We start from the raw sequence: 288,358 nt of genomic DNA, 5'->3' as shown, positions 1-288,358 counted from the left end.
CCTCAAGAAGCGGTGGGAGCAGTTTCTTATTGCCTTATCTTATTGCCTCCCTTCCACCTTCTCTCTGGAGAACTGACATTTGCACTCCCTTCCCTTACAGAAGTAGACCAAGGAGACTGAGGGGCAGAGTGAGTGCCAAAGCCTCTCAAGAAGGAAAGACCCCACAAGGCGTGAATGCCCTACAGCTGCCCAGAGCTACCTGACATCAAGTATTTCCCTGCTGACCATCATCCTCTCTGAAGAAAAGAAGGGAAGAGAAAAATGAGGCTAAACCCGAGGTTCACAGACCTCCCTGCTATTTCATGGCTGAGGGAAGTCACATCTTAATTCCAGTCTCAAAGGGCAGGATTTGTTTACTTTTCCTTCTCTGCTGAGGCTCAAGAGGAGAAGCTGTGATTGAGAGGCACTCCCTATAAGACAAGTATGTCAGAGAAATATGACCTAAATTCACAACCTACTGAAAATCTGGGGCCCCTTTTAGCACGTGGACATGTCATTGCCACTTTGGGCTTTAACCCACCCTGCTCTCCACAGTCGTATGAGGTTGGGTTAGGGGAAAGGAAAGGAGTATTTGCTATAGCTACACATTTAACCCTGGGGACTGCATGCCTTTGACCTTGAAAGACAACAGCAGACTGTTTGCTTTTGAATTCTATGGGTATTTTCTAGTTAGGAACTGAATGTTGGGTGTCTTCAGCTGCCAGTGAATTCATTTATGCCTGAATTAAAATGAAAAAGAGTTAACTGTCCCACACGACATCCTTGTCTCTAAACTGGAAAGGCATGGTTTTGATGGATGGACTACTCAGTGGATAAGGAATTGGCTGGATGGTCACACTCAAAGAGTTGTGGTCAGCGGTTCAATGTCCAAGTGGAGGCCAGTGATGAGTGGTGTTCCTTAGGGGTCAGTACTGGGGCCAGTGCTATTTAACATCTTTGTTGGTGACATGGACAGTGGGATCGAGTGCGCCCTCAGCAAGTTTGCAGATGACACCAAGTTGTGTGGTGTTGTGGACACGCTGGAGGGAAGGGATGCCATCCAGAGGGACGTTGACAGGCTGGAGAGGTGGGCCTGTGAGAACCTCATGAAGTTCAACAAGGCCAAGTGCAAGGTCCTGCACATGGGTCGGGGCAGGTGGAGGGAGGTGATTCTGCCCCTCTACTCTGCTCTTATGAGACCCCACCCGAAATACTGCATTCAGCTCTGGAGTCCCCAACACAAGAAGGACATGGAGCTGCTGGAGCGGGTCCAGAGGAGGGCCACGAAGATGATCCGAGGGCTGGAGCACCTCTGCTATGAAGACAGGCTGAGAGAGTTGGGGCTGTTCAGCCTGGAGAAGAGAAGGCTTCGGGGTGAGCTTATTGCAGCCTTCCAGCACTTAAAGTGGGCCTACAGGAAGGCTGGTGAGGGACTTTTTACAAGGGCGTGTAGTGATAGGACAAGGGGAAATGGCTTTAAATTGAAAGAGGGGAGATTTAGATTAGATATAAGGAAGAAATTTTTCACTCAGAGGGTGGTGAGGTACTGGAACATGTTGCCCAGAGAAGTTGTGGATGCCCCATCCCTGGAAGTGTTCAAGGCCAGGTTGGATGAGGCTTTGGGCAACCTGGTGTAGTGGAGGGTTTCCCTGCAGGGGGGTTGGACCTAGATGATCTTTGAGGTCCCTTCCAACCCTAACCATTCTATGATTCTCCCAGGCAGATACCAGTCCAAAGGCTGGGTTCAGTATGTTGGGTATGCAACAATTGACTGTGAAACCCTTACCCTGGAAATAAGTTTGGTCCCAGACATTGTGTGTTTCCAAGTATTTCAGTGTTTGAATACCTCACATCCTGTGACAGAGTCATGTGCTGTCTTCTTGTACCAAATCAGGAATATTGGTGGACAAATGGAAAGGATTTTGTTGTTCTTTGGATTTCTCTACCCCAGTTGCATAAGATTAGTTATTACAGTCTTAAACTAATAGAGTTTTTACCAGAAACATAATTCTTATGCTTGAAATCAGGTTAACGTGTGAAATGTCTTCTTTTGTTGCAATAGGTTTGCCTGCTGGCCACAATCAAAGAAAATCAAAACCAGAAAATCCCCTTCTGAATTCCATAATCAAAATAGAGAATAAAGGGGAAAATTGAACATGTTTCCAGATTTTTATGGTCCACTCTCAGCTCTAGCATTGGGACTAGCAGTCATGCACCATGTAGAAGCAAAGGCAGGTAAAATTTCCTGAGTACAAGATAGAAGTCGTTTTGGTAGCTTCGTTTGGAATTACACCAAACCATGCAGAGGGAGCAAGATAGATATTTGCAAATGTTGAATATTTCAGAATTCAGCGCATCTCTCTTCTTTACACATACATGCATCACAGCTGTGAAAAAGTGACTTTAGTCATAAGTTCAAGCCTCATGCCCAGCATTCCCCAACTGGCAAGTTTTTAATTACATTAACATTCACATTTGCTTGCTTCCATGTTCCTAAAATCAAGATTAATTTTCATCACGCCAAAGTTCTGAATGTCACAGGATTTCTGCAGTCATCATTCACAATACTTGCCAGGGAGTAATAATGAAAGCAATTCCAGCTGTTGGTATGGAAGTCTGGAGGTTGATGAGAAATAATTGCACAATCTTTTGAGAAGAAATACGTCATGCTAACCCACTGTCTCGATATGTTTTACTTTATAAAACCTTTGCTTAAATTTTGAAGTAGCAATGTGATTTCCGAAAACCGTAATGCATGTTTTGTTCCTAATTAGTGTCTTCAGTCAGTAGAATAACTTGGGGTATGCCAGTAGGTAGAGAAGGTCAGTTGCTATAAATTGAAAAAAAAAAAAAAAAAAGAAAATTCTGAGTTGTGGATAAGAATTGTGCTTTGTGGTATAATTTGGGCGGGGAGGATCCATGATTTACACTAACAATAAAGAATAAAACTTAAAATACTGTAGCTACTTTATTAATGTAGTTATTAATTTATTTTGTTATGCATATGAAGAAAGATGGATTATCTCATAAATGTCCTTTCCTAAAGACTGTGCAGTAACTGAATGATGAACAAGGCAGTGGTTGTAGCAGTAGGCAGGAATAGCAAAATGTTGTTGTGCAGAGCAAGATAACGAACACCTTGGACTGAGAAACAACATCAGAGACTCTGCATTGCTGCTGTGGCTTTCGACCTTTCTATGCAACTGCAGCTGCTTTCCAGTTTCTCCTTGTTTCTTCCTGAAGACATGTTGCAAGCAAGCTTAGCAAGCTCCTGAAGTCCAAATGACAGCAAACCAGGCCACATAACAGAAAGCTTAGCACCTACTACAACAACGCCATGTGTTGATATACAATCATAGAATCATAGAATGATTTGCATTGGAAGGGACCTTCAAGACCATCTAGTTCCAAGCCTCCTGCCATGGGCAGGGACACCTTCTACACTACACCAGGTTGCTCAAAGCCTCATCCAACCTAGCTTTGAACACTTCCAGGGATGGGGCATCCACAACTTCTCTGGGCAATGTCCCAGATCTTCACCACCCTCAGAGTGAAGAATTTCTTCCTTATATCTAATCGAAATCTACCCTCTTTCAGTTTAAAGCCATTGCCCCTTGTACTACCACTATATATCCTTGTAAAAAGTCCCTCTCCAACTTTCTTGTAGGGCCCCTTTAGGTAAATGAGCACTTGAGCTGCTGTTTCAGACACTGTGAAATCTTTCTAGAATATGGGTATTTGCTATCAATTATTTTTGTCAAGAAGAAAGCCTAAATGCTGGTGGTGGTATTTGAAATACCCACCCATTCTTTGTCTTCTGAGAGGGCTAAAGAAGTTGTGTTCTGCTAAGGCTTGGATGTGCTGCCAGTGAAAAATTCAAGCTTAGTGTCAATGGCGCAGAGGCCTTTAAGGTGTTTCTATGGAACTTACTTGTCCCAAAGCCAGTGTCAGGCAGACATGGGCTGTCCCTGTGGTTGTATGAAACCCCAGGTAGCCCAGGCAGCCTTCACCCCACGGGGTTACATCATCCCATGAAACTGCCCTGCACCGGTATTTGTTCTGAGTTGACAGAAAAGTAGTTCAGCTCCTAAATTACACCCCAGGAGAAGAGAAAGGTGTTGCAAGCAGTTCTCATGGGGCCACTTGCATGTGTGAACCCGGTCCCTCGTGAGGCAGCAGCTCATGGTTCCCTTTGCCAGGACTAAACTCCCACAGATGCTTCACCCTGAGGGCATGAGTGCAAGACAGAGATGGACACAGGGAAAGCAGAGCACCGAGGAGGTGGAAAGGTATAGCTCTGGTCTGACACTGTGCAATTGAAGGAGGGCAGGAACTGGAAATGTTCCTGGATCAGCACATGGGAAGGAGATAGCTTTATTTCCTTTATATAGAATAATTCATAAGTGTAGCTCAGATTTTACCTGTTATTCTTTCCCATGATGAAACTTTCACAGGCAAAACCACAACAAGATGGTTGAGGTTCATACACCAAGCTTAACTGGCTCTCATTTATTGACTGCAGTTCAGTTCAGTGCCTAGCTGCTGCTGTTGCACCTCTGCTGCTTTGCTAAGACAACTTCTGCCTAACCAGCATCCTCTAGAAAATGCAGGAGTGCTCACTGCTCAAATGAGATTTGTGCTGCTTCTGCAGTGTGTCCCCTAATTTGTGCTATTACCAGTTTGAAAGCTTTCCGTAAGATTCTTCTGTGTGTATTTGATCTTCTTTGGCCCACAGAGAGCAGAGGAATTCTGTCCTTCCAGTTTGCCCCCTCAGCAGGCAGTCTGGCTATTGCTATGCACCAAGAGACCCACTATCAAAAAGGCTGCTCCCCCCTGTGTTTTCCTGCCCTTTTACTTGCATTACTGCAAGGCAGGCACAGAGACATGAAACCACAAGTCGAAAGAGGGAATAAGGCATCATTTTCTGCAGCAATACAGCCTTAGATCAGCTTAAACTGACATAGAAATGACACCCTCTGTATCAATACAAGGTTTTTCGCAGATACGTGGCAGAATTGGTCCGTTTGAGCTATGACTTTGTTTGCAGGGGAGGCCACATCCAAACAACATGAAGCTCAGGTTTTGATCTGTCTATTACTGATAACATGCTGGTTTATGACTACTTCACCAATTATCTTCCATCAAGAACATTCTGTTCATGCCTAACAAAGTATCAATATTTCACTGCTGCCACAGCCCTGTAGTCCCTGTTACTGTCCGGGGCTGCTGAGCATGTTGATACTAACAGAGTTCATCACAGTCTCATCTGAAATTCAACAATTCCCATGCAGAGAGAGATTGCTAGGACCACCCAGATCAGAGCTGACTATCAAAACCCACTGCTGTATCAAGATTACTTGATGCTGGAAGCAACCTCAGCTGCTGGCTGAAGATCATTTTGTGCTGCTGGCCAGGAGGAGGGGGATTTATAGAGAAGCTGTATATTTTGTGCATTTGGACAGAGCAGAGAGGTAGACTGTAAAAGAAACATCATAAAATCATATCTTTATTAAGCAATATAGGAGTAATCGATTACTTACAAGAAGAGCAATGAAACCATTTTAGGAGCCTCTGTTTTCAATCCACTTGCGTCTGGCAATCAAAAGGTATAATATATCTGTGTGGGGGTGTGATTGACAGACTGACTTGCATTACGACTTGCTGGAATAGCATAAATGTATGATCTAGGCCCAGTTTACCTATGTTAAAAATTGTAAAAGATATACTGACTTTGTGCATTGACTGCTTGCTGGTTCGACACAAAATCCTTGTATCTCAGAAGACCCCCTGAGCCTGAAACTGCAAACTGGTACCATTTGCCCTTGTGAAAAGGCAACCAGCATGATCTTTTTGAGACAGATCTGCCTAGGATCTCTTACGGTTTCTCAGAAATGCACTTATTTCATCCCTGGAGCTGATTTTGGGGAAATTAATTTACTTAAAATGTATGGCAAGGATTTAAAAAATGCAGATAAACTACAAAATGCTCGGTGTCACAAACTGGGAGAGGTGGCTGGAGTATATTTTCCAGAACATTTGTGATTCAAATACATACCTGATGAGGTCTGCAGAGGTTTCACACTGAGCTGAAACCCACAGAAATAGATTACAAGCTATTTCAGAAAACCCTACTAGATGCATAGTCAGTTTCTTTAGCAAACCAGTGCGTCCAAAAATCTTGCCCACTTCTTATATCTACAAATGCCTATAGAATGCAAGAAACAGTTCAAAGGCAAAGGAAAGGAATTTTCTATAAATCAATTCCTTCTCATAAGTGATTTGGATGAGCAGAGTCAGTTTTAGTATCTGATCCATTACTGGTAAGTAGTTGAACTCCAGCCTTCAGGATAGTGAAATGTTTTTGAAATCTTCTGGCTCATCCCTGTTTACAAGAACATTAATTTTTGCTTTTTTTATTCTCTTATTTTTAAAAAGTCAGTACAGTTTTTCCTTTGCAAAAGGATCAATACAATATTACAAGCAATAATTGCATAAATGAGACCTTGATGGTGAATGCAAACACAAAGCCACTTAAAGTGATTTTTGTCCCACTTGATTTTATTGGTTTGTTAGATTTATTATTGGTTTATGTTTTGGCTTCTTTTCTCTCTCTTTCAGTTACTGTGGCATCAAAAGGTTCCCCACCCCTACCATTACATCATTAGTGTCTTCCAAAAAACCCTAATGTACAAGCTTTGCCTCTAAATTAATGCCTAGTGACAGAAAATAGCAATGAGTAGTTAGTTAGTAATCCTTATAATTGTGGCTTGGAAAACTGACTACTGAGCTAAGCCATGTGGCCTGAAGCTATAGAGATACAGATTTCTTTGCCTCCAACGACTGGTGAGCACCAAGCAGGACAACTACAGAAACCATCTTTTTTTCTAAGTCTTTCTTGCTTGTTATGTTGGGGGGATATCAGAAAGACCTGCAAAATCAGAATCGGTTTAGTAGCTTAACTAATTGTAAAAGGGAATAAAATCCTGGATTCCTACTGATTTTGGCCTTCAGTGAGTGTTGTGTTTTAGCCCAGACAGCAGCTAAACTACCACGCAGCCACTCACTCTTCCACACCCCCATAGCCCCCCCCCCTTACAGGGGCTTACAGGGGCTATTCCTGCTGCCCCTCCCACAATACCAAAACCCCACTGCATAAACCGAGCACAGTGAGGAACTGAGAAAAAATGGGGTACAAGACATTTCTACGTTGGATATTCACCCGAGTTGCAGAGGAGACAAGTTAATAGACCATTCTTGCTTCATAGACCTTTTGTTTAGCATTTGTCATTGAAGGCACCTCCTGTTGTTAGGTTCTCGCTAGTGTTAATACAAAAATATATTTTAGCCTTGTCGGTAAATATGGGGATGAGATTTTTCCATGCTGCAAGGATGTCTCAGATTAACTCATTTGTCTTTACTTGTTTGGAGAAAGGAGGGACACAATCTCCTCTGATGCAGTTTAGCCATTTCCAAAAGTGAGGCAGAAATTCCGGAAACCTCTCTCTGAAAATCTCTGTCATGTTAGTGCTGGACCAGCTTAGTCCTGTTCATTGTCTGTAAAAAGCTTTTTAATGCCTAACCTCCACAAGACTTGAGAAAAACCACCTCTGATAGGATGGTTAGGTGGCGAACCACCCCACCTGGATGGGACATACTAGCAATCACGTCATATAAGGCTTTGGTTTAGAAGGTGACCTTGTGCTGTTCAGCATGACTTCACTTCTTGGCCAACTCTCCAGCTTTACTTCACTCTTTGAATAACGCTAAGCCATAATGACTGGTGTCTGGCTTTTTCCTCTCACGGAATTGCTATTGCTGACTAAATGTCCAGAAGACAATTTTCCTTCCTACCTCACCTTACTGTGTTGCACTTAGCAAGGTTACTTTTCAAAGTCTGGTGTCAGCTCAACACCTTTCCTAGAAACTACAGGGGCGCCTCCCAAGAGGAAAATGGTGGAAAAAGGTCTAGCAATGCCCTGCGTGAAAGCGTTGTCAAGAGAGCATCTCACACTGAGATGCCTTTGTAGTCTTTGTGCAATGAGGGATAAAACATAACTCCTTTGTCTCCCTCGGTAATGGCAGCTTTTAAGTAGTACAGCACTCTTGGGAGGGCAGAGGTTTGTGTTGTGGTTCAGTCCCAGCCAGCAGCTAAGCTACTACGTGGCCACAAGCTCACTCCCTGCCCTTCCCTTCCCTCCACCCTCAGTGGGGTTGAGAGGAGAAAAATGTAACAGAAGGGCTGAGGGTCGAGATAAGAACAAAGAGGGCTCACCCACCGACCATGGCCCCAGGCAAAACAGACTCAGCTTGGGGACAAATCAATTTAATTTATCAACAGTTACTTGAGAGAGGACAATGAGAAACAAAGCCAGATCTTAAGAACACCTTCTCCCCATCTCCCCCTTCTTCCTGACTCTACTTCCTCCCCCAGCAGCTCAGGGGGATGGGGAACGCGGGTTTGCAGGTCAGTATGTCATATGCTATTTCTGCTGCTCCTTCCTTAAAGGAGGAGGGCTCCTCACACTGTTCCCCTGCTCCAACATGGGGTCCCTTCCCACGGGAAACATTTCTCCATGAACATCTCTGACATGAGTCATTCCCACAGAATCCAGTCCGTACCCATCAGACTGTTCCACCATGGGCTTTTCCCACAGAGTCACGGCTTTGTAAGGCACAGCCACCCGCCCTGGCATGGGTTCCTCCACAGACCACAGATGCAGCTCAGCTCCATTGTTTCTCTCAGCAGTGTGGGATACTTTCCACGGGAGACAGTCCTTTATGAATTCCTTCAGGCACAAGCGTCTGTGCTTTGGCGTGGGGTCCTCTCCCATGGGCTGCAGGTGGATCTCAGCTCTGGCACATCTCCTCCTGCTCCATCTTCACTGACCTTGGCGTTTGCATAGCAGTTTCTCTCAGACCTCAGCCTTCTCTCCACTGCAGCCGTGTTGGGCCCAACCGGCCCGACGAACCTCGGCAGTCCCAGCAGGACAAACTTCGCCCCATGGGTGCCCCAGGAGTGGGGCGCTTTGGAGCTCTCCAAGCCGCACCGCTGTGGACATCTCCAGTTGAGTGGCGGTGGCCCAGTGTGGACGGCCACCTGTGTGGGAGACTGGGGGCCAGGCTTCACCATATCTCCCCTCTCTTCCCTGCAGGTCCCACATGGCACAGGTTCCTTTGTCGCCTTCTTAAATATGGCATTTGCAGAGACACTGACTGACTCAGCCCTGGCCAGAGATGGGTCCGACCTGGCCAGAGACCGGTCTGACTTAGAGCCAGGGAAACTTCTCGCATCTCCTTACAGGGGCTATCTCTGCAGCCCCTCCCCTGCTACCAAAACCCCGCTCCACCACAAAATCCAGCACAGTTCGTTTCTCTTATTTTAGAATGAATTTCCAAGCTAAGTATGGCTTGTTTAGTGTAAAGCTTAACTTTTTTTTTTTAAAAGGAGATTGACGCATCTTCACACCATCAAGGTTATATCTGAATGTTGTGGTGCTGAGGCCTCGTGCCACCGAAGCAGATCATCTGATTGCTGAAGACCGCAAACTGCTGGAAAAGGCAGCTTGTAGTGTAGGAAGGACAAGGAAATGGAGAGGAGGATTTGAAAATTTACACAGCAAAAGAGTTTAATTCCAACATCTTGGTTAACTCAGAAAGCTATACCATACCGCGCTTCTTAAAAACAGAATCTACATAGAATAGAGGAGACAGTTTGATGCAAAATCCAGTGCCAGTAAAGAGTTGCCCTTAAAACTTTATTTTGAATTTGATTTCTGAGATAATTGGAAAACTGAGAGTGTCTATTTTTAATATTTTTCCTCCCACCAAAGAAATCTCTCAAGAATGGGAAGCGGCACCTGTTTATAGATTAAACTAGTGCTGATTGCAGTAATGCTACATGCCGAACTGCTACATAAAGCTTGTTCAAGTCTCACAAATTGACAGACATTTGTATCTCAGTGACCTCTGAAGGTCTCTGAAGTGACACACAGTGTTATGGCAGGGGTACCAAAGTATCCTCAAATTTCTTGTTATGACAAAGAGAAAAAGTAGAAAATTATTCTCCACTATCTATGACTTATATCAGACACTAGTATGTGATTTTTATTATGAAGAGTTTATTGTGGGCCAATCAAGCTTTATTATGCTGTACTGGCCACCAGCATTTATAAAAAATTGTGGAAAAAGATTCTGGATAACAGAATGCAAATGGACATGCAAAAGCAAAACAGAAAGAACAGCGGGGAGCACAGAAACAAAACAAAACACATACAGCAGTAATTTCTAGGAATCTGCTGGTTTTCCAGAATTCAGATGAGAGAATGTCCTGCCAACTGTGTGGCCTGAGCCAGCGCACCTTTGTGGGCCACACTGAAAGCTTCGCCTCTAAAATCAGGCACTGGATGTATCTGGTCTTTGTATTGCACATTGCTTTTTGTCAGTTTTAAGAAAACAACTTCCATGATTTCACTGTGCATCTGCTGTTGTCATGGGCTGGGATTCATGCTGGAGGGGAGCTTAAGGTGATACTATGCCTAACCATCTGCCAAGAGTTACTGCCTGCTTGCTAAGGCAGCAGAACGGGCAGCACCTCTGCTCCTCACCCACTATGGTTTGTCACTCAAAATACATAGGCAAGCTGAAATCAGCAATGGCTTATGTCAGTGTGGAGTTTTGAACAGCTGAGGCTCTGGGAAAGATGCACTGCCTCTGCCACTGGGATAGTAACGTCTGGCAGAGGCACCAGCATAGGTGCCAATAAGCCCTTAAATCACAGCCGCCGTGATCTCCTGAGACTGCAAGGCAGAGCCCAAATTCTTGTGCGTTATACAACACAGGCATTGGTGCCACGGAGATCAGTAGCAGTGACTATTGTACCAAGATGGGGGACAGGGTATGAGAAGGACATCCCAAGGTACTGTAACTAGAAGGACATCCCAAAAGCCCCAGAGCAGGGAGACACAGACATACACACACATTCTCTTTGCAGGGTGAGTGGATGTGCTGGTGTTGTCAGTGAGCTCTGGCCAGCAAACCCATGCCCAAAGAAAGCAAGCAGACATGGCACAGGCCATCTGGCCAAGCAACAAGTGCTATGCTGCCCCAAGACGGGCCCTGCAGTCCTCCAGAAACAGGTATTCATCCTTGATTTATTTTGCTCGTTTGTTCTGTAGCATGTTGTTAGCATTTGTGTTGTGCTATAGAAGCAATGCTGCTATCCATAAGTAGCTGAGTATTACCATACAGATAACCTTCGACAGAAGCTGGCATAGCAACAAAGCAGGAGGCAGGATACTGCTGCAGCTGCAACAGAGGAGAGGCAGAAGAGAGGAGACTGTGCTGAAGTCTGGTTTCTTTTCCATTAGGTGCTCTCCCTCCCAGCAAATCTGCCTGTACTGCTTACCCTGCATTTCTCCATATCCACAAGCTGATTTTAAAGACAGCATTTGGGAAACAGCTTGTGATGGTGTGTGATTAAAAGGACCAGGGGGTCATGCATGCATGCACACCAGTGGCAGAGGAAAGAGTGCATGTACACTCTGAATGGAATGTTTCCTTCTCTTACACGGCCACAGTAAGTGCATGGATAATTCCCTAATGGGGGAAATAAAGAAAGGAGCAAGCTCTCCCAGACTGCAAAGCACAGCGGTTCTGTGAGGAAACTCTCTGCATAGGTGGTCCTTGAACACCCCCTGGAGACCTGTGCCTGATGGAGGGAGTTCCTGCAGCATCCGAGGACAGAGTGGGAAATCTCACAAAACACGTACTGTGCCCCCTTGATCTCAGGGCATCACCCTTCTCCAAAGCCACGTTGTAGCGTGGCATTTGGGTGTTTAGGTCACTCTGGTCACACCCGTGCTGATGCACAAGGTCTCTGGGGGGGTTTCAGACCCATCTGCCTTACACCAGTGGGGCGGCCAAAAATGCTCTCAGTGTGAGGTGAGCTGTTATTTCTGTATCTTAGTCAGCAGCACTGACATGCAGCTTCTGCACAGAGGTTTCAAAGTGAGATTGGCAGCTTGAGATGTACAGTAGCAAGCTGCTTTAGCACAAATTCCTATTTTCTGTTTTCTAAAGAGGAGAGCTGATCGGAGTTAGTTTATGGCATGTTTTTCTGGACCAAGGACTGCCTTCAGCTCTGTCACTTTGACATGGCGTCCTTCTCTTGCGTGAGACATTTGCCAGCAACAAACAGGCTGGTGCTCCCTCTGCATGAAGCAGGTAGGACCCTGTTCCTTCCAGCTACAAGCCCACACGATGCTCATTTAATGATTCTGGGTAGATCTTAAAAAACTGACAATTTTAGAGGGAAAAATCAGCATGCAGTTGCTGTTATGGAGACAGGTCAATCTGCAGGTGAATTATTTTCTCCTCTACAGAACATCTTGCTTTCTTACAGCACAATACCTCCATCTGGGATGTGGACTGAGGGTAGCTCAGATTAACTAGGCTATCGTTGCCCTCCAAGCAACTGAACAGTGGTAGTTCATCTCCAGCCGCTGCGGCAGAAACAGAATCTTTTCATTACTTGCAGAGCTTTTGCATGTATGTCTTCTCCTTGTGCCTAGCTCTCATTTAGGGTCAGGCATCTTGATGTTGCCGCAACTACTCACAGGGAACTTAAATTTCACTCACCATCACTTTTAAGGTAGCTTTGTGCTGCCAGAGAGGCCCCCAAGGTTAGTAGCAACTGGACAAAAGCTAAATGTGACCTCTGCAGCACCTAATTTTCAAGAACCTCTCTTCCTTGGAGGAGAGACCTGTGTACCCGTCCTTCCTACACTGATGAATTAATAGCATCTGTTGTAGCCTGACTGGGGAGCAGCAAGTCACCTACAATCAGCCAATTTTGCATCCTGCTGCATCAGTCGAGTCAGCCAATGCCTTAGGCACTGACCAGGGGCTACAGGGCAGAAGCTCTATCCACCATCTAGAACACTGTCACGAGGCAATGCATCTTATATCTGTACCTTATTAAAGAAGACCCCAGAGCAGAGCAGGAGCTGCTCACTGGTAGGGTTTTGTTTGGTTTTGCATGTTTGTTTATTTTTGCAGTTACTGCATAAGTAACAGTAGCAGTCCTGAGAGTCCTCACGAATCAAAGGCACCTTCTCAGCTGAATGCCCCATTGACACTACAGACTTTTGCATCCTCCCCATTTTGGTTAATCTTGAACTCTTTTCCAGCAAGGTGGAAGAGCTTCCACAGGAATCTGCAGCCTCCTGATTGAGATGCTGTCGTTGGAAACCGAATCCCTGAGGGCAGTTGTCCCACTCCTAAGCCAACACTGTGGAAGGTCTAGGGGCATGGAAAGGGACAGTGCCACAGCTGCCACCACTGCTCTCCATGTCAGTTCCTGATTTCTCTGCTGCTGCGCCCTGCCCCATCTATGCATGTCCAGCAGGCTCAGGCAACGACGACTGGAGGCAGCTCATCCCTTCCAGTGGGCAGAAGCACCCTCAGCTCCCAGATTTCATTAGGTTTCAGCAGAAACAAAGCACCCAATCGCTCAGCCCAGCTGAGAGAGGAGCACTTTGTGGCATGGGGTCATGTTTGGTGCATGAGCAATATTTCGTGTCAGACACGATAGACCCAAGCACCTTCAAGGCAGTGGCAGCCAGAGTGTCAGAGGTCTAGTTTTGGCTGTAGCTGGAGTTTTAAGTGCTGAAGCCTAAGTATGTTTTCATTTGGTAAAATGCAAACCCAGTCCCTGTTCTCTTTTGGACAAGTGTGCATCAAAGCACTATCTTGCGATTAGTCAGACTTTTGTGTGAAATGTGTCTGCAAAATATGAGTAAGTGGTAAACTGTGTGCCTAGGAACTAAAATGGTGGAAGTGTCTTATAGGCATAGCTTAAAATGAACTACCCTCCCTCAGTGCTTGCTGTATGCACTTAATTAGGTATTCTTCATTTTCTATTACAAGATTTCCCTGGTTTAATTTTCTCTGTGCTGTTGAAACCTATTAAAAGAAAATGATGGAGCAAGCAACTAGAACGTACAGGTGTAATGTTCAGTTGTTTCCATAATCAAAAGAAAATAAAGTCCGATGGATCATGTAATAGAAAAATGAAGAAAATCTGAACACTGTCTCCAGCAGGATTTTCTTAATGAATATAAGACAGCATTGATGACAATATTTCTTCTTGTTGATACTTTCTAATGTGATGGGGACTGCATTATGCACAATGTAATTCTGGTGTGTGCTTTTTAATACACTTTTAATGAAGAAATGTAGATCTCATGGCTTTAAATGAGTACACTTTTCACTTGTAGACAGAAAGAAGAGAGAGGAAATTGCTTGGGGGGAAAAAAAAAGAAAAGAAAAAGAAGCATCTTCTATCAAAAAGGGAAGAGAATAGAGGGACCTTTCATGGAATGGGACATTTGGGGCTTCCATGTCCTTTTCTGTGAGCCACACAGATCTCTGTGCAACCAACACAGTTTCAAAAGAAAAGACCTTCTAGTCCTGAAATCATGAGAACACATTCAGCTGCTGTTGCTTTTTGAAAGGCCAGCTTACAGATCTTTTCATCACCGTATTGTCCATTGTCTATATTCCTGCAGAGCTAGGGTTCTCCTGTGAGTGCATGTACCCATGGACATTTACATGCATCAGGTAGTTGCTTCTAAATTATTCCTTCAGGCTGATGTAAGCAGGAAACTGAAGCAAAAATGGTTGCTGGAATTTCTTAATAAGGTTCAAAGGGATTTTAGTCATAAATGGTTTTGGAATGTAAAAAAATATCTAGATCAAAAGTTGCTCTTTTTTAGTAGCTTCTTTGTCATTGCTATGCATTTTACCACAGGGGGTATATAAGCCGAAGTGGAAAATTCATAGTACATTGCCCTCTCTGTTGGAGCTGTTGTCTTCCATTATATAAATAACAGAATTGAACGTTGAAAGACTGAGTGGGTAGAAAAGGCCATCTTTTTCTTTTAATGTTATCCATTTTTCTGTAGTTCCTGTTGTATGTGAAAACTACGTAGGCTAAAATCCTATCTGAATCTTTTCCCGGAAAGTACCAATGAGAAGTTGCTTTTTTGGTGTCTTGTCACCCCAAATGGGGAATAAAGCAGAAGTCTTATATATTTTATGCTAATTAATCCCAACTCCAAACAAAGCTAAGGAGAGAGAAAGAAGCAACGAGTTAAAATAATAAAACTAATACTTAGGCAAATAGGAAAGAACACTCCACAGTAGTTGGCAGGGTTAGCATACACCTCCTCCTTATCTTCCCTTTTGCTTCCCTGTTTTATTCATCTTCTCATTTCTTCCAGAAATCCTGGACTGAGAAGCAAAGCACAAGTACAACTGTTCAAGCACACCGACTGTGTGCAAGAGGTGAACTTGCTAATCAAAGAGATGCTTCTCTTTGCCATGGTACATGATGATACATGCCTGTCTCAGTTGGGAAACTCCTAGCCAGAAGGATGTTTTGATACAAATAAATGTTTGTTATGATCAACCTCAACCATATCTTTGAGTCCTCCCTGGGAAGTAAAAATGAAATGTCTGTATTTATTATGTTTTTTCTCTTTTACAGACCCAAGTGGCTCTCCAGATGAAATCATAAAAGGCCACACTTGAGTGGACAGCACAAGCCTAGGAGACCAAGTTGGTATTCTCAGACCTCAGGGAGATTCCTTAACACCCTCCGTTCAGGTTAATCCCATTCTGATCTCCTCCTTCCTTCCTCCACCCTTTACGTAAGGATTTAAGGGTGTTTAAGCAGCTAATGAACATTCGGGCAATAAAATATAATTTAAAAAGCTTTCTACACTGAGATTCTTAGGGGTTTGGCCATCATTCTGTTTCCTCTTGCAAACCTATCCAAGGCACTGCATCTACAGCCTTCATACGTCTTGCCTGAAAAAAAAAAAAACAGTGGTGACACTCTGTATGGATGAAGGGCCACCTATTTTGAAGATGGAGGAAACCTGGATACCAGAGTTTTAAATAACTTGATCTGTAGCAGAGGTAACTTATGACTTGAATTCTGAGTACTCCCTTTCAAATCAGACGATACAAGAAAAAAAACTCTAGTAAGTCTTTCTTGACACTGTACAGCCAGTGTACACCCAAAGAGGAAAGTCCCTACCCCAAAGAACTGAATTCAGGAACAGTGTCCTTGGCATATGTGCGTGTGGCGCACAGTGCATGGGGTCCCCACCACAGCTGCTGACGCTGCGGTATAGCGCTTAAAAAATAATTGGAACAGGTCTCTGTTGCATAGCTCTGCTCAGTCCTGACACGCTACACTCGTTACAGCTGATGGAAGTGCAAACTAACGGTGAATTGAAGAAGCAAGTGGACAGAAATTTTTGGGAACCCAGGACACCTTGCTTCTCCTACCTTGCAAATGACAGACAAGAAGTTTTCAAACATAATGGACTTAAAATGTCAGGTGTAATCAAGGGTGAGACTGAATGCAAATGAACTGTTTTGATAAGTGCAATCTAAATACCAAAGCCAAATTACAGCTTCCCTCTCTCTGCAGTTTTGCTGTGTGAGGCGATAGCAGCACAAAATCATGGGAAGTGAGCAGAGGATGCGCCTCTTCTCACTGCAGTTGGGGCACAGGTGCTCCTGAGAGGGCAAAGGCGTGCCACTAGGTATGGCACAGGAAAATCTGTGATAAAAGTGCAGAGCGGTTGAACTGAAAAGAAAAAAAAATCCAAACAAACAACTGGCTGATGTTTTCTTTAATTACTAGTTCTGTCTTCTCAAAATATAGTGTAGCATGTCTTTACTGGATGGAAGGCACCTTCCATGTGAGCAACAAATAGGTGGTCCCAGACCCTGCGAGAGGAGGCGTGCTACAGAAGTAGGATGCCCCGTCCTTCTGCATGACGTGTCCTTCCTATTCCCTAGCACTTGCCTGTTTCTTTTTGGCATCACTGAATTACTCAAGCTGTGCTCTGGAGACTGGCTTCTTCTCTACTACGACTTTGAAATTACTAGTACTTTATTTTGCTTCAGAAAGACAGTCTTTCACAAAAGCAGAGATGGAGACTTTTAAATTATTCAACCACTCTATGCAAATAGTAACTAATTTTTGCAATGCCCTGGTGAGGTACGTAATTGTATGTTATCCTTTCTGACAGTCAGAAACATTAGGCTTGGATCACTGGCTCCAGACCAGAGGAGAACTTTGAACTTAATTTTTCCTTAATTTGATCTAGTTTGATCGGAATGCATTTTTCCATTTTCCATTTTTGTCTCATCAAGAAACAAAGGCTTGGAAGAATATCCCTTGGCTGAGCTGCTAGAATATGTTCATGAATGATTCACTTGAACCTTTCGCAGTCAAAAATGACACTGAGAGTGAGTACCACGGAAATAAATTTTTGAGGGTAGGTGAGCCACCTGGGTTTCATTGCAAGTAATGACAAAAGCCAATTCTGTTACTCAACCATATTTTATCCTTGCTGCCTAAAATGCTATTGCTACATCGTCTGTGAGTGATCTGGCCAGATCGGTCCAGCCATCTTTCTGGTTTAGGGTCTTGTCATAGAAGAGGCAGCGTGGGATTGGTGTGTTATTAGAACTGTGTAAACCCGGAGCAATCGGCACCCATGTTAGGTGCAGGCCCTCAGTAATCCAAAATTCGCTTGTGGTCTGAAACAGGTTTATATCTCTTCCAAAATCTGCCACCTACAACAGCTCAATTATCTTGTGAATGACTCACTGAGTTCTTGTGGCAGTGAGCTCCCGTCCTAATTAAGGGAACAACAGCCTGAACTCTTTCCTTGCATAGCTTTCCTTTCCCCTTCCTGTCTTCTCTTTGCCATTCCTTAACTTACTTCCCTTTGACCTGTCCTCACCTGTTTGTGCCCATGCTAACCATCCCCACTCCTCACACGTCCATGCTCATCATCACTCTGAACCCTTTCTGCATGATTTAAGGAGACCAGAAGGGTGCACAATGACTCAGGGGCAGCAACACAGGGATTACACAGCAGTGCTATGAAAAAAAACACTGTTTCTTCTCCATCATGATATCTTGCTAAACTACTGATCTGTAGGTGGGCTCTCACTGGAGATGTCAAATTGTACTCGCTGATGACGGCAATCAGCCGTGCTATTTGATCTCTGAGTATCCTGAGACAGCCACCTTCATCCCTGAGTGCATCCTACTCTGACACTTAATTACTGCTACAGGCATCATCTTTGTCTTCAAAACAAAGCAAGAATCACAGCCATGGAGAAAATAAGGGAACTTCTCTAACTTGCCCTGCACTGCACAAAACCTTGGTCTTGAAAAGCACTTCTAGCCCCATCCTCACAACGACTCCAGTGTCATAGAAGTCTTGAATATTTCTGAAACAACTTTCTCTGTTTCTTGACAGGAACTTGCAGTTTTTACGTGCTTTGAATGCTCATTTTTGAAAAAAAAAAACACACTATTTCCTAATGAGGTAATGTACAGACTGACAGCGAATCTCTGCTTCAAACATCCTAGAAAAGATCTCTTTATCCTGATTTTTCAGAGATGGAGAATATGAGGCACAGGAAGAAGAAGCAATTTGATGAAAGTCACTCAGAAGTCTACTGTGACAAATGAGAATTGAACTGAGAACTGAGATATGCTTCTGCTTTTCTGATATGCTGTTCAGTAAGCCACTCGGTAGATACACTATAGTTCTGCTTGCTATTTTAAATGCAGTGTTTAGAAAGTCAAAATCAATTCTTCTTGCAATACATGCATATGTGTACAAGCAGGTATGACATGTATCTCCTTAAACTTTTCTTCCATGTTAATGCACACAGAAAACTGCTATCTGCTAATTGGTCAGATATGGAACTATGATTTTTGCTACTGACGCAATTAGGGTTTATCTTCACAGCTGGTGTACAATGAGATGTGCTCTTGCTTTAGCATCTTTTGTCCTAGATCTCTAAAATGGAGGATGGAGACTTCCATTCCGGTATGGCAAGGCTTTTTCCCCTACTCCAAAAGCGCATACACAAATGCTACTTAAGATGGCAGTCTTATCAAACGGATTTAAGCCACTCTTTCTTTTTTTCAGTTCCCATTGTTAAAATGAGATCTGCTTGTGATGTAATTACCAACAAGTCAATACAGTTAAATATTAATTTTCAAGTTCAACAAATCATGTGGGTCATTATAACATTTCAGGACTCTAGGAGCACATTGAAGAGGGGACCTCAAGAGAGGCCCATGTGGGACAACTGAACTAATTTATCTGATTTTGATGGAACCACCTCAACACATTTGCTGATTTAATAAACACTTTTTGCTCCTGTTGGCTAGATTCAGTGCTCACCATGGGTGCTATTTACCTCTGAAATGCATGATAACTACCAATCAGGCTCAGAGAGAGGCACAATTTTTTATAATATTTCAGTGTCTGAATGGATCAGCAGCTGATTTTACCTCATTCCATACTTCAGTCTGGTAATGCTAACACTGAAAACAAAGGTTCAGTTAATAGATTTGCAATGTTTTGAAGGATTTAGCTAAGACAAGTAAGAGCATATCAACCAAACACATCATTGTCACTCCAGCCAAGGACTCATTAATTCTTGGAAGGTGTTTGTCCCCAATACTGCAGGTTTTTTCCAGTAATGGGTTTATTCATCCTGTTTTCAAAAGCATGTTCTCTCACCTGTGGTGCCAATATCTGGGCATCCCTGTGCTACAAGATCTCTCTCTAGACACGAGTCCCAGGGCCACATGTGGAACTGGGAGCATCAGCTGTGAGAAAGAATCAGAGAGTCCTCATTCTCATTATCTGTGGTTTTCATCCCGGCCAGAGGGCAAATGGAAAGCAGTACATAAAATTGCTGTGAGTAATGAGGAGGAACAAAAAGTAAAATATCTTAAGTGTTATGAAAAAGACCGAAATCCCATTTCAAGCATGTTTGCAGAAAAGATAGCTACGCCATGCCAGTTTGATGGGTCCAGCCTTGTGCAGCAGAATACCAGCAGAATGTGGTATTCTTGTGGCTTTAGCCATCTACATAGATCTAAGTTGGCTCAGGCCAGAAAATTGAGGAGCTTTTCTTTGTTTAAAAAACTGAGAGTTGGAAACTTTCCATTCTGAATAGAACGAAAAGAAAATTGTTTTGCTTAGAAAAGAGAACATAGGTAAGAGAGTATCAGCATCTCCACCTGAGTACAAACAATAACCTGGAAATCAGGGTGTTGACAGAAATCAGCTGAATGTGTCAGACGAAATCAGACGAATAAGTCTGACTGTGCTCCCCATGACTCAAGTAGCTTCTTGGACAAATAGATTTATGGAGAAATATCTTTCTCTTCCACAATGAGCTATCCTATTTTATATATCTATCCAAATATTTACCAGTCTAAAAAGAGAGTGTCTTCTACATCTCAGGTTGTAATCCTTGAGAACTGGTTGGTATGTATCTCAGTCTTTTTAGCCCCCTGGAATCTATTCTGGGCTTAGTAAGTCTTCTGGATCAATACACTGAGTTAAATGAAGTTTTCCATGGAAACTTTTTGTTTCACCTAATGGCAGGTTTTCTTTTCTTGAGAAAGACTTACAAAACAACTCCTTATCAGTATTACTTCATATATGCTGCATGAGAATGCCGTCTATTTTGATGGCCTATTTTCATAGATATGTTTGTTTAGACCACAAAAGAGCAAACAGTATTTTTCCCCAATTGCTTTTTCTGATTCTGCTTAGATGTTGTACACAGGAGTGACTGAGAAATTCCTTATGGTATATTTCCCCTCTGGTGAGTTTTTTTCAACTCTGAGCTGCTCCTGAAAGGAGATGAGCAACAAAACCTGGAAAATACTAAAATGCTGCCCCTAAAAAAGAAAAATCTTCTACTAACATAGAACATTCCTAAATATCAGAAAATCTCTCAAAAGAAGTATATAGTGTCCTGATGAGTCCACTTGCCTTATCATGGAATTGGAAAAGGATGACCAGAAAGCAGAGTCCCATCACTCCATCATGAGTGGCCCTACTGTTTTATGGGCTCTGATGTACAGATGCTTTCTAACACAGAAACAAAAGTGAAACCTACATAAATGCGATGGTGATCTTGAGGTGGCATTTGTCAATAAAATGTAGGATTCACAAAAAAAAAGATGACTTACAGATACTGTCACAAAAACATTATTTTCCCTCCTATTTATGTTCCTAATTGTTGTGCCCAAAAGAAGGCTCTAAGATCAGGTGGGTGATGTTATCAGGGATAGCAGCTGGTGGGTACAGAGAATAAGACACAGGGGAAAGGAGGGAGGAATGTGACTGTGAAAAAGGGTAGATTTGTTCGAGAAATCAAAGCACAAGTAGCCTAGGAAGAATATAAGTAAAGAACGGCAGAAATACAGAAAGTAAGCTTCGGAGTAATCTCTGAAATCCTATTTGTCTAAAGCAGAAAAAGTGCTTGAAGAGGGTATTTCACAATATCTCTGCAAGTTCTTGGTCTCAAATATCAGGAGCAGAAGGAAGACATGTTCCTCACATATAAAATGGATTTAGCTGAAGTGAATGAAATAAATAAGGAACAGCCACTTGGCCATGTAGAGGGACTGCTGATTAGGCACCAAAATAAGTTAAAACAGACTGTTTATCACCTATGCAAGAATATAAGGTAGGATTGCTTCTCATATAGAAGTCAAGGCTCAATGTTACAACTCTACAGCTGTGGCAAATGATGCAGAATTAGAATATGTTTGTAGAAAAACTATTAACAATTACCAACCGTTTCAAAGCCTTCTCTCTCCCTTTCTCTTTCATGAACGTTTCTTAATTAGACGACTTTTCAAATGTGGTGACTAGTTAATGAGAAAACCTTCAAAAGAAAACAGGACTAAATTGACAAAGATTGTAAAAAAATGCCCAATTTTTTTCTTTTTAATCCTTTGTGCCGAACAAACTGATGTTTTCCCTACTTTCATAACTTATTTTAGAAAAGTTAGCTGTCTCAGAATGTGTATCTACAGACAAACAAGAAGGCAGAGTTTGGAATAAATGCACCCACAGCCAAGTTTCATTCTAAGCTGCTCAGCATGAGTGTATTAGTGCAGGAAAATAGGCAAATGTTACTGTAGCTAGAGGTCGTAACAGAGCTGGAAGTATTTATCACTTGTCCCTTTAAGCACGCTTTCCCAATAATGCAAATACAGAGCTACCTACCAACCTTGTATTCCCTGGTGCATATTTTTATAAAGAATTATGTTTACAATGCTCCTGCTGCCCATATATGAATTACTCAAGCTTCTTTAAGCAGGTGTGGATTGGAGCTTTACTGACTAAAGCACACAGAGCAGTGAAGCTTTTTTCCCCTAGAGACATTTTGATCGAAGCAAGCCCAGGAGGTATAATGCTGAGGGGCACAAAAAAGGTACAGTTTCTGTCATGGGAATACATCCTAAAGCAAGTGGATTTGCAAGAATTGGAGGGGGAGGAGAGGGGAAAAAAGGTAAGGTACATGGCAGGAATTAATTTCCAGGGAGGGCACTGCCAATGTAAGGAACGGCAGGGAAGAGTGAGGCATCAGTGAGAAGTTAGAAAAGCCTGGAACAAACATGGTGAGCTGACAAGGCAGAGGAGATGATAAGGACAGAAACTTAATCAAATGCTTTGAGGTTACATTGAATGTTAGATAGAAAAAAGGAAACTGGGCCTAAAATGTCCTGTGAAGTGAAATCGAAAAGTCAGTGATGGAAAAGGAAAGAAATCCATGATGCAGCTCAAATGTCTGAAGGATAAAGAAGGGAAGCCAGCAGAAAGCAGCAGCAGGTTACAAAAATGCAGGTTTGCCCATGTATCTCTGGGTATATTCTTTTATTTTTCTTTCTAAAAAATCTGTGGAGATGTGGATGACTGTTACAGCTTAGCAGTTCAACATTTCTGGGCTCTACTTGGCTTGGCCAGAGGCGTCAGGATCCCTGAGGTTCCTGACCCTTTAGAGAGCCCAGGTTGATGGCACCACATGGGAAGTTGATGCTGGCCCCTCCACTACCAAAACCTTGCCACATAAACCCAACAGCTTCCAGAAAACCACAGCCGGAGGCAGCGTGCCAGCATGCAGCAGCTCCACAGCACATGTGCTGCATTAGAGAGGTACTAAAAGTAGTCAAGGTAGAAACTGGAACTGCTTTGATCACAAGTTAAGCAGAAGAAAAGGAGGAGGCAGGTATTACCTCATCCATATTTGTAAGACTCTGACATTACTGCCATTACAATAATTGGGATAAAACCTGAAGGGTGTCACAGAGTGCAAGTGTCTTGCTGTCTGCCCTGAGCGGTGGGGAACAATGATTAGGATTCTTTGTGAAACTCCAGATTTTGGCTCATTAGCTTGGCTTGCAGGGGCAGGCAGCTGAGGGTAAGAGAAATTATGATGGCAAAATACAGGAAGGGAAAAAGATATAGCATGCCACTTTTCAGGAGGATTGTTAGTCATAAGGCAAGATGAATATCATCTGTCAACTTGATGCTTTTCTATGCTTTTCTACATATATATACACACATATGTACACATAGATATATAGGTAATCTTTCAAATACTTAGTTATGATTCAACAACTTATTAGAAAGTTTCTTCCCTGGTACTTTGCATGTTTTATTCTCAAGACAAGAGAATAGAGATGGAAACAAAACTGTTCTCAATACAAATCAGATCAGCCCCTTCAGTTTCTTTGTTATGGTAATTGGTAATTACAGGAAAAAAAATAATCTTAATTTAAGATGAAGATTGCTCCAAGTACCTTCCCTACACATGATCTGTCAGCAGCCCACCTTTGGATGACACCTATACTGGAGGTTAGAACAGGTCACACGAACTCTCTGCGCAGCCATGAGCTGTGAGTCTCTGCTCCCCCTTCCCCCAGCACTTGGGGAACAACTACAGCGGTCTGGGACCTGGGTAGTTGAAACGGGATCTGATGGGAGGCAGCTCTTTGACATGCTGTATTTTTCCCACTTTTATCTCAGTGGACTTAAAACGTGCTGCCAGTGAAACCGTCAGGAAAGCTTTGGGCCAAAATCAAAAGCTTGAAGAAGGTTAACCCCTCTCAGGGAAGACTTGCTGCCTGGTCCTCCTCTGATGGAGCCAGACTTATCCTTGATGACGATGGCTGCATACAACTGGTGTAGGGTCACTGCACACCTGCCCCCATGAAGAGGACTTTCAGAGCTCTCAAAAAATCCTATACAGTTTTGTGCCCACCCGGTGCATTTTGTCAGGGCGCGCCGTGAGTCGTGGCAGATGATCCCTATCTTCCACTGCCAGCTTCTGTAAATGTCTCTGGAAGGTACTTAATATCTAGCTGGAGACCTGACACGCTTCTGACCAGCATTAGGTTATGGCACTTGCACTAACTACCAAACTCAGAGTTGGATTTTGTCCCCAGTTTCTGTTTTCATCCCAGCTCGGACCCTTGGTCGGAGTGACAAGGTTCACCGCGGGCTTCCCGTCATTGCTTCTGACGCTGCTCCAGCCTGCAGGCAGGTTTTGAGTTTTCCTGGCAGCCTGTGGTAGGCTTCGCTCCCAGCAATGCGGAGGAACTGCTCTGACCGGTACCTGGGGGCTCCGGTGGCAGTGGGGAGGGCGGGGGGAAATGGCTACGGTCTGGCAGAGGGCTGTCACAGCTATTTGTCCAGCTGCATAATCATCCAGTTGCCTTCCCGGCTATGTCCCCTCACCTACACACATGCACATGTATGTGCATGCATGTCTGCACATACACACGTGCACAGAGAAGGCTTTTCCGAGTTCAGTAGAAGGCTGCTCTTCAAAACAGGGCTTCATTTTTTTTTTTTCCTGAAGCAAACAGAGTGACATCCATGACGGAGAGATTAGATTTGGAAAAATTAGATGTAAGCCTAATATCAGGCAGCTTTCAGAGCAGAACCAAACATTTTAAAAACGGTCCTGGAAAAGGGGAAAATATTCGTACTTGGGAAAAGTATTTGCTAGCACTGCTGAAAGGAGTGTAATTTGATTCAAGGATAGCCTTGTCTCTTTGTTTCCTTCTGAATGCTTTTGGGAGCTTGTTTTCTAATCTTGACAAGATAAGTGTGCTTCTGTATGCCCATTTTATACCGTTGTGCTCTTGGGGTTTTTTTCTGAACTACTATAAAGAAAGGAAACAAAGAAAAACCCAGTGATGTGAAAGAAATTTCCAGCTGAATTTGGGTGCTTGACAGTGTGTATAGGTGCGCTGAAATAAAAATGCAGCCTCTCAGAAAACATAAAACAGGCATTCCTGCACACTCTGTGATACAGCACAAACAAATCTACCAACAGGTAATAAATGAATGATGTTGGTGACTACCGAACCTCAAACAAACATATTTCACTGTTAACCAGGAGATGTATGAACTCAAATGCAGCCACAGATTATACAGTATCATTTTTTAGGACATTGTACTTGTCCATAAAACCTTTAAATGGAAAGGTAGAAGGAACTGACTGTGTGTATTCAGTGAAAAATGCCTAGCAAACATGCCACACCAATGGGAGATACTATTGTCTGTACTGGAGAAAACTCGGGGTCAAACTTTACTTCCATTAAGAGGCTGAGTAATATTCTGTATAGATAACATGAGAAAAGCTAACAAAATCTGATGTTATTTGGTGTGCAGCAAACAGTTCTTTGTCATTTACTGGTGATTTCTCGGTTCTAATGGAGTTAAATTGGAATTGCATTGGTATTATCACTAAAGCTTTTCAATCTAGTTTTGCTTTATGAGATTTTTAAGGAGTTGTTTTGGTGTTCCTATTCATTCTTTATCATAAAACCAGTTACAGGATTGCACTCTCTCACTATAGATTTTGCACGTGCTGTGTTTGTCTAATAATGTTGCATCAGAACTAAAGTAACGATTTGTGGTAAATGAACTCATATGGGAACTTCTCAGAGTGTGCACTGCCCGTGAAAAAATAGCCACTACGTTAAAAATAATGTTTACCCCACAGAACCACAGCAGTTTTAAACTCTGAGTCACGTGCTCCCTGATTTTTTCGGCTTTTGGCTATTTGAGCCCCAGATGACAGCTGCCACCACCAGCATCCTGTATCTCTGAGAGCTGACTCACTCGGCACTGAACTACTAAGGTTTTGGCTGGAGCCAAGGCAGCTGCCATGGACAGGCAGCTCCCGACAAGAATGGCATTCTTTTCCACAGGAATAAACAGCAGGTCTTTCAGTTGCAGTTAGGCGACAAGGAGGGGCGTGACAAAATCTCCAACCGAGAGCTTTCCTTGGGAGCCTGATTTTCATGTCCATGGCCCCTCCCTCCGTCAGGGGATGCACCTGATGCCCCGTCATTTCCCTGTTGGTTCAAAATACTCAGAGCTCAGCCTGCTTTGAAGGGGCAACTACCAGCTCATCTCTTAGGGGTCCTGTTGGGAAATGCCAGTGCCTTCTAACGGCCATGGGCAAGCATCTTCACCCTGGCTCAGCGATGCAGAAGTGCAGGCGCTGCTGCCTTCACCACCCCCTGCCAGCTTTTTCCAGGTTCTCCTGCAGGTCCTTGCTTATTCTACTGGCCAGGCCAAAACCTTACCGGCCCCGTTAGCTCTGTGACTCTATAAGGGTCTGACCTCCACGCAGCAGCACGTTAGAACTGAAGCTGTTATTACCTCCCAGTCACCCCTCACGTCTCCTTGCTTTATTAAGCCAGGCTGAAAACCCACAACCGTTCAGCTGTTTCTTGGGGAGCCATTCCCCATCCCTGCTGCAGCAGCACCACAGGGGGAGCAGGGCAGCCAGTTCTGGGAGACTCAGCTCACCCATCCCATTTTACCTGCTGCTGACAGGATTGAAGCTGCTTCTCTCTGCCCAAGTGACTTAAAAACTCCCTGGTGCAGGGTGGCAGAGTGTGGCACACATGTGAAAAGTGTCTTGTGGATTCCCATGGAAGTTTATGCCCTTTTTCTCAGTGGTTTTACACTCATCCTCCTCGGTGTTTCTTGATGCACAACTGCTTCCCCATCCCATACGAGGCCCAGTCGGATGGCTCTCCCCCACCATTGGTAAACAGAGCGGCGCCATCCAGGAACCAGGACTGCAGCCGTAGCTGTCTCCACAATAAGCATGATGGCATCTAGCATGAGATTTCGTATGTCACAACTTACTTTTTGTTTCATTTGCAGCTCTATAGTGTTACCACTCACCTGAACTGTCTCACATATATCCAGTCACCAACTTGGAGCAGCATTTGGTACGCTGTCCAGCGGTACCTGGCGAACTGGTTGGAGCAGAAGCAGTGGCTCTGCCCTGCCTGCAGAGGTCCAGAAGCACTGAGCAGACACGCTCTTCCTGCTCTGGTCACCTTACAGGGATGCTTCCAGAGGATCTAGTGCTGGCAGGCAGATCGGATGTACAGTATGTGCCCGACGCTGCCTCCATCTACAGCTGAGCTAATGCACTTGAAATGCATTCAGGACACAGCTCATGCAGCACATCACATGCGCCTTCACGCTTCTCTCCAGGACTTCCCGGCCAGTCTTATGGCAACCCCATTTCTGCATCCTTACTCTCTTGAGTTGCTTGTTGCTGGCCTCGGTCCATGTGGGCTTTGGCCATGTTATCTGTGCAAAGGTTTACTATACTTTCAAGGTATAAACAAATACCATGTGTTTGGTCACTGCTTTTGTAGACTCAAATATTTGGTGCAAAATCGCAGTCACACTTCATATAGCAGGTCGCATAGCTCTGGAGAAATCAGGACCACTGTTCCAAACCACATGAATATAACTGGGAACAGCGACAGAGAGCAGCTGAGAGGGGTAATCTAGGTGTATTCTAAAGCCAATTTACAGGTCAATAAACACAGGTATATCCATTACAGCTGTATCCGGAGGCTGCACAGAAAGAGGTGAGTGTACCGCAGACCGTAAAGCTTTCTAACATTATTCAGGAAGGATAACACTGAATTTGCTTCCTTTACCCTTCCCGAAGATGTGGTGCAATAAATGACAGAGGAAAGCCATTGCCTTTGCTCAGAGACAACTTACACTTTCTAAGTGGCTGCTGAACAGCTGAAGTCCACGAACTCATGCCAATGAGAGTAGAGTCAATAAAGATAACTGTATTTGTTTAGCTCAGGAGACTGGAAGTATAGGTGAACAACGCAATAGCAGAGCTTGCTGTGAACCTGAACGTGTTTTCCAAGCACAGTCCTGACGTTTTAGGCAAGGGAAAAATCTTTCTATATTGGAACCAGGAGACATAACACTACCTAAAATTTCCAGGAAATGTTGACTTGATATTTAATAATTTTCTCACAGGTCATGTTTGAGTATTTCATTTAAACAAGATAAAGACCTTTCTTTTTCTTCATCTTTGTGGTTAGTTTCATTTATAGATATGTCATACGAAACGTAGCGTAAATTCCCATAAAACATTTAGTGCGAATCTTTTCTGCCTAAACTTTTTGACCTATTGCAAACAGTATCTACTGAACAAATCATCACTTTCCCAAAGGCTGGTATCTTTTATGTGTATAATAGAGCAGCACTTACAGCTTTCTGGGTAGTTTACAGTCAGAAATGAATCCTGCACTTGTTAGATTGCAGTTTGGAGGGTCAGATTATTTCTCGGTTGGAGCACATCCTGGGAGGGTTAGGCAAGACTTACTGGAATACCCTCTGTCCTCTTAAGTTTTCATCAGTATTAATTTGCAGCTTCCTTGATCCCTCTTGCTTCCATTTTTTCTCCTTAATGAGCACTGGGAGAACTGGTCTGTTATGAAATACCAGCAAGATACAGATGGGCAATATCAACTGAAAGCATAGCAATATCAACAGAATTTAGCAGGACAGCAAAAAAAGCTCTACTCCCACTCTTCCCACACCTTAAAACCCTAAAAACTTGACAGCACTGTCACTAGAACTAAAAAGCAATTTTATTCTTGTGAGATGAATGAGGCCAGGCTGTATATGGGGCTGTCATATCACAATACATAAGAAATGGTCAAGAAGATCATCAAAAGCATTCCTACCACACAGCTTGCCAAATCTGGGTGTCTCCTGGAAGGCCGGCACTGGTCGGGTGCATCAGAAAGCATCTCAGCAAAGGTATTCGCTATGTAGAATTTGCTGTATTTCACATTCAATTGATTTAAAGTGTTATTTCTGACAACATATAATAATAGATTATTTTGCTTTATAAAAATACATTTTATTCTTTATTTGCATTTCCTTATACATATACACACATATTTGTATGTGTGTTTATACAAACTAAATCTAGAGCAATGTGGAAAATAATTTGTTGGATTTTACCTTTCATTCCTTCAATTCTAGATTCATGCATCTGCTGGGATTTCCTCAAGGTTACCTTGAGTTAGTTGCCTAGAATGGGGCATAATGCCTTTTGAGATTTTCTGTGCTCTCCCACCTGATCTCCAGTGGCTGGTCCAGAGAAGCAGAGCTCCCAGGAACATGACAGTGCTCTGCAGACCTCTCTGCAACCTGAGGGTGCCCAAAATGGCACTAGACACCTAAACAGCTGAATCCCAACTTGCGTTCACTTCACTGAGGGAAATAATAGAGGGAGAGAAGCACAAGATGCTGACATGGAAATTCAAGTTTCTAGCTGCTGCTGCCCACATTGGTGCTTTTGCAGCCTTGTAGTTGCTTTGTAAGTGCTGCTGCAGGATGGTTTTGCTTTTTCCTCTGATTACACTGCTGCTAGAGCTGCCTGTCAGGAGCTGCAGCCCTTCGTTTTCCTGACTGAGCGTGCTAGTGTGGGGTTGGATTTAGTGAGGTTCCCCAGGGGAATGGCTTCTAGGTGTTCTTGGTTCCCTTCCCAGCCTGGTTTCTCTCTGTACTGCACACACTAAGATCCAGGTGCTGAGGGGTGGGATTACATGCAGCGCATCCCTGCAATCCAGGATTGAAATCCTGCAAAGCAGGATTTAGGATGCTTAACAGAGGCAAAGAGCCTTGTCTCCCAGCTCACCAGCTACAGCGTGTCGTCTGGGCTGGAAATGGTGCTCTGGCTACCCAGGCCCCACCACTCAGGATGATTTCAAAATCCTAACAACCCATCTCCTGCACCTTGCTTTTGACTTCTCTCTCTCTTCCCTGTGGCTACTCAGGATGGAGTTGTATTTTATTCATTTAGTTTGAGAAAGCATAACGCATTGAAAATACTTTCGTGGCAGAACCACAGGCCCATTTTGGCTTACTTACAGGAGGTAGTTAACACTGGCTCACACAGAAAGGGCGTCCCAAACAGTTTGAGGACAGAAATGTAAGTGCATGAATCACAGGACTTGTCAGACTGGTTTTAACCAATGCTCCCTCTTGTCCCATTTCCTGTGCTCAGTGATGAGGCATCCCAGTGACGCTGGTGCTCCTTTCCGAATGGGAAAACGCATCTTAGCCTCCTCAGATGGGGAATGTTCTGTGCCTTAAAACATGAAACCTTATATTCCTCCTACAACCACATTTCACTTCTGTGAACAATTGAGCCCTCTTCCACGTTTTTTGAACCAGGAAAAAAAGGAGAATTATTAGAAGTAAAATATGTTATTAAATGGGAGCTGGCATGTGTCAGGCTTATTGATGGGAACTTGCATAAAATGTGATATTACTTCATTCCTACCTTAATTGAAGATATTTTCAGCCTAAGTGATGTGTAACTGCTCAGTCATTTAGCTCTCTTTTATGAATAATTATATTACATGTATTCGCTGTGGATATTTCCATTGATACATAGGATAAGTGTCTCTCAGAATAGCCTGTAAAGCGGTCAGGCAGATCTCACTTTATTGAATTCCTTTGAAAACAGCATATTTTGCTTCCTTAAAATCAGCAGTTGAATTAATAAACACAATGAGAAACCTTTCGAATGAGAGGAACATTCCCTCCTCTTATGATCTAATTCCCTGGACACCTACTTACTAAAGATTTGACAGGAGTAACATGAAGCTACAGTGTTCACTATGTGGTTCATTTTTTTATCAAATGAGACAGAAAGAATGAAGCCTTGTCTGTGTTTGAAAGCTGTATCATGTTTCTGCCATTTCTTTAGGCATTCTTACAGAAACCTTTCAGTTCTCCCTTTCTCATCTTCTGCAGGCTAATATGTTAGCAATAGCTTTCCAGTGATTAACAAAATGATGGTGATTTTTGCATGAAGCATAGGAAGAGTCTCATTCTTACCTGTGTACTCATGAAATAACCAATTTCAAACTGTGACGAACAGAAATAATTACAAACACTTCAGCAAATAAAGAAATCTTCAAGAGCTATATTTAATATTAAACACCACACAGAAAATTTCCCAGGCAACAGGCCAAGATGAGATTAACTGGATCTTTTCTAAGAGGCGTTTGTAATGTAAATTTAAAACCAAACAGTAAAAAACACTTTGACAAACCTTTACATTATTTCCATAATCTGCATCTAGACCCAATAAAATAATAGACAGGAAGGCTGCCAGCATCCAAGCCACGGGTATGCAAATGCCCTATTCTGCAGCTTGCTGATAGCAGCTGGAGAACTGAATTTAAAGCACCACTTCAAGCTTTTCTAGGAAATAATTGACCAATTAATGATTTTTAAGTTCCATGATAGCTCTAATGCCAAATTGTTGTTTAAATTAATTTATTTAACTAGTGATCGACACGTGTCTGGAAGATGCTTCTCTGTGTGTGTGTGTTTGTTGCTCCGCTACAGTGACGACTAAAACAAGAAATATGGTGGGGCACGGTGCTTGTCCCAGGGCACCAGGGCAAGCTGGGCAGGCAGCTGGCTCTGCAGTAAGTGAAAAGTCTCCCTTTCAGACTGCAAAGTTACTTTGATATTGTTAATTTGGTGCCAACTGGGTCTGCTTCCAGAGTGAACTAGGACAGCATCTTTCTTCAAAAGGCAGCAAAAGACCCAGACTCACCTACAGCAAAGAAGAAAGCTTTTGCGTAAAGCATTGCTGGGTGACTTCAGTTTTCAGTGCCAGCTAAGTTGGCTTCTGCCAGTTTTGGGAAGAGAAGACAGAGAGGTCAACCAGCAAGTCCAAGATGGGGAAAGCACAGGGACTTTCATCTCTGTGCCCGAGGCGTGGGGCAGAAGGATCTCCCTGCAGAGTTGGTGCTGGTGGCGAGGGTCCCAGGGGAAGGCAACGCAGCAGGGAACTCCCTTGGGAAAGGGGTGTGAGTGTGTGCATGGAGGGGGCTATCCAACAGATAGACCGAGATCCACAGTCGCTTCCACAGCTTGCTCTAGCAAATCACCTCTCACAGGTTTGAGGTCATTTCGCCTCCCAGAGCAGTTATACTATTGCTTCCCTTTTCCCACCCTCTGTCTTGGGTTATTTAGATGAAAAGTATGCAGCACATAGACTGTGCCTCTGTAGGTGACCCAACGAGCTTAGCACAGCTTTGCTCTGAAGTCAGCTAGCTCCTGTTTGAAGAGAGAAACAGTAATTTGAGGAAGGAGCTAAGCTGGGTAAGAGGAAGAAATCAGTCTCAAACTCTAGTTCCACACTGCAGAACCCCCCCATTTAAACTGCAGTTGTGTTTTCTAGTGTACTGATGCTGTCAATGAGGACATCATACAAAATTTATGAGGATTCTTGAGAAGTGAGGGATATGTGACAGAAGCCTTCACGCTCAGAAAAGGTGAGAGAAAGATGCATAGGAAATGGTAATTCACAGTTTCTCACAGAGTGCTAAGGGGGATTCAGCAAAATGATGGGGCAGCCCATTTGAAACAAAAAGCAATGCTGTTCCGCTCCATCTGTAATTGAAGTACAGCCTTCATTGCCATGGTATGTGTACCTCCATTTCATGAGGTGAAGGTCGCTGTGTGCTTCCCATGTTTCTGTTTACTTCCCAAGTTCCTAAGGGAACTCCATTTGTATCACCTCTAGGTATCCAAACTACATTTGGCATTATTTGCCACCTTTGCTTGTCATCTCTTTTGGTCCTAGGGCTCACTGTGACTCTGCTTGTCCTTCTATGGGTCAAGTTCAAGATATACTGAAGGGTTACTGCAAAAATGTTCATAATGCCAAGAGCAAAGTAATACTTGCTTTGTGGATAAATAGGAATTTTCATCCGCCGGGTCTCTGAATTAAAACACATGGTGTCAAAAGGCTGTAAGTCATGTTGGTGAAAAAATTCTCCACAAAACTGCTGTGTGGAAAAATGTTTGAGATCCTTGTAGCACGAAAAGGGGACAAAGAAATTCCAACCAGCCTGGTCTTGTAGAGGAATTAATCCTTCTTTATAAATTAGCCTCTTTGTGCCTATGAAACATGTTTGATCAGATTCCAAATCATGGCAGTGACTTGTGCCAAGTGGGAAGCTGAAGAGTAGAGGAATGTCTGATATTTAAATATTTTACCAGCCCTTCATCTGGGTGAATATTTTATAGCAGCAAATGGGCCTCTTTGCTAAGGAGTCCACAACTACCGCTTACAGTGCTGAGATACAAGTGGCCTTGCACAAAGGCAGTATGAAAGACAAGAGTTGAGGGAAGCATTGAGGGTACTCATTTCTTTTTTCCTAAGGATGCACTGAACACATCCACATTGATGGGTGTTTGCATTCTTTGTGCCTTGATTTGCAAGTCTGAGCCACACAATTCAGCTTCTTCTGCATTCCCATTGCTTTCTGCAGTACATATCAACCTCCGCATAGCTGCATCATCCTAACCGCACCAGACCGCTGGGTCTGCACCTGATCAAGATGGTGGTGGTGAGGCAGCTGGCAGGTCAGTAGGATGGAGAGGTTTGCAACGCTATGTATAAAAGTAGTTCAAGCCTTGCCCTGACAAAGCAGTTGCTGGTGAGACAGGCACGTCCACGATTTGTCCTATTGTACTCACCAGCAAATGTTTCATTGCAAAGCGTTATCAGCCTCTCCTGTAGGGAACACAAGTGCAGTGAGCTCTGGCAAGAGGCACATCATCAGGTCTCTGAGAAGACAGGGCATGGATATGGTAAGGCAACCAGCAAGTCCCTTGACCACAGGAGGAATAGCTAAGCACCGTTATTTGAGGAGATTCTGTTTTTTTCTGTGGCTTAAGGCTGTGAAGCTGGAGATAAATTTCCAGTTAGTTTCTTGGATGGATTATGCATCTAGAGGGGTGAAACCAAGGTGGTGGTGCTGCCTCTATAGTCACCCATATACCAACAAAGCAGAAGTTTTATACCTGTCTGCAGGAGCCTGTGCCCTGCACAGTCTGGGACATCTCCACTTCTGGAAAAGCAGGATGTTTTTGGTTTACTAGGCACTCATAATATGATTTCATCTTGGGATGTCTCCTCTCTTCTCTTTACTCTCCTTTCTTTCTTCCATTTAAAGGAAAACAATTCCTTCAGCATAGAATAGGATCTTGGAAGATGGTTATCTCAGTTCTTAGAGTGCAACGGTCAGAGCAGGATGCAGGAGTAGACTCTGTTCTGTGCTGCAACCTGATTGGGCCATGAGCAAGCATCTTCAGTATAGAAAATGTAGATAATTATTAAAGGAAAAACCAAGACAGGTTCTCTGACCAGCTGCCTCTGAGGAGCATATCAGTCAAACGGCAGCATAAGAGTGAGTTGGCAGGCTGGGAGTATGGGAGGATGCAATGATAATGTAAATCATTCACACTAAAAACTGATTTATTAAAGTAAAACTTGTGGGGAATTTGCCTGATTGTGTGATGCTACCAAGTTCTGAAACTTTAATTTTTCTTGTATTGTCATGTATATCTAGCTAGTCCGTTACACCCAGTCTTGCTGGTTGGCAGCTCATAGTGGAATATTTATTCTACCAGAAATAATAAAATTATTTTCTTCCAGTATTTTGGTTGAGGAATATACAGAAGATTACCTGGAATTTGCATGCAATTTAGTATTTGTAGAGATTGTGGTAGTGACTAGGACCACTCTGCTTTATCTCCTTCCTCCATTCTTTCATACTGTATGTCCTACTAAATTAATTAAAAAATTGGGGAGCCCTCCAGTGGCTAAAATTATAAAGCTTAAATTACCAGTGTGTTAAAGTGGTGTCCAAACATCTGATGGTGTCTTCAGACTTTGCAAAAATCCATCCAATTTTAATACAGAATTTTACAAAATGCTACCTTTTTACTGAAGAGACAATTTTTAAAAGGTCAATCCAGTTAAGTGCATGTAGAGGTACTTGGTGAAAAATTTCCCCAAAAGTTCTTTTTAGAAAACATCCCCAAATGCAACATATGAAATATTAACCTCAAGTTCTTAGATGTCTCCTTTTAAACGTAAACTCATGGAATTTGAGAATGTTCTGCGTTTGGTAATGAAATTGTTCTTCTACTGCTCAGACTGGTACTTGGTATTGTTTCTCATTCCTTCAAAAACCAACCTTTGTATGGGGAGGAAATCAGACTCTTGACTCTTTGACAACCTCTACATTGACTCTTTAAAAGACTGTATATTGTAGATTTACCCAGAAATGACACCAACGAAGGTTTCCATTAAAAGAAGGGAGAAAAGTATGCAAACCTAAACCCAGGTTTGCAGCCCAGAGCTGTAGGTTATGGAGGAAAAAATAAAAGCGTTGAGGGACTCTGCTCTGGATTCTCCTTGATCTCACTTCTGAAATGCTCATTGATTTCCATGAGAGGAGATTTGGACTAGAAATCTGTGGGGAGATGTTGTGAAGAAAAATACAATGTTTTGTTCTTAAGGTAGTGACTATGTCCCACTACATGCTTCATATTTCTGTTAGGTCATGGAATTAAGCACAGAGGGAAAATAAGTAATATTTTTATAAATGAGGACATTTGGGACTATTTCATCTGTGCCTTGTTCAAACAACCTGGAAAACCAATGCAAAGCCCATTTAAGTCGATAGCTTTTGGCTCAGGCTCTTGGAGAAGGATAAGTGGATCAAACTAAGAAAAATGCTAAATCTCCCTTTGAGCTAGGAGACCATCTTTGCGTGGGAAGCGACTGCTGGGCAGCTGGCCAGCTTTGTTGTCACGTGGGGTGGAGATGCCCAGCCCAACACCTGAGTTCCTGGTCACCTACAGCTTGTTGTTAGCTGCAGAGTAGTCATGAAGCAGAGCCAGTCCAGTCGCTAGCCCAGGACACCTCCTGCCCTCTAATTAGCCATGAACCAACGTTGGTGCCTTGAAAGACCTCCCAGTATTTTTTTTTTCTCCTCTCCCTCTCCTCTCCTCTTCCTCTCCTCTCCTCCCCTACATCACAACATGTTTCTGTTGTCTTGCATACAGCTCCAGAACCTACAGGTGATCACAGTGCTTCATAGGCAGCCTGAGACAACATCCTGTCTCCCAGAGCCTGCACAGTGGGACACCCATCATGTTCCTACCGTACAACAGGAGGGCTGCCTGGTCACACCGGCTTATCTCAGGGCATCTATCACCGGATCCTGGCAGTGCTGGGCTGCAGGGAATGACAGCTGCTGTAAGAAAGTTGGAGCATCAGCTTCAACCTGATGGAAACATCCTCCTTCCCGAGTATGAGGATGCCTGACTTCTCCTGCACTGCACTGCGGGCCGCTGCACCGCTGTCACTGGCTGCTGCCGATGGTTAAGAGCGGTCTCGAAGGCCCTCTCCTGATGGCCATTGCCACACAAGTCCAGCAGCCCTTCCCCGAAGACAAGATGGTGCACAGCGCAGCCTTCGATCATCTGCAAAAGCACAAAAATAGCACGGGGTGACTACAGGTTGAAAGCGGTCTGTGTCAAGAGCTGTCAAAAGCTGTGGTTGCCACAGGGATAATTGGTTTGTGCCAGCTGTAGTTGACGGATACCAAGCTGATGAAAGGAGACAGGATAATATGCCGTCTGTTGTTTAATTAAGGATTTTCTAAATCTGCATAAACTGAAAACTCTGGATGCTGAAAGCCACCTGGATGCACCCCGATATTCGTAGCGAGGAGAGAATGCTGGGGAAACAGAGTTCCTCCCAAAATGTGCCTACACCTACGTACAGCACCCCCTGCGCAAGAAAAGGCCGTTTGGCGATGCTCTTGCCCTTTTATTTCCCACCAAACTGCTCCCTGCAGATTAATGCTTGTCAGAATCTTCCCTTATCTCAGGGGCTGCAATCTTTACTTAATACCCTGAGGGAGGGACATCTTGGGTTATTTTGCACAGCACAAGTGATTGAAATACGACAGCAAACCGTTAACATGATCCCAAAAGTACTGGCTCACAGCCCAATATCTTTTCTACAGTCGTTTCAAAGAAGGTGATTAATAGCGTGTCAGAGAGCTGCTCTGTATACCAAACACAACTTGGAGGACTGTAAATAGATAAACCCAAAGATCAACAACCACATACCGAAATAACGATAGGTACCCGAAGGGTGCTGGGAATCTCAGTCGTTGAATTCTACTTTTATTGTTGTTAATGGTAGGTATCAAGAGGGGATGAATAGCTCCCAAATTAAATTTGAAGCTAATCTCATAGCAGGAGGCAAAGACTCTATCATGCAGGCAGTAGCCTTATCTGGAGGATATAGTAATAAAATCCAACCTGGACAATACAAGCTCATACAGCCAGAAGAAATGAAGAAACGTGTAGCTGTTTGATGGGGCTGGAAGTGTTTGGAAAGCAGCGATGTTGGAAAAGTGCTGGGGGAATGATGTGGGGCAGAGCCAGGACAGCAGCTGTAAGCTCGCAGTGTGGCACAGCAATAAGGCTGGGAGTTTTGCAAGAGCAAAGGTTGTGGCTATGAGTCTGGATAACGTGGGAAGGGTGACGTTCATCTCACAGGACTGACATGCTGGGGGCAAAAAAAGACCACTGCTATGCCATCAAGCACTACACTTGTGAAAACGGGGCTGGTGATTGCAGGGCGAAGGCTTTCTCTCTTACACACCTCCCTCTCTGAGTTCTCCCCCTCTCCAGCTTACCCAATTCTGCAAGGAAGAGACCTGCTCCTGGAGCCAAACCCCTCCCAAGGAGGAGCTGTGGTGGCACAAACTTCCATCTTAGCCAGGGTTCCCCAGGGCACTCACTCCTGCTGGGGGGCTGGCTAGTGCCCTCCAGCCTGTCTGTGCTCTGGTCCTCAGCTCCAGAAGTAATGGGCATCATCAGAAGAGGCGACAGGAAGGAGAACACAGGTGCAGCATCCCCTGCCCAGCCCCAGGAAAGCAGAGCAGCTGGGAAACAGGAGGAAGAGGAGGAGGAGTGGGGCAGATGAAGCAGGGCAGGACTGCGCTGACTAGCGCTGGGTGCAAGGCTGGTCTTGCAGCTACAGAGATAGGCACCTCATAACTGCAGTATCGCTCGGCAGAGGAAGTATCTGTCCTCATCACAAATACGAGAGGATGGGAAAAGATCCAAAGATGGGTTACCAGGATCTTTAAAAGCATGGAATGGCTGTTACACCAGGAGCAGCCACAGAGACCAAGTCTCTCCAGCCCAGGAAAGGACATTACAAGGATGGATGTGCTAGAGGTCCACCAAGCGGCATGGGAAGGTGGGTAGGGAATGACTGTTGGCTGTCCCACATGAGCTTGGTGTCCCATCAGGACCCAGTGATACCAAAGGGTGGCCAGGTCAGAACTGGTGAAAGGGAACAGTTCTTTCCAGAGACAGGGCAGAACATTCACACTGGATCAAAAGCAACTGGGTAAATTTTCAAACATCCACTGCAGGCTTTTAAATGCTGGAATAACCTTTCTGGATCAGGAGCTGCAAATCTTCAAAAGCCAGAAGACTATTCTGGGAAAACACTCCTAACCTGTTCCGGTACTCTGGCTTACATGTTCACTATGACTATGGTCAGAGGCTCGATACTGGGTCAAATTGACAAATAATCTGACTCAGTACGGCCACTCTGACATCTCTGACGATGTATATGCGCCACAGGTTTCCCTGTACATTTCCTCTTGCACAGTCCCTCTTGCCACAGCGTGCTGTGGTGCACCAGACCACTCCTGGTGCTTCACTTCTCTCTGCTTCTGAGACAGTTGGTCATGACCAAGCTGCACGTTTCTGTGCTTCCGGTGACCATCCCTTCCAGTGGTCACTATCTTCTCCAAGGCAAGGCAGGCAATAACAGAGGGTGATGTGAGTCTCTAAATCGTAGAAAAAAGAGAAAGTTCTTCTAAAGATTTTGGCACTTATGTCTTCCTTCTGGTAAGAAGTCTTCCTGAAAAGTGACTTTTAGTTTCCTCCACTGAAGGAAGTGAAGTCACTCACTCTGAAAACCACTTTCAGGTCCAGTTGGTGGTACCTTTGGCTGTAGTTCCCACAGTCTCAGCCTTGGCTGGGGCAAAACAAGCCACGGCTGAAGCATTTTTCAGGACTCCCTCTACAACTTCTCAGTGACGAGTTGCTTTGGGTCCTAGACACTCCTCTGGCTAAAAGTAATGGCTCTTGCAGAAGCCCATCTTGTATGAACCCAAAAAACATTCAGCCTCAAAACAAACATACGCTATTTGACCGCAAACTGCTACTGAATCAGAGTATCAGGTTCTGACCGCTCTCCTCTCCCAGGTGCACCGGGCTTGGATCAACTCCTTGTCCTTTCGCAGGTGGAACTGGCGCTGGCAGCAACCCAGGGTATGCGCTGCACGTTCAGCTTCTTCATTTCTGCCCTGAGATACACTCCGACTGCTTTTGAAGATTGTAAAAATAATCAATAATAGATTAAACTGCACATTTTCTTCAGGCACCAGGTCTGCTTACACGTAATGAGTGTTTATGAACTGAGAAAGGCATCCGAAAATTACAGAAATGCTTTGGTAAACCTGAACCTAGATTTTTCGTATCTGCGAGCTCTGTGATATCAACTTGATTGTGCTTAGTGGATAAATTTAAATCACTAGCACAGTTTTGGATGGGTTTGCTTTTATCACATTTGGAAAAGGGGAGTTAGTCCCCCCTTACACTACTACTTCCTAATGATGTGCTTTTGTCAGTGAAGATGAGTTGGTAAAGACATGAGGATTACAGTTAAATTCAGCTGTATTTGTAGTTTAAACATGTGGGAAATGAGATGAGGGGAGGAAGAGCTTATGCTAATCCAAACAAATGGGAGAGCTCTAACGTTTTCCGACCGTTTATTTGAAATCACATTAAATTCTGTTTGCAACCTGATGCATCTGTGAAGCCAGGGCTGCCAAAATACGCTCACCTGTTGTAATAAAACCACTCCCAGGCTTTTAATGCACATGCACAGTCACAGGGATGTTTAAATCATGTGCTGCATATGCAAAGCAAAATAGAATTTATTAAATAACTAATACACAAAGCCCATTTTTTGACTCGTTCAAGTGGGTAAATGAAGGCAGAAAGGCAGAAGCAACCAGCCTGTGGCCCACCAGCAAACCTGCCAGAGCTGGGACAACAGTGCAGGAATCTGGCATTACACTCCCAAGCCCTAATTGTCCTCCCAGGGCTGGGATGAGCCTCTGCCTTGGTGTCCTGAATGAGTGATTAAACACCATCCACAGTGTGTCTCCCATCTCCAAAGGAGAAATTACTTTGCAGAGGCAAACAATGCTGCCTGGGCAGCTAATTAATCACCTCTCTCCTCTTGGAAAGGCAGTGTTAGCTCTGCTTCACACCACTCAAAATCTGCTCATGTGCCCCCTTGGCTTGGCTAGTTCTGAGAGATGGTGTTGGCTTTCTATGCCAAGTGCTCCATCAGCTCTAGTCATTCTCCATTCCATCTAAGCAGGATGGCTGGTCTTGAAGTCATGGAGGAGAGGAAAGCCACAGAGCCCTTCCGCCTTGAGCCAAAGCTTTGACTTTTCTAGTTGCTGGGCTGGCCAGAGCAGTGTTTCTGCAAGTGGAATTGTCTGGTTTGTGCTAATTTCATCCTTTGTGCACAAAGTAAAAGAAAATGGATAAAATAAGGGCACTAGGAGACACTATCGTGCCAGGGATTTGTAGAATGGCCCTTTTTGAACGGGGACCTGCTCCTGTTCAGACTCGGCAGATGCTGCCCAGATCTACAGAAAGAGGACGCTACCCTACATGTATTAACCTTTGCAGTCGGCCTAGTGAGCATTCCTGGGAAGAATCAGAGAGTGCTGATGAGTAGTTTTCACTGTTCCTTGGTAAGCCACCCCAACACAAGACATCAAAATGACACTATGCATATGTCCCTTATGCAGCCATTCAAAACTGTGCATGCGAAGTCCTTTTTCTGAATGGAAAGTGGTGGGTTATTTCTAGGAAATCATCCTCTCCATCAACATGTGTGTTAAATTGATTGTTTGCCTAAGAAATAAATACATATTTGGGATTTTTTTGGAAGCTTTTTATCCACTTTTGTTTCTGTTCCTCCCCCTTACTCCTTTAAAACAGGCCTGCTGGCCTACATTTGCAATGCTGAAAAAGGTGTAATAACATTTCCAATGTTCAATATTTTTGTTGAAAGCATCTTGAGAAAATAATTTTTAATGAAACACATTTACTGTTTCTCATCTCTGTGCGATCTGTCTGATTTCCTAACTCCTCAAAATGACAAAAAACATTTGTCTGTTCAGAGATGCTGGCCTGAAGCCCGTCACACCCACAGGCTGTAGTTTTATGATATGAAATGTTTGCCTAATTCTCCGTACCATGGAATTATAACTTTAGCTTAATGAAGAAAAAAAAAATCCATTACATAAGCAATCCCACCAGAACATGGAATTAGAGAACAAATCCAATCTAGGCAACTCAGAGGAGTGGACATGTATTTACTCTCTGAGATTACCTCTTAGCAAGTGCTAAGATACCACAGGGAGAGGTGCTGTTATAAAAAGAAAACACAGATTGCTGGAGCTAGAGCTGAACTGCTCCAGAGAATACCAGATAATACTTCAGCCTCTGCTTTCTAGCACTTGCTCTCATGCAAGAGTAGCTGGTGCCCCATGCAGCAAGGGTAAAAAAAAAAAAAAAAGCCTGTAGTACCTAATTTTGCAAGATGCAAAACAGTTCAGGTAGATGTTAGAGATCTCAACGCTCGATTTCCGTGAAAGCTAGAAGTGCTTGGCTACACCTCCAGGCTAGGCAGAAGAAGGAGGAGGTTGTGCTCAGCACTTTCAACAAGAAGCTCCGCGCATGCCATCTTTCTTCTGCTGTGGATGGGATGAGACACAGGCAGTTATTTCTTGGTGAGCTGTGGATATTTTCACGAATCACTTTCATGACGTTGCAGCAAACCTAGCAGATAACATGACCTTTTTCTCCCCTTTCTTTTATAAATCACTCATTTATGTCTTGTAGGCTCAGGAATATAATCAGCGCCCAGTCACGTCACTCGATACAACTTTACGTTTCTTTCTCTCTTTCTCTGGTGACCTAATCTAACAATGAGCAAATACTTCTTGGTTTAACTGTATCTACTTTGTACTTTCTGACACCGCAAACTCCTCACAAACAATAGACGAATTGTTTCTGTAGCTTTCCTTTTCCTCAAAATTGAGGTAGCAGCTTCATTCCGAAGACACCAGTATTCCCCAAACTAGCATTTTTCAGGGTCTTCACGTTCTGCTTCTCAGCACACCCTGACCCGCTCCTGCCTTGACGGTGCTGAGCAGAGTGGGGGCCTGTCTCTTATCTCACATCTCACTTCCCCAGGATGTTTACTGGCTGGGTGCTCTTCTGTCCCACAAGCAGAGCCCGATTTGAGGGCCCAGGAATGTGCTGCGACAGCCAGGTGTACGTGACTGCCTTTCTCCAGGAAGGCACAGTCCCCTATTTATGCCACTTCCCTTTGCAAGGGATAAATAAATGTTTATTGAGAGCGAGAAAGAGTACAAGAATGAACTTGCCTTGTAAAGCCACGGTTACAGCTGATGAGTTTGTGCACGAGGAGGCAGGATCTGAGATGTGCTGCAGGGCAAGGGCTTGGAGCACAGCTCGTCCCCTGTCCCCAGAGGAACACTGTGACTGTGCTGTCCCCGAGTCATCCGTGATCTCTTTCTCTCTCCCACTTGGTGTTTCGCAATGCCATGAAAAGAGGGACAGCTTCTCCAGGAGAAGCGTGAGTGCCCTAAGTCCCATCTCTCCATGTGGGAGATGCTGACCCAAGATGTCTTGAGTAGGACACAGACTTTTGCCACCTGGCTGCATGAGTTGGTTACTGACATATTCAAAACACCAAAATACTTCAAAAACACTAAAGGGAGGAAGATACAAGGGTTTTAGACCTTCATCTCCAGAAGAGAATAGGAGCTTGGACAACAAGATGCTGGTGGGGGTGCTGCTTGCCAGGAGAGGAGGAAGCTCATGCAAGGCAGCCAACCTGGGGTGAAGACAGACCCTTGGAAAGGGCAGGCAGGCTAATGAGAGAAGCAGATTCAATTTAGCAGATCCTGTGTGTGTCACTGAGCATGGAAGCACTGCAAGAGTAGGCACCTGTTTTCAAGAAGAGTCTTACGTGACAGCTAGCTCTAGTGCTCCTCTCTGTGCCGAGGTACTGTTCATGCTTCTCTTTGCTCATGAATGGCTTCCTCCATAAACACCTATCAGGAATATACACAGAACATGCAGCAAGTAACCAGCTAACTCCTAAGAACACACGAATCAGCTTTTAGAAATGGCAGCAATTTCTTTTACCTGTTTCTTTCCTCTGTTAGAGTAGATGAAACAAATTAGCTATGCTGCTGCCTTAAATCAGATTAACTTCAACAGAGCCCATTTTTTTGTCATCTGAGGTTTGTAGGCAAAAGTAGTTAGATCAACCAGTATGGTCTGAAAAGTAGCAGCCAGTGTCTGGGATACACAGTTTCTTTTTTTAGATCTGGAGTGGAAGGAGCATGACTAATACATTTCTTTTGCAATATGAGTGAATTAAAGTTATTCCCTCTCTTGTTTTGACAAATGTTATAAATTTTGCACCTGATTCTCACATCAGGTAAATATCAGAAAAAGTCCACAATGTTTTTTCAGTTTTCATTAGTAACGGAATAAACAAAGTCAAAAGAAGCGTTCACAACCAAAAGTAATTTTGCCATGAAGATTATGTATTTATGACAAAAACCACACGTTCCAGACTGGAATTAGTTAATGAAATCTCCTTATTCAAAGAACATACACTCATATCCATATTCAAAACCTATTGAAACTAGTGGCTATATCTTGATAAGATCCAAATGAGGATTTGAACAGGTTCCTTTTCAAAACGAAAGAAAACCATGAGGCTGTTACTGGTGAAGCTCCCCCTTCATTAGCTCAATTAACAGTAATGACTGCAAACACTCAACTCGTTTGCGAGTTCTTCTTCATCAGCTCTTGCAAGGAGCAAAGCAAAAGTGACCATGAATACTTAGGCTACACCCTAAAAGTTCAAGAGAGATGTGTTACCAGATACTTCAGGTTGCACCATAATGGCTTCAATAGCTCTGGAAGAGGGATCAGAAATGCATTTGATTTTCACCCACTGCTGTAAATTCATTGTTTCTCTCCTGTCAGTCACTGTCAGGGGTAGTGTAGGAGAGTGGCTGAGAAGCAGATGGCTCCATCTAATAGATTTTGCAGGCTCCTTTTTAAACAAGCGAGGCAGTCAGCACTGACGGCGCTACGGAAAAACCCTTCTGCCTGTCCCAATGTCAGCAGCAGCAGCACTGAAAACATGCTGTGTGTCTCCATGGGTCGGTGGGCCGGTCAGGCAGGCAACACCAGCTCCTGCAGGGACGGGCGATAGCCTGTTTCTCCATTCCCACAACTGTGGAGCAAGTCTCTTCCTCGCTAGCAAACGTCTCCTGGAGTTAGGGAGCCAAGAAGAAACCTGGCAGATGGGAAGAAATTAAAAGGATAAGGAATACGTTCTTCTTCAAACCATTGGCTTGGTGCTACTTTGATGCCGACTGACACAACCACGTGTAGGATTGCCGAGTCCTCTTTAGTATGCACAAGCAACGGGAACTAATTGGTAAATGGTGCCATGGGTGGTTTTGCTATTCTCGGAGGGACTCTCTCTTCTTCACTTCCCAACATCTCCGGCAGCTGTTCTCAGCACTAGGTTGGGCAGGCCCGAGCAAAATGCTGAACATGCCTCCAAGAGCTTTCCCAAGCAATGGTACTTTATTGTATGTATATACACACATATGCAATACCCATGTGTGCATTATTATTAGACAGACCCACTTGGCAGCTATGCCAAACACCTTTTCTCTGAAGAGAGTGGAGTGAATTGATTTCTGTTGTTGGAAGAATCTGGGGAAGGGCGGGAAATATCTGTCTTCATGGATTCCTGTAAGTGAAACGTCTAATATATTCTGGAGACAAAAGTTAGTTTTCTCACACTTCTTCCATTTTGCGAATAAAGTAGTGGTGCATGCATATTCATGAGTATATGAAATTGATGGGGAACAATTATGCTATTCCGGGTAGCAGTAAAAATGGTTACATTTTACTCACTTTTAGCCTGAGAACTGCTGAGGAAATAGTCACTCAAATGTTTAGAAAATAGATTCCTGAAGAACAGAGGATTCCTGAAGTTTCTGTGTGCCCGAACAGCCTCCCCTTCTAGAAGGCCTGCAGACAGTGGACTCAACTGTCCATACATTTTTAAATTTTTTATATTTCATATAGAATATGCTACATATATCATAGTATATATAATTGTATAATGAATTTTTCGTGTCTATAATATTTCATATTTTTAAATAAAACATACAGTGAAGCAGGTGAATGATTGTTACACTTGCTTTGTCTGAGGACAGAAAGTCCCAAGCAGTTCTGCGTTGCAGGCTAGTGCAGACAGTGTGTTGCAGGATGCTCACCAGTACAACACAGCAGCTGACTTGCATGACTTCACAGTTATCCATGGGGAGAAGGAAAAAATTCAAAGAATTGCTAACAAAGCTTCAGAGCAAAATCACGTCAAGATTTTTTTTTTCATCTCACATTGGAGGTATGTGAAAATTTTCAATTATTTTGAAGTAATAATTTCCCAACTAAATCTGAACTTTTGTCGATTTGCTCTCTGTCTACGTTTTAGTACAAAAGCAAACCATTTGGCTGAACATCCTTGAAAAGCTATTTTTGGTATGTATAGCTAACCACAACTTGCAAATCTTACATATCAAAATGCAACTCAGCATTTCAAACGTCGTTTGAATACCTTCAAACATATAATGACTTCCAGGTTGCAGAACACTCCCTGTGCAATGCTAAAAATTTTCAACAGAGAAACTTTGCTGTGAAATGGGCCTTGAAAAATATGTCTATTGAACATCTGATAAAAAGTCACTCTGCTCAAAGACCAATTCACTGACAGACAAAGCAAAACTCTTGATACAACCATGGCATCTCCTGTTTGCTTAGAGAAGCCCAGGCTAGTGCCAGATGTAACAGCTATAGAAAAAAGTAATGCAAATCACGAATTGCTGCAGGAAGATGGCATTTCTAGAGCACACATTTGTTGCTGACCTCTTCTTCTCCAGATTGCACCTATTTGGGGAAACATTAACTATCTATTAAACATGTCCTTTATACCTTGTTATTTGCTTCTGAGTTTTGCTGTTAGAGATCAAAGGCAGCTGATGCTTTCCACTGTTGAATAGCTACAAAATAGGTGGCAATTTTAAGACAGGGAAAGAGAAGAAAAGGAAATGACTGTTCTTGAACTTCAGGTTTGAAACTGCTAATATAATAGTATTAGATATGTTGTTTTGTGAGAGATACTTTTGCTGATAACTGTATCCTCACACATGCTTTCCTCAGATTGAGAAAGAGAATCTATAACTTCAATGACTGAAAGAACCTAATATATCCTATAAGCCCTAGCACTATGGAGCACTGGGTATAAGCTTACAGGTATAAGCACTTCCTTACATAAATCTTCTTTCCTAACTAAAAATATTTCGCCATGGATATGAAAAGAATGCAGAATCCAAATAATACTTTTAATAAAACAGTGGTAGGATTCAAACCCTGCTGTGTTTGCTTACTGAAAAAAAAATACTTTATTTGTGTGGAGAGACAAATAAGACACGCTATTGTATAATTTGCTTGCTTTCAATACATATCTTATGGGTTGAGAGTACACTTAATTATTGGTTATGGAACAAATCTTGGGGCAACAAACATTTCTAGCAACACCAAAAGCAGAAAGTATGGGGTTTTGCTGTTTCTTTTGTGTATTTTTCCTACAGGAGGTATTTGGCCTATGAAAATGGGGCAGGGCAGGAAAGCAGGCTGGTGAGCCTTCTTCCAGATTCAAGAGATTTGGTCTACTATTGTGATTTCAGCAGAGGCGGAATATCCGATTACGCTCCCAAAATGCAGATATGCAATCCTGGCCCCAGGAGAAATACGCTTCAAGACGCTGATCTGACTTACGGATGTGGGCAATTCTATCCTTGCAGGTGATGCTATTGAAATCAGAGAAACTTCTCTCCTGATGCAGTTCCTAGCAGCTGGAGATGTGATTTTTGGATTTGGGCCCTTGAATATTATTTGAAACACGTTGTGATGCATTTACTAGTGGTGAGTAACACATTACTCTGCGAGGACTCCCACTGATTTCAAGGAGCCCACTCACAGCGCAAGGACCCATTCAGCAGTCAAAACCTGGCCTGAGGTATAACGTATATTATCACGGCAAAAATTTGGTTTCAGCAGTGTTTGGGGAAAGCCCTGTGCACCTCTGCAGGTGACAGCCATCAGCGTGTTTGGTGCTGCTTCCTAGCTATCCTTGATGCAGGAGGGAGGAAAATCAGCATCAACTCTTCTTTTGAGGCTACAAGAATCATCAGAAGCACCAGCAGCACATTGCTGCCAAGCCACTGTGGGCACCACTCCCATCTCTTACGTTTGCAGACTTTTGGGTCCTGACCAGTGTGCTACCCTGCCCCATTTAAGAGCTTCGGTGAAGTTATTTCTGTGCTTTGAGTGCATTTTGGACTGCAGAATGAGATGCCAGGGACAGCAGGCTAAAGCTTCTAGCACAAATAAGATCCTGCCAGCTAAATTTAGAGGAAACTCTACAATACTCTATTGATTTGGGTTTTTTTTCTTCTCAATACTTAATTCCATTTCACTTCACTCTAGAAGGATAACAAAATGATAAGATCACGTGTCCCATTTACCAGGATGTCATTCCAAGACAGTGACTGTCTGCTTTTAAAAGGACATGGGCTTCCCTCAGCCATTTTGTCTGAAGGTGGTATGAGCACACAAGCAGGTAAGAATTTCTATATTAATTTTCAGTGAAATACTAGTGGTTATATGGCTGGCTCACTGTATAACTTTGAACAGAAAACACCGATGCTGTGCTTACAAAAGCAGAGACTTCATCCTACTGAGATACTAGTCAACTTCTGTCGGAGTACAGAGACGTATTTTTCACTACAGAGAGGTATTTTTCACATCAGAGGGGTATTTTTCACATCAGACACTTTCACATTGAAACCACATGATTGTTCAAAAAAAACATACTAGAGAACATCTAAAATACTTCTTTTGGAGAAGGAGTGGGGAAAAGAGAGGATGAAAATAAGAGCCTCTTATTCCATCTTAATAGTCTTGATGAGGAATAAAAGAATCTGGTCCCATGCTTAAGACTGAGATATAAATAATGTCACTTTTTGGCCTCCAGCAAAACAGACCATATGTCCACACTGCAGTCACTGCAGGTTGGGTGAGCAAACCTGACTTAAGCTTCAACTCACTGGCTGGATATGGCTCCCAGGCCTGCCTTGGCAGCAGGGAGCTCAGTGCAGATCTGCCTCTCCGATCAGCCGGCTCCTTGGGCAGCATTGCTGCCGCGCCTATGGTCCACGCGGTGCCTAAGCCAGGTTGTAGCTTGGTCTCTCTGACTCTAGCCAAGGTGAAGAAACAGTGCACACGGCAAAAAAAAAGGGGGGAAGGAACAGTGAAATTGATAAAAATCAATATTTTGATTTTTCTGGTTGAGAAACTGATAACTGCTGGCCTGGATAGGCACACCCTCCTTTGGGTTAAAAACTGGCTGGATGGCCGGGCCCAAAGAGTGGTGTAAATGGGGCTAAATCCGGCTGGAGGCCGGTCACCAGTGGGGTTCCCCAGGGCTCAGTGCTGGGTCCAGTTCTGTTTAACATCTTTATCAATGACCTGGATGAGGGGATTGAATGTACCCTCAGTAAATTTGCGGACGACACCAAGCTGGGAGGCTGTGTCGATCTGCTCGAGGGTAGGGAGGCCCTTCAGAGGGATTTGAACAGACTGGATCGTTGGGCTGAGGCCAATGGCATGAGCTTTAATAAGGCCAAGTGCAGAGTCCTTCACTCGGGATATAAAAACCCCAAGCATCGCTATAGGCTCGAGGAAGAGTGGCTGGAGAGCTGCCTGGCGGAGAAGGACCTGGGGGTCTTGGTTGACTACCGGCTTGATGTGAGCCAGCAGTGTGCCCAGGTGGCCAAAAAGGCCAATGGGATACTGGCGTGTATCAAGAATAGTGTGACCAGCAGGAGCAGGGAAGTGATCCTGCCCCTGTACTCGGCACTGGTGAGGCCGCACCTGGAATATTGTGTCCAGTTTTGGGCCCCTCGCTTTAAGAGAGTTATTGAGCTTCTGGAGCGAGTCCAAAGAAGGGCGACTAAACTGGTCAAGGGGCTGGAAAATAAAACTTATGAGGAGCGACTGAGGGAGTTGGGGCTGTTTAGCCTGGAGAAGAGGAGGCTGAGGGGAGACCTGATTACAGCCTACAAATACTTGAGAAAAGATGGTGGGAAGGTAGGGGAAGGGCTCTTTACATTAGTGTTGGGTGATAGAACAAGAGGAAATGGGTATAAGCTTAGTCAGGGGAGATTCAGGTTGGATGTTAGGAAGTATTTCTTCTCTGAAAGGGTTGTCAGCCACTGGAATAGGCTGCCCAGGGAGGTGGGTGAGTCCCCATCCCTGGATGTGTTTAAGAATAGGGTGGATGATCTACTTGGGGATATGGTTTAATGGGGATTAGGGATGGTTGGACTCGATGATCTCTAAGGTCTTTTCCAACCTAGAAATCTATGAAATATTCTCCGGAACAAGGGCAGCCACGGCAGCAGCTCTGGGCTAGTTGGTGAGCCACAGTTTAGGACTCTGATGCCCTTTGCTACTCGGGAACATCGGTCGGTTAGTCCAATCACACTTCCCTGCTTTCTTTCTCCTTTCCAGGCACGGCAGAGGCGGCTGCCCCGTGCATGTTCCTCCTGCTGATGCGGTGCAGATCGGACGAAAGCTGAGAGAGAGGGGAAAGATTGCGACAGCAGTGAGGAGCTCAGGAGGGAAGAGAAAGCAGAGCAAGGTCCTGGATGACTCACGCTGGGGTCTCAGTGATCACCGGTGAGTGTGGACACCACGTGCTATGCTTTCATTTGCAGTGTCTGAGGTGTAGAAAGCTGCAGACCTCCAGATAGATGAGCAAACGCAGTGCCTGAAGGCTGAACCACACCAGCTTTAGCACAGTATCCCTCCGTGTTTCATCCCACGGGAAGCATCCTTTCATTAACCTTCCCCCAGAAGGTCACAATGGCAGAATAGCCTGTCCTCAATTCCCCCCACCTCATATCAGTCACACTCAACTCCTCACACTCTTGTCCATTGATTTCTAGTGGAATCCATGCCACATTTCTCATGTTTACCGGACAAAGGAAAACACCAGTGGACTAAACAAGTCATTTTGTATGCCTTTAGCACTTCTTCAGCATTTAAGGTCCCAGGTAAGCGGCCGCCTCACGCACCTTCCCTGGGGGCTGTGGCTCTCTGGCTCGCTCAGCCACAGGACACACAGCGCAGTATGCCACAGCTATGCCATGCGCACTTATGGGCACAACCAGCTGGATGTGCGGGTTATTCCAACATGGAACTACAGTGCGGTTTGCCACAATAGTCAAAGCCAGGTGAGACTCATGTCCCTCCTTCACTCGCACGGCGTGCCAGGTTCCTGGCTTTGGCGTATGTGTAATTACTAAGGGGTGATTCAGGTGAAGTTTAGATCCTGCACCGCACTTTTTTCTCCACACACCTCCCCACCAAGTTAGGAAAGTAAGCACAGAAAGAACTCCAGAAGAAAATCTGAGTATTAGGTTTCGATAAAAGAACTTCCAGAAAGTAACAGGTGACAACTATTACTGATGCAACATGAATATAACAGGTGAATTTGAGCAGTAAATCACAATCACGATATCTATGCCTTGGAGTGTTAAGACGTGATGTAAACTTGAGAGCTTTAGAGACCTCTGATCTGTGTTCCATTACAAGGATCTGAAAGCAGTGTCTCATTAAAACAAGGGCAGGAAATGAAATAAAAGTTGAGTCTTTAAAAAGCTGGTGCATTCTGTCACAAAAAAGATGTTCTTATCAGATTTCTGAAGTAATCATGAGCCTCCAGCACAAGATCTTGACAGCGTGCTACTGTGCTAAAATCCATACCAAAAAGTTTCTGCAGTCTTTTTTTCATCCTTTTTTAAGAAGAGGTTCAAACAAAGGAAAAAATTACTGGAGGTGGCCACAATCAGGTGAAATGACACACTTCTTTCCAGAACAACAGTCCAACTGGTTCCAACTTGATATAAGGAAAAACAAATCACCGTGAGGAAAATTAGGCATTGGAGCAGGTTGCCCAGGGTTGTTGTGTAATCTCCATCCTTGGTAGTTTTCAAGACACAACTGGATAAAACCCTGAGCGACCTGGTCTGATCTCAGAGCTGATCCTGCTTTGAGCAGGAGGCGCGACTAGAGACGTCCTGAGGTGTCTTTTGACCCAAATACTTTATGTTCATCTGAGTAGCAGGTGATGATCCTGCTTTGTGGTGATTTTTTCTTTTTCGACATGTAGAGAGGGGTTTTCCTTTCTTTTTGGGAAAAATGAAACCTTTTGAACATTTACATGAAAATGGAAGGTGTAGGAGTGTCAGCTGCACCCATCTGAGCCTTCTGGCTAGGGTGGTGGCTAGAAAGGTGGGAGATCCAGCTTCCAATCTCTCCTGCATGACTCAGAGTAGAAGTTTGCACCCTGCATCACTCCAGATGGGTTGCAAATGGCACATCATTTGGAGGGGTGTTTGCATCAGCTTGCTAACCGTCTTTGATATGTTTGCAGTCACCCTTATGCTTTTGACTCAGCAAGGCAGCATGGTTTGGGGATTAAGTCCTGAGCCGTCCTTGAATCCAGTAGTGGTCAAAGGTGGTACAGTGCCTGCTGCGCTTGGCCCAGACTCAGAGGCTGCTCTAACTTGTTTGTGGCCCCTTTTTATTCACAGGGAAGCTCTCTGAAACTCCACAATAGCCCGAGCAAGGTCATGTCGCTGATTTCCTCCTTCTCCTTGTCACATACCTGGCACAGCCCAGTTCTGGAAGGTAAGTATGGAATAACAGCAGATGTCAGCATCCAGATCAGTCTCCTTAGCCACCTTAGAGCCAGTCTACGGAGGCTGCAAGGGAGCCCTAAGGGGGGAGCAGCGTTTTCAGCACCTGTCTGAGAGCCCGGTCAGTGCTTTCAGAGGCTGGCCATGTGGCACAGAGCAAAGAGCTCCCAAAGGCTAATCCTGCCCCTAAAACTGTCTCCTTCTGCGGCCTCAAGCACAGCATTTCACCTCTCTGTTGCAATTTTTTCATCTGTAAAATTGGGATAATGACATTTTACTAACTCACAGGACTGCTGTGAACTTTAATTAAGGCAGGGCTTGTAAAATGCTTTAATGAGGGAAAGCACTAAGAACAAGTAGATTATTTGGTTAAGCTGGCTGATGTGGTGCTGCCAGACTTGCCCACATAACTCAGGATCTGTATGTAGACACTACAAATTGTTGTTCTCTACACCTTCAAAGATAAGCACTGCAGGACTTGGGTCTTGGGCAGGCAAGATTCAGTTTGGGAGTGCCTCTTCCTAAACACACTGGTGTGCAGTGCTTACATTCAGTGTCCTCCTTGTTTCCCTTTATTTTGCAGACAGCAAACAACTTTGATTTACCAAGAGCCACCTTAAAAAGAGGTACAAAGCCAGATAGTGGGATAGTCTGCAATACCAAGGACCGAATGCAGAATGTCCTTTCTGATTCCCTGTTTCAGAGTATAGGGAAAACCACAGGTACATACACATTACAGGTAGGAAACTGAACAATTTCTGTACTGCGATGGCAGGTGTTACAAGGCGACAGCATTGCATCCAAATGCCTTTTCCCTAGCTTGTGAGCAGGAGTAATGTTTTGTGATGGAGCTGCTCTGTTTTGCTGTCACCACAGAGCCACAGACCCTCCTCTGCCTTGGGCTGTAACTTGCGTAAGGTGGTTGAGGCAGAGTTTCTCGCAGGGAAGCGAGCAGCGTCTCCGCAATGAACCGCTGGGAGATGGAAGGGATTGCCCTGCCTGCTGTCTCCAACTCCAACAAGGCAGACATCCTGTCGCTGTTTTCCCTATGCTGGGAAGCCAGCCAGCAAGGCTTTGGGCATCCAGCAGTACTCAGCAGAGGGGCGACTAGTGCATAAATCTATTCAAAGACAGTGTCTTGCAGGTGTAAGTCCATCCAGACACTGCCTTTCTTTTTGCACCTTACAGCAGGCAGCAGGTGGTAACTCTGTCATCCTCGCATCTTTCTTTTGGTTCCTTTTGTAGTTTTGGGGGCAGGGAGGAATTCACTGCCATGAGAAGCTGAGTAAGTGGATGGAGAAAGGTATCCCCACAAGAGGCAGGACTGAGATCAGCACTTGAAATCTGACAGTCAAAGGTAATTCAGGACTAAACTGTGCCTCTGGTCCCTCAGACCACTGGAGGCAGATGGTCACAGGGGCGCTGTGGGGATAATGTACCTCTCTGTGGGGACCTTTCACCATCCTTCTTTGACACCTACAGAGGTGTAGGTGCCACTGCAGCCTTGCCCAGGGACCGTGGTCCTGCCCTGCTCCCTTCCTGCTTGCTCGCTGCCCGCTTGTGACTTCCAGAGCAAGGAGAAAGGACTGGTCTCTCCAGTTAATTCATCTGGAGCAGTGGTGAGGCCTGGGACTCCATATTTTTTACTGAGGAATATTTAATCAGTCTGGCTCTTAACACCACCCCATTGCTCTTTGATCAAGGATTATTTAAGCTATTATTGAAATATTGTGCTCAGACTTCTATTATGGCTGGTATTCACAGAAACAATACTCCTCTCTAGCTGAGCAAATAACGTCGAGCTGTTTGTTTTAGACAGAATTCCACATGTTCACTTTATGTTACTTTCACACTGCTGGTCAGGAACAATGATACTTGTCCAGGGCTAGAAATATTTACTGGGAATCATATTTTGGTGACATTTTCTACAGCGAAAATCCACTTGCAGTGTTTCCAATTCCTAGGCATTTCTTTAGGAATCAGACATCTGACTGGCTTTGAGGTTTTGTATTCTAATGAGTGCCAGACTTCCTCACTATGTTTCCATTCCTTAAATTTTAACCACGTTTGCAAAACGTCAGACATCTAAATCGGTTTTCCTTTTCTCAGATATGAAAGATTATTATTGTCTGGAAAGATCAGCAGCCACTAATCTAGGTAAATCTGATAACAGATATTAATATGATATATTTATATCATTTATATTTATATGATAAACAGATATTCTCAAGATTAAGCATTAGCTCAATATCTTCTTTTAATTTTTAGGCAAGATTGTTCAGAGCAGCAGATACAGAGTCAGAGCAATCACCACAGACCAACACTAATGATTTTAAATGTTTGATGTTGGTGCTCAGTTTAGATACCTGATATGGTATACACGCACATGCATTTTCAAAGGATTGATGTTTAGATGCTTAGTACATGCTGAAAAATCAAGCTGCTGGAATGAGCTACAAGTCAGGCATAACAAATTAGTAGATGTTATTGATAAACATGGACTTACAGCAAAGTTCCTGTCAAGTTCTTTTTTTTTTTTTTCAAAGTGCTCCTGAGAAATACCCTACTCTCCTTTTTCATTTGTTTGTTTTTAATGAAGGTTTCAGAAATATGTTTCCAAGATATAGGAAGAATAAGAGAACTCCAACTGCTGCCACATGTAACAGAGTATTTGCACTTGTTGGGATTCGTCATGCATTTGAAAACTATTGTGCAGCAAATCCAATAATCTAAATTATTGTTTGCTAATCCAATTAGGCATTTCAATTAAGCTGTGCAAAGTTCAGCGCTGCTGTGAGGTTTTATATCTGGGTTTTGGTTCATTTTATCTTATAATTTTTGAGTGTCACCAGATAACAGAGCTCTAGCTCAGAAAGACAAAGGTGCCCACATATTGGCATACTGAGTGGGTAGCTCTCAGACGTTCCTGTCACTTTTGCCTGAGCAGCCAAGCCAGATAAAATTGCAGATCCTATCGTTAGCAAAGGCATCCAGTCCATTGCTCTGCCACTGGCGGGGTACTGGCGTTTCCTTGTGACCTTCAGCTAACCTTCAAATTTGGATACTCTTAATCTGGGCCCAAAAGGATGTGAAAGTTTTGTTACATAAACAAGCAAAGCCCAGGAATAGACTGAGGGAGGAAGTGCACATGAACTCTGTTAATTCCACATAAATAAGGCAAACTGAAGTATACCTAAGCTGTAGTTGCTTTGCACTTGATGAAAGAGCCCTACTATTCAAGCACACCCTTCACTTCACAACACATCTTGCTACAGCTATTCTTGTGCTTGTGGGAGAGAAGGAAGAGTTGGTAACTCCTCCACGGGCACAGACGGGAACCCTTTCCCTTCTTACGATAACTCTTCTACGGCCACACGTGGGAACCTTTTTCCTTTCACACAAGAGAGTGAGCGATCCACGCAATACCCTCTTCTTCCTAAGCAGAGCTGGAACCTTCCCAAGCAGAGAGGTCTGATGAGCTGACACATCCCGGCATGCTGCTTTCAGGGTCAGAGCAAGCTTCAAGCTAGCAACCAACTAGACTCCGAAAGTGCAACATTTCTTTTTCTCCATGCACAAATAATGCTGTTTCTGAACTATCTAAAAGTGATTGGCCGCCCTGTTAGGCAAGCAATACGACCATGACTCCTCCTCCTCTGCTTGTAGATGGGCTATCAGACCTTGCCCACCTCTGGATGGATGGAAACAATAGCAACACAGGTCCTTACAGGCACAGGGGTAGGACAAGCACCCATCTCTCCTGACACTTCTGGGGAGGAAGAGTAGGGTAGCTTTAACTCTCTTCCATGCTGCTACAACACCAGGTGGACATGAGGGAGAACAGAAAAGCAGTCCTATAATTCTTTAGTTTTTTTCTTTGGAGCTTTACTCTTTTTCTTTGCCGTGTTCATACTGTCAGATTACTTTATTTTGGTTTTGATTATTTAAAATATTATTTGATTATTTTATTTTGATTTTTTTTTATTTTGAATTATTTTGAATTTCTTTTATTTCTCCTCCCCCTCTACTCTGCCTTGGTGAGGCCACATCTGGAATATTGTATCCAGTTTTGGGCCCTTCAGTTCAAGAAGGACAAGGAACCGCTTGAGAGAGTCCAGCGCAGAGTCACAAAGATGATCAATGGAGTGGAGCATCTCCCTTATGAGGAAAGGCTGAGGGAGCTGGGTGTCTTTAGCTTGGAGAAGAGGAGACTGAGAGGGGACCTCATTAATGTTTATAAATATGTAAAGGGTGACTGTCATGAAGATGGAGCCAGGCTCTTCTCAGTGGCGTCCAATGATAGGACAAGGGGAAATGGATATAAGCTGGAACATAGAAGGTTTCGCTTAAACATGAGGAAGAACTTCCCAGTGAGGGTAACAGAACACTGGAACAGGCTGCCCAGAGAGGTTGTGGAGTCTCCTCCTCTGGAGATGTTCCAAAGCCGCCTGGACACGTTCTTGTGTGATCTAATGTAGGTGGTCCTTCTCTGGCAGGGGGATTGGACTAGATGATCCTTTGAGGTCCCTTCCAATCCCTAACATTCTGTGATTCTGTGATTTCGAATGATCTTATACCTCCAAATGTCTCCTCCAAATCTGTTTCAGGAAAACTAGAATGGGCCTATTTCCTGCTGTGAAGTGGCATGTTAGACAACCCTGCTGCTTGATGTGTGGAGAGCCAGGTTTCGTGCTGGCAGTGGGGTTCTAATCAACTGCTGATTGAGATTCGTAGAATTATTCATTAGCTGATAGCTGAGACCTATAATTGCGCTATTAACTCTGCCTGCCAAAAGAGGCAGTAGGAAGATTCAAGCCAGAAAGTCAAACGCAGACCATCGTTCTTGTTAGTATGATCATTAGCTCTGTCCTGCGTCAGCATTTAGGATGCACTTTACCTGGGACTGGACTTCAAGGCCACCCACAGACACCAGCAGCCCAACTACCCCTCTGTCACGATGTGCTCCTGCTGTGGTAAATTCAGCGTTGGTGTCTCACAGGTTGCAGTGTCTGCTCAATTGCTGGTTTTACTCCTTAGTAAGGTTATTTATGAAACGGACTGTGGCTACCTCCCTCCTCACCCTTTTACCCTGCCAGCTGCAGAAGCAGCCGGGGAGCTCTTCTCACCCTTCCTGACACTTGCTCTGTATCTCAGAGCTGGAGGTATTGCCCCTGGATGGCTCCCAGCTCTCCCAGTTGGCTGGGCAGAGCTCCAGTTCAGGATCCAGTTTGGGGTTGCTGCCAGGCTTATCTTATCTGCAGAGGTTTTTCGCCTGAAGCCAGGCATGAAGGGTTTTCAGTCCTCACAAGTGAGTAGGATTTTTTGGTCTGACTTTTTACCAGGGAAGGCTATATAGCACTGGCTTCCCTTTCTTGTTTTTATGTAAACAGCTCTGTAGTCTGTGTAGATGTGCCTCCAGGCAGGTATAGATACACTTTAGGAACCGAATAAATACCTCGGCTATACATTTGATCTTGGCAAGTAGGTAGTTCCTTCGCCGTGCAAGACTGCAAGACAGAGATGGCCCTTGTTACGTAGGTAGGTAAGAGCTAAGGCAGTTTTCCACAGCTACACCCCAATTCTAGCTTATACCTGGCAATGTTCCTATCTGGGGTATCTGAAGCCTCTAAAGTAAGATCTTTCTGTTCAATGTGCTTGAAAAATTCAGTTTTCATCCTTAACGAAAAAGTCAAATTTTCATGACTGGGCCAGAGAAGGAACAGAATGCATGCTTAGTTTCAGTGACAGAGGGAAGGGTGATGCGCGAGAGGCCATGGCATGATGTTCAGAGCACACACGTGACAGGGTGACCTGGGCACTAGGTAAGGCTATGCACAGTCTCACTTCTTCCATTGCCTTTGGAAAATAAAATGAGACCACTTTTTCTCTCCGTGCCTGAGTCTTTCATAGACACTGACTGGCCAAGGAGGCTGGGCATATTCATCCAAAACAATTTTCTGAGAATTTGGTCTTTCAAAGAACTTGTGCATCAACAAATAAACACTCAACTCTATCCTATTTTTATTTTTTTTTAACCTGAGAGGCGAGTCTTCTTCCCACAATGAAGGAACCCTTGGCAAACTCCTGCTTGGGAGCCCAGCTGCTCCTAATATTAGCTTGCACCATTATGCAAATGCAGCTCTGGTGTTCCCACGCTCTGGGGAAGGACCCGATCCCAGCTTCCCACCGCATCCAACCTCTGCCACCATTGAAGACTGAATCACTGTGATCAGCATTTGTCTCTACTTCAGTTCTGACTTGGGTTTTTCTGTCTTCTCTGACTGGATGTACTTGTTGCAGCTCTGTGTTTGAGTGTCTCTCTGCTCCAGTTTTCAAATGCAATAAAACATTAATTGCTGAGAATATACAACATCAGCTGCTAACATTTAAGAGAGATGGGGAAAGCAAGATTTTAATCATAATGATTTATCTCAGTGTCTACATGTAAACCTAATTCAGTAACTTTCTGTTTACCTTTTCTGGATAACTGTATAAACCTACTCCACAGTCTCAAAAGACCATGAAAAACCACAAAACTCTGATTTTTTTTCATTTTTTAATCTAATCTTTCAGCAAAGCCTGAGGAGACATTAGAGCTCCTGACAAAAAGTAAGCAGTCCATTTCTCCACATTCAGGAGACATACCAGTAGCGCACTAAAACTCTTTTCACTCGGCTCAAATAAAATATATTGGCTCCAGTTCTCCACTAAATAGGATCCCAGCCTGAACACACTGGAGCTTGGATGTTAGGCAGTTCCAGGTTGGTAGCCCCTAATATGTGGCTTGATGGTCCTGGGATAAATTTTGTACAAGTAGTGCCCTGGCAGAGAAGGTAACATGGTCCTCTACCTCTGTGAAGGACCAGGTCTAGCAGAACTGAGATCTCCTTGTTCTTCCCACCTCTCTTTGAAAGGCCCCCTCACTTCCCTGGAGCGCAGGAGGGGAGCAGCCGGTAACCCTTGCTGCCTGCCACAGGCCCTGCTTCAGTGAAGCAGCTGAAAATCTTTCCTGCCTATCATTGATCCTCTGCATTGCTCCATGCAGGGCTACCTCACTGGACAAACATTTACAGCCCAGCCTACTTTCCCATTTCATTTTGCTCATCTATGATGGTGAGAATACGTAAATATCCAAACAGAGAATACTTATGGTTGCCTGCCTGTTAGCACCATTTTTTTATGCCTGCCTCCAAAAATGTAAACATGGGAGTCAAACATCTGCTGTGCTTTCAGCAGGAGAAGGGATTACAGTGAAGTACAACTACTAACATTTTATTTACTTCTGGCTTGATTTTTTTTTTTTTAAATTGCTAAGAGTTAACACAATGATCTTACACACAGTATAAAAGAACTTACATTTAAATAGGCTTACAATTATTTTCACTATATATTAATAGTTTGGATGACACATGCTTTACTCTTTCATGAGCTGCCAGGGTAAAAAAGAAATCCCATCTAGCACAGTAAACTTCTCACTGCATGGCTACACACCAGTGAACAAGACAGGAACGCTCCTCTAATCTCCAAGCATCACCTAAAGCCAGCCAGTGACTTTGCCATGTCTGCAAGTGGTCCCATCTATCAGGGCTTAAGACAGATGTTTTCTGTGCTGCAGCTGTTAGAAGCATTCATATGTTCAAACTTGTAAAGGAGTCAGGCCACTGCGTTTGAAATATATCTGCACCCAGTCAACCGAGTTCAGGTGTGGCTGAAAGCATGCCAAGTATTTCGGAGAAAATACCTACAGGGATTATTGCTCTTATAAAAAATGCAGGTGTGTAAATGGATTTGTTCAATTCAGGCAGAATTCTCTTTATTGGTCATGCTTGGTTTTAGAGTGACTCAATTTTTAAGTAGATTTTTTGTTTGCTGTAACTTGGACTACACTTTAGGGAAATTTAGGTAAACAAACAAATAGTTGTTTCTGTCTCTTCAACAATGTTTTATAATATTGCCAAAGCTATCAAGCTTTGGTATGACAATACCATAAAAACATTTCTTTTTAATTAAGTATTGGGACACATATAAGGGATATGTAGGACATTAATCATCCTTTTTTTTAACTTGCCCTGATCAAGATGTGGTACCCAGCACTTTGCTGTATGTCATTATGCAGCCGTGCCTTCTGAGCAGAAGCAGTCCTTCGTCAAATGCCTTTTGATGTTTGTTTTTTAGAGAAAACATGTCTTTCTGTATCACTCTCTGACTTTTGAAAGATGAGAAAAAGAAATTAATTTCTCTGTGTGCATGGGACTCACTGCCTTTCCTCCTGATGAAATTCACAGGATACAAATTGCCTTCCAGTGACGTAAGGAGGATCTTTCTCATCTTTCTGCATCCTCCAGCCAGTTTACATCACTCTAATTTTGGTTTTGGGAAAGGGCTTCTGCAAACCTGCCAGATGTTTCGCCCAGTGACTCCAGCTGATAAGCTGCTGTAAACATGGGAAGATCTTAAGAGAAAGATGAGATGAACCCTTTTTCTACCCTCAGCAGCATTGTGGCTCTTTCTGTGGTCTAAACATCTCTTCACCTTACACTGCCATCATCTCACAGAGGATCTAGAGAGAATAAAAATACTGTTAAATAAAAACATGTTTATGTGGTAAGAGAAAGAAAACAGCCTCAGAAGAACATTAGGGCTTTCTTATGCCATCACTGAAAGACGGCGTAGGACAGTGTGCATGGCCCAGTACAGGGCAATAAGAAGAGGAAAATGCTGGGTAAGAAGGAACCTCTGTTGACAGTACATGTACATACTAATATTTGATGGAGGAGGGGAAGGAGAGGAGAAGGATTCAGAAAATATTTCCTTCAGCTGATGCTGTATTTCTAATGAAACAAAACCTCACAAACTCAGTAGAAAAGCAGCATGTCAGAAAACTTAAGTGACCAAGTAGCAGTTAAGCCATTAAACATCTTGAAAATATTTTTCCGCCCCAGGTCATATATTATGAAGAGATACTGCTCTCCAAGCCTACCATGGGGTTTTTTCACTATAAAATAAAATCGGATTTGCGTCTAACAATCAATCTTGGAAGCTGAAGTCCATATACACACAAGAGAGGACTGTACGCTTCCCCATGGATGCGCCATACAACAGAAATGAAAAGCCATGCTGTGGGGTGAATAAGTGATTCAGTTCTCCTTCGATTTTCCTCTTTTGAACATCAATGCAGGTTCCACTTGTGTGGCAGCTTCTTGTTCCATGGGAAGTAGACGGTGTTATTTCATTTTGTACTCAGGTTATCAGACAGACACAGACTACATTTTAATTAATATATATTTTATATTCTAAAATGAGGTGTGTGCTGTCTAGGAAAATGCAGTTTCTAAAAAACAACAGTTACAGAACATTTCTACTTCATGAAGTAACTTTGTAATAATTCAACAGTTTGGTTCCACATAGAATCATAGAATTGTTAGGGTTGGAAGGGACCTCAAAGATCATCTAGTTCCAATCCCCCTGCCATAGGCAGGGAAACCCTCCACCACACCTGGTTGCCCAAAGCCTCATCCAACCTGGCCTTCAACACTTCCAGGGATGGGGCATCTACAACTTCTCTGGGAAACCTGTTCCAGTGCCTCACCACCCTCTGAGTGAAAAATTTCTTCCTTATATCAATCTAAATCTACCCTCTTTCAGTTTAAATCCATTACCCCTTGTCCTATCACTACACGCCCTTGTAAAAAGTCCCTCTCCAGCTTTCCCGTAGGCCCCCTTTAAGTACTGGAAGGCTGCTATAAGATCACCCTGGAGCCTTCTCTCCTCCAGGCTGAACAGCCCCAACTCTCTCAGCCTGTCTTCATAGCAGAGGTGTTCCAGCCCTCGGATCATCCTCGTGGCCCTCCTCTGGACCTGCTCCAGCAGCTCCATGTCCTTCTTGTGTTGGGGACTCCAGAGCTGAATGCAGTATTCCAGGTGGGGTCTCATGAGAGCAGAGCAGAGGGGCAGAATCACCTCCCTCAACCTGCTGGCCATGCTTCTTTTGATACAGCCCAGGATACGGTTGGCTTTCTGGGCCATTGCCAGTGCACATTGCCAGCTCATGGCCTCACATTCCTCAGGTTTCAGGAAAACCTATGCTAGATAATGTAAGTTTAAAAATCTGAAATAAAGATTGAATTCTTTTTAAAAATTATTTTTATTTAAACTATTGGCACTGATGGTTCAGTCTTTCAGTCCTGATTTTTCCTTCCTCTTTTCTTGTTAATGGTAGACACAGGACGTCAGTGGCTGCATGTTTTTCCTTTTTTGTTCCCTTAGAAATACTTACTTTTCTTGACTCAACTCTCCATTTGTGGGCCTGTTCGTCTCCAATAAGTTCCTCCTCTTGCAAGTACAGCACTCTGTCCTTCTTCTGTCCCTTGTTCTCTGACTCTGAACAGTCCAAGAGATGAAGAGTCTAGTCTCCACATGAGGAGAGGATCTGCTTTCTGCTGCTGGCTTAATGTCCTGGCAGTGGAGTAACAACTCTCGCGCGTCTAACTTAAGCTTCTTTTAACTATCCAAACCTAACATGATGTTTATTCATTATAACTTTTACCTTTGTTTTACTTCTAGGATGATTTTCAATACATGTTGGAGGTTTCCAGCAGTTTTCACAAATGATTCATTGCCCCACCCCACCTATACAAGGTACCATTCAGCATTGCTGTGTCAGTCTAAGGGATCTTTGTTGCAAAATTCAAATCAATTCTTGCACAGCATAAGAAGCCATGGATATCTTTCCTCAGTGGAGATATAATTAAAAGACACTTAATTACTGTTAGAAAATATTTCAAGGAAACATTAGCATTTTGGCATGTGATGTTTGTTTATAGGTAATATTCTGAGCAGTGTCTTCTAGGCAGCTGTAAGAATAAAATCAAACCAGTTTGTCAGTGGAAAGACGCCTCGATTCGTCAGCTGAGCATCTGATATCTTGCAATTTAACACAGCATTGAAAACTTTAACGCTTTAAACTTAATCATAGGTTTGAATATAAATAATTTCTATGAAATGAGGTCAGTACAAACCCGATAAAATCCTCACTAAAGGAAAGAACGTCTGATTAAGTCATATTGAACCTGCTTATTAGATGGATGGGAGGCACTGCAAAGTATTCACTCAGCAAGAAACATTTTCTTTCTGTAGATTTTCTAATGGGCAGGTTTTTGTTCTTATATCTTTATCAACAAACCTATCTGGATATACTAGAACAGCTCTTTTGAGTGGACACACTTATCTGGAATGAGTTACTTCTTTATTTATTTTGAGAGAAAAAATATTTTTTTTTTTTCCAGAATATAAGGATTAATATGAACAGTAAGAGCTGCAAAAATTCATGCCTACTGTAATGCTGGTATCATTCTAAATGCAAAAGTATTAAATTTATTTCCCAATGCAGTCCTTTTGTAACACTTCGAGGAGATAGCTGATGTATTATACAAGCAAGCCCTGACTACCAATGATCACGTGGTATCTTTTGCAGGAATACATCCACTAGCCCCAGCATCATGGTCATATGATTTGCATAATAACTTTCTACCTATCCCAATTCGTATTTCCATTACAATTGTGTAAGAGAGATTCTTAGTATTTTTCACTGCTGCTAAACAGCTGGTGCATTTCAGTGTTGGTGAAATAGTTCTACATATAATTTTCCTTTTTTTTTAAATGAAAGTGCTTTGAGATCTCTCTAGCTGAAAGATGGCACAGAAACACAAATTATCCTCAGCTGCCTAAGTCAGAATTACCTTTGCATTTTATTCTCGATCTATATCTGTTTATAAAGCAATCCTGAAAAACAGTGACTTTAGGCCTCCTCATACAACTGACATAGTTTTGGGGAAAATAAACAGATAGGACTGCCAACTGCTACATGAATGTTGTAATCCTTTTAATGTTCATGCTGAAAAGTATCTCCTTTCATCAATTTTTTGATGAAACAATTTAATTTCATTCACAGGTTTAGAAAACAAAGCCCAACAAATTCATATCTGAAAGCCTGAGTAAATGAATGTCATACCTTCTCAAGTTTCTTTTTCCCCCTAGTTTTAGTAAGACTGACATTTAGGTTCACACCAATACTTGCTCTTCGGATCCTTTTATATAAGTTTCCTTTTGTAATGACTGTAATAAAACATATCCCAGCAGAAGCTTGCAAAATATAAGCCTGTTTAAGTTACTCAGTAAAGATAACGTTTCTTCAAAACTGCAGAAAAAGAAACTCTAGCTGCACGCAAATTAAATTTAGATCACTCCTTTGCAGATAGTGAAAGTCTGGCAGGACAATAAAAATCTGTAAATGTGATTGCAGTGACAGAAAGTAAAACAAGAAAGAGGTCTCCCATGTCCAGGCAGCATGTGTGTACCCAGCGCAGGAGAAGACTCATCGCGGGACTGTCAGTGGTTTGTTCCCCATCCCCATTAGGTGGCTGCCTCCATTATAAACCTTTCAAAAAGCAATCAGACAAGATTTGAACAAAACCAAAAGTCTGAATGAAAGGTCAAGAATAAAGTGCTTATCTCACTTTTATTTCGTCATGACCAGCAATAGTGTCTCCAATGGTTACAGATCCCCATCTTGCTGCTACTGCACCTAAGTCAGTAAGGATTTTGATAAACACCCTCCTATTTACATGCTCCTTAGCGTTATGGCAAAACCATTGGTAAGGGGTGGCTACCAGAACCGCGATATGGGTTAGTACAAAGGGTTCACCTAGGTCACCACCTTTCCTGTGGCCGCGATCAAATCACGACTCCCAGGGGAGACCGGAGCACTGCATGGGAGGTAGATGTTTCAGTGAAGGAGTATATTGGTAAAGATTTCACAGCAATGCCCTAAACTACAGCACAGATGAGGACCACAGCAGTTTCTGCTTGCGCCTCTCACTGGAAAGCATGCAAGTAGCAGGCACTCTGAGAAGGGACGGCTGGACAGAGGGACCAGCAAACCTCACGTTAGGGCTTGCCCACCTGACATGAAGAGAGGATGTAGATGGGTTTAACGTAAAAGTACAAACTCAAATGTAAATGCTAGTTTAAATACCTCTCATCTTGCAATAAACGTATCATGGCATCCTCAGTACCCACAGTTGCTCAAGGCTCTTGTTTCAGATAGCTCTGCTGGTAACATGAGGCAAAATAATGGAAGAATTGTTTTACTCCAAGGGGAGCTGGGTACTAAGGAACCAGCTTTATTTCCTCCCACCACCAGCTCCTTCCAGAAGATCCTTTATGATGAGCTTTATCTCATATTCCTTAACAGGAGATTCAATGGGACCTCAGTATCTCTATGGCCGTTCTGTAAATACTGGAATGCCTCTCTGGTATGGCCACTGGCCTGTATCACGTGTGCTGCTAATGCAAGTCAAGTAAGCCTAGGTTTACGTATGGTAAAATACCGGACTTCTGTTTCCATGCCAAATGTTGAAAGAGACAAAAGGCTGAAGTCTCACAGCTGAGTAAAGAAGCTTTTTAGCACCACAAAAGACTTGCTCCATTTTCTGCCAGGCCAGTCCCAAGCGATGCCAGACCTCCCTTCCACCCCACTCTTCTTTGCACCAGAATTGCTGTAGCTCCCTCAAGAGACAACAGCATTTCTGCTGAATTTCCAACCCTTAAGATCGTTTGTGCTGCTTGTGGTATGCAAACGAGCTTTATGGGATGGTGATACTTTTGCAGCGCTCGAAGCAGTGAAAGAACCCCAAGGTACACTGCACCGTTCAGGATCTGAAAGAAAAGTCAAATTCTGCTCCTAATGAAAAAAAAAAAAAATCATCTATAATAACTGTCTACTTTTGACTGTGAATGTTAGCAGGCAAAGACTATCACCTTTCCACTCTGTTTCTGTAAAAGCTCTTTTATGCAGCTATAGAGCGCAGAAGGGCTGCGGACACATCCCTGCCAAAGGTCATGCAGTTTAGTGACAATCTTGGCTGATGAGACGCTTCCAAGACCTGATCCAATGCATTGATGAAACATGGAAAAGGATGCAGAAGCAGCAGGCAGTTACCTAATACTATCAAGTCTCAATAAAAAATGACAAGCGGAGACGTTTTGGCAGGCTTTCCGAATACCTAATAGGACAATGCTTGTGTAAACTGGCCTGGAAGCAAGGTTAAGGGAAACAAATCCACAGCAGAAAAAAAAACTTTAGAAGCAACAAATTATTTCAGTTCAAAGCCCCTGAGATCGCATCTGACCATAGGGTGACAGAATTAGTCCCGCTGATTGTTTCCACGAGACATGATTCACGTCCAGTATTTTATACATGGCAATTCAGCAGAAGTGCTCCCACCCGAGCCAGCACACATAAACGTTTAACTTATTGCCAGAGCAACTGTGCGAGAGAGTATTTGTACCTATGGATTTGCTACGACACTTAAGTAAACCCGTACTCCTTCCTCACAGCTGCAGAAACGAGAGCGAAACCCCAGGGAGGTCTGGAGGGTCTGTTTTTTCCACGGGACCACGTTCTCATATCTGTTTCCTCAAACCACCAGACCACGGTGATCGCACAGGCAAACGCGGGACCATTTTCACCCACCGAGCAAACGTGTTTGTGCACAAGGGATGCAGGCGGCGGCGGGAGAGGAGAGGAGAGGCGAGGCGAGGCGAGGCGAGGCGAGGCGATGCGCTGCGCTGCCCTCCTCCTCCTCCTCCCACCGCGGGACCCACCGCTTCGGTCTCCCCTGGCACAGGCGAGACCCGTCCTTCTTGCTGTGCCCGGGCTTGTTAGTTCTCCATCCCCTCCTTCTTTTTATGTCGCTATTAACTTCCCCCATCCCCTCTCCCGCCCGTCCGAAAGGGCGGATGCAGCAGACCGGGAGGGGACGCGTCAGGGGCGGGGGCAGAGCTGCGAGCCCGGCGCGAAGGACGGGCCGCCCCCTGCCCCCGTGTGCGCGGCCGGGCGGCGGGTCCCGGCGGGCCGCCCCCCCTGGAGCGGAGCCAAGCGCCCGGAGGCCGCGGGCGGCAGGCCGGGCCGGGGGCAGCCCCGCAGGTGAGACCGGGCGCGCCCCCGCCCCGCCGCTCCTCTCCCCTCCCCTCCCCTGCCCGGAGGCGGTGGCGAGGGGCAGCCACCGCGCAGACGCCGCCCCAACGCAACGACCGGCGCGATCGTCCCAGCCGCCGCGGAGCCGGGGCAGTTGCTGGAAGAGCGGAGCGGCGCGGCTCGGCGCCTCCCCCCGCCGCGCTGCGGAGCGGCGGCGAGCGGGGCTGAGGCGCAGGGAGCCGGGGGACCAGGGGCGAGCGCCCCAGCCGCGCCGCCGCCACCACCACCAGCGCGGCCGCACCACAGGTGGCCCCCATCGCCCGCCTCAGCAGCTCCCCCTGCCCGCCGCTCGCCTTCCCCCGCCTCGGCGGCGGCAGGAGGGGCGGTGGCGCGGCCCGCCCCGCCCCGCCGTGCTGGTGGCGGGCGGCGCTGCAGAGGGCGGAGCGGGCGGCAGGGGCGGGCCGGCCGGCGCCCGGCGCGGGCTGGCTCCCGGCGGGCGGCGCTGCTGCGTTGCTCTGGGAGGCGCCGCGGGGCCGGGCGCGGAGCTGCGGGCTCGGGGGTGTGAGCGGCCGGGCAGGGCGCCCCCAGGATGCTGCGGTTCCTGCGCAGGACCTTTGGCCGGCGGTCGATGCAGCGCTACGGGCGAGGAGCCGGGCGCGGAGCCGGGCGAGGTGGGCTCGGCGGCGAGGGGGACGAGCGGGACGGGGGTCTGCGAGGAGCCGCCGCTGCCGTCGTTGGCTCAGGAGGCTTCCCTTCCTCGCCGCACCCCGGAGGGGTCGTGCACAGCGCCGGAGCGCCTGTCCACATCCCGGCGGCCGGCGCCAGTAAGCCGGTGCTGCAGTGCCGCGTCCTTCTCTTGGACGGGACCGAAGTCAACGTGGAGCTGCCGGTGAGTAACGTGCGCTCGCCTCCTCTGCCTGCAAAACAGCGCTCGCATCTACCCTCTCCCCTTCTCCGCATCGTCCCCCCCTTCCTGGTGACAGGCACCTGCGTCTCTCGTGTCGTCTTCCCCCCCCCCTCCCCGCCTCGGCTGTACAACATGCGCCGTTCTCCGGGGGAGCCTCGCTAGTTTCTTCCTCCTCTCCGCGGGCGTCCTCGCCGCCGTCCCCGCCTGCGTGCACCTGCTGCCAGGTGCGCGGCGTGCCTCCCCGCCATGACCGCCGCTCCGCTCGCCCCCCGCTGCCCGCCCCCTTCCTGCCGGCTGAAGCCGTTTGCATCGCTCTTCCCTCTCCCCGGAGCGAGCGTGGAGGCGGGCACCTGCTCTCCTCCCCCCCCGCAGCCAAAAAAACAGCCCCCTGCAGCGATGCCTTCAGCGGCGCCTCTCTCGGGAGAGGCCGCCCCTGTGGTGCGGGGCGCTACCTGTGTGTCTGCCCGGATGCAGAGGGGGACTGCCCGCAGCCCCCGCCCGACGGCACCGCCGGCGTTGCGGGGCACCGGAGCCTCTGGCGGGGAGCGGCGTCTTTGGTCTCGCTGCCCCTCTGGCTGGCAGCCGGCAGGGGCGGCCCCTCGCCCCGCGGGCAGCACCTGTGGCGCCGGCGGGGGGAGCGGGGCGAGGCCGGCCGTCAGGCGAGGCTGCGCTGCGCCCGCCGCGGCGGGGGTCTGCGGGGGCGCCGCCTCTTTATTTCTTGTTTTCTAAGGCTCCGGCCGCCGCTCCGCCGGCGGGAGGCGAGCGGGGCTGGCGGGACGGCTGCGGGGGCCTCGCTCGGGCGTGGGACGCGAAGCCGCGCACAGCCGGCGCTGCCCTCCGCCTGGGGGGTGCCCGAGGCGCTAGCCCCGTCCTGGGCAAGCGCCCGCCCCGTGCGGGGAGGGACACCCGGGTGCAGGGCCGCGGTCCCGCGTAACGCCCCCCACCCCCGCTCCCCGCGGCTCTGGGGCACGCCCGGAGCTCAGCCCGGCCCCGGCGGGCCCGCCCGCCCTCCAGCCGCTGGCCGCGATGGGCCGCCCCGCCGTTAGGGGCGGATGGGCCGTCGGCACCTCGGGCGGCGGCGGGGGCCCGGCGGAGCCGCTCGGGCGGGTGTGTGGACGGTGCCGGCGCTGAACTTTTCCCTCTCCTGCCTCAGCGCCGGAGGAATGAGGAAGGGACGGTGCCGGCCTGGGAGCTGTCTGTGTGTGTTTGTGTTTGCCTGCTTGGTGAAGTCGGGGCGCGTTCGTAGGTGTTTCGGCATCCCCAGAGCCCGTTGCGTGTCCTTTTATCTCCCAAAGGAAGCTGCTCGGAGTGTGTTACTCACTCAGAGTCTGGGTTTGACCAGACGTTCATTGGCGCAGCCGCGAAATACCCGACGCCCGTCCTGTTCTGCTAACCGTTGCCCTCCCTCTTGAAAACCAAGTTTCCCGGGAAATAGTATCGAAGTTTATCGTGTTTAAAAAGCGTTTAATCTTCTTTCAATTTCAACCCAAGTAATCGCCAGCCATTAAACTGGGTCTACAAAAGCAGGTGAGGGAACTAGCGAAAGAACCTGATAAATTGTGCACTACTTTAATCTCCCATAGTGTGAAAGAGTGTTTTTTCAGAGAGCTTTCTGAATCTTGTTAGGTGCCTTTCATATTAATAGCTATCGTTATTGGCATTGTTTCACTAAAACATGAAATTTGGCGACTCTGTTGTTTCTGCTTAAAAGAAACCGAAGAGATGAAGCGAGACTCTTACAAGTGAATATGGAAGTATGTGAGTAGAGCCACCTAGAGATACTTGCTGCAGAATTGTCAGGCCTCCCTTGCCTTACAGGCTAGATCACGCGTTTCCAGATACTCGAAATGCTAATGTATTTCTTCTTCTCACATCTCCTTCAGAACTTGCTGCAGTCCTTCTAACATCTCAGCACAAATCTTTTCTAAAGAAGACTTGATGAATGTTATCAGCATGCTGAGGATTTACTTATAGAGGTCTATGGAGATAAGCTCAGTAAATATTTTGCTTAAGGTTATACTCCTGATTTATCAGAGTTCAGCTTGTGCTGTAGAGCCTGTTTAAGACAGTCTGTGGTTTTGTAGCATCAGAAAATGAGACAATGGCACTCTTTTTAGTCCTTGAGTATTGAAAGTATATGGAAGTATCTGCTTCGTCCAGTAAAGAAGCTGCGGAGCACCCTTGCTTGGATTTGACCTCCAAACGAAGCCCAGGCCACCAGTGTTTTCAGCACGTGAGCTGCACAAGTGGTGGCTGTAGTTCGTTTGTCCAAAGACAGGGTAAGAAGTTGGTATTTTATTTATTTTTTTCACTGAAATCCCTAGACGGGTGGAGGGCTCTGGAGCACGTAATAGCTGTCAGTGTTTTGAGGATTAAAAACTGTTCTGTTGAATTAAATATCTGTTCCTCATGCTTTTTCCCTTTCTTTCACGGAAAGTAACACCCACACTGAGAGTCAGAAAAACTGAAAGAGGCGTTGCACCATTTATAGAAGTTGATCAGTAAAGTTTCTCTGAGCTTTGCAGCTCTAGATTTTATGGGATTAGGGCTTGAAACAGAAGGTGCTTTAATACTCAGAAATTGTGGTACAGTACTGGTTAAGCTGAATGAAATGAGTATCATATTTTCCACTTAAAAAAACCCATAACATAGTGTATTGTGGTTTCCTTCCATTTCAGCTCAAATATTATGGAAAGGGAGGGAGCGTGGGCTTTGTCACCAGTGAGCAGCTTACCCATGAAGTCAAGTGTGTAGATAATTGCAGAGGACTTTACTGTGCCAGTGATGGTGTTCACAAGCACTTATTTCAGGAGATACTGGCATCTGTAAAATGTGCTCTTTTTACTACCTGCTAACATTACACTCCAGTTATTTTTCCAGTGAAAAAAGGAACTTGTTGATATTAGGACATGATACTCTTGTAACTACAACTTTTTAGGCTGCTATCTAAGACTTCACTTAATTATTAGATTTTAAAGACTACAGAGCCTGTAGCCTGTTTGTTTGTGTGGAGGAATGACAGAAAAGACATAAGTGAGGGAAAACTTTAGCTATATGTGTAGAAAATTTTTTTTTTTTGACTTACTGTTTTGGTTTTTTTTTTAAATATTTGGTTAAAGATAATTTTTGAAACTTCTGTTCATGTTAAATTATCGGGCTCTGCCACAGTCTTTTCTGATGTGGGGGGTGGTGGTGGTGGAAAAATAAATCCTACATCAGTAGGTTGATAACTGTCTGGGATTAACATTAGCATTTATGTGACTGTGTCTGTGTCAGAAACTGCACAACTGGTAAACCCTCGTCTGCTCATGGTGATAACAGAATTAGAGATCTACCCTGATCTCCAAGTCCTTCCTTAGCTTATTCTTCTCTGGGCTCTACACCAATATTGTGATCTTTCTTGTTAACCTGCATTTCCACACCCACTTCCTTCTGGGGCATTTGCACTTGATTTTTTTTTTTTTTTTCTGCATGTCCTCTGCTCTCAGACTACCCCATCTGCTAGCCTGCCCTCCTATGGTGCTGTGCACTTTCACTTGTAGGTGTTCTCTGTCTTTCCTGAACTTCTTTCCTACCTAGCTGTCCTCCTGCAAGTGTAAACATAAAATTATTCTGAGCACTGTAGATACCCCTGAATAATGGTTTCTGTCCTCAGCTTCTCACATGAAATTTCAAGGATTGCTGCTGGCTTTTCTGTTCGCTCTTAAGGCAAGAATCGTGTACTTTCAAAGTATCCTTTCTAAATAGAATAATGCACTGGATGGCTTTTTAAACCCACGAGTTCCTCGGGGCCCCGTATTGAGTGTGAGATGCTATTAAGGTTGGATCTGTTGTGTAGGAGTGAGTGGCAGTTGACCAGCTCTGTTGCTGTGGGGTGATTTCCCATGGGAAGGGGGAGCATAAATGGTGTCATTACTTCCTCTTGACCTGACACTACATGTCTGCACATCTGAAACCTAGTTATAAGAACTGATGCAAGGAGAAAAATACTTACATTAGAGACCATTCTTTCCTCCCTCTCACATAGGTATCAATGTATTTCTTTTTACCTTTTTAGTATCCTTTGTGTTGCACCTTCACTTATATCGGAGGCTGTTGCTTGTTTAGATTTTTTGCAACTCAGGTGTAGCTAGATGGAAGCCCACTTACTCATGCTGTCAAAACAGTCTTGCTTCTGTTTTTTTCTGGTGGACTCATGACTAATGAAAGAAAAACTGGTTATGGATGATGCCGGGTTCTTACATAAAGAATGCAGGGAAAGAGCATTGACATTTACGCAGCGGTCATGATGCCTGCTAGTTAATATGTAAACAGAATAGTGTATAGATGGCTCTCAGATGAGGCCAAAAGCCAAATTTCTGTTGATTTTTAAGACGTGTTTGCTGGCATTTCTGAAAACTGAGTCTCTGATTTTTAATTCAGTGCATCTTATGAAAGCTTAAAGGGAGGATATGAAAGATGGCTATTCAGGCAGACTGTCCAGAGTAGCAGGAATTAATGTCCCTTTTCTTAATGCCACTGAAAACAGTATTCTGTGATAAGTGAGGAGAGAGGGGGAGGGGAATGAACACATGTAGGATGTTCTTGGGTTTGTTTAATGTAAGTGGGATAAAAAAGAAGGAACAAATGCTAAGCTTACTCTGCTGTGGAAATCCTCATCCTGCAAAGCAGATACAGGATGCCTTACATTTTTCCGTGACATGAAGCCACAGCAGTCAACATGTCTGTCATAAATACTCCTTTCTAAAAATCTCCTTGCTCTGATAAATTTCTGTGCTGCTATGAACGTCATTACAAAGACTTGTGTGATGTATTAGAAAGTAGGTGATGTTTAATGATTAAATTAATGAACAAGTCAAATATAACTCTTCAAATCTATGAATTGTTTTCAGATGGATAGCTTTTGTGTTATTTCTTTGCCTTCCTTTTAGTGTATCTGTTTTAATAATTGTTTCGGCTGCTATGGAAACACTTCAGGATAGAGATAGATGATTAAACATTAGAAAAGGGTATTGAAGAACATTTACTATGTGTTGTATCCTTTTCTCATTAGAGTAACAGGAACATAACACAATTTGCTACCTGGTGTCTTATGTTTACATCAAATGTAAATGTCAAATTAACTCTTGAGTAGTCATCTCTATCCTATTGGTTAGTGTGTTTGACTTGATAAAGTTACAAGTATCAGGAGAGAAGTGCACCTCATTTTTTCTTTTACATCATACATGATTTCCTAATGACGTTTCAGGAATATTAACTCTAAAATGCACTAGTATGCGTGTAGACACTTAGATTCAAGTCATTCTCTAGAGTCTCCTAACTGAGGAGTTACCCCCCACCCAAATAGATATATTACACCAAATGGGGAACAGTTTTTTTTAATTAATTCTTAAAAGCTTTTTTTCACTTATGAAATTGATAATATGTCTTCTTTATGCAGAAGTTACCTTTCAACAACATAAAATTAGAGTACTTGCTGGAGAATGTTAAAAGCATATTTGCAGTACTGGAGAGGCCTCTCATGTTCATGAACTCCTATGGGCACCAGCACCTGTAACCCCCTTCATAAACTGATCAAGCTCCATCCTTTTAGAAGGGGTTGGGTATTTTGCTTCTGCAGCTCATGTTGAAATTCCTTTTCATTACCCTGCAGCTCTGATCAAGTAACTGTAGCTAGAACTCTGTGTTGTCACACAGCATAATTATGTTATGCATGTGCTGTGTTGCTGTGAATGCTGAAGGTGTGTGGAAAGCATTAATAGTAGAACCATGTACTAAAAGCCAGGGACATACGCAGTCCCCGAGGAATAGCAATGAGGTGGAGTATGCACATGTGCTGCAGCTGTGCTTCAGAAATGCACGATGCATTAGGTTCTTGAGAGAGAAGAGAGAATTTTACACCCTTAACATACTCACCAAACGTCCCCAATAAATCTCCAGCAAATGAAAGACATTGCAACAGAACATAGTAAAAGAGGGAGACAATGAACAGTGTTTTGTTTTGGCATATGTTAGATAAATTCTGCTTGTGAGTTCCATTAGTTATTTATGGAACCCAATATCATTTTTCAATGTGATACAGATAGATAGGATGACAGGATCACTGCTGCAAAGAGTTGACAACCAGTGAGGATGGAGGGCAAGCCAACGGTGAGAGTAGTATACAGCGAAGACAAAAGTATGAGCACCTGGTACTAATTCTCTGATGGAGAGCTTGTGTCTGAAGAGATGGGGAGAAGATAAGGTGGTTGTATGCATTCTTTCGGAAGCCTTTTTACAATGGACTGTACCACAGCTGTGCTTAGGAACGTAACCATGTGAAGTGAATGTGGCCGGGCCTCTGGTTTGTTAGCACAAAAATGCATTTCAGTACCAGGGACTTAACTACACAGACATGAACACTGGAGGAACTCTGAAGACCACCATGCCATGGATTTCAATGGAGATGGCCAATAAGAAGGAAGCTTTCAGAACAGTTAGAAAATGTGTTTATTTGTAAACAAGGTACATCTAATATGCTTGTTTTTTTTTTCCCTAGTGGTTTTGTTCCAGACTAGATTGCTGGGCAGCAAACCTGTAGCTTCAGGCTTAGTAGTGGTTCTGAAGAGGGAAGAAGAATGCCTGGGCACATAAAAAGTTATTACGAGGAAGGAATTAAGAGAAAAGAGACTTGACAAGTACAGCCCGTATGGAAGAGCAAGCAGAGGACTAGTTTTGTTTGGCTTGCAGAAGGTAATACAGGAAGAGACAGGCTGAAATGATGAAGAACCTAGAAATATGGAATGTATTGCCTATACAGTTCTTTTTTGAAACAAAGGGGACAGATACCTCTACTTCTGCTTCTCTGTGTACGCTTTCTTCCTCATGTGCTTCCTTGTGCTTCTACTTGTAGCCTCTATGTAAATATCTTTTTTCCTGTAAGTTTCTCTGAGAGGCTGGCTTCATTTTCTGTCTCTCCTCTCCAAGCATAGGTCCATTTTCCTATTCAGGGCTTCTGTTTATAAATTCCCAACTGTTTTCACCCACCCTTCTCCTCCCTGAGCAATTCTTTGTACTTTCCTTGTGTGGATATCTTCTGTATTACTAGCATGATACCTACTGATTTATTTTTTTTTTAATAAGAGCAGATTTCTTTTAGTTTTGTGGGCTTTTTCCCCCCACTCTGTTTTCTTGATCTGTAAAAGCAGTCGTCTTTTCATCCCAAGAGCAGCTGTACAAGCTGTGGAACAGTTCACCATGGAGGATCTCTCCTAGGAGGCACTTTGAAGAGCACTGGAGGTCTGCTTCCTTCTGGTTTGGGCCTCGAGCATAGTTCTTTGTCCCATTCTCTCCTGCCAGTTTAGATCATTTCTGTGATTCTCTGCAGTTGTCAGAAATTTGAAACACTGCTCAGTCCTGTTCCTTCCCCTCGAGAATGCAATTTCCCAGCTGTGGCATGTGGTCTGAACCGCAGAAGGTCTGTGGCTGACTCAGCAGCTCATGCGGCCAACTTGACTAGCAAAGTGCTCGGTCCGTCAGGGGCAGGTGACTGCTTGTCCTGAGCATTCCCAGTTGTAGAACCCACATTAGGGGAGCATTGGTGGCAGTTGGTGAAACAGTTAATTCAAAGGTGAAACCTCCTCACTTTAAAAATAAATGGTTTCATATGGGACATCAAAAATGGATGAGCAGAAACTCAAACGATGTGGGAAGGAGGTTGAAAGAAGAAGGGAGAACGTATATATCATTGAATTTGTTGACTCTTTGCAAGGTAAAATATAAGGATAAGTCCAAATAATTTCTTCTGTTTTTTTTGCTAGAAGGATGAAGTCGGCAGCTGTTAACTGTTCATACAGTGTTGCTGGGTTAGTCTTTTAAATTACTTGAGAAACACATGTGTTTTTTTTATTGTTTGTTTTCCAATACAGACTATGGTAAATGTTCTTTTATTCTTTCCACATTAGAAATAAAAGGGTTGGAGGGTAATGAAGTGTTTAGAGTGACCATCTGCTCTTCGTTTGACTTGCTATTTCCATTTATTTCTATGCATCAATTTAAATATGTCCTGGACCATTAGCTTTATTGTGATGAGATTATTTTGAAATATTTATTGAAGTTCCTGATTCAGACTCCAGCTATGAAGCATGAAAAATATTAAGAGGTAATTTATATTGACTCTTTATGTTTTTGATCTGTACAGATTCAGATTATTTCCCTTCCTTGTTGTTATGGAACCACAGACAGTTTATCCAAACAAATACCAAGTGTTGTCTCTTTTTTTTCTTTTTTTTTCTTTTTTTTTTTTTTTGTATACTGACAAACCCATTGAGATGTTACTGTATTTCATGATTTTAGTAGATGTGGTGCAGTTTATATGATAAACAGAGACTGGAAATCCTAACAGAGGATCCAGTTTTATGTTTGAGAAGTACAACAAATAATGCTACACAAATGTGCAGAGTGCAGGTCCGTCCTTTTGAAGAACCTGGACTCGTGTGAACATATTAGTATCAAATATAGTTAGAAAAGCATAGTGTTATATATTAGACCTTGTGACCTGTAATTAAATTATTGTAGACTGCAACATTATTTCATAGGATAACTTATCCAAGGATGAATTCTTTTCTGGCTGTTTGAAAATAGTGCTTTTCACAGTAGTTCTTTGTAGTACTCATGACTGATTGTAAGTGTTATTTTCATTGATGTGTTTTTATATATATATAAAAAATAAATGTCGAGTGAAGAAGAATTTTGTAACTTAACAGTCTTGACTGGGAAAACATTTGGTTTGTTTTCTTCCTAAATTGAGACTAAACAAGGAAACCACTTCCCATATTTAAGTTTAAGCTTTCTTACTGTGTATATTTCACTATGTGAGGTCTTGTAGGTTATATATTAGATGATAAGCAATTTCAGTTGACTGTGTTACACTTTAACGTTACCCTATGAACAAATTCTCATTTTAATATTGATGGATAAAATAAATATGCTAACTGCATCACATATTTTTGTTGGTGTTGAGTTTGAACAAAATTACTTGATGTCCAAATGCTACCTGCTTTAATTGTGCAAGTGAATATTTCCACATTTTCTGAGAAAAGGAGCAGTTCTATTAAGTTTTTTCCTCTTTCTTCCTTGTTCCTATCCAGAATTGATCAAGGCTGTTTTCTGTCGTTTAAATAAATCTCTTTTATGTCCTGTTAGTGGTTCCCAGAGCTATCATATGATATGATTTTTAAATTGAGGGCTTGTATTTATGTAAAAAGACTAAATGCAAGAACTTCTGTTTTTATAAGGAGATCTGAAAACACCAGTACTCTGTACAATCGTTGTGTTGCAACAAAGATTGCTATTCAGCAGAGGTGCAAATCCTCAGTATGTAGGTTTTACATTCAGGCTACTTACTGAGTAAAAATTCTTCCTGAATGATGAACCTTCCATCAGTGCTTGGCTGTGAGAGATGATGAATGATGAGTCTGTTATCTCTAAATAAGCAAGTAAGTGAAGAGTGGTGGTATTCTTCAAAATGGGTCGTGTCACTGGGGTAGGCAGCACCCTGGAAGTGTACAGTCCAGTGGGCGGTATCCGCTTATCTTCTCATGTTGTGATCTTTGGATGCCCATACGTATCTGTGTGAATTCAGACGTCCTGCTGTAGCTCCGTGGAGGGAAGAGCTGGTTTAATAGAGCAGCGCTATGACTTGTTTGTTGTGGAAAAGACTTTGTTTCTTTTCTCCCTCTTCCTGCTATTTCACATATTGGGCTTGACTTTTTTGTTTTATTTTGTTTTCTCTCCCTGCTATTCAGCAATGAAGAGAGGATGGCAGGATGTTTTCTTATTTGTTACCGACATCTCCATGGACGAGCATTCTCAGCTCTGCTCCGTGACTGCTCCTGGGCCCGCCAGTCTTGTGTGCCAGGGCGATGGTGTGAGCTGCATCTGGGAACATGTAGCTGCGGGGTGGCTCTGCCTCTGCCTCGCACAATTAATTCTGCACACAGCTCTCAGCAGCACATCGGAGTTCTGTCCTTGACTTCTAGTTAATTAGCAGATGTTAATTTTGATGGGTTTTCTTTTTAATGGGGAGACCTGCTTACTAAGACAGCAGAGATGGCCGATTCCTCTTACAGAGGCCAGTGAAGCCATTGAACGTTGACTGTAGCACTTTTCATTTTCTCCTATAAGCTGATTGCTTAAGCTGTCATCCACTTGTACGTCTGCTCTGTCTCCCTTCACTTCCCCCACCCCTCCCTACAATGATATTTCACAGTTGGTTTTTCTGTGTTGGGTGAAGTGTTGCAAAACTTGTAAAATAGGGAATCAAACCCTTATTCTGAGATGTGAAAATGGGGCATCAAAACATTAGCCACAGTACTCAAATTGTTGGAAACAGTAGGTACTTGGAGGGGAAGATTTTTTTTAATTGATGGATTTTAGTGGTTCATGAAAGGCACTTAGTATATTTTTAGGAGATCAATCTATGAGGAAATAATCTGCACAACAAATATTTCTATAGTATTCTTAAATTTAGAATTGGAAGCAAGCTGAGGTTAATCACCGCCTTCACCACTTTTTCCTCTTGAATTCTCTGAGCCATCCCTTGTTGTTATTGCTTACAGTTGCTTTTTTCCTCTGTAGTATGTTGATGCACAATTTGCATTACAAATTTATCTTTATAGTAAAACCTTTCTGATGCATCATTTCTGGCTTTAAAAAATAAAGATGTTTACAAAGTATGGGGAAAATGAGGAAAGAGTTTGAGCATTTGTTTGTATATTAACAAAAACTAAACTGCAGTTGATGGCTGCATTTGTTAGAGGGGAGTGGGAATAGAAAAAAAAAATCAGTGTTGTGAAACAAAAACAAGTGGTTTTTGTTTGCTGGTATTGAAACATGCCAGCAGATACTCTCATTTTATGGTTTATGTGCTTGGATTTTGATGTATTTTCACGTTAAACACCCAGGATATTTTGGTTTATAATTTGACCACAAAGTGTATTTTTACAAAAAAGTTCAGCTGTTTTGGCATGTAATTTGTTTTAAGAATATGGTTATGGCCAGGAAAGGGGACCTTGATTTCTTTCCCCCACACGTTATAGTATTAGATGCTAATAGAAGTATTTCTTTTAGAAGAATTCCATCTTACTTTGACAGAGAGAAATGGATCATCTGATAACATTTCCAGCAGGATCATAACCTGAAAAGTTGTCAGGCAAAGCAAAGATGTGGTCTTTCATAAATAGAAAATACTGATAATCAGAAGTTTGTTTCAGAAAGCAGATATTTCCGTGTTTCAACTGTCGATTTCTCAGCGTTTGTGTAGTTCTAGGAGTGGAGAACTTTCCCAGCTGTTTCAGTAAGATGAGCGCTGGAAGTGTTCTAGGAAGAGAAAATAGTCTGAAGAATTTCTGTGGCTTCACTGTTATTTCCAGGAGCTGTTGAAAGCAGCCAAGCTGAAGTGCAAGTGCTGTCTTGAAGGACAGCCCTCAAAATGAACTTTGTTTCTTTTGCTTTCAGGTTTTCCAAGGCATCTTACTGTTTACTGAAATCAAAAGTTATTTTTTAATTTAAGGCAGGCAGAGCTTTTAAGTAATACCAAAATTTTCAGCAAGATTTGTGTTCGCAAAAGCTGGTTTTTGGAAGCTACAGTGCAAACGAATGGCTAGGTTGCAAGGAAGATAGGGAGATATTTAAAGAGTATGAATTCCTCTTTATTGCACATGCACTAACCTCATTAACAGGATAAGGCTGTCAAGACTAGGGCAGCACTAAATGTCTTATGGGAGCTACCAAATATAGATCCCGTGAAAAGTCCCAGGCCTGGGAAGCTCTGCTTGCAGAGTGCAGCTCTCTGAACAATGCTGCCTGCTTTCCTGCAGGAGTTTTGGGTCAGACTCCAAGTCCTGGTATGTATCTTGGAAGAAAGCTTTTCTCCCACTTTTCCTTTTGTGCGTCATAGAAAATGGAAAGCTTTTTGTACTGGTTTGTAAAGTGGTGCAGTATTCTGTCTGCACTGCGGAGCTTGTACAGGTGAGATGGAGAACGATGTTCTTCTTTTGTTTCTGTGGGCCTGTACGTAAAGTGCAAGCACTCATTGGAAACAGCCAGCCAGATAGTTCACTGACCCTGGTGTGGTCCAACAATGGTTTGTGGTGCTGAAAAAATGTCCCTGAAGGCAAAATATGAATTCAGTGCAGTTCCAGAGGGACAAGATGTGACCACTTTGTCTATTTCTAAGACTGTCACCTGCTTTGCTTGAAAAGTATGTTCTGTGAAATTCCAAACTTGGGTAACCTCTGCCTCTGCACAGATGGTAGATCTCTTTGAGAGATGAACCATGGAGTGGGAGACTGGGTGCAGGGCTGATGAGGAAATGTGTGCTCTGGAGTATACTTCTGTTTCTGTCCTATATGTGGACGTAACCTGCAGTGCTAATAAACTTGGAATGGTTTTACAGCTAAAGGATAGGATATAAATGCAGAAACAGGCACCACAGTTAGTGCTAGGAGGCAAGAGTGCAGCTTTGGTTTCAGAGCTAAATGAATTTATGGTGTTACTCAAAGCGACTTTTGTATCTCAGAAGCCCTTGTGAGACTGCTGCTTCCTGGTGGCAGTGAGGAATGGAAACTAATAAATGGAAATTGATGTTTGAGGTAGCTAGGATTTATGACGCACGTTTTCTTTTTGTACTTTTGTGCTTGAGTAGACAGGGAGGGAGGCGATTTTCTTATGGCCTGACTAAATGAATACAGGACTTCTTGTTTTTACAAGCAATTATATTTCAAAGGGAATTATTAGAATGAAGGATTTGCAGAATATCACTAATATGATTATTGTTACCTCTTTGTATCTTCTTTCCCTCCTCATCTCTCGGAAGCCTTAGCGGTTTCTTCGCCACTTCCTATAGAGCTACCACGTTTTCTAACTAAGAAAATTTGCTTGGGTAAGTGGCTAGCAGAGGTTCCAGCAGTTTCTATTCCTGTTTGTTCCTCCTTTTAACATCTTTTGTTAAGGCTGTTACAATGATGTTAAGTGGAAGTCAACTGACTGTCCTCCCTAGATATCATTTGGGCTCTCACTCTTTAAATTATATTGGAGAGTTAGTCATGTGGATGGCTTGTAAATGCATAGGCTCTGAACTGGGGATTTATTTCAGGTCAGAGAAGAGTCATTGTGAACACTTAATCTATTCTCCTTCCCTGATCAGTCTCTAGAACTTCTTCCAAGAACATGTTTTAAGCTTGTCACTTTTTAGCATCAGTTCTTTCCTTGAATCTCATTAGTCTGACTGCCTTAAATGAGAAGCAGTTACTTATTCAGGTTGTATGTGGACTTCTCAGAAAAATAACAGATCTTTTATTGCATCTAATATTTTTATGATCCCTGTTATCCTTTGTCTTGGTACCTGAGCAGGCATGTGACAAAAAGTCCTGGGACTGTGGGGAAAAAGTATTCTCCAAATGAAGGTATGTGAAATTCATGTGCAAGCCACCTCTTAGTCCTATCTTTGATCGTCTGAATAGATAAACCCAAAATTTATTTCCAGATGCTTTTCAGGCTCAGGATTATTCTTTGTAGGTTTTTTCCTGACTTTGTGCATGACAATGCAGACATTTGAGCTGGGCACAGCAATATTGTTAGAATGGTTTGCTGAATGTTATAAGCAATGTCATTGCTCCTTACTTAATGTTCCCTTGTTATGCATTCAAGGCTCATGTTTACTTTCTTGGCTGTAGCACTACACTGAGAGCTCACCGTCAGTTGTTTTTCTGTTCTTGCACCAGAGTTCCTACAGTGCTGCTGAAATCCGGGGCACCATCTTTGACCTAGTGAGTGTGAGCGAAACTTTTGTTCCTCTGTGTGACCTGTGATTTCACTGAATTCAGCTACAGCATGTTGATGCAATTCTGCATCTCCAAGAGATGCAAATCAGTGTGTACAACCAACAAGACCCATCATCTCCGGCTGCTCTGCCAATTTGCAGAGTTCAGCAGGAATGATTTTATTAGTTCCTTCCCAGGGAAAACTGCCTGGTTAGTGACTGCAAGCAGAACGCTTCAGGATTGCACTGACAGTGCTGCTGGCTGGCTGCTTTCCTCCTTTCCCTTGCTAATTATTTTTTTTTTAAATCTGCCTGTGGTGGACTACACACATCTACTTTAATAATGCTTATACTTGCTTTTGTCAGACTGTCTCATTGGCTGTGTTTTGAGACTACAGGTGTTTCATGGTGAAGACAAGTTCAGAGAGTTTTTGCCTTCTTATTCCCATTTTGGAACTGCAGCTGTTTGTGGGTCTGTGCTGAAAGACAGGTCAGGTACCAGATCCAGGTATGTTTCACTGAAAAAAAAAAAAAAAAAAAGGCTGCATTGAATGTCAGAAATTCGTTAAAGATACGGCATAAGTAAGGGGCCAAGCAGTAGGGAAAAACTTGACAAAGGGCACGAGAGCTCTTTAAGGCAAAAGTGCTGTAAAAGCTCTGTGTTGTTGAGTTGGGCCTTGAGGGTATAAATAGTCACTTTAGGAATGGTTTGATTCATGTACTTAGTGCTCTCATGGCTTGATCATATGAGTGCTCCTCGTCTGCCCCACTAAAGTCAGCCAGATTAGTATGAACTGAGCAAGAAACGCTTGGTTGCTGCAGAAGTATAGTTCGGTGATAGGTATCGTGGCAAGTAGCTCAAGCTCGATCTGCAGGAGCTCATCTGTGTCAGGTATTTTGCAGAAGCATATCCTAAGGTTCCTTATTGCTGCAATCATATAAAAGTGTAGTCTTAAGGAGGAAGAAGTTAGACTTGTTTTATGAGACAATTTTCTTGAATTTATGATGAGTGATATGAATTATGCTGCTGTTATTTAATTCACTGTTGACTGGACCCAGCTGTCTCTAGTTTTTATTTTTGGAGTCTAACAGGGAGCCAGAATTGATAAGAATAACAAAGCCGATACTGAAATTAGAAAGATTCTAGGAATTCAGAGAAGGTCACCTTTTTCTAGGTTCTACCTATGGAGTTTCAAATAGAACTAGGGCTGAAAAGATCTTTTGATGGTCATTCCTTGATGCAGATATTCTGTGCTGAAGTTGTTCTCCTACACTTCTTATCCCTTAGAGGCTGGCTGAAAGTGAGTTGAAAGACGACTATGCTATTGAGGGAAGATGACATTGCTTTGAGCAGAGCATGGATTCCTAACCTGTCAGGGATCGATAAATTCAAGTGGTCTTTTAATTGTAAATCTTTATTTGTAGATATTTCAGAAAAGAGTCTTGCTACTATTACAAATTCAGTAATTCTTGACTGTGAGTAAAATGGAAAGAAAAAAATCAAATTGACATTTCTGATTCCTCAGTTGTTTTTAGTCTAGTCTCTCACTTGAGAACTAAACTGTGGATAAGTTTGACTTCATGTTGCGTTTTCCAAACTAACCTTACAAGGCTTGAAGAGTAAATTACCACATTTATGGAAAGAAACTTTGTTTAAGAGCATGATATAAATCAACACTTGTTAAGAAGCAGGTGGAAGATTATTTATGTCTTGAAAGCACAAATGGGCATTTCTGAATCATGCTGAAAAAGTTCCAGTAGAAAATATACTTTTAGCTCCAAATCCACAAGTGACATTAGAAAGACAGGTTTCAACTAGAATGACAACTATTTTAAACGTTTGAATAAACATACCTTTTTTGGTGGGGAGGGGAGGGCGAACCAGGAAAATGAAGTTTTGCTTCAGGATTTTCTTTCTTATGACCAATTAGTTGTGTTCTTCTGACGGCTTGTGGAATAAATCTAATTTTCAAAATATTTGAGAAAACAGAGTTCCCAGGCCATCTGGTGCTTCTCTGTGTACATGCATGCCTGCATCCATGAGCACTCAGGGACGCTGTGCTGCACTTGCAGAGAGAGGGAGATCATCTTGAATTCCTGGTCTGGGAAGCTAAAGGGTGAATGCATGCTGACCAGAGAGCTGAAAGGTTCTGGTTTTAATGTTCATGGGTGAAGGTTTCCAATTTAAGATTTGCTTTTTTTTTATTATTATTTTTATTTATTTACTTTAAGTTGCAGGCATTTGCTGCTTCTCTTGTGATGCTCCCAAAACATCTGAAGGTGTTTTCCTATCTGGGTAGTAAGGAAAGAAGGTAATCTGCTTCTGGACAGAAAGACTTGAGGCTTTGATAAACTTCTGCAAAAAGATTACTGGAGATTGCCTAAGATGTTATTGCCTTCAGCTGTCCTGCTTTGTGAGCTTTGTGACTAAACCGACAGAAGGATGCGTGCGCCTATGTCTTAGCCTGTCTGTTGAATACCCAGATATGAGTTTAAGCCATGAAACACTGCACTGCAGCGACTGAGAGAAAAGTACATATTTTGTGTTGTGGAGGAAACGGTGATCTCTAGCAGTCATGGGAGCACGCGCTTTGTCGAGGGTACTGATCTGTTCCACAGCTGCAGCAAGATTGCCGATTTGGGCCTCAATCTTTGTAAGGAAAAGTCTTACTCTTCTAGCATGCTTCACCAGCAAAGAGTCGCCAAATCCTTTGCTCTTATGTTACCATGATCTCACTGGTTTAGTTTAGCAGCTCTATGCCTGTAGTGTGACAGCAGTCATGGGAGTTGAGCACTGTTGTGGTCCTCTGAGTAGCTGGGAGCAGCGGTTGCTTACCCCGTCAGGCTTCTTGGTATGATTCTGGACTGTTCTTCCTTCATCCACACTATTCCTCTGTTGGGATTTTTGTCTGGGAGACCACTGGAAACTACTACAAATGTACTTCTGGAACAAACTTTGAAGTTTTCTTACTAGCCAAAAGAGGATCTGAAACACTGTCTGAAAGAGAAATGGTCTCTTCATTGGACTGATGAGCTACAAAAGCGTAAGACATACTGTGTAGATGCAAAGCCTCTTGACTAGCTTGAGGTTGAGGATGCTAGTTAAGCTTTTTACCTGGACTTTGTTCTAGAAGCAGAATTTCACCTTATACAAATACTGAAAGTTGAGTAAAGGTATTGCAGTGTTACAGTGCAAAGTTCCTTTTTGCTTTGACATTCTTTATGGGATTGAAGTGACTGTCTTGTGATAACCTCATTGGGTGGAAAAGATGGGCTTTCCTTGTGGAACACCTAGTAAGCCTAAATAAAAAAATTTAAAGCTTTTTACAAGAAACTGTCCATGGAGAATTTGGGTAACAGTAGTGCTAAAGCACAGACAAAGCTGATTATTTACTAAAATAAGGTTCTATCTGTACTACAAGTAATCTAGACAGGTTATAGGTATTTTAAGTCTGTGTTAGTGACTTGTTACACACTTGTAATCGTGGAAAAACAAACATTTGTCATGAGCTTTTCAAATCAATGGATAAAACTTGATTTGATATTACCCCAACCCAAGTGCTTTAGGATAACAGGGTGGAGAGATGGGGTTGGGGATGCAATTCCAAATTAATGAAGTTAAGCCTTCTGATTGCTTTGAGACTTTTGTTAAACATTTCTGCTGATTCTGAGAGAGGAAGGAAACAAAGTCCTCAACTGAAATGTAAGTTTGACATCTAAACGCACAAATTACTAGTTTATTCTGTCAGTATAAGATAAGTCAAAATAGGCAAAGTTTAAATATGGTTCTCCTATCTTATGCATCATCTAAAATGGTTTAATATACTTTATTTACAACTCTACCAGTCTCAACGAAGTAGGTGTGTGCTTGAAACTTGGCAGACTTCTCTCAAATTGGTTTCAGTCTGCTAGGTTCAAAGTGTGCAGTTCACATAAACTAGTAGCATGAGGGTTGTCTGCAGTTGTGATAGACATGAAAAATCAGTTCACTGTGCTAATTGTGTGCATATAACTTTGTTTATATCTATATATGTGTGTATATGAGCTCGTGGACGGTTTCTAATTATGTGTTTAAGAGTAGGGAACTAACAACTAAATCTCAGTGTAATTTTTGGTAGAGCCACATTGACCCTCAGAATTACTAAAACCCTGTAGCTAAGCTCCTTCCTTCTCTCTAGAAAGAAAATGAAAGCTTTCTCTACTTACTGCTGACATGACTTTTAAGCTTCTACATTTGAATACGGAACTCTGTTGCCTTCAGTTGGGTGTGCTGGGCCCCAAGTGTAAAGGCTTTGTAGGACTTCCTGCGTTGGGTAACTAGCTACAGAGTACAAAATAGTAAAGTTAATGTTGCTTTCAATATTTTCATTTACCATCTTCACATGCTTTTTCAAGGATAGTCTTGGTCTGAAAAGTGCCATTCCAGTAGTGCTGTGGAGTTGAATGTTGTTGATGGAATCTTACGTTAAGGAATCTGAGGAGAGGAAGAACAACCTCTTCTTTTCCTTTCTTCTATTCCCCTTCTCCTTCTGTCTCTAAGTTGATCATCCTTCAAATTCAACCTCATGTCTTGTTCAAACTAGACCTTTTCCTTCTCTTTTTCTTTGATACTTTTAGTATGAGATTATCACAGTAAATTATAATCAAGATTTCAGCAATCATCTGAGTCTTAAACTTGCTATCAGCATGATATGTGTAACCTGAATTGTTAGTGGCTTTGTATGAGGATAACAGATTGAACAGAATTTGAAGAATATGCTCAAAAGAAGGAATTCAGATGATGTCCTTTCTCAAAGATGGCATTTAAACAGAGCTGCTTTTCTGGCTGGCCCACCATTTTTTAGTTTTTTTCTCATTGGTAAGAATGGAGGAGAAGTATCACTACTTTTTATATTTCTTAGTGTCATTTCTAGTTTATTCTTTTTCTGCATGTTACTGAGCAGTATTTAAAAAGACATCCATGCTCCACTCTTTTCATATCTAAACCTCTAAGAATATGCTAAGTGATCACTGCAGCCTTCTTCAAATTTCACGCCTCTGACACAGGACACTATTTTACTGTGATAATCCTTGCCCATCAGATTCAACTGCATTGGCCAATATTTTCAAGACTGTGCATTAATGTAACATGCTGAAGCTGGATTTTTGTCTTTGTACAGCTCTAACAGAGCTAACCTGTCTTCTGTAGTGATTGTCCTTCTCACACCAGTCTACGTGCTTTGTGTTGCATTCTCTGAATCTGGAGTACTCTCTGTTCTGGTGTGCCCAGCTCATAGTATATTATTTTCCAGCTTAGTGGAGAGAATGTATACTTGCATAAGTACTGCTGGGAATGAGTCAGTCAAACAGTAGTTAGTTACCTTCTCCCATCTCCAGAAGCATACTCTTTTTGCTTGATGTTTTGTGTTGAACTTCATCTTTTGTTAGGAATGTTTCAAAGCTAGAACTTGTGGTTTTTGTGATATGAAACGTGGTTTTGATACTTGATGACAGTGTGTGGAAGAATTGTTCACCGCCCAGATCTTAACTTTATCTGGGATCTTGTTTTTGAGGAATCTGGTTGCTTCGAAAACTAAACCTGTGGAGGAAATTTCATTTCTGTGGTGGGCATACCTTAATGCTATCATCTATAAAGCATCTCTTAAGAACAAAGGCAGGAGAATGATGCTGAGATTGCTAACGTAATTTTAGACAATAATTTAAGCCAAGTAGGACTGCTGTATTTGTTTTGATTAGATGAGAAGAAATGTTGTAAAATAACTTCTGTGGAGACTTGGCAAATAAAGTATTAGACGGTTGAGTGGTAGAGAGCATTATGATGCTCTGAAGTTTGGTGCTTTGGTGTGCAGTTTGTTTAACCTGGGGGAAAAGATTTGACAAGTTGTTCTGCTTAGGCCTTCTAGTAAATAAGACTGTATCTTGAAGCTCAGTAAAAAAATAACAGTCAAAAGGTGAGTTAACCTGGTTTTAATAACCTTAGTGACATTTGGATTTAGTTAAATGGAATGTTAAGCATTAACACATGAAAAGACTAATGGCAGAATACCGAAGTTAGAAACCGAACAGCTTATAGCAATCCATTCAAATTGCATTTTTTCTAAACATATATGAACTCTTATATTTTTGTATTAAAGGGAAACATTGCATTGACTCTACTGTAAGCCTGTGTAATTTATCATAATTTGTTTATAATAGTAAGAAAGAATGTTACAAACCATGCAACTCACCATAGTCATACTTTTTGACATACTGAATTTGCATACTCATCCAGCAGTCTTGACAAAAAATAACGTCTTCGATTTCCTGCATGCTTTTAGAAAAAAAAAAAAAAATCAATCTGAGATTGTCAACTGTGCGTTTTTCCCCACCCTTAAGAATTTGGAAGCGTTTACTAACTCACATAGAAATAGGTGCAAATGTGAGATAATGTGAGTGGGAAAGGTTTTTTTAAATACGTAAACACTTGGTAAATTGGAATAAAATCTACTGCATTCCTCAGTGATCTTATCCTCACAGAATGCAGTAACTCAGTGTTTTTACGTTAATAATGCTATAGTATAATGCACCTGTTGTTCCAATAAAATTTCATTATGTATGCTTTGTGACTATCTAATGATCTCTGTTTTGAGTTACCATGACTCATTTGGGGATAGGCTGTGATGACAAACCAAACTCATGACACTTAAGATTTTTTGTTTTTTACATTCCCTTCCTGAAGCTGTTGTGCTCTTCACATGAATTTTTAATGACTGTTTCCTGACTTCCTATCTTAATTGTATGTTGGTGCATTCTGTGCTTGCTTTGGGCAAAGGAAACTCCAAGTACAGCTCTGGAACCTAAAGATCTACAGAGTGATAAAAACTTTATTTCTAAATCAGTAGATAAATAAACTGGCAACACTACTCAGCACAGTGTTGGGAAAACTGTCTTTGATGTAAAAGCAAACCTGAATTTGGGAAGATAAATGATGAGTTTATTTAGGAAAAGAAAAAAAAAAGTTGCCTTCGTTCTTCCACCATAGAGTATGTACTTGTTTAGTTTGAGGGGAGAAGAGGAGGAAGAACGAAAATGTTTGTAGTCAAAGCCAGACTTAAATTCCTGAAAGAAAAAAGATAGGGGAGAACTTGACTGCTGTCATTAGGATCATCTGCTATGCTCAAGTAGTAATCAAATAATTTCTAGTTGCCTTTGTTACAGAGATTCTTTTATAGACAGCCAGAGGATCTTTTCTTTATGTAAGTCAGGCTGAACTGTCATGCTTGCATTTTCTAGTGTTAGATTTTTTTTTTTCCTAAAAATTTTATGCTAACATGAGCTTTTAAATCAGAGTTGACATAAGGTTTCTAGAAACTAATGAGAGACTACAGCCTCTGCTGTAGAAGGTGTGGTGTAAAGGTTGGGAACCTTGTGTTAATTTAAAATGTCACATGAATAAAAAAGCAGTAAAAGTGAGAGGAAGGGCAAAGGCACTATGAATGTGACTTTGATGGCCGGCTGCAGCACGTGTGCACCTTTAATGGCTCCAGATCACAAGTTCGCTTTGTTGATAGTCATGACTCCAGTGCACTTCTGCCAGTGTCACAGAATGAAGTAGGACTCGTGCTTCCTGGCTAGTCACACTGAGTGTTACACTGCGCTAATAACAAATGGGGTCAAGGTACACATTAGTAACATATTCCAATCCTGATTCTCCTTCCTGCCCCCTCCCTCCTGCAGTAATTGTGATGCCCACTAATGAAGGTTTTCACAAGCACTTTGTACAATTTAAAAGACCAGCAAAGATAAAGTACAGATTATGATGTTATTTTGTTGAGAAACTGGGATGACTGTGCTATCTTTCTTCTGAAATGAAGAATTCTGGCAGCCCAAAATGAGCAAGAAGGACAGTATAAAGTAAGGTGCGAAATCTGAATAAGATCATTACTTTAACAAATATAGTTCTCCTAGGGCGATTTGGAAAAGTAGAGGCAGCTTATCCAGAAAACACTAATCATTAAATGCTGTTAGTTATATTGTCCATTTAGCATGAGTGCCAATTTTCAGATAACAAAGTTGATGGGAGCAGATTCAGGTCAATAGAGTTGGGTTTATTCCTGGCGTTTAAGGGATTATGTTCTTTTAGTTCATGTTGTTAGAAGCTTTTTGCCAGGAAAATGCATCAAAGATGAAACAAATCAACAATATGATCTCTATTCAGTAGCTAAAACATCCTTCTCAGCTGCAGTATTTATGTATTAAAGTTGAATGCTTGTCTACTTTGCACAGGTCTTTCCAAGTAATTAACACGTATATATTGTTGTATAGTAATTAAAACATCGGCCATTTAAAAGGATCTGTTAAGCCTAAAAATGCCAGGCTTGAGGAAGCCATGTGTATGTGTGGTTGCTGGAGCAATTTGTCGTTTGAATTGAGAATCATAGAATCATAGAATGGTTAGGGCTGGAAGGGACCTTCAAAGGTCATCTAGTCCAACCCCCCTGCAAGGAACAGGGATATCTCCAACTAGATCAGGTTGCTCAGGGCCTCGTCCAACCTGGCCTTGAACATCTCCAGGGATGGAGCATCCACCACCTCTCTGGGCAACCTGTTCCAGTGTTCTATAACTCTCATGGTAAAAAATTTTTTCCTAATATCCAATCTGAATCTACCTCCCTCTATTTTAAAACCATTACCCCTTGTCCTATCACAACAGGCCCTCCTGAACAGCCTCTCCCCATCTTTCCTGTAGGCCCCCTTGAGGTACTGGAAGACCGCTATAAGGTCACCCCGGAGCCTCCTCTTCTCCAGGCTGAACAGCCCCAACTCTTTCAGCCTGTCCTCATAGGAAAGGTGCTCCAGCCCTCTTATCATCTTCGTGGCCCTCCTCTGGACCCTCTCCAACTGGTCCATGTCCTTCTTATGTTGGGGGCTCCAGAACTGGACGCAGTACTCCAGGTGAGGTCTCACGAGGGCAGAGTAGAGGGGAAGAATCACCTCTCTCGACCTACTGGCCACGCTCCTCTTGATGCAGCCCAGGACGCGGTTGGCCTTCTGGGCCGCAAGAGCACATTGCCGGCTCATATTGAGCTTCTTGTCTACCAATGATGTTATGATGTTATTTTATAGAATGAAGCCCTATTGAAAACAAATGAACTAGGAAAGAACAGATCCAGCTGTGTTGTAAATGGGCCTTGGAAATGAGTACAGGACCAGTATTTGTTCATACCGAAAATGCAAGATAACTGCTTCTGACACTGGAAGGATATTTAACTGTTGCATGATGATTTTATTTTCCCAAAGGATGTGAAGTAAGAAGGTGGGAGGAAGGGGGGAAGAGATACTTTGATATACACTTTGGGCATGCTGAGATTGTGTTCTTTTTTGTCTAGTAGCATCACATATATAACATATACACTCTTGTGTTCCTCTCCTTGAAACCATGTTTCAGGTCCTGTCTCATTCTAGTCCTTGGTCCCAGAGAGATGTTTGACTCCACAACTTGAAACTTGGGAAGGCACAACTAAAATTTCTGGACAGAACCAGAGTAAGATGAATATTTCTGAGTTTACTGTGGTGCCAACAAGCTGGGACCTGCTTATTCTGGTGCTCCACCCTTGTCAGGAGGCAAGCAGGCAGTGCAAACAGTAGTATCTCAATAGGCCTTTCACCTGCCCACAAGAAACACAGATCTGGTAGACTATCTTGGCAGATGATATGCAGCCAACCATGATGAATTTCTCTTCCATAGTATAGATTCGTTGTAGATCTATTTCTCTATATGGAAAATATCACTCTCTGTGCTCTGAAGCAGGTGTCAACCTTCAGCCTGCCTTTGTTATCTCAGTCTTTTCTATGCCTACTTCTTTTTAAGTAGGGTTTGGGGGTGAGGATTTAAGAAAATGGAGAGTCAGTGGAAGTCTAGGAGTCAACAGCATTTAGATGCTCCTCAGATTCACTATCTTCCATTTTGGAAACTGATTTGTTAAGAGAATGGACCAAGACTGGTCTACCACGCAACAGAAACCTTTTGCAAGATTGCTTTACTGATAAAAGAAAGTGTTTTTCTCCTGAGCTAGTCCCTTACATTTCACTATTTAAAATTCTCTAGGAGAGGTGTTTTATGGTAGCGCCAGTTCCCATGTCTTCAGCAATTTTTGTCTTGCCAATGTTACAGCCTATGTAGTAAGCCATTTTTGAGCCCTGCTAATGTGTGGTCTTCAGTTGCTCATTCTTGAAGCTTACTCCTTGAAATCAATTCAGTCTGAAGAGCTAAGAAAAGCCACTGTCTGCTTTAGTTAACTTGGGTTAAGGCGCTGCTGTAATCTTTCTGCCTCCTTTTCCTTCACTTTCCAGTTGCTTAGCATGTTTTTGTTTCGGTTAAACCAGAGTGGTGTACTTGTTCTTCCCCAAGTCACTTTTACACTTGGGAGATCTTTAAGTCTATTAGTTTTGTTCATAGGGAAAAGCATGAGTAAATGAGGCCTTTGTTCCTGGTTTGTCCAGGGAGACTGCTGACTAACTGAGGTACTCTTTTCCACTTCAAAAAGAAGTCCTGGCAGCATCTGTCTGCATAAAAAAAGTGTTTGTGTATTGGATGTCTGCAGGGCTTCTCCTTCATCCTGGGAGTTCCTTTCCTCAAAATAATTCAACAGGAGTCCAGCTCTTTTGTTCTTATTTAGGTGGCTAAAGTTGGCTAAGACTCAACCGATTCTTATCTCACAGACGTTGAGATTTACTATTTGTTGCCACAAGTGGGATGGGAGTAGGCAGAATGTGAAGGAATAGATCTTATGCAACCTATAGTTGTTGAGACTGTGCCGAGTCTTATTTGGCTTGCATTCCTCCTCTGCCCCCAGTCCTTCAGCACAGTTGATGCCGAGATGAGACATCAGCAAGGGAAGAGGGACAGCAGAGACTAAGCCACCTTTATATAGAAGCTACGCACATCTGGGATGATTGAGGAGTTCCAGGAGTTCTAGCAGTCTCCATGGACAACGCCAGCTGGATACTGGCCGAAAAGTCTGAGCTGCTTGCCTGGGGGATGTGGAATCCACAGAGACCTGATTTCTTTATAGAGACCCAGTCACTGAAGAGGCGTAATGGTGGAGAGCTTTTTTTCCTGTGTATGAAGTGACACCATGTTCTGCTCTTTCTGATAGTGAGTGAGAGCATAGAAGCTGCAGTGGCGAGCACGGGTTCAGAACAGAGGAACGTTGCTGGGCATTGAAACCAAAATGAGGGTTTGATTCCCTTATCTCCTGTCTGCCTTCTGATAAACATGGAAGCTGCAGCTAAATTTTGCCATTCTAACCTTTGGTATATGCCTTTTCATGTCATAATATAATCTATTGTATGATAATTAGCCATCCAGAACATAACAGAAGCAAGTATTGATTTTTATGCTAATTGTGCTGCGGACTTGATTCTATTTCATGGCTAAATGTTTATGTGCGGAGGGAAAAAAAATCACAGCATTATATACACAAAAGCGATGTATCAGTTGCAGATAGCTTTGTAACCTCGTCTGGTCATCACAAATGGCCTTTGGCAAGAAATTTTGTAATTTGCACAGGTACCATACTCGCCTGTGATAAGGAGCTGGGGTTTCAGAACCTGCATGTGTACTTACAGGGTAGGTTTTGCTATGTTTCAAGCTAAGGCGCCGATTTTTAGTGGTGGTCTATTTCTGTCGTACGCTGACAAATCTCCAGCATGTTCTCTGTGCGCTTTTTCTGTGATCTACTGTAAAGGAACTAGTAGTACAAACACTTCTGTCTCTTCTTAATCTCTTGCTATATAAATAAAACTTTGCTGAAAGCATCCAAAAAGATAGTTGTGTGGTTTTTTTTTTCAGCATGTGCCTCAATCCTGTTGCGTAATGCAGGTATGTATGACTTGTTGTTCAGTCGCTGAATGAAACGATAGAAGAATTAACATTCCCTTAGAAAGATCATCAGTATTCTTGGAATAGCTGTTTAAATAAATGAGAGATTGTGTCTTCTCTCCTCCTCCCCTCAAAAAAAAAAGAGGCTGAATTAATGGATGCTTTCATACCAGCCCTTAGGTATTCTGAATCTTAATTTAAACTTGAATGAGGCTGGAATGTTGTTTGTTCTTGTGCCTGTGTGCAATTTGAAAAAGACGTTTATGCTACAGCTCTTACTAGTGACACCTGTTTTGATTGTTAATTGTTCTCTTTTTCTACTCCTGAATGACAGGCATGCCAGGAGAGTGTTGGGTTTTTTTAGGTAATTTTGAAGAAAACTCATTTTGATTAATTTCTTGATGTACTTCTGTTAAGATGTTAAGGAGTTACACTCTTGGAATGAAGGACTCTTAATCTTATTCCACATAAATATTTACATGTCATTTTGATTTTCTGAATACAGTAAATCTTTTCCTGAAAGCTTGATAGCATTTAGAAAAACAAAAACAAAAAAGGTTTTTTTTGTTTTTTTTTTTTCCTTTCATGTATGAGAATGAATTACTGAGACAGCACCATAGGAATCATGGCATAGCTAGCACAGATAAATATGTTTTTCTCCAAAATAAACCAGAATAGTATGGAATACTTTTCTGCCAGTAAAGTTGCTAAAATCCCGGATAGCAGAGAAGTTAGAAGTTTCAGTAAATTACAGCATTTTGAGTATGTAGAAACTGGCCTGATTGCTTGTAATAAAGCAGCAGCGCTTCAGGTGAAAGCTGAACCCACATTCCAGGATTATCTGATGTGTATTATCAAGAAATGTTCCTCATATGTTGAAGGAAATATAAACTCAGTGCTGTTAAATAACCTGGAATAAAACAGGCTTCTACCAGTCATAGCTTGCTTGTAGCAGAGTGTAAAACACAGGAGAAACTAGTGTAGAAAGAATCATTACAAACCTGAATTTCTCCATCTCAGTTTTGTGTGTTGAAACAGCAGAGTGATAACTGAGAATTTGCTTCCGTACTTGGGAGCAGACAGATATGCACAGTGACCCAGAGTGAAGAACACCATTACTGGCAATAATATTGGGAACAAACACAGCTTTTTATAAACTATGTTCCCAATTAAATTACTTGGACTTTGTGCAAGCTTAACTGAAAGCAAGTTAGATCTCTGCCTGTGCTCTACATTGTTTACATCTCAAAACTTCAGACAGCTGTTAAACAAATTGGAAAAATAAGGGACTGAAGCAATAGCAAAATCAAGGGTTTAAAATCAGAAGTCTGCCTCCCAGCGCGGAGTTATTTCTGTAGGTTGTTGCCTTGATTTTTTTTTTTTTTATTTATTCTTCATTTGAACCTGAAGTATAGCTGAAAGTTATGTGCCTTGGAGGGTGGTGGTGCATGCCCAAATTTCACTTCATTTCAGCTGGGCGCACGCTCCTTTGGGCTGCCTTGTAAATACCAACGTCTATATATGTGTGTTTCTTTTTAATCTTGATAACGTTTGTTTTGTTATATTTGATCTTGGCATGCATGTATATTAGCTCGCTGGTAGAGATGAGTCATATCTGAGACACAGTACAAGTGCAGTGCTGTTTATCAAGTAGTAATTTCAGACTTCATTTAAATATATTTCATTTAGCTTGAAGGTGTGTGCATGTTGAAGAACAGGCTTGACAAGATCTTGGAAGTGTAAGTTGTAGCAAGGCAAATGTGATCTGTAAGGAGTTTATAGCTCTGAAGAGCAGTATTAAGAGTTGTTGAAATGATGCAGAGAACAGAAGAAAGGTTTGGTGGAAGATGAAATATATGAAAGAGAATAGAGAATGAATAAAGTATAAAATAAGACAGCTGGGAAACAGATTGCTCAAGTCAGTCTTGAAAAGAATATAACTTGTGGAAGGAAAGTTCTGCTATCTGCCTTAAAGCTAAGCTACTAAAAAGGATGAAAAAGAATAAAAATGATGAAATAGAAATTAAAGAGAAATAAACAAGAAAAGAGTGTTTCAGTCTTTTCTCTTTTTAAAATACACCTAAATGCTGTGTGACATTGTCCGTTCTCATGTGCGTGGGGGTCAGAATTCAATGGTTTGAACTGATCTGTCAGGATGTTCTTTTCCTTTTCTGACTTCTAACTCTTACTCTAAAGTGCGGAAAGACCACGTGTCCCCTCTCTGAGGTTCTTCTTACAGCAGTGGTAGGGAGACTGAATCTAGAAACCATTTCATCTTGTATCTTCCTTAGGAGTCATGGACTGGCTTGTCCTTTGGTTATTTTGCAGGAAGCGTTACCTTCCCGTTCCTGTCCCTTAGCAAAGGCAAGTGCCAGTCCTGCGCCTCGGGGGGAATAACCTTATACATTAGAATGTGCTGGGTACTGACTGGCTGGAAAATAGCTTTGTGGAAAAGGACCTGGGGGTCCTGGTGGGACACCAAGTGGAACATGAGCCAGCAACATGCCCTTGCTGCAAAGAAGGCTACTGGTGTCCTGGGCTGCATGAGCTGGAGCGTTGCCAGCAGGTCAAGGGAGGTGATCCTTCCCCTCTGCTCAGCACTGGTGAGGCCACACCTGGAGTGCTGGGACCACTTCTGGGCCTCCCCATTGCAAGAGAGATACGGAGATTCCAGAGAGAGTCCAGTGAACAGCTGCTAAGGTGATTAAGGAACTGGAGTATCTGTCATAGGAGGAAAGGCTGAGAGAACTGGGAGTGTTTAGCCCAGAGAAGGCTCAGGGGAGATCTTATCACTGTATACAAAAACCTGAAGGGAGAATACAAAGAAGACCGAGCCAGGCTCTTTTCAGTGGTGCCCAGTGACAGGCCAGTGGGCATGTACTGAAACACAGGAGGCTCCGTCTGAACATAAGGAAAAGCTTTTTTACTGTGAGAGCGGCCAGGCACTGGAACAGGCTGTTCAGACAGGGCGTGGAGTCTCCATCCTTGGAGATACTCAGAAGCTGTCTGGTCACGGTCCTGGACAACCTGCTGTAGTTGGCCCTACTTGAGCAGGGGGATTGGACCAGAAGACCTCCAGAGGTCCCTTTGAACCTCAACTGTTCCTATTCTGTTCCTAACATGAACATTGGTTAAACTAAAGGACAAACTCTGAAGATACCAGGGATTTAATGCAAAGGCATTTTAGACCACAGAAGTACAAGTGATGGTGTTCATTTGCCCATGATACTGGGACAGAATCAAGTCTCTTTGGACTATTTGTCAGTCTTGTTCTTATAAATCATCAAAGGCAAGAGATCCCACAATGTCCTTAGGTATCTTATTCCTTTATTTTAGTGCTCTAACTATTAAAACTTTATTCTAATCCAAATCATCTCAGCTTCAAGTTTAAACTTTCCTCTTCCATCCAGAACCTCACTGATTGCTGTCCTCTTCATAACACACTTCTGTGTATTGAAAAAGTATGTATTTAGAGTGTTGTAGTTGGGCTGTGGGTTCTCATGTGGTAAGCAGGATAGCTTTTTGCATTTTTGAGACAAACATCCAAGCAACCTTGTTACTTCTTCTTTATAAGCCACATTTGCTAAAACCATTATCCTTGCAGTTCTCTTGGGTGCTTTCTCTTTATCTGTCAGCAGTTTAAAACATGGAGCCCCAAACTGAGTATGAGATTCCAGCTGTGATGTGTTGTTAGCACCGAGGAACTATAATTGCTTTCCAGACCTCATTGATTGTCTAGGATAACGCTCCTCCTAGAAATGGGACTTGGTTCTTTTGGCAACAGTCTAGTTTTGGCCATGTGCAGTTTTTAATCCTCTGCAAGCACCTCATTCTCCTCTGCTGTACTGCTTCATTGATTTATTTCCTTTGTATAGTATTATATATGTTGGGGTTTTTTTTGTGTTTAAACCTCTTTTAGTTGATACTTCATTAGTACCACTTTGACTTTTTAGTGTAACCTTTAAAAAAAATACTGGTAGAGTTGGGTTTTTTGGACATTTTTGCCTAAGTTATTTGAACTATAATCTGTCTTGATGCCATCTATAAATGTTGAAAAGCACACCCATTCTGTCATCCAAACCGCTAATTAAACTGTTGGAAAGAATCAGCTCCAGAAAATAATTTTAAATGCCCTTCTGCAGGTTATTTAACTGCTGTCTTGTGAGTACAGTTGATTAACCAGATGAGTCCCCACATTGTTGTATTTTAGATCATATTTTTCTAACTTGTTGATGAGAGTATTTACGGAAACTTATGTTGGGAGCTTATTAAGACTGAACTATACTTCATCTGAAGCTTTCCTTTCAACCTTTGGGTTAATTGTTCAGTTGGAACAGAAAGAACAGGCTTTGAGATGAGGTAACATCTGTCTTAATCCTCCCCTCAGTTGTATCTTCTGCATTGTGGTTGTTTGGACTCTTAAGTGGGAGACCTGGATCCCTGTGGAAACCTTGTAAGTAATATGTCCTGTGAAAATACTTGAAATGACCTTGTCTGAGGGGAAAAAAAAAAAAAAAAAAAGAAAAGTAGCATGTATTGTGTACTACTTTTCCTCTGAATAGAAGCCAAGTATGTTACAGTGAAACCCAAAATACTGAGAATTTGCAGAAATAACCCATTCTAACTATGGAAGAGGGCAGTCGTGTTCTGATAAAGGCCGCAACTGGAGAAAGTAGCAGTTAAGAGTTTTGCCTTTTTATTTAAGCAGCAAAATGGAAGAAATAGTATATCAATAGGCTCCTGGCTTGTAAATGCTGTTGTCTTCATACTATTCGCTATAACATTTCGGAGACAAATCAACCCTCTTTTAAGTTAGACTGAGAATAAATAAATGAATTTAAAAAATATTTGTCCATGACTTTAGTTCTAAGGGAATGTGGTATGTGATTTGTATATCAGAGAGGTTTTTTTTCTTTGTTCTTTTTAGTGTGGATTTGCTTGCTGGTAATGAGTAGAGATAGGATCCAGTAGTGTGGAAGGGCTTACTTAAACAATTTTCTTGGAGTGGACCATTTTATATTTTGGGAGCTCTTCCCTTTATATTCATCTCACTGAAGTGCCACTGTGTTGTTATGAGGATTTACTTTGGATATTGCTGCTTTCCACTTCAGTGGTATCTTTTCTCATAGAAGAGTTAGTTATGGAAGCAGCTTTGCTTTTCTGGTATCTTAAGTTGATAAAGGAAAACAAATAGGTGATTTTTCCTTTTTAATAATAGGGACTCTTCAAAAATGGCATATGGAAGATTGGTTGGCATTAACAGTGTGAATCATCTTTCTAACTGCTGATTTCTAAGCCATTCAGACACCCATGGACTGTTTCCCCTGCTTGACAGTGAGGCTGTGCAGGTGCAGGGTCCTGCAGCATTCTGCATCTCTGGAAGGAGCAAGCCAGAAGGTATTTTTGAGGCTCGTATTGCTAAGATATAATTACACGTGGATCCCCTCATCCATAATGGGCAGCAAGGTTCCCACCTTGGCCCCTTCTGAACAGAATTATAAACCCAGCAAAACAGATGCTTCATGGACTAACTGCAAATCAAGAGATAACTCAGAGTTGTTCACTGTTATTTTGAAATTTGTTATTTCAGCCTTCTGCAGAAAATGCCGTTTTTTCTTTCCAGCAGAAAATGCCATCTACTGCAGAGATCTTTGAGCATACATTAAGCGTTGTTCTGTTGACTGCTGGTCAGCACAGTATTTTCATTAGTCTTTTTACTCTTGTTAAAAAGGATCAGGAATTGAAAGGGTGACCCTCCTTTGTTAAGGGGGGCAGGGAATACTGTGGTGTATGTTCTCAATGTGTCTTATGTTGCAATGCATTTACTGTTGTTTTGGTACTTCTCGATACAGAAGTGCTTGTAAAATATTGGGATTATTTTCAAATCCCCCATTCTATCAGTAGATACAGATGCTCATTCTGATCTGGTTTTCGTCGCAAAATGACCTCGAACTGTCTTAATATGCAGAGGTGTTTTCCCTCTGTCTTTGAATTCAGATTTTTCTTTGGTGTAATGTAAGTTTAGAGGCCATAATGAAGTGTCATAAGGGGATACTGTGTAAGCTACTGAACTGTAAAATCCTGAGGTTATGAAACCAATTGGATTTCTCCAGTGGAAGAAAAAAATGATAGGATCTATAAAGTGGTAAAGTTGCTGTCTAATACTGTCTCTTCAGAGGAACTTAAACAGGAAAATGCTTAGTATAACTAGAGAATATTCTTGTTGTCAGAGACCTGGGGGCTGGAGCGCCTCTTCTATGAAGACAGGCTGAGAGAGTTGGGGCTTTTCAGCCTGGAGAAGAGAAGGCTCCGGGGTGATCTTATAGCAGCCTTCCAGTACTTAAAGGGGGACTACAGGAAAGCTGGAGAGGGACTTTTTACAAGGGCATGTAATGATAGGACAAGGGGAAATTGATTTAAACTGAAAGAGGGTAGATTTTCATTGGATATAAGGAAGAAATTTTTCCCTCTGAGGGTAGTGAGGCAGTGGAACAAGTTGTCTAGAGAAGTTGTGGATGCCTCATCCCTGGAAATGTTGAAGGCCAGGTTGGATGAGACTTTGGGCAACCTGGTGTAGTGGAGGGTTTCCCTGCCCATGGCAACAGAAGAGGAGTATAAAAGCATTACTCAGGTATTTAAGGATGAAAACTGGAAGGCCAAAGGCGAGCCAGAGTTAGAGCTAATGAAGATTAACAAGAAGGGTTTCTACAGGTATGCTAGTAGAAGAGGGAGTTGAGAATGCAGATCCACTGATGGGGGTAAAGCAGACAACTTATTGATAGATGGTGTGGGAAAGGTTGGGGTATTCAATGCCTTTCTTGCCTTGGTCTTTGCAGGTGAGAGCCAGTTCTCATACCTTTGTGTGTACTAGTACACATTGGGAAGAAGATGGGCAGATCACATTAGGGAGCAACAGGTTAATGACTGCTTAAAGGATATACTGAGATCTGTGGTGCAGGATGAAATTCACCTTAGGAAGCAGAAAGATTTGACAATAGGACTACAACGTGAAAAATCATGGAAAAAGGCTAATGTTACATTCATCTGCAAGAAAGTCAGGAAAAGCTCTGAAAATTATAGGCTTGACAGCCTCACTTCAGTCTCTGGAAGGCTCATGACTTGTCTCCACTTGGGTTCTGTTTCCTAATCCATGGCCAAGAAAGGAACACTTAATGTTCAGTGTGCATTTAATACAAGTATGCTTACCCAATCTCCTTGTCTTCTGTGGCAAAATGGCTGGCTATATGAATGACAGAAGAACAGCAAATATATTACTTCTTGAGTTTACTAAAGTTTCGGACACTGTCTGTAAATACAGTCTCATTTAGAAGTTGAAGGAAATATGAGCTGGATGAACAATCTGTTTAATGGGTTGAAAATGAGCTGAACTGTTGTCAATAGCTTGACATCCAACTGGCAGCTGAGCACAGTACAGCAAGGGTTGATTCTGGAGTCCATATTTTTCAATACCTAGTGATTTGGATGGTGATGTATATTTGGAAATGACACTAAGTTAGTGGGAGTGGCTGACATGATGTATGGCAAAGCATAAATCCCACGAGATATTGAGAGACTTAAGGACTGGACCATCAGAGACTTCATGAAGTTGAACATGAAGTACGAAGTTGTGCAGCACCTGAAGCATTACAATACTGTGAATCAGTATAGGCTGGGAATTGATGGGCTAAGTGGCAGTTTTGCTCAAAAGGACTGAGGGGTTAGGGTTGAAACTAAGTTGAGTGTGAACCAGTAGTGTGCTGTCATTGTCAATCAGTCTGGTACTGTGCTACATTAGGAGCGTGGCCAGCAGATCAAGGGACATTATTATTCTTTTGTACTTGACACTGATGAGCCTCCACCAGGAACACTCCTTTTGGGCCCTCTAGTTTAAAATAAATGTCAAGAAACTGCAGATGTTTCAGTGGATGATTACCAGGGTGGTCTGCATGACCTGCAAGGGGAGGCTGAGGGAGCAGGCTTCGTCTGATGTAGAGTAGGCTAAGGGGTGATCCAATAGCAGCCTGCAACTATTTGGAGGGCAGTTACAAAGATGATGGAGCCAAGCATGTCTTGATACTGGCAGATGATGTACCAAGACAAAGACCTGTTGCAGCTTGAGAAACGGTTTGTGAATTGGACATTAGGAAAAATTTCTCCACTGGGAAGATAGTGTAGCATTGGAGCAGGCTATTTGGAGAAACCATGAGAATCTCTACCCTTAAAGGTTTTCAAGTATTGGCTGTACTATCTCTCTGTCCATCCATCCTTATTGTGTCTGGATCTGCAAGACAAAGGATATATTGGAGCCTCCTGTCCTTTGATAGTTTTACATTATTTTGTTTTGTTTTATTTTGCTTGGGAGTGTGTATTTAGAGATGTGAAACCTTTGTGAATTCAGTGGAGATGATATAACATCCTCAAACAGCGTGCTTTGCAGTTAATTAATGTACCTCCAGTGCGTAGAGTGAGAGGTGGGGAAAGAAAAAAATCACAGTTGTGTCCCTTTGAACAAGAATGCTTTGTTTAGCATTGGCACCAGTAGCCTTTTGGGCTTTGTCCTAGGGGAGCATGTTAATCTTTCTGACTTCAGGATTGCAGTGTGGTTTTTCTTCCTATCTAGGCACAGTTCTTCTAGCTAGGTTTTTTGTTGATTTTTTTTTTCCTCATCTTCCCCATAATGATGAGAAACTTCCTCCTAGTAATAGAATTCTAATAGTGCAGTTGAGGAATCCTTAGTATCCTTATAGGCTTCATTGCTGTGGATCAGCCTCTTGACTGAAATGGGGCTGAAAAAGTGAGATATTAAGTGTGCATGGGTATCTTCACATATGCAGCCATGCACACATTTGACTACTTTGGAGAACTAGGAGTTCCTTAGAAGCAGTTTTGTCTTAAATTCCTTGTATTTTGCTAAATCAGCATCTCTGTCACAAGGGCTTTCTCTGTCACTGATGGATGGCAATTCAAGTTCAGCATAATAGGAAGCAAGAAACTTGAAAGCAGTGGAGACCTTGTGAATTCTTAGAGTGTGTTTAGTACTCCCTGTCTGTAGCTTCAAGAGTTAGTAAAAGACTATGTATATTCGCACAAGAAGACTGAATTTATATTTTAAGGATAAATATTGGCTTGATGCAGCAGCATAGTCCAAATCTCTGTGCTTGATATGTTTAATAGGAAATAATTCTCTATTCTGACTAGTACACCACTGATTATCCCCCTACCTTCATCTTAGTTGCTGCTTAGTTATTATGTTTCAGTAGTAGTATGCCATACCTCTACAGCTGCTCCTTTTGTCTGGAACTGATAGTAATTTTATAATAATCTTTTAAGTCCAGGTATTCTGTAGTGGTCATGTGTCATGAACCCGAAGCAAAAACCCAAGTTGCTCATGAGTTTATGTTTGAAAACCATAGCAGGGTAGTGGGTTATGTGAGAGCTGTACTTCCTTTCTCTTTAATTTGAGGCACTGGCACTTCAGAGCTTGTTGCACAATTTTCTGGAACTGTTTGTCTGGGCAGTGTGTTGCTTGGGCAATCCTTTGAGTTTGGGCTGTTGATTCAGGGCCTTCTGCCAACTGATTGCCCCATTCATTTGCCTCCTGTACCTTGATTCTTGTCTTGCAGTCTGTTCTCTAGTACAGTTATTTACACATGCAAGAATTTTGTTAGTTTTGGAAAATTTTTATCAGTTTTATTAAATTCATCAATGAATGTCTGCTTTATTTTTCTAATGCCATCTACTTCCCCCCTCTAGGGCCTCTGCATTTGGCTTTTACATTTGTTTTTGTAATTAAAGTTCTTAAATAACTTAAACTTAAAATAACCGTGTAGGCAAATATTAGATGGAACGTCTCCTCTCAAGTCTTACAGCTGTGCAAGGCCTGTAGGATGAGCATCTAGATCATGTTGATGGTGCCCAGCCAGGCACCATTAAGGCATGGCTGTATTGGGCACTGCAGGACCAGGCAGCAAGATAAATTCATCACTGTAAATAGATTCTGTAAGACTCGGCAAAGTGTGTGTACTATCTAATTGAGAAAGGTGTTTGTTGTATTAATACTAGTAATCGCTGCGGGTCTCAGGCTAGTAGAACATGACCATCTGGGTTCCTGTCTTTCTCCACATTGTTTCTTCCCCAAGTTGCATTCCTCAATTGTACCTTGTGTATGTCGCAATTTACATTTCCTTTTGTTGTTCTTGTTCGTTCTCAGTTTTATCACTGTCTTCTCTTGACTCTTAAATGCTACACATAGTTACAGCCTTCACTTCTTTCAGTTGAAGTCTTCCTCCTGTGCTTCACAGCAGTGTCTTTCTGATTCTTCAGTTTCTGGATCAGTAGCGTATGAGACGTTAGATGTATACTCCTGGTATTGCGTGTTTTCTTTGCCAGGTAGCTGATCTGCCTGCCATATCTAGTACAGACAAAAATACTCCATTTGTATTAGTATCATAACCCTACAGGAACAGAAGATTATTTGGCTGTGCTAGCCTCCACCTTGTCTGAAAACAGCTAAGTAAGATTTAATCACATGATCAAGATACCAGAAAAAGAGTGTGGGATCAATAGCTGAGCTGCTACAAAGTGCAAAAAAATACAGATGCTATCTGCAGCTATTGAAAAAAAATGAAGATGTGGTTTTAGTGTGTGATAAAAATGACATGTGATGTCTGTTCCCAAACATAGTGTTACATGTGCACCAGCTTGTTCTGACATGTAAACATGGCAGTTCTTGTTTCCTTATGAAGCTTTGTAAATAGTGCCGCATACCCGCTGATTATCTTCCAAAGTGAGAAAGACATTTGCAATTTGTGTAAATTCTTATCTCTAAGTATGATGTAAACATCACTAGTGAAAAACACCACTGAGTATTCTACACAGTACACTCAGTTCTTACTCATCTTGAAAAGTTAGGTTTGGGACTGTCAGTAAATTATTTTTGTTAGGGATTTCTTTATTTTGAGCAGTGTCTTTGATATGCCCTTTGAACCCTTTTTAGTCTTTGGTGAATCAGTCTCATTATACAGTGGAGAATGATACATGTTTAACCTAGTTTTTAGTATTAAGGCTTAATAGCATGAGGAACTCAACCATAGTAGTTCTAGCAGAGGTGTTCTGCTGTGGTTACCTTGCAGACCTCTTATTCTGACATAGGTGCTCAACTTCCTGAGAACTTCCTGTTTCTGAGGGGCAAAAGTTACTCCAGACCTGTAGCGTAACCTCCATGCTCCCACGCTTGTAGCATAACTTCTCCATGAGGGAAGTGGAATGTCAGTTATCTTCCAGAGGGATGCTTTCCCAGGCTTTCATGGTCAGTATCCAAAAGGTAAACAAACCATAACTCATTCCTTCATCTGTGTATCCTTCCAGGGTCTGGAAGACCAACTGGTTGCTCTCTGGAAGAAGGTGTTTTAAGCATTGACTGTGTTGGGTTCAAACAAATTGGTTAGACATGCACCTTTCTGAAAATTGTTGTTTTATCTTGTGTGTCTTGGGAACCAGATGTATTACATCAATAGATTTTTTTTAAAAAATAATTGCTTTGTGAAGTTAGGTTTCCATTGTTAATACGCTTATGTTGGACTAAACAGATGTTTTAGAGTAGAATAGCAGAGATGGTTAAGTTAGTTTGTCTACCATTTTCCTTGTGCTTCAGCAAATTCCTACAATTTAATACTCACCCCAGTTCATGGTTTATCCTGAAAATTCAAAACAACTAGCAACTTTAACAGTGATGAAAGCTAGAAGACAACTGGAATGTAACATGAGAAAATGCTTTGTTTCTAAATGCTGCATTGTAAACAAAACTGCATTAATTCAGTATCAGTTACACACAAATTCAGGAAAGGCTCATTACCAACAAACTGTCAATCCTGTGCCTATTTACTTGCAGGAAGCCTAAATTAAGGGATGGAGGAAAGTGGGAGAGTTTGACTCACATGGGTTGGGAGGTAATAAATCTAAACCTACATTTAAAGTAATATAAAACTTTTAAAATGCTTTTAAACTGTTAAATATTTGTCATATTGTAGTTTGTAAATTTTGTGCTTTCATGATTCACTGGGGAAAATGGATTCATGGGGAATGAGAGAGTAACTCAGGCTGAGGTTGGACAATTTCAAACACATGAGATTTTGCAGCCCCTGGATGTTGTCAAAATGAGACGAGACTGGAAAGCATTAGGCATTGCTCCCAGGCACACGTGCGCTCCCCACTGATTCGGTGGCCCATTTGGCACTTCGCTTTGCATGGAATCTCTGAGCAGGAAGAATAGAGTGCTCTCACATCAGAATAACCTATATTGTGGTGGGTTGATTGTGTCATTAAATATAATATATTTAAAAAGTTGTTCTTGAATTGAATGCCCACAGTTACTGTATAACACAGTAGAGTCGTTTCCTCCTCTGAATGGTGCCAGTGGGGAGGGAGGATGGGAGATACAGATAAAGGAGCTGTCCTGTTTCTCAGAGTGAAAGAGTTTTTATCACTCATTGAGAACATGAGTTCAGTGCTCTGTATTGTGAGTAGAGGGTATTGCCTTTCGGTAACGATGGGTATGGCAGATGTAAGATAACCTTGTCTTGAGCTAGGACAGGAAGAGTGACTAAGGTGACTCCCTGTTCTCCACTCTCCCCCTGAACAATGGCTATTTTGAATCTCATACTGTACGTGACATATGACAAGCCTGGATACCAAGGTCAAGACTGTGGAGTCTGGGAGGGAGGGCAGGCTTTTGTACTGGGTTTACATGGCAAGGTTTTAGTAATGGGGGGCTGCAAGTATGGTTTCTGTGAGAAGATGCCAGAAGTTGTCCCCATATCAGACAGAGCCAGTTCCAGCTGGCTCCAAGATGGACCGTATGCTGGCTAAAGCTGAGCCCATTAGTGACATTAGTAGCACCTCTGTGATAACATATCTAGAAAGGGTAAAAAAAACCACTGCACAGCAGCTGTGAGAGAGGAGCAAGTCAACAGCCCTGCAGACACCAAGGTCAGTTGAAGAGAGGGAAAAGGGGTCTACAGGCACCGAAGCAGAGGTTCTTCTGCAACCTGTGAAGATGACCATGGTGATGCAGGTTGTCTCCCTGCAACCTGTGGAGGACCACAGTGAAGCAGATATCCACCTGCAGCCTCTGTCCCCAAAGAAAAGGATACAGATTCCAGGCTAGTTTAAAATAGGTGAAAAAATGCTCTTCAAAATGTAGGTAGCATTGGAACGTATGTTAGTGCAACATGTTGAATCTATTTTATAAACGTGTACAAGATGCTAGACTGTTAGAAATTCGAGCAAGTTATAGGTAAAACTGAAAGGGAAACTGTAAGGTCAGTCACATCACAGAGCCATGGAATTACATACGTTGGAGGGGACCTAAGGAGGCTATCCAGTCATTCCTCTTGCTCAAAGGAAGGTCATCACTGGTTTCAGACAGGGTTATTCAGGGCTTAATCTAGTCAGGCCTTGGAAACCTCCAAGCATGGAGATTCCACGCCCTATCTGGGCAACCTGCTTCAATGTTTAATTATCCTTATTATCCTTTTTTCCATATACCAGTTGGAACCTTCACTATTTCAGTTGATATTCACGATCTCTTGTCTTCAAGAGCCTGGCTCTGACTTTTCATTAACACCACAATAGGTATTAAGAGGCTGCTCTTAGGTACCATTAGCCTTCTCTCCTTTAGACTAACTGAGCCTTGGTTCCCTGAGCCTCCCCTGATGGGACATATGGTCCAGACTCTGAACACCATCACAGCCATTTCCTGAATAGTCTGTCAGCATCCTTGTGTACCGTCTTCACACAAGCTGATTGCACACCTCAGCTAGGTGTCTTCAAAGAAGTCAGTGATGATGTGTTCCATCTCTTCCTCCCTGTGGTAGATGGTGTTAAACAAGATAAGCTCCTGGATAGATCCCCGAGGAATTCCACTTATAACTGGTTTCCAGGGAGTCCAGTGATCCAGCCATTTTTCACCTGCAGTAATCCATGCATTTAGACTATAATATCCCAGTTTGGATGTAAAAGTGTTGTGGGAGACCATGTTGAAAACCCAACAGTCGAGATAAACAACTTTTGCTGGTCTTTCACTCGAGATTTAAAAAGAGGGTATAATTTAAGATCTTCAGTGTGCATGATGGGCGAGTGATTGAGCATTCAGCTTATCACTCTCTTCATCTGAGTTGCTTGTTTTCCTCCAACATATGGTATTTTCTATAGAGTGAGATGAAAAACTGAGTCTCTCTCTATCTCCAGACTCTCTGGCTGTATCAACAGTCATATGGGTTTTGTTGCTCAGCCTGAATAAACTTCATCACATGCTGTCTTTTTCTGAATCGACACAGCTGAACAAGTGAGTTGACACTTGTTCTTCCTGCGTCATTGGTACAGTGTTGTATTCGGTCGCACTTAAAGGCTCTGCTGGCTACACGTGTATGACTTGGAAGTCAGCTGAGTTGTCAGTGTCATTCAAAAGCCATTAGGCAGCAAAATTGTTGCTACGTTCAGGGTTTGACTTGCATAACTGTGCTCCAACAGAAGAACCAGAGCTTGCTCTTGACTCTGTCCAAGTCTGCAAGCCTGGAAATGAGACAACATTGTTTCCATTGGTGATAGAATATGGAATTAGGACAGCAAAATCAGGTCTTCCAGGGACTCAGTGACTCTTCAGATGGTCAGAACCCTTGCTATTAATGCTGGTGGCTTAGGTTTGATTGAATATTTATTGTATATTTAGTTGAAGTATTGTGAGTTTGTGGGGAATTCTCTGCTCCTGTATTCACTTTCGTTGTAAAATAAAATGCTTCTGACACAGAGCCCTTTAGTGATTTTGTTTGTCTGCTTTATAAACAAAGGTTTTTGTTAATACCTGCATGAAGGCTGTCTTGCAACTGCAAAGAACTGGTGGCACAGTCTTTGCTGAGGCCAGAATCACAGAGTGATTTCATTTTTAACTAGTTCACTGTCTCTCCAGCTAAAAGCTATGCTGTGAAGTGGCTTCATGTTGCAGTGGCTTTTGGATATTAACTTGACCATGCTAGCGTGGTGAGCTTACTGTGGGTAAGGAACTGGTGCATTTCTTGCCGTTTATTTCCCTGACTTAAAAGAATAAAAATGTTTTCTAAAAGACCAAGTTACCAGCCTAAACAACTGATATGGTAACAGTTCAGCCATGTGTGACTGGCCAATTCAGAGTGTTTGATCTGATCTGTCCTGAGGTCTAGACTCTGAGAAAAAGATTTTTGCAAAAGTCGTCAAGCATAGCGACATTTCTGTTGAGGTAAAAAGCCCAGGTGGAAAGAGGCAGGCACAAGAAATGCCTCATTAACCTGGCACGGTGAACCGGGAGCATCGCCAGCTTGAGTTCTGCTGAATCTCTGACACCATGGCAATAGCGAAGTTTTTCTATGTTTGTACATAGGAAAATACATAGTTAAAATAAGCTTTTTTTTTTTCTCTTTTACTCCTTTATGGTGCTTGGGTTTAATTTCCACTATAGTCTTTTGGATTCTGTTTTATTTCCCTTGACATGTAAATGGCCAGAATCTGTTTAATGGCATGGAGGCAGGCAAGCAGCCAAATCTCAAAGTGAAAGACAAAACTTAAACCCTCCTGCAAATTAGTAAAAACTGCAGCTTGCTGCAAGTGGATTTTCAAATCAAACCAAATGTGGGGAGCCTTCTAATTATTGCTGATCTATCGATACTCTCTGGAATGTATGTAGATGTAGCATGTACCTTTGATTGTGTATTTTCCTTTGCATCTGTGTTTTTGTCTAAACTCTTCTGAAGACAGTTTTTCAAAGTACATCCACAGGAAGTGCTGGGATGTATCAAGAGAAGCGTGGTCAGCAGGTCAGGAGAGGTGATTCTCCCCCTCTACTCTACTCTTGTGAGACCCCACCTCGAATACTGCATCCAGTTCTGGTGTCCCCACCATAAGAGAGACCTAGATTTGTTGGAGCATGTTCAGAGGAGGGCCACAAAGATGATCCGGGGGCTGGAGCACCTCTGCTACAAGGACAGGTTGTGGGAGCTGGGATTGTTCAGCCTTGAAAAGAGAAGACTTCGGGGGGACCTAGTAGCTGCCTTCCAATACCTGAAGGGAACTTACAGGAAGGCTGGGGAGGGACTTTTTACAAGAGTGTCCACTGATAGGACAAGGGGAAATGGGTTTAAGTTGAAGGAGAACAGATTTAGATTAGATTTTAGGAAGAAATTCTTCAGTATGAGGGTGGTAAGACTTTGGAATAAATTGCCTAGAGAAGTTGTGGATGCCCCCTCCCTGGAGGTGTTCAAGGCCAAGTTGGGCAGAGCCTTGAGTAGCCTGATCTAGTTGAGAGGTGTCCCTGCCCATGACAGGGAGGTTGGATTGGATGATCTCTAAGGTCCCTTCCAGCCTATGCCATTCTATGATTCTATGATTCCCTCCAAGCAGGCAGCAGAAATTGCAGCTTGCAGGGAACCTGACAGCAGAAAACTCTAACACTTGTGTGAATTTGTGTTTCCTCTTTTCTGTCTAGTTTTTTTGAAAATGTCACTTTTCCAGATTCTGTTCAATCCTGTGTTTTTCTGCATACTAACTGTAGGGTCAGAAGTTTTGTTAATAATCACTACTTTTGTCTTCTCAGCCTCTTACTTCACTTGATTGGATGATCTGTTGATTGGCATGAAATAGAAGAAATTGATTCTAGCTATAACCTAGGCTTTCTGCTCCTCATGTTGACATTCAGAATTTCTAACTTAAATGTGGTTTTTCTTTAATTAAAAAAAAATACGATACGTCAGCCCTTGTTCGCTCTTCAGAATGAAGATAAGCAGAACGTTGTACAGCTGTGCCTATTTCAGTGCTGTAAGGTGTCCGTTTTTTTCTTCAGATCTGAATATTTATAACAGAGCAAGAAGTTAAATTCTATAGCATGATGCAAATTTATCGTGTCTCATATAGTTCCTTTGCAGGAGAATAGATTGCTGGACTTCTTTTCAGTATAATAAACCTAGGTCTGGCATTAGTTGTTTTTTTTTTTCACTGAGCAGTGGCATCATCTGGAGATAAGAGTTGTACAAGCTTGAACTATTATTTATTCTAACTATTTTTCAATTATACTAGTGAGGGTTGTTTTTTATAAAAAACACATACCTGTTCCTATTGCATCTTTTGTCTTTCTAGAAAGAAATGTAATTTGTAGTGATCTTCCTTAATTGTATATACTTGGCTAATTATGTTTGTGTTAAAAAAGAATTATGTCTTCCCATCTGCCCGCTAAATAAAGTATTTTTAGTGGCAAACTTCCCTGGTCTTTCTCTGTTTTTTAAACTGCTGATTATAAACCTGCAGTTTAAGAGGTTTCACTGACTTCTCTGAACCTCTGGATTTCTGGTTCTCTTCAGAGAAAAGCAAATAATTGGATTTGATTCTTTGGAGAGGTCCTGTGGCTTAGTATATGAAAGAACAAAGAGTGAAGAATACTGAAGTCTGTTGGCTGTCTGAATAAATAGGTAACTTCTAAAACACTTTGTCTTTGCATTTTAAATGTGTAGAGTTTCTGAGGAAGGACCACCTTAGAGCTTTGTCCTCAAGTTCTAAACTCCCTTTGTGGTCTGCTGCTTCTATGTTTCACATCTTTGAACTTCGCTTAGTGGCTGGTAAGTGTCAGGGTGATGAATAATTAATATGATTTATATGGAAAGTTCAGGATTTTATAAGACTTTGTGCCAGATGAAGAAATAGGTAGTTAATGCTAATGTTAGCATGCATGTGGAACTAATTTTCTGCTATGAAAAGTGTCACAAATAGTATGTATTATTTTTTTAAAAAAAATATGTAGAAAAAATTGGATGTGAATTATGTGAATGTGAATAGTATGCGGTATTTATGCCGTAAGAGAGGAGTGGTTCTAAGGAACTTCTAGTTTTATCCAGACATAGATAAAAGTAAATTCCTGCAGCATACGTGAGGTGATGTTTCTAAAAGAATCTACACCTTTTGCTTTTACAGCTCCTGTTCTATACACTAAAAGCAATGATCTATAAGGCATTGTGTAAGATGCCTGTTCTTAGATCAGCCCTTCTAGGTTTTGCCTCCCAGCCCCAACACAGCTTTGTGGCCGCCTCCTCTCCCCTCTACCTGGTGTCCCAGAAGCAGCCTTTGGCATGCCAGGCTCCTACCAGGCTGTACAGCGTGACCCATCAGAGAGTGTTTGTGTGGGGAAGGGGTTTGAAAGCACCGTTCGCTTAAACGCGTAGCGATGCCGTACTGATGTGACTTCCCCCCATAGGCACTTCTTTACTAGCCATATAGCCGTACAGCTGCTTTGACAAACCTTTTGGGTAAGAGTCAGAAACAGAAGCTGTGATTTGACTGGCTGGGACAGCAGGGACCCCACGGGCTTCCTGCGTGTGAAGCGCTTCTGGCTTCTATTGCATGCGGGTCTGACCGGGCGTTACTGCTGGTCTTGGCTGTCTGTGCCAGAAGGTTACCAGTAGAGCCTCATTGGTGAAGTGTTTTATTTTAGACAGTCATAAGCGTCCTATTTAAAAACGAGTTAAAAAAAATTGGAAAGAGTTGAGTCAGGCACACATCCATGCAAAACATTTATGAAAGACTGTGTCCATATGGAAAATTCTGTTTGTACAATTGCATCTATTTAAAACTATTTCTACTCATGGAGCATTGAAATGCAGACACATAAGAAAGCAAAGATGTCTTTTGAAACTTTGGTACTGTCATTAGCATAAGAAAGCGGAGAATCTTTGCTAAACTCTCCTGAGATTTTCTTGTAGTAGCATTTGCCTCTTTCTCCTTGTTCTCTTTTAGGTCAACTTAGCTTATTCTGGTTGTTCTGTGTTATTTCTCAAATACAATTTAAAGTCATTATTTAGAATCTTCTCTAGCTCTCCAGCAAAATGGCACCTGTGTCCCACTGTGATTTGTGCAGAAGGGCAGTGGGCAACTCAAGCAGCGGAAGCATATAACATTGTGCCTTGTGTTTGACACTGTCTCGTAGAGGTGGCTGCCAATTCAGCACCCATAGCTTAGCTTTATCAAGTTCTGTCTCTTCCTCTGGGGATGCAGAACTGTAAATTCTATCTCCAGTGGACTCACGTAGGTTAGGAGGTCTCAGCATAGGTTTTTGTTCTCCTCATGCTAGCTACTTCGTGTCTCTTCAGCTGTGTGCTTGAACCTGAGGTGCATGTAGTATTTCAGGTAGGTCAGGAGAGGGAGCTGGCAGTCTAGGGGTGAAAATCCTCCTTCCATACAAATAACTATTTATTTTATTTTGCCTCTGAGTGTAGAAGTGTGATGGGGTAACCTATCTGTGTTTGAAATAACAGTAGTCTGGACCCACTTTTAGAACATAAAGTTACAAGTGAGGATTTTTTTATTACTTTGTTCTGCGGCCAATCGTAGTTTTTATCTGTTGCCCAAGGATGCCATTTAGAAGTGTTGACAGTGCTTTTTCTCTTGGAAGAGATCTGTGTTGCCAGTAGCGCATATAGGTGATAAGGACAGTAAACACAAACTCTCACCTTCATCTGAGTCCAAGAAAATAAAAATATCAGTGCTGATATTAATGTTGCCAATAGTAATTGCACTTCTAGGGCACCCATTGCAGCAGTAGCTGCTTACATTCATGGAGCTTTTGGAGAGATTAAAGAGCTGTTCAAAGACGGCATGCCCTTCAGATGACCACTGACTTGATCGAAATGTAAAACTGCTGTTCATAAAGGTTTCCCCACTGCCTTAGCCAGCAGCCAGGCTCCCACCCAGCCTCTCATTCCGTCCCCCCATCAGCAGGATGGGGGAAGAAAACGTGGATTAAAAACAGGAACAAGAAAGCCCGCAGGTCAAGACAGAGGGATCTTTCCCAGGCTCAGATCTACTTGTTCACTCCTGACTTTTCTACCCGCTTCCTTCCTACCACCAGCAGCAGCCAGTGGGTCCGTTGTGGTCTTCAAAAAGGGCAAGAAGGAAGACCCAGGTAACTATAGACCGGTCAGCCTCACCTCCATCCCTGAAAAGATAATGGAACAACTTATCCTTGGTGCTGTCTCTAGGCATATCAAGGATAAGAGGGTCATTAGGGGCAGTCAGCATGGCTTCACTAAGGGAAAATCGTGCTTGACAAACCTGATAGCCTTTTATGAGGACATCACCCAGTGGGTGGATGATGGTAGAGCAGTGGATGTGGTCTATCTTGACTTCAGTAAAGCATTTAACACAGTCTCCCACAGCATCCTCACAGCTAAACTGAGGAAGTGTGGTCTGGATGATTGGGTAGTGAGGTGGATTGCGAACTGGCTGAAGGATAGAAGCCAGAGAGTAGTGGTCAATGGGACAGAGTCCAGTTGGAGGCCTGTATCCAGTGGAGTCCCTCAAGGGTCGGTACTGGGATCAGTATTGTTCAACATATTCATCAATGACTTGGATGAGGGAATAGAGTGCATGGTCAGCAAGTTTGCTGATGACACTAAATTGAGAGGAGTGGCTGACACACCTGAAGGCTGTGCTGCCATTCAGAGAGACCTGGACAGGCTGGAGAGTTGGGCGGGGAGAAATTTAATGAAATACAACAAGGGCAAGTGTAGAGTCTTGCATTTGGGTAAGAAAAACCCCATGTACCAGTACAAGTTGGGGACTGAACTGTTGGGGAATAGCACAGGGGAAAGGGACGTGGGGGTCCTGGTGGACAGCAGGATGACCATGAGCCAGCAATGTGCCCTTGTGGCCAAGAAGGCCAATGGTGTCCTGGGCTGTATTAGAAGGGGTGTGGTTAGTAGGTGGAGAGAGGTTCTCCTCCCCCTCTACTCTGCCCTGCTGAGGCCACATCTGGAATGTTGTGTCCAGTTCTGGGCCCCTGAGTTCAAGAAGGACAAGGAACTGCTTGAGAGAGTCCAGCGCAGGGCCACAAAGATAATTAAGGGAGTGGAGCATCTCCCTTATGAGGAAAGGCTGAGGGAGCTGGGTCTCTTTAGCTTGGAGAAGAGGAGACTGAGGGGGGGACCTCATTAATGTTTATAAATATGTAAAGGATGGCTGTCATGAGGATGGAGCCAGGCTCTTCTCACTGGCATCCAATGATAGGACAAGGGGAAACGGATATAAGCTGGAACATAGGAGGTTCCACTTAAACATGAGGAAGAACTTCTTCCCAGTAAGGGTAACAGAACACTGGAACAGGCTGCCCAGAGAGGTTGTGGAGTCTCCTTCTCTGGAGATGTTCAAAACCCGCCTGGATGCATTCTTGTGTGATCTGATCTAGGTGGTCCTGCTCAGGCAGGGGGATTGGACTAGACGATCCTTTGAGGTCCCTTCCAATCCCTAACATTCTGCGATTCTGTGAAATTCTCCCTTCCAGATAGCGTAGGTCTTGAGACGTGATATTTTCCTTGAGACATGATAGTTTTATACTCCTTTTTCACCAGCAAAACAGACTTCTGAGGCTCTAGGTATGCTATCTTAGTTAGTTTTTGAAGGGCTGTACTGTAAAACTCAGTCAGTGTCATGGTTTGATGTGGAGGGGGGGTGGTTCTGGTGGCAGGAGAGGGGTTTTGCTCCCTGCGACCTCCCTGGTTTTGGAACCGGGTTAGGCTTAGTTCTGGCCACCAGATCAGACTGCCATCCCCCTCGGGGTTGAGCCAATAGGGCGCCTCTGCGAATTGCCCTATTTAAGTCAGGACAAAGGAACCGGAAAAGGTGCTTCGCCCAGGATCGAGCAGAGAAGGGAGGAGGGCACTGCCCCCGCTCCCTGGCTCCCGGCCGGGCAGCTGCCTGCGTCGGGCCGGCGCCGCCCACGGAGAATGGCGGCGGCGGAGCCAGCTGGGGAACTCGGGGGCACCCCACTCCCATGGTGCCCACTGGGCTGAGTTCACCTGGAGAGGACTGAGATCTGAGAGAAACAGCCGCATCGACAGCAGGTCAGTGAGGATGGAGCGGGAGGAGGTGTGCCGGAGCCGAGTTTCCCCTGCAGCTGGTGGTGAGATGGCAGGCAGCCCCCCTGCAACCAGGACGGCCTCGGTGGAGCAGAGACCCACTCGCAGCCCGTGGGGAGAAGATGCCTGAGCCTGAGGATGGTCGTGTTGGGGTGCACGACAAGGCGGAGAGGCATCTGGAGTCTGCGTGACGACCCACGCCGGAGCGAGTGGCTACAGCTCCCTAAGTATCCGAGACTGTGGTAAAGCCCACACCGGAGCAATCTGTGGGGAAGGATTGTTTCCAGTGGGCTGGACTCACACTGGAGAAGTTTGTGGATTTTTCCTCGTGGGTAGGGGATCCATTGGAGCAGGGGAAACGGGTGTAAGGACTCCTTCTCCTTTAAGAAAGAAGCAGCAGTAACAGCACGGAATGAACTGACCTGTACTCCCCCAGTCCCTGCCCCCTGTGCTGCTGGGGGGAGGAGGTAGAGCTGGGAGGAAAAGGAAGGGGGGGGGCGAAGGTGTCGGTTTTAAGATCTGGTTTTGTTTCTTTCTGTCCTCTCAAGTAATCGGTTTTTGTTTCCCTTTGTCCTTCTAATTAATCATTAATAAACTGTTTTGCTTTGAGAAAAGCTCTGCCTGTTTTGCCCAGGACCATGGTTGGTGGGTGCTCCCTCTGTTCTTGTCTCAGCCCTCAGTCCCTTTGTTTTTCTTTTCCCTCTCCTCTCTACTTTACTGGAGAAGGAGAGACTGTGTGAGTTTTAGTTGCTGGATCAGCCTAAAACCACGACAGTTAGTGAAAGTGTGTATATTGAAAACTGTGCAAAACCAGCTTTCAGAAAAAGTTAACATTGTACAGATGATTTTACAAAGCTGGTCCACTTGTTGCTGTACTTGCCCACTTGAGGAAGAGGCAGAATGTGTTTCAGAGGTGGAGAAGGAAGTGACTAGAAGGAAAGATGCATGAACTTTGCCAGGAAACACTATCCTTACTTCCTTCAATCTGTTTTACATTTGAAGTGTTGCTATACATATGACATCTTTCCAACAGGTTACCTGGCATGCTATTGGGCTCTTAAGTGATTGTTCTGTATGTAAGGTAATTCTCTGCTCTATTTTCTGTGTATTCTCTACAATGCTGTGCTGCCATTCCAATCTTTGATTAATCTCAATGAGTTTGTACTTCATGAATAATTAAAAATATTTTCTTTGTTTCTATTGCAGAGCTTGAAAATAGCGTATTATTTTTTCCTACCTTTAATTCTTTGTGTTGTGTTTCTTGGTTTTGTGGGGTTTTTTTATTATTATTATTATTTTTTATCCACAAGTGTCTGCTCTTACATAGCAGGTAGAAAGGTTAGGCTGATATGAGAGACTTGAACAATGTCATGCTAGTGTGGGTAAGGTATCGTGATGTGACTAGAAGCCCAGTGCTATTTGGGTTCAGGTAGTGCCTTGCCTGATATGTGTGAAATATGGTGATCTATTTATTTATTCATGTTCAGGCTTCACCTCTATACCAGTTCTATTGACTTTCTACCTTCAATCCTTGCTGTCCTGGGAAAAGCAGAGGTGCTGCTTGTCTTTTGCAGTCATTAATCCCTATTTCTATCTTATTTAGCAGGGAGAGAACACTGATTCTTCTTGCCAATAACTGGTGGAGAAATGAGAATTTGAGTGCTGTTGAGAAATGCTGCTGTGCAGCAATAGCGAGGTTTACTATACTCACTGTTTGGGGAATTTTTTCTTATTTTCTGTCTGCAAGTTCTCATTGACACCTTAGTTGCAGAAACCTGGCTCACTTGAACTGTTTTGTGCCAGTCTACCAGCAGAGAGAATGTACTTAAACGGTGATGTGCTGTTTCTTTATTTGAGGTTCCCTCTATCCCCTTGATGGGATGTGACTTGAGAGAGTCCTAGTTTTCAAGAGTCCTAGTTTTATCACAGACTTTGAGAGTAATTCGAAGGAAGTGGCTTGGTCTGTTGGGGTGGTTTTTTTATTTTTTGTTGTGTTTTGGAGAGGTTTTTTTAGCTTTGCTCATAAGCTTCTTTTGCTGAGGAAATAGCAATTTTAGTTTGGGGCCTCGACTAAAATGACTGGGAGCAAAATGTTTCTGCTTTCAAAGTTATAATAAGTAAATGCCATTCAGGAGATTTTTTGGTCTCCTGATGGAGGGGCTGAGGTTTTAGTGGTACGTGTGTGCAGTTGGCGTTTTTCGTCGTTTGGGGTTTTCTTTGCAGGGGGAGGATAAGGGGATCTAAGCTCTTACTTCTCAAAGGAGCTAGAATGAATTTCGTTCTCCCGCTAAAAGTTCACATGCGTCATCAGTTATATTTTCTCTGGGCACGTTCAGGAATGCTGCTTGTTTCTATGGTTCGTACTACATTTAAACATAATTTGCATGCAGCAGCAGGCTCTGAAGCAGTGCTGCTGCTACTGTGCCATGACAGGGTGAGAGACTTAATGGCCATTTGAACAGTGACATATTTTTAAAGTGAGCTTGGAGCCAGAACTAAAAACTTGAGTTAGTGATTGACTGGTAAGAAAATAACCTAACATCTTCAAGGAGCTTGAGCAAGTTAGTTAGCCCCATGGGAAATACGATGTATTAATAAATAACTTCATTTTCCTTTAGTCTTAACATTGAATTTATTCTATATTGAAAGAATGAAGTCTTCGCATAATTTTAAGCGCAAAAATGCAACTCTCTGTATTCTTATGAATCTGTTCATTAGGTCCCTTGAGAGGAGGGTGGAACAGGCAGAAGGTCATGGCTAGTTTGCAGAGAGCAGCATGCCCTCTGCAGTGTTATCTCTGGATGGCAGCATGGAAATTGGAATTGAAAAGCTGTTACTGTCTTTAACAATGCTGCCTATAGTAGCATTGCTGGGATAAATAGCACGGTTTTCCCATGCTCATGGGGAAACCCAGCCATGGCCTCAAATATGTACTTGGATGAAGCTGTTAGATGTCATAACAATTGCACTGTATAGTATACAGCCCTTTTTAGTTAAAAGCCAGGTCTGACTGGCCTACAAGAGTCGTCATCCAAAGGATGACTTCAGTATAGTTACATACCCTCAACTGACCAAGCTTAGAAGGTGCAGAGGGTGGTGTCTGTCCCACACTCTTCCTGAGGGACCTAATGAACAGATTCATAAGAATATAGAAAGAGTTGCATTTTTTTATGCTTAAAATTATGTAAATACTGCTTTCTTTCAGTACAGGTGAATGTGTTTGAGAAACTGAGGGCTTGACTATCTAGGAGAAAGCAAGGCAGATGATGACGAGCACCAGGAGTCAAGGCTAATTGGAAGCCTGGATGGCTTAATGCATGTTTAGCCTGTAGTATGTCTGAAATGCTGTGAAACAACATTGCTAGTGACTGTTAAAAGGCAAAGCAAGTTCTCACTAGTAAGCAATGTGGCCAGCAGATAAAACCTTAGTTGTAGATTTGAAAAAATGAGTTAATAACAGTTGAGGTGTAAGAGGACCGAATAGAACATACTCAGAACAGTATGTTCTGAGAAGCTCAACAGGAGCTGGAAATGTGCGCTTGCAGCCCAGAAAGCCCACCATATGGTGGGCTGCATCCAAAGAAGCGTGGCCAGCAGGTCCAGGGAAGTGATTCTGCCCCTCTACTCTGTTCTCATGTGCTCAGCTCTGGGACCCCCAACAGAAGGACATGGAGCTGTTGGAGCGAGTCCAGAGGAGGGCCACAAAGATGATTCAAGGGCTGGAGCACTTCTCCTATGAAGACAGGCTGAGAGAGTTGGGGCTGTTCAGCCTGGAGAAGAGAAGGCTCCAGGGAGACCTTCTAGCAGCCTTCCAGTACCTAAAGGGGGCCTACAAGAAAGCTGGAGAGGGACTTTTTACAAGACTATGTAGTGATAACACAAGGGGCAATGGCTTTAAACTGGAAGAGGGCAGATTTTGATTAGGTCTAAGGAAGAAATTCTTCCCTCTGAGGGTGGTGAAGCACTGGAACAGGTTGCCCAGAGAAGTTGTAGCTGCCCTATCCCTGGAAGTGTTCAAGGCCAGGTTGGATGAGGCTTTGAGCAACCTGATGTAGTGGCAGGTGTCCTTGCCCACAGCAGGGAGTTTGGAACTAGATGATCTTTAAGGTTCCTTCCAACCCTAACCATTCTGTGACACTGAGCTACCCTGTTCCAGGAAGTGCCAAGGAGAGGGCAATGTTGATGCCATTGGAATAGAGCAATATCAGGCCTGAAGAGCATTGCTAGCCACAAATGCTCCTTTACTAACTTACCAGAAGCTAAAACCTGGTTTCTGTGACCATGAGGTCATAACAGCCCACTCTGCAAAAATATTTGACAAATCGCATAATAGATAATCCTGTGCTTTCTTTAGAAAAAAACCTAAATCTGCCCTGCCTACTCAATCCTGCTACTACTCACTCTTCAGTTTGGGACATATCACAGTTAATTAGCTCTGACTTTTTTCTTGGCAATAGTTTATTTTCCCTTTTTTTTTTTTTATTGTTTTGTCAACTTGCAGGCTATTTCATGTACTCCTGGCCTATTTGACACGTTGTTTTCCCAAGCACAACTTGAGCTATTTCTGAAATCTATTAACAGTTCATTTGTAATGCTGTAATCTGAACTCTTCTACAGACTGAAACTCAACAATTTCAGCCACTCCACTCAAGTTCATGTAATGCACTGTACTCGCTTGCTGCATTCTGTGCTTCAGCTTGGAGAAGGTGCGCGCAGAAGCTCTCCAGCTTTGCGTGTGCTCTGAGAGTGGTCGATGGCATTCTTGCACTCTTTTTGCGCTGAACAAGGTCTTTTTGGGCTTCTCTGTCCCCTTTTCATGCCCTTTGGCAAAAACCTTTCAAACAGGTCTGGAATAGCTAAAATCAGCACTGTATTTAGACGGAGCCAGTTGGGGTGAAATGTCCCTGGCTGATGAATTTGCCCTTTCCTTCATGCCCACCAAATGCATGTTAAAAGCTCTTGCCTATTCATATGTCAAGTCTGGAAGAGTTTCTAGTTAGAGAAATTAATCTTTGTTTTGTCGAGTTTTGGCTGACAAGAATTTCCATTGATTCCCTGAGACTGGAAGTCTTTGGTAGCTAAAAATTTCGCCTGCTTGAACTACGGGCCATGCAGCTGTGACTGTGGCTCTACACAGCATTTTGTACTCATGCCGATTTGAGTCCTTATAGGAGGACCCAGCAATAAATCATCATTAAGCGTAAGAATTCTCTTTCATGCCATGATTCATGGTCCCGAAGAAAATATGATGGGAGGTTATTTGAGATAGAGAGTGGAGGAACCTGGCATGACTGACAGGCAGGACAGGGCTGACATGAGAAACATCTTTTCTTTTTTCCCTCCGTTCTCACAGTAGTTGCTCATTATTACGGAGCTTCCCGACCTGCAAGTGTAGTTCAGTCTTTCTATGTTACTTCAAGGACAAAGAGGCAAAAGGGAACAGAAGTGACTGCCTCATGCTAGTTCAGTTTTACCTTGGGTTGCGGCTGTAGTTTGTAAGCTAGATATTTGAAACGCCTCACCAGCATTTGGCTGTGAGGTTTCATGGTGCTCCCAGAAGTTCTCCTAGGTTCCAAGGAACACTCTACTAGAAACTGGCAGTGATTTAGTTGTTGGGTTTGTTAAAAACAAAACAAAACAAAAACACAAACAAAAAACCCCAAACACCAAAAAAAACCCCAAAGAACCCACACAAACAAACCAACCCTGTCCCCCAAACAAAGTTTTGCAACTTTCCTTACACCACTGTTCCCAATTGTAGTAACTTGCATAACAACAAAGCAGTAACCATACATAATCGTAAGTGTATGTTGTTTGTTGGCGTATATTCCCTTTTTGGAGATGGAAGTTATGTAGGTCTCTTACATCTGATAGTTCTGAATCATGTGTCTAGCAAGGTAGGACTGTAAAACATTTGTACTTAAAAGTTGCCTTGGTTTTTATGTGTATCTTCCAAAAATATGCACAAGTTGAAGGTCTGTAGAGAAAATGCGATTTGTTAAATTCCAACTGATGAGATCTACTTTGAATTTTTTCTTGTCTGAAATCAGTTTCATATTCTTCGTGTGGTACCAGGTTTTGATAGAGGACGTGTTTTTTAAGGTTCTGTGTTACCTAGAAGGAGAGGAGGAGGGAAAGAGCATGAAAATCAGTAGTTTGTCGTAATATGGACATTTTTTTCCATTAGAGAGCACTTCTATGCATGTGTGCGCGATTCCTGAGGGGAAAACCCCTCTATTTGCCTATACCACCCATTTCATTCAATGCACAGGTATCAATTTATCAGTCTGCGATCTCAGTCCCTAGATAGTCAGGCAGTGAGGAGGCAGAGGGAAGGAGAGCAGCTCATCCTTTACTGTTAGTAGAGGAAAGGAGTTAGTCACTTTTATCTCTTCCTTTAGTGTAACATCTCAAAAAAGTTTTTTTGTCAGCAATTTGTTGGCTGCAGCAGCTTTATCGCCTAAATGGTATGAGTTGCTGAGAAAGCTCATTTAGTGACAAGTTAAATGTTATAATCTCCTGTAAGCTATTCATGTAATACTACGTTTTATGGTCTAGCTGTGCAGTGCAGAGCTATTCTCCGTGTAACACATGTGTTGAACATTAACTACTGTTTGGGTACAGAGGTGGAGTGTGCTCTCTCTGGTTTCTATTGGGTGTGTGGCAGTTGAAGGTAAACATACTGGCATTTAATGCCATAAAGCAGGCAACCAGGAATAGAGCGATCATAGGGCATCAAGTCAGTGTTTCCTACTTTCGTGAATTCCTCATGGCTTGCCAGTTTTTTTTTTTATTGCTTTGGAAGGTTTTCTTCTCCCTTATTTGAGCGGAATCAGTTTATATTCTGTTGTGCTTTGGTGTGGCCTCTTTTAACAAGCGCTGAATTTACTACATATGAGAAAATGTTCTGGATACTTTTTAACAAACTTTTTGTTTGGTTTATAGCAATTATTGTACATCTAAAAATGATGGTTTCTTAGCAATGTACTGCTTTAAGAAGCTGTTGAATTCTCATCTGCTTTCAATAGCATGTTGAACTTTAAGAATGTCTTATTCACCTCTTGCCCCCCCTTGCCTGAAATAAAGCGATATATTACAATGATAATTTAATGCTTGTTTTCAGTTTTTATGCAGCTTGTTTTCATGGAAGTCCTAATGCCATTCTTGAAATTCGATAAGATTAGATTTCTGTGATTCTGCTTTGTTAGTAAAAACAAAACAAAAAAACACCCCAAAACCTCAACTGAAATGAAATTTGGTACCTACACCTAAGCTTGCATGACCTTATTGGAAAAATAGAGAGAGATTAAACTCTTCACCTTGTCTTTTGCTGTAGAAGACAAATTTTAGACAGCTTGGAGTTCTAGACCAGAGTTCTGCATGTTATGACTGATTTTGTGCAGAAGGCCAAACTAAAGGAACTGCACACTATTTAGCTTTCTTTCAGCTGAAATCAGTGAATTTTGCTATATTTTGGGATGAAGTGAGAATGCCTAATATGCTAGAGCTTTAAAAATAAATCCTCAAAGGTGTATGAGAATTTGGCTTCCTCGTGTTTAAAAGGTTGGCTCTGTGACTTAGGACACTTACAGGACATAAGCCATTCCTTTCTCTCCTATACGTTGAGTTACAGTGAACTTTGAAAGTTTTCTTTGATACTGAAGTCTGATGCTGTCGGAACAGCTGCAGACAGGAGCAACATGTCACTGTATCTTTCTTGAAGAAAATAAAAAGAAATGCCAATACAATTCTTTAGAATAAACAGAATTACTGTTTAGATATTGTTTTCCGTTGTACATCTCCTCTCCCCCATTTGAACTTAAAAAGAAACCCACTCAAACAAACAAACCCACACCCACCCACAAAAAAAAACCACTTTCTTTTCTGTTACAGAAAAATGCAAAGGGACAGGAGTTGTTTGATCAGATTGTGTATCATTTGGACCTTGTGGAAACTGATTACTTTGGCCTACAATTCATGGATGCTTCACAGGTTACTGTAAGTATAACTTCAGTTAATTTTTATCTTCTGTAGTTTGTGTTGCCTATTCTAAATGCATTACTAGCACAGTTTCATGGAGAGATGTAGGTATTAGAGGATACACTGCTGAAACAACTGGTAATCATGTTTGGTTCTTGCACGTAAAGCCAAATCCTCTAAATGGGTCGTGTGTCATTTTATATGCGTACACGTGACTCGCTCGCACATAAGTAAAAAAGCAGTAATTGTGAGTAAAGAAAAATGTGCTTTATGTTTAGTAGGCTCATGGTATTAAAAATGGGTTAAATCTCTTGCAGGCAAAGGTTTTTTGTAACTCCTCTGTTTGCTGTTCCATGCACAGATTATGTTGCTCTGTAGATTTAGATTCATTTGCAATAGAGAAAAATTTTCCTTCTCTCCCCTGTCCAATGATCACCAGCATATACAGGTAAAAAAAAAAAGCAAAGGAGGAGGAGGGGGAAGGAATCTACTTACATATGCGGGTAAATAGATATATTAATAATACAGGGTTAAAAGACTGTAACCTTGTTAGACTGTATTGCTACATATTTAACCTTTTGCTTTGTCTGCTCACCTTGTGTGCTGAGGTATCAGCATGACAGCAACCTGGGTTGTGGATAGAGAATATACAGACTTGGAAAATAAGTGTTTGCTTTTAGGTTACCTGGTCAGTATGTAAATGTTTTTTTCGTAAAGCAACAGGAGACAGATGTATTCTGTGCTATTAGAATAAAACAATGGGAAAAACGTAGCTGCAATATTGACATCTTTTGAAAAGTAGATTCTAACTGTATCATCTTAGAATTCTCAGCTTTGTTCTTTAGCAAGCGTGGGTCAATGCGATTAGGTCAGATGGGTGTGATCTGTGTTTTACCAATGACTTTAAACAACAAACAGGAAACCTATCCAGATATTATAACGACTCAATATTGAGAAAGAGAATCTATGCTTTTGGGGAAGAGAAAACTGGTATTATCTACTTAAACATTATCCTAATATCCCAGTTAATTTAAGGATATATATTTATCACTGGAAAATGATGTTCTAATTAAGTATGTCCATAGCAGGTTTGGGATTTTGGGGAAATTAAGTGTGTGTTTCTGAAAAAATTTGTATTATATAAATTGTATGTCTTTTTATGATGGACCTGATTATAAGGACACAGCTAATAGAGCAGATCCTGCTCATAATAGGAAAAACAGATGATATTGTCCCTGATTGTCAAGTCACCTAGTTAGGAATTTGATAGCTAGGCATAGTTACCTAGCAAGGAGTTCTGTAATGTTTTGAAAGAGCAAAAAATAGGGCAGATCAGAAGCACACCACCCGGCTGAGGAAGCAAAGAATGCTAATTTTCTTGGGTATTTGCAAAAATGCAGAACTCCTTTGAATGGTAAGAAAGATGAAGCAGAGATGCCAGCCAAGTGTGTTTTCCATAGGTAGCTCTATGCCTGGTGTTCAGGGCAAAATGTGCCTGTATATGCAAGTGTTTTAGTTTTGCTTGTATGCTATGTCTTTCCTGCGTTATTAGAGGGGGAAGTAAATCATGGCATCTACAGTTACAAGAAGGATAAGGGCTATGAACAGCTTCTGGGGGCCTGAAAAAGCCAACTGCTTTGGCAGTAGGGTTATGGTTTCCTGGATTAACAGGAGTGTTGAGGGCAGAGTTCTTCGCCTTCACTGGAGTTCAAGGCTGAAAGCCATCATTTGAGGTTTTTTTAGTTTTGTTTGAATTTTGTGTTTGGAGGATTTTTTGTTGGTTTTTGAGGTTTTTTTGGTCTGGCTCAAACTGGACAGGTAGTAGAGTTTAGCGAGCTTCAAGGCACAAGCTTTTGTCTTCCCCAGCACCCTGTGTAAAAAGGTTCCATGCTTTATCAGCCTTCCTTGATCTATTTTGAACTTCTGATCCACTCATTTCGTTTGCATAGCAAGTAATGCATAACTCCATGTGCTTCTGCTTAGTGCCAGCCCAGCCACACAGTGGCAGTTGTGGGACTGGGAGATTAAAGTTGTGTAAACTCCTCGAGACTCTAAGCTTTTGTCCGTATTATATATTGTTAAGTGCTAAACATCTTTAAGCCACCATTATAAATAAGAGAGCACAGAATAGTCTTTGAATAGTGGAGATTGCTTCTATGCGCTTCAAGACCAGCAGCTTTTGAGAGCTCTGTTTCTTGCAGTCCTGTAACTTTGCCAAAGAGTCAGGACAAGCAGTATTTATAGCTGTAATTTAGAAAAGAAAATCATGATTAAAGCTTATCTGCTTTGAAAGAGAAAAAAACTTTATTTGTTTGAACAGATGAAAAAATAATTTTTCTGAAAAAATAATTTTTCAATCAACCAAAAACCGTAAAGTTGTGAAAGGCAAGATGCCATCAGTAGGGCAGAAAATACTGTAAAGCCTATTTGGTGAACTCTGCATCAGTTTGTATCTTGTGCTCTTTGAAGATATCCATGAATAGAAGGATGTCGACAATCATCTAGTAGTTTATTCTAAAGCAAAGCTTTGTGTACTGTTGTATTTTAAATTATCTTAAAATAACTTCTGATACTAACTCCAGAAGTAGAAATACTTGGGGAGAGAGGAGTTGCTAAGTATTGTTAGTGTGTGGAAGAACTTGTTCTAGTGGAAAACCTTTATTCATTAGTGGGGTTTAAAAAGTGGCATGGATACATTACCTGCTGATGTTCTGCACCTTAATTGATTACAATTTATAGGTTATAATGAGGAATAAAACTGCATCTTACTGTAGTTGCATTATAATAGCTTTGAACTAACTTTTTTCTACTAGGCTTAGTAACAAAACTCCTGAGACTTAATGCTCTGCAGCTGTTCTAGTGGTGGTTCTTTCATTGTTCTCATCCTTTTATAATTTCTATTTTCATGTATGGTTTATAATGTACATAATATAGTAGTACAGTGGGACACGTATGCAACTTGCAAATAAATACATTGGAAGCGCGTGCTCAAAAACTTCTTTACTTTTTGTGCCATCAAAAGAGGTGGGAGGCCACTGCTCCAGCACAGCTCTAGTGTTTCTGGAATGTTCTAAGGCCCTTCAAATGTTTCCATTGCTTTGTAATAAAATCCCTGCTCTGCTTTTCTGTTCCCTCTGCTTGTGGAATGGAAGGAAGAGTGAAAGAGGGACAGGAGGAGTGAAGGAAGGAAATGAGAAACAAATAAATAATTCCTGTTCAGCTAATTGTTACAGGATTTCATCAGGGAAGCAGTGCTACTCTTAGGTAGGAGGTCTGTGCAGTAGTTTAGAGGAAATGCAAAGCTTATTGGATTTTTAAATACTTTTACTATGATGTATGTGTTCTAGCAAAGCAGGAAGCCTTGAAAGCTGTAGTCGAGGTTGGAAATAGCAATAATAAAATCTTGAGACCATACTATTGAAGTTGAGTTGCCATGAGGGAAGTATTTTATTGATCTTTGCAGAAACTGGTCATGTGCAACATATTCTATGGTTGGTTTGGGTACTTGACATTTATTTTAGACTGCTGGTAGCTAATGTTTACTCATCTTCTGTTCAGACTTGTCCTTCCTTTGTCTCTTATTCCAGGTCATCATAAGAAAATGGGCTTCTGTGGCTTACAGCTCCTTACAAGCTGCTACATAGTCTAGGAATCTCTCAGGATATAGATCTCTCTATTTCTACAGTCACATTCTTTGTTATGGTTGTCTGTTCTGTGATAACAAAACATGGATACCTTTCCAGTCCACCCCTGTTTTACAGAAATTCAGAATAGAAGTATTGCCCATGTTGATTAGCTTGGAATTTGCTTCCGTTTCCCTCCTGAATTTGCTTCTGATCACAAGAACAATTACAGAGTAATTGAAGGGGAAGAAGATTTAAGATACATCTTTAATTTTTTTTTTTTTCTTTTTGCAAATGAGCTGCTATAATCCCTGAGGTGTGAAACTTTAGTTGGGAATGCATGGAAGCAAAAGGGCATGTAGTGATAGGACAAGGGGCAATGGATTTAAATTGAAAGAGGGCAGATTTCGATTGGATATAAGAAAGAAATTTTTCACTCAGAGGGTGGTGAGGCAGTGGAACAGGTTGCCCAGAGAAGTTGTGGATGCCCCATCCCTGGAAGTGTTCAAGGCCAGGTTGGATGAGGCTTTGGGCAACCTGGTGTAGTGGAGGGTTTCCCTGCCCATGGCAGGAGGATTGGAACTAGATGATCTTTAAGGTCCCTTCCAACCCTAACCATTCTATGAATCTAATTACAACACCACTTTTGTCACACACGTGATCGTTAAGTCCTTTATCTCTAATGTTAGAAAAGCCACTTGGCTTAAAAAAGGTCCATAAGGAGCAGCCTTTACCAGCTGGGTAGGTGTATTGCGCTCTGCATGTGTGTGCACCCTCAATGTATCTGGCACATTGGGAAATGCTGGATTTACGGTGTGTGTACAGCAAGGCTTCTGTGCAAGGACAGCTCATGCCTCATGCAGATGCCCATGGCTATGATGGGTGTCAGGGTTCCCTGGGAACATGAGAGTCAGGACCGACCTGCAGTGAATTCTCCTGGCAAGCTGTTTTCATCTGAACTTCGTAATGTTAACCGATTCCTAAATTGAGTTTTGATTCATCTGCTGTGAGAGGCGAGAAGATGTTATAGAAAGGAGATGGAGAATAGTGTGTAGAAACTAAAAGAGGCTTTTGTGAAAGCAGTGTTCCAAGTAGAAAAATAGAAGGGGAAAAAAAAGGAGCAAGAACTGTGTTGCCCAGACTGGGCCTGATCAGCGGCAGTGTGTCAGGACCCACTGATCCAGACAGTGAGGTCCTTACCTGTATGGAAGGTGGCCTTGTGGCCAGGTTTTTCTGTGAGAGTCAGGATCATGTATGCTTCACAACATAGATTTTCAACAATGCAGTGTGAGGGTGAGGGGTGAAGCAAGCTGAACAATGAAGAACGATACCTGAATGCCTTTGTTTTCTCTACACATCATGTACTAGACTCCTGGATGTTTCATCAGGTATGGGGTCAGGGCCTTGGAGGGACTTGGTACTTCATGCCTGCCTCTGCTGCATCCAAATTTTCTTTTAAGGGCTCATTGTCATTCAAATCAAGAGTTTTTTCAATGACTTGCTTTTGGTATTACTTAAGGATATGAGAGATGTGGAAAAATGAGCAGTTCAAACGAGTCAATTAGCATCATAGTGCAATAGCCAGGAGTCTTCTTCCTTATGTACTGCTTAATACTGTAACAACAAGTGCTCGTTAGGCAGAATGAAACAGGGACAAGCCTTATTGTTCAATACATTGAATGTTGGGAGAAAGGGAGACTGGTAAATATTTTGGTAATGCAAAAGGTGTGCTCTTCTGCTTCTGGTGCTGTCTGCTTCTGCTTTTCCTGTTTCCTCATGAGTAAACTGTGATGTTCATCTGTGAGTGTTTCCCCTCCCTGAATCTCTCTTGTTCCTCTGCATGGTGAGCTCTTTGGGACTGTGGTTGTTGCAGATGTGTGTCTGTGGATTGTAGCCCAGAGCAACAAGTACCAGGCACAGCTGGAGAGTCCCAAGAGTTGGACAGGAGACCGTATCCTGCAGTGCTTCAGTTACTCATAGCGGTAGTGATATGAATGCCAGTTCAGTAACGGGGCAAAGGCAATGAGGCTTATTCCACAGCAGTGCAGAACACCTGATGAAGGACTACTTCCAGCTGCAGCTGCCCAAGGCTGTGTTACAGTCTGTGAACACTCAATGGGAGACTCCAAAACACTAAGAATTTCCTAGATATGAAGTTTCACTGCCGAGAAGAGAAAGAGAGTAATTTTATATGTCGTATTGTTTTGTGTGGTAGTGATAATCGGTGTTCATGTTCAATTATAAGTTCTGCTTCTGTCAGCTCAGGTCCGCAAAGCTAAATATTCCTCGGGCTGAATTAGGTTATCACATGTATATGGATTAACATAGGATAATGTCCATACAGTCCTCCGTTATTCGTGTGTGGTCTATGTGGACTACAGATCAACCACGTCACATATCAGAACGCTTCTGAGCTGGCTCTGTGCAGATTCAGGCTGGGACAGGCTTTCATGAAAGCCACCGCTTGGTTATGTTGCGTTCGGATATGCTGCCTTGTGTCCAGAAATAATACTGTAACAGGGATTTTTCTTTTTCACGTCTATCTTTCAGTCTTAATATTCATGCTGATAATTCAGATGTTACCTTGATAGGATTTGAAATACATGTGATATTAATTTTATGTTTAGTTTCTGGAAAGAGCCATGAAAAAAATGCCTTGAGGTAATCCATATGCAGTATGACCCTAACTGTATTTTCAGGGGTATGAAATGGGCAGGTGCAAGAGTTGCATAGCAGCTTTTCCTGTTAAGAGATTGCGATTTTCTTTTAATAAAAGATAGTTGTTTGTGTAAGCAACTTGGCAATTCGTTTGGAATAAAAATTACCAGGTATATTCTGGAAACAAGATAAATGTTCTGCAAAATCAAGATCAAAGGACAGATCTTGGAAACTTCGCAGAATGGGAAGGAGTTTCTGCAAATAAATTTTCGTGTTGTTTTGAACTGTAGGAGGCAAAATTGTATTCTGACTAAATAGTTTTATTTTAAAATAAACTATTTTAAAATAAAAGTTTATTTTAAAAAAAATCTTCTAGACTTCCTGTGGTGTTAAATCCAACTGAAATCATATGCCACAGATATGTTTGAAAGAAATATTTTTTTTAATTAAACGGAATCTCTTTGTTGCAGTTGCAAATAATTGTGGCACTATGATCCTAGTAGGAACAAAGGGGTGTAATCCTGCAGCCTTTGGTGTCACCGAGAATTTTTTACTTTTGAGTTCAGTGTATGCTGTCCTAACAGTTTGTGTGTTTGTAAATGTCCTTATGACCAATTTCAGTTTAAGACGACACTGGTATATTTCTGTTAGTCATAAACTGAAGTCTTCAGTGATGCTGCTGACACCTTTATGCTGTAGTCTTAAGTGAGTCCTTTCTGGAATAAACTAGCCTCCAGTTGCTTGTGTTAATCTGTTAGCCTTAATTAAGTTAAAATAAATGACAAAATTAAGACAATTGGGCTTTTTTTCAAATAAAATTCTACTTACCACTTCCTACTAGCCAAAACTGTGTTTTAAGTCATGGTCACTGCTCAGGGTGCTGTAGGGGTCAAACCTCCTGTGAAGGTCATTAAGTACATAGGGATGTGTTGCTCTCAGAGCCTTACCAAAGCCTGGAGGTGTGAAGTGTGGTTTGAAGCATTGCAGCTCCACTTACAGAGCTTCTGCTCAGGAAAATTCCCAGTGCACAAGGAGACACAAGTGACTGGTTTTGAGCACATGTCACTTAAAAGCCTTAGACTAGCTTTTGCTCTGCTCTGTACAGTAGTTACAATTGGCCAAAAAATGACTTTATTGGTTGAGGCTTAGTTCTCACAGAAAGGATGCCATAGACCATTCATATTGCTTCAAGTATTAAAGGTTAGAAACAGAAGTAAACGGGGTGGAAAAGTGAAGGCGTGGAAATCATAAAACTGGAGTCCACAAAAACCAGTGACTGAACATACTTATGTTGTGGCGAAAGTGAGCTGGTACTACGGGTGGTCATTGGAAAAAAGTGCATGTGCTTGAGTGGTTTCACAATGGCATGCAAGGGTCATCTTCTTGATTGAATGTGTTAGTATATTTAAAGAAAAAAAAAACCAAACCAAAACCACAACAAAATAAAACACAAAACTCAGTGCTTTGACAAGGCCAAAGCTTTCAGGAGCTGTTCTGTATTGAAACTGTGATAAGAGGTACCCCCAGACACATTCTTTTATACTATTTTTTTATACTATTTTTTATACTATTATTCAGAGGCTGTTTGCACACTATAAATTATGAGAACTGGTTTCATGAACCTTCATGCAAAATGTTGCATTACAAAACTTTCCCTTGCTTTCAAATTATTTCTGACATCATGGTAATTGCATATATGTGACTTGCTTGTGCTTTTTGTGGTTCCCCCAAATGGCTATTTTGTAGGCCTTGAGCACTTTAACTTGGTGTCATCCTGTGCTTTTCCTGTGACCAGTTCACGTTCTCTTCCTGTCTCCTTAATACCTTTAGAAAAGCACCAAGAAGACACTCTGTATCTGGGCCTCAACACACTGTGATTAGGAAACAGGACTCCTGGAATACAGACTAATCTGTTCCTCTTTTTTTTTTTTTTTTGTGCTCGAAACAGGCATGAAATATTGACATCTATGTTGCCTTTGAGATATATATAATCGTTAGAATTTTTGAGCTGTATTCTGATGATTACAAACTAAAATACTTTTTCAGCCTGGAATTGCAGACCACAAAGTATTATGCACTGTTTATAAGGACTTTGCAAAAGTAAACTAAGGAAAAATCAAAACTACTATCAGCTACTTTGAATTTACTGTACAAAAATCTTCATCTCAAATGGAACATTTTTAGGGGTTTGCTTAGTGAAAGAGTGAAAAATCACTGGCATGCTGTTAGTACTTTTCTTGCATCACAGGAATAGAAAACCTTTTTCTTCCAAAGACTGCTTGTGTTTAAATGTTTTTCTTAGCTTACATCTGTAACATTATCAGTACCAGCAGCTCTTACAGCATTTTTGGGTTTTAGTTCGGAGGGAGATTATTCATGGTACCAACCAGATGTTAGTAGTATATTGGGGAACTTCTGTGCTCTAGGAATGTGACAGAAATTGTTGTTTTCCACTGATGTCATCTTACTTAGCGGCACTTGTTAGATCGTTAGATCGTTATTACTGCTTGTACCCCATCTGCTAGCGGACCCAAAAAACTTTCTTTCAGTGCAAGTACGTATTTCTCCGTAGAGAACATAATCTTATAGAAAAGTTTTGTGTGCCTTTGCCATTTCTGGAAACTTAGAAGTAGTTGTCAAATTAAACCAAAAAAGTGCTGTAGAGAAATGAACTCCTTGTCAGTTTGTCAGGTTACCAACCATAATGGGATGTGGGAGTAGAGAGGTGGAGTGTAAAGGCAGGAGAGCTGCAAAGGATGTCCTTTGTCATCTGGGGAAGACAGCAGCTGGATGGAAGCCAGGCCCCTCCTCCCCTCTCCCTCGGGACTCCATGTAGAAGAGATGGCACCTCTTCATGAGGGGCAGTGGTGGGGGATGAGAAGGAAGGGCCCCTGCAACCCTTGACAATCCACAAAACTGTTTCTTGGTGGGAGATGTTGCAGGTGAGCCTGCGGGAAGTCCGTAGAGCGTGTTTTCAGTTAAAGAGGACTTTCCCCTTGTGAACCCGTGTTGGTTATGACCAAAGACTGTGTTCTCTCGGGTGTTTTTCAGTAACTCTGAGAATGACCTCCATAATTTCACCTGGTGCTACAGTGAGACTGATACTTTGGAAACAAGAGCCCTTCAGCAATGTCGGTAATGGCTCTGCGATAACATCAGTGCCAAATAAGAGAGGACAAAAGCATTTTTATTCTTTTGTTGTTTATTGTCCAGTCCTGAAGGAGCCTGGCTGGCTGGGGTACTGCCAGGTGATCCCTGTGGCAGGTGGACCCGCTGCTATAGATGACTGTTGTTCTCCAGGTTAATCCACCTCCATGGGCTCCACGCTGTTGTCTGGTGGATTAACAGCTGTTGGCCCCATGCCATACTCTGGTGGATCCACCTCCATGGGCTCCACACTGTCCTTTGGTGGGCTGTGAGACCTGGGCCTCGCCCCATGCCTCGGCAGATAGCCATGCCGGCGCCCCATGCCATTCCCCTGTGTGCCCCCAGATGTGTGCTGGGTGACATTGGTGGTGTGAGCACGGGCAATGGCTCTCATGGCAGGAGGGGGCATGTTCCTTGTCATCCTCCTCCACTGCCTCGAGTTCGTCAGGCTGCTGCTGGGAGGTGCCTGCGTCTTTGGTGGATGCTGGAACCTCCTCTGTTCTGTCCAATTCGAAGGTGGCCCACGACTTGCCTCGCTGCCCTGGCTCCTCCCTGGCCGGCAGACACGCTGGAGCTCCACGGCGTTCGCTGGTGGGCCAACGGCCGTGTGCCGCTTTCTGTCGATCCAAGGAGCCTGGTGGGTTGTGTCCGTGGCATGAAGGGTGGCATTCCTTCTCCACTGATCACCCATCTGCAGGCTGCTGGGAGGCCCCTGCCTCTTTGGTGGACGCTGGAACCACCTCTGTTCTGTCCCATGCACAGGTGGGCGTCCACGTGCCTCACTGCTGTGGCTGGTCCCTGGCGGGCTGACCTGCTGGGGCTCCATGGCGTTCCGCCATGGCCCTACAGGCCGGTGCTGCTTTCTGCTATGGGCCGGAGAGGTGCTGTCCATCGTGTTCACGGCCCAAGGGGGGTTGCTGCTCCGCTGGCTCCACGTCCTGCTCCCTCGTGGCTGCCGGGAGTGGCTCTGTGGCATCCCAGGCTGAGGTGGGCCGCCGTCCGCCTCTCTGCTCTGGCTCTTCTTCCTACCAGGCATGCTTGGCGTCTGAAGGCCTCGAAGCTCGGCCCAAAGTGTGGGCCGGCTGCTGGGGCCCTGCTTTTATAGGTGCGCCAAACAATGGGCAGTGAGGTGGCTGATGACATCACAGAACCATGGAGCCATAGAGTGGTTAGGGTTGGAAGGGACCTCCAAGATCACCTAGTTCCAACACCCCTGCCGTGGGCAGAAACACCCTCCCTGGGCTACACCAGGTTGCTTTGGCTGGTTGGCTTTTGGTTTGAAAGGTGCCAGCTTTAGTTTAGCATATCTTCTTTTCTGAACCTGAGCATTTAGCACAGTTTTCCCTCCTGTACTTCGAGGTAATGCTTGAGAAAGCATTTGAATACTATTTTTCAGAGAACAAATAAAACTTTTTGTAAGACTGGGCTTTGTCTTACTGATAGTTAAGTATACGAGTAAGCATAAGGGAGTACAGTCTATTCAAGACATTCTTCATGCATTTTAAACTAGCGAAATGAGACAACCAGAAAGGGTGAAATGCAGTTTTTTCCTGTTTCAGGAAAAGGGTTGTATGGATCAAGACAAGGATTTTTCATTCTTTTAGGAAGCAAGTAGAGAGAGGTGGTGGAATTTGCAAAGCTCAGGTGTGCGATGGGTTTATGTCAACCTGTGGTACTCCTCCTTTCAGTCTTCGTTTGGCAGGCACTGCGGTCCTTACAAGTAGCTATCGTTTATCTGCTAGAGCTTGACGCAAAGACATCTTTCCCTTGTTGAGTGACTGTTTTGAGAAAGTGTTGGTTGCTACCACTTAGGAAGTATTGAGGTACTTATTTTTTTCTCTTCAGTTAGATAAAGTGAGTGATCGACAGGAGAGCATGCTGAGATAAATATGTGCTTTAAGTATTTTAGAAATGTTGTTTTAAAATGGTTTCTTTCATGTGGAATTGACTGATGTGTGTTTTCCACATATGTATCCCAACCAATGACTACTCTTTTATGTCAGTTAATGTCTTGGGAAATATTATTCATTTGGGAAAGCAAAGAAATTATGCTAGGATTAAACAGGAATAAATGGAAGTTAATCTAGCGTTTGAACTTCCAGTTTACCTGACAGTATGAAAGGAGTGGCCTTGTTTCTATCTACAGCTTCCTGAGGAGGGCAAGGGAGGTGCTGCTCTCTTCTCCCTGTGATCTAGTGACAAGATGTGTGGGAATAGTTCAAACCTACGGGTCAAATAAGGTGGTCAAACACTGGAACAGGTGTTCTAGAGAGGTGGTTGGTGCACCAAGCCTGTCAGTTTTTAAGAGGCATTTGGACAGTGCCCTTGATAATGTGGTCAGGCAGTTAGACAGATGATAGTTATAGGTCCCTTCCAACTGAACTTCCTGTTCTGTTCAGAACAGTTCTGATCTATTCTATTCTATTGTACTCTATTTGTAATCATAGAATCTTGATTACCTGCAGTTTGGCCAGGTTTGACATGTTTTTTTTTTCCCCCCTTAACTGTGGACAAAGCAGCTTAGACATTGTCTTCCTGTTATGACATGCACCTAAACCAATCCTCCTCCTCCTCGTTCTGCACTGATACTTCTGAGTCCAGACTGGATACAGGGAATGTGGCACTGTATAGTTGAAATGTCTGTGGTCAGCCTCGGTCCTGCACTGTGAGATCCATAGTTAAGTGTCTTTGAGTTCAGATCCTGAAATGGATGTACATTTGTTTAGCCAGAGCAGAACTGAGGCAGAGCTACAGTCCTAGGTGCTGAGAGAGCAAAAGTCCCCTCTGGTTTTATTCAGCTTCCTAGTATTGAGACTTGAGAACTCACTGCTTTCACTTTCCTGTTCTTGAGGCAGCAAGCAGCATGTAGCCAAGCCTAAACCTTTTTTTGGCTGTAGCTGAAATGCGGTGAAACTTTTTGAGCTCGGAGGGACAGTTGGAAAGCTGGTGTGATTTCGAGTGCAAAGAGGCCCTCCAACATTATCTGAGGCAAAGGAATGTTGAAATTCAGCGTGATGTTTAGAGAAGTTGCAAAAACTATCTGACTTTTGAATTGGTGGTGTTTCACTAATCTGTATGAAAACTGCCAGATCTGGGAACTCTGGGCCAATGCTACTGCCAGTCCATGTCCTACCTCTGTATTTTTCTTTTGTGATCTGTGCAGTGGCCACATCACTGTCACACACAGCCATGATGTGCAATGTGGGATGGGGGTAAAATAACAGCTTGTTCTTGCTTCTGAAGAGAAATGAGTTTGCTGCTTGCTGTGTTTTATCTCCTGGAGCAATCTGCCTTTGGCTGCTTGGGAACGGACAGTGAACGTTAGTTTCCTGTCTAGGCTACAGTCCCATTTGGTGATCTTCACAAGTAGTTCCTAGAGTCTTGTTAGTTATTTTTAAACCTTCTTTGAAGTATTTACACTTAGGAATAATCAGTTTGAAACTTGCTGCCACTCGAGTTTTAATACATCTAGAACACCACATTCCAAGATCGGGACTATCAGCTGTTATTTCACTGGGAATTGTTGTAGTTCAGGTTGTGCGGTGCTCAGTTCTGAACGCGCGCCAGAGATGAAAAGTTATTAGAGGAAGGCAAAGGCAGGGACTGGGAGAATTAAAAACTGCCCACTGTAGTAGATGATCAGGTTCGAGACCATCTAAAGAACCTGAAGGCGGACAAGTCCATGGGACCTGATGAGGTGCATCCGCGGGTCTTGAGGGAACTGGCAGATGAAGTTGCTAAGCCACTATCCATCATATTTCAGAAGTTGTGGCAATCTGGTGAAGTTCCCAATGACTGGAAAAGGGGAAACATAGCCCCCATCTTTAAAAAGGGGAAAAAAGAATACCCAGGGAACTACAGGCCAGTCAGTCTCACCTCTGTGCCTGGCAAGATCATGGAGCAGATCCTCCTGGCTACTATGCTAAGGCACATAGAAAACAAGGAGGTGATTGGTGACAGCCAACATGGCTTCACTAAGGGCAAATCCTGCCTGACTAATTTGGTGGCCTTCTATGATGAGGTTACAGCATTGATGGACGGGGGAAGAGCAACTGACATCATCTACCTGGACTTATCCAAAGCATTTGATACTGTCCCACACAACATCCTTATCTCTAAACTGGTAAGACGTGGTTTTGATGGATGGACCACTCGGTGGATAAGGAATTGGCTGGATGGTCACACTCAAAGAGTTGTGGTCAACAGTTCAATGTCCAAGTGGAGGCCAGTGACAAGTGGTGTTCCTCAGGGGTCGGTACTGGGGCCAGTGCTATTTAACATCTTTGTTGGAGACATGGACAGTGGGATTGAGTGCACCCTCAGCAAGTTTGCAGATGACACCAAGTTGTGTGGTGGTGTTGACAGACTGCGGGGAAGGGATGCCATCCAGAGGGACCTTGACAGGCTTGAGAGGTGGGCCTGTGAGAACCTCATGAAGTTCAACAAGGCCAAGTGCAAGGTCCTGCACGTGGGTCAGGGCAATCCCATGCACAAGTACAGACTGGGTGGAGAATGGATTGAGAGCAGCCCTGAGGAAAAGGACTTGAGAGTGCTGGTGGATGAGAAGCTCAACATGAGCCGGCAATGTGCGCTTGCAGCCCAGAAAGCCAACTGTATCCTGGGCTGCATCAAAAGGAGCGTGGCCAGCAGGTCAAGGGAGGTGATTCTGCCCCTCTACTCTGCTCTGGTGAGACCCCACCCGGAATACTGTGTTCAGCTCTGGAGTCCCCAACACAAGAAGGACATGGAGCTACTGGAATGAGTCCAGAGGAGGGCCACGAAGATGATCTGAGGGCTGGAGCACCTCTGCTATGAAGACAGGCTGAGAGAGTTGGGGCTGTTCAGCCTGCAGAAGAGAAGGCTTCCGGGTGATCTTATAGCAGCTTTCCAGTACCTAAAGGGGCCTACAGGAAAGCTGGATAGGGACTTTTTACAAGGGTGTGTAGTGATAGGACAAGGGGCAATGGATTTAAACTGAAAGAGGGCAGCTTTATGTTAGATATAAGAAAGAAATTCTTTACATTGAGGGTGGTGAGGCACTGGAACAGGTTGCCCAGAGAAGTTGTGGATGCCCCATCCTGGAGGTTCAAGGCCAGGTTGGATGAGGCTTTGGGCAACCTGGTGTAGTGGAGGGTTTCCCTGCCCATGGCAGGGAGATTGGAACTAGATGATCTTTGCGGTCCCTTCCAACCCTAACCATTCTATGATTCTATGATTTTTGCCTGTAGTATAGATATTTTTCATGTTTGGTTTTATTTAACATGAAGCTAATTTTTTCTTTTGATGGAATCAGTATATTTGTGAGTGATTTGTCTTTAGACAGAATAAATACTGAGGAGAAAGACATATTTGTAGCTTTATTTGAAGCATAAAAATTAATCTGTCCCGGAGGTGTGATAGTAAGAGTCTTGTATAGTTTCAGTGAAAAAAAGCAAAGTTTCAATGTTGATATTTTTTCCTTACCAAAAATTGGAAATTTCACAAAGCTTCTGTGAACTGCTGTGGTTTCTGGTGTAATTCTTAGGAGAACAAATTGGTGATACAACAAATTACTTGCAACTCTAAGAAATGTATTTGTATGAGCGGCTTTAATGTTTTATTTCTACTCTGGTAGAGGTTTCTCAGATTATAAGGATGGATTCCTTGGCAGCCTCACCTAAGGGAGTCTAGCAAGTCTCATGCAAATAAAAGCCCCTTCAGAATAATTGTTCCATTTCTCTTTCTCTCACTCTTTTTTTGGTGAGATTTCTTTACCTCAAGGGTCTTAAGTTGTCAGACTTTTGATCTATACCATTCTACACCTGTGACAAATGAACTTTTGCCTTGGCTTAGGACATACTTAGTAAATAAATACCAGTGTTACTGTCCAACAAATAATTTTTCACATTTATTTAGCCATGGTAGCGCAGTATTAGTGGAGTGATAAGGAGTCAGAGATTCTCCTTTTCTTGAAAGCACGAATGCTTTAATAGGGAGGAAGGAAGTCATTTTTTTCTCCTAAGCTTTTGTTCCATAGTACCTGTTTTGTTATTTTAAATATATGCATAAAGATAGAAAAACGTTTATTGAAAGAAACTTCAAATACTGTGTTTACATGGGGTTGCTTCAAATTAGATTGCAACCTTGTGCAGGACATATCACAGAGACTGTGAAAGATTTAAGCTAAATTTACACTAGAGAGAGTTTATTGCTACTCTTCTGTGGATGCAACTTGCACTGACGAGAGTGAGTGCATAAACTTTGCTTGGAAGCATACTTTTTTGTCGTCACAATTATATCTATTCAAGATCTTTTGCTTAGTTTAAAAGGGGGAGTGAAGTATGCATCAGTGTTTCCCAAATGCTTTTAGTGGGTGTTAAGTCTTCATCCTTAGCTTTAGAAAGCTTGGCTATGGAGCAGTGGAAGGCAGGACAGTACAGGATCTGGAAATCATCTCCTCCATCAAACAGAGGAGTTGAAAAGAGAAGGAAAGCCAAGAGTTTGGCCTGCTGTCCTCAGGGGTACTTGGGCAACGGTTAAATCTGGGGATGAAAGGGTATTTTCCTTACATACCGCTGCTTTGTGCCTTCGGATTTTGAGGTTTCCTCTCTGGAAGAGTGAAACTTCCCTGGCAGCACTGAGGCATTTATAAGTCAAGCTTTTCCCCATGAAAGAAGGTAAGTTGGTAAATGTGCAAATAAACATTTTTGCAAATGTATAGAAGTTTAGCAACTAAATACAGCAATATTTCCTTTTAAGAGATTTTTATGTGTTAAATTTTACTGTAATTAGTTTGTTTTGTCAACAAAATCTTGAAATGGAACTGCTTTTAAACGTGGATTTTCTTTTTTTAGCACTGGTTGGACCATTCAAAATTCATTAAGAAGCAAATAAAAAGTAAGTACCGCATCTCTGCCTGTTTATTTTGTTACTTCTTTAAGGATTTGAATTTAGAGTCTTTGAACGTGATTGTGAATGTTTGAATATGGCCTTTAATGGAATAAATTTTTCTTAGGAAATAGGTTTAATTTAATGTTGAATTGGCTGACTATGTCATATCTAAATGCAAAAGTACTTATAAGCAGTAAACCAGCCTTTGGTAGCCCTTGTTAAACATGTGCTGTTTATCTGAGGCAGAGTAGGTTGCCAGGTAATTTCAATTTCATCTGTGAAATCAGGTTGCCTGGACACAGACTGCAGTTTCTGTCACTGCTTCTGATCCAGAACAGATTTCCTAAGCTTTTTGCAAGGAGTAAATGGAAAATATTTCGTTGTATGACAGTTAACCTCTTACATTTATAAGGTATATTATAAGTAAAACTAGCAGAAGTACCTGCTGTTTCATCAAAGGGAGTTTTGGATGAAGGGGTTGGGTTTAGCCAAGTGAGTTGTTTGTCCAAATTGGCCAGGGCAGGCAAGTTGCTTCTGGATCTCTAATAATCTGGTTGCAGGCTTGTGTACAGTACAGCATCAGCCCTAACGCATTTTCTTAATATACTGCAGTTGGCAACAGCCACAGGCCAACTGATAATACTGCATTTTGCAAGGAAATTGTTGACTCCCTTGCAGGACCTCACAGAGATGGGTCTTGATTGCTTCTGAGGTGCTTTGCCTTTCTTTCTAATAAGCGTCCAAGTATCTAGGTGATTTTTGGAAACGATGGAGGAGTTCTTTGAAGGCCTTTAGGATAGTTTGCTTTCAGCCTGCAGTGTGTGGGTGTCAGTCTGCTAGAATAGGTGGTAAAAATAGCTGCTATGGGTAAGATTTTGGTGGTTGGCTTTCTCTCACCGTTTCGTCACATCACAGACTGCTTTACCCTAAGTGACTAAGTGATTTGCAGGTTTGCTTTCTGTGATAGCTTTGTCCTTTTCTTGATCTGTCTTAAAATGGGGAAAATCAATGATTCTGTAACACTTTCAACCAGTTCAGTTGAACAGTTTTGTCTGTGTTTAATCTGTGAAGGGCCTGTTTTAAAAAGAAATTTGCCAAGCCTTGCCCAGAGGAATGCCGAAAGGGAAGCAATTTGATGAGTGAAGATCTGTCTCACAACAGGATACTTTTCTTTACCTTGCATTCGGCAGGTGCTTTGAGAGGAGTTCCTCTTTCAGGATGGATGTTGCTCACTGCTCTTTTTTTCCCCCCCAGCAGTGGGTAGGTAAGAGGCATTATCTGGCTGATGCAGACCTTACCAGTGGTGCCTAACTGTCAGCCTAGGGTACTATAACCTGTCTTCTAGGAGCTATCATTGGAGACAACGTCAAAGCTCTAATTATTACAGTTTTAGCTGCACGTCATTTAGTAGAATGGATCATTGTCTTGGTTTTGGCTGGGATAGATCTAATTTTCTTCTTAGTAGCTGGTATAGTGCTATGTTTTCGGATTTAGTATGAGAACAATATTGATACTACATTGACATTTTTAGTTTTTGCTAAGCTGTCAAGGACTTTCAGCTTCCCATGCTCTAGCAGGTGCACAAGAAGATGAGAGGGAGCATAGTCAGATTAACTGACCCAAACTAACAAAAGGGATATTCCATACCATGTAACATCATGCTCAGTATATAAACGGGGGGGCTTTATATACTGACTGGGGCGGGTGGCATGATTGCTGCTCAGGAACAGGCTAAGCATTGGTCAGTAGGTGGTAAGCAATTGTGTTGTGCATTGCTTATTTTGTATATTGTTTTATTATCATTATTTGGGGATTTTTTGTTTGGTTGGTTGTTTTTTTCCTTTCTTGTTAAACTGTTTTTACCTTAATCTATGAGTTTTTTTCCTGATTCTCCTTCCCATCCTGTTGAGGGCAGGGGGAAGTAAGCAAGTGGCTGCCTGGCGCTTAGTTCCATTGGGGTTAAACCACCACAGTCATTAATAGGCACGTACATACTGTGTTCGTGTGGTGTTACAGAAGACCTTAGAAAGGTGTGAAAAACAGTCATTTTTCCAGCACTTAATATACCAGCAGGCTATTGGTCTGAAAGATGAGGCTTAGGCAGATAAGGATGCATTGGTCACAATTTCATGGTAGCTGGGTAACGTTTTATTATCTGTTTTACATAGGAAGTCAGACCTAGCATTCACCTTCTGGCATTAGAAAACAACAATTCTTGCTACTCCACTTTGTGGAATTTGTTAGCTTTCTGTGTTGATGGGTGCCTTCCAGAGTCCTCTCCAGCACTTTTCACTGTAGTTATCTTACCTTTTCTCATTCACGTCTGTCAATCGAAAGCTGATCTTTGGGGTGGGGATTTTTTTGGAGTTGTGTTTGGGCCTGGTAACAGGAAGCATCACCCTCTCCCTCCCTTTCCCTTCCATCTCATCCTGCCCCAGCGTACCATGAACTTGCTGTCATTCAGAGCTTGCTGCAAGGCACACTTCTCTGAACAGAAATGTGTTTGCCAAATGGACTGCTGCTTGATTAATCTAATCATTAGAGTGTCATAAAGTATGGTAATAATCTTTTTTATTATTATTATTATTATTATTGCATTTTTAAATTTAAAAACATGAAATATTTGCTTCTTTGAAGACTTGAAAAACATACTTCATTTTGGGTTTCTTGGGCCGTGGAGTGGTGGCTGTTGTTCTACCTTAGCAGAACTGCAACTAGCGTGAACTTTCTTTTTCCCCTTTTAAAATCTCTACATATACAGTTGGACCTCCATACACCTTGCATTTTCGAATTAAGTACTATTCGTCGGAACCGAACAACCTTCATGAGGAGTTTACAAGGTAGGAACTAAGCATGATTAACTGGGTGACTGGCAGAGGGGTAAATAAGACATCTAAGGTACGTGGGGGTACTGTAAGCAGGTGATTTGAGCTTTCATACAATGAGCTTTCATACTAGCTTTTTCACGAGAGTGGTCATTGTGTCTGACAACTTAGGTGTTTTCTTACTTTCAGATAAACGTCGTGCTTGTTATTTGCTGCTGAAAAACATTCATGGACCTCTCCAAGTGTTTTAGTCTGTGGGAGAGGCTGTGTTCTCGTGCTTTAAAGTTAGCAAAGGGAGGCAGCGTTGGGTGGGGAGAGCTGCAGCTGGGAGGCAGCTGCTCTTTACCCCAGCGACACCTGCCATACCTCTGAGAGGATTTTCTATCATGTCCTGCTAAAATGCCAGCACTCTGCTTTGTCCCCCTTGCTCTGACACTTGGGAAGTGATTTAATAATGGTACAAAAGCCACAGAATTGTGGGAATAGACAGCTTGAGTTCTTGGTTAACAGCTGGTTTATTAAATCTCTTCCACTTACCCACGCGTTCTCTGTGGTGTAAAAGGTGTAAAGAATGCATTGTATAAAGTCACCTTAGAATACCTTGAGGTCTTTTGTTTCAATCTGGCCATTTCAATCTGGTTTCAATCCGTTTTCTGGGCTGTGTGGACTACACCTTGCTGGATTCGAAGCACCCTGGTGTGATCTAGTGAATGTTCTGAAAATCAGGAAAGGAGCAGCTGAGGAAAAGAATTTACTTACCTTTTGTATCTGCCAACTTTGTGTCTTCTTTGTATAGTAATCATCTGTCCTGATGTTATTTTATCTTTTTTGTTGTTGTTGTTCTGTTTCTCACCATAAGGCACTTTCTGTGTCTTCTAATCTGCTTGGTAATAATCAGTGTACTTCCAGTCAGCCTAAGGTGTTTAAGGATTGTTGAGTGTTGTAGTTCATGTGCATGTGATGTTCACATTAAACTTATGCCTGCAGTCGTATGTTTGCTTCCTGCTGTGTTGACCATGTATTTTTTTTTTTACTACTTGAGACAAGATTAAAGAGCTAATTGTCACTACCTTATGAGATTGACATGGAGGCTTGAATATCCATTATGAATTTGGTGCAGCAGTGTTAATTCAGTAAAAGAGCATATTCCTATACAGTGTATAATTAACCTATAGAACACCCTGCCACTTACGTAATTGAGTATAAGATCTCAGAGAATCCAAAAATTTTGGATGATTTTGGGGCATCTCTAGTGAGAAAATGCAATTAAATTAGTAGGAATAATATATATTTTCTGAAAATTGATGTAAGTCTTCATACATCAGGGTGCATGTCTGACAAGTATTACATTTCCCCTGTGGTCAAATTATTCCATTACTGTCTACCACAAGATTTCTTGCTTCATCCTCTGAAGCATATGATCCTAGTCACTGTGAGATGTGTGTTTCTGAGCTATGTGATCATTGCTGTGATCGAGTAAGACATTTCCTCTGAAAGTATTAAACTCTGATGCTTTGTGATCTAATTATTGCTGAAAGGTGGCATTTCAGAAGACTATTTTAATTAGAAAAACACTTCAGCTAAATTTTCAGTGTTAAGAACATTTTTTTTTTAATTCTAAGCTTGACAGAAGACCACTGTGAAACTATGGAAGGAAAACGAAAATGAGATGGAAATTGATTCTACAGTGAACAGAAAGTTGCATTTTTCTTTTTTGGTGTGGAAAGTAATTTTGAATGTTGCTGTTTTTTTTAAGAATCTTTATGCTGGCTGGATCGTATTTTCCATGTATCATGTTGTGTAAAAGGTGAAGACTAGCAACTACGTACTCTAGAATTATTCCAAGTCGAAATGGATTGGGAGTAAGAGGAGGAAGAAAAATTATGATTAACAGTAACCATGAACTGGACTGGTTGGAGGGGTGTTTGGAATTCCTTGTGGAGACCTGTTTTCTAGTAGACTCCACTTTCTAGTGAAGCTGTAAACATCCCATTCTCATAATAAGCACAGTAGTGGGGAAACCCTTCACCCGCTCTGTCTTTCCAATTTAAAAACAGTTGAAATCCAGTATGTTTTGGAAGACATCTTCTGTGACATTTATGGGACCTGATTAGTTAGTTTAGTTAGGAAAACAACAGAGGAATATGTCTCTACGTGTGTGTCGTGGAGAATTTTCTGCGGTAGTTTGCTAATTTGGGAAATATTAACAATGGAGATGCCGATGCTTTGTCAGTCTGTGTGCAGAAAAGGAGCAAGCGTAAACTGTGCCAACCAGAGGAGAGCTGCCGCGCTGCACAGGCAGGCTGACACTGATGCGAACACTGCCCAGATCTTTCTTGCAAATCTAGAAGAGTTCATGGGATTGTGAATCGTCAGGGGTAAACAATAAGAAGGGTAGACAAGTATATTTCCTGTTAATCTATGCAAACCAGTACCTAGGTTTGATTGACAGGTCAGGTATTAGCGAAGTATTTGAATCAGAGGGGTGACACAGAGCTAATGTGGACAAATCTAACTGCCTTAGCGTATCATGAGAAGTCGTCTTAATCTTCCTGTTTGTTTCTGTTCTCCTGTCCCATTCCCACTATTCATCCTTCGCCACGTCCACATCACCTCCTCTGTGATGAAGAACACTTTGTCTTTCTAGCATCCTCTGCAAAGATAGCAGAGGTTTACTTTCACGTTTACTGAGCTGGCTCTGAGCAGTGCTTCATGCTTTCTTCTCTGGAGTCACTTACCATTGCAAGCCTCATGCCGCAGTGTCCAGAGCAGTGTGGGACGTGCCTGTGCCATCCTGTCCTGTACAGAGCTCTTGCACGGTCTGGGGCACTTCTGCGTGCCTCAGACCTCAACTCCGAGTGGCTGTAAAGCAGGAAACATGCCTAGAACTGAGGAGCAGCAAGACCTTAAGATTACTGCTACAGTTTGAAAGCTGTAGATTCCTACTTGGCCTCCTAAATAGATGTGTGGGCTCTGTGGAATTCAGGTTTCTTTTATTCAGAACTTTCTTGTGATTTTAAGTGAAAATTCAGTCTGAGCTTTTCCTTTTGACCAGTTTGGACTTTTTCCATGTTCTGTATTTCTGTTTGAGAAGGTAGCCCTTAAATCTTCATGCCTTTATCTGTGTTTTGTCTCTAGATCCTATAGTTCAATTCTTGCTTTAATTGGGCAAGACCCGGCTCAGGAGAACTTTGAAGTGTCAGTAACATTTAGGTCGCTGTGGTGTGTGCTCAGGGTAGAGCACATCCCTAAACAGCAAGGCTTTGGATGTGTCCTGAACACAGCCAGTAAATGAAAAATGTTCTTTTTGATTTCCGTGAAAGCTGTGGGGACTTCGAAGGTTGTAGGTTGTATCAGAGTGATGCCAAAGGCCCTTTTTTTTAAGCACCAGTTAATGACAATGTTGTGACTACTCAATGAAATGAAATATTTTTCCAGCCCCTGGGGCTAGAAAGATGACATTATATATTCTTTTGACTTTATGAATTTTTATTTGTCAGGTACCTGTTTGTATTACAGCTCCGGCAAGATATTCTTTCAGGGAAGTAAGTACCTCTTTGATCTTGCAGCTATAATTTAAAATATTTATAATATTTAATCAGTTAGCAATTTAAAATTTTACTTTAACTGCGTGATCATTTTAATTGTTTATGGTATTTGGGCACAGATTATAAACATGGTTTACAGTGCTGTGTACATTTTTTTCCCTTTAGAATAGACAGATATATAACTTTGTGTGCATCGTGACTATATTATTGACAAATAGAATGGGTAAACATCTTTGATGGATTGACCAGGTGATGGAAAAGTATAAAGAGAGCAAAGACTGTCCTGATTTTTGTGACTTGAAAATGTTAAGATGAGCTTGCTCTATTTTTCATGGTATGGTAGGCAAAATAGAGGAGGAAAAGATGAAGAAGTGCAACACTTTGTGTACAGGTCAATCCTGCAAACGTATTTTGTGTGTTTATAGTCTCACCCAATAAATTCACACCTCCTCTATTTTTTTTAATTACAAACCCAAAAAAACTCAAAACCACATGTTCTAAAATACAGTGTTGGAGCAAAAATGGTTTCTTAGTCAATTTAATGTTGTCTCTGTTAGTTCAAGCTTGTTTTATGGTGAAGTGTATCATGTGTTTAGTGCTAATTAGAATGTACCAAATTAGGAAATAATCATATGTAAGTAAAAATTAATTGTAGACGTTTCGTATCATTAATAGCTTGTGGAAGTTAATGTTCCATTTCATATATCAGACTACTTTTTAGCTTTGTTGCAAGAGGAACTTGCTGAGAAAAAAGACATGATTTTATATCTTTCTTTTTTTCTTTTTAAGACTGAAATGCCCATATGAAACTGCTGTTGAACTAGCAGCTCTGTGTCTTCAAGGTATGGAATCTTTCAAAAGTGTTTTGTCTTAATGTATTAACTCACCTACTAGTTTCTTTTCACTCTTCAATACTAATGATTTCTCATTGATCATATCTAAACAGCGTTTCTTTACCTGAGGAGAACAATTTTAGGGAGATCGCTTTCCTGCTTTCTGAACTTGTGAACTACATTAGCCAACGTCTGCACGCTTGCCAAGGGAAAGCTGCCTCAAAGGCATGGATAGGGAAAGGTTTCATGGAAACCAGGGGCTGACCGGGGAAGAAAGACCCCAAATAGTTCCTCGCTGAGGGAATAGGCTGTAGTGTGTGCACAATGTTACCTCTTTAGCCTGAAGAACCAACAGGCTTTGTGGCAGGCAGATCCCTGAGGGTGTAGTTTTGAACATGGGCTGCCTGGCCAGTGCTTGGGAGAGCGAGCCTCTGTGATGCATGACACAGGAGATGGTTACATGGCAGGAGAGAGGGGATGGCAGGCACTGGAGAGGAGAGATTAAGTCTTGTGGACTAAGATTACTATCTCAGGAGCAAAACAAAAACCCCCAAAAAACAGGACACTAGATTTCATTAGTTTATTGTAGGAAAAAGTTTCAATTTTTTTGTTGCTGCAAACACATTCATGCAAGTATTCATTGAATTTCAGGCAATTTGTTTTGCAGATGGGAATGAAGCTCAAATCAAGTTCTTTTTTTTTTTTTCTAAAAGAAAGCGCAGTGTTCTGGACCATTCGAGGCATATTAGAAACAAAATGAATCAAAACGAAAAATTCTCTTTTTGTTCCACTGATGGTTGGTGATGGCACGTGGAGTACTTAGGCAGAGTCTCTTAGTTAATACAGGAATGGAGATAACTCAGTGATTCTAGATGGACTTGACAGTCAGAACTGGGATTTCAGTTCCAAACACCAACAGGTGTAAATCCTACGGCACTGAGTTATTTCTCATTTTCCACTTACTCTGTTGGATGTGCAAAGAACTGCTGCAGGCAAACTCCGTTTGTCTGTTTGACAGAGAGAAAATCTGAAGCCCCTATGTGATGCATGATTTCCATTTTCAAAGATAAAAACACCAGTACCCTCACCCCTGGTCTAAGCAAGGAGAACCAAGCAAAGAATAATAGGTTGATGCCTCAATATTTTAGGTAGTAACTGACACCTGTTATTATTATTTAAATTTAATACAATAGCCATCCATCATGTTTATAATGTCCCCAACTAGGTACTGAAACTTAATGCTTCTTGATGCTGTCTTGTGGGAACATATTTAAATTGTGGTGGCATTTTTATAGTTTTCTGCTATTTTTGCAGTTTCACTTTTCCACTGTTTTGACATTATAGCAATAGTTTTTCTAAAATTATTTCATTATTGCAACTAATTTATTTATCTCTGCTGACATGTGCTATAATTAGCATTTTTATTACATTTCTTACATTTTATTGACATAAGAAGCTTTTAATGAAGCAGAAGAGTTTAAAGAAATGTCAGATGATTCCCTCCTCAGTAGGTTACATGTACGCTGTGAAATCCAATCTTGCTCCTTAGTGTTGCTTTGCTAAGAGGGAGGAAGAAGTTATAAAAGGCTATTTAGAAATTGATGCACTAACCCTCTGAAAAGCCTTTTCTCTTTACAGGACATCTTTAAACTTCATACATTTTCTTTATCAAGGAAGTTGTTCTGTTACAGTAATTCTTTTTATTCTAAACAACAGTTTCCAAGGCTGGTGTTTTGTGTGACTCATCATTCAAACGTAAATTGTTGGTTTGTTGCCAGTCCCATGAAGGAACTTGTGTAGCAAATGAGATCGATCTGTAGTGTAGGTGAACTTGTGAAGCAGTTACATAATGCCGTGCTTCACTTGGGGACTGTCTACTGAAAGGTTGTAATCAAACTTGAATCGTCAGTGCTAGAGTGAGGTTTTAACTACCTCATTAGTCTTGCGTGGCTTTCGTATTTAACCAGATATACTTTTGAAACTACTAATTAAACTTAAAAGGAAAACTTTTTCTCACATCCCCAGTTTTCAGTTCTAATCATAAGACTTCTTCATGGGATAGTGTAAACTCTTTTTTTTTCCTTCTGTGTAAAAGAATCAACAGTATATTTACAGATAAACACGATTTTGCAGTTTCCAAAAACTTTCTAGGAAATTTCCTTTTAAAAATGTCCCCCAGTTTATGCAGTTCTTTATTACACAACACAGATAATGTATAGAAATGCCTTATGTAACATCCTTCCCCACCCTACCCCCCTCAAAAAAAAAAAAAAAAACACCACAGCAAAAAACACCAACAGAAAAAAAAACTGGAGGAGGGGCATGCCAAAGCATGATACTTCGTCATAAAACCGCAAATGAAGAGATGGGTCCTCTGCTGTGCCCTTGTGTTGAAAAATGTTAGTGCTGCTGAGCCATTGGTGGAAGGCAGTAGTGAGAACATCCTCATACAGAGCCCACGGATTCCCCTTTGTCCACTGCCTCTCTACCATGTGTGAGGAGCTGATGAGACTCTTACTGGCTTTTATTCTCAAGACTTGTTTCTTGGAGATCAAAACGATGATGTCGTTTGTTTGCCTGAAAGTGAATAAATAGTGAGTGCAGCTATTGAGAAACGAGGGTGATATTTTTTTTGTGCCTAATACTTCTGCCTTAGCTTCTATGTGTATCTTTTGTCCTATGCGCTCATGATTCTTCTCATGCTTACACGTCCTCTTTACAGCACAGTCAGCCTTCATTCCCCGCCTTCTCTCTCACTTGACTAGTAGAGAAATCTCCTGTGTTTTTCCTAGATGGTTGTCAACACATCAAACTCCAGTTTCTTACTGTTTTTTTTCCTGAAGTCCTCCTTGCTAGTGCGTTTGTTGTAGCTCCCTCTTATATACTGGAGACTGGACTGCCAGTAATTCTTAGCAACATCTGTGTTCAATAGGCTTCGAACTTAGATGAGACAGAAGCAGAGCTGAGATGCCTCTGTTAAAGACGTGTAGATCAGAATACTGTAACTCACCATGGAAGATTACCGTTGAAGAGACAAAATGTGCGTGACACAGTAGTTAGAAATGAACATCAGTGAACTGAATCTGTTTAATATCCTCAGGAATGCTAAATGTTTGAGCAAAGCTCAAGTGCTCAGAACCACCTAGTAGGTGTATCAGTCAACAGGTTGCATTTTGAATGTAACTTCCTATTTTCTAATGTGTCCTACTAGGTATTTTTGAAGGCTGAGTGTGAATTAAATTTTTGCAACTGTCATGTGTAAAACTGCCCTGAAGCAATCAAACTGTTTCTTCAAGGGATTTCATTTCCCTCTATGCCTTTTTTTTTTTTTTTTTTTTTAAGAGTAGTAGTAGTAGTCACGAAACACTGACTGAAAAAAGCCTGGTTTGGAATCACATCATGTGTCAAGTGAGATTCCAGGAGCAAAACATGTCACAGGCACAAGACAGTTAAGGGAGTAAGTCACTGAGATGCTCAATACTTGCATCTCCTGCTGAGCTCGGTAGAGTTTGAAAATGTTCTGCTCCTAGAAAAGAAGATACCAGACCCTAACTAAATAAGTAGAAAGTGACACCTCCATTGTGTTAATGCTTCAGCATTTCTTTCCTTAAAAATTACTTAATCTGAATATTACACCACCACTGTGGTGTTAAAAGAAACCCCACAGCTTTATCACTGATTTCTTGAGACTGGGTATTATCTTCATGTTTTGACACGAACAGTAATGTAACAAAGCATGCAATAGAAGGAGGAGTGCTTTGGAATGAAAAGTATGACCTCATTGCAATGAGAGGAAGTTTCAAAGTAACCTCTTCTGAAACAGTAGTGGATTGACTTGTTTTTAATAGAAACTTTTTTTTCATTTAAATGCTTTAAAATCACGAGCAGTGGCTTTAGTTAGGCTAGTTTAGTTCTGACATTCTTAAATGTCAGAATTCGGTGTCATAACCTTACACTGCTCCTGCAAATGTGTTTGTCTGACTTGCTGTACAATCTGGTTTGAGTTTGTGGTTGTGTTTTCAACTTACAACATGAGCACAAGCATATTCTTCTACAGCATACTTAGAAACTTGTAAACTATCATTGTCTTTGTGGAGATTATGGAATTAAATGTTTCTGGTCATCCCATGATCTTTGTGATTTTAACTTTTCAACTGATTGATTGCAGCTGAGCTGGGAGAGTGTGAGCACCCAGAGCACACACCAGAACTCGTGTCTGAATTCAGGTTTGCACCAAACCAGACCGAAGCAATGGAATTTGACATTTTTCAGAAATGGAAAGAGTGCAGGTAGGATACCTGTGTGGGAGTGGTGTCTCTAGCAAAAGGAGGTTTTCTTCTCTTCCAAAGTCAGTCACAAGAACCCCTGCAACAGACATAAAATGTCGATTATGTTTGTCAATTGAGAAATTTTCTAGACAGACTTTGAGCCCTCCCTCGCCTTAGAAATGGCAAGCAGTAATTTAAGAAAGATTGGCAGGGTGAGTTTTTCTTTGTTTTTCTTTAGGCGCTTTCATAACAGTTTAAGCAGTCGGATCTTTTTTCTGTTTGAGTTGGAAACAAGTCTCTTGCTCTGTCTTTGGCGCATGCACACATAAAGTTTCATGTTCAGGGTAGTAGCAAATAGTTTTTCCTGTCTTTTGTTAAAAAATGTGTTATATTTTGGGGATGTTGTTTTACCTGAACTTTCATCCTTATTGGCAATTTTAGACCTTTTTCAATTTTCATCACTCTTATTTTCATTTGGAGCGAAGAGGGTAAAAACATAAGCTAAGTGTGAAATACCATTTACTGTCATTAAGATTGAGGGCTCAAAGAAAAGGGTTAGGGGAATGACTTTAAAAGGGACAAAAATTTCCTACCGTAAAATATATTTTATGCTCTTAGGGGAAAGAGCCCAGCGCAGGCCGAATTGTGCTACTTGAACAAAGCTAAATGGCTAGAAATGTATGGTGTAGATATGCATGTAGTCAAGGTAAGATCCATGTTATTCTTAATTTTATGAATGTGGGGTCAGAACATTGAATGGAGATGCTGTCTCAGGCAAAACAGTCTCGACTCAGGGAATTTCAATTAATTTAAGATACTGCCAGTGAACATAAACATTTAATTGCTGATTTGGATCCCGACCAAAAAAAAAACCCAACAATAAAACAAACACAGAAACACCTTTCTTCCCCCTTCCCCAGCTCAGTGTCAGTCTAACACCTCTCCTACCCTCTTCTTAGTGTCAATTCCCCTCATTTTCCCTGCGGGTTACACTCAGTCCCTCCCAAGGCAGCCCACAAGGTTGGAGTCATCTGCACAACAGTTTTTGTGCTGCTTCCTGCTTCTCACTCGTTTTCCTCTGTTGACTTGTGCTTCTTACTGCTCCTCTGCGGCTGCACGGGTCACCCACAGGCCACTGTCCTTCAGGGCTGTCCCTGTCTGGGCAGGGTTTCTCTGTGGGCTGCAGTCCCTCGGGGCTGTCCCTGCCCCAGTGTGAGGCACCTATAGGCCATGGCCCCTCAGGGTTGCCCCTGCCCTGGTGTGGATCAGTCCCTCAGAGGTGTCCCTGTTGCAGTGTGGGTTGCCCCTGGGTCATGGTCCCTCGGAAGGACTACCTCCTGCAGGGAGAGTCTTCTCCCAAGAATGTGTCTCCAGCCATGTCCACCCCAGTGTCCCTTTCCACATGCCTTTCCCCATCTCCCTCCAATTTTTCCTTTTGTGTCTTCTTTCCCTGGCAGCTACTGCTTGCTCTGAAACACATGAGACGAGGTGTGGTTTCTCCTGGCTGCAGTGTTGGTGCAGGGCTGTTTCCGTGGCCATCAGAGCCATCTGGGACAGCACGTGGCCTCCGCCCATGCAGGATACCCCGCAGCACCCTGTTGCCAAAACCTGCCAGTTTGCACCCAGTACAGATGCATGTTCTTCTGCTCTGTTATGTTAAAAAAATATGCAAACTTTATTGTTTAGTTTAAAACCTATGGATTTTGACATGCTATTGTATTAAGATTTACACTCCTAATGGCATATCAGTTACTGATTCTGTGCTTGCTTGCAGGGAAGAGATGGCTGTGAATATGCTCTTGGACTGACACCAACAGGCATATTGATCTTTGAAGGAGCCAACAAAATAGGCTTATTCTTTTGGTAAGCTGGATTTTTGTTATATTCCTTTCTGTTAAAATGCTGACATCTTTCTCCTTTACATAGTGGAGTCTTGACTATATTTTGTAATGTGGATTGAATCCACAGGTTAAATCTGAAGGTAAATTGGCCTGATTAGAAGTACCACTCTGAAATATGAAATATTTGTTGAAAAATAGTCACAAAGATTACGAAATATTATTTTCCCATTAATTTTCTTTTTGCTTCTTGCGTTTAGGCCTAAAATCACAAAAATGGACTTTAAAAAGAGCAAACTAACGCTTGTGGTTGTAGAAGATGATGAACAGGTAACTTTCTTCCCTTACTTAGGCCTGATTCGACAAAGTGTGGTGTGTGCTCAGGCTGTATTTCTCCTACTGAGGACAGTAACTAATACCGTGCATGCCAACTGCCAAAGCTTTTGTTTCTGCATTTAGGGCAGAGAGCAAGAGCACACGTTTGTCTTCCGGTTAGACAGTGCCAAAACGTGCAAACATTTGTGGAAGTGTGCAGTGGAGCACCATGCTTTCTTCAGACTGCGGGCCCCAGCAAATAGTAAATCTAGTCGGTCCGACTTCATAAGACTGGGATCACGCTTCAGATTCAGGTATTTAGTGAAGTAACAGCAATGTATTTGTGTTCATGCAGAGGAGGAGGTGCAGCATCCAGCAAAAGGCAGTAGTAGCTGACTTTATTTTTTTTCTGTATTTTAAGTGGGCGGACAGAGTATCAAGCGACACATGGGACAAGGTTACGCAGAACTAGTACATTTGAAAGGAGACCCAGCAAGCGATATCCTTCTCGAAGGCATTCGACATTTAAGGGTAAGTGTTTGTACATGTGTTCACTGAACCGGTCACGCAGGTGTCCTGTTAACTCATATAAATGTCATATCACAACCATAAAATCTGTACCACAGTATAAAAAAAAAAAAACAAACAAACACATCAGACCACCTAAAAAATCAGACTGTACATGCTTTTTTCCTCCAAAGTTAGAGTCTGTAGCTTGTATCTACCATTTTTAATCTCTCTCTGTGCTTAATTCTTCTATCCCTCATCTATGGAAAAGGAGCTAGCTATGGTTTCTTTTGTTGCTCCATTGAGGAGGGAAGAAAAGTTGCATCAAACTCAATGAAGAAAAGCATGTAACATTTTCTTTGAAAAAGTGTAGTTGTCACATAGAGTGAAGCAGTGTCCAAAAGCCTCACTGACTCACTTGTCTAGCCATACGGTTTTATTGAGCAGTCTCATTATGCAGTTGTTGCTGCTTTGCTGACTGTAATGGCATGTTACCTATCTGGATTCTGACCTTACCTAGCTTTCTCTGGGAGTTGAAACGTGCTGAATTTGAATGGAATGGCAAGGATCTGATTTCCCTTGTGGTTTTATCATTTGTCCTTCAAAACTTAAACTAAGATTTTTATTCCTTGTAGAAAAACCTAGGAAGGAGCACAGCAAGACAGCCTCCTCTAAATTCTGTATTGCTTGAGGCTGGAGGTGTAGTTTATGTATGGAGCAGGGTGAGCTGTTGATCCCTTAGGTTCTTATTCTAGGAATGCAAAGGAATGCAAAGACATCCTAAGTTCCATGAAAAGTCCTTGTGGTATTATGGGGCACTCTTATATCTCATACGCAATGAGTGGAAAAGGGTAGCAAGCATGCATGCTTCCTAAAGGCTGTAACGCCACCCTCACCCCCACCTTCCTTAGTGCATGTCAGTTTTTTACAGAAATGCAAATTTATTAAATTTCTGAGATAGTTAATGTGATACATGAGAGTCAATTGTAATGTAAGTGGAGATGATTTCATAAGTGGAAGAATAGATTATTTTAATTTTATTTTTACAATAACAGAACCTATCAGCCCTGCAGGTTATACCTTGTGTCTCAACGCTTCCATACTTATGTCTGTGAGATCAGGGGAGAAGAGAAAAAGTGTGGCTTATGCTCAGTTTAGTTCTATGTGCATAGCAGCCAGGCAGAACTGCTGTCATTCACAGATGATCTCCCTACAGAGAGCTCAACAGCATGTTTGTTAAGTTAATGCAGAAACTCCCTGTAGATTATTGTCTTTCACACATCTCTTGGCCATTAAGACCTGTACCTAGTTGCAGCCCACAAGTATTGGATTTTGTCCTAGCTCAGTCTTTTAGAGACTTCTACAGTGTCTCATTAAGCTTGTCATCCGCTTCCTGTATTCAGCAGACTCGGATTTTTCAGCTGTATCACTCAGCAGTTTTTCAATTCTATTGAAAAACATGCTGTTTGTGAAGAAAAAAAAAAATTATACATCCTGGTTATTCAGCTGCCTTCTTCACCATGCAATGCAGCCTGTCCAAAGCACAAGCCCAGATTTTGTTGCTTAAAATTGCTCAGTGCCTTCCCGTATTCCCAACTGTTGGGCTTTTTTTTGGCTACTGTCATTAACTGTAATAAGACACAGACTGTTACCAACTTCAGGAATACTCTGGTTTCTGTAAGATGAAAAATTGCTGTGAGGGAGGTAGCTTCTGACTTCCAAGGGACTCAATGGTATTGGCATGGTAGCTACAGCAAGGTGAGAAAAGTAGTGCTCTGGTTGTGCAGAACTCACTTTGTCAAAAGTCCTTCTGTTGTGATGTTTTGGAAGAATACTCTTGTCATCTTTGATGGGCTTTGACTCCTGCGGAAACAGAGGGGTGTTTGTGTCTGCCTCGTACTTGATGTGCTCACACAGGAATGCTAGAAAGCACAGGGCTGCACTTGCAGTTCTGATGCATCTGTGCAAATGTGTCTGTGTGAGGATTCGCTTAAGCTGTAGTGTAACATCCCAGTCACAATAGCTGCAGAATGACTGATGTTTCCCACCTTAAGGTTTTTTTCACCTGTCTTAAGGGTTTTTTGTTTGTTTCTTTCTTTTTAAGCAAACAATCCTGTGAAAGCAGCACAACTGTGGTAAGTGACTGCCCAAGTTCTCTCTACCTCTCAATTGCTCTTGTCAGGCAAATAGGATTCTAAGGACAATTTCTGCATTAGGATTTGTCGAAACACATTCTCTGCTGTGGGATGAATTGCTTTGGGATCTCTTGTTACGCAGCACCAGCTTCTTCATGGGGCCTACCTGTGAGACTTTTAAGTACTCCAATTTTTTAAAATTTTTTTTTTCTTTTTATGTTGGAGACTGATCAGACCAAAGTAAAGTGTGTTTTTCTGCTTGTTGCTATTATGCTAGCTTATGTAGCATTATTCGTTCCTGTTTCGTAAATGTAAAATGAAGAAAAAAATTTGCACTTCTCTTGCACACTAATTGCCGTGATGTATATCTTGAATAAAATATTACTGTCCTTAAGAATATGAATTTTTCTTCACTGTAATACTTCTCTGAAGAGTAGAGCTTGGAACTATAGGAGATTGTGACATAGATGTATTGATTACATAAAAGATTTTTTTTTTTTCCCCTTAGTGCTAAAAATACTCCTGAAGTCCATAACTACCAGGTAAGAGCATAACCATTGTTGAGGACAGTATTGTCATTTTCTTATTCAGTAATAAGTATTTTTGCTCTCTATAGTTAGTACAGTTGGTTTGCTCCCCTTTCTCTGAGGTGAGATTCTCTGAGGTGGTTCAGAAATAAACAGCACCACTTTGGGAGTTAAGGGGAAGGTGGAGGGACTCTTCTCTCTTTCTTCCCCTATGTTCTTGGATACTCTGCAAGCTGAATACACTAAAATTTGCCACCCTCTTTCCCATCTCTTCCCTTTCTGTGAAGTCACAGGTTAAAATCTTTGAGACTGTGAATATACTGGACCTCAGGAGACTGCTCTGTGAGCAATGCTTTTGTCTAGAGTAGCCTCTCACATTGGATGATCCTCGATAACAAGTTCAAAGTTGCGATTATCTTCCCCATCACAACACTTAAGCACTTCACTGCTGGTCAAATGTTTGTTTATTTGTTATTTTTTTAAACAAGCTCGTTTCTACTCTTCGTGGAAAAACCGTATGCGGTTTTCATCTGTGATACTAGCAGTCAGTGCTACTGAGAAAGCAAGCTGGGCTTTCATCCACACTAGTGTATGCATGAGAACTTAAGTCTTAACACTTGTTTGTATTAAAGCCCCACTAGTGATTTTGTTTCACTGTTTCTCCTCAAGATCTCATGGATATGAGTGAGAAATGCTGTCGCCAGACAAGTGACCTCCTGAAGGCTGCTATTATAATAGTAACCTTTCTCACTCTCCACCTTTGATTAAAGCTGACATTCTTTTGATGTGCTTTCTATGAGCAGTGCTACATGTGCCAGGTTGTGTCTCAAACAGGAGCAATTTTCTTTGCGTTTTCCCATGAGCGTGTCCTAAGGAGCAAGCTCATCGCCAAGAGGTCTCATGTATATGCTAAATGACATGGGAGAAGGTCTGAAACTGGGGTTTCTAGGGCTCAGAGCGAGCATGTTCCTCATGGCCCCAGGAAAATAAAAAGTTAAAGTTAATAGGGGGTTTTTATGTGATTTCATTAACCCTGTTCAATGTTTTCACTTGCAGCCACAGTATCATCCTAATATACATCCTGCTCAGCCACACTGGCATCCACATACACCTGTCAATATAAGGTAAGCAATCTTCCTTTTGTGAAAAAGATGATTGCCTCTTTATCTTAATCTGTTGGCATGAAGCTTTGGTGGATATATTGGGTGATTTTCTGCATATGAAAAGCAAACACAAATTACAAATATGTGGTGTTGAGGCAGTATTAATTAACTTCAGTTTACATTTTACTTTGGAATGTCCTAATCTCGTTGATGAAAATTTTTCTCAGGTTGATTTTTAATTCAGAATTTGAAATACAACGTTAGCGTATTTCTCAAGGGAGTATGTTGGATGGGAAGATGCGCGGTAACTTCAATAAAACTAACTGCAATTTGATCAGTATTTAGTCTCCTAAGACAAGAAGAAACTCATTTTAGGATAAAGTTAGGTTTTGAGTGAACAGATTCTTGCATTGCAGCACTTTTTTAATCTTTGCAGAAATCTGGAAAAATAACATGTACGCAGAATGGTGTATCAGGAACTTCACAGATAATTAGTGAAATCATAACATTGACTTTGAACACTGTTTCACAGAAATATTCCTATATGTGCTGTTGTGCTATCTTCTCACATACTTTTTTATTTTGTAACTAGTAATGAGAGAAATTGAGTTGAAAAGGAATTTTGGAAGAAATTCAGGCCAGTTTAGAACCAGCTTGGTGGAACGCACAGTGGAGGCATGCACCTGCTGATGGATATGTGTCTGCACATGTACACATGATAAAAATCAGCTACTATTTTATCCTAATAAAGTAACCTTTTTAGGTTACTCAGTTTTTTAGACAAATAATTACTGTCTTGACTGAAAAATACCAATACCCTAATATTCATTCCTATTCATCTTACAGTTTTATCTCTATATTCTTACATCAGGATAGGTACGCTTTGTTCTTAGTGTAGGCAGGCTCTGGAGATGAGGCTGAACTTAAAATGGATCAAAAGACAATTTGGTCCGAGTTTGAGTCTGAGAATGCAGGAAAAAGGCAAATATGTTGTTAGAAATACTAGGCAGAGAAGCAGATACACTCATTATCATCTCAAAAGTCCTAGCATACAGCAGTTAAAGCAGATACTAAATTTATACTAGAAACAGAAGACTTTAAATTGGGTGATTAACTTTGCGTGTAGTTCATGTTCAAGATTCTTCCTGGGTTTAGGGTTTATTTGTCCATTTCTTCATGTGTGATTTAAAACGTACAATTTTACATTACAAAAGAGTGATTGCTGAGAGAAGTTACTGATTTTATAAATCATTTGAGGTTTTGCTGAAATTTTTCTTAAAATTTCTTCACTTACGATACTAGCCTGTAACATTTTAAAGCCCAATAGTTCACCCTGAAGCAGAGTGATATTGAAATAAGCACAATAGTGTATTGTAATTGGTGTAGACAACCTTTCCCTTCAACCACTCTGCTGCCTGGGCAAAGATTAAGGTCAGTGAAATACGAACAAAGGCTTTTTTATAGCTAGGCTTGTAAGTCTAAAAAACATACTTAAAAGCTCAGTTGTGCAAGCTCAGTAGAAAAGGTGCTCAGAACTTTAGTCCCAGTCAGGTCGGGCCATTTAAATGTGTGGTTAAAGTGGAAACTTCAGGTTATTCAAAATTGGAGTCAAAGTCGAAGAGTTGGATGGTTAGCGCCTTGGATAGCTTGATTTGAGAAAGCTTAATTCACCTGACTGCGAACTTGAAATCAAACCACCGATGCATGACATAATTTCTGCTGGGCATGCAAGTCTAGAATGGGCCAAGGGCTGAAATGAAGCTGCCTGTGCAACACATGTTATATATATATGGGGTTTTTTTAATAATTTGTGAAATAATATGTGGAATTGTGTCTCAGTCGTCTTAGTAAAATGGTTGCGGTGAAATTATTTGTTTGCAGTTAACTTAATGTTCAGTCTTCTGAGAAAGACCATTCCAATTAACAGTTGTCATTGTGCAACTTTAGAATATCTCAAAAAAAAGGTAAAATCTAAATCTGCCAGTATTTCTGCTAACATAAAAAAAATACCAAAATAAGAAGTGCAACTTCGGTTTAGTAATAAGGGAATCTTAAATACTGTTCGAAATTTTTATTTCTTTACTTATTTCCCCCGCTCTTGCCCCAGTGATTCAGGAGACACTCACTGTAGGAGTGATTTTGGTTAATATCTCTAAGCAGCAATGAGCAAATAAGGAAAAAAATATTTTTCCTCTTGGTACTTTTGCAAGTTTCACTACATGGTTACAGAGAATTATCTGTACTAGCTGTAGACTCTAGGTGTTACTAAATGCGACTATGTAACTTACAGGCTGCTTCAGTGTAATTAACTGAACCAGTGGTGAACCACAATGTTTACAGAAGAGCAATTTTCATTTTTAATGGGATTGCCTTTCTTAATTTTTCAGGCCTCAGGGATCTATTTTCATGAGCTCAACATTTTGCGTGATATGCTTTATTTTACTTGTTTGTTGTATGCATTTAGTTTTCCTATAGCCTCCTCCTCCCTCCCCACCATCCCACTGGGATTCAGGAACATTGATGCACAACACTGGTCTATAACACTTGAAAACAAAGGGGGTTTTTAATGCCCGAGCCCTGATTCAAAGCCTTTTGAAATCAGCTAAAAGATTCCCAGTTGCTTCAGTGGCTTCTGCGTCAGACGCGTGGGTCTGTCACCGTTTCCTGCCCCTGCTGAGAGCTGCCCGTCACACCCTATGCACGCGTAGCACTTGCTGGATGAACTCATGTTTCTGTGTAGCACTCTTAAGTCTACTTCCATCTCTCACTAACCAATAACTGTGCAAATGGTGCAGGCCACCCTATCATGATGACAGGCCATACTGGAACCCCCCCCCAAGTGGAGAGGACAGCAATTTACGATATATCCAGGAACAGAACCGGAAGAATTTAGGAGGAATCCAAAGTATGGTGTACCAAGATAAACTCATGACGACTCTCTGAAAAAGTCATCTTCATTTCACCTGCCATCTTAGACGATCGTTGTGTTCCATGGTCCTTGTCTGTCTGCAGTACGTTCAGAGTGTATTGTGCATAAAGTGTGTGTCTTTGTATGTACATCCATCCTTGTTTAGTGTTCATGGACATTCTTGGGAAAAGTGTTTTCTGTGTCGTTGTAAAAGAATCTTGAAAACCTTTCATGAAAGCTGGTAAGAATTTTCAGTGCCCCAAGACCAGAAATATTTCTGGGGATTTACATTCTACCATACTTTCGAGTCTGTGCCCCGTCTACCTGCTCTTGAAGATCAGCCGTTTGTGCCTTAGTTATTTTTATTACCTTGTTTCTTTTAAGTCAAATTAATAGCTGAAGTTTGAGAAACTTTGGTTTTTAGTTGACGTTCAAATAGGAGAATGGAGGGAGGAAAAAACAGAATTCACATTGGCAATCGAAATGGCTTGTGGACTACCAACAAAGGGAGCCTACCGAGTTAGTCATAGGTTTGGATGTCATTTGTTTTTAATTTTTGTGTTCTGCAGCAAAAATAGAGGTGCTTGCCCAACTTTGAAAACAAGTATAGGGAAAGAACACTATAATAAACTTCACGGAGTATGAGTATTCCTTTTTTTTGATGTACTGATTATATTGATAGCATCCCCTAAAACCGTACCTGCTGCTATAAAGGCAAGAATGTTGAAAATGAATCCTTGCTAAAAGGGTGCTGCTGTCTTCTTATTTTCAATGTGATTATGGAAGTGAACTATACAATCGCATAAACTACCTACTGATAGATGTCTTTTCTCTGAGTGGATTCAAAAAACACAGCTCGTGATTGGTACACTACAAGATGAGGACAATCCAGTGAAATAGCTCTATTTTTTTAAGTTAGACATTTGCAAAGTTGAATGTATATTTTACAAACCTAGGTCTTTAAATGGGCTTGCCTGATATTTTGATCACTTGCTGATTTATTTTTTTAAAAACTGGAAATCATAGTGCCATCTTCACTCACACATTTGTTTTAGTTAGGCCTTATACCTGTGGTCTCTCCGAAGTTGTTGGACTGGATGAATCTTCATTTGGGATATTTTAAAAATGAAGTAGTTTTTAACTTGATTTTGATAAATACACATTTATAAACAGCTATAACCGTGAATTTTTTTCAGAGCAAATTTGATAATGTATAACTTTTTGTGAAATATATTTGTTTACAAATGCTATCTTTTAATATTTGTTTTGATCTTTCCTGTATGTGCTAAGTACAAATAAAAATTTTCAGTCTTGTTATTCTGGTTATGATGTGCATCATTTGTTTTTGAAAGATTTTGAGGGAGGGTGGATGGATGTGATACACCTTATACTTGTACCCATTTTGCCCTGGAATCATAATGCTGTGCTGGATCAGCGTTTTCAGTGCAGTCTGTAGAGGGGGGGAAACAATAAAGCCATTGTGCACTGAGATGTGAAAATACCAGAGTAAGCCTAAGGTGGGTAATTGCAGAGGCTGACTTCAGTTTCCCCAGACTAGTCTTTCTCCGTTTCAGCAGCATTTTGTTTGGGAAAAGAAGAAAGAGAAACTTTATTGGAGCCATTGAAACAAGAGCCTAGTTTAGCTGCTGCTCTGAATGTTCTTTGGAGGATTTTTTTTTTTTTTTTCAATACTCATGTTAAAGTGGAGCATTGTTGCTTCATGATTCACACACCTGCATTCATAATACAGTATTGCTCTTGTCAGTTAACTTCATTGGCTTCTGTGTGGTTTGTTGCCAGTGTTCCTCCTCATCGTGTGGTGTTACGTGTGGTTTGGTTTGTTGCTGAAGGTGTGCTGGGGGAGGGATCTCCTTGACAGATCTCAAGAAAAGACAGCACAAGGGCTAAGCGGTCCTTAAGTTGTAAAATGCCTCGTGCAGGTGGTCTGCATGCGGGTGAAGAACAACCCGTGGGACCCATGTGTTCTGCAGTTTGTGTGTCACCTCGAGGGAAGCACTTGTCATTCTGCTTCTCTGGCAAAGCAGCTCACGTGCTCCCCTCTCGCTTTTTCATCTCACATCCTCCCTGCTGTCCGCAGAAATCGGTACCAGCAAAGCCACCGAGCGATCAGATAGGTAAGAAGAGATCTATTTCTCTGTCCTTCCTTGCTCTAGTCTTAGTTGGCTTCTTGTAGCAAATGGGCTGGGATGTGGTTGGGAAAGAGGGAGTGTTTCTACCTGTTTCCTTTCTGACCCCAGCCTTGCTCTGACTGACCTGTGGAGCTTACGTCCCCTGAACAAAGATGGAATCGGGTGCCCTTGCACTGAACTAGGTGGTACGAGTAAGTTGCTTTAAATTTTAAAGCACATTGTTTCTTTTTCTAAAATTATCCCACTCGTTTCTTACAAAATATTGTTTTAACAAGTGACTAATACAGGCCTTGTGATGCTAGGAACACAATTTCTTGTTTGAAACAACACGAAACACTGCAAGTGAAAATGAAATTATGTGGGGAGAGGGGAGAAAGGAGAAAGGTGGAAAATGTTTGGTTAACTCGGCTCTTAAATGTAGTAGCACCTTTTGTTTTAAAATAAAGTCTTGGGAAAGCTCCGGCAGTATAAATCAATACTACATCCTAGATTCACACTGCTGCAGGAAGCCGCTGGTATTTTACAGATGGACAGACTCAATACAGGGACTTGGTAGCCCTGGTAAGTGAGTGCTTATACATTGTGTTGAAGTATTTTAACTAGGAGTTCCTCATGAGGAAGTGCCACACAGTTTTTACTAAAGAGCATGTTACACAGTCATTCTAGGTACAGAGAAATCAGCACGTTTTGAACGTCCTCTAAATATACAGAGAAGTTTAAAAAAGAGCCTTGCCAACTGCCTGAAGGAGGTACCACCTTCTGAATGGAAATGAAGCGCTTTCTCAGGGGTACCTGTTGAACTGTGTGTGCAAACTTTCCCCACCCTGTTCTGAAGTCTGCTAATTGTGCAAGTCTAAAACCTTCTTTTTACAAGTCCAGCGTACACTTAGAAACTCCTCTGTAATCTGTTGGCAGGCGATAGACACCGCCCTCACGTCAGCGTGAGGGGGCCGGGGCCGGTGTGTGTGGGTATGATGCTAGGTGTACGAGAAATCAAACTGCTCTCAAGTCCAGCATGTCATCAGCTGCGTTCTTCCACACGCTGCAGAATTGGTTGACACATCTTGGCTGAGAGTGTCTTCTGATCATCTCTCTGCATACCTTCCTCCTGCGTTTAATAAAGCTGGAAACCAGTTCTGCCCCAGCAGAGCTCAGGCCTGGCTCTTCACTCTGCATTCTGCTTTGCAGGGGGGTTACTTATGCCTTGTGACAGCTCTGTAATCCTGTGTCCTCTCCCCCAGGAACCGGTGGGGCAATCGAAAAGCTGGTGATACCACATCTGTAACTTGGGCTGAAACGTACTGCTCTTCAGCCCCAGCCAGGCCCCGGCACGCAAACCGATGACTGACACTGAATACTGAAATACAATACTGAAAGTGCTGGCACTTTCGGTAAATTGTTTTAAGTGTGGGCTTTTTCTTTAAACTTTCATTTTCAGCTATTTTTCTCCAGCTGATGTGAGTCACAGGCAAAGTGAACAAAAGAATCAGGTTTTGTAATGCTTTTCCAAAGCTGGCAGTCGGGGGGGTTGCACAGTTCAGGAAAAGAATCAACAAGTCCTTCCAGACGCTTTTACCAGTGAACCCATGTGCAAATTGACCAAGAGGAGGCTTGCTTTCTCACATTGGGAATGGGAACAAAGCATATATTATGGCCTTGTGATGCAAAATGTCATTTTTCCTTCCTTCTGGATGAGTGTTACAGAAGATGTCTCTTCAGCCTGCATGAGAAAGAGTGTTAGAGCTTGCAAGTGATTTTGAAAATGGAACTTCAGCTGCTGGCAAGGAGCAAGCTGGGGAACGTCTAAGGGAAAAAAAATGAAATTGAGTGTATCACTTGCTTCTTAGGTGTCAAAATTGGCTAGGTGGAGCCCTCTGAGGGGGAGGAGGAAGACAGTTCAGTGTTTCCATCCGTTATTCCAGTTTATGTGTCAAGCAGGCAGGCTACTACTTCCTAGCTTGAAGGAGAGAAGTTTCGATGGACATCCATCTAACCTGCCACACCAGATCTCTGGAATGACTGTTAATGAGGAGTGGTTTTCCTCTTACTCTGCGAAGGAGAACCAAGGAAAGCAGACACGTAGGGAAGTGCTGTCATTGCACCATTGCTAACAGTAGCCAAAAAGACTGTTCGAGCCGGAGCTATCACAGACTGGGTGGCATTAATGGACATAAAACAGGAACTATTTTTTTTTAAATTGATCTCGGACTCTGTGTGTTGTACTTTGAAAAGGGACTGATCCACCGGGACCCTGGCTCCTTTTGTTAAGACTGTGCTAGCCCAGAACCTTTGTTGAGAGCCAGCTTGAACTATCATTCTGCTGGTCAAGCCTCTGCACCTGAACCAAACTCATGCTACAATGTGAGGATCAAGATTTCAAACCATTTCAGAATAAATACTTCTTCCTACTTTACAGTCGAACTGCAAACACTTGGGAAAACACAGTTCTGTTAGGCGTGCTCCCAAGTTTTAGTGTTGAAGAACTGCAGGAAAATCAGTTCTCCTTTCTCAGCAGGCACCAGACACGTAGAAAGATGCTTTTGGACACAAACAATACTAGTCGAGGTAGACAAGAAAAAACATAATATAAAGGGACAGACCACACCTTCCTCTCTGTCTTTTGCCTTGCAAGAGTACATTGCAAAGCGCTGTGTCATAATGATGAAGACTTAGTTTGGCTTCCCTTGTTTTCCAGGTACTGCTGTACCTTGAAGTGACTGGCCAAAGGCTTCCATCCTGAGTGTATGTGCTGTTGCTCTTCTTGGCACTGCATCACGAAAAAACAGATAAAAAACTTGATTCAGCTGGAGTTTCCTCCTTTGATATGAGTCACTTCCAGTAATAAAGCTTCAGCAGACTAAATGCCGCTCTCAGCTACTTACTAATGACTGTTTCATGACTAAAGCAAAGCAACTTTCAAACAGTTTGTTTCACAAGTGGTGATCTGAGTTTAGTTGTAAAGTTCACAAATCAAGCCTCTCTGTGCACTGTCCACTGCGCGTATTAGTAGGCTGCTATGGAAAATGCCATCATGTCTGTAATAACTTGCATATTGCTTTTAATTTCAGCATGTAATAATCTTCAATTTTGAACTGGAGGAAAAGTATGTGTATATATAGTATGTCCCATACAACTTTCCTAAAGATGGTGATATTTTTTTTCAGACAGAATCTTGGCAGACTTGACACAGAGGAAAGATAGGTGGAGATGGGAAGTTCCACCAGTCTGATACCTTAGACCCCATCTTATCTTCTTTGTTTTGTGTTTCTGGAATAACGACTTTCTCTTGACTCTGTGGGACTACTCCTTTTCATTTGGTGATGTCTTATCTTGCATGATCTATTGCATGTATCTTTTCAGAAGAAATCCAGTTCACTTTCTCTCTGGCAGAAGCAGCATTCATGATGACTGCATTAGGCATCATACCTTGTGAGAACTAAGGACTCTTTCAATTTAAAAACAAGAATGATGTTGAGCTAAGACTAATTGGGGAGCCAGTGGAAACCACACTTACATTTCCACATTTGATTGGTTTTTATACTTTGTCTTCTAAGTCTGTAGTGTGCTTCCCTTTCCCTGTCCCTGTCCTTACAGTAGTATGACCTTCAGCTTTAAACTATCAAACAGCAAAGCCTGCAGCTCATCATATGAAAGATGAAGATGTATTGAATTAAACAAGAACAGATGTTTCAGATAGAAACAGTTTGGAAAATCTGTAGTTCCTGGCTTAGCAATGTTGTATGTTGAAAAACCAGTATTTTTTTTAAATGAGACAATGAAAAACATCTTTTAATTTCTCTGTCCTGAAGAAAATGAAAGAAGTAGCCACACCTAATTAGTAGTAGGAAGTACTGATCTAATACAATTTAAGCTTCAGATTAGAAGCTAATTATTGATGATGACACACACATACACACAAAAACCATAAAAATCTGTGCTGGAATTATAATTGCAGTGGTTTACCTGCCATTGCCAGTTTCTACAATTTTGAGAACCTTATAGAAATACAAAACATTACTACTTCTTCAGTGCTGTCTAACTTGTGTAATGACATAGCAATGAACTCAGCAGCTAAACAGATGACAAAGTAGCCGTGTTCCTTTTCGTCTCCAGGATCTGAGCCCCTGAATTGTGAGGCCTCATTGGCAGGCAGCAGGGCCAGCATCTTCGTGTCCCCAAGCTGATTCTTTCTCATCAAAAGTAGGAGCGTAGGAGTCAGATGGAAAGGAAGGAAGAGCTCAGAAAAAAAATGGGCCAGGGAAACAAAAAGCTCAAGTAGTGGGTTTAGGAGAAGCAGAGTTTCACAGTGGAACATGCAATGGGAGGAACCTGGAAAGGAAAAGCAATGAAGTCTGCTAGAGACCGTGGGAAGGGAGAAGAGAAATGAAAGAGGCAAAGGAGCTTTGAGACTTCAGCGTCTGTGTCTTCAGCACCTGGAGCTCACTGAATCAATAAGCAAGGCTGATTTGAAGCAAGGCTTCAAGGATCTTGAATGTAAAACTTGATGCTGCTTCTGTATCAAAATTTTGAGCCCAGGAGGGCTCTGTTATCATTCATTTTCAGATTCTACTGTTGTATTTAACGTGTCTCTCTCATTCGCAATTTCTGACTTTAAAAGAAAGTCTGAAAATTGCTTTTGAGATAAAATGAACAGTTTCTTGCTGTAGCTCAGATGGGTTGCCCAAGTGTTGCAGAGGTAGGACAGGTTGCGAGTTCAAGCCCTTGCTGTGCTGAGTTACTGATTTTATATTACTTTTACCTGTTAATACTGTCTTCTGAGCAGCTAAGTGAAAAATTCTGTCCTGCCTTGATAAGAGTTTTTACTTACTGTACCCGGTTCAGTGGCTTTACTGGTAACATGTTAAAGGGGCAAAATCTGTAACCTAAACTGAAGTCATTTGTGTGGCAATGGTGTCACGTATGTTCATGCTGGACTTTAAAGTTACTGAAAATTCAGAAGACCACATGTTTCTTTGCAGAGCATTAGCAACATTCGGAATCTGAATAATTTGGAATCATGAAACTTCCACAGTTTGATTAATTTCTTTTAAAACATGTTTTTTTCAAGGAATTTCAGCTTTTTTAGGGACAGAGATGGAAAGGAGGTTTTGTAAGATGGGAGCATATTGTTAAGGGAAGCCAAGTCCAGTGGATTGGCTTTAAGGCTAAAGTCATTTCACCTTCCTGATCTGCTAGATGTGAGGCTGCTGTGGTTCCTGGTTTCTGAGCCCATCCTGTAGAGATGCCAAGTGTGTATTCCGGAGATGTAAACACACATAGCACACACACTTTCAGCCAACCATGCAGAGCCAAAGAGGTGGAGAGCAGTACGTTTACCAGCACCCATGGACACAAACAGGAGCACATAAACATGGGGCAGCACAGAGTGCTGTGTGCTCAATCCTGTGTGCATACACCCCCACACAAAATAGGACTACAGTCAAGAAGATGGCCTGGATTGCGGTAATCGGAGCTTGACCAGCCAAGCATACTGACCAGCAGCTTGCTTACCTGTGGCTGGACCCTTTTTTCCCCATCCTCCCCATTTTCCCATGATCTTCCTTATGACACTGATTCCCCCATTCCCTTCACTTGTCTCCTCTCAGTTACCCCTTTTTTCCCTGTGTTGCTCCCTGTTTTGTTAAGTCCACACTCAAATTTCCCAAGGCTACCTAGGTAGTTTGGACCTTATGTGGTATAAATGATACGGTTTACCAGGCAGCGCTGCCCTTGCAAGGCTGTTCTCACCAAAAATTCCCTGATGATCCCTTGGTCGCTTCTCACGTAGCTCTCCCTTACCTACCTGTGAAATCCAGCAGTCCTTCAGGGCACGCTCTGTAACCCTTGCTGACGCTTTCATCTATCGTGTCCAGCGACTCCTTCTGTCACATCCCGTGGTTTCTCGTGTTCTCCTCGGTTAGCTGAGCCTCAGGCCTGTTGCCTGCTTCTCTGTCCGCATGGTTTGGCAGGTGTGTGATACGGAGGAAGGGAGGGAGAGGCAGGGCTGTGCTTAGCTCGGAGGACCTGACTTATTTAGTGGATTTAAGTGGTGGAAGAGGCTCTAGCGTGGTTAGCAACTTCAGATCAGCTGCAGGCTGTCTTGGAGGCCTAAGTTCCTTGCTTGGTTTTGCTCCTATTTTAACCTGAGTTAGCTCGCTTGGATTAGCCACCCCGAGCAGCTTTATTTCCCAAGGACAGGCGTACGTTGCCTGCCTGCGACTGGAAGGGGAAGGCAGTGCTGACTTGGGGGAGGATTTCATCTGTCTTAGAAAATTTTGTGTCTGCTTTTCGGAGTTTGTTTCATCTGCAAGGACATCTGGGACAATGGATTTTTTTTGACAGGTGATTAAATATCATTAACTCTCGTTATCATTAATTAAAACCATTTGTAAATGAAGAAAAGCAAGTTTAGTTCCCCAGCGGGCATATTTTGCATGACAGTTTTGCGAGGCAGTATTTTTTTAATGATCTTTATGTAGATAAGGTGGAATCTGTGAGGACAATGGCTTTGTCAAGTCGAGATTTGTTTCTCGGTGTTTTATTAGAACATGCTTTGCCGCAGGCTCTGTTCTTCTTGTGGAGAATTCCAGATTACTCCTGCTTCAAAGCTTAGCTCAGCATCTTGTAACTCAGGAAGCTGCTGCAAATACTCTTATCTCCTACAGGAGAAATTTTCCCTGCTCCCATCACCATATCTGAACAACCACTTCTCCATCACCATTTTGTCCTTCCTTCCAAGGTGAGTTTCTCAGTCTGAGAGAAGGCTGCTGGCTGCCCGCTCTGCTTTCTGAGGTGTCCCTAGGAATGGATGGAGACTGCTGACCATTCCTGGCAGCAGGGAGAGAAATCTGCTATGCATCTTGCCAGGCCTTCCCTAAAGGATGCAAGTGGGCTAGCTAGCTCTCCTGTCATCTGGTGGTGTCAGGGCAGAGCATGGAAGTGTATCAGCGCTGTCAGCTTCAGTTATACTTTTCCCAGTTTAGGAAGCCAATTCTAGCCAGCAAAGAGGTCTTGGTTACATGGTGCAGGAAAAAAAAATCAACATAGGTTTGGTTTTAGTGATCCCAGTCCTCCTTTACTTTAGGAACAGTCATTGCTTTTATGTGTCCCAGTGCTCGGCTGCGAAAGTGGAACTTCATCCTCTCTCTTTTATAGGCAGTCCTCCTGCCATGATCTGTGTTCCCTTCTTATATAACCCTGGGTCCTCTCAAAGGCTTTTGCTTCAACTCAATGGTTCCGTCTGTTAATTGATAGTCACACAGAACACCACCTTCTTCCTGTCCCTCCGTTCTCCTCGTTCTTCTCCACAGGGAGGTTTCCAGAGTATGCAAAATTCCTAGGCTCGCTGTGCCGCTTTTCATGTTCTAGCAACACAAGGGGTGTGTGATGTTCTAAACATGATTAAAGCTAGTTTGGCTAAAATTTCAATTGGGTTTGTTTGGGTTTTTTACTTTCTTTTGAAGCACAGGCAGGGAATAAACCCAAAGTTTGTTTTTGTTTTTTTTTACTAAAGGGAGAGACTAAGCCCAAAAAATGAATTTTTGGCTTAACATAGCTGTTAAGTCTCATCCCCTCAGCTGCCACACTGAAGCTTCATGTGCACTGGCTGCTTTCATCAGACTTCTGAGAGTCTCTCCTCCATGTGTACACATTAATACCCATACGTGTTAACATACGCTTTAATAGGTCCACTGACCGCCGTTTGGGAGCCCCTCTAAAGCCCATTTCGATGTTGAAGAAGGTGTTGTTATGATATGGTGATGGCAGTGAAGTGGTTGAGGGAGCCTCCCAACACGCTCAGCACAAAGCCTGCAATGTGGATTTGAGCTGCCAAAAGCGGCACAAATCACCGTCAAGTTTGCTCTGAGCCGCAGATGGGGGAGGACTGAGAAGGATTGTGGAGATGTTTGTGTAAAGTTTGAAGATTTTAAATATTAGAAAATTGCAGTGGTTTGGTGCAGAAGTGGTATTAAAAGCAAATAGAGGTGGATGTGGTAATTGTTGAACGTTATTTATAACAACCAGACCTAGAAGCCTGCGATTTTTTTTAATCCACTGTTCAGCTATAGCAGAGAGGGTCCGAATTCAATGCAGAGTCATCCAAGAGGCACGATAGTTTGAGCCTGCTTTCTGCTCTTGCCTCCGGCCTCCCCAAGGAAGAGATTGAAGAGAACCTCACTGTTTGCTCTCCAAGTGTAACTTCAAAGAGGTGGGAGACGCCTTCAAAAAGAGTGTGGAAGAAGGGGACATGGACAAGGTGCAGAAGTAAGCCTGCTCTGGAACACTGGTGAAAGATGTTTATGCAGGTCTACACGGTTATGTTCTACAAGAGAACAACGATGACAGCCGGGAGGATGGCACAGAAAGGCAATTACTTTTTTTAAAAAATCTCTTTTCACTCACAGGTTTCACCGAAATGAGAAGTTCTGTCGCACCAGGCCTGTCATGGATGAGAGAAAAGTCCCAATTGGGTTATGATCTTAGCACATGAGAAAGTTGAGGATGCAGCTCAGCTGGATTGATAGTATGTTTGTACTGTTAGGTAGGAGTAACCTGCTTCACAGCCAATGTTGTGGGAGGTGGAAACCTGGCCAGTTTGTGAAAGGATCTGGTGTTCTTGAGGATCAGAAGTTGAGTGTGAGTCAACTCCAGGCTATTTAGGAAAAGGCAAATGTCATGTTCCAATTTATAAACAGGAGTAGATCCCATAGGACATGGGAAGCAACCCTTCCTCTTTGCAATGTATTTGCAAGGGCTCAACTGGAATGAGGTGTGCAGTTCTGAGTGCCATGTGTCAGAGGCAGAGCAGGGGACAGGTGAGCAGACGAGAATGGTAAGACATGTCAGAGCTGTAGGAAATGCGTGCCCTCTGAGGGGCAACTGAAGAAGTCACAGCTCTTCAGGTTCTGAAGGGAGGTATGAAGAGCTGTTTTGAAAAACATAGGGTTCTGTAGCAAGAAATAACCTGTTCACTGTGTCTGTGATGGACGGGAGAGGAAATAGCAGGCTTAAACTGCAGTAAAGGGGACAGGATAAACAAAGACTGTAAGTGTAGGCATGGTGAGACTGAGATCGATTGCACAAGGAGGTCATGGAGTCTGCTGCTGAAGGCTGATGAGTTGGAGTAACATAGGTCTGCTCAGTGCAGTTTTGAGAGGAGAGGTGGATATTCAGTCTTTCACATACCTTTTATGTTCCCCATTTTTCTATCTCTTAACATTGTTGTATATGTAAGTTGTATGCTAGAGGTGTGGTGTGGTTTGGTAAGGCAACAGATGGCTGGAGCACATGAAATATAAGAATGTAAAGAGACTTTAAAGCAAAGAATGAGTATAAAATTGAGATAGAGGACTAGTAATGTAAATAAAATTTTTAAAATGGTAAAATTAATCAGAATATTCATGCTTGCCCTGTTCCTCAATATACAGCCTTTTTGGTCAGAAGAAAGTAATTATGTGAATTTGAGGCTAAAGGCAATACCAAGTATCTTGTGAACTTTGAGTGGCTTTTTTGAAGGTTCGGCCTCCAGTAACTGAATCCTAAGGAGTATTTTGGCTGAGGGGGGGACAGAGAAGGAAGAAATGTTTACTTCCTTTACAGAATAGCCTGTAGAGCTCTGCTTGTTTTCCTTGAAGAAAAGGAGTTTGTTGTATAGGAAGTAGCTGCAGCTCGTCAAGAAAACTACACAGGCAAGTAACAGAGGAAAAGAAGAAACCTGCAGGACAGCCAATTGACTATTAAAAAGTCAACCAAAGGTGTAACAGCATACTAGGAGGGCCAAAAGACAGATACAAGAATGAAAACTGATGCCTGTCCATATATGCATGTAGTCTGAGAGCATTACTTTATGTCTGGGGAGCAAGTATGAAAATGCAGAGGGCTTAGAATATGGTCAGAATGTTGGTTCATTGAAAGTGGTGATTTATTTGCATCAATGGTTTGGGAAGGATGCATGAGCACATTATCTATGCAGGTAAGCCAGATGGAAGCAAGCAATAGGAAAAAGAGTTACTGACAAAAAGATGCGTTGAGGGGAAAATTCTGAAGTCTTTAGATTTAAGTCAGTGGAAGAGCAGAAAAATAAGTGAAAAACAGACATGATATGTGATAACAGTGATGCAGTCTTGTAGAAACTGCACTAAGATGTCCAATGTGCCCCTAAATTATATAGTAGAAAGCACACAGGAAAGGGATTTAGACTACTCATGATACTCTTGTTTGGGTACCATCGACTCTAGTATACTGCCTCTGCGACTGTTGCAAGCCCTGTTGTTTGTCATTGTTCAGTAACTCATCAGTCTAGCAGCGAGGGTATGAGTGCCCTCGCCCAACTCCGTATCCATCAGAAGTGCAAGAGCTGAGTGACGACTGAGATGAGTTTGCCTCAATATCCGTTAGTTGCTGTCAGCCCTGGAAGAGTGGAGATGACCGCATCCTTTTAAATGGGCCAGCAGTTTCAACATGGGATTTCACATCAGAATGCACTATCTGGTTGTTGACATCCTGACTGGAGCTTTGTGACTTAATGTCCTCAAGGACTTCAGTGCACCCCTGAACATCAGCTGTGCTAGGCTAGCTCTTTAATTCTTTGAAGTAATCGTCTCCCTGCATTTTACATGGTGTGAGTACTCCTTTCTGGACAGTCAAGAAATACATCTAGAGAATTTGGTGCGTGTTTGACCTCATGCCGAAGGGGCTTTGGCTCATTCAGTTGCTCAGCTCATTCCTGTTTTAGCATGGAAGCTACCTCATGCCCATAACAATATGAAGAGTCAATGTAAAGATTTGGTGTGATCTCATTCATTTTGAAAAGATCAGCTGAAAATCTGCTAAACCAGCCTGCCATCGGGTGAAATGAAAGCACCTCCCAAGCATGTGAGGTTTTCTGTCTTGAAAAAAAAATTAGACTGAAAAAAAAGGATGTACTGAGGCTCCAGCCCAAAACTGATCTTATTTCCACTAAGGGTTTCGTCTGTGTGATCAAAACCAGCTGTCGTCTCAGTCAAAAAATGTCACTTCAATCCAAGGCACGTGCAGGAGAGCTGTTACAATTAGTGTGCAATCTCATTAGCGCATTCCCCCAGCAGGCACTTGCTTGTTTTGATTATAACAGTGAAGATACAGTGCAGTTTCAAAAGACAGACCAGTCCTGGATTATCTGAGCTCACCAAAGCTGTCCCCTGTGTGTCAGATCCCTATTTGTATTCTTTCCTTAAGGCGAATAAGACATCAGAAGCGCCTTTATTGGCAGTTGTTGCCACATGCCGGGAACCTGCCAAGATTAATATACAAAACATTCCCCTCCCTGCCTCCTGCTTTCAAAAAGTAACCAGCATAAAAGTGTTATTCAGTTACTACCCAGTCGGAAACCTCATGTTGTCAGAAGTTGTTACTAAGACGACAGTGGTTATTAATGATGTACCGAGTTGCATGCTTCGGCATATCTTTGGAAATGATACAGATGTGTTTATTTGCAGATGACTGGTTAATTTTCCTTTGAATCAGTAAGTAATCTGTAGAGAACATATGTAGCAAGTAGCTAGGTATAATTTATTCATTGTTCCTTTAATTATTCTGTTTTCCTTTATTCCATATTGTCAGGTTTTCAGCTGCTGTTAGTAATAAAAGCAAGCTGAAAACCCGTGAAGCTGAAGGCATAATTTCTTTAGCATTTTTCAAATGGGCAGGGGATTCATCTTTTCTTGAAATGAACTGATTTACTGCAACTACTCTCTAAAGCAATACTACAGAATAAGTTAAAACCTTATAAAAATTTTAAGCACTCCTCTGAGGAAAGCACATTCAAGTCATTTGCAGTATCTATGTAGAGTTATCTCAGTCTTTTTTGGTTGCTGGCACGGAGAGAAAATATCACTTCTAGAAATTCATCGTCATTTCAAACAATAAACTGAAACAGCATCAGTTAAACTATTGAAGAAAATCAACAGTGTCATTTGTCACCTCTGAGTTAGAGATGATGAATTAAAATCTCAACATGCCTCCATTTCTGCATATATCATAGACTGACAACAGTTAATCTTCTAACTAAACATATGCAAAAAAAAAAACAAACCTAGGTAGTTTATCACCACAGGTATGATTGCTTTTTGACCAAGTGCTATTTTGTATGTTGTTACCTGTAAAACCTTTTCTTTCCAATGAGATCTTTCTCCATTTTTTCCCAAGCTACAAATTTTTCATACAGCTGTTTTGCACTGTAAATTCGGAGGACCAAACTTTCTTGGGAATGTAATGTTATTCTGGGAGTGTTCCTTGGTCTGCTCTTCTGACAATTTCACTTTAAAGGAGTTATTGTTTGCTTCCTGACCACTTTCCTATCCCAGGTGAAGTTGCAAATTCCTGAGGGGCAAATTTTTGTTTTTGAGAATCATATTCCGTAAGTCATTCAGAATTTGACTTGGCATGAGAGTCTAGCAGAGGTTGTGTAGTGTGTAAAATGGAAAATAATTCTGATATTAAAGTTATGCCAAACAAGCAGGGGCATCTTTTTCCTTACCTTATGAGTCTCCTGTTAACAGGAAACTGTAAAGATTTGGGATATACCTCATTAAAAATTTTATTTACAAAAAAGCTCTAAATTTTTTCCCATGAAAGTTTGCACTCTGTCTCTCCAAAAGTACAATTTGTCCTTCTGTTTGCCGCTCTAATTTGAACTGAATTTATTTTGTAGCTATCCCTTGAACAACAGTGATCTGCATCAGTTCAACATTGAGGAGAATGGTGGAGCACCATATACCACAAAAATGCCTGCAAGGCACCACCACCACCACCGTCACCACCACCACCACCCAAATTACGGCGCCCTTGCTCCTGATAGCAAAGACATTGTTTCTGGAGTTCCAAACCCAAACAGTAAGTCCACTGCAGTGTCATGTCATTTCAGTAACTGTGCTGCTTTCAGACTTGTCTCTGGCAAAGAAGCAAAGGAAAGAAAAAGAAAACATCACACATTTCAGTTTTTCTCCTTGAAGGATGCGCTTCCTGTTATATTGTTTGCTAGCTTTGTAGTACGTGCGCATGAGACAAGATTTACAATTCCCTGGCGTTGCTATGGGGTTGTGAGTTTGGTGTTAGAGCGGTGTTACATAGCTGAACAAATACCCAATTAGTCACAGATACCGAGTCTGTAGCCACTTGGCACAGGGTATTTTTTCATTGTTACTGTTTGTATAGTTTCACAAACCTATCCTCGTTTGCCATTGTCTTTTGCTGATCTGCCCAGCTGGCCTTCAGCCCTCATTGTTTGGATCTGACTCTTGCTTTCATGTCTGGGCACAAACAACAGAAATTTCGGGGCACTGGGCAAACAGCATCTTGCACTCGGTTTGGGTACCAGCAACAGCTGCTCAGCCTCAGCTACCACAACTGCAGTGCGCTTGCTTGATGGAGAAATTCTTGTCATGTAGGAAGCAAAGAGGAGAGAAATCTATCTGTTCCTGATGTAACCCTGGGAAGTTTGGGTGTAAGTCTCTGATGCTGAAGATGTACAGGCTTTTTTAAGGGTACATAGCTCAGCCAAATGTTTGTAGGTTTATACAGGAACCGGAAGACAACATCCCTGCCATTGAGCAATTCTACTTCTTGCTCTCCAAATTTGTAATCTCTGCACTCTGCAGTATGTGAGGTGCTGAGGCTGTGTAAGAATTTCAGAAGATGGGCAAAACAAGGTGGGATCTATTATTTTCCTTGCCTCAAGAACTTATCCTTTGGTAAGTTCTTCCTTTGCCCAGTTTTTGCCTTTGTAATTGTAAATCACCCTGATATAGGCATCTGTCATGGAAACTTTCAGCCTGGGCAGTTAATCTGACGACTTTCAAATTCCTGAAACCAGGATCTTGTAATGGATGGTGCTGGGTGACCTTGACTGTAGGCTGTCCCACCTCAGCAGTAATGCACAGGCATCTACCTGCACAGGCACTTTGTCCTGGTTTTAGCTGGGACAGAGTTAGCTCTTCTTTTTAGCAGCTAGAAGAGCTCCGTGTTTTGAGCGACTGTGTAGGGTTTGGTTGCCAGAGCAGCCTAACCCACGACACACTTGAATCAGACTTTGTTTCAGAAACCCAGAAACATTTTCTTTAGTTTTCTTTCCCAAGGAGAGGGAGCTAACAGTTTTTAGGATGGGAGCTCAAGAAATAGAATGCAAGGTGTCGCAGACATTTAAGGAAGAAATCCTAAGCAGCAATACGAATTGCTTGCCGGGGCTTTCAGCAACGCTACTCCCTTAGGAGCAACCTCCAGGAGACGTGCTGTGCTCCTCTGCCTTTCGCTGGTTGTATGCTCCACACTGGCGTACCGTCGTGCTGCAACGTGCGTGGGGCTGGCGTGGCGCACCGCCAGCATGGCCTCTCCTCACCTGGTTCTGCCATGGAGGCTGTGCCGTTCCGGTGGGTGCTCCTGCACCGCTGATGGGGACCCGCATCTCGGCCACGGTCTGTGGCGGCCGGTGCCGGGTGGGAGGGTGGCACGGGCTGTCCCGTTGGGCGACTGCTGGGCGGCTCGTCCTGGCCATGAGCAGCCGCTGAGCGCTGGCGGCGGAGGGACGCTGGCAACGAGCCTCTCCTGGGCTGTCAGCCTGGTGTGGCAGGAGGTGGTGGCCTTTCTAGGGGCTGCGCCAGCCCATGTTTTTCTTTCCCAAATCAGAGTTGAAACATGCCAGGAAATGCAGCCAGCGCCAGCTGTGCTGCTGCAGAGCGTCCCGGCTCTGAGGCTGCCCCTGTCCCTCCGGGGGCTTTGCCCATGGCCCAGGTGCTGTGCCAGCCCCTCGGACCTCAGCCTCTGCCCCAGCAGCCAGCAGCAGAACAGTCTCCAGCTCCGCCATCCCTGCCGTGCTGGGCCCTCCCACGGAGCAGGAGGTGATTCAAGAAACGACGGCAAAAAGTACAGCACAGGGTGCTCAGCCCAGCTCTGTGCCTCCTCTTGGGCTGCACTGCTTTCCTACTCCTCCTTGCTGGTGAAATGAGCTTAGGAAATGCTTAGAAAAGCATAAGGGCAAATAGCAGGAGCAGTTCTGTTTGCGCCCGGTGAGCGTTACCCGTGCGATGAAACATGGGGCCTGGGGGGCTCCATCCCCCTGGGCATGGGGAGGACACGCTCTCTTCCCAAACCCTGCACTGCTTGGGGGGAGCATCCCCCCAGCCTCCCCGCAGCTGCACTGGAGAGAGCTTCAGCAGCTGAGACAGCCATGTAGCGCCTATTCCTGGAGGAATGGCCTATGTCTTTCTCTGTGTTTTGTCTGCCGAGCTGTTCAGGCGGCTGGGCATGCCGTGCACCAGCTTGTCTCAATGCAGGCGTGCTGCCCCACGATGACCCATTGCCCATCCTGAGGAGATCCGTGCTCCTGCGCCCGGCCAGCAGCGCGAGGCTGGTTCCCCTGGAAAGGGCAGACCACTGTTGGACCCGGTGTGTATACGTCATCAGATCACTGATGGTGTGGATAGGACCACTGCCCTTAAAGCAGAGCCAAAGTTACTCATTTGCAGTTTGGGGTGACAGTTCCAGGTGCCTTTTCAAGGTTGGTGCTCGGTGAGTTTGGTTTAGTTTGTTTTTAGTGGTTTCATTAGAATGCCGCTTAGGCTATTTCAACTGAGAAAACCGTCTTGTAGGGAGCCTGTGGAAAAGGCTCATAGTGTACGTGCCGAAAGGGTTAGGAGCACGCTGGCTGTCAGTCGGGTATCCAGGACGGCACACACAACAGTGTGTGGGATGAGAAGACTCAGGGAGAGAGGACGCACTATCAGGGACTGCATCAGGAACCAGGGGCACAGGGGACTGATGTCTGGCTCCGAGCTGCATGGAAAGGCCACTGCTGGGAACATGTTTCTAGGAAGTAAGTGGTCACTAATCTGGGGGCACTCTCAGGGAAGAGGGTGCTTGTGACCAAAATATCTCAAGTGGAAATGCCTGGAAAGTTTGAAGGTCTCATGGGAGAATACACTGTCCTAGTGGAAACTTGCTCGTGAGGCTGATGGAGGTGAGGCTGTGCACACCAGCACTTCAGTTCGGGCACCTTGTGGTTTTCCAAGGGACCACGGGCATTTTGTGACTTATTCCAGTTCCCGTGGACTGGACTCATCTGTGAGCTCTGAGGTGGTTTTAAAGTAATCTGAAGTAGAATGTGGACTGACCCACCCATATGTACCCGGCATTGAGTCAAGAGAGGGAGAAAGCGTCTACCTTTCTTTCACTCACGCCTATTTCAATAAACTCCAAAATTCCAGCAAAATTTGAAGGACAAGGGCAGAAGAGAAGGAAAGGACAGTATGCCCAGCCAAGGTTCCCTTTAAATACTGGTGTATGTTTCACAGCAAACACTCGGCCTGGGATTTTGTTACAGAAAACAAACCCAGGCCAGACCTGCCTGATTTTTCACATTCCATGTAATTTGTCTACTTCAATTACTGGAAGAAGTGAAATCCAGTGAAACAAATCTGACGCGTGTGTTTATGAAGGCGGTCCAGCAGAAGATGTTGTTTCCCTGCATCCAGCTCAATTACCGTGTTTGCGATGCTGCCCTTCACCTCAGAGCTAAGGTACGCAGATCACATCTTTTGGTGCAGCAGATCTTCCCCCGAGGTGTTCACGGAATCCCAGTCCCAGGGACCACCGTATTCAAGAGCAGTTAGCCTTGCAGCGCCAGCGCCGCCACGCAGAGGGGGTGAGCTGCTTGCTAAGCCTAATTGGCATGGCAACGTCGTGCATGGATTATCAGGTGCACGTGAGCAGATCCACTGGCAGCAGCTGGGGCCATCACCAAAAGCAGATGCCAACAAGTACGCAACGTTGCTCACAGAATTTTTGTGACGGAAAATGATAACAAGAAGAGGGGGCCCAGCTTGTCCCTTGAACTCTGGGCTGAGCTTGCAGGTTATCACTTACAAAAAGACATCCTTTATTCCTGAACGGCTCACTACGAAAGTCCTTGTGTAACCCTGAGCAGACAATGGTGTAATACAGACTGAGATTCAGGCTGGAAACAGTGCTTTGAAAAAACACAACACTGCCAGATCCCTTCTTGAAATGGAAGCCTGGTTTTGCCAAGACTTAATGCTGTCTCAGGAAATGTATGCCTTTTGCAGGACTTGATTTTTTTGCCTTTTTCTTAATCTGTTTTGAAGGTTCAGTTAAAAGGCTAAACTGACTGGCTTGGTTTTTAGAGCTCTCCCTTTAAACAAGAAAAAAAAACAGCTTAAAAGTCAGTTTTAAATCACAGAAAACTTGAATAATTTAAATAAGGCACTTTTTCCCCCCCTCTATATTCTTTCTTGACAAGAAAATAGAAGGACTGTGTTTTTTTTTTTTTAAAAAAGCAACCATCATGTGTCTTATTTTACAGCTGTAGTTATATATTCCTAGGTATTATCAGGCAGTTTCACAGTCTTACATCCACGGACGCAGCTGTGATGTGAGAAATGCCAAACTCTGGCATCACTAACTTCTGATGAGAGACCACCGAGGCGAGGTCAATGCTGATATTGTAATCCCTTCTAGGACTTTATTACCTCAGGGTCTGATAATGTTTCACCAATGCCAAAACCAGCTTTTTGCTTATATCCCTATAAGCTGCTTTTAGCAGTTTGTCCCTAGTCAGCAAAGCCCTTAATGTATATTTAAACAGCTGTAGAATTACATCTTGAGCAAGTAATATTTAATATTATTAGGACAGCTTAAGAACCTGATCCAAACAAAACTGCAGTCAGTGCAAAGATTTTATTGATTTCAGTGGACTTCAAATCAGACTCCAGAGATTACCGGGTTGTTCCCATGAATCTACCTAGAATCCATGGCAAAAAGAAATACAGGAGGACACGGATTTGTTAAGTCATCACATGATGAAGCTCATTTTTCTCGGAGTACTTGCAAATATACCTATGTATGCCACACCATCCCCAGGATGTTGGCAGCGACCTTTCAGGGCTGTCTCAAAACATAATTTTCCTTGTCTTTGTGTCAATGGTTTGCTCAAAATCTCTGTTGACAAAGCACAGCAAATTCCTGACAACAGTCTTAAGGAGGCTGACATATAAATAAAGATGTCTGAGAGAAGCCAAAAGCTATACTCTGATGTCTTTACACATCACATGTTGTTAGAGTGGCACCTTGGCTACAGAAATAATCCCTCTGGTGTCAATTGAGTTTTAGAATATATTAGGGGGGGTGGTGGGGGAAGTGCAAGAAAAGAAGCATCTAGCCCAAGGCTGGCAAAAGCCCCACTGAAATGTAGGGATGGGAGAGAAGGAGGAGGAGCAGGAATCGTTTGCTAAAGAGAAAAAAGAAAAGGAATTCAACAGGCGTAATTATGAAACATTTTAGATGGTCTTGCGGGGAAGATGGTTTTCTGACTGCTGTCTCTTCACATGCAGCTGAGTGTCTTGCTCTGCGGTTCTTCTGTAGCCTCCCTTCAGACTGTGTTTTTTTCTTTCTTTCTTTCTTTTGGGCATCTTTTAGAACTGAGCTCAGGACTTCCCCTTCTTTATGATGAAACTTCTCATCTGAAGAAAATAGAAACGGAGAGTGTGAAGGTAGTTGGACCATGGCCAGCCCTGCACGTCAGCATGAACAAGGTATAGCGTATACGGATATACTTTTACATGTTTATGCCAGAGAGCCCCTTTGTCACTTCATATTCAAAAGCTGCTGCCTTTTCACCTCCAGTTCAAATCAGCACTCATCTGCAACTGGCTTGCTTTTTAATCACCTCTTACCATCTCCTATGGGACTGAGGTTCGGTTTTTAGATTTAGCATTTCCTTCAACTTTGCCTTTTAAAATTTCAGAAGCTACTGCAACAATGTTATGATGTAGTTTTAATTTGGTTGTGAAGAGTTAGTCATCTAGGCAGCCCAGAGCTGTAAAAAAATAACAACACTTGAAGTGATAAAAAAAAAAAAAAAATCTTGTTTTTCTACATGAGGAGTCTGTGTTATGCCTTAGAACTCGCCTGGCATCTGATGTCAGTGGGTGTTTTATGCGTGAGTTTTTGCAGGGGTGGCAGAACAGCCTTGTCCCACTGTTTCTGCCAGAGATCAGAGGCCACTGGGTCGGTGGCTCTTGTATCCATGTGAGGCAAAATCCACTGTGCCTACACTGTGGGGTTCCTTGAGCTGAGTCTGGATAGAGCCGCAGAGACCTGGACCTCTGGTTTGCACCCACATCAGTCCTGAGTTGAACCCAGTGAAGTCAATGAGAGCATTGCGACTGGCTTCAAATGAGGTGGGTCTGGGCCTCCAGTGACTATACAGACCTGTTAAAAGAAAAGTGGTATTTGGGGAGTTTTCTGTCAGTTCAAGCAAGAGCTCAGTTAAATTACTTTACCTTGGTTTTACAGACAGCCTTTTGTTATTGATGTTATTTCAACAAGTGTTAGGGATATTAAAATCAAAGTGGAGGTGGCAAAGTGTATCAAAAATACAAGCGTAAAAGGGCCGTATGTCTATATAGCATAATCTTTTTTTTTGGATGAGAGAATCCAGGAAATGGAAACAAAGGCTGAAAATCAGTGAGTTGCATGTTTCCAATAAAAATGAAATCTTGGAATGTTTTTTTTTCAACATTCTAGTTAATTGAAGTTAATCCATAATGCACTGTTTTTTCCATCACGAAGATTTTCTTGAAGAACTGTGTTCAGGGTGTGTCATGGGGGGTGGGGGTGTAGCTCAGCTAAAGACTGCAGGCCTTATGAATGTGGTCATGAGGCAATGACCTATATCCTGACTTTTGGAGAGTTCTGAATTAATATATCAAGGTGGAATTTTTTAGATTTTTTTCCCAAATCTATTTGGTTATCATCTGTGAGGAGCTGTCATTTTATCTGACTGTTTGGTTTGAGTGGGAATAAAAGGTTATATTGTAAAGCAGACAAACTGAGGTGAAATGGAAGAGAAGTCTTTTTTTTTTTTTTCCCCATGGACCTTTTGTCAAGCTCTTCTAGAAGTACTCTGGAAATGAGTGCAGTTTTTTATAGGCAAAGCATTGACATAGGTTGCCAAAGGAAGATTCTCCATCTCATGGATTCATCCAGTGAATACTGAGGTCTTGTGAGAAGAGTGAAGCACTGTAGTTCAAATGTGATTACTGATACTCTGTCTTAACCCCGGCTGAGAACATCCACTTAGGTGCAATGTCCAGAATGTGCTTTAAAGGATGGTCTTACACTATTGAGCTTATTGACAGCTCAGTCTGGCATATATAAAAAAGGGCTAAAGTGAAGAAATGAGAAGTCTCTCTCCATGTTGACCACAGTGCACAAGTGGATAAATGAGTCTGGTCTGTGTTGTGCAAAAGATTTGAACAGATGATCTCAGTTGTACCCTTGTGATCTTGAAATTAGTAGATTTATGGTCTTTTTTCTTTCTTTAAATGAAAGCTTAAAACACTTTGGTCCTATATTCCACTGTATTGTGCAAGTAGTCCCAACAGAGTCGCTGTGACTTCTGTCTGGCAAAGCCTTACCTCTGATCCTCTCACTCTTCTTTCTTCTCTGAAAATCCATGGAGGGAAAATTCAGCTCTTCTATAATTAATGGTTTTCTTTGGCTTGCCCTGACAGCTCTAGAGCCTTGTCCACAGTCAGATGGATTGTTTATTTAAGGACTAATTAGCAGAACCCAGTATCACAGCAAGTCAGCGCCTCACAATAAACGCAGCTGCACAGTAAATGCAGCCTGTGTCTGCTGTGGTGGGACTTCCATCAGTCAAAGTTTAGCTGATGAAAAAGTCTTGCAGTGAGCACCAGAAGCTGATAAATGCTTCAGTTTCTGGCAGAAGGCAAGGATAGAAACATGAGCTGTCTAATGAAAACCCTCTGCTAGCAGTCATAGAGGGTTTGAGTTTAAGAGCTGGGCAGCAATCCTTTGAACAGTGGTTGCCATATGAATTCAAAGGAGGCCAGTCCCTCAAAATTTATTAAAGTTGCCATTTTGAGCCATCTGAAAATTGTATGTGCTCTTGAAACATGCCCAGAGTCACCACCGGAAAGCATCTCAGCTGTCAAGCCCTCACGTTACAGGCTGTGGGTTGTGACCGACAAATCATTCTGAAGTTCTTTTGGCCCCTCACTTGTGGTTTCTTCTTAAAGCACCAGTTGCTGACCTGGATCCCAGTCAAACATGTACAGAGAGCTTGTAAAGCTAAAACAAACAAACTGCAGGGCTTTGAGCTTTGAGTGGAGCCTGGAGTCACCTCAGCAAATGGCTGCTCCAATGAAAGAGAGGGTCGTGCTGTAAATATTGGGCTAACCCTGGGCTGAAATGCTGTGGAGCGTTGCCCAGTACAAAGGCAGCGGAGCAGGTTAGACAGGACTGAACAGCCTTGAACTGCCACAAGCACTTTTCTCTGTGAGTGTGGACTTGAAATCTCCTTTGGTTGTGGTAACTAGCTACTCAGCCCAGCAGTGAACAGATTTTAATGAGGGGTCAGTGTGTCTAGTTTCTTACACAAAAATGAAATATTGACAGCTCTGCTGCACCACTCTGTTGAGTTCTATTCCACTAAGTGCTTTTTATTCCCTAGTTTTGCATCCTCTGAAATCTTACGCTTAAGCAAAACCAGCGAAGCAGTTATGATGCTGCTTCATTTGCTCTATTTCTGAAAATAAAACAATGGCTTCCACATCTATGATGGAGTCCCGACTTTCACTCCCTCTCTTCCTGTTGCTAATTATTATTTTTTTCAAGCAAAGTGCTTTGGGGCTAGAATTTGTCAGGCTTAATAATCAACCCGTAGGAGAATTAACAAGAAATTGGGTAAATTAGATTCAGCAGTTAATTAATTTGATTGTCCGCTACAGCAAACTTCGTCTCATGGGAATGATGAATGGATGTGTCCAGTCTCTTTTCCAGAGCTGTTTGGTACAGTGGACGTGTCTGTCCACCTACTGAATGATAAAAGTCAGTTTCAACATGTGTTTTCATGCCCTTTGGTGCTAGCGGACTCCTTAATCTCCAGGAGAGACAAGCCTAAGTGTTACAGCTGTGAATGTATTTCTGGTTTTCTTTCTTGCAAACCTTTCCTTACAAAAATATGTTCTCCCATCCTCCCTTGCTTTTATGTGTATGTGTGTGTCTGTATATATATTTATATATAATATAAAGCCAAGAATGTATTGTCGTAGTTTCTGAAATCTTGAGAGTATGCTAATTATTAGTCCAGATGTAATTATTACATAGAAAGAAAGAATACTATTATGGTTCAAATTGTTTCTACCCCTTTTCCTTATATTATGCTCACTCTTTCCCTACCCTTCTGGGTCCTAAGTTTGGTGATTTCATTCTGGTAGGGGCAGAGGGGGTGTTACGATGGTCATGTTCATGGTTTCCACTCTAGGATCCACTTTGTGTCCTTTTGTATGTTTGCAAACATGCTCTTACACCTTGCTCTTTCTTCATTGATCTGCATCTTCATGTTACACCCAAATTTACTGTACATGGTGACTTTTACATATCTATGCTAGATACTATGTCTTCACTCATTTTATTGCCCCTAAAACCAGTTTTGTCCAGCTCCAGGTCTGCATTTCCTTAACTGACCATTGGTTAGTGGTTTATAACCGTGGGGTCTCCAGGGCTGCCTGTGCCCCTTGTGTTGTCATTCCATGCCTGCACTCCGCTACACCACCTCCTGTGTCTCCACTTCTCAAGGCCTCTTAACATATCAGCCCTGTGCCACTTGATACTACATCATTGTGTTAGAGGCATAAATATCTCATTCTACAAAGAATAACAGCTTGTGTTACTGTTTTCTATATAAAATTATTGCTGTTACAGCTAAACCAAGTAAAGCAAAGCTGCAGGCAGATCAAGAAAGGTTCAGAGAGCGCGAACCTGATGAGCCTCAATGGCTTTGCAAACTCTGTTCAAAGCTTACGGCGTTTTGCAAGCATGGTAATACGACATTACAGGGCTGGCCAGTTACACTGCTGGCTGCTTGTAAATGATACCACTTGCCAAAAAGCTGTGGAACTACCTGACCTGTGCACGATTGCAAAGCTTAAAGCTACTGCAGTTCCAAAAATCATTTGTGGTTTAAAAAAAACCCAGAAAACCAACTTACTTTGTTGAAATATCTGAGACTTCTGTGTGATACACGGATCAGAGGATATACCCCAGGAAACATGGCTACCATGACCCAATAAGACTATCATGAAGCTTGGCACTGACAGAGGCAGGATCTAATAATATTGAGCAATGGCATTTTATAAAATAAATTTGATACCAGGAACTAAAGAGGTTTGCTCCAAGGATATAAGCAAAAGAAGATTTATTGGAAGTTATCTCTTTCATTAGACCAACTGATAGTTGACCTGAGGAAAGTCTTGTGTATCTGACAGCTTAATGAGGGGTTGGTTTCTTTGTTTGTTTTTCCAAATGTATTTTTCTAATAAAAGATGCAGCTTCTGCTTGCAAACTTTGCCTCAAATAAGAATAACACATAATCATACGCATCTTACCATTACGGTGTCTGTTCGTAATTGGTGTTAGCTGTCACATGATAAAAATTCAATAAATCTCCTGATGGAAAGGGAGCAAAAGAGTCTGTAAATTTTCACGCACATTTGCAGATGTAGTTGAGTCCCAGGAAACAAAAAGGTTTGACCTTACATAGCTAATGGGCATTCAGAACCTATATATCTGTGTTGTCTTCATTAAAATTTTGCCTCTCAGTAGTAGTGACGACTAGCAACAAAGAATAAAACTTCATTCCTAAACAAAATATTGATTTTATTCTTTAGATGTCTCCAGCCAAATACATGTTTTAAACATGCTGTTTGGCTAAGAAGAGACTATTGATTAATTCACAGAGGCAAAAGATCATGAATCTTGTTCTTGGTGCAAAGTTTGATATGGAACAAAGCATGAACCTTTTAAAGCAGAGAGAACATAAATGTTGAGTACAGGAGTGGTATTGCTGTGTTTCATGCAACTATTTTTATATTCTGCATGTGTACTTAATATTCATTTAGCTTTGCAAGCCAAAGCCAGTGTCATCATTATCTGACACTGTACAAATCTGCCTTTGGTTCTAGTATCAGCAAATGTAATTGAATTTAAAGCAAATGTTTGAGAGGAGAAAAGCAAACTTAAGACCTCAATTATAAAAAGAAAAAAAGACATCTAATTTTATGTGTGTATCTATCTGAGCTTGTTCAACCCACTTCTATCAAACCTATTTAAATGCAATTCTCCAGTGTTCTTCTCTGGAAAAGCAAAGTTCTGCATCAGTGGTGAAAGTGTTGTGAACGTATTGCTGGTTTTTAGCACCAGCAGAACTGAAGATGGAAAATTGGAGTGTTATCAGGTATCTTAACGTAATAGTGTTTTTTTTTTCTTATTTATAAACCTTATAGGATGAGAAACATCTAAACATAGGATGAGTTTAGATTGCAATTTTAAACAAGAAGATTATTTCTTTCAAATGCAAGTTTAACTCTCAGACATTCAACTGAAAGAGGCATCTCAGTTTTCAGAATTGCATAATAAGAAATGATAAAATTGGAATTTTCATTAACATTATGCCATGTTTAGTTTTCTAATGACTTCCACAAAGAATGTTCTTAGTTTATAAATGAAAATAACATTTTAATAACTGCCAACTTACTACAACATTTGAATACCCAACTGCTATCTTTATGCTTCACTCATCACTGCATGCATTAAGGATTCTGGAAATGTAAGATTTCTTTATTATACCGCCAAGTAAAGTAGATTACAGCTTTCATTCTTGCAGCAATAGTATATAGAGATTCCTAATGCAGGCAGGTTTTAGGTCTTTGATTTTCTTATAAACTAGTGAAATGAACCATAGAAGATACTCTGTGGTTATGTATAGTCCTGAAATATTTTTCTTCTTTTGCCTCCTTGATGACAATTATACTTCAGGAGTTAAATTAGCAAATGAATGGGGTTATATGTAAAGGTTAGTAGAATGAAGGAACAAGGGGAACTTACATGGATGCTTAGAAGTGCTATTAGTCTGCAGTAAAGAGATGCTACTTTGTTCTGTGATTTGAACTCACTTCCAGTCTTTATCTTCAGTGCCATTGCACATATAGGTGAAATAGTCTCACCTAATCAGCCATGTGAGAGCAGAATTCAGTAATGATTCAGGATGTGCTGCGCTGTGACAGAGAAGTCCATCATTGCCAAGACAGGTTGGCAGAGAAGTGTTTACCTTTCACGTGTGTTCAGAAGCTAGAGGAGGTCTGGGTCAGGTCGAGCACTCCAAAGCCCCATGTGGTATTCGTGCGCAATAGCATTACCACTGGGGCAGGGGGAGGTGGTGGCCTTCAGCTGCTGGATCAGTATCTGATGAACAGGACAAGGCCAACAAGCCGATTACAGCAATGTCCACTCCTCTTGTGTGTCACTAAAGGTGACACTAGTCACTAGTGACATCAGTCATTAAGGTGCTACTGCTCCTAGTGGGGTGCAAGCAAAGTGAATTTTGCTTGCTTGAAGATTGAAACACTTACAGTCTGACCCAAACAAGGGCTGATGCAAAACTGAATGCCCAGGAATGGTTTCCAAGAAGTCTGCAACCTCCAGCAGCAGCAGCAGCTTTCCCTTTTCAGCCAGGTCAGTGAGCACCAGCATTTTGACCTCTCAAGTTATGAGAATCTCAATGTGAAACTTGCGCATCAAACACCACACTTGGGATGTCTCCTTTACATGGAGTCATCTGGCATAATCCTGATTACAGTACTAGGTTTAGACCTTTTGAGGGTTCCCAAATGCAGGGCAGCTCCAAAGGCTTTTATCTTGCTCTTGGTCAATATGGGGAAATTGGGCAAGGGAGAGAGAACATAAGGACTGAAAAATATCTATATCCATCTGAACAACAGATAGACAGGACTTTGGAACTTTTCAAGTTACAAAACAAGCTTGTGTCCTAAACAAGCATTGGTTGTCTTGATTTAGCAAGTAAAATACTGTTGCTTAATCTTGCTTGACTGAAATGGTATTTAATTAGCATCCAGCGTTAAAACAAAGATGGGATTTTTCATGGCCTTTAGAAATGCCACTGCATAGTGCATTGTTCTTTCTGCTGTTAGAAATCAATACACTTAAAAGTTGACAATAATAGCAGCCCTTTTAAAGTGCGTTGTAGTGCAGGGTGGCTACTAAGACTTTTGGTGAAGGAAGCGTTGTACTTTCTCTACAGTTAATTTTGTCCTTTTGGGTATCTCCACTTCTCATCTTCATGATTACCCCAGAAAAGCCACTTATGGCAAATGAATATTTCATGGGGTTTTTTAGTATGTTTGCCAAAACTACCATTATCTTCAAGACTGAAGAGATGACTCCAGTTCCATAAGTTGCTCCAGCTAGATGCTGTCACTTTTCATTTTAAGTATTTTTTTTTTCCCTTAAGAGGGAAGTGGGGAGAGTGAAAATTCAAAAAATATCTTCATTAAAAACAGCAAATGTGGTTTGGCAAATAATTGTTTAAGAATTATTAGAAATTTGTCAGAGAACAAAAAGCTCATGATAGGCGATCCTTTAACAATTAGTTCTTCAAAATTGTACCTGGCAGCTATGGCATTTTGAATGCAGAAATCTACTGGACCAACATTGCTTACACAGGAGAAATATCTTACAGCCTCAGTAGAGTTCTGCAGAGGTCTGGCTCTTTCCCTCCCGGTGTTTGCAGAACAGTTCCCTCAGGCAAGATAGTTGCATTTGTGGTTTGTTCCACTGGCAGGAAGTGTCCCCTGAATCTTGATGTTCCCTTTTGTCTGTGATTGTTTGTGGACCTGAGAGAAGAGTCAGTAAGACTGTAGTTACAGTCAGCCAGTGGGATGCCATGGGCGAGGGCAGAAGGAAGGATAAAGGAGGCAGGTTTTGAATTTAAAGGGCTAATCCTATGGTAATTTCAGTGGCTAAAAAATAACCAGTTCCATTGTGAACTACTTTGTCAGAGGTGACCTCAAGGATGTGCTGGACCGGGTCTGCTGATGCCTTGTACCTGTTGTGGCTGAAATTTGAATGACAGCATGACACATCTGTTGTGTCCAGGTGTATACGACCACTCACTCTTTGCAGCAATGAGAGTGGAAAATGAATGCATAGTCTAAGCTGTTATGCAGTTGTAATTCAAGTCTCATTTTCAGGAAACACAGGAAAGTTTTCCATGGCTGTTATGCCATTGCCCAATTCTTTTTAAAAATATGTAAGATATTACAGATTGGTTGTTTAAGAGTTCGTTTTTACAATCCTGGTCTCGTTCATACCCTGTTTGTTTATACATCAGTATTGACGTTGTCCTTTTTGTTTTTTCTTTTCTGCATGGGAAGCTTATTCATGCTGGAATTTCTACTGGATGTAGTTTGTTCAAGGCACAGAACCTTTAGGTCATGTTTGAACAGGTCACTAAACTAGCTGTCCTGAGGCTTTAGATTTCTGATCCAGATCACTGCATAGGTAAGGGGTTGACATTAAGTGCAAACAACAGCAGCAATGTTTAAAATCCTTGGATTTTTCTTTCTGATGAAGGAGATTTTGCTTCGCTTGCAGTTATGTGGAGATCCCTTCAAATCCCTCTGGTTAAATTTGCAAAGCCCCTTTACATTCTTAGGGTGATGTAAGAAACCAGTGTTCACTACAGTTGAGCATTGTGAACTTTTCCTTCTTTTGCCTGCTGTGGGATATTTCAAGACAGTGTTTTTCTTCCTCAGTGTGATCACAGGTTTGGGCAACCACTCCAGGGCCTGGCTGGGATTTTTCCATGTATCGTCACTCCACATCAGTTTCTTGCTTTTATTACTCAGGCTTCCCTGAGGCTTATTTTGTCTTAAAAAGAGTATCAAGTCATTAATTATTTTGAAAATTTTTTATTGTAAAATTTATCTGTGAGAGTATGAACTTGGAGATTTTATCCAGTATTGCTGAAACAAGTAAAAAGTTGACCTTTGACCATTTTGCTGACTTATTTTTCTAAAATATGTCACTGTGCTTGTCTTTTGTATTAAATCTAGGTTGAAGACAAGAAAGTGTCTGAAAAGACTCTTCATGCCCCTGTGTCACCTTCCTCTGTACCTGACCATATGAAGTGCAACATCCTTAAAGCTCAAGTGGAAGCTGCTTTTAGAGTAGGCGCCCAGGTAATCTGTGTTTAATATTTCACCTTTCTAGTTTTGGCATAGCTTAAACCAATTTTCCAAAATTGTGTTCATTCCTGAGGAAACACTGTATTTTATCTCAAGTGTCCACATTGATCTAGCTTTCTCTAGCTGCTTTACAGTTTCTTCACGTAACTCAAAATGTTTGATATGATGGAAGTAGGAAATTTGTCCTAACTGACATGATTAATACCGCTGAGAGGCTGAGAAAATAGGAGAGGAGGCCCGAAGAAATCTCCATGTTTTGATTTTGTCACTGTAGCTTTTACTTACTTTGTAGCTGAGACGCAATAACCTCTTGGAGTTTTCTGAGGCTACCCACCACTCACGGAAGCTGTGGTTAAGGGTGTTCTGAAGATAATATCTATACATCCAGATGCAATCTTTATTTTAAGGGATTAAATTTAGATATCTGAATGTGAAAGATTAGCTAGTCTATTGTTTTCTTAATTGTTTGTGTGCTTTTAACTAAGTTTCAAGCTGCTATTTTCACTGCTTGGTCAGAGTCTACATTGGATACATCCTGTTCCCAAAACACCACGAGTCTTGTAGTAATGCCACACAACTGAAAACTGCTGATAGATGGCATGACTATAAAAAGTTAATTTCCCAATCAGATGTACATCTAAGCAAAGCCTAAAATATGTGATTCTTTTCAAGTGTAATTTGTGGACAAAAGATAATACCATTTGTGCCAAAAATAAAGCCAAATAGAATGACTTAGAAACAAAAGTACATGCACGAAGATTGGTATGACTCTTATCCCAAGTTCCTGTGGTATCCTTGTGCATGCTATTCCCTTTGAATACAAATTACATTGGTGTTTCCATCACTTTGTTTCTTTTCACAATAACTTATCAGGTCAACATGCCCTACAAAGGATTTTGTTAACAATCATCTTTGTGTATTTGTTGTTTCGTGGCAGATCTTTCATGTGAGAGCTAGATTACATCTGGTCTAGCTAGACCTAAGGAAGTATCAAAATTTGGTTATTCTGACTGCCCTAGATTTCAAAAACAGAAACCATAAATCTGACAGCATGTAGGGGAAAGGAGATTGGTTTTTTTTCCTTTTAGTTTTTCCTTGAAGCAGTTCTCTCACCTCTCTGAATTCTGTGTTCTATCAACTGTGTTTTATGTAACATGTTTCTTGTTTGATTGCCCTTGGGTTTGCCCTCTGTTTCTCCTGTGTGTCTTTTCTACAGGATGTCATATTGTATTTCTCACATTTGTATTTTCTCCTGAATATACTTAATGGTCATATTTGACTGGATAGTTAAAGACTGGAAGCAGTGTGTGCTGTTGCATTCGGAGTACAGCATTACTAAGGCAAGATAGGAAATGTGCTAAACATATGCATCTCTCAATTCACCTGCCCTGCCTTCATTTTTCACCCTCAGGCTTTCCAAGGGAGAACATCCTGGGTTGCTTTTTCTTGCATGTCATAACTGTATGCTTTAGCTTCTGCTGTGTTGTAAATAAGTTTCAGAGCAAGCTGAGGACTCCTTTTTTCCTTCTTACCTGTGTTGTTTTGCACAAGGCTTTAGCAGTCAGACTGGATTAAGTAGATATCTGTAGGTTTGGCTCCAATGAGAAAAGTCTTCTGATTTCAGGGAGAAGGAGGGGAAGCAAGAATGCTGTAGAATAGCACATATTGTGGAAAAATAATGGCGTACAGTTCAGTTTGAAATCCCTGAAGCTTTCAGCGCTAACGATGTATGGATTAAGAGTTATAGCCAGTAAGATAGGATGTCACTTTAATCATGGAAATCCTCATTCAGCTCCCTGCTTAGCCATAAAATTGCCTGTGCAACTAGAGGTGAGTTCTTCTGCACTTGAACTCCCCTCCTGTCAAGTATGAAAGATTACCCTCCCCGGATATATTGCAAAAATAAGTAGGCAGAGGCCAGGCAATGGTCAGCCATTATAGTAAGAAGCTGTGGCTAGACAAGCACTGGGAAGGGTAGGCAAAAGGTCCAGTGTGAAGCTAGAAAATGGGAGGGCTACAGGAGGCCCCGATAAGCCACCATACCAGCATGCCATAAAACCACCCACTTGTCTTCTCTACTGACCCCCACCTAACCAGTAGCTAAGCCATTTCCCAGTGCCACTTCAGCCATCGTCTGAGAGAAGTGAGCCAGGATGGCATTACACTGCCCAGAGACACTTACAGCATCCTTTTGAGGGAGCAGATAAGAAATAGTTTCCTCGTGACAGACAACCATTGAACTCCATGTGGTCCTGCCCGTCTTTGACCCCATCTGCCATATCCTGCTGCCCAGTGTGTCTTGGAGGACTAATCCTGGTCTCCTCTGCCCAATTCTATCTTTTGATGCCAGTTCCATATTAAATCCCTTAGAATTCCTGCCTTCTGGTCTTATAACTCCAATTTCTCATGTCTTGTTTTCTGTACTGTCATATTTCAACTTACAAGGCAGCCAGGGCAAGAAATATCTCTAGGTTCTGTAAGGCACAACCCATGTTCCTGGAGCTGTAAGGCAAGGCAAGCTGATTTTCCTTATGTGCAGCATAGATCTTCCTTTATTTCATGGTATCACAAAAAAAAAGATGAGGATGTGCATCTCTACTTTGTAAAAGGAAGGAGAAAGAATCAGACTTTTAAAGGCCCCCAAAATCTATGGTGTGACTCATCCTTTGTGAAACTTCATGGGGCATCTTCATTATACTGTTAGGTGTAAAAGCACGAGAAAAATATTGGTGCACTGTAGGATCGGATCCAAATTAACAAACTGTTGCTTGAAATATTTGTAACAGCTCTCTCTCTAAGCAGTAGGAATATTTTCAATACCATATGCTACTAACATCAGGATGTGACAAGTTTATGAAGGCACCTCCTGCATGTAGTAGTAGAAGAAGAAGCTGTTCCTTGTTAATTTTGAGAAGTGAATGTTTGCAAGTGGAAAACATAAACTGAGACAGGAAATTTTCTGTAATTTTCTTTCTTTATGGCAGCTAGACACCAACACAAGAGAGAGCCTTACAAGTGAATGATTCCAAAGCTTATGATTTCAAAAATAAAAACAGGGAAAATTATGCAATACATTTGAAAATATATTCTGGAAGATGGTCTCTGAACTGCTTCATTTCAGAATTATGCTGAAGTGTTGATTATTGCAATTCCTGGGGACAATACGCCATCTCCTATGGCTATAGTCCTGGCTTAGAGACCGAAAATTTGTAAGTTTATGGTGCTGCTCACTGAGCCCTGCATATGGTTTAGAGTTACAGAGCAGCAGGAAACTAACACGAGTGAGTTTGTTTATTTGGTGAAGATGGAAATATTTATGTGCCGTTCTGCTAGCTGGAGAATCAAACTACAGTGTGCGTGGGGATGCTGGAAGCAGAGTCCAGGAGCACACTGCCGCAAACACCGCAGGTAAGAAATATGAGGAACCCACACATGACTGTGGGAACCTGTAGTTTACACAGAGCATGCCGTACAGTGTCTGTAGGTCTAGAGCAAAGGAGCAGTATTTCACAACGCACCTTTCAAATCGTGCCACAGGGATCTGCCACCTTCTAGCTGACAGACTGCCTACCGCAGTTCCCACATAATTAAGCTCCAGGGGAGCACTAAACACTGCGAAGCAACTGGCATATTTTCTTTTTTTTTCCCCCTTCCTTTTTCTTTGCATTTATTCCAGACCCTTCATTTGAGAGGGCGTGGTATAAAGCAGCAGCGAGGCACTGCCAGAATACAAAAGACCAGCTCTCCCTGGCATTTAAAACCCCTTTGCAGGTTGCATGAGTCAGTGCTGATCTGCTGTGATTGATCAGACGACTTGTTAGTATCACAAAGAGTTCCTTTTGCCAAACAGTTCATGGCCCAACTGATGGAGGAAAGATACTAGGGCGTTTCAGTTGCTATTTATATCCACTTTGGCTCTGGGCAAGCCCTAATTATCCTTAGAATTAAGCACAGGCTCCTGAGCAAATGTACAGCTACCTCAGCAGGGCTTTTTCTTTCGGCGGGCAGCGTGTGTTGTGTTCTAGTAGTTTGTCTTCTACAAGTGGTGCTCGTATTCTCCACCTGTTACTCAAGCTTTCCTAAATCCTTGGGTTGATGTAAGTCTAGCAGGTTAGCATGGGGAGAGAACTGAGGTCCTGTTTCTAATAGATACCTGTTGCAGCTGATTTTTGCATTATTTGCGTCTTCCTCTGACTGCAGACAAGGGAATGCCAAGCCCATTTATAAGATACATTTTAGCAGTGCCGTTTATGGAAGACAAAGAGAGGTGACGCTACCAGCAAGCTGTTCCTCACTGATCATTATGGGTTGTTTGTTAAGAAAAAAGTGGTGGGAAAAGGTAGCTTGGAGATGCAGTTATTTGCAAAGAGCGTACAAAATCCCATTCGCTTCTGCTTTATCAACCCCAAGGGAAATTCTTCACTGGCAAAAGGTATCTTCTATCAGCCAAGTTTGGGTTCATGAGCAATTGATTTCCCTGCCTTGATTCTCAGTAAACAAAGGGACATTTACGCTGAACAAAGGGATATTGAATCCTCTAGCTCCTTTGACACACTAACTTTCTTCACGAGCTTATACACATGCAAATTTTTAGGCCAGGTCGATAGCCATCTTTCTTTTTCCTCCCTGCCCTAGAAACAGGTACAGACCAATCATCATGTCGTTGTACTTTAAGTATTGTAAATTTTTGAGTAAGTGCAGGTTGCTTGTGCTGTCTATAGTTGCCTCCAGGAAAGGACTGGACTGTGATACAGAAAATGTCTCAGGACATGCACGGGTACAGATGTCGTCCTGCAGCCTGTGCGCTCTACATAGATGCCAGCCATGGCTGCCAATGTAAATGAGACTGGGATCTGTGCATTATTTATGATAGGAAGGGTGCATAAGTGAGGTGACTCACAGTTTGAGTCTGTCTCAGCTACATTTTTGATGATTCCTTGCCTTTTTCATTGTGCTATCTCCTTTAAGGAAAGATTCAAGTGTAAGGACTTGTCAAATTCAAAGCCCACGTGCTTTTGCTGTGTACTTCAAGAAAAAATTCACTGTCTTTATGTGAGCTGGGTCGTTGGAGCTTTATTCACTTAAGGGGATCTGAATTCAAGCCCTAATCAGGTCATGAATGAAAATAGAGTAGGTGAGGGGAAGACACTTGAGGATTTATAATCTTATGTGATCTTTCTTATAATAGACTTAAACAAATCCTTCTGGATCCCCAGAGGAGTTCTTAGCTTTCCCTAGATGTTGACTTAAGTACCTTGAAAGGATCAGCTTTTCCAACATTTTAACCTCTTTCCGTCGTGAATTAGATGCTGTTTGCTTCCCTCTCCTCCTTTCCTCCCTCTCTCCACCCGTCCTTGTTCACAGCCCAGAGCTGCTGCACAATTTGACAGCCTTCGCACAGAGATCAGAACTGGAATTATGTGAGTATAACAGGTCACAGCTGAGGTGTTCAGGCTGTGGGGGAAGCTTGCACAGCTCCTTATGTACACGATGCCTTCCTTTCTAAAGCTGTTGCTGTTAGTCACCCACTTGGATGAGCAATAAACTCACTGGTGAATTTCAGGCTAAGTAAAAAGAAGCAACTGCACTGGAATTCTCGGCTGGAACAGCAGCAAGCACAACATCGCGTCAGTCGTAATTGCTCATAACAATGGAATTTAAAAATGGCTCAGCTTCAAATCCTCTGTGCTCAGTCGCTATGGGGAAACAGGTTTGCTCAACTTTAAAAGCAAGGCTAACAGGAAATTAAGGGTATCAGAGGTATAAAAATACAAGATTTTGAACGTGTGTGGGCCAGGATGATCAATATATGATACATGTCAGCTCATTAGAAGCTTGTCAGCAATGATGCCTCACAGTCAGGGAAGGAGCTGAGGAAATGATGCAGCAGCCTTGCTGAGGTACAGAAATGGAGGGAGGATTTAGATAAACAGAATGGGGAAAAGGGAAATCTTTCCTTTATTCCCTAGGATACTGGAAGCAAATGTGGCAGTGGTGTCACAAGACTGTGACAACGCATTGTGGATATGTCAGCTATGTCTCCTAGCTGGCATGTCTGTAAGTGCCAGTACATGATGAGACAAGTACTGTTAATTGCGTTGATGTGTAGGAGCCCCGCCATAGCCCAGGAGATACATGGTGCCAGGCCCTATTCAGAGGGAGAAAAACAGAGTAGTCTGTTCCCAAGAGACCTAACCGTGATGCTTTTCTGCTTGAAAGGATACATTTGACATATTAAATCACCAAGGTAGATCTACCTTGGCAGAGTGTTCCTCCCAATGATGTGTGGCTTAGCCTGTATTATCTAATGAGATCAGCCAACAATCGGCATGGCTGACAAATGACAAAACGTTGAGGAAGAGCTGAAAAATCTGGTATGCATCAGGCCTCCTTATCTTCATCGCAGAGCCAGAAAAAGCCAAACAGGCAAATATTTCCAGGCCACTGCAGTGAGAGCCGTTGCCTCCTTACCTTTGAAGATTTCCAAATGTGTGAAAGCTATGTTGTTCTCCCTCCCTTTCTCTAACTGAGAACTTTGTGAAATTGCTAAATAAGAGACATCATGTGTTTCGTATGAGCCTTCCAGAACCTTGTCTTTCTCAGATGGGAACCTGACACCCCACCTTGGCTGCAGTGATCAGATTCTTCACACAATCTTTTTTGCCTATTCAAGATATTCCTATTGTGGATCAGATGGAATGAAAGCCATAGTGATGCCCCTTGTAATGGAGGAGAGGCACAAAGGGGACGAGCTCCCCAAGGTGCTTGCTTGAAGTTTGAAGAACATAGCCTGCCTTGCCCAGTGTCCTGCTGGAGGCTAACCAGCTTACAGTCCCAGCCAGAATCAGTTGTCTGTGCAGAAGCACAGAAGGCTGCAGCCAAGGTTGGGTCTTTCCTGTGTTCTCTCACTTGATACATACATGCCCAGTGCAACCAATTCCCATTTTGAGGTACTGTTCCTCATCATCCTGAGGCTAGCTCTTCCTTCAGAAGAAAATAGAAGGAGCTGCTGTTCACTAGACAAATTCAGCCACTGTGGCTTATGAATTCATATATGGAGTTGCTCCCACAAGCCAAAAAGCGTTCCCACCCCTGCTGAAAATCTCAGCAGAGTCTGATGTAGTGTCTCTGGAGCATCCACCTACTGGAGCACCTACTGGAGCACCATCTCCAAAGGACCTGGCTGCTGGGACAGCAGCAGGGGTTATGGGTGCTCAGGAGTTGACTGAAAAGCAGTCTGGAAACTATCAGGTTCAGCCTGGCAGCCCATTTGTAGATCGCTTATGCAGCCGTGGGCAAAATTTGGTATTACTTATGTGCTTTTCTCCTCTTTTCATCTTTTGGTGAAACTAGTCTTTCTTAGCAATCATCTATGAAGAGCGCCTTTACAATGGCATTTCTGTCCAGGCATGTTTCTTGTCTCTAGTATGATAAAGTAATGCTTTTCCTTTGTTTCTAACACCGTCCAGAAAGTTAATGGCATATGAAATTGGAACATTAATAATTTTTCTTTTGCTCTGGGCCCAGTGCAGATAAGAAAAAAGAATGGCATTGTGTGGATGGATTGTATGGATCTACCTTTAATTTTGTTTGGTTTGCAGTCTGCTAGCCAGAAGAGCCAGCTTGTTTCTCTTTGGGTAATTATTAAATGAATCTGCTTCTGTATAAATTAAGTTTCGAGGTCTGCTATGCCCCGAAACCTCTCCCTCTCAAAGCAGCAGCCTCTGGGTGAGTGGAGAATCTGCCTGAGTTAAGGAGACCTGAGCAACTCCATGCTGCTGCCTCTGTTCTTCTTACACAGGTCAGTACTGGGCTTTCTGTGGGTGACAGAGCCTCTGCCTGCATCTCCATATACAATTCCCCACCAGGTTCCTTCTTCTAGCCTTGGCTAAACTCTCTTGTTCCACTGACTGAGGGCATCCTGCAGTGGAAACCCAGTTCCTGGCCCTAGCACATGCACTTGTTTTCAAATGAAAGCGAACCATCTGAGAATTATATTGTGAGAGTTGTGTAGAAGTATAACCCTTGTTTTACATTCACATCTTTTTGGTAAGGCTGAGGAAGTCCTTGGGTGGTTAGTGAGTGTGATTTGCTGAGTTCGGAGGCAAAATGAAAGAAATATACTGTCACCTGATGGCTTACTGGCCTCCTTCTGAAAACAAACCAACCAACAAACCAACCAACCAAAACCCAACAAGCCAACAAGAAAAGCAAGCGTGGTATAGTTCCTGATGGCTGAAGTCCTTTGCAGATGTGTTTGCAGGTATAACACTTTCCTATGTCTGTTCATCCATAGGCATGGAGGAGAGGCATAGGGCAAGGAGAATGAGCCCATCCTTATTAGTGTGTACCTGCCAATGCACACCTGTGGTACCCAGTGTGCATGCCTGCATCACCAGAGGCTGTTCAGGCCTCTCTGTTTCTTTACATGCTCCTTCTTTCCCTCCCGTTTAGAGCGAGATTACTTACTGGTCTGCAGTACTTGCTTGTGGGTACAGGAGTCTTTTTCTGTTCTCTAAAGCATGAGTGATAATGGAGAAAATTAATACCAAGAGAAGTTTCTCAGGTGCTGATCATGCCATTTAGGAATTTCAGTTCTTGAAACATAAGCTTAGCCTTCCAGTGCAGAAAAGGCAAAAGAGAGTGGTAATACAGTCACTGAGCTGAGAAGAAACCAAGGGTCAGCTATTAGGGACTAATACAGTGAAGCACTCTTAACTGGCTAATGAGATCCATGGCTTACAGTGTTTAAGTAGGTGGAATTTTAATCGTTTCATTCCTGGTCACAGTCCCTGCATTGCATCCTTTATCTCTGTATTCTCTTTTCTATTGTGGTGTTCAAGTGCATCTTAAAATGCAGCTCAGTTAATATGGTGAAAATTGGAATAAAGTAAAATTTATGGGTTTTAAAAGTACCTAATTTGACATATAATGAGCAGCTAGTTTGTCAGGCTTAGCAATAAAATGTTGTTGAGACATCAGTGTGGAAGAAGAGACTGTGTATTAAGTTTCTGACAGCTGGATTCATGTTTACAGCTTTCAGAAACCCAACAGCTTTATAAAAAGCATTATAATTTCCATAGAACAAAGAAGTAGTACTTCAGTGCTCATCTTTGCCTACAAAGAATGATTTTCAATGCTTTCTCTCAATTCCTTAGAAACATTTTCTTTCCTTTCAAAAAAGCACTAGGTTTTGAATAAACATTATGCTAGATAAAGTTACTAGAAGACCGATTGAGAAAAAAAAAAGTTTCCCAGAGCTGAGCTAAATTTCTTAAAGTGATTAATTTATTTAAATTTTAAAATTGCACTCCTGGTCTTGAAATTATTCACAGTGTGATGCCAATCCACTGAAAACCTTAGCTGCAAAACGTTTGGTGGCTGAGTTACAATGGTGGTGATGGTGTGATCATGTCCCACTTTTACCTGATTCCTTAATGTTTAGAGCATTTGCCCAGAACTGAGGAAACCTCTGGCTGAGAGAGATTAAACCCAACTATGGGAGAGTACGATGTTGGGGTGAAGCTTCTCCAGTGCCTACTGATGATCCTGTTCTCCTCTGAGTAAACGAGCTGTAAACTAGCTTCCTCTGTGTAAACTAGCTCCCTAGGAGAGGGACAAACCTGCTCATCAGGTTCAGAGGGTCCCCTCTCTGCTGATAATGGTTTTGGTGTTCGTTCTCTCTGGCAAAGAACCTAAAACTATCACAACTTGGGCAATTTCCTCAAGCATAGAATCGTTTAGGTTGGACGAGACCTTGGAGATCGTTGAGTCCAACAGCTAAGGCTGCAAAGTCCACCACTAAACCATGTCACTAAGCACCACATCTACACGTCTTTTAAATACCTCCAGGGATGGTGACTTCACCACTTCCCTGGGCAACCCGTTCCAATGCTTGACAACCCTTTTGGTGAAGAAATTTTTCCTAATATCCAATCTAAACCTCTCCTTGCACAACTTGAGGCCGTTTCTTCTTGTCCTATCGTTTGTTATTTGGGAGAAGAGACTGATGCCCACCTCGCTGCAATCACTGAGCATTCCTACTGATATTTTGTAGTTCATTGCTAAGGTACAGAAGAAACTCAGCTTTCATTTTATTTCTTTTTATTATGAATACCCTCAAATGGAATATATCCATTTGTGTTGAATGGAAGGTCTCACGTAAAATTTATATTTTTACATGCCTGTAAAATCATTTGATTTGGGTTTGATGGATTTGAAGGAACCTGTCTCATCCTTTTTGAAGAGGATGAGACTAACACATTTAATTCAATTTGATCTGGACCGATAGTCTCAAATTATTATGGTTCAGATATCGAACACTGAAAAATCACTCCGTGGTAGGCCCATATCTGTTCCCTTCTATCCATGTGGCAGAATGGAAATGTCAGAGCCTGCCAAGTCCATTACTGATTTGGAGATACTCTTGTGTCTTCAGCCAGTATTTTCTTTAGAGGAGTGCAGTGTTGTGCTGACACTGGCATTTACACATGGATTGTGGAACGCTGCATCTCAATTGAAGAATGTAATCTAGCAACACCTGCCCGAATTGGGCGTTTCCTCAGTAATCAAGTCATTTTCATGTAAGTCATTTTGCAGTACTAGTATTTTATAACTCTATAGGCAAATGGTGTGTGAGAGACAGGACTCTGTAATTTAGCAGAGAGCAGTAGTGGGTGAGATTTTCTGTGAATTGCATGTACCATGTGATTATATTTAGGGGATCCCATTTTTAAATTATTTTTACAGAGACCGAATGAAAAGCTGGCATCATTATTTTGATTAGGCTATGTAAATATTTTTTCTACTCCACTTAAAAGAACAACTCAACTACAGTATGTATGCCTGGGCTGATTTTTATTATTTCTCCTCAAATGCTTTCTGGAGGACCCATAAATCTCAGTGTTCCTTTCTTTCTCTTCCTTTAACCCTATCCAATCTCTTCCTAAAACTATTGCTCTGTACATTGTAGCTCATTACAGTCAATCTCAACTGTAGGAGATGAAAAAGAAAGTACTGCACCTTTTAAATCTGGACAGAGTAGGTAGTTTGGGTATTGCAGTTTTCCGGGGTGTTTACAGGAATATTTTTTTAATAAACAGATGTATTATCATAAGTGTATGGATGTTGTACTAAACTTTGGCTCCTTCTTTTAACAGGCTGTGAAAGAAGAGACTTCTTTTGTAAATCCCAGTAAGACCACCAGCCTGCAGGACCCTAATGTAAGGTCTGTTGCTTCTTGTCCGTAGGGAAAACATCAAATAAATGCGTGATATAGTGAGGCATTGTCTCAAACAAGTGTTACAGGTCAATTTGCTCATCCTCAAGTTGCTGTGTAAAGTTCACCAAGCAATGACCTGAGGAGATGTCTGTAGAAGGGTGCTTATTTTATACACATATATTAAATATAGTTAAAGAATTAATAAAAGCTCGACTTCAAAAATCAGACCAACAATTGATCAAAGCTCAAGGTAAAAGATGAGGTCTAGTGACAAATTTAGAAAAGCTTATATAAAAATAAGTCAGTTTTTATAACTTTTGTATCAGAAACATGGTAGGTGTCTGGACTGGAATATCCTTGTGTTTGTGTTTCTCAGATTTGTGCAAGGGGCTTTCTTTCAGAAAAAAAAAGGCGTTTGGTATACATTCTTCAGAAAAATGCCTTATTTTCAGGCAGTAGTGACTGCTTTGGATTGTACTTTTATTCTATTACTAGTGGATAGTAGTGTTTCTTTTTTGAGGTGGCTATTTTGAAGAGGCATATTAATTGTAAATATTATTTGAATGGCACAGTATGCTGTCTTGAAGCAGGTGATTAGAGAGGAGGTTAAATCTTTCTGAACTCAAAAAGAAACAGTTATAGTTGTGAAAATTTGTCAGCTCTTCTTTCAAAAGCGTACCTTTCTTATAAGGTGGTAAATCAGCAATAGGCTTCAAAAAAACTTCATTCAAAAATTCCTTTCTGATCAGATTAGACTAACAGAGCTGCTACGTTTGTCTAGTGAAAGCAGAAGAACAAGGAGGATGGTTGGTGATGCTGAGGGGGGAGGAGACATGAGAGGTGATACTATTGCGTTTGGTGGCAGTCCCTGGCTTGCCTGTAGTACAGCTGTGATTCCCGGTCGCCCACATCTCTCATCTCAGGACACACTCAGAACTGTAACTTCTAGCCTAGCAGGCCATGATTTTCCTATTTGTTTGTCCAAGGGACTGCAAAGTCTGCTTGATATTTAGAATCACCTGCTTTTCTCCCATGCCTTTGCCCTTTTTAGATCTCTACAAAACTTTCTTAGGACTATTGAGAAAGTTCATCACCTATGTTGCACAGTGACGTATTTATTTAATAGAAATGGGTTTCATGTGTTGTCTTTGCCAGAACACCCTTTTTTGAGTTGCTGTCACTTCCAGAAGCAGTTCAGGAGGACCTGGTTTATAAAGCCCTGTATGATTTGGAACGTGGCTAAAGACTTGTTTCCCTTACTGACTTTTGCTGACTTTCTGCATAACATCTGTAGAAAAGCCTTTCTATTTCAAATTTTGTAATAGATTCTCTCCTTCTTCATCATGCTGGGCTGTAAATGAGTTGTGTGCTTTGTGAGATGAAGTACTATTCAGCATGAGTGAGGATGGCAACCTACCTGGTTTCAAAGCTAATTTTACTGTTTTCTTTTGCACACGTCCAAGCTTATAAACTCATGAAGTGTATATTTGCAGTCTGGTGTATATTTGTCTAGTATTTATTTTTATCTGGTTTATGTCAAGCATTATTTCCTCTACAGTCAGTTGTGCCAAATGAAATGGTATTGTTTTATTGCTTTGTGTCTGTGTCCTGGAGGTGCAAGCATACAAGCAATCCATGCTCAGGGACAGAGACCAATTTTAACAGCCTGCATTCAAAACTCAGAGAATAACGCAAAATAAATTCAGTGTCTAGCCAATTCTCTTTCTCCTTCAAGTGGCTTCCTTTTCTGCAAGGATATATGCATCCTGGCAGCCAGCAAGCATGTGACCTATTTGCCAATAACATCCTCTATAAATCTCTATTTTGTGGACTTGGGTGGACATGAATGAGCCTTTGCTCTACTAGGAATTGCATCTCAGTAGAGTCAAGGGTTAGTTCATACTGCTCAGACAAGTCACCTGGGAGTTTTTCTCTTCTTTAGTTGAGAAATACACAAGTATCCTTTGTGAAGAAGCCCTCCTAGTAAAATATAATTTTTATTCCTAAAAGTATCCACGAAGACATTCCTGTAGACAGCACCTCTGTGAATGTTTGAGGGATGATTGTTTGCTGAAATATCTTGCCAGTTGAAACCAGTATCTGTCACAGCTATTTAACATTACTCAACTCTTTTCATGCGAGGGATTTATAGCAGGGACAGTGACTTCATGTATTTGATTACTGATGACTGTACAATGCACTAGCAATGTGCTTTGTTGTTTTCCAAACCAAACACATTGGGAAATTTATTCAGGCTAGCTAGTAGAGCAAATATATGCCATTTTGATCATTAACTGAAGCATGAATTGTTCATACAAATAGGGAAATAGAAGGTGAGGAAGGAGGGCAGTAGTGCTTGTTTGATTAAAGAACTGTGCCCTCTTTGCTACCATTTTTGTCTGCTCGTCCATTGCCACTCTGAAGATTACACTTCTAATGAATTAACTGCTCGGATATGGCCTGTAATCCCCCTGAGCAATTATTTTAGCATCTGCCACAGCAGACTCAATTTGACTAACAATTGCTGTAGCTCTTTGTAGAATTAGTTCTGGTTCAACTAGTAATTACTCATATGTATGTGTGGTATAGCCACTTTCGCTACAAGCGAGTCTCCAGTCGTTTTGTTGGGCATGGCCTCGGAATAGTGTATAATGTTGTGTTTGCACTAAGTCGTTGTGTATCAGTCAATTTGTTCATCTGGTTTCTGTGTCTATTGGCAAACTATGGATCCTTCTATGTCTAAGTCATTTTAAATATGGGGGAAAAAAAAACACAGCTGAAGCTGAAATTGTGCTATTTTGTCAGCTTTTATGAGGGGAAAGCTTGTGAAATGTGCTTTGTCATTTGGTGCACAGGCTGGAAGTGCAAGGTTTGTCTCCTGATCTTCCTGTTAATAGCTAACCTGTACACGTCGGACTAAGCTGCAGGGAGATGTGGGACCACAGAAGAGTAGAGTCCTCTCTTCTCCCTGCTTTTGGAGAGCAGTGCTGCATGTCTCTATAGCTTTCTCTCTTCTGGATTTTTTTTCTTCACAGACTGTTTCAAGTGCTGATTCCCACGTTCAGTGAGGAAAAAGCTGGTGACTCAGCACCCCAATATGTGCTGCAGTGTCCTGGCTTACACTTTCCTTATTCCACAGTTAAGACTGATATAGTGCACTATGAATTGGGACACGGTCATACATTCCCTTTGCTGACCCTGCTGCTTTGCTGATAACCCCTAGCAGAGCAGCAGATCTGGACAGTGGCAGGAGGGGAAGTTGTATGTTTACCTCAGCTGGATCCATCCAGCCTGCACATGACAGAGCTCCCAGCAGAACAAAGTCAGATGAGAGCAACTAACAGGAGGGGAATTTTCAAAGTGGGTTATATAGGAGAGCCACGAGTTATCTTGATGAGACACAGGAGTCCTACCAAGAAGAGTTTGACATGTCTTTATGACAGCTCTGTTGTAACAGACTTGAAAGCACACACATTTTCATCAACACCCAACTAATGTGTACAGAGAAGTTCAGCCCAGCTGTATAGCTGAGACATAAGCATTTTGGACAAGGCAGAACATAACGTTGGTTTACAGAAGAAGAAATGTCTGGAAAATTGTGCTATTTAGTATTTGCGCATTATTTTGCTTTTTATACTGCCTGTATCAAATCAAGAAGAGATACAGTTAGTTTGCAGTTACCACCTTTCATAGTGAGGCATACTTTGCTAGGACATATAGCAAAAATATGTTTGTGTGAACATTGGTCTAGTTTGGAATTTGCAATGCCATCCATTTTGCAATTATTTTTAATGGTACTTCTTTTGGCATGTAGAGCCCAAGTCTGCTAGGGAGCCAGTTATGATGTCAGTCTCTTTTATGACCAACAAGAGGAACTCATCTTCCACTAGAGCTAGAAAAGTCTCTCTAACTAAACATTTTCTTCTTTAGTGTTGTAAGAGGAGGACCCGTCATGGTACCGAATGGGCCAAAAGGGATTATGAGAAATAACAGGGGTATTTCCCTGTCTATTGGAAACTTCCTTACAACCAAATATCTAGCTCGGTGTCCAGACGGAAGTGTCGAGCGAGAAGTGTTCAGGGAGAATTCACTGATTAGATGTGTAGTTTAATTCAGGTTTGAGGTTACTGCATGTTCTTACATATAGTTTTGGTAAGGCTCTCATCACCTGCCTCCAGCTGGGATTTTTTTATTTGATTCTTTTAGCCTTGAAAGATCAGAGTTCAGGCTGTCTGCTAGAACATTTGTATAGTGAAGGAAGTTATTATTATATTATATATATAATTATTATATATACCATATATATATCATATATATATCATTATTATAAATGAAGGAAATGTAAAAATGAAAACACAGTCACCCAGTTTGTTATCACCTCTAGTCACACTCTCCTCTTGATCAGAGGCCCTGCCCATCTAGTGATCAGGGATGCGGAGGTTTCTCTCCTGCAGCATATCAAATGAACGTGAATCACTGTCATGGTTTGATGTGGAGGGGGGGGTGGTTCTGGTGGCAGGAGAGGGATTTTGCTCCCTGCGACCTCCCCGGTTTTGGATCCGGGTTAGGCTTAGTTCTGGCCACCGGATCAGACTGCCATCCCCCTCGGGGTTGAGCCAATAGGGCGCCTCTGCGAATTGCCCTATTTAAGTCAGGACAAGGGAACCGGAAAAGGTGCTTCGCCCAGGATCGAGCAGAGAAGGGAGGAGGGCACTGCCCCCGCTCCCTGGCTCCCGGCCGGGCGGCTGCCTGCGTCGGGCCGGCGCCACCCACGGAGAATGGTGGCGGCGGAGCCAGCTGGGGAACTCGGGGGCACCCCACTCCCAGGGTGCCCACTGGGCTGAGTTCACCTGGAGAGGACTGAGATCTGAGAGAAACAGCCGCATCGACAGCAGGTCAGTGAGGATGGAGCGGGAGGAGGTGTGCCGGAGCCGAGTTTCCCCTGCGGCTGATGGTGAGATAGCAGGCTGCCCCCCTGCAACCAGGACGGCCTCGGTGGAGCAGCGACCCACTCGCAGCCCGTGGGGAGAAGATGCCTGAGCCCGAGGATGGTCGTGTTGGGGGCACGGCAAGGCAGAGAGGCATCTGGAGTCTTCGTGACGACCCACGCCGGAGCGAGTGGCTACAGCTCCCTAAGTACCCGAGACTGTGGTATAGCCCACACCGGAGCAATCTGTGGGGAAGGATTGTTTCCAGTGGGCTGGACTCACGTTGGAGAAATTTGTGGATTTTTCCTCGTGGGTAGGGGATCCATTGGAGCAGGGGAAAAGGGTGTAAGGACTCCTTCTCCTTTAAGAAAGAAGCAGCAGTAACAGCACGGATGAACTGACCTGCACTCCCCCAGTCCCTGCCCCCTGTGCTGCTGGGGGGAGGAGGTAGAGCCGGGAGGAAAAGGAAGGTGGGGGGGGAAGGTGTCGGTTTTAAGATCTGGTTTTGTTTCTTTCTGTCCTCTCAAGTAATTGGTTTTTATTTCCCTTTGTCCTTCTAAGTAATCATTAATAAACTGTTTTGCTTTGAGAAAAGCGCTGCCTGTTTTGCCCAGGACCATGGTTGGTGGGTGCTCCCTCTGTTCTTGCCTCAACCCTCAGTCCTTTTGGTTTTTTTTCTCTCCTCTCTACTTTATTGGAGAAGGAGAGACTGTGTGAGTTTTAGTTGCTGGATCAGCCTAAAACCACGACAGTCCTTTTGGCGCCCAACGTGGGGCTCGAGGAATTTGAGATAAGAATAGTGATTGGGAGAGGTAACGGGCAAAACATGGACTTCACAGTGCTGAAAAACAGAAGGACCTTGGGAAACTTTGATTGTTGTGACTGGTGAAGGGACAAGGGGTGGATTGTTTGTAAAATGTGTGTTCTTCTTCTTCTTCGATGTTGTTGTTGATACTGTGTTCTTTTTCTGTAACTCTGTGTTCTCTTTCTGTAACTAAAGTTGTGCCTAAATATGGAATTCGCAGAGGCGAGGGGTGGAATGTCATGGTTTGATGTGGAGGGGGGGGTGGTTCTGGTGGCAGGAGAGGGATTTTGCTCCCTGCGACCTCCCCGGTTTTGGATCCGGGTTAGGCTTAGTTCTGGCCACCGGATCAGACTGCCATCCCCCTCGGGGTTGAGCCAATAGGGCGCCTCTGCGAATTGCCCTATTTAAGTCAGGACAAGGGAACCGGAAAAGGTGCTTCGCCCAGGATCGAGCAGAGAAGGGAGGAGGGCACTGCCCCCGCTCCCTGGCTCCCGGCCGGGCGGCTGCCTGCGTCGGGCCGGCGCCACCCACGGAGAATGGTGGCGGCGGAGCCAGCTGGGGAACTCGGGGGCACCCCACTCCCAGGGTGCCCACTGGGCTGAGTTCACCTGGAGAGGACTGAGATCTGAGAGAAACAGCCGCATCGACAGCAGGTCAGTGAGGATGGAGCGGGAGGAGGTGTGCCGGAGCCGAGTTTCCCCTGCGGCTGATGGTGAGATAGCAGGCTGCCCCCCTGCAACCAGGACGGCCTCGGTGGAGCAGCGACCCACTCGCAGCCCGTGGGGAGAAGATGCCTGAGCCCGAGGATGGTCGTGTTGGGGGCACGGCAAGGCAGAGAGGCATCTGGAGTCTTCGTGACGACCCACGCCGGAGCGAGTGGCTACAGCTCCCTAAGTACCCGAGACTGTGGTATAGCCCACACCGGAGCAATCTGTGGGGAAGGATTGTTTCCAGTGGGCTGGACTCACGTTGGAGAAATTTGTGGATTTTTCCTCGTGGGTAGGGGATCCATTGGAGCAGGGGAAAAGGGTGTAAGGACTCCTTCTCCTTTAAGAAAGAAGCAGCAGTAACAGCACGGATGAACTGACCTGCACTCCCCCAGTCCCTGCCCCCTGTGCTGCTGGGGGGAGGAGGTAGAGCCGGGAGGAAAAGGAAGGTGGGGGGGGAAGGTGTCGGTTTTAAGATCTGGTTTTGTTTCTTTCTGTCCTCTCAAGTAATTGGTTTTTATTTCCCTTTGTCCTTCTAAGTAATCATTAATAAACTGTTTTGCTTTGAGAAAAGCGCTGCCTGTTTTGCCCAGGACCATGGTTGGTGGGTGCTCCCTCTGTTCTTGCCTCAACCCTCAGTCCTTTTGGTTTTTTTTCTCTCCTCTCTACTTTATTGGAGAAGGAGAGACTGTGTGAGTTTTAGTTGCTGGATCAGCCTAAAACCACGACAATCACATAGTCACCTCTTCACCTTTTTATAAACCTCACCCATTTCTTAGTAAAGGGGTGGGCTGCTAGAAAGATAACCTCTTGAACTTTCTTTCCAGAAACTTCCCACCTAGTTGCCAGCCTGCGTCATTTGTTAAATGTAATAAATATATGGCTAACCACAGAACCCCATCAAGATAATTCCCTCCATTATTCCTCTCCTTATTCAAAGCTTTGCCAGACAGAAGCACCATCTGTACAACTTCCACAATGCCTATACACGAACCTCTCCTGACAACTCTTTGAAGTATCTGTTTCCTCGCTGGCTATGACCACCCGGGTATAGTGTGTATATGTGTGTGCATGTGCACACAGATTCTCACGCGCCGAGTTTCGCTATATTTAACATAAAGGTCTACACATTTCTTATTTTGTTCTCTTCTTCAGTTATGGCTGAATAAAGTCCCGAGTATAACTCTTCTGCACCAGCTTCAGGAATTCCAGTTTGTGAAGAATTAGACCAAATTAGCACAGATGTCAGGTATTGCTAATACTTAGTAACCAGACAAAATACTGGTTGTTCTCAGGCATAGCCTGTTTTCCAAGCCAAACTTGCGTCTTGGGACAAGTCAGACAGTGGAAATGTTAGCAAAAATGCCTAAAGCTAACGAAAGTTTGGTAAACAACTGAAATAAAATTTGTAAGACAGGAATTATCTGGCATTTATGAGATTTGCTGGTAATATGCTTTTATCTTTATGGTCACTTGGAGCTCAGAAAAGTTTAGACATGATACGTGTCTGATTCAGGTGATCTGGCTGAAGGCCTTCAAGAGCTGGCACATGTAAAAGTGACTAACACCTTCTTCATCACTGGCTAAACATTAGTCTTCATTTTGTGAGTAGCTGTTTACTGTTACACACAGAAGACTATCCAGATGTTATAATAGTTAGATACACTCTTTTGAGGTTATGTTTTGAAAAATTGCAATAGTAATTGACATTGTTTCTGAGAAATTTTATTTATTTATTGTAGAATTATAGAACTGTTGATTGGAAGGGACGTTTGGAGATCATCTAGTCCAACTTCCTGCTCAACACAGGACTGTCACCAGCACTAGATTGGATCAGCCATGGCTTTGTCTAGCTGAATTTTGAAAACCTCCAAGGATGGAGATTATGTAGCCTCTTATGCAAAATAACAATCAACTGTGTAAACGCAAGTTCCTGCATTTCTGAGGCAGGTGGCCAAGTGTTTTCAGTGAAGAGCCCTCTTCAACTGAAGCTCTCAAGTTGACTGGTCAGCTGTTACTGTTCCTGTTGCTGTTGCCACTTGCTGTTGTGCGCCATGTGGAACATTTATGACTGCAATATTTATTTTCCCTTATAACATGCTTTTGGTTTGCTACCAGCTTTGGCAGGCTTTACATCCCACATGTTTCAGGATCTGTCTGCGGATTTCTTCCTATTTAGACCAACTGCTGCATCACCCTTTGTTGATCCTTGTTATCCAAATTATCTCATCTTTCATAGGATTGCAAATAGAAATATTCTTCATATGTGGGAGTAGGTATAAGCACCAGCTGGTGCTTTGTGCATTCATTTATTCTAATTTTCTTTGTAAATCTTCCCATCCAAAACCAAATTACGCTATTACATTAAGACTAATTACATTAGGAGCTGCTCAACATGTAACATAAAATTAAATGTTATCTCTCAGAGCTTGATGATGCTGCACACCAGAAAAGAAGGGTAGAAAATATTAAATTATATCAAGTTTCACAGCGTACAGATGAATCAGGAGAAGTAATCACAGGCACTCTTCTGAATGCTCAATGCAGAGTGTGCTTTGCACATACAGATTGTCAGAATGAGGTTCCCCTGCTGTGGCTTGTGGATCTGATGTGCATTAGGCTTTGGGTTTGGCTGCCTTTCAATATAAGTGAATATATCCTAGACCTTTTCTGACCAAAGTGATGATACTTCCTACATATATCTTTCATGTATCATCAAGGGAGGAGTGTCACTCAGAGTAATGTCTGCGTTCTTGTGCTTTTCCCTTTTCTTTCTCACCTGCGCAGACTATATTAATATTTGAATTATCATCTCTTGGTATCTGAGCTAACATCCTGCTCTCTGCAGGTAACATGACCATATGAACAAGGTGCAAAGCATGCTGATGTTTGCCTAATCTGTACACATTTTGGATCTGAAACTAACACCTCAGTATCTGTCTTTATACAAACACTTCCAGCGGACATCCAGGTCGCTTTCCCGAAGAATATAGGTATGTGCACAGGGAGCTTGTTCTAGCATATCCAACAATATGTACTCTGTGCACTGACTTTTTCTGTCAGTGACACTGACTTGGAACTTTTCGAAATCATAACTCAGGACAACTTTTTTTAAGAAAAAAGAAACAACTTTCCTTTTTTTTAAGAAAAGCTAGGGTTCTGGAGTGGTAGTAGTGTTCTCAGAGAAGTGGAATATATTGTACGGCTGCTTATCAGCTGCTCAAGACTTCAAGGCACATGAACTGATTTTTATTTAGAAATTTCAATTGATAAGGATGACTCTGGCCCACAAAGCTTTCTTGGACGCTGTATCTAACAGCAGTTCTTACAAAGACTGCAAACTGACACCAGGTCTTCAAGTCTGGGGCCTTACCTCTGGGAAGTTTCTAGCTAGGTAGTTTCTAAGCATCACAGAGCTGAAGTTTTGGACCAGCCATCCAGCGAGAGCTGTGGTAGGAGATGTCCATGTTCACCTTTGGAGGCTAAGAATAGGCATGTCACCTGCATTGTTATGGGCAGCTTGTTTCCTCAAGTCAAAGACTTTAGTTCCCTAGAACAATAGACATATACAAAAGAAGTTTAAGGCAACTCAGAATTGAAACTGATCAAAAACCATATGCTTGGTTTCACCTGACATGAACTTCAGTGAATCCAAGCAGGTTGTGTTTTCTTAGAATCAGAATTGACTCAACTCTGTGAGGCAGTCTGAAACATAACATATAAATATCTCCTTCTAAAGGTATTTTGAAATATTCTAGGAAAACTAAAAACATTATCTATGTTGACTTCTTTCTAACAAATATTAACTGCTTTAAAAAGCTTCTTTTTCATTCAATCTTCATCCTCAAAAATAAAAAAACATTCATTCCCCAACTGAAAAATTTCAACCAGCATTTCCAAAAACAAAGTGAATAGCTAAATACACATCATCCTAGCCTCAATACAGTGGACAGGTGAATGGGTCTGCTACTACAGCTTTTTACAGGAACCTCACCCAGTAATTTCTGCATTAAAGTCATAACTTCAGACTGAACTCTTGCATACCCTTTGCATGCCAGTCTGCGTTAAAGGTTGCAGATAGGACACCCCGGTATGTTCTTTGACTTCATTCCGAGTATTAAAGGCCTCTTTGACCTGTTGCCTGAAGTCAGATGCTGATGAATTGTTTGTAATTGTATTCTTAATCTCTGAACTACAGAGAAAAGAGCAATACTCAGACCTTTCAGATGAGGTTAAGTTGATGAAATATCCCACTTGAGGTGCATTTCTTTGGCTGTGTCCCTTAAACTGCACCTGGAGTCTTTGGCAACCACACCATTTATAATAGCTGTCCTGGTTGCTGTATGGAGAGGTAGGATTTGTAGCTGTTTGACCTTAGATACTGGGCGTTGACCTGCAACATTACTCTGAGCTGGGGGAAGACAACAGTTTCTGTATCATCATTATCTATCTGTTGGATCACAAGAGCATCACATTTCGTCTTGACTGCAGATACATTTTCATTACAAGGTCAAGGGAGGGGAGGGAATTTTTTCCTTTAAAAGAAACAGAACTCAAGTGAGGAGGATAAGGAAAGCCTACAAGCTGTTTTTGGATCAGGCTTCTGCTCTGTAGCAAGGAGCTTTGTTGTACATCTGCAATCTATACACAATTCCAGGGTGTTTTTTTTTTTAAAAAAAATAAAAAAAAAAAAAATGGAAAGGAAAAGCCTTCATTCAGAAAGTTTGATAATGATAATAGTTTTCAGAAGTCTGAAAAACTTTTTGGAGAGCTAACCTGTCTTCTGTGAAAAGCTATGGTATCAGAGTGAAAAAGCACATATTATTGTTTCTTAGCTTCAGAAGGCCATAACTTTGGATAAGAAATAACTGTGAAACCCTTAGAGCACAGACTGAGAAAAGATTTGCATGTTTGTGTGTGTTTGCTTAGCTTGTTAGGCTATGTCTTTGATACACAAGAGAATGCATCTATCAAATATTTTTCCTTACTTCCTTACATTTTCTTCACCAAATTTCACTACCATATTCCCACTCAAAGGGAACTCTGAAGCCAAAAATCAGCCAGTGTTTCATTTTTTAACATGAGTCAGCACCTGAAGGCAGGTCAACCTTCATGCAGATGGCTGTATCCTTGTAAATCATGGAGCTTTTAGCCTCTATCTCTTGGCCTTAGATGGGGAGCATGGAGTGAGAGAGATTATTCTAGATGGCAAAAAAGGCACAGACAGAAGCAAAGAGGATAAAAACCGTTAAAGACAAACTCAGAAAGTGGGTTTCCCCAGCAGATTTTGGTGGGTTTAAAATTCTGAACTGGTTCTTCCAGGAAAAGAGAAATTGTTTTATCCCTTTCAGCTTACTAGGTGCACAATCCTTTACTCCCACTTTTCAAGTTTCAAACAAGTACGGAGGTCTGCCAGGAGCCAGCTTAGCAGGGAACATGGAAGGCACGTCAGTCTGGGTAAGCCATGGTACGCAAAGGGATGGTGCAGCACAGCAGCACAGCCCCAGCCCTGCTAACTAGTCTCCCCCTTACAGATGAGCCAAGGTGGGACCCCTCGAGTCCCTCTGCACAAGCAGCTACGTTGTGTCCCTGAGGAGGTTTCAAGCTAAGTCAGTGGACATCTGTGGTCACTCGAAATGTTCCACAGCGCCTATTTTTTGTGAGCGGTTTCGATATCAGTAGCCATTTTGGCTGCTACTCTCAGAACAAAATGAGTTTCTTGGGTTCGAGGAAATCTCTCTCTAAGACGAGTTTACGCTTCTGTGCAGGCTGAAGCTGGTTCAGTAGAGCGTGCTGGCTGCTGCTCAGGAGTGTGCTGGGGCTCGCAGCGCACGGGCAGTTTCTGGTGACCTGCCACTGCATGCTGACATTCGTGGTTGTTATTGTCATTCTCACCAGGAAGTGACAGATACTTGTGTAAGGTGCCAGGTCATTAAGTAACTCTGGCTTGGTTCAGTACCTTCGTTTTTATGCTGTAGTGGTTGGATACTGTTACAGGAAAAAGGTTTCTTATGAATTAATGGCATTGAAACAGAACCCTATAAAGGAACTGTAATACACTGCACAACTGCCCGTTTCCTTTTCCTTTTTTTTTAAGTCTGAGTCCTGCTGATCCTTCAACACTTCAGGTTTTGTTCAAGCTCACATAAGTTACTACGTGTAGAACTATAAACTAGAAATGGTGATATCTGCGCATAATGACTATTTAAATAGCCGAAGTAATTACAAAGTTTTTATTCAAGAATCATATCTTTCCATATAAGATAATATATTCTGGCTGTAGAATTCAAAAGATAACAATAGAAGTTTTTCTGCTTTATAGTTGCTTCTGTTTCAGGAATATCAATGAGATAATTCTTAAGAGTTTGTATGATATTAAAAGCCTGCCATTTTTAAAACACAGATCAGGCTCTGAGTTGATCAAGCTGAGCACTTCTAGCATCTGGTTGCTGAAGTGAGAGTAGGAACAGTTTTGAGCATGTTTGGACTGAGGAAGAATGTTTGGAGATGAAACAGGAGCTGTCACAGATTTTTAGGCTGGTGTGGAAAGAGTTAACCTAGCAAAGTTTTAATGAGGGCAGAAATCCAGCTCTGCAGTTGGTAGGTCTAGTCTAACATTTCATCTCCTGCTTATTGTAGACTGGATTCAGTCAGCCTCTTCAGGTGGAGTCATTGCCACTGCTCCTTTTCATTCAGAGGTACCTTCAGTTTACATCCTAGATAACCTGCAGCTTCTCAAAATGTGTAATTAAATGGTGCTTATGTCTCTCCCAGAGGCCTGATAAATATCAGGGGAAAAATGGTCGCTGCACCTAGCCTCTAACAAAAATGATAGCAAAAATTTATAAAAAACAAGGGAAAGAAGTTTTTTTTCTTAAAAATGTATTACTTTTGCAAAATAAGTGAGTGGCATACTTTACTGGCATGACACAAAATACGAGTAAAGTTTATCTGAGCAGTTGCAATCACTGAAATAGGAGTAGGTGTGTCTAGTGGTACTGTATCTTGGCTTTTTTTAATATTGTTCACTTGAAAATTTGCAGCATTCAAAAGAAGATACTAAATTTTTCATCTGTTTGTTGGGTTAGAGAGTAAGTCCTGTTTGGTTCTCCAACAGTTTTAATTACAGCTGAGTGAAATTTTTCATGTGAAACTTTTTTCAAGATGAATTCAGACTTAGAACTTTAAAACGTTTCATACATACAAATCAGTTTCATAACTTGCTTTGAAATCACTATAAACTTCTTTAGTTACAAAATTGCACAATATCTTTTCAAACAAAAATTTGATTTTGGCAGTTGAAATAACTACTTTGAAAGTCCCACCTCCTCTTCCTTTTTAAAATTGCAAACCATGAAAATCAAAAGGAGATGTACAGGCTTTGTAAAATGAAACTTGCTAAAGGAGCTGATTTACGTTCATTACAAATTATAATGTTGTCTTGAGAAATTTGAAGTAGCCATGAACTGGAAACTGATTTGTTACCAGTTTTGCTGTTCTGCACCGTGCTGTTTCTTGAGCCCCTTGATAGCCTTAGTGCATTGCTTATTATGCTTTTGAGCAGACATTTTTCAACTCGCATGTAGTTGATAACACTATTTTTGTTTCTGCTTTCACTGAATTGATGAAAAGGTTTAAAAGTCATAGTTACTGTCTTAGGTATTGGAGAATTGTGGGAACTGCTTATTCAGAGCAAGAATTTCAGCTAATGGATTTCAGAAGGCTTGAGCTGGAAATAATATCATTACACACATTCATATCCCTTGAGGATTTGACCATCAGATCCAGTCATTAAACAGATCTTAATATATTTATCCTGCCTATGTCAGAACTTGAATTGAAAATCAATTTGGGTAAATTAAGCTATTATTTTTTTTTTCAGTTATCAAAAGCTACCTTTCATTTAGCACAAGGTGTCTAAAAAGAGAACAGCTAGAGCAGTCATCCACTCTGAAACCTGACTTGATGAAAATGACATGATGGAGGCTTCCATCATGATGTTGATTCATAGATTTCCAGATCAGACATACTGACTTCAGGATTAAAACAAGATAGTTTGGACTTTTTTCTTCTCTTATTCTCCCTTAATTTGCCAGTCTAGGAAACTCAGCAAAAAGTCTGAAAATCTGACTGGATTGTTCTGCGTTAACCTCATTACAAATCTGAGATACAAATGACTGGCACTGAAATTGGAATTTGGGAAGGGGCAGGATCTTCTAATACACGTATGATGTATTTAATCATAATGTTTTACTTCAAATATAAGTAGTATTTAAGATCATTCGTGTGTCTTCATGCCACTTAAGCTCACGGTTGAAATGGTTTTCTGCCAAGGTCATGAAGATCTTGTGTTTAGTATTTATGCTATTTGTACTCAAGTCTTAGTTAACTCTACTGATAAATGGTTAAAGAGAAGATCCTTTTATGTGAGTCTCCTGATTCCCATTTCTGTCCTTTACTGGGGCTCTGCAGGTGTGTTTCACATTCATGAGCATCTGAAACATGTCTTTGAGTTTTGCTGCTTTTCTAGCAAGTATCCTTTCTTGGATCAAATCCATTAGTTCATTTCCCTTGAGCTTCTCTTTCAAATGCAGCAGGATAATGTTTAATTTTAGGGAAAAACTATTTTAAGCAGAACAGGTTTCACGATTCCTAAAATAGTTTTTGTTCAAGGTATTTTTTGTAAAAATATTTCTGACATGACTGAATGGCTGGACTGTATTTTGGAAACAGTGACATTTCCACATGGTCTCTTTTATAGGCTATGTATGTGTAATCAGTTGCTGCTTTTATAAACGGCATGCAATGCACAGGAGAGTGAGCTCGCACATCCTTTTCTGTTCATGCACACTGGCCTGTGGACTATAAATGGAACAAAGGATGAACTTCAATGGGCACTTGCCACTTTGCAAGATAAATATGTGTTGATGAGTTAGAACTTTGTTGATATGCCTGAAGTAGTTTAAATAAAGGCTGTGCCACATATATTTTTCTTGTTATTTTTAGAAGTCCAGCTCCAGCGCGACCTGAAACTACGCCATCAACTGGCCCTACAGAAAAGCAGGAGATTAAAGTTTCTCGTGTGAGGAAGTTAACGAGGCAGTACAGTTTGTGAGTAACATACAGCACTATCTTTCTGGTTTTGCCTACTACAGCTGAAAATGAAAGGGAATGCTAATTATTGCTCTAGCTATGCCTTCTGAAAGGCACGAGTGCAATTACATGATAATGATCTTATATTGATACCGTTCCTTTCATCACTGAGAATCTGTAAGCTTTTAATACAAAATGAATTTGCCATCCTTATGCAGTTGCTAACCCTCAGAATTGCAGGCCTTCTGCCTTTTTCTGAGCTTATAGGTTAGGAATTAAAAATATAATATCTTTTCCACACAAAATGTCAAAGACCTGGTGTGAGCTGGAGCAAGCTGCTCTGCCTGCTTCATTACAAGCCCATTTGCAAAATGAGGAAAACTGTCCTTCATTGTTGGGTGGTCAAACCATGCTGTCAGCTGTTCCCTCTCAGAAAGCACACCCTCTCTCTCTCTCCCTCTCTTTCTCTGATTTTGTCACAAGCAGAAATTGCTGAGCTTTCTATGGCTACAGCCAGCAAAGTTAGGTCCCTTAGTCCTGGCAGGAGTGATCTGTGCCTATAGGGCTTTGGCATCCCATTTACACATAATTCATCCAATCTGAGAGTCTCTAGAAATGGGAGGTGCTGAAGAGGCAGGGAAATAGCTTGTTGATTTGACCTTTATATGAAAGAACAGACAAGGCCACCAGAAACTAGGGAAAAAAGGGACAATGTCAGCATAAACTTAGTAGTACAAGAACACCAACACCATAATGAAGAAAAAAAATATGCATGCTTTCTATGTGGAATGGCAACTGTTAGTCCCTCCAGCAATTTAACATTCTAGTGTCACTATAGATATAGCAACATTAGCAGAAGTTTTCCTTCTCTCCAAAAGGATTCCAATAAATATCAATATGTAGTCATTTTCTATCGCACTGTTAAGAACTCTGGCGTTTGTTATGGACAAGAAGTAAGAATCCATATCACAAAAGCTAAAAAATCATTAAGAAGAAACAGAAGAATGAATCAGATTGAAACTAGGAGGAATATGAGCAATTAGCCAAACTGGTATTTGTTCAAGAGACCAAGACTGGCATATGGGAACACACAGCCACAGCGTGGCCAGCAGGCTACATAACATGTTCTCTTTTGCTATGATACATCAACCAGTATGGTTTGAAAGTGAGATAGGAGATGGGAATTGACAATTCAAGCTGGGAGGAGAACCCAGCTTGCCTTGCTGCCTGTTAATCCTGAAGGTAATATGTGACAGAGAACTTTGCAGCATTTGGTAGGAGCTGTTTCCCAAGGCCTGAATGAAGCCTGCTCACTCACTCTGCCCAGCATAGCTAGCTCAGACAGCCGTGTGCTTTTCTTGGATCATAGAATCATAGAATCATAAAATCATAGAATCATAGAATGGTTTGAGTTGGAAAAGACCTCATAGATCATCTAGTTCCAACCGCCCTGCCATGGGCAGGGAAACCCTCCACTACACCAGGTTGCCCAAAGCCTCATCCAACCTGGCCTTCAACACTTCCAGGGATGGGGCATCTACAACTTCTCTGGGCAACCTGTTCCAGTGCCTCACCACCCTCTAAGTGAAAAATTTCTTCCTTATATCTGATCTAAATCTGCCTTCTTTCAGTTTAAAGCCATTGCCCCTTGTCCTGTCACTACATGCCCTTGTAAAAAGTCCCTCTCCAGCTTTCCTGTCTGCCCCCTTTAAGTACTGGAAGGCTGCAATAAGATCACCCCGGAGCCTTCTCTTCTCCAGGCTGAACAGCCCCAACTCTCTCAGCCTGTCTTCATAGCAGAGGTGTTCCAGCCCTCGGATCATCTTCGTGGCCCTCCTCTGGACCCACTCCAGCAGTTCCATGTCCTTCTTATGTTGGGGACTCCAGAGCTGAATTCAGTACTGCAGGTGGGGTTTCACAAGAGCAGAGTAGAGGGGCAGAATCACCTCCCTCGACCTGCTTGCCACGCTTCTTTTGATGCAGCTCAGGATACGGTTGGCTTTCTGGACTGCAAGCGCACATTGCCGGCTCATGTTGAGCTTCTCATCCACCAGCACTCCCAAGTCCTTTTCCTCAGGGCTGCTCTCAATCCATTCTCTGCCCAGCCTGTACTTGTGCATGGGATTGCCCCGACCCACGTGCAGGACCTTGCACTTGGCCTTGTTGAACTTCATGAGGTTCTCACAGGCCCACCTCTCAAGTCTGTCAAAGTTCCTCTGGATGGCATCCCTTCCCTGCAGCATGTCCAAAACACCACACAACTTGGTGTCATCTGCAAACTTGCTGAGGGTGCACTCGATCCCACTGTCCATGTCTCCAACAAAGATGTTAAATAGCACTGGCCCCTGTACTGACCCCTGAGGAACACCACTCGTCACTGGCCTCCACTTGGACATTGAACCGTTGACCACAACTCTTTGAGTGTGACCATCCAGCCAATTCCTTATCCACTGAGTGGTCCATCCATCAAAACCATGTCTTTCCAGTTTAGAGACAGGGATGTCGTGTGGGACAGTATCAAAGGCTTTGGACAAGTCCAGGAGGACGATGTCAGTTGCTCTTCCCCTATCCATCAATGCTGTAACCTCATCATAGAAGGCCACCAAATTAGTCAGGCAGGATTTGCCCTTAGTGAAGCCATGTTGGCTGCCACCAATCACCTCCTTATTTTCTATGTGCCTTAGCATAGTCTCCAGGAGGATCTGCTCCATGATCTTGCCGGGCACAGAGGTGAGACTGACGGGCCTGTAGTTCCCTGGGTCTTCTTTGTTTCCCTTTTTAAAGATGGGGGCTATGTTTCCCCTTTTCCAGTCAGTGGGAACTTCACCAGACTGCCACGACTTCTGAAATATGATGGATATTGGCTTAGCAACTTCATCTGCCAGTTCCCTCAGGACCCGCGGATGCACCTCATCAGGTCCCATGGACTTGTCCACCTTCAGGTTCTTTAGAAGGTCTCAAACCTGATCTCCTACAGTGGGCAGTTTTTCATTCTCCCAGTCTCTGCCTTTGCCTTCTGTGACTTGGGCTGTGCAGCTGGAGCTCTTGCCAGTGAAGACTGAGGCAAAGAAGTCATTGAGAACCTCAGCCTTCTCCATATCCCGGGTAGCCAGGTCCCCCGTTTTCTTCCGGAAAGGGCCTACATTTTCCCTAGGTCTCTTTTTATCACTAACATATCTATAGAAGTTTTTCTTGTTGCCCTTGATGTCCCTGTCCAGATTTAACTCTATCAGGGCTTCAGCTTTCCTCAGCTGATCTCTGGTTGCTTGGACAATTGCTCTGTATTCTTCCCAGGCTACCTGTCCTTGCTTCCACCCTCTGTAGGTCTTCTTTTTGTATCTGAGCTGGTCCAGGAACTCTTTGTTCATCCATGCAGGCCTCCTGGTGTTCCTACCTGACTTTCTTTTTGTTGGGATGCACCACTCCTGAGCTCGGAGGAGGTGATCCTTGAGTATTAACCAGCTTTCTTGGGCCCCTCTTCCTGCCAGGGCTTCATCCCATTGTACTCTACCGAGGAGATCCCTGAAGAGGTCCCTGAAGAGTCTGAGACACCACTTCTACTACCTCTTATTCTAAAAGCCAGGGGAAGGAAATCTGCATGTTTCTAGATGCATCTGGTTATTCAGATTTTTGTGTAATGCAGGGACTTGTAGATAGCAGTCAACAAAGGAAAAGTCTGTGACACTGGGAGGACCAATTATCTGATGCTCTTCATGTGGTAGGTAATGAACAGGACACAGTGGCTGATCCCATTCTTTGAGCACACTGATGTGTAACGACAGGCAAGAAATTCATGTCCTATTGCAAGTGTAGTCACAGGTTTTGTTCGCATACTTGGAAAAGTTTTTGAATTAAGTTTTAACCTAGACAGGTTGTTAAACTTGGTCCTCAAATACTGCTACATGGCAAACAAAGAGAACAGTGTTATGCTAGGTAGACAATTTTAATGTAAGGGTACCTTGGTGATGTTATGTATGCAGAAGCAGAACATTTCCGGTGGGACCATCAAAGTAAGGAAGTAGGATAAGTTAGTGTTGAAGATAGGAAGGCTAGTAAGAAATCAATTTTTAAGAATCTGGGTGAAAAAAATTGCTCTAGATCAGTTGGGGCTGGAAAGGGTGTGTTTACCAGTAAATAGGTGACAACCAAAGGCGAGGTGTAGGTACCAGGACATGGAATAATGAAAATAAGTACTTCAGAAGTTCATCCCTGAAGCAGAATCAGCTATTCCTACATCATTCTTGTCTGAGAAAGTGTTTAGCCAACCTGTTCTTAATGAGCAAAGAGAAAACCTTTGAGCCAGAGACTGAACACCTCCCTTTTCTTTACGTGAACAGTCAGCAAGTCCCCCAGAGCTGCTGAGCACCTGCAGAACACGTGGCCCCACACCTGAGAACAGTGCTGAGGAAATCAGGAGAGGGGAAATGAGTGAGGTTGTCCTAGAGAGAAGGGAAAGGATGCAAGGGGGTACTGAGAGTAACAATATCATGGAGATTTCAGTAGTGTCTGAGAAGAGCAGAACTTGGGAAGGCAAGAGCTGTAGTGACAAATAATGCAGCAGGAGGCAAGCGGAATGGAAGGGAAACTAGAGGCAGGGTTATGTGGTGGAAAAGGCAAAGGTGTTATTATATACATAGAGAGAAGCAACATATAAACATTATATTTTTTTTTTAAATATTTATGTATCCAGGAGTGAATCCTTAGTTTTTGGTTGGTGAGTTTTTGAGGAACCAGTTTTGAGCATGCCTTGCCTCCCCGCGGGTTTTCAGTTGTCCAGTGTTAGGCATGAGGAACAGCACCTCAAGTGCACATAAACACATCTAACCGCAGGTGTCACCCGTGCTATGGCTGTGTAGGGCTGAAGACTCCACAGTTAAAAATATGGATATTTATTTATTTATTTATTTATTTATTTATTTTAAGACCCAGATTCTATTCAATTTAAATTGTCTTGTGCCTGGACTGCAAATATGGTAAATGCCAAGAAATAGTGAAGAAGTGTTGTGAAGGGAATACAGTGAAGAAACCCAGTTCTCAGGCTTGTAGCTTGCATGCTAATAGCTTGATGACTGATAAGGCTGGACCTTAACCCTTAGCTTTTGTTCCCAGACACTAAGAAGCCTTTCTGAACTGGCAAGTTCTCGACAATTTTCCACTTCCTTGTATGCAACAGAGCAGCTTTACCCAGCAAGGATGGGGAGGGTGCCAGTGTATTCCTGCTGAGAGTGGGGAGCAAGGACTGAGAAAATGTCAGCTACATGTTTCTGAAAGAGAGATTAACTAGGTCAACAGCCCAACTCTGACTTGTTGCATTAATAAAACATCTATTGAACAGGTCCAAAAGATTTTGCATTTTCTTTCCAGCATAAAAACAGTGTATTGTACATGCTCTGGTGCTGAATTCTGTCCTTAACCAGAAGAATTTTTAATTCTTCATGAAGCATGGAAAAGATAACATTAATCACCATAGATTTATATCATAATAAGAAAACATTGTTATCAGCCAAACAACCCACCATAAGTCTGTGTACCCTGTATGTCATGTGGTTTTGAAGTACTGTGTTGCCCAGGCATGCTGCCTTCAAGTAGCACTAAACAAAGTACAGTTCTGTTCTGGAAGTGTCTGTCAAACTGGCATGGCAGGTGTCTGTGCACTGTGACTACCGAATTGGTAGTTACAATTGGTGCCATTTTATGAGTAGAAGTATTTTTTCTCATAATTTTTCCATGTGCTTTAAACTGTCAAGGTGTAGTCTTTCCTTTTCACCCAGCATTCCCAGTTATAAAGGTTCTGTAGGCCAAATTGTGACTCTGTTTACCTCTGTACAATTGCAATCAGCAATTGGAAACATCCTGGCTTAGAGCTGACTGATCCCAATGATTTGTAGTCAATGAGGCTCTGCAAAAGTAAATGAAAGTATAATATTCTCTACTGGCTTTCATTTAGTAGTAATCCCAGGTGAGATGGAAAGAGAGTCCAAGGGAAGCATGCAACCTGATTTTAAATAAAATTTTTTCGCTATATTCCCCAGAATAAATGGGACAGGGAAAAGATACCATCACAACAATATTTCTAAAAAGCTTCTTTTTTGAATCAATCAAAGTCCTTTAAAAACAGTTTGAAAACAATAGCACAGACTAGCTGTGTAATGAGTGTCAAATCTCTCGTTGGTCTAAAGCCAACGAAGCAGTTGGCCCCATGGATGCATCTAACCAGATCTGTTCTTATCAATGCAGTCAGCCTCTGTAGAAAGAATAAACATTAGAGTAATATCAAATCAGTTCATTTATTCCTCTATACATACTCCATAGAAACACTACTTGCACATCATACTCACAAGATTTCCATTTGCAGATGAGAGTTACCTAGACAATTGACTTTTGAGGCATCTTTAAAGCTTAAATAATCTAATTTATTTGAAAAGTTAGCTGCATTACAGATGGAAGAGTAAACAGAACTTCACTTCAAAGCACTACAGCTGACATACAGGTTTCCAGTGCCTCTTCCAGCACAAGTACAGTCGAAGTCCAGTGACATTTTCTAATGAGAAGATCTGTGTGCTTTTATGAACTGCAGTGATGAAGATGACCTTCCTCCAGCACTGGCAGCAGCAGCAGCAGCATCAACACCTGTGTCTTCAGCATCTCCTGGGTCACAGAAGACGTGTACACCGCAGACGTCAGAAGGACAAACACAGGTTTCGCCTGGTGGCAAGGTAATATGCAAAGAGATGAGGTTATGTCAGTTTGGAGAGTGTTCAGGAAGGGTAGGAAGGAGTTACAGATAACATGTTTTCCTTAGATGAACTAATTCTACATTTTGGAGTAGTTTTTAATGCAGAGTTATAGTGATATGTTCGACCTGTTGTGTAAGGAAATATTTAGAGCCTGCTCCAAGACTCAACTGAAATCAATAATAGTTTTTCATCAGCATTAGGGGGCAGTGGGTCAGCATTAAATGAATATTTGTCTTGATTTCAAAGGTGCATAATTTTGTTGTCTGTCTTTCCTGAGTAGCCATACTTAAAAAACATGGTGTGAAATTTGACATCCATTTGGCAATCTGTGCTTTACAGAATTTTTTTAAAAAAAAAAAAAAGCGACTACAGAAATTAAATGTGTTTTTTTCAATGCTGGGTTTCTTCTTGCCTTTAGAGTTCCACAGATGCTGGAAGTACATTTGCTTTGGAGCCAGGTGACCTCCTGATGGATTTCACAGAGGCCACACCTATGGTAAATAGTTTCAATTTGCAACCAGGAAAATGTAAAAGTTTTCAGTAATTTGTCTGCAGCTAAAATGAATAGGATACTACGCAGTGTGCTGGATAAAATAGGAATAGGAATAAAGTAAGTTTCCTTGATATTTGGTGATCCTGAGCATCCGTCAAACTCAGCTCAGCATCTCTGAAAATCAGTCCTCACAAACAAATACTATGGCTGAGCTTTTGAATGCGATTCTTTATTGTTGAATGACTTTTCTTTTCTCTCTCCTACCTGGGTATCTTTACACCTTGCTGCACTGGTTTCACAAGCTGCTTTGTCTCTTTAACAAGAGTGATCTCAGGCTTTAACTTCAGATTTCCAGCAGATTACTTGAAGGATCACAGTATAGTTCTTGACTTTCTCCAACCCATTCTGCATTGCAAATAGCTCTAATGCTGGATAGCTCCTCTGCTGTCCAAAGCTGTTTTGCTGTCTTATAGAAATCATGTTTAAAACATATGAAAAGCACGACAGAGGCAGCACTACATTTTGGCATAAACATTTTTGTGTTAAAGTACACCTGGTCTGGGCATTGCTTTAGCTACATGGTTAGGTCTTTGTTTACAGTATTGGATAGGTGCTGGGGGAGGTGCATTTTGCTTCGGAGACAGAACGGTACCGGTCTGTAAATAACTGCTTGTGTTACAATGCCTTGTTACCACTGGATGAGGATGTGGCTTCCTCTGCAAGTCTGGTGAAGCCTTGTCCGTCCGCAGCCCCTCTCTGCCTGCAGAAAGGATGCGAATATTCAGCCGCAGCTTTTTGACTTCAGAGGCACATTGAGGTGGGCACAGGGTGTACCATGCCTAGACACTTGCTGTTGTGGATGGAAAGACAGGTTTGATGCAGAGGACTGGGCAGGAGCTAAGGAGCAGCTGAGACTGTCACCAATATACTGCAGTTTGGGAATGGACAGTGGCCCTAGAAGGATAGAGAGATCTGCATAGCTGTTCTCTCTCATGCAGCTTCCAGCCTGTAGGATTGTTTCTTCATAAAGTGCTTGAGGACACTTGATGATCTCTCTATAGCCTCAGGAGGCTCAAAAAGAATGTTCTTCATCTGCCATCAAAGTGCTATCAGCACCCATCCTATTCCTGCTGACCCCCTTCTTATCTTTACCCTTCAACCTGGCTTGGCTGAACAGTCATTGTGCCCCAAGACTTTTATAGTGCAAATGTTGAACCTCTGAAATGCAGCAAATTGAAATTTAAGGGGCCCTCTAGCTCCTTGAGCCCCTAGGTCTCCTTGGTGAGAGAACTGTTCCAGCACTAGCATCTGCAATGAGAGTGCAGTGCTTACTGCTCCTACACTCACCGTATAGGAGGGACCTGCTTTTGCACTTCAAAATACTATTGCAGACTGAGGAGCATCTACAGAAATGAGAAGGAACCTCCTTGAAATGCTGGATGATGAAACTATTCCATTCCAGAAAGTGATGGGAAGAGATGTATTTGAAGCTGAACGCACATGCACCCCTCCCCTGCCCCTGTACATTTCTAGGGGAAGCGAAAATTAAAAGGGAGCAAAGGAAAGACTGAAAGAGGTGCAGATTTCTGTAGCCTTTGTCTGTAGCTTGGGTTGACAAGACACAGGCAGACTGGAACTGAAACTGGAACTACGTGAAAGGAGGTTGTAGTGAGTTGGGTGTTGGTCTCTTCCCAAGTAACAAGTGTTAGGATGAGAGGAAGCAGCCTCAAGTTGTGCCAAGGGAGGTTTAGACTGAATATTAGGAGAAAATTCTTCACCGAAAGGGTTATCTAGCACTGGAGCAGCCTGCCCAGGGAAGTGGTTGTGTCACCATTCCTGGAGGTATTTAAAAGAGGTGTAGATGTGGTGCTTAAGGACAGGGTTTAGTGGTGGACTTGACAGTGTTAGGTTAACAGTTGGACTCAATGATCTTAAGAGTCTTTTCCAACTTAAATGATTCTCTGAGCCTCTATAGGTTAGGTTGTCCTTCTCTGTATTAGTAGCATGTTTGTGGCTAAACTGTAAGTAATTATCCTGTGGAGTTTACTAATAGATTTCTTATTCTAAAAAAAATTATACCGTATCTTACTAAATTAATCAGAATTTTTAAAAATGGGTCATGGAGACTTTAGCAACTGAGCTGCTGTGGATAACATAGGTTTCGTTTTTTGTTTTCATTTAATAGAAGTCAGCATTACACACTTTTTCTTTTCCAGCTGAGGATAGAGGGGTTTTTCCCTAAATATTTTACCCAGTCATGCTTTCCCCTTTCCTACCCGACCATCCAGTGACATGATTTATCACGCTGTATGTTCATAAACTAACCTTCCATGACTTTCTTAGTTTTAATATTTTGGAGAGCATGTACTGCACAGCATCAATCAACCCTTTTTGTTTTGTTTAACGTCTGTAAAGGTCAACTTGTTCTCTACAGAGCAGTTATTGTTTACAGACCTTTCTCTGCAGTTTCACTGGCTACAGGCTGCTCTCAATTGAGGTTTGAATGAAAAGTTTACTCTTCAAAGGGAGAGGCTCCAAACAAAAGCAAGCTAAGGGGAAATGCGTAACTTTGAGCCAGTTTGATCGTTTAATAATTCTGTTGTGATAACATCTGCTGTCATTTGAGGGTTAAAAGACATGTAAAGCTTACAGTTGTGTTAGTATCCAGTCAGTGGTAGTGTGCTGGTTTTGCATGCTATGACCTGGCCCTTGGGAAGTTGCTTGTTAAATGCACCCATTTGTTTCACGTTTAGTGACAGGTACAATATCTAAAGGAGTAATTCATGCTGCCTAATTCCAGGTATTTGCCTGAGGTGATAGGGTTGGAAGTTCGGTTCCGACATAGTCAGGGGGTTTCCTGCAGAGGGTTATTCTAACCGTTGTCTTCTCTTTGTTATCTGGACTAGGGGAACTAAGGCACTTAAATTGGACATGTAAAATCAACTTTCTTATTTTGGCCATGATATATGCTGCCAAACTTCCCCAGTTCACTGGAAAGCTGTTAATTTGAAGCAGTTTCAGACATACTCCGTTCTCTTGTATAACATTACTGGCAGAGAGTGATTAATAGTCACTGATTCAGCTGCATGATCTTCGTTGTTCAGTGTCTAATCATTGATGCTTCTTGATGGCCTTGGGTTTTATCCATGTTTTGCTGCTGTTGCCCATACAGTGTAAGCTTTAACACATGCTGAGAGTTACAGTTAGAAGTGGAGCTCACTAAACCAAATGAACTTATAAAAATGTAAGGATTAGTGAATGGATTGGATTAAGAGAATTCATCCAGGCTGCCATGCAGGGATCAGAGCAAATTTGTCTACTCTATGAGCCTGGAGAAGCAACTGTGATGTATACAAGAACCAGCTGAGCTCTAACAGTCACTTAGTCATCAATACTTAGACTGCTGATAACAGCAGGGCAATGGTGAGGCAGACTGATCTCAGGAAATCATTTTGCAGGAGAAATAATGCACATTTACTAATGCAGATTGCCTAGAAGGAAAGGTATCCTTTTGTGCTCTGTACTCCTCAAACGGTGTGATTTATGTACGCTTCTATTAATTTTTCAAGTAAATCCTACAATTAATTGATTACAATGCATTACATGCTGTCCTTAGAATCATTATATCATGTGCAGAAGAAAATCCCTATATATACCACTTCGTTCTGACTTTAAGCACTGTACCTGACTTGTATGTAAACGAGATTCAATCCCTTCTGCTTCTATGTTTCAGAGAAGAGCTGTATTTTTGGAAAAAATACAGCATTATATATGAAGAATTCTAGTATCACATCATGAGCATCTTTATTGGGGTTTATTAAAATTAGTTTTATCACTGTAGTAGGCTCCTTCTGCCACCAGTCTCTCTCTCTCCCTGCCTGCTCCCCCTGCCCCCCAACAGCTTTTGTGGAACTGGAAATCAAAGCTTGAGCTTCAAGCTCTTCTGTTCCAGCTTACAATCGGTATGATTTGTGACACGGGTATGAATGCAGAGCTTTCTTGTTTTGTTACAGAAAGCTCCGTCCTAAGACCCTGAATGAATGTAACAGCTGCTATGCCATGCTAACAAATACCTTCCCAACCGAGAGAGAAAGACAATGTACGCAAACTTTAGTTTGCCCTAGTGCAGCAGGACAAAATAAATAAGAATTAGCAGTCTTACGCACAAAATGTAGCTATTCCTAGATTTGAACCAAGGTTTATAATGCAAGGTGGATGGGCTCGGACTAAATCACGATCACATCTGAAGAGACGTTCTTATTTCGTACTCTATCAAGAGAATAAATTTCTAGGGCTTCACCTGCCATCTATTGGTGGAAAACAGTAAGTAGAAAGCTAATTGCCTCTCGAAAACTTGAGATACAAGACTTAAAAGGTATAAACTACAAGTATGATAGTTTAAAAATTAAATATAAATGGCCTTCAGTGTAAAACTAGGTATTTTTATTTAGGATGAGTTGGAAACAAATATTTTTATTTCAGTAATAACGTTACTAGTGTAAGCAATCCTATTTGTTGAAAATTATCTCACTGAGTCTCACTGAGGGGTAGTGAATAGAGGAGAATGAGAAGAATCTTCTCATTCCATTCCCATTTAATATTTGTTATATTGATAAAGAAGAGTTGATGGGATTTTTAGTTGCTAAATTTTTATCGCAATTTTTCAAGGTTGCAATAAGCCAAATAACAGAGTGGGAAATGAGTTCAGTATTTCTTGCCTTCATTTTGAAGACCTTTTCACTTACTGTGCAAAGCAATTTTTCAGTGGAAGACAGGCAAACAAATCAAACTCTCATAGCTGCATAACCAGTTCTTTTGGCATTGAATTCTAAAGAAAAGCAGCTATAATGTAATTCAAGACTAATATTAGGTAAGAGCATTAGATAGCATGTATCTACCATCTATACTGGCTGAAAGTATAGATGCAGTATCTCTGCATGCCCTAGAGGTCTTTAAAACATCTCAGTCAGAGATAAATTTATAAATGCTGTATTTATGGTGAACTACATACTGAAGATAAAATAGGTCTTCTCAAAAAACTTAGGAAGGCTGTGTGATATATTTCAGAATTAGAAGCTTTCTACTTTTACATCTTCATAAAAAAAAAACCAACAAAACAACAAACATTTCTTAGTACAAGAAGAATTGGAAGCAATAAATATAACCTGTATTCAAAGGAGAATGTTAAAAAATTCTGTTTTTCTAAGCCGGCCTCTCAATTAACAGTGTTTGCCCGTTCAAGCTTACCTGCAAAGGCCAATTATGAGCAAAAAAATTTGCACAAAGCAGCAGTTTGTCTGTTATATGAGCAGTTATACATACAAATAAGAACCCAAAGTAAGCAACATGTTAAAGTACATTTATTCCAAATTTCAAGTTCATGCCCTTTAAGTCCATATTAAACTAACAAGAAAAAAGGAGCAATTGCTAAAGCAAACAACTTTAATACAAAAACTTGTAATAACAGGCAATAGATCTAGTTCCATGGGAACTCGAGGAATACTTAAATTTACTGATATTGCAAAGGACCTTTTTTCTGCTGCAAGAAAAGGGCATCAACTAGGTAAGAATACAAGTCAAAGGGGTGCACTGTAATTGAGTACAAGACATTTGACTGGAGGTTTGCAGAAAGCACGCAGTGCTGCATGCAGTGCAAGGCTCCTGGGAGCACACAGGCAAGCAAATCAAGAAATTGAAACTACCTGAGCATCGTTTAAGTTATGTAAAGCATGCTAATAACTCGAGAGAAGACTTAGCACATTTTTAAAAACAATCATGCCACTTGGGCAGCCAGAATAACGGGTGAATATGTTTTGGTTTGGATTTTCACGGTCCCTGAGGGCTAATTCTTACAGTCTGCACTCTAAAGCACTCTAAATAGGACTTGCAACTAATATGTAGCTCTGCATGTTCAAGCATGAGGCTTTACTGGTGGATGCCAGTCTCATAGACAGTCAATCGAATTACTAATATGCAAAATAACTGAGTGTCTGGGAATGCAGTCAGGCTCAGAGACTGCCTGTTGGATCTTAGTTTAACATTCACTAAAATGATGTAAAACTCTTTGACTGCTACCCAGCTATTTGGGGATTCGATCCCATTCATCTGTTACGGAAGGACACACAGAGTCAGTGAAGAAACAAAATGATGGAACGCTAAAAGATGAACTGCAAACATCTAGATTTACTTTTTATTTCACCTCTACTCTAAGAGATTTAAATTCATTGGTTCAATGAATGTTTTTTCCCCATTACGTGTATGCTGAGCAGAAGAACAACTCTGTGCACTCTGTAAATGTATGACAGATGATTCAACACTTCCCTATTTCTTTAACTAATTGAAAGTGAATTCTGCAAGAAATAAAAAGATCTGCAAGGTGAAATCCATTGCTGACTTTGCACCAGTGGACACTGTGATAAATTGGACACGATGTGTACATGAGCAAGAAAAGGTACCAAGAAGAGGGGAATGTGTTAAGTGGAAAAAAGCTCGGGCGTGGTGCTGCACTGTGCCTACTTTGTATCTTCTAATTCACTACTTTAAAATACTGAATGACCCACTGGTGAACTTTTTGTAAAAACTTGAGATGAAGATAAGGGTGGAACATCAGAAGGTAGTTTGGATCAAGAGGATGTAAGCTTTTACCTGGAGAAGTGACAAAATCTGCCACATAAAATTACTTTTAGTCATCTCTATACATTTTAAGATGTTCTCTTAACTGCTCTCTGGCATTCCATGTGCCTGCCCCGTGGCTGTAGGAATTATAAAATAAGCAAAGGCTTATCTATAAATCTAATTTCTGCCAGATCATACAAGCAGAACTTAAAGCTTTGGTTGGACTCCATAGCAGGCCTGCCACATGGTGGAAGTTCATTTGAGAAGACATTTGCTCCAGAAGACTAGTGGGTCATCTACTGCCTGTGTGCCTGCAGGGAGATACAGTCAGGAAAATAGCTCAGAGAATTGCTAGTGGTCTGTAACTAAAGTCTGTGAGATTATTTGTCCTGTGGTGGGATGTTTGCTTTGCCTATATGGTGGGTGGTTTGACAGCCTTTTATAGACTTATCTATGAAGCTGGCAGATGGAGTTTGTGGTGTCACAGCTGTACACAAAGGTCTTTCTGTAGACGGGTGCTGGATGGTTTCGTTTGTCCCACTTTCCTTAGTGGGGCTGTGACAGGCGCTAGATCAGCTCATTGATCCAGCTGAACACTAACCCCACAAACAAAATGATTTAGCTTTAGGTCAAATCATCTGTTTGACAGATGCTTCTGAGGACTGTGGGAGCGATAAAGTACCATTTGCATGCAGTGTAGTTTCTGGAGTAGTACTCCAAATGGGACTACTGTGGCTGTCGAAGTTACTTTAAAATGAAGTTTGATCAGTTTATGAGAGGGAGTCTGGGATGTGCTTGACTGCAATAACAGTGACTTGAGGCCAATTGACAGGCAAGATCCAAGGGAGACGGCTCCCTAACAATGCAGAGCATCTGAAACTGCCAAACACCATAGACAGGGCAGTGCAAGACTGTCTGCATGCTTCTCTTTTTATGTAATTAGCACAATAACCGTTTTTAGTCCAAAGCTTCTCTAAGTGCCTCTGAAGTGATATAGATTGCTACCACTTCAGCAGCAGTCAGGAAAATCAGAAAACTTGAGGATCATAAACATTGTTGTAGCTTAAAAAAAAAGAGAAGAAGAAAATGCTACCTGCAACCCCTTTATCCTGCCTCCCCATCAAAAGCACGGTCGTTTCATGACAGTAACGGCTTTCTCTTTTGCTTGAACTCAACATCAGAATAAGTGAAGGGGATCAAGTTAATGCAAGCAAAAAGCTTTTAAACTGGCTCATATCTACCTCCTGCTCCAAGCTGAGAAGGCAAATCTTTTAGAGCCTGCATATTGTTGTAAATCACGTCTGATATGTTCAATCATACTTTTGCTTAATATGTTTTTTTTAATTTCAGATTATTGCTTTACTTTTGAAGTGAATGTGTTTCATGTCCTTAGCAGCAGTAAGAAAGCGTAACATCTGCCTAGGAAAAATAAAAATGAACAATAGATAGACAGGGCTTTTCAGACACAGAGCATCAACTTTTGGATGTACTGGCTGAGCTTCCTTTTCCACTCTACAGTAATCTGTGTAATAGAAAAATGTTCAGCTTCTGTGCAAAAGCCTACTTGAAACTAGGTATATCTTTTTATGTTTGCTTTCAATGAGACAAGTCTAGTGATGAAGCTATTGTGTCTCAAAGTCTTTTGATAAAGGCGTATTATTCACCTTTCCTTTGGCCTGAGAAGTACATAATTCCTTTTGTCTCAGCAGCTGTGAAGTTCAGAATCTCTCTTCCTCACTGAGATTAGTGACAATTACATTGAGACTTCAGTGAGTAACTATTGTGTGTTTGTTTTCTTTCCAACCCACTAATGAATTGATATATGTGTAATTCTAATTCACATTTTTCCAGTGTGATAGCAAGTGTGATGCTAACTGCTTGGCTGTTCTGTGGAATTTCAATTGAATGCCTCCAGGCTCCCACAGAAAATGGAAACATCTGCTTTCTGAGCTGTTTTTTGACTGGCTGGGTGACTCAACTTGTAAAACCAGCAAAAAGAGCAAGTAAACTTTCTTTTTATTTGCCACTCAATTTAGTAATCAGAACTGATAGGAAATTTGTTTTTACTTCTTTGATTAAAGTAAAATCTAGTTGTCAATATTTTCTTTCAAAAGCCTGCATTTTGGAAAACATCCTGAACCAAATGTCAGAGAGTGATAAGAAGGGTAGAGAGAAGGATCAAGCCAGTTTGAAATGTTTTTGGTTTAGCAGTTGTGAAGTGTTTAAGTTTGTTAATTTCAATGAACTCATGTTTCCAACCAAAACATAATTTCTAAGCTAGGCACTAAAACCTCCTCTGAAATAAAACCATTTTTAATCACTATTTTTTTAAGTATAGAAAAAATTGAATCAGCACCAATTCTTTTGTAGCACATTCAGTTTAAATGAATAGGCATTTTCTGATGAAAATTCCTAAGCAGTTCCAATAGCACTCTGTTCTGATGAATCCCCAGCAGTACCTAAGTGTCCATCGACTTTCTCTTGAGGCCCATCTACTGATTTGTCCTCTACTTTCTACTGTTACTCACAACAGTGGGAAAACCCCCTTGCGAGGTATATTATCTATTTAATTTGTTGTAGTCTGTCTACTAGCAAGCAAAACCAAAACAGAGACCCAGTCATTAGCTTGTGAGATTTATATCAGGATGGATCTTTTGCTTAGTACAAGTCTTATAACTCGGAGGAGTGGCAGCAGTAGTAATAGCCAGTAAGTTGAACTGATAAATTGAAGTTTGCAGAAATCTCAGCATGTCTGTGGCAATCTCACAGTTTCTGTACCTTGTCCCAGATATTGTAGATCATAGAGGAAAATTGTAATTCAATCATGGAAGGAAGAAAACAGCAGTTGCTTAATTCCAGCTGATCAACTATCATGTTAACCGGATTAAAAACCACTGAACTCAGTAGAAAGAGTCCTCTTCTGTTCGTTACCCCTTGTATCACCCTCTGAAAAACAAAACGCTAAACTGTTTTGGGCTGAGGAAGAAAATTTCTACGGAGGTAGATGTCCTGAACATACAAGTTAAATCTGATGACTAGAAAACAGTTCTTACATACTTCTTCTTGGAACCTGGCCATGAAACCACTGCTATGGAAGAACTGTGGATTTATGGCTTGTTTTATGATATGACATTCATCTCATGTTCAGCAACCCAAGACTGAACCCCCCTTCTTGGATGAACAGCCAGTGAGGTCAAGAAAGTGAACCTCTACAAAACTCGTTTAGCAAGTTAATGTCATTTATTGTTTCTCTGCCAAAAAGTTGGCTGGAGTCTTGCAAGTGCTTTGATGCTGTGGAACGTCACCTAGCCACTTTGGGCAAAAGGCCAGATATTACCAAGATGGATTTTGATGAAGGAGCTGCCCATGCCATCTGGCACACACACCAAGCCATGTGCACATGCTCTGCTGAGAACTCTGTTGGCAGTGCTGGAGATGGGAAATCATGTGCCAAGTACAGTGGGCTTCTGACCACCTGAATTTGTGCACAATTTGGCACTCGTACTGCATCCAAGTTGAGCAAACTGTCAAAATCAATAACCGTGAAGCTCAAGTGCTCGCATCCAGATAGAACCCATGTGTTTGCATTGGTGGCTGAGCTGCCCAGACGTCAGACAAAGCTTGCTCTCTTCAAAATGTCTGTGGTCAACAAATTCCATGTTTCTGTGTGCCTCTAAAATTATTTTGTCCTTCAGATTTCTCCTATCTTGCTGCTAGCAGTTTGGAAAAAGGGTTGAAGAAACTATGCTTTCTCCTTTCTCCCTCACCAAGAGCAGGGGCACTGAGGCAGTGTGAGTAAAGGCTTTTCTTCACATCTACAGTGTGGTTGAAATGGGCATATTCTGCACCAAGAAACAGTTAGCTCCCAAGCTTACAGAGAGCACACTCTTAAGAGCAGCAGGCACAGGATTACAAAAAAAACCCCAACAACCCAAAACCAAAAAAACAACAACAAATCAGAATGACCCGCCCCAAGGAAACAGTATCCCAGGCCTCAGCTTCCAGCTATCCTAGAGCTCCTGGGGAGAAAGTTAAAGTAAGCGCTGTAAGCCTCCTCATTGTTCCCCAGTTATGACGTTGACAGGACCACTTTCTGCTCCTCTTACATTTTAGGAAGACTTCAGGGTTTTTCTGAATTGAAGGAGTTAACTATGATCTTCCCAGGAACCATAACATCAGCAGAGGTTGCCAGATAACAGTGTGTTTTGGCCTCCTCCATCACCACATGGTGCTGGGAAGGGGCCTCGGAGGCAGTGGTGCTGGAAACATGCCTCGCAGGAAATCCTCAGCTCCCAGTCTGGCTCCCCTGCAAGCTCCTGCTGGGATGGGCAGGAAGTTACTGGCTGGAGACCCAGATCTGCCTGTGACATTTTATTCACAATATATTTCTTCGCCCAAAGAAGTGCCACAAGCAGACCTCCAGGGAGAGGAATGTCGTTGTTTGGCCTGTCTCCCATTTCCCTTTTCTTTTCCCATTCACTGCAGCATTATAATCTTCTTCAGCTGCTTTCACAGAGATGTCTTTGATAATGGTTCCCCTGGATCCTTTGCCCAATAAACGAATTATGGGGAAGCAGAGCTCTGCTCAAACGATAGATGAGCCTTCTGGCATTGAAACTGCTGTCATTCCTGGGCCAAGCAGAAGAGTTTTGTACTTTTCCTTTTGGTCCAAAGGAGAAATTTCTGCCGTAATTAAGGATGGGCGAGAGTAAGCTGTGTGCTAATAGCCCTAATCGATTGGGATTATCCCTTGGCTAGGACTAATCTCTTTAGCTATGGAACATGCCTGAGTACAGTGTCTCAGATTGGGATACTGGCTCTTAAGGTAGCATCCCAATTTGTTCTTGAACAGATGGAAATAAGCTGAGAAAATGAACAATACATTTACTTTGATGCCGGATTGCTTCGACAGACACAGAAGCATCTGATGTGTTTCATGGCATTGAATTCGCAAAGTATTACAATGTAAGTGTTTGAATCTGTAAATGTATATACCTAATGAGCTGTTGTGTTAGAACACAAGAAGATTTTACTTGCAGTCAAGACAGAAGCTTTATGTTTTTTCAATGCTTGGTAGCTGGCAATGTGAATGATTCCATAGCCAAGGGCATGAAGTTATGAATAAATAGGTTTTTATAAGTAACATTTATCACAAAATATTTAGTAGATAGAGGATTGGATTTGTTCACGCACAAATCTTAAATCAAGCAAGACATTGTTCCTTACAGACTTTTAGCTTCTACTCGAGTTAGTCTTATTGATAGGATCATAGTTTTGTATCCTACATTTAAAGAAGCAGTGTTCTGTTTCCACAATGCGTGTTGGAAAGGGTGGCGTATTATGATGGGAACTGATGATTGTCATATAGAAGCTTAATTCAGAGCAGACTTTAAGAGTAGCGAGTCTGGCGTACTGCAGCACAGCAGTCAGCATTCTTGTGTGTTTTTGAGTAGATCGTAATCCACGAGAGGTCACAAAATTTGTAGGCACATGCACAGATTAAGGCTGCAGTACTCACTGGGACTAGTCACATGCTGAAGTTGAAAATATACTCAAGTGTCCTTCTGGATAGATGTATAAAAGTAGAGCACCAGTTTGTCATTTTAACACTTTTCTGCAGCTCCACTGACTTTAATCTACCTGTGCTATTCTTTTCCTTTGGAATAATGAACTATATAAACTCCTGGGGATTTTTTCAGAGCTCAATAGCCCAGAAAAATAGGACAGAAAACTAATGCAAAGTATTTCTTAATATCCTGACATTCAAAGGGACAGTGATTGGTTGAGTTTCTGTACACTTAAGGACTTTCAGCCAGCTTTTGCTCTTACACAAGTAGAGATTGAGTACAGTAAAAACTCAAACTATTTGTTTGTGTTGGACAAGGGTCAGGCAGTGCACTGTTTGCGTCAATCTACATAACTTTTCAATAGAGGAATGTGATCCTGATGCGTTTGCAAAAGTGCACGTATGTTATGTGGTAATTAGTCAGCCTTCGTTGAAATGTCCCTGAGTTTGAAGTCTCCATGATAATAAAACATGGTGAACCAACAGTTATTGGATGATGAGAATATGCTTAGAAATAATTAGGTGTGGCTAGTGGTGACTTTCCATCTGGTACAAAATGCATGTACAGTCTGCTTGCTGGCAGTGAAATTGGGAAATATACGGCTTACCTGGGGCACTCTCAACTGGCAGGAATCACAGTACTCATTTCCTCCTCTTCATGTTATCCATCTTTAGTGACTTTCTTCTATGAGAACAGCCTCCATCTGCAGAAGATGCTGCTTGATTTTGTTGGTTGTGCCTGAGATCTAGGTACCTGGCACTGGATCATCATTGTTTTTCACTGGTAAAGACCAAGGGGCAAAAAAGGTATCTTTGCATTAGCTGTCCTGGCAGTGCAACTGACTTACTCTGCAGCAATGTTGGAGAACAACCATATTCAGCAAGTATGCCTACTGCTTTTTGTTTGCTTCGTTTCTGTGTTTTAAACAAAGACCAAGCAAATGCTGCAATCTTCAGTCTGCATTTTAACCAACGCATCAAGACTGTGACATTTTGCCTTGCCACGTTTTCCTCAGGGGATGGTGACTGGGCTGACAGCCCATGCTGAGGTTATGTTCTGCTTGAGCTTCCTCGCCTTCGCAGCATCAGCAAAAGAGTACTGAAAATCCTGAAGACTGTGAGAGTAGGGACACTGTCATGCTTTTGTCACATCTGAATTGTCCTTATTCTACTTTTGAAGCATGTCTTCTCAAAAATAATCTCAACGCAAAGCTACATTGTAAAAATGTTCCAGGACTTGCGTTCCCTTCCGATGTACTGTAGAGATGCTGGGGTGACTTAATAACATTATTACCATCATCCCCCGTCCCCTCCCAATACCTCTGAAATTGTTTTGCTGGCAACCCGCAATTAGAATCCTTAGAGTGAAAGTCAACAGAGTGCTCCATCTTTAAAGGCAGCATAAGAGGGATTACTAGGACCAACATGATTTGCAGGGCTGCCCATGCAAATTAGTACAAAAGTTGGCATGAAGATTCAGGATTTTATCCAAGGCATCTTAACTACCATGTTTTAGGTAGACCTGCTTGTAAACAGTGTATTGCTTGTACTGTAGCTACAAACTACTAAGCGTTAAATATCTGTGAAATGCTATATCTGCAGCAAAGCTAAGCTTCAGCAGAGGCCTTGTACATTACTCCCATGAACTCCCTTGAGCATCCATTTGGGAGCCAAAAGTCACTGGAGCACACCAAGGAGCCACGCAGCCACCTCCTTACAATGCCTCTATGTTAGCAAGGGTTGCGCAAAGTCACTCTAAGAGGGACAAAAGTATCTCATGGAGAGGAAAGTATTGGCTCTATTGTACAAGGACCCAGTGAGACATCGAGAACGTGGTGTATGCTGCCAGGCACATTCCAGGACAGGTGGACTCAGCCTGCAGCAAGGTCCAGAGAAGGGCTGATGTACGGCAGTGAGCAGAGAAATGGCAAGTTCACCATTTGAGGGGACCCCAAGACAGCTTGACACAGCAAGGACACGTGGAATGAACATGGCTTTCAAGGTGGAGTTTCCTCAGTTCACCAAAAGGATTTAAGCAGTACCTATGGGGAGGGGGACTCTCTGCTGGAGCCCTGCAGTCCTGCGGAAACTCACACGAAGCAGGTAAGTCAGATTAGTCAAACAGATAGATTCACTTATGTTGGGTTTTAGGTGTCAATTAATGTTTTTCAAAGCATTTCCTTGAACTCCAGTCTCCACCAGTTATTTGCAAGATGAGCAAGGCAGACCTGAAGACCAAATGGAGCTAGGAAGGAGATTTCACAGTCTTATCTCCCCAGAGGGAGTGACAGTAGGCAGGGAGGTTCTTGAACACATACTGTTTCCTGGCTTGGTGGCTTGCACAGAAACCTGTCCTCTTCAGAAACTTCATATTTGGTGCCTTAGATTGTTTTCAATGGGACGTTTCTGCAAAACTGCCCGTCTTTATTGTGTGTGAACGAAATCCATCTGCTGACACTGACACCTGGATATTGTTTCAACAAGCTGGAAGAGTCGTGCATCCTGTGAAAAGAAGGTGGTCTGAGATGCAGTGCAGGTGGGGTTTGCACCACGTGTGGTTCATCAAGGCATTTAGTTCACACAGCCTTTTCCAAGACTGATTAGCCAATGGTGTTGCTGACTTACGTCTCCATCCTGTTACAAGTTTATTGAGCTGCACTGGTCTGGTCTGATTTTTGCCCTCTGCATCCAGGCAGTGATTATGCCTGCTTACCTATCATGCCCTTTTTGTTGCCACATGCAAAGGGAGTGAACTGGGATTGGCATTCCCTGAGCGATCACTGGAGCCAGGAACTACTCCCACTCAAAAGAGTTTGTTTGGCCATGAGGGTATTGCATCATGAAAAATACCAGAAACTCTTCGCTTTTACGTTTTCCCCCTCGATATTAATTTCAGCCACTGAAATGGTTTGACAGCAGAGAAGGAGCTTTACTGAACAATTGTAGAGTCCGTAATCATATCGCTGGTTTTACAAACTGGATCTAATGGATAACTGGTGTTTTTTAAGTCAGGTCACATGCCAGGACTGGGAAATGCTAACGCAATGTACTCCAGTAGTATCGTCTGCTGATCTTTTCTAATTTGACAAGTAGAAACAAATCTCTGTGCTGTATGAATGTGACGGTATTCAACTTATAGCATGTATTTTTAAATAAAGCACTACAGAATATTCCTCTGGCTATATGTGTATACTGAGAGCTGTGTTTATGACACCGCTTCAGGTGTTAGAAGCTCTGCTTCTGCTGCTATGCACAGGAATGTAGTGAAGTGTTTGCCCTGAAGTCTGTCTTCCATCTGGCCAGTATATGAAGTGACAGTGCAAACTCACTGGGATCGCACGTTTTCTCCAGCATATTATAAAGGCCTCCAGTCAAGGTGCAGGGGTGGAAGTGAAGCGAAGTGTCAACAGCAGAAAACGTTTACCTGACCTTTGTAGAAGGAAAGAAAGTTGTGTCAGGGCAGTGAATATACTGACTACCCTAGATGCAAGACAGCATATTCAAATTAAGCCCACTTCTCCTAAAAGTGGTATATTTTTTGTCACAGCAAGGACATTCGTAATATTCCCCTCTGATAGAAATACCAAAAATAGCTAATTTTCTATCAATTAACACAATCCAACTGCTGAGTTATTTTCCACAAGTCTCCTGCTGTTTTCATTTCAGATGGGAATACTCTTTCTTTGTCTTCCACCACTTCCATTTGCTTTTATGAGAACGTTACAGTTCTGTTTTCCCTAACCCATCTAAAAGGTGTTTCAGAAAAGTGCAATTGTTTTTACTCAGATTCTAAATTCTGCCCAGAACTCTTTGCACAAATGCAAAGAAAAGGAGAAGGTTCTTGTCCTGTTGTCCTTTTCTTCCTTCAACCTCCTTCATTCTTCCTTGCAGTCTAAATATCAAGGAAAATAAGTGCTGTTAATTCTTTCTGGTTGTGGCAAAGATACCTCCAAAATATGTCACCCCAATGGACAGCTAACAATGCAACGAGAATTTTTGAATACTAGCAGAAAATTATCCCAGGAGGAATAAAATTTCATGTATTTTCCCGCAAAATCAATGTGACTGTTATATTGACTGGTTTTCAGATTTTTCTCCTTAAAGATTGATTATTCAACCATTGGACTTAGTTCCTGAGACTGTGCTGATCCCTTTTGTATTATTGTTTTCTTTTTTTCTTTCTTTTTGTTAAGAATCAACTGTTCTTTTAAGCTTAGTAAATTCTCAACTCGCCAAGCTAAATATTCTCGACAAGGACATAGTTGTCCAAAGTAGTTCTGCTATGGTAATGCACCCTGACCTTTCAAGCAAGGGGCATTTGAGGTTGTGAAACAAGCCCTCAGCATGCGAGAGGCCGCTGGAATGCAGAACACCTTCACTCCCCTTTCATGCCATGCTTCTGTGACACGACAGTTACTTATGGGACCTGCTTTAAAGGTTGTTTTATGGTTGTGAGTTCGCAAGACTATCTATTTTCACTCCTGCAGAGAGAGCAGGTGTGCTTGAAATCAAGTTTTATACTTAAAAATCCGTCTATGCTGTTATCCAGAGCACTGCTCTGCCCTCTCGTTGCTCATGATATTTCTGTAGCCCCTGTGACACCATTTAATCCCTTTTGCTCCTGTGGAAGAGCCTGACTGTGCCAGAATGTGCTCATCTGAGCAGCTCTGCAATGTGGACACGATTGCTGCTCCACCTACCACCACAGGAAGATTTGCACTCAGTCGTAAACTTCAAAGCTGTTATTTCTCTTGTTCTGACTTACACCAAAGCAGGCAGAATACCTGCACATAGAGCTGTCCACCGCCTCTTCCCTCTCTCTTTTCACTTCATGTTTGCAATCCCAGGTAGAGCCTGGAAGCTGTTGAAGGTCTCCTGAGGCTGGAGGAACTGCAGGTTCATGGTAGGTGGTGGAGATGGCTCTGCTTTTCTTGCTTTCTCAGTCCCCAGGTGGCATCTTTCAACAGATGCTGCCTCAGCAGGGAGAAGAAAGCACCCAGGAGAAGTTTAGGAACTGCTTCTGCCACGTGAGTCAGGAGGTGTTGAAAGGTATGGTATGTCTTCCTCCTAGGGCAGGGATAGAGGCTATGCAGTGCATGGGAAATGCATAACGTTTAGGTCTTCGCTTCCTGTTCTGGTCAGGGAGTTGTTTTGCTTTCTGAGCTACTCTGAGAGTTTTGACTCCATGCAATAGACTCAACCTCAAGACAAGGGTCAGGAGGAGACTCACACATGACTCTGCTTTCCTTGTGTGATAGGGTGGGAATCACAGGGTTTTCTTCCTCATCCCAGGTGCTGGCAACTGCTGCTGTCATCAGCACACTGCTGCAATGGTAGACATGCAGGACGGGCAAGCCAAACTGTATTGCTGGGTGAAAAGACCTTTCAAATTTCCAAATGCTGTTTCATGTAAACCAGTTGCTTAACTGTTGCTTTCCACGCTACTGTCTCCCCATCCTGCTTATCCTCAGTCTGAAAAGCGTTCTCAAATATATGGAATTTTTTCTGCCATTGTGTGGATGAGGACGTTTTACCTACTGCCTACTCAAAAAAGCCCAGCCATGAATAGGTAAGAAACTCTCACCAGTGCTGAGGAGACAACGATGTTGTCTGTGCTTTGCCTGTGGGAGACAGCAGCAGTGCTCCTGTCGAGGCCCTGCCCAAACCAATGAACTCTGGTGTGGCATTTGAGTAACAGTGGTCTCTTCTCAGGAGGAAAAAAGATGAGAGAAAGAAAGAGGCTGAGGGCCTCTAAGGGCCCTCAACCCCCTCCTAAGGGCTGAGCAGGATGATTTCTGTTTGTCATTCTTAAATTGATCACAAGTATGTGTTTTTCCCTCTGTTCCTTAATTTCTGTTTTCAGTTTCTTTAAAATGCCGGGAATTGGTGTGTTTAGAACCTGGAGAGACTTTAATTTGTTGAGATTGTCTTATTCCTGAGATTAAATAAGCATAGCTCCCCAAGAGAGGAACTCATGCTAATAACTAAGCCAGATTAACCATTTTTTGCCATGTTTGATATGTGGACTGGCCTCAAGCACATCCACGATTGCAGGACTGATTTTGCAAGAGAGTATTCTGTATGACTGTGTGCTGCAGCGCGCAATCAGGGCTGACTCCTCTTAATGCGCCTCTGGTCCCAAATCCCAGTGGGCTCTCGAATGCTATTCTGCGTCATTTTTCTTTTCTCTATTTGATAACTGTGCGTCGTTTCCTTAATGAGACCAACCTGCAAAATAAGAGAGATTTTGGATGTAGCATATCAAGCTCAATACCTCATCTGAGCAACCAGCTTCCTATCCCTGTTTGCCTTTGGCTCAAAGATGGTGTTTGTAATGGAGGGCGCCTGTATTTTGTGCTATAACATCATATTGTACACCCTTCATAACCTGAGAATGACAGCCTGGGCTCATGGGTATTTGCTGTCTCTCAGAAGAGTGAGACGTGCTACAGCTGTTCACATTTTGCCTTGGCAGACTTGGCTCTGGGTGTGCCGTAACATAACAAACTTGCAAGGAGCTCTTGCTTCGATCTAACGAGTAGTTTCAGTCAACAATGCGGTACACGTACACTCTGCTAACAGGCATGAGTATAGGACTATAAAAGGAATGTGAAATTTTCTTTAATATGTTTGCATAGAAAATTGTGATTTAAAAGAATTTCTCCCTTGCACAGTTGTTTATTCATTTGCACCTGTGTAATTGACTTATAAACACCTCTGTTCTGTTAAAAAGGTATTTACATGCTTAACTGTATCTTTGCCATCCATACTCCTCACATGTAAGCAGCCTGACAATTAACGCCAAGATTAATTCCACGTATTTGCAGAAGTGGGCCCACAGATGGCTGTTAATTTCCCTTGGCATCCTTATAAGCCAGTATGTTTCTGTTATTTGATTTGCAAAATAAACACTATACATTTACTTAATTATATTTGACGTCATAATTTCAGGTTTTGCTTTGGCCTACAAGGGCTCAGGGCCCTCGGTGTAGCTTTCATCATTATTAAACAACAATTATATAGCTGTAGTCAGTGAATTATGCTTGAAAACACGCATAACAAACAAATGCACAGCAGTTTCTATAATAAAGTGAAAACCACACCTTTACAGCAAAAAAAAATGCATTTTTCCAAATGGAAAGCATGACATACAGTTCAAAATTGATACCTTTATTTGATATTTTGTCCTTTCTTTGAATGAATGAATGAGTCTGCGTTCTAGAGAGGAAAATCGTGGGAAACCATTAAAAATGAAGTGGGACAGAGATTGTTGCTGGTTTTAATATTTCTTTAATTTCAGTTTGAAATTATTTTAAAAAAGGGCAGAAGTGACTTCCAGCAGGGCCCCGTCACACCAGTGACTGTACATGCATGAACTGAGTCCTGGGAGCTCTTAGGCTTCTCAGCACATGGACATGTTGGTCTCTCACCTCTCCATCTCCAGACACCTTTCTAAAAACCCTCCTAAGGCTTCTTTTACCCACATCCCTCCTCTTGACACAGGACCTCGTAGCTGCCTGAAACAAACAGTTGTCCCTGGTGCTTTTTTAATATATGGTTTTCTTTCAATCCCACCTGACATGATTGTTTGTCTTTGGCAGCAACTGTGTAACTGAAAATTTGGAAGTCTAAAATATGTAAACCACAAGTGCTTTAGCAGAAGTTCCTGCACTGCAGAGTTTGCTCCTGCACTTCATATTACACGTTTTAAAATGTAGTGCTGGCTGAAGGAAGCGGGTAATGATCCAATTGCTGTTGACAGAATTGGAGGATGCATTGTATGCAATCAGCTCTGTATTTGCACAACAGATTGAATCACATGGTAAAGTTAATCAATCAAGTTTTCATATTTATGCTTTAACTATTCATCATCAGGTTTCTGTATGCATTTTTGGAGGGGTCTTTTTTGGTCTGGTCCAAGCACTGCTGAACTGCTGTAATTTGTTGGATATGTCACTGTAGTTGCAATGCTTTGCTGCTTTTTTTTTTCTTTTGCGTTTTTGTGCTCTGAAAGTAACATCTTTTTCTTTATCTTTTTTAAAGATAAAGACATTCCCTGCTGATACATCTAATCCTTTTTTCGATCCTTTTACAACAGTACCACAGTTTTCTGTAAGTAGAACATGCAACTAAAAAACTGTGTATTTAACACAATTCCAACTGATTTTTTAAGTGTCAGAAACATATGCGCTAAGCAGTCCTAAAATAATAATAATAAAAAAGATAAATTCCAAGTAGAAATTAGAGTGCAAATCAGTGAAATATTCCCATTACACAAATAATTATCTTGCCTGCATTTAGACATTGCGGCTTACTAGACAGAGGACTAAGAGTTAAAGGTCAAGGCTCACGGCCAACAGTCAGTTCCAAAATGTTATTCAGTTCAGGACTGTAAAGGACACTTGTGAAGCTCCATAGCATCTTTCCAAGGAGCAATAAGGGAGTGGGAAGTCTTAGTCCTCTGTCTAGAAATTGCATGGCCTCCTGCCTGAAACTGCCTGCTGTGCCATCACAAGAAGGGGCCTGATTTTCATTGAATTTATGTCTGCATTTTAAGGAAGAATTATAGTTAGTGTGTTGATAACTACTATGGTATCCTTGTATAAACTCCCATGTTTACTTAATAACTTGAATCAAGTATTGAACTTAATTCTTGTTAAACTTTCACAGAAGTCGGGGTTTAGGGGTTTTGGTAAGGTAAACTACATACAAACAAGAAACAATTATTTGACAATTTAAAAAATAAGTCCTACGCTAAGGGTAGAGGCATTATGTAATGAGTACGACAAAACTATCTACTCAGGCAATTCAGAGCATTTTAAAAGATTTTTAGAGGACTTGATATAACTGGATATGTCATGTGAGACTGATTATAATCCTTTCTGTCCTTTCCAGTGTGAGAAGTGATTCTGATCTCTAAGAAACATTCTCTAATTATAATTATAAACCACAGTAACTCACAGTTTTTAAATTACGTGCACAAAATAAAGCATCTCAAACTTTCACCTCAACTTTTACTAGTAGCAATCTATAGCGGGCATATACTCAGAGATAAGTAACTTCAGTCACTGTTGGGCCATGTGCCGTTAACTGTCTGCCCTTAATGATTTAAAGAAAAAGGCTTTTCTTTCACAATAAACCTGATCATGGGATTTGATCTAATTTTTTTTTTTTCTCCAACTAGCTATTGTAAAGCTAGAGTTAGTTAAGATCCCCAAACTGGGTCAGCGCCACTGTTGAGCTCTATTCAAAGGTATCCGAAAATACATGGGAATATGTCACAGCAACTTTTCACTAGGTCAGCCAAGTCCAGATAGTACAATTGTGGTGAAAGCTAAACTAAAGTTACTGCCTTTCATAGTACTACTTTCTATAAGCAAAAAGATATGTCCAGAATAGCTTTCCCACATTTCAGGAAAATGTTTTTCTGCCTATGACAGTTATGATGAAAGCAAAATTTAGGAGGGCTGTTGTGCTGGGTTAAAATATCTTTTCATCATTGGGGTGTTAGAACTTTAAACAAAAGCTACCCTGATAGACTTTCCCACAGAAATTTCCATCTTGCAGAGAGTGGCTGTTTCATGGCAAATTCAAATGTCGAGATTTTTGTTGTGCTCTGTAGGGAGAGAAGCAGCAAAGTAAAGTTCAGACTAATCTTTCTGAAATCCCCTTCTCTCCCTAGAGAGTCCCATTTCCCTGGGCAAGGTGGAGAGCAGAATTCAGATTACAAATATTTAAAAACACCATTACAATAAAAATCTAATAGCGTGTGATTCATCATACATTCCTTAAAGCAAATTATGTACAAATATCTGTGGTAAACCAGCAACTACCTAGAGGACTGCATAAAAATGAGAAAACAATTACAAAGGTTAATTACACTTTGGTCCTGTGTTTCATGGTCCTCCGTCCCAGCCCAAAGAGATGTGCTTCCCCCCAGCAGCGTTTCAGTTCATCCTGATGCACGGGCTCTGCCAGGGCTTAAGGACAGCCACACGACAAGTAGGAGCTGTAAGAGAAGGGTCTAGATCAGTGCTAGAACTCGCAGACAGACCTGACTGCAAATGTTCTCCAGTCACATGCAATCCCAGATGGTAACATTTATTACTCTATTTCCTTGTTTGGTTGTTTTCTTTTTGTTTTCCTTGCTTCCCCTTCACATATTTTATTTTTTTTTGCTTGGAACAAAACATTGAAATGTTATTGAGGGGGAAAATGTTATGAGTGGTGACATTTGTAAGACTTTACCTTTTGCATAGGGCTTCTAATTTGGTGGTGTATATGCAATTGTGTTAATTTTATCAGAGGAAAAATTTGAGAACTTGGTTGCTTAGAATGTTTGAAACCAAGGTTCATGCCAGGAACCCCTCTGAATTGCAGAGATTTCCATAGAGAAATTATGGGCTTGACTACCATATACTCAGGCTGGTATGAATCACATAGACTTCAGTTAACTACAGATATAATTATCTGTTTAGACCAGTTAAATATTTGGCTCAAACATACAGTGCAAGCAGATATATATAAAATGATGCTTTGGATATATACCGTAAAACCATTATCCAGAGCAAACCCACTTTAGGACTCAGGGCAAATCTTCAGTTTTGCTGATTTCAGTAAGGCTGGGAGAATTTAACATCAGCTTCACAGAATGATGCCTCCTTCTCATGCCATGAAGTAAGATCTGGCAGTCCTCAGAGGATGGGGATCTTGTATGAGGAACACCAAATTTTATACCCCTGTAGCCTGGAAGGTTGAGTTTTAAAAGCTGAATGAGAAGTTTGAAGAGGTTGTATTCACACACATAATTGGCCAGGGCTGGAGAGAGAGTTTCTTTAGTTAGTTTTACATTTTCTATTTTACTATTTACAATTTTGTGGAATTAATGGGATTCCTTCAGCTTCAAAGGTTGTTTTGGAGCATATCAGATGTTCTTAGCTGAAACATGAACAGAGATATGTTAAAAAATAACAATAAGCAAGCAAACCTAATACAGCCATTCTTTCCTGGGCTCAAATAATTGCCTCAATGATTAAACTGATTAGTTTGTGATTAACATTAATCCTATGTGACTTGCAGAATTTGAAAAATAATTTAGGCAAAGGAAAAAAGGTTGCTATCCAAATAGGTGGATGAATATCATATGCTCCCTTATGATGGTGACTTTTCTTCTTGCCTGCTTCAAAATCTGAACCAAGTTCAGGAGAAAAAATGTTGTCAAGAAAGAAATGCAATCGATACCAGTAGGAGCATATCCTGATGGTCCTGACACACTGACAAACTGCACTTGCTCTGTGCTTTTCCCAGGTCAGGGTCATACATGCACCACGAGCCCTAGCCACTGTGATTTGACATGAGAAATAGCCCAGTCCAAGGCTGGTTTATTTTTAGGGATTTCCCCCGCTCCAGTTGTATAGGCTGGCCCAGTCTTTGCCCTAATAGTGCAGCGCTAACGTGCCTGCTAAAGACAGGAGATAGTTGCTTGCTGTTTTTTCTTAAACCAGCACTTCCAATATTGCTTTACGTTGCCTGTCACTAGATACTGCAGAATATTTCTCTTGAGGCATGTTTCAGTTAGCAAACGTGGGAAAGGGATGGAGACTTTGAAACCTGGACCCCTCAAGCCCAGACTCCTGGTTGTTACAAAACAGAGTAGTCAGAGGACCCACCAGCAAGTCGTATAGGATTTCTGAAGAATAGTCCAGAAATCTCACGTGGTCAGCCTTCTGCATTATTTTTAGGCAAAATGCAATAATGGTAAGCAGCATCCTCCGAACTGATTATGTCTTTTATCTGAATGCTGCCAGTCCCGTACGTGGAGTTTCATCTCACATAGAGCATGTTGCCATCAGGCTTGTCCCTCGGGCATAGCTCTGGAAGAGCCATCAAAAGAGGTGGCTGTTCAGCATCTACGGCGGTTGCACCGAGCAGCTATAGCTACAGCCTCCCGTTTGTTCTCATTGTTAGTTGTCGTTACTGAGCGTTCCGCAATGAATTGAACGATGAAAGTTAGCAAAAGCAGTAGAAGCTAATCTACATTTTTTTTATTTCTGTGTCTGTATATGGTTTTTTTTTGTAGGCAGAATTTACAGACAGCAAATTACAATGCTGCGCGGTGCAGTCATCTCCTAAGATAACGCCGGTGACTCCATCGCCTGTACTGAGATCTTTGGCAGAGACTATACCAACTCCAACTGTCCAGACAATGTATACGACGCATAAACCGATTTCGCTGGCAGACAGGTACTGTGCAGTTCTTTCACACAAATACTATGACGCTGTCTGCATTAAAGGAATCAGCTTGATTTCTCTTTTTCTATCATAATTACCACAAAGTGTCGTTTCCTCTGATACCAAAAGATTTGCGGTTGCTGCTTGACACCTACTTCAGAATAGATGGGTTATGTAAAGAAATACCTATAACTCATATCTGCTCTGAGGAAAAAAAACCTACCTTAATTAAATGCTTCAGCCAGCAGCCTACCATTCCTGTGGCCGACGGCCTGGAGAGAAAGGGTTGTGCAGATTTTCCTCAGGCAAGTCATTTGTTTGAACCACAAAGATTTTCTTTTAATAATTGCTGTTGCAATTTGTTTTTTGAAATTAAATGTCCATGGGGGAAAGCTGAGGTTGAGAAATGTCTGCCCTTCTAAATGAAAAACAAGCACTGGTTTTCTTTCTTTTTCCTCTCTTTTTTTTTTTTTTTTTAATAATGTCAAGCTACAGTGATCTTTCTTGTAGTTTCTCAGAGAAACAAGCCATCCCATCTTTCTGCAGGCAGCCTGCTTTGAGTTTTCTATTCTTCCGTCCTACTGGTTTTGCATGCTGGCTTCTTATTCTAGAATTTAATCAAAGCTGAATTTCCCAAGCTGATAATTTATTGAATACAAATGTAGGAGTGGATATACTCAATACTTCTGGAGCACAAAAAGGCCTAGGCTTACGTTGAAGAGAAAAGTATTTCTTTGGCATCATAGTAAATTAACCTTTTTTAGTTTTGGATTCACAGTGAATTCCCAATTTCATTTGTTAATTAGTTTTTGCAGATGTTGGTTTAATTGCACCTGCACACTTATTCAACATTGCTAACTCATCTAAAAATTTATTGTTGCAGTGAGAATGTAATTGTGAAGTTGTAGTGCTGAACTCAGCTTCTGTAGGATGTCTTGAGCAGGAGCGGGTGAGCCCCTCCTTGTCCATGAATGCGCTGCAAGGTTTCTGCACTGCCGTTTAAATCTCTAAACTGCTTTACAAGCATTAGATACTTAACTCTCAGAACAACATAGCATCACGTTTCTTTCCCTGCACTATTTGTTAAGAAACGAGATCGCTAACCCAAGGCATTTCCAGTGTTGTGGAGCCTGCGTGTTCCGGATTTGGTGTGGGAGAGCAAGGACTTCAGGCTCTGCTTCCCATATCCTGATGTGTGCACGTGAAGTAGGACTGTAGTAAATTCAGAGTATATAGATGGTCCCCACTATGAAACCATGCTGAGGAGCAGAAGGCTGTAATACCAGTCTCTTGTGATGGCATTTGCTGTAGCTGTTTAATTTTTAGAGTTCTAGTCTAGCTTCCTTTGAAATTGGTAGCCTTTAATGGAGGCGAGATTAAGTGATAAACTGTTTTGCCATGTGTGTCTTTTTATGTCCTTTTTCTTGAATCTGTTTGCTCTTCAGAAATATCAAGCAGTACTTGTTTTTGAATCAGCCATCAGTTATCAGCCTTTTCACTGAATTGAGTCTGACCTTTTTTCCCCTCCTTTGGTATTTTGAAAATGTTAATTATTTTAAATTGAAATCTGAGACTTATTGTTGTTCCCATAATTGGCTGTTTGTGCATTAATTACACAGCGCTGAGACTCTGAGGCGTGAACTTGAGAGAGAGAAAATGATGAAAAGACTCTTGATGACAGAATTATGAAATTCACGCTTCCGTCAGATGGCGAATGGATTGGGGCCTTTCATGTGCCTTCTGTCTGTTTACATTCCTCTGCTTCTGTGTACTCAACATGATGCATCGGGAAAACGTGTGATATTCCTGGCTCGCCTGGATTCACCACAGTTGGTTAAAATTAAGTCTCGGCTAGACTTTAACTTGAAGGAGTTCCTTTATTCATTTGCTGCTGGGAAGTAAACCTTCGATCCTTTATCTCTCCTGAGAGACAGTTAACACAATTAATTTCAGGTTTGGTTTTGGTAAATCTAGGGCAAAAAAGATCAGCAAGGAGCATACTGATTTCTATTGGGAAACACTGTTCTGTACATATGTTAATAGGTGCACAGAAATTAATGTTATGCAGAATATTTTGATAGTAACATAGAAAATATGTCATTTTGTACAACTGAAAATTGCAATGAGCTACTGCTATTTGTTAAAGAACCATTTTTAAAGCAGAAGAATGATTATTACATCCTAACCCCAGGACTGTTAGTCTCCACAGTAAAATAAACGGCTGTCTTATTAAATTCCTAACCTTAACCTTTACTCAGAGATATAAATAGCTGCAAGGGGGAAAGACTCCCCACCATACAGGTATACGCACCCAACACTCCCTATAGTTTGTCATCTTGACCTAAACCTTCAACTAAATCTTACCATATTTCCATTAATGAAAAAAAATCAGTTGTTTAAAGTAATTTGCTACTGACTTTCTAGCTTGATACTGACTTTTTTTAACGAAGTGAGAAGTTTTACCTTCTCTAGGTCGCCTAGGCGTTAGGGCTCGCCCACACTCAGACAGCTTCTGCCCCAGCATTGAAGGTTGCAGAACTTCAGGTGGTGTGGACGTAGCTCATGCAAGGGGGATATTTTCCTTCCTGGGTAGATAAACCACCTTCCTGACTGACATGAATAGACTGATCACTTTAAAGAATAATAACAATGGTAGTTTATGGCATAGCTCTGTCTGTACCCATCTTTTCACACTACTAATCAGCACGTGTGTGTGTACGGGCAAACCTGTGGAGGGTACGCCCGGCTATACGTCCCGTTCACCTCTGGCACGCAAGCAGCCTCTACGTTCAGTGGAGCTATCTCAGGCATCAGGTGGGGTGCGTGGTCCAGTGCTAGCAGAAATGCAGCCTCAGGGAGGGTGTTTACAGTGTACAGGTAACGCTACCAACTATTTGGAAAAAAAAAGAAGAAAAGTTCTCCGTTTCCCCCTGTTCAGTAGTGCAGGGTCATCTAGAAAGCTACCAACAACTGACTGTCAGCTACAAGGTACACTTCCAACAGGAAAGCTTTTGTGTGTTTTGTATGGCTGAAGATGTATATTTTTCTGTTACTCTGTACACTATGTTCTCTTGTTTGTATTAAGATAAAAGATTGCCCTTAATTTGATACTGATTACGATGGCTTTATCTCAGCTAAAGCTGTTTGTTTGTGTGGAGGCTGGGAAGTGGTTGCTGTGAGACTGGCTTTCCTTCAGAATTAGCTTGTGCTCTTTTTCTGAAATGAGAAGTCTTGAGAGCATTGTAGGACTGTGGAGGTATAAAATGACTTGTCTATTTTATGTTTACTGGGACAAGAAATTAGCATTAGGCTTCCCAGTTAAATCCACCAAACCCAAACCTTTCTGGTTGCCATAAAATGGGACAAAATAAATAGCACAAGCGTTAGTTAGAAACTCACAATATAAAATATAATGAAGTAGCTCAACATGAGCAGTGGGCACAAGGAGCCATAAAACCCACCTGGATTGCAGATTTCAGAGCTCTCAGGTGACTTTGCTGGGTAATCAGATACGACTTGTACACTGTCCACCTACGAGTTACAGGGCCAGGACACTTCTGTTCCTTACGTTTTAATGTACTGCTCCATCAATCCAAGGTTATTAGAAATGGATTAGGAACATTAAATCCCCATGAAGAAATCAGAAAGGAGAGAAAATGCAGCAGACACAAAAGGCCGCATCTTCCATATTCTGTTATTCTTTTCTCACCATTTCCCAGGAGATTCTGGCGGAGGGAGAAGCGGCAGCACATTTTTTTCTGTGCCCAAGTAAAAGTGAGAATTGTGAAAAACAAATAAAAGAAAATTGGAATTAGAGGTGCTGTTCTGGGAGAGGAAAGCAAAGTTGAGAACGGCGCAGCACTGACTCTAGCTGAACCTGGTCTGCTGCCTGCTGTTAGACAGTCCCCAGTTGTGTGCGAACTGGTGGCAGTTTCACGAAGTCGTTGTCAAGGAAAAACAGAAAAAAACAAATCTGAACACACACTTTAGTCGTACTGATTGCCATGGAGTGGACTTGGGGAACCCTGCAATATGCCTTCAGGTTTGGGAGCAAACAGATCCAATTACTTGCGTTTGGACAGTCTGGTCACATAAGCAAAAGCCTTCAGCAAAACCCAATGTCTGACTCAGACCGGCCCATCAGGTGTTGTGGCTCATAAACAAGATATTAGTTTATTATTTTAAATGCAACGTTTTGCTCCCGTTGTAGGAAAATTCTTCAGCTGAAATAGTCAGAACTGGAAAACAAGAAATGTGAACCAAGGTTACTTTACAGTGGTCGGGTCTTTACAGCTGAGGCGTGCTGTGGTGTAGTTGAGGAAGAGCAGAGACTCCTCCCTCCTTGGTTCCCACCAGGTGAAGAGGGAAAGGCTCACGTGGCCGCTTAGTTCCTGTGGGTCGTTTTCCACAGAACAACCCCAAGGACGTTGCCTTGTCTTGTTTCAGTGTCTTACCCACTGGCTGCCACTGTTTCCTATTCTGCAGTCTAATGGAGCTTTATTAAAACTGTTTTACTGATATCAAACTCAACTTTTAACTGCAGAATGTCATCACCTTGTTCTTTCTTGCTACGTACCTTCTTCAGCCACGCTTAAGTGTTTCAGTTTTCTCATTCCTTGAACAAACACTCCTGCCTCACCTCTGGTTGGGAATTACAGTGTTAGGACACCTGTTACCCAAAACTACTGTAAACAAGACAATGTCAACGTGAACATGTGCTGAGGGGCAGACAGTCTAGATTTGCCCCTAGACTTTAACTTTACAGGTGTTAAAGGATACTCTGCCCGAGGGTATGTCTATATAATGGCGCAGAAGTATCTGAGCTAGCTTTAATGAGCTTGCATATGTAGTTGTGGCAGCATGAAGCCCAGCACAGGCTATCATTATCATGTACATTGACACGTGTAAAGATAACACATTTGAACAGCAGCCTTTTGAAGCATGGTCTCCAGAGTTGGTGACAACAAAGGGTGGCTGAAAGGAGTGTGTCTCTTCAGCTCTCCTGGGAAAGGGTTCATCTCACCTAATGTTAATATGCTCAACTCTCACTGATGAGAGATCAAAGGAACTGCCTTCTGGAGGTGCCTCTGACTTAAATGTCTGTCTTTATATTGCTTAAAGTTAAGTGAGATGAATCCTGCTCTCCGTCCCTCTGGTTTGATCTACATTGCAAACCCTTGCCAACACGGCTACATCATCCAGGGGTGCTTTGAGGTACGATTTGTGATTGACGTAGCTCTGCCAGCAAAAGCCTTGCGCGTTAGGTGTAAATATACTACCAGAAACACCCTGTTGCCAGGACAGCTTTTATCACTTATGGGAAAAACAGAGAGCTGGGGCAGCTTACAGTGGTGTAAGCACAGAGGCATCGTTACAGCTGTGTCCAGTCTGGGAGTAGCTGGTTGATGAAATCTCCTGCTATAACCACGCTGGCAAAGCCTACGAGAGGTGGCCCTGGCTTTTGACAGTGCCCCGAGTGATCCTCTGACCCGGTCAGCAGATCCCAGCTTTCCAGCGTGAAGTCTCTAAGTGGCAGAATGCAATGTTGTCATGTTTGGGTGATTCCAGCAAAATTTATTGGCCATTTAAATAGCTATGCAAGGAGTTAAATATTTTCTCATATTGCAGTCTCTTACGGAAGCCAACCAATTGCGCTTTGTTTCCTTGTGGTTTAGCTGTTCTCACTATTTTGTTTTAAAAGGGATAACTGGGTTTTCTTTAGAAATGTTGTTTGAGATCGCACATCTCTATTCAGATGCCACAGTGTGTGCAGATTTTTCACGTTTCAAACATACTTAGACCCTGAAAGTGCAATGTTTGAAGATTAACTCCTCCAAAGTTTCAGGTCGTGGCTTCACAACTCTCTTGCAACAGGATGCCTACGTGCCTATTTGAAACAGAGCTGGCAATGCAGTGAAATGTTTCATTGGAGGCAGCATCATGTTTTGTTTGAACTGTTTACAAATATCCTTTGTCTTTCTCTTTTTTTTTTTCTGAATATGTTTCTGGTTCATTGGCTACAAAAACCTATTCGTAATTATGCAATGGGATATTGTTTCTTTCTTATTTCTTTTTTTTTTTTTTTCAAATGTCCTGATATTCAAGGAGTTTGCAATAAATATACTGAGGCTGATCTGTAATTGCATGTAAGGTCAGCCTCACAACTGTGTTTTGTAAAGTTAAGTGCCGTAAAAGAACCTGTAGATGATGTGGAGAAGAAGGGAAGGGAGAGAGTCAGTGGAGGAGAAGGCTTCTCTGGCAGCTGCGGCTTTGGTGGGTAGCAGCTTTAAAGTAAGATTGCTCACACCATTTTGTTTCATCTGAGTAGCAGCGTGTATCATCAGCGTATGATGGCATTTTGTTGAAAACATGCCTAGAGAGAAACTTTTACGGCTCAGCTGTTTACCTGTTCCTGTATTCATGCCTGCAATAAATGAGATGAAAAATAAATCAGAGACTCTGAGCAATTTGTAGTCAAATCAGACATTTAGGAGGCCTGGGGCAGTATGCCTATTAAAGGAAACATTTGGTTGATAATTAAGTGGATCCAGCTTCATAAAAAAAGATACATCCTAAGGAAAAAACAGGTAATTTCTACAAAAAGTACAAAGAGTTTTCTCCAGCTGCAAGTTACAGACCAGCCTTGTAGGGTGCTAATCATTTGTCGGGTCATTAGCTGGGGCACGCTTTGCTGGATACCAGACCTGGAAAAACATTGGCGGGATCAAAGCAGGGAAATAGGAAACATGGCATGTTGCTGGTCTTTCTGCTGGGGCTCAAAAGGTGGCAAAAAGCTCCGCTGGAGTGGAAGGGTGGGGAGAAATCTTCCGTTACACACAGGGCTGAGAGACCCCAAGTGATTAATCTGCTCCTTGAAGGAAAATTGAAAAAAAAACAAAAAAACTAAACCAAACCAAGCAAGAAGCAAAGCCTGTTCATTGTAAATATTTTTCGTTTAAGACAATTAAAACATTTCACTAAGATTTTTGCCCTTGATTTTGCCATTCTTTACATGTCTAAATGAAAAGTTGCTTCAGAATGAAACATTTCCATTTTCTTCTGTTCAAAGATCTCTAAATCAGGACGTTTTGACATTAACTTTCCCAGTGCCCTTATGAAATGAAATCCCAGTAACATTCACCCCATTTTCTGAGGTTGCCAAAACTCTATATTTGGAAGGAATATGATCCCATCCCAATTTCTCCAAAAGGGTATTAATCTATTTTTAATCTCTATGCAGGGAAAGCAAGGGGAGAAACAGATCAATGTTATTCCGTCAGTACTCAATTTATAACAAGAAAATTGATTATCCAGCCAGCAAACCTAGTTAATTAATTCCCCTTAATACATGTATTTGCTAAAGAAATAGTGTTCCGCGGTGTAGGGGAATGAGAAGCTGCGCGCTGAAAGGTCGGCAAAGACCTTGGCTGCAACTGGGAAGTGCGAGGACTTCAGAGATGTAAATCTGAACAATGTTGGGGTTTATTGTTAGATGCCTGATCCATGGGACTAGGCACGAGGTCATTGAGAAAAATTCTGTTTCTCAGGGGACATGCTTTCTACAGCAGAAAACACACTTTGCCTGCAGGGACTATTAATTTTGGGCAGAGGGGGAAGACGAAGCGATCGTTACCAGCCTGGCTGGGGCAGGCAGGTGCCCACACGGATGCAAGCACAGGCTGGTGGAACAAACCCCAGCCCTCGCGAAAGGCGATGGCCACGCTCTCACCAACCACAGTGAAGCCTTTGGGGCTGGCAGGCTTTGGGATCTCCGTGCCCAAGTGCAACTTGCCCTAAAGGGCAACCCTACAGCAAACCCAATGTCAGTCAGGGTGGTTGTCGCCAGACCTGCTGGAGGAGATGCCAGAGAATGAGGGAAATCAAAGATCAACCATTGCCCTCTCCCAGCCACCCCACAGCAGGTTCACAGAAACATCCCTAGCTCCTGGTGTGAGATGAGAGCGGGCTTGCCCTTTTTGTGAGAAACTGGGCATGGGATCAGCTTAGCTGATGTCAAACACATCAGATGTGTATGACAACCCTGACTGTTGCAGCTATGTCTTATGTGCTGCCAGTAGCACATATGGTATGTGTGATGTCTTCTCTCTCCGACCTTAAGGGTCTGTGATGGTCAAGGGAGAAGGGAGGAAAACAATAGGGAGAAAGGGAGCAGCAAACGACCCACACCATCACCTGCTGGGTGGCCTGACAGAAAAGCACTGCCTAAAGCAATGTTTGCCTTTTTAATTTATTTTCAAACTATATGTATAAAATTGTATCATTACATAGGTAATATGCAGTTGACACTAATCTTCTATTTTTTTAATGAATATTTCTACGGTGTGTGTGGTATACAATGCCAGTGACCACACAGCTCTGCCAGTGGAGTATCTGGCCCAGCAGTGAGGCGTAAGAGCCACATGGCTCTTCACTGTTTCATGCACTGATTACTCAGCTCCTCAAGCGCAGAGCCACTTTCCCTCCTGCATCGTTCTTCCTCTGCCTTTCATTAGCAAACTCTCTTGGAAATCCAAGGAAAAGACAGAACAAATTCTTCTCTTTAAAGATATTTAGTCAGTGATGTGAAGAACTCAAGTATATTTTTCTTTTTTTAAAATCATTTGCCTTGCTGCTTTCAAAAAAAAAACAACAAAAAAATGCTGCTCTTCTCCGGCTGCTGGTCCCCTCCAGCTGTGCCAGGCTTGGCAAGGGCATGGGCTGGCTTGGCGAGGGGAACAATGGTTGGTTTTTTGGGGGCGAGGGGTGGACTGCCAACACCCCTCAGCACCTCCTTCCCTCCTAGTGGGTGGGAAGCACTTCTCGCTCTGGCTGACACAACTGCTGCGTCCTCTGAGGTGGGACCTCCCGCCTGCTGGAGGTGGGAAGATGTTTGCGGCTCCAGGGTCACCCAGGGAGGGTTTGAGACCGATGGGGGCTGAGGGCTGTGGCATTTGTGTGTGTAAGAGGTACACGTGAGAGCTGGGGCTCTGGAGATTTTGGAGGCTGTGTTGCTCCCTGGGGTGTGCAGGCATGAGGAGATGTAGGAGGCTCTGGGGAGGGGGATCAGCATCACATACCCTCTGCCTGAGTATATGAAATAAGGGATTTGACAGCAGGGGCATCACTGTGAGACTGGTCACTCCTCCCTCCTGCAAAGGACTTTCGTACCTGTGTCCTCCACATCTGACTAAACCCCACGGGGCAGGTCTTGCTCCAGGTGAGGGCTGCAGTGGGTGCCTTCAGCAGCACTGAACAACACCAGCAGCACCCTTGTTGCACCGGCTCGTGGCTCTTTTGAGGCAACATGGCGATGACAGCCCTCGAGAAGCACCTCAGCCAAGATTGCCAGCGTATGAAGACAGGGAGAGGGAGTGCTGGAGCCGACTTAGCTTTGCAGCCCAAGAGCGCTCCCATTTTCCATGTCCAGACTGACAAGCCAAGGCTCAGTGTGAGTTTTGGCCAGCTCGACAACTCGCCCTGGTTATCGCAAGCCACCGGAAGCAGAAGGTATCTCCTCAAACCACCTGCTCCTCAGCCCCTTCCTATCTCTCCATGTCATCCTGCTAATCCTCCTCCCTCCTCTACTCGGCATGGTTAACGAGCACCTGCTTCCTTCACACCCGTGAGCATCCCTTCCCTCTGACACAAACACTTCTGGCTTTGTTCACTTTCCAGATGAAAATCTAATGCATCTCTGAAGCCTCTTGCCAGCCCTTGATTTCCCTGACCCTCAGTAGGTGCTCCTCCATCCACACTTGTCTTCTACCCATCCTATGTGTCTCACCCAATCTCTCTCCATCTCCCCTCTGCTTGTGCCACCTCTGGCCATCTCTGCCCACCTCATGGTTGCCTCCCTCTCCCTGCTCATCGCTATCAGGCCTCCAGCCTTCGCTGGGACCAGCATCTGACAGGCATTACAGCACAAGAGGTTTTCCTGTCAGCCAGAAAACCCCCATGAGATGACCACTCGTTAGGGACCAGCTGCCTGGTGAGGGTCTGCCATCAGCCACAGCTGCCAGGGGACACTCCTCAGGTGGTGCACCTGTGGGTGCAGCGCCCAGCCTTGGCAATGCTCATACCCATGCCAGGGTACCATAGGCAGGAAGGGCACAGAGGAGTACTTTTAAAGAGTGGGGATTAGCATTTGCTTTACCCTTAAAATGAGTGGGTTTGCTCTCCCATTTTGGAGGGTTAGGCTCCATTTTAACAACAAGGCTTTAATGAATGGAGGCACCCTGAAGAAACATGACCAAAGATACCCTTGCCTTCCTTCTTTCCTTCTTGCTTCAGGTAGCACATTTCAGCAGTCTCCCCCTCCTCTCCAAACTCCTGGAGGGTAGCCACGGCCATCCCTTTATCCCCCTTACAGTTAGATGAGTTCTTCAGCTATGATGCCCCGTATTGCTGTGCCAAACTTTGAACCACTGGAAAGGGATGGGGGACAGGAGGAAGAAGGAGAGGGAGAGGTCTCGTCTCTTCAGAAAGCCATACTGCCAACTCATTTATCCCCTTCAGGTGCTCTAATATAAGTGCTTTCTTCCCAGAGCAACACAACTGGAATTAATCTTGCTACATATTATGCAGTAATAAATCACAAGGGCAGCCCAAGCTGGGTGCTTTTTTCTTTTCTTCTTTTTTTTTAATCTTTTTTTTTCTTTTTTTTTTTTAGGTGCACAACCCCTCACCTGCCAAACCCAATCTACTGCTCTGGCAATTAAATCAATAACAAACTTCTGGATTTGCCCACCTGGTCTCACAGGAGAAACATAGCATTAAGTGAAATTGTTTTAATTGCTTTTTTCCTTTGCATGTGTGTGCTGAGAAAAAAAAACAACAACAAAAAACCAAAACAAGCCTGATAGAGCAGCATTTAACAAATTAGAATTGTTCAATATCTTCCTGGAGAGGGAATAAGCATTCCTCTGACAGTCCAAAAGATATTTCCCAGAAATTTGCACTCTTTCTCAACTTGTGGGATTTCCATCTCCCGTCCTCCCCCAGCAATACAATCTTGATTCCCCCTCTGGAAAAGCTGCATTAATGTAGTGACTTGAACCCCTACCTGGCTGGTCCTGTGTCCCACCCACAGTGGCTTGAAACATCTCCCCACACAAGAGCTGTCCCCCTGGTTGCTGCTTCATCACCTGCCCAGCTCAGCAGACCCAGACGCTGGGTTGCGCAGATAAGCTGCTGCCTTCACTGCATCTGATGGGTCTCATTGTAAGACCTTGAGGAGCTCATCATGAATTTGGCAGAGAAGATCATGCCTTGGTAGGCCTCAGCAGCCTCCTAGCTGTGTGCATTACCCATGAATCAAGTGGCAAAAGCTCCAGGCTCTGCTTTCTAGGGACACCCTACTCCTGAAAGAAATCTTTCTGCGATACTGAGATGGCTCACTTGATCTCCAAGGGCCACCTCTGCCAAACCCAAGCCACTGTCCCCAGAGCCCTGGCTGCACGGTGGTCTCTGCTTGAAGAGCACTCTTGCAGGACAGCCTTGCTTGCTTGAAAACCCTTCCAAGGACACTGTGCCCAAGCCCCAGAGAGGAGCTTTAGGACATGCAGGACTTGTCTCCTGCAGCTGTGGGCCAGCTCAGGGCAGCTCCTGCCTCCCCAGTTGGCTCTTGGGCACCCTGTTCTGGCTCTGCTCTCTCCGGTGGGGACAGCCTGGCACAGCTCTGCGTCTCCTTTGGCAGGTCTAGTCCTAAAGTCCAATTAATGTTGTTTGTGCTCATGTTGTAACTGAAAAGAAAAAAAAATGTGATGCTTCAGTAGGTCAAAGAGTGTGGGGAGATAAACGTAATTACAATAAATGCAATATATTGAAAGATACTGCCATTTAATTAAAAGCATATGAATTATGCATGTATCTCTTTCACAGCCTGTAACCGTGTGGGCTCGAGCAGTAACTGAGCACATCCAGCTTTAGCTACTGTGTGAAACCCATGGCTGCTTAATTTCTCACTCACACACCTAGCACCGCCAGCTGAATTTTCACTAGGAATAAACAAAAGCATACACAGGCTTGGCTAGCAGTTACCTTTGCTTTTTCGCCCTCTCAGGCACCTGAAAGGGACGCAAATCTCATCCCACCAGTGTCAACCCCCCCCCTGCCCAGAGGATGTAGACTGCCTTTCGGGCAACTTCTACAAAATCAGACTTAAAAATCACGCTATTTAGGGGTGCAGAGTTGCTGGGAAGGAAAGAAGTGGGGTGGGCTACCAATACCTGCCCCTCATGGGGCCACGCAGGCAGCAGCATCGTGCAGTTTTGGGGCATAATAAAGACTTATATGGGGCTCAGGGGCTGGCCGAGAACTGCAGCAGCCCAGCAGGGATGGTACCGGTGGACAGGGCTCAATGGTGGAAAGGTCCCAGCACCTGCAGCTTCCCAGAGCATCCCAGGGTTGTCACTGCCAACCCCATCCCAAGGTGCCTAATGTCACCGTCAGACGCCTGGGGCTCAGCTCAGCTCTCAGCAAACTTACTGCAAACTGCTTCATTGATACAAAACAGTGTCTTTTTATAAACGCTTTTCTGTCCTTCGGGATAAACAGAAAATCTTCCCCGTCAAGGCAGCCTGCTGCTCTTTGCGGTGTTGCCGAGCCCATCCCGGCAGACTGCACCCAAGGCTGCGCCATCAGTCTTCTGCTAAAGGCTGCCTCCTGCTCATTTCTTCGTTTACCAAACGTGGTGGAGCAAAATCCCATGAGAGAAAACAGATGCTATTAGTGTTTGTAGAAAATGCAAACTGTCCATTAGGAAATTAAAACAGGAAACGAAGTGATTGAGGGGAGAGGGAGCCTCCGTTCCCTAATCGCTTACTAGAGGCCTATACATCTCGTTAGAGCTTGCAATAAATCACACCTCCTTATCAGCCAGATGTGCAAGCTTATGAAATCTGAATCCAAATGTTCATCTCTAGCTAGTTTACTGTTGATTTGTTCCCCGTTTCCATGCCTTAGGGAAAAGAGAACGGACAAGATTTCTTTTTTTCCTGCTTATAAAAAACTCTGCTTTTTCTTCTAAGGAAACTTTGGCCTGGGTTCAGCAAGGTCCTTAAACACGTGCCCAGCTTCGAGGTGGGACTGGTCTCCCCAGCCTCCCTCCAAAATAGATGAGGGTAATTCGAATGGTCGCAGTGAAAGGGCTCGCCCACGCTGTGCCAAGGCTTTAAGCCACGAGATGGTTTTACCGGGCACATTTGGTAAGTTACACTTGGCTGTTTTCCTGCATCCTTTTTTGCTGATGACAAGAATAATACGTAACGAAGGCACGAAGCTGCAGCCCGCGCTGAGAAAAATAGCGGAGTTATTTTCCTCTCTGTAGCCAGCGTGGTCAGGTTTGGATAAATCGTCGGGGCTGAGCCTCGCCTGTTCAGCTTGCACCAACTCAGGGTGTGCACGGACCTCAGCTGCGGCGTGATGGTGGGGGCTACAGGGGTGCTCGGGCAGAAGCCCTGGGGAGGAGCTTTAGTCAGGCACCACGTGGAGGGACAGCTCAGCTAGGAAATTAAAGGAAAGGAGTCTGGTGCTGTGGACAGACCCAGGGATGAAGGGAGGGTGCCTCCAGGGACCAGGGTTCAGGAGAAGGAAGAACCAAAAGAAGCTAAAGCCCTGTCCTTGTTTCAGCTGGGACAGAATAGTTGTTTTTAGCAGCCAGAAGAGCTCTGTGTTTTGGGTTTAGTCTGAGACTTGCTCTGAGAAGAATGCTGACAGCGCACTGATGTTCATAGTTGGCACTGAGACCTCAAGGACTTTTCAGCTGCCGTGTTCTTGCTGGTGTGCAGGAGCACAACAGGACAGAGGGAAGCATGGCTGGGACAGAGGGTCCACAACTCCCCTTGTGATTTGTACTTAGATTTAGGATTGAGGGCTGTGATAGTTTAATGTGGGGGGGGGGTGTTCTGGTGGCAGGGGAGGGGATTTGCTCCCTGTGCCACCAGATCTGAGTCCCATCCCCCCCGGGGGAGGTTGAGCCAAATTGGCGCCTCTGCGAATTGCCCTATTTAAGTTGAGACAAAGGGGCAGGAAAGGGCTTTTTGCTCAGGAGCGAGGAGAGAGCAGGAGGGCGCTGCCCTCGCTCCCGGCTCCCGGCCGGGCGGCTGCCCGGGCCCGGGCCGGCACCATGTGCTCAAGATGGCGCCGGGGAGCCGCATGGGGGACTCGGTAAGCGCCCCGCTCCCGGGGTGCCTGCCGGGCCGAGCTCCCCCAGAGAGGATTAATATCTAAGAGAAAACAACCACAACGACCGGGTCAGCCAAGATGGAGCAGGAGGAGGTGTGCTGGAGCTGAGGTTTCCCTTGCAATCGGTGTGAAGGTGGCAGGCGGCCCCCCTGCAGCCAGGGTGTACTTGGCGGAGCAGAAGCCCACTCGTGGCCCGTGGAGAAACCCACGTCGGAAAGGAGATGCCTGAGCCCAGGAGAGGTCGTGGAGCAGGGGATGCGCGACCAGGTACTGTTGATAATGGGGCATGGAATGCACGACGAGGTCGTGGAGGCATCTGGAATCCGTGGGACGGCCGACGCGAGTGGCAGCAGCTCCCTAAGAGGCCGAGACTGGTAAAGCCCAAACTGGTGCGATCCATGGGGAGGATTGCAATCCTGCGGGCAGGACTCATACTGGAAAAGTTTGGGGACTTTTTCTTCGTGAGTAGGGGATCCACCGAAGCAAGGGAAAAATGGTGTAAAGACTCTTCCTCCTTTAAGAAAGGTGCGGCAGTTAACAGCATGGATGAACTGACCTGCACTTCCCCATTCCCTGTCCCCCTATGCCGCCGGGGGGGAGGTAGAGCCAGGAAGGAAAGAAAATAGGGGGTGGGGAGGTTGTTGTTTTAAGATCTGGCCTTGTTTTCTCTTTCTCCTCTCAAGTAACTGGTTTTGTTCCCTTGTGTTTCTTGTTAAGTAACTGTTAATAAATTGTTTTGCTTTATGAAGAAAGCCTGAGTCATGTTTTGCCCGGGACCATGTTTGGTGGGTGCTCCCTTTCAGTTCTTGTCTCGACCCTCAGTCCAAAAACCACGACAAGGGCCAAACTGGCCAATGGAGTGTTCCATATCATGCAGCGTCATGCCCAGTATAAAGATGAGGGCTGACTGGAAAGAAGGGCTTTTGCTCTTCTGGGGCTCTCACTCTCGGACTCTCAGAGTACTCTCTCTCTCTCTCTCTCTCTCTCTCTCTCTCTCTCTCTCTCTCTCTCTTTTCCCAGGCCTTTCTCTCATCCAGGATTGCACTGTTAGGACTCATCTGTTTCAGGATCATTAGTCCATGACAGGACAGGCCTTGGTCACTGGGTGGTGAGCAATTACACTGTGCATCACTTGTTTGTATATATTATTATCATTATACATATATATTCATATATTATTATTATTATTATTGAATTGTTCTTATCTCAACCCATGAGTTTCTTTCCCTTTTCCCCTTTAATTCTCTTCCCCATCCCCTGGGGGTGGGGGAGGGTGAGCAAGTGGCTCTGTGGCATTTAGTTGCCAGCTGGGCTAAACCACAACAGTCCAGAAGGGATTTTTTTCCTTTGACATTTTGCTAGAGTGTGCTGCAGGGTTCTGTGAGAGCCCCAGCTTCCCTGCCAGATTTGGGGCTGCTTGTAGATTGCATCTGTCCCTGGATACGTGGTAAGAGGCTTTTAGGGATGCTCTGGGTTATCTTTTTTGAACACCAGAGAGAGAATCAAGATCAAGACTCGAGCATGAATCTGGGGTGAGGAAGAAGGGACATGGAGAGAAGTCTGAGGACAGGATGTGTTTCACAAACTGAGTCCATGGAAGCTTCTCACTCAAACATGGGCCACATAAAAATGTATCTGTGGCCCTTGGCTTGTAGAGCCCAGAGTTATGTGGCTGTTTTCCTTCCCTTTCCTCCTCAAGGCAGAGACCATACCTGCTGCCATGGCAGCCACGGCTGCTTTCCAGCAAGGGAGAGGTGGGTAACGGCTGAGAGCTCTCATGAAATGTCTTGTGGAAACTTGAGCTGCTAAAGTTCAAACACAGAAAGAGGACCTCATGTCTCTTTGTTTTGTGAGTGTTTCTGGGAGGCAGTAAGAGCCCAAACACAAAGCAAAACCCTCAGAAATAGCTGAAGCAAAAGCCTGGTAAGGGCTGAACCACCCCAGTAGGGAGAAAGCTGGGGTGGTTCTTTAAGTCACTGACTGGCTTTTTAGAGAGTGTTCCTCATCACGGTTTGACTGAACCCTCAGTCAGAGAAGAGGAGGTGTTCTCCTTGGCCAGCAGAGAAGCAGGCAGCGGTGTAAGTGCCCGGTCCATACCCCTCCTGCAAGTGCTGCGGAGCATGGCGTGGGCAGTGCAGGGGCTTTGTGGCCTCCGGGAGAAGCTGCTGGTGAAGCATGGCAGAGGGCTTACCAGTCCCCTGTTTGTCTCAAATAGGGGAGAGGAAGGGAGTGGGAAAGAGAGCTGCACCAAAGTCTGCACAGGCAGCGGAAAACTTTGGTTGCTTCGTAGCTGATGTTGGTGCAAATAGATGAGCCCAGCATGCTGTGGTAACTTGTGGGATTCTTCCTTTTTATTGTTTATTAATACAACACTCTGAAAGTATGTGTTGGCAAGTGGAAACAGACTTGAGAGACAGGAGAAGTACTTCTCCAGGCCTTTTTCTGCTTTGAAAGCAATAAAAGGTAGCTTTTGGCTCGCAGAGTTACTCTGTCATACTTGACTTATTCTTGTGCTGCTGGGTTTCTCTTACTTGTGTGTACCTGGTTGCAACAGAAATGAATTTTAAACAATGGGATTTCATCTAAAGGCATCTACATGGAAATGGGATCACTTAAGAAAGACAAGCAATGATATATAATGTCAACTGAATATTCAACCCAAAGAAGTGTGAGCTCTCAAAAAAAGAAGGAGTGTAGGGAAAACTAGAGAAAATCCTGGTACTGGCATTCCTTCAGAGGAAAGGTGTTGGGAAAATGCAGCAACCACCTAATAACAGCACAGTTGTGGCCCAGCCTGGAGCAACTGGGTTGCCACCACAGGAGATGGTGTCTAGACAGCTAACCTTGAAAAATTCTGGTTTTCCAGCACCATGAGTTTGTCTCGAAGTTGTGAGAATGTGAAAACTGCAGTTGGTTAACAGAATTTCTATTGGGTAAAATAGCAGCGAGATATAAAGAAGAGCATGCTGGTTCGTCTCTTGTTGTCTGTTGATCTGTCTCAGCTGCAGAGAGCCCAGACGTGGCCCCTGCAAAACAATGTGTAAGCAAGGTGTGTTGGTGTTGAGGTGCTGCAGATCCTTCCAAAGGCAAAGGCTGGTGATTAACATGGGATTGCTCAGAAAACAGGCTAAAAACCACAGTCAGGGCAGCCCTACTGAATGGGCTTTCCATGCCTTTGGGGACTTGAGAGGTGGGGAGATGGCTTTCTGCTGAAAACCACTCTAAAATGGACAGAAACTGTTGGTAACATGGGTCACCACAGAGGTACCTGCAGTCTGTGAGGGGGTGAGAAGGTTATGTCCTGGGTCCTGGCAGAGCTTCCTCAGCTGAACTACTCCAGGGGGATGGAGACCGATGTGAATCCCTTTCCTGTGAGCACAAGACACACCCTGAAGTCATCAGGCTTGTTCAGGAGCTGAGAAGAATACAGCATTGCCTCCACCCTGAGGAAATCCTGCTGTTCAAACCTGAAAGAGCTTTTGTTCCTCCTGAGAAAGGAGACTTGAGGGTTGGCACTAGCCAGGGGAGGTCATGCTGCAAGACCAGATCGTATCAGAAATGCTTAAAGAGGGAAACCAGTAGAAAAACTGAATTCCTTAGGAAATTAAAGGGCAGAATTAGGATAACTCTCCACAGATGAATGAACACTCATGTCTGTACCTAGGAAGAGACCTATACAATACCAATGAGGAATAAATTACTGGGTGTATTCACCTTGGTGACTTCCCAAACTCACTGGAAAAGGCTTTATCCATAGTCATACCTGTATTCTTTTATCTATGGACTTCCTTTCTGCCCAAAGGGTTTGCCCTCAGCCTGCTCTGCTTTGTAGCGGGTGATGGTTCATTGGCATTTTTAAACTTCATTGATGTTTCCCAGAAAACAGCTGTGTCTCATTCAGGGTAAACAGGCAAGAGAATAAAGCCCTTTTGCAGGCAGAACCATCTGCTCTGGGTAAAGGTGTGGCTGCTCACTAATCCTGCTGAGGAGGGTTTACAGTTTGACTTTCTCCAAAGCTACCATGGTCTGTAAGTGCAAAGGCAGAAATACAGCAAGAGAAAAGGCAGCCAGGAGACCTCAGGCACAATCAGTGACAACTTGTCTCTTGAGGTCAGGCTCAGGGCAGGAGTTTTAGTGGCCTTTGGGGATGGAAAAGGATTTAGAAGAAACCATCTTCCTATTTGACTTGTACTATGACCATGGAGACAAGACTTTGCGTGCTGGGGGAGGAGAGAGAGAGAAACCCTGAGAATGTCTGCTACTGCTCAGCTTAGAAAAAAACATAGCCATAATCTATAAATGTACTGTGTTCCTGTGTGTGTTGGACTTCAAACCTTCCAAAAGACAGGTAAAACATGAAAAATATTTGAATGAGTAAAAGCTCATTTCCTATATTTTGCTGCAGTGCTCTGAACTGTTGCACAAAATGTGGTAGAAATGCTAAGGCCAAGAACAGAGCTGGTGGGAAGGCAGTAATTTCTTGCTGTAGCCTGAGCAGAGTTTCCGTACTCTGTGGAGACTGTAGTGATGGTGGTAGTGGGATTTTTCATCTTAAAATCCATTCTAATTCAAAAGCAAGGATTTGAGGAAAGTTGTTTCCTGATGTTGCTCCGCCCTCTGCTTTTGCACTGGTTTGTATGCCCAGGCAGATGATAGGTTAGGGCAGAAGGGATGACTGCCAGCTGTATCTCATTGCTGTACTGCTAGAGCACACCTCTTACCACCTCCTTTAACAAAGAAGTGGAGGCAAGTAAACCTGCTTTTTTCAAACTGTCAAAAATCCTCTTTGCCCTGTTTTCTTCTGTGAAAAAGAAACTGATGCCTAGAAGTATTAAATGTCTCTAAAACATATGCTCAGAGAAAAGGCAGAAACGTGCTAGTGAAATGGTCGCCTCACTGTGACCTACGACAGTTTCAGGCATGTCTGGAGAACTGGTGAATTAAGGTGAGGGCATCCCGCAGGCTGACCTGGCCAGCAGACAGAGAAACCAAGGCTGCTTCTACGTGCTGGATGACCACTGTCTGTGTTCATACGGTCTAATTCAAGCAAGATCAAAAATATGGGTGATGGTAAGCTTAAAGGCACCAGCACAAGGTTGAAGGACAGAGCTACAGCTGGATGGTAGCCAGAGTCTGCAGTAGGTGACCAAGATGAACAGGCATCCTGGACACATAGATAGGTGAGCTCTTCTCACCAAGCAAGGTTTTTGTCATCTTGTCTTCTCAATGCTCATGGAAAAGACTGTAATAAATGAAAACAGGACCAGGAAAGGTGGAAGGAAGGGGAAGGGAGGAAGCAGGGGAAGGTAATTTAGTAGAAATAAAATTTTCTTAGGGCATTTAGACATGGCCAAGGTATCCAAACTGCCTGCACTCAAAGGATTTCATACTGTTTTTCTCAGTATCTGCTGATCAGGTCATGTGCAGCATTTCATTTTGTGCTAGTAAAAGATGCACAGAGTCTAAGAAGCTCCTACCTCATTATCTAAACCAACACCACAAATGGCTCTGAGTTTCTAGTGCTGGCCCTTTTGAGTCCATTATAACTGTGACAAGTGGGGCAAAGCCAGTTGTGTGGAGCCTGACAGGGGAGGGAGTGAGTCACAGCGATTGTGTGGCACAATACCATATCACAGCAACAAATCGGATGAGTAATCTTGGATTTTGCCTTCAGGCACCTGTCTGTCTGATCTCACAGATCTCACTGCAACAAAATGTCAATGTTTTAATACCTTTGACGTTTCTTTAGCTTCCAGAGGCAATAATGAATCTTGCTTGTCTACTTATTAAAAGGTGATTGTATCAGAAAAAAACAGCTAATTCCTCTTATCTGAAGAGACAATACTGGAAATAATCTTTTTTTCGTTGAATTTAAGAGTAACCAGCATCAAATAAAAGCCTGGTTAATTAACTAAAGTCATTGAACAACCCTCAAATAGATTTAGTTTCAAGTAGCAACTAAATAGATTTAATGCCTAGGAACCATCCAAACACTCCAGGCGGATCCTGCCTTTTCTGTTCCTGCAGAAACGTATGCTCAAGGAAAGAGTAGTACACAATACTGTAGTACACAAGGCAGAACAAGGCAATGCTCAAGGCTTAGTAAACAAGTCTTACTATGGCTCACAAGAAGGTACAGGCCAGATGCCTGCTGCCGTAAGCTGGCACAGCTCTATTCAGCTTGTGGTCTGCAGAAATACCTTCCAAGATAGGAGAGTAAATAGAGTCTGGTGAAAATTAGCATATTTCATCAAGTTTCTGAAGGGCTAAGGTAGTGGACTAAGCAGCCAAGTAAAGGAAGGTGATGCTTGTGATCTAGACTGGCTTTGAAAAGATCACACTACACAGTTTGTAGATAGCTATGGTAATGCAGATGCTCTTTCTCTGTAAAAAGGTAGATGCTACTCTGTACCTATGCAGATCTGTAGGACAAGATACATGTATATAATACTTCCAGTGAGCTTCAGGGAGCAACCTTAATCTTCAAAGAGCTCTGGCAGGCAGCAACCTCAGAACACAACGCTGGCCGACAATATGTATTGTTCCACCCAAAGAGGGCAGCTACACCAGGACAAAGTTAACGTGACCACTGCAAAACAGCAAAGCTGAAATGTATGCCATTTGAAGCTAGTCTTGCAAAGCGTGGTAGGGCTGAAGAGGGTGCAGAAGAACCAGGCCATACAGAGGGGTGGTTGCATGGGGACGTTCCACCTTATCAAGCAACTGCTTGGTTATTCTGCTTCTCCAGTGCTCCTCAGTTCAGGTAGGTGGATATTTGATCACTTTGGGCACCATGAGAGGGTAAGATGCACCTTGACATTGCACTGCTCGAGACGTCATGGAGAACATAGGGCACTTTCAAAGCTTTTTAGGTTTTCTGCAATCTGACAAAAGGCTTTTTGCAGAAGATGACTAACCAAGTCCCAGGGTGAAAGCAGCATAGCTGAGTTAGCACACAGCTGTGCTATGAACCAGATGTAGCACTGCACTGATGCCTCTCATATACTGCCATATATGCTCCTTCTTCTGGATCTGCCAGTTTAGTCAGTATCACCTGGGGAAGGAAGATGGTTTCACAGGAGAGACGTTACTGAAAAGTCTGAGGAGTGCAAAGCAATAGGAGCTGGATGAGCAAATGGCCCTGCAGGCTCTTCAGGTCTGGTAACACCAAGAGGGTATGTCCTCAGCTTCACCGCGGCTGTCCCACTGAACCACTTCTCAGCTTCTGAGAAACACTGCTTCACACTGGCAAAGCTCTGTCAGATGGTGATAATCTCCCTGCCCGGGGTTAGGTTTCTTAGCTGGCAGGCTTAGCACCATGTGGGAGGTTGAGTGAGGTTTCACGCATGTCCCATATGCTGCTCTTCCTCTGTAACCACACAGGTCTGCAAATCTGGCTGAAAACAAAGTGAGCAGCAACCCTTGTCCTGCTAAGGACTGCCTGTTTCCATTCAGATGACATGTTTCCGTGTGAAGCATCCCTGCTGCAGCTGTTCTGCAAGGGCTTCTCTGGTCCTTTTCATTTTTCTCGTGTTTTTTTGTCGCTGTGAGCTAAACAGTTCACAGCTATTTTGGAGGGAAGAGGGGAGCCTGGTGGCAGGCAGGACTTTGAGGCCCTAATTGAGGAAAGGAGGGAGGTGCACTGGCAGCCCTCTCTGGCTTCTGAAGCACTGTCTTCTCTTTTTGGTGTTTTCTCTTAAAGGCTTTGCTGAATACAAGTGCATGGTAGTATTCTGGCTGCTTTGCTTTCTGTGGAATGGAAAGGCTCCTTTTAATGTGGTTTGCTTCCAAAAGCACAAAAAAACCCCACCCAAAACTATGAGCTAGCATTGTTTTCTGCGGCTTTTTTTGAGACCCCAGGAAATTTCTGAGAAGAAAAATTCTTCTTTTAGGCTGTCTCACTGTTGCTAATGGTCAGAAAATGAAATATTTGGGAAGCCAAGAAGTAGGCTTTTCACTGAAATATGAGCACAACAGTTCACTCCAAGTTAAAATGTGAGCAATAGAATAGATTAAATGAATCTTCTCTTAAAGATAGCTTTTTATGATGCAGTGATCCTTTGCAAGGAAAACTGTTTTTACTGTTCTTTTAAAAAAACTTCAAATGGAAAAATAAATTACATTTTTTATTACTTTCCCTTTAATGCCTTTGAATAGGGGGATGTTTTTAATTAAGACAAAAATCTCCATGTTAATAGTCTTGATTAAAGGGGCTTTTAAATAGTTTATCTGCCTGGCTACATTCCATCCTAAAGCTTCGCAGAGGAAGATGTCTTTCATGTTGAATTTAAATGCTTATTACCCCTTTGAACTCTGCCAGTCCACTTATTTGAAATATTATTCTTCCCTTCTAGCCTGTGGAGTCAGCTCACCAAGAGATTTTGGTAATGTCACTCTCTGGGGAACTCCGCTGGCTTATTTGAACCTTGAGCTAGCAGATGGGGACAGTATTTCAAAGCTCTCTGTGATCTGCTGCCTCATTTCAGTGCCAGCCCTACAGCAGGGACCCGCGACATCCATGTGGTTGCATCACCTGCAACAATGAAGCCTTGATCTCATCCGTGGGCCTTGTATGACAATAACCGCTGATGGCTTATAAATAGCAATCTGGGTTTAAGACCACATTACCCCTGTGGTACCTACTGAGCAGAAACCCAGCGGAGGGGAAAGGGAGATGGGATGGGCGGGTTCCTGAAAAACTGCTGTTAGACATGAATGTGAATAATAACTGGAAAAAGAGTTTTTTTTTATGAAGCCTCCCATTTTTTTTCCACTTATGGCTACCAGAAATGTTGTCCTAACTCACTTTCTACTTTCTTTTATCACATGCTGAAAGCAAGGCAGTGCACACCTGGCATCTCTTGCAATGTCCTGTGGCCTTGCATGCAATTGCATCCAGGAGTGCTTTCCTTTTTACTCACCTGCAACACAATTCAGGGATGTGACAACGTCTGGTTCGGTGAGCAGCTCCCCGAAGGATACACAGCTGTGTGAACACGGACCGCACGTGCTTGCTTGCGTGTGTTAGGAAACCAGTCAGCCAGCTCACCCGCCACGCCAGAGAAGGCAATTAACCTGGTCAGGGCTAATGAGTGATACGGTCCTCTGTGATCGAACTGCTCCTCCACTGCTCAGCCATGGCGGTTTGTGAGGCTGAGCCATAAACAGGGGTTGACGTGAGCAAAATGGGAATTGTTATCCCAGAGTGCACAAAACCCAAAGGTTTGGTCCCCTGCACACCCCCGGAACGGTCATCAGATCCTCTCCTCCTGGAAAGTGGAGAAGCGAAGGCACTTGACGAACGAATTGAAACGCTTCTTCTCTTGTCTAATGTGAGCCTTACGTAGCAGAGGTTTCGCTGTGCGTTTCTTACGCCAGAAGGGCATACGCTTTGCTATTTCTGTTGGCCGAGCAGAACGCCCGAGCAGCCGGAGCAGGCAGCTGGGTGGAAGATTCCCTCCCTGCCTGCGGTGACCTAGCAGGGGGAGGGAGCAGGTGGGCTCACATGGGAGGAACAGCCAGGACTCAAGAGGAAATTCTGGGATAGGAAAAGGTGCTGAAGGTTTACAGAGAGCAGCCAGCACCCATTCAGGCCCTCTGCCAGCTCCCTTTTGGGGTCAGGTACCTGTCAAACCCTCCCAGTATGGGAATGGCTAGAAGGAAAGCAGCGCAAGGAGGTGAGAGACCTCTGATGACAGAGGACAACAAGCGAAGGAAAGGGGAAGCGATTTGAGGGTGAATTGTTCAAACAAGGATCAAGGAAGTCCTGCAAACGTTTATTTTTCTGGTCCTGCCTACACACTTGTTACACTAGCACTTGTTGGCACAGCCCGCACTGTCCATGCGAGCGTCCCTCGGGCCCGTGGCCAGCTGTCCTGCTAAAGGTTTTTTATGTGCAATACCTGTAACGGTGTTGCTTTGCAAAATCGGGCAGGATGACTCTCTCTGTTAAAACTATGGCGCTGTGGAAGAGCTGTAGGAGCTCCCTTCTCCTCCCGAAGTTGAAATACCAATACTGCATCTCAAGCTTACACAGGTCTCCCAGCTCCCTTACGAGAAATGCAAAATGCTGCCGAGTTTCTTTTTTAGCATAATCGGAAAAGTAAAGCAAAATAGTCTTCCACTAAGAAATTGTGACTTTGCTTAGCTGTAGATCTGAAGGTTAACTTCGTAAGTGTGAGGCCACAGTTGGAAGGATGCTTGCAAGTTTTTAGAAATAAGTGGCTAAATATGCTTTTGAGAGTTGCCCCAAAGTAGAGCTCAAAGAGAAAAGAGAAGATAAAAATAAACATTGCTCAACCCTTTCATTCATTGCAAGCTGACAAGTGGGACAGGTGCTGTGGAACATCTCATGTGTGATTGTGTCATTAGAAGTTGAGTCATCATGCGAGGGCAGGGAGCCGGCAACTCCAGCAACCTTAACTTCAGCAAGGACTGATATTGAGAAAAGAGCTGGTCAGAAACAGGAGATTCTTGTGTTTTGAGACCTTCCTTCGAACTGGGAATGAAAAGCCAGAATTTCCCCATGGATAGAACTAAACAAAGTATCCAAAATCGGTTTTCTGATGCTGCTAAACTGTTTGAATAATGGCAAACAAAATAAATATGAATATAATAAGAACAGTATTATGTTATGAGTTTGAGCAAAATGCTAGACTCAAACAAGAACTCTGATTCCCTAGAGAAAAGAAGAAAACTGAAGCAATTTCCTTGATGTTCACTTTGAAAATATTATCGATATTGATGCTTCCCTACACATGAGAGTTTTGATCAGTTTGAGATTTATTTTTTGCTTTGTGTTGTCCTAGCACATGTGAATGCTTCCAAAAATACTCCAACTACATGCTGAGACATTTCATGAGAAGAAGCATTGTTTACTACGGATAGAAAAAGCTGCTCTGCTTTTCAAGCACTAGTGCCCCACAACTTTAACTCCATCCTTGAGGGGCTGCCTGGAGCTGGGACTGTGACGGCATCCAGTCCCTGCCTGACAGCTATCATTTTGCCTGGAGCCTGCACAGCTAAATCACGGTGCTCCTCAGCCATCTGTACAGCTCCGGCCACCTGGGACATCTCTCTTCAGCATGTGGCCAGGGTATAAAAGGGCAAAGGGGGCGGGCAGACTAACCTCTCTCGGGGATGTCAGAAGAAAACTCAGATGGCAGATTTAAAGCATCTGCGTCATGCAGCAAATACCAGCTCAACTGCTCTTCCTGCATTTGGGTTCAAGGTTCGTGCATGTCAACTCATATGTAGAACAAGGCCCTCAGCCCACCATTCCCTGGGCTTGGTAAAGCTGTCGGGTGCCAGCACGGGAACGCCGCAGCTGCCTGTGAGGAGCCGTGAGAAAGCCTCAGCTTTGTGCTTTTTTTGCTCTTTGCTGCTACATTTTGGAGGTGTTGACATACAAGAATATTTTAGAGCAGCAGGGAGAGGGCTCTGTGCACGTGTGGGAGAACTGGCCGTCAGAACAGAGTCGTCTGGCTTTTTCTCCAAGGACCAGATAGATGTCTGGATTTTTCCCCGTTTTTCTTTTTCCCCACTGATGAGCACTGTTTTCAGTAAATGCTGTAGAGACTGTATTCCCATCTCAGATTGGCATAGCAACAGCATCAGAACAAAACTCAAAAGCTTTGACTTAACGACATACTGAAAGGGCTTCAGAATTCATAATCATTTGAAGTGTAAGGGAAGGGCTTATTGCACAGCAGACACCTTAGGCTGTTGGAAACCTTTCCTCCACGCGCATGTTGACTGCCAAATGAAGATAAGCCAGTTAAGTACCTGTTCTTTAATTAGGTTTATCCTTGTAAACATCTGTATGAAAAACATTGAAATAACCCTAGGATATATTACGTAGCTGTACAGTAGAAAGAAGAAAACATAAGTTTAGTATTATTTATTGCTGCTGTCACATGAAGATCTTAACAAGAAAATCCCAACCATTTATCAACGCTACAATCTTCTCGGTTAGTAGAAACAAGAGACGAAACTGTGGTTAGAGATCCTCTCTCAAGGAGGCAACCTCTCTCCTAACAACCCTCAGATACAATGTTTTTACCCACACACTAACTGGCGTAAGGGTTTCTAAATCTTGGCCATTACAAAGTTTTATTCTGTTCAACAACACTGTGTTTTATAAAACATTCCTGTATTCTAGTATCTCTGGATAAATAAATCATGTTGAACTCCGACTTCACTGGCATTGTGAGAAGTAAACCTGGCTTCCTTAATTTAATATTAGTAACAACTCAAGTAAACTAAAATATTAAAAGTTTCTCTTTTTTAACTTAATTTACATGCATTTCAAAACAATATATCCACACTCTCCAAAGTTGCTCGCGGCTATTATGCCATTAGCAGCCCTATGGGATCTTTCCTACATCAGAGTACATTGTTTCATGCTTAGTTCACCCCTGTATCCAAGGTTCAAAGGCTCTTACGGACCCTGTGGATGTTAACAAAGCCCGCAGTGAGGCTTTCCAGAGGCTTAACTCTTCTCCATTAGTGTACCCCTTTGGTACCCAAAGCCTTCAGTACAACTGACTCTCACTCATTTCAAACACCAACAAGAGAACAGCCCATTTCAAAGTCAGTGAAGCTGTTTGTGCCACCTGACTTTCTCCACCATCCAAATGAGTGCAGATAACGAATACGGACGTGCCTTTCGATAACAACATGCAAAGCGAGCAGCTTGATGCCAAAGCCAGAATTTGCGCTGTCGTTTCCCTTTGGTGCTCGGTAACTCACCCCACCGCCTGCGAAGCCTTTGCCTCCCTGCTCCTCAACCACGGAGCAGTCTGACTTGCAGTCCCGCAAACGCTCCTCAGTCGTTTGGGTGTATGTCTTGCTCGGTCCATGCCGATGGCTTTCGCAAACGCGTGGGTTTATATGTATTCATGGGGTTTATATGTATATATGTTACATGCATTCAGTGGCCGTAGGAGGCAGGGGATGCACAGGGGTGACTCCGACTGCCCCAAGTTCCCCAAACAAGCTGGAAGGGGTCATCTCTCGGGCTGCAGGCTCACCGCGGGTCCCCGGGCAGTGTCCCCTCGGTCCCCCCTCCCCCTGGCAGGTCTGGAACAGCCCCAGTTCTCCTCTCGTCTCCTCGGTGCGCGGGAGTTTTTGGGGGACATCGCTCTCCTGCGGTGCCTTGGTGCCCCTCGGCGGCCGGCGCGTGCTATTGCCAAACCCACCCACCACCCCTCCAAGCTCCGAGCCGGGGCCGCGGGGCGGGTGAGGCTCGTTGCCGGCCGGTCCGGGGCGGATTGAGAGGGGGAGATGCCCTGGAAAGCGACTGGCAACATTTTCCCCGACTGCATCGTTCTCGACGCAGGCACCGGTACGGGATGTGTCCTGGGGAAACGCGCCTCTCTCCCCCCGATTTCTTCTCTCTCTTCCTCTGCTCTCCTGCCCCCTTCCTCAAAAGAAGAAAAAAAAAAAAAAAAAAAAAGCTGTACTTGTAGCTGTAACGTAATGTATTACCTCATTTGCGGGTGAGAGAGAGCCTGTCTTGCAATCCAGGCCCAAGTAAGTGTGGAAGAGGCACTGGGTGTATCTGGGCAGGCGGGCAGAAGTGGGGAGGGGACTGGGATGCTCCAGCCCAAAGCCAGACTTGGGTTGTATTCCTGGAGCCCGAGGTCTGGGGGTTGTCCTTTGGCTGGGCTCCAACATCCCTGGGAGAAAGAGCAAATTCCCCTAAGCCAGGAGTTTTTCCCTGGGCTGTCTGAAGCAAAGCATCCCCTTACCTGGGAGGGGGACAAGGGGTAACCTACGGTCCCCCCCATTCCTTGGCAGGAGCTGCCTCGGTTAGGACGTACAGAAAGCAACTTCACTGCAGAGGAGCAAGCCAGAAGGAACTTCTCTGCTGATTTCTCCTGCCCGCTTATGTTCACCTGGAAGATATGGGCAGCGTTCTTTTATTCTTATTCTTATTCTTATTCTTATTCTTATTCTTATTCTTATTCTTATTCTTATTCTTTTATTCTTATTCTTACTCTTATTCTCACTCTTACTCTTATTATTTAGACTCAGAGCAGTCTGAGTCTGAGCTGGGGAAATGCTGTTTTAAATGTCTGTTTTCCAACAGGCAGAACTTACAGAACTTTTAGCATAACTCTTCAGATGCAGTCTCATGAGGGAGTAGGATTTTCTCTTCCCCCCCCCCGCCTTATTTCATAGAGTTCTCAACTAATTAGGATGAAATTACATTGTCACACACGGAATTAATTGAATTCTACCAGTACTACTTAAACTCTTTAAAACATTCCTACCTAAATGAGCTTTGCTAATACAAGCAGAATTTTTCAGCTCTCCAGGCCAATTTTTGCACAATAAGTAAATGGTATTTATGCACAAGGAGGCCTCAATGTAATGCCCTCTATTGGCAGTTCTAATAAAAGGCTGCTCTGTTTTGCCTCCTTATTAGAATAACACTATAAATAGCCTCTTTGTAACAGGGACTTTTTTAAAAATGCAAAAAGTTTTGCTCCAAAACCTCCTGGTGCACATTGTGCCACCATCTGGCAGATCTGGCTTTCAGGGGAGATTTCTCTCCCAGCACTGCATTCACGCTGGGGGAGCAAAGAGTGCCAGAGAGGTAAAAAAAAAAAAAAAAAGCAGTCTTGGGAGAAAAGACATAAGCTGCCTGATGTAAACCAACACATACACACAAAAAAGCTGCACAATTTTAATATACCTTGGGAAGGGTCCACATGCTTACTGAAGCAAAACTCAGGCTGATTTAGTGTCTCAGACTGCTGGACTTAGTCCTTAGATTGGTGTATGTTATGCTTTCAGAAAAGAACTTGGAGACATTGCTTTTTTCCTACATTAGATTAATTTTATCGAAAGAGTGCTGTAGTGAGCAGTATTGGCTGCCGAGGCATGATTGCCCTTGGAGCAAGACCAGATACATAACTCAGTGGAGGCAGAAAAAGGAAGATTTACCAGTGCTGGGCAGAAGATGATCTAATACGGTTTTTATTTGGATGATAACATATTTAGAGTTTATATTTTCTTGCCTTTCTCCAGAAGACCTGAAGCAGTACCATGCCTCCAAAAAGCTCACTCATCTCTTTGTTGAGTAGCTTTCAGAAATAGCACACATCTTTTTTCTCCATAATGTTTTGGTTTTTCTGAGGCGATCACTTAGTTTTTAGTTTCCTCATAGGAGATACTCCTAATGAATTGCCATTTGACATTTTTTCCATTGTCAATTAGTTTTGTACAACATCGTGGAAGAGCTCTGCTTGCAAGAAATTCCTAGCATATTTTCTCCCGTGTCTTAGTCTAAGTAACTAACATAGCAAGCATGTTTCCGTAGAGCCACAGGTAGTTAACTAGAGCATGGGATCATAGAATCATAGAATCATAGAATTTCTAGGCTGGAAAAGACCTTAGAGATCATCCAGTCCAACCATCCCTAATCCCCCATTAAACTATGTCCCTAAGTAGTTCATCTGCCCTTTTCTTAAAAACATCCAGGGACGGGGACTCACCCACCTTCCTGGGCAGCCTATTCCAGTGGCTGACAACCCTTTCAGAGAAGAAATTCTTTCTAACATCCAACCTGAACCTCCCCTGACTAAGCTTATACCCATTTCCTCTTGTCCTATCACCCATCACTAATGTAAAGAGCCCTTCCCTACCTCCCCACCATCTCTTCTCAAGTATTTATAGGCCATAATCAGGTCTCCCCTCAGCCTCCTCTTCTCTAGGCTAAACAGCCCCAATTCCCTCAGCTGCTCCTCATAAGTTTTATTTTCCAGCCCCTTGACCAGTTTAGTCGCCCTTCTCTGGACCTGCTCCAGGAGCTCAATATCTCTCTTAAAGCGAGGGGCCCAGAACTGGACACAATATTCCAGGTGCAGCCTCACCAGTGCCGAGTACAGGGGCAGAATCACTTCCCTATTCTTGCTGGTCACACTATTCTTGATACACGCCAGTATCCCATTGGCCTTCTTGGCCACCTGGGCACACTGCTGGCTCATATCAAGCCGGTAGTCAACCAACACCCCCAGGTCCTTCTCCACCAGGCAGCTCTCCAGCCACTCTTCCCCAAGTCTATAGCGATGCTTAGGGTTTTTACACCCCAAGTGAAGGACTCTGCACTTGGCCTTATTAAAGCTCATGCCATTGGCCTCAGCCCAACGATCCAGTCTTCAAATCCCTCTGAAGGGCCTCCCTACCCTCGAGCAGATCGACACAGCCTCCCAGCTTGGTGTCGTCCGCAAACTTACTGAGGGTACATTCAATCCCCGTTGAATAGGATGAATGACTATTAATGAAATCAGGGTGATTTCTCAATTTCTAAAATCTGTATTATTGTTTAGTAAAGGAAAGCCCAAGGTAAATTACTGGTAGAGTAGCTACATTCACTGTATTGAACAAGACTGTGGTAAGGGCTGGAGAAAACTGCGTGCGAATTACAAATTCTGGTTCAGGTTATTGCAGAGTTATTGAAAGAAAACTGCTGTCTTGGGAGTTAGTCAGCACTGGTGGACTCAGACTGATTTTTCAACACATGTCAATTGGACGGAAATATCCAGGAGCACTAAGCTTGAAGGACCTGTTCCTGAGGCATGGGAGAGCTGAGGAAGGAGCTGCCAAGAGGCAGGGCAGTATGAACTTGACCAGCTTCCTTTTTTTTAGGGTGAGCTGAGTAAGGAAGGTGAGCCTTTTAGAGTAGGACTATCAAATGGAGAAAAGCCACTAGATCATGCACAGAAGCAGAAAAGCCACTGGATGGGGCAGGATCCAACCTAACTGGCTACAGCAGGGGGGGAACTCGTTTGACACAGGTGGTCCTAAAGGAAGGGTGGGCACAAAGGATGCTGTATTAGGGGTTTCTGTAGCCTAACAGTTCTGCCAGCATCACCAGCTTTTCCCCACTCCTCTCTTCATTAGTCAGGTCACACTCTCCTATGGCTAGTGGGGTTTTACCCTCCTCCCTCTGCCTCAGTACGAGAGCTGCAGCCGTTCCTGGGTAACACAGTTAGGGACTCTCAGACAGGATTTTTTTCTGAGTGTCTATTATGTAAACTATGATTTATTCCTGAAGCTTTAATTTCTAGTCCAAATATCCCCAGACGCATGAGCCTTCAAGAGAAAGGTGTACATTGGGTGACAAACAAAGCCAAGAGAGGAGACAGGATGGGTCTCAAGGGATGGCTGGGGATAATCCCAGAGTTCCCAGTTCCGGGAAGACATCACTAGACTGAGTACCAGCACCAGGGAATCGCCCAGGCCAGGGAAACCACTTTGATAAGCAGAATAAAGGGAATTCGACCTCTGGATTCCTCTAAGGCAGGAAGTGATGGCACAAGAATTGGTGGGAATGACCATTTCTCTAATTCACCAAAAGCAAGAGAACTCCTGCTGCCAGAGAACAGCAATGCCTTCCAATACGCAGTACATACACGAGGCGGCATGCGTATGTCCCGTCTAAGAAAGGCGTCACTGGCATGTGCAAGCCATGAAATACGGCATTCAGAAAGTACAGGCGTTTGGAGGTGAAGGCTGCTTATGCAATAGCAGTTTGGACTCCTTGTACTAATGCTTTTTTTGATGGCAGCCTTAATTACTTAATCAGACAAGGACCTCTCCCGCAGAACTGCTGTCGCATGGGCAGTGTTGTTAGTTGCAGTGTAAACCTTTCCGTGTGCTGAAAAATTGAAGGTGCCCATTAGCGCTCCAGCAGTCTCACTATGACGTCGCTTTCTATAAGCAACCCATTTTTGTGATAGGGACAACCTTCAGACAAACACAAGAGGTCCTACTAAGGAAAAAAATGTGTCCGGAGTATTTTCATTTTAGTTTTTAAGGATTTACTAGGAGGGAGGCACATGCAATAGGTTCAGTCTCTCAGCCGTATTCTTCACCTTAGAAAATCAGTGCAGCTCCGCTGTAATCGCAGGCAGTTATCTTAGCTGTCAGATTTAAAACGATAGCTGTCATGTAGGTACAAGCAACACAGGATAAATATCCTAAGTGTTTACTACGACTGCGAGGTGTCGCCTGTATGGCAGTGCACTAAAGCCTGTTTCCAGGGAGGAAAAACCAGCATGCAGCTGACAGCTGTTCCCTCGCTGAGCAAATGCTTCTTCACAGGCATCACAACCCTCGGCTAGCTATTTCAAAAAGGAGACGGGGGGCCTTCATCAGAGTTGATTATTGCCAGAAAGAATAAACTGCCAGCCTTATTCTCCTGTTAGCCTGATTTATAAGGGTTTTTCTATCGCCGTTTGTTTGCTTGTTTTCCACTGGCCTGGTAAAATTTGCCAAGCTCAGCGAGGTGAGACTCACTATTTTGCATTTGAGCTTGGTGTGTCTCTCCCATAGCTTTTTACATACGCTACTATGGAAGATGTTGAATTTGCATGCAATTAAAATTGGTTTTGCAACTTATTTTTTACTTCTGTGTGGCTGTTCCTCTGTTTGGAGTGAGAGACAGCATGCTCCTCCACTGGACTCAAGCATGGAGACCTGAATTAACGTCCTCCACTCGATGCAGCTGAGCACACTCCAGTATTACAAGCAACCGCTCAGCCTAAGGGAATGAACTTATCCCTAACGCAGCCTAGGTCTCGGGCACTCTCAGTGCCCCATCAAAAAGTAACTCAGTTCAGCCAGAGATACTAAAAAAGAAAAGATTTAAATTAAGGGTTATTTTCATTTTCCGAGTATTGCCGACTGCTGCGTCTTCTTCTGTCTCTTTCCCTCCTCCCTGATATTTTGCTTCTTCCAGAGACTCAGAGGAGGGAGTGTAATCATGCATAAGAATATAAAAAAAGAAATTATAGTTATAACCAGAAGACGGCAATCCAAACCTGAGAAAAGAGCCAATTCGGCGAACACGGGGGATGAAAGGTCATTGTTCCTCCATCCACCCATAGATACCACGGCACAGCGGGAAAGCAAACGTATCCTTAACGCCTACCTGCAAGTCCAGCGCCAGTCAAAAGAGCCCAAGCAAACTTTGGGGGCACGAGCTGGGCTTGCTTTCAGTTCTGCCAGGTTTTCAGCGTATTGGTATCGCTGCAGTTACATTGCATAAAACAGAAAGCAAGAACACGCCATCGGACAGCGAGCGCTCACTAGCATTGGGTTTTACCTGAAACGAAGTTGAAGCCGCACTGTGCCTTCAGCCCCATCTCAGAAGTCTTTATTAAAAATAAAAAAAATAAGAACAGAGATGAGTTCACCCAGCAATTACCGAGCAGGATTTAGCACATCCTCTCGAAGCACATGCTGAGAGGCTTCGGTGAATCGAGGCCACGGGGGCGGAAGGGGACGTCCTGGTGCTGTCCCCCGAGGGCTGCGCACCCGCCTGCGGGAGAAGGTGCCCCAGCAGCGGGGTGGCTGCTGGGTGGAGTGGGCCGGGGGGTGCTGCGGGCGGGGGGCTGGGGCTGGGGGGCGCAGGAAGCTGGCGAGCGGGGGAGGCCACCGTGCACCGCTGCGGCGGCGGTCCCACCGGGAGGGCTCAGGAACGGGGCTGGGGGCGACTCCGCACCGCCCACGCACACAGCGCCCACGCACACACCGCCCCGACCCCCTTCCCCCCAAACCCCCTCCCACCGCGTCCCCCCACCCACCCCCACAGTCCCTCCGGCACCGCCCGTCCCCGGGGCCGGGCCCTGCTCGCCGCCTCCCCCGCTCTGCCGCCGGCGGCGGCACAGGAGCCGGCGGGCGGCCGCGCAGGAGGCGCGCTCGGGCGCCGCCGCCTTCCCGCCCCGCCGCCGCCGCCGCCGCCGCCGCCATGGCGGTGCGGAGCCGCGGCGCTTGGCGGCGGCTGCTGCTGCTGCTGCTCCTGGCCGGCTCCGCCGCCAGTCCGGCGGAGGAGGGCGGCGGGCGGCGGGAGGCGGGCGGCGGCGAGCACGGCGAGGAGGCAGCGCGGCCTCACCACGACTCCTCGTACGGCACCTTCGCCAGCGAGTTCTACGACCTGCGCTACCTCTCCGAAGAGGGTGCGGCGGCCGGGGGCGGGCGGCGGGGCCAGGCGGGGCGCGGCGGCCGGCGGGGCGAGCCCGGCGCGGGGGAGGAAGGGCCGGGCCGGGCCGGGCCGGGCCGGGCAGCTGGGCGGGCGGCGGGGGCTTTCAGCACGAAGGCCAGCGCCCGCCGCCATCTTCCCCCGCCGCCGCCCGGGCGGCCTCCAGCCCTTGCTCGGGGGCCGGGGCCGGGGCCGGGACCGCGGGGAGTCCCGGGTGCTCTGCCCGACGGCCGGGCCCTCAGCGGGGCCGGCGCCTCGCTCCCCGCCGGGATGCGGCGCAGCGGCACCCCCGGGACCGGGCATCTCCCGCCGGCGGGGGCCGGGGCAACCAACGCCGGGAGGCAGAGCCGCGGTCGCGGGGCCGCGGCAGGAGCCGGGGAGGGGTCTGGGGGTCCGGGCTCCGTCCTCGTCCCGCGGAGCGGCGGTGGCTCGCCTTCCAAGGTGCAAACCTCTTCGTGAAAAGCGTTCCGGGCTGCTAACTTAAAAGGAGTCCTGTTTTTTGTGGTTTTCGAAATGCCCCGTGATGCCTTGAGTGGTACGAGACGTAGTAGTGGCGTCTGGTTTTTGTGGTGTATTTTTTTTTTTTTTTTTGTTACAAAAAACTCCAAATTTGTGGCTAGGCTGCACTCAAACCCGGTTGTTTGATGCATTTGAAAAAAAGGAAGAAGTGAGAAAATAGGATGTCCTGTGACCAGTCTTTTGGTGATGCTCCGCTCCAGGCTGTGGTGAAATTTTGCTAATTTCATACATTTAAGCTGGCTAATTTATCCAGGCCCCTGGTACGGTTAATGGATGCTGGAATTTGCAGTTTAATGCATGCTTTGTCTCTCCATTGGCATTGTCAGAAACCTAGGAAGGCAAATCAGGGCTCCCAAAGTTACATGTTCCTTAAGTTGTGTAGGGTAAAACTATCCATGTGTTTGCAGATGCTGTAATTAACTGCAGTGCTTATTTCCCATTTGATGAAGCACTTTCAGAGGATTTCCTAGTTTTGCAACTAGCACTTGGGTTTTCAGTTGGCTAAATAGAAGAACATCCTATTAAAATATGTGTTTGTGCACCAGACACAAACTTCTACAAGCCAAGACGGAAGAGGTCTGTTTACAGATGTTCGCACTTTCTCTTTAGCGTGCTGTCATACAGCAGACAGGGGATTGCTTGGAGTCAGAATTCTCATTGTCGGGCTCTTCTGCATCTTACCTCACAAGTGGTTGCAGGTCATCGCTGCAGGCAATTCCCCGATGCGATACTCCCTTACCTTTTATTGCAATGCATGTTTTATTTTATTTCTTAATGGAGGGTGTATTATAAGGTCCTTTCAGTATCCTTTCCTACAGCTCTGAATCTGGTGCTCTGCATTTATGCTTAATCCTGTCATTTATGGCTAAGGAGTCAGATTTAGGTCCCTCATGGATTTCCTGAGGGGACTGAAAGTGCACAAAGAGGTAGATGAGCGGAGATCCCTAATTGTTAGTTGACTGCACTACTCCATGTCTCGGCTGCCTTAAGTTAACTTTTGCCCTCGATGAGGTAAAGCCATGCTCCGGCATCCTTCTCCCCTCTTGACAGATGTAGGAAACCTGAGAAAATTTTTGTTTTCAGTTATCAGTGATACTTTGATACCTGGATCCAAGACCATCTGAGCAAGGGGTTGTGTATGTGACAAAGTAGTCCCTCATCTGAACAGCTCAGTTATCAGCAGTCAAAGTAAATGCTATTGGAACCCTTTCTCTTTAGCATTACTGCTTTTTATTCCTTGTATATTATTTAGTAATCATTTATTCTGATTATACAGGTTACCCTTTCCCTACTGCTCCTCCTGTGGATCCATTTGCAAAAATCAGAGTAGATGACTGTGGAAAAACCAAGGGATGCTTCAGGTCAGTCTGAGATCAGAGTGCAGATACCTTTATGTTTGCAATTGCTGGCTGATTGGGTTGGAGACTTCGATAAATGTTGCATATTCATTTTAATAAATGTTTATTATTTAAGAACATACTTTGTAGTAATGAACTATAGTATTTGAGGAATTATTTAAGGATGTAAGACATAGTTATGGACCTACAGTTATTTCATGTTTCTTGTATTTTCATGAAGCACTTACAAAACCAGGGCTAGGAAGGTCAACAGAGTAATACTGTGTGTAACTACTTGCTTGCTGGAATGTTTAAATACTATACATTCTTACACTAACAGAGTAGTGATTGCAAACATTTAATTAATGAGACTTTGTGTATAGCATAATATGATATATTTTACTGCCCTTATACCAAAATGCATTCTTTTATTTTTCCTTCCAGAAATGTAGTTAAGTTCCATTGCAAGAAATTGCAAGGAAAAGTTACATATATTTTCAATTCCATTTAGGTACGGTAAACCTGGATGCAATGCGGACACTTGTGACTACTTCCTAAGTTACCGTAGAATAGGAGCTGATGTTGAATTTGAGTTGAGTGCTGATACTGATGGCTGGGTGGCGGTGGGATTTTCCTCAGACAAGAAAATGGTAAGACATGTACAGTTCTTCATGTTGACAGTGTGCACGCTTTTACATGCTAAGACATAAATGGTTTCTATTTGATCTGTCAGAAACAGAGCATATAAAATAAAACTGACTTTCTGAAGCACACCTTTTGGTAGCCACCCTGGGATCAGAAGCTGGCTTGTTGCCTCCTAGAAAACTGCCTCGTCCTTCCTACCATGTCCTTTCCCTTCTTCTCAGTATTACAACAGTATTTCAGTTCAACTTTGAATGTCTGAACATCGTTAGCTTTTTGCCTTTTTATTAGAAAAGCCCTCATGGATTAGCCATTTCACATCAAAATGTTCTGTCATGCCAGTGTTGCTTGGACAAAAGGCACATCAGAAACTAAATAGCAAGTAATTTTATTCTTCAGTAAATCAACTGACTTTCAGTGATTTAAATATGGCTTTCACTGTTAAACTTTGGAAATCTTTTTGTTTCTTTCATAGCTATGTGTTGTTTCAGGGAAGCCACAAATGTGTGACAAAATGACTCCAGCTAGTTTAAACATACATGCTCTAGAAAGAAGTCTTGCTAAGACTTCTTCTCCTCTCTCTTCTGGATTTTATTTGGTTTGATTTTATGCTTACTGCTGTACTTTTTCATTCAAAAGCTTCACTTTTCGTTGTGTTTCATGGAGCAAAAAGGAGCATGTACTGTGCAAACTTTAAATAACTTGAGCAACAGATGACTTCTGCAAAGATGTTTTGTCTGTGATCCTTGGTAAAATGTTTGGGATTAAAATGCATAATGTTGGCATTCATATACAGAAACACTTCTGAGTATATAAAACAATACTGAGCCTATGTCCTAGATCACAAGTCAGAGGACAGGACTGGTTTTAGTACAATTGTAAGCAGTAGTCTTAAAAAATACAGAATTTAGATGTCCTGGGCTAGGACCCACAAAAACGAATGGGAAGACTCATGCTGACTTAACAACGTTTTTGTCAGACCCAGAATGAGAGGGCGGGTGCTTTTCAGTCATTACTATCATGTTTTAACGTGTTTTAACATGACTCTGTAAATAAACACAATAAAGACAGAAGTCTTTTGTATGATTGTGTTCACGTCACAAGAAACTTCATGTTTTTGATGTTGTGAGGAACAGTTTTACAGCCAAACTTTGGGAAGAGTTTAGATGCCTGGAAATGCAAGTACTTAGTAGGGTTTTCAAAGCAGCTCAGCATGTTTAAGTATTTGGCCCGAGGCTGTCAGAGATGGAGTTACTAGTTCATGACTCTGATATACGTGAAGTAGATCCCAGGGTCCCACCGCCTGCACCTCATCAGCCCCGTTATGTTTCAGCCCAGGCACACCAAGCAGCACGTTGGGTCTTATCTTCTGGCAAGAAGAATAAAGTAAGCGTGAAGTAAAATATATTGCTTCTGAATTTGCCGCGTATGAGTTCTAAGACCCATCGGTCAGCTGGACTAAACCAGCTAGCAGTTGTCTTCCTCTCTTGTTCCCCTGCTGACCTCATCCATTTTCATAACTTCCCAGATGTTCTGGTGTCCTGCGATATGGAGGCTGTAATGGTAAAATGACTCTGGGTCAAAACAGCTTGGCTGCGAGAAGTGGGCTGTACCTTGGAGGCTCTGATCAAAATGTTGTGGCCTGAATAGCTACAGAAGTTCAGGAAAAAAACCTATTTTGTGTCCTCAGCAGATTTTTTTCTTCAAGTCCTGTGACCTATTTCTTTGTCTCAAATAACATTATGCTTTTCCACTTGCAGGCTTTTGTGCCTGGGCAGGATTTTGTAATGTCATTCTGTTAGTTGAGATTCAGAATGCTTTTTTCTTCCCTTTTTATTTTTTTCTGTATGAAAACAAATTTATTTTTGCCTCTGTACTTAAGAATGAGGGATTTGTACTCAGATGTATAAAACTTAAACTTGGAAAGTAAGTTGTGGAGAGCAAGGATAGGCTCAAGACAGAAGCTGGAAAGGTTGCCTGCAGCAGCACCAAGGTGCAGAAACTGTTCAGGCATGTGTTTTACCTAGTTTTCCCCTTTTTCTCCTCACCTTCAGCACATCTTCTAGAAATCCACATAGCAATATTCCCAGAGAGCTCAACTGCACCCTTTTTCTCTGCTTTCCCTATAACAAAGAATTCAGAGATGAGCACAGTAGCAAGCATCGTGTGTGTCATCAGCATGACATATCGGAAAGATTAGTATTGGAGAAGCAGGACCTGTGGTGTTCAGTAAAATGCCATTCATCCAACTTGCACAGCATTTTAATGGTTCTTGGTACTAAGGCATCT

The 288,358-nt window shown here is 42.8% G+C and overlaps 2 protein-coding genes across 3 annotated transcripts in view; both read left to right on the top strand.

The window, feature by feature from the left end:
- Positions 1–67,740: 67,740 nt before the first annotated feature.
- On the top strand, positions 67,741–251,083 carry EPB41L4B (erythrocyte membrane protein band 4.1 like 4B). 2 transcript variants are annotated; one of them, XM_086609114.1, is made up of 25 exons: positions 67,741–68,040; positions 123,539–123,643; positions 139,887–139,929; positions 142,685–142,763; positions 146,249–146,293; positions 147,086–147,138; positions 151,298–151,418; positions 152,016–152,103; positions 153,172–153,260; positions 153,496–153,565; positions 153,695–153,864; positions 153,972–154,081; positions 156,162–156,192; positions 156,701–156,734; positions 157,776–157,843; positions 175,572–175,753; positions 181,346–181,461; positions 190,867–190,992; positions 202,158–202,225; positions 217,666–217,770; positions 224,330–224,468; positions 224,908–224,985; positions 245,207–245,275; positions 249,243–249,406; positions 251,014–251,083. In XM_086609114.1, the coding sequence occupies exons 1-25, from the start codon at positions 67,741–67,743 to the stop codon at positions 251,081–251,083; spliced, it is 2,523 nt and encodes an 840-aa protein (XP_086465240.1). The 2 variants fall into 2 exon arrangements, with proteins under 2 accessions (XP_086465240.1, XP_086465241.1); XM_086609115.1 differs by lacking the exons at positions 175,572–175,753; positions 181,346–181,461; positions 190,867–190,992; ... (5 more) ...; positions 249,243–249,406; positions 251,014–251,083 and adding an exon at positions 160,618–160,765.
- Positions 251,084–283,340: 32,257 nt separating this feature from the next.
- FRRS1L (ferric chelate reductase 1 like) overlaps positions 283,341–288,358 on the top strand; it is a 6,742-nt gene continuing 1,724 nt past the window's right edge. Inside the window, exons 1-3 of the mRNA XM_086609109.1 lie at positions 283,341–283,548; positions 285,367–285,451; positions 285,939–286,077. Of these exons, the coding sequence (XP_086465235.1) occupies positions 283,341–283,548; positions 285,367–285,451; positions 285,939–286,077 (432 nt within the window). The remainder of the gene's footprint in view (positions 283,549–285,366; positions 285,452–285,938; positions 286,078–288,358) is intronic.

The sequence above is a fragment of the Tauraco erythrolophus genome, chromosome 3, assembly GCF_009769465.1.
Source record: "Tauraco erythrolophus isolate bTauEry1 chromosome 3, bTauEry1.pri, whole genome shotgun sequence".
Lineage (NCBI taxonomy): Eukaryota > Metazoa > Chordata > Aves > Musophagiformes > Musophagidae > Tauraco > Tauraco erythrolophus.
Note: the sequence above shows the minus strand (reverse complement) of the source record. Positions and strands in the feature narration are given on the sequence as shown.

Coding starts and splice junctions, on each gene's coding strand:
- EPB41L4B (XM_086609114.1), top strand. CDS start 67,741: ATGCTGCGGTTCCTGCGCAGGACCTTTGGCCGGCGGTCGATGCAGCGC. Junction 139,930..142,684: donor CATTAAGAAGCAAATAAAAA/GTAAGTACCGCA, acceptor CTACATATACAG/TTGGACCTCCATACACCTTG. Junction 245,276..249,242: donor CAACAGTACCACAGTTTTCT/GTAAGTAGAACA, acceptor TTTTTTTTGTAG/GCAGAATTTACAGACAGCAA.